Source organism: Bos javanicus, chromosome 1 (assembly GCF_032452875.1).
Source record: "Bos javanicus breed banteng chromosome 1, ARS-OSU_banteng_1.0, whole genome shotgun sequence".
Lineage (NCBI taxonomy): Eukaryota > Metazoa > Chordata > Mammalia > Artiodactyla > Bovidae > Bos > Bos javanicus.
In genome coordinates, this window is record NC_083868.1 from 21505333 (window position 1) to 21793690 (window position 288358).

Genomic DNA, 288358 nt, shown 5'->3' on the forward strand with positions numbered 1-288358 from the left:
GGTATACCTTCTGTTAAAAAGCAGAAACATTGCTTTGCTAACAAAGATCCATAAAATGAAAGCTATGGTTTTTCCAGTAGTCATGTATGGATGTGAGAGCTGGACCCTGAAGAAGGCTGAACACCGAAGAATGGATGCTTTCAAACTGTGGTGTTGGAGAGGTTCTTGTCCCTTGGACTTCAAGGAAATCAAACCAGTCAATCCTAAAGGAAATCAACCCTGAAAATTCATTGGAAGGACTGATGCTGAAGCTGAGCTCCAATACTTTGGCCACCTGATGTGACGATCTGACTCACTGGAAAAGATCCTGATGCTGGGAAAGATTGAAGGAAGAAGAAGGGGACAACAGAGGGTGAGATGGTTGGATGGCATCACCAACTCAATGGACATGAGTTTGAGCAAAATCTGGGAGATGGTGAAGGACAGGGAAGCCTGGCATGCTGCAGTCCATGGGGGTGCAGAGTTGGACACGACTGAGCGACTGAACAACATACCTTTTTGTAGATCTAGGAACATTCTCTTCAGAGCTCCACTTCAGCAGCTGGTCATACTTGGCTTCCTAGGTTTACTGGTCAGTGACACCTCCTCTGATTTGCCAACTTCTGTCCTAGACTGTCACCTTCCAGCTCCTCCCATAATTGTGTTTTAATTATTATGAGTATCTTATCTCACAACTCATAGTTCTGCTTCCCTTATTTAACATCATAAATGTAGTTATTGGTATCAAGAGGCTCCAGAGTAACTGAATCTTGAGTACAGTAATCTATCATCTTTATCTTCAATTTGATTGGATTAAAATGGAATGATGTTGTCTGTCATAAAGAGGATGCTGGTAGTTCATGGACTGCAGTGGTTAAAACTGTGACTTAGATTATCATATGAAGTCACCTGTGGAAGGAGTGACTCTGTAGCTGCTGCTATATTTTGCTGAAAACTTGTTATATCAAGAGATTGATTGGTTACATCAAAGTGTACTGAAGAATCTGAAGAAAGAAAATGATTTCAGGGCATTAAATTTCTATCTCAAAATCTGGGTAAAGGACAAGAAAACTAAAACTATCTTAAATTACCTTCCCAGGTGGCACTTGTGGTAAGGAACCTGCCTGCCAATGCAGGGGATGTAAGAGACTTGGATTCGATTCCTAGATCGGGAAGAGGCCCTGGAGGGGGGCATGGCAACCCACTCCAATATTCTTGCCTGGAGAACCCCATGGACAGAGGAGCCTGGCGGGCTATAATCCATAGAGTCGTACACAACTGAAGCAACTTAGCACACACATCTTAAATGAAAACCTTGTCTCCTATAGCCACAGGGACTTTTCTGGAAGTTTCCCCAGAATGATGTTTGCCCTTCAGAAGCAATTTTGATTTTGAGCATTTTTTACTTCCCTGAGGCTTAGATAGCCTCAGCCTCCTCCATTTTTTTACACATGTCCCTTGGTACCACCCATCCACAAATGGAAGCTAATGGAGCATTCTCCCTGTTTTAACCACTGTTCTCAGACCTATTTGCAGGAGATTCCAATTAGATTGAGGCCTTCTTTATATTTATTGGTTATTTATTTTCTGGGGGTTTCCAGATGTACAGAATTTCTTTTTCTTTTTTTTTACTCTGATATCTACTCATATTTGCTAAACCTGTCAAAAGTCTTGCCAAAATACAATAGCTGCATGCAGTTCGGCTTTATCCACTAGTATTTTGTAGCTTGTGGAATGTCTGTCACTTCATTTTGTTGAAAAATGCTGTCATTGGATTTTTCTTTAACTCTTTTTTTATGAAAAAGGATCTGGTTACATTTTAGAAAGTATGTTATCAAAATTATCTCACCCAAGCCACAAATCCAATCTTTAATTTTATTACTGCACTGCCATCTTGCACATTGCAAATACCTTCTCTCACTGCATTGCCTTGTCTCTTCACGCTCTTCAGGGAATCTTTTGATTGACAGAATTCTTAATGTCATGTGGTTATTAAATTTATCAAATATTTCCTTCATGTTTAATTCCTTTTCTGTTAAGAAGCCCACTGTTGTTTCAAGATCTTAAAGGTATTCCCCATATATCATCTTCTAAAAGATTTATAGACATCTGTGATTTAGCCATCATAGAACAGCTGGTATCAGAAAAAGTTTCCTGACATCAATAACCATTAAAATTGGATTTTAAAAATATGAAGCAACTCTTTTCAGTGTTAGGACAATGGACATACAAGGTGGCATTGCTTGAGGGCAGTGTAGAACATGCTTTCTTCCTGGAGACATTGTCAAAATATGGGCTACGAAAAGTGCAATCCAAACAGAGAGCAATTTTTTATTGGGTTAAATTTCCAGGACTAGGGAAGGCACACTGAAGTTTGAAACGGTTAGATGATTCTTCTTTTTCTAAGAAATTAAATGACCAGTTTGAAAGTGATTCCTATCTTTAAAATAATCATGCTTGTTGGTCCAAATTTTCAGCTAATCCTATGTGTTGTGTGGAAGTGTGAGCACAGCATAATTTTCATAATCATTTTAAGGGGTGGGGATAGTTATAATTAGTACTTAATTTCCTCTCAAGCCTTAGGCTTGTGATTTTAAGCTCACCAGACTACAAAAGAAAAACAAGGCTTAAAATTGAGCTATTTTTTCACTTAAAATAATTTTAACATAAATGCTGACTTTTAAAATCATTTTAAAATTAATATACACTTCAAAATCAATTTCTAAAATGGTAAATATCAGATATAATTTGCTCAAATAAAAACTTTTATGTCCTCAATAATTTTCATGTGAGGTCCTGAGACCAAAAAGTTTGAGAGCTGCTATTCCATACCAGTAATATTCAGTTAGAAAGCATTTTTTTTTAAAGATGGGAAAAAGCAGCTCATTCATACCCACCACAGAAGCATTAAACCATTTTAAGACACCTAGAATTAAAGACAAGAAATCATTTTAAAACTCTTCTCAAAGACATGAATTTAATAAAAGGATACACAATACTGGTTTTGGACAGGAAGACTCATCAATTGTAAATGCTCCATGATTATTCTATATGCCAATCTATGCAAGCCAACGTAATTACAATAAAAATGCCGGTAGGAATTTTTTTTATTTAAAAAAAAGATCGGATCATTTAGTTTATCTATAACAGAGTATGGAAAACTCTGGAGAAAATTTAGTATTTAAGAGCATCTGTGTTGGGGAGTAATGTGACAGATACTGTGAAAATGTATATTAGTTATAAAACAAACATTTTAAATCAATGTTAAAACAATAGTCATTAAATTAGTAATAGTAGTTGAATAGACAAAGACATTAAGTGGAACTCGAGTGTTCATAAATATCAAATATAAAAATTTATTATCTAGTGGAGATTACACTTTAGATCAGTAAGGGAAAAGAAATATTTTATAGACAATTAGATAATGGCAAAAATTTGTAAATTTTTACCTCATAATATAATTTCCAACTGCATTAAAGACTGACATAAAAAATGAAATCATAAAAATATCAGAAGAAAACATGGGTATTTTTATAATCTTGAACAAGGAAAATTCTTTCTAAACATGATATCCAAGGCAAAAATTTTAAAGTAGGTCAATAGATTTGATTACATAAAAATAAAAGTCGTAAAATTGTAACATATAAGCAAGCTGAAAATAAATGACAGAATGAAAAAATTTGTAGTGTATAATAGAGAATGATTCCTAAAATGAGATATTGCAAATCTATAGACATGAACACCCAAAAGAAAAAGCACAAAGGTCAGAAGCAAGTACAAACAGCCATCAACATACTGAAATATATTCACTCTCATTAAAAATTTTAAAAATACAATAAATTTTTGGCTGTCTCTGAAAAATATTAAAAACTGACAAAATTCTATGCTGTTGATCCTGTAAAGAAATAAACTCTCATGCACTAGCGGCAGCAGTGTAGAGGAATGGCTTGAAGGACAGTTTGACAATTTAGCTCAAAATTTTCTGTCTGTAAACTCCGTAACTCAGAAGTTATACATCTCCAAATGTAGCAGAAAGACAGAAAGGATTAAAGTAATACACAGAAAGACGTAAGTAGCAGCCTACGTTGTATGTCCATGAATAAATATTGGACATCTTCCTTATAATCAAATACTATGGAGCAGTAAGAGTTTCTGGGAACTATGTCTACACCTATTATGTTTTAAAATTTTTATGAAAGGCATTTAGATACATGTGTATGTGTGTGTATGTGTATGTGCACAGGCATAGCAAGATATCCAAGGGAATCAACACAAAAGTCTTAAGCTCTATTAAGCGTAAGTGTCTAACTCTGGGCAGACATGTGAATCTTGGTGGATTACTTCTAAGTTCGATAAATATACTGCCTGGCAGATACTGTGGCATATGGCACACAAGCAAAACACATGAGTGAGTGGGCATGAATTCATACATCCTTCCACTGCTGGTTTAAACAAAATAATGCATTAAATAGCATCATTAAAAAGTCTCATTTGGTTAAAAACATAGAGAGAGCAACAAGACTTCAATCAGAACTAGTGCATTTATTCTTGAGTTCCCAGAGATAGTCTGCAGATACATTTCTGAATATCTAGGGTTTCAGTGATTAACATGTTTGGATAAGAAGGAAATCTCTGAGAGGAAACTAGGGTGCAGGGTATACTCCTATTGTCTCTCAGTTCCAGTTCCACCCTTTCCCCCTGACTTGTGACGCTGGGGTTGGGACTTTGCAATGCATTTTGCAGATCTTTGTTGCACTTCATTTAGTTCTGCACTTCATTAGAAAAGTTGGAAGGCAGAAGGAGGAAAACAACATCTACCTCTGTCTTTGCTTGCCAATCCTACTAGTGACCTAATAATTTCAAATGATTCGTCTTCATTCAGCTCCTTTCAGAGAGCATTTAGGTGGTGAACGTTCTCAGGGGTTTGAGCACCAACTCCATGGAGACCCGTTTTCTGGAACTCCAAGGTTCTGGGAAGCCCCCTTTCCACCTTTCGTTTTCCTACTCCTAGGAACAGTAGCTGCATCCTGCAGGTAGGTTCCCTGGGTTACCTCTAGTGCCTCTACCACATTGCCCTGTTGAAATACCTCGTGTAGGCTCTTTTAACTGGATATGTCCCAGTACAGGTGCTCCCTGAAGAGCAGATGTAGTAGAGTGGTTCATGCCTGCAACAAGATGAGGAGACGTAAATGCTTCAGGCCAGTTTGCTTAGGTTGGCATTTTACAGGTTGTTTGAAGATGTCCGTATTAGCAAGGCTTGGAAGTACTTCTATCCAATGAAACTTCCTGCGATAATAGAAATGTTCTAAAATGTGTTGTCCAATAGGTAGCCAACATCACTCTTGAGAATTTGAAATACGGCTAGGATAACTAATTTTACTTTTATTGGGCTTAAACGGCCGCAGGTGGCTAGTGGCTATCATGCTAGACCAGGCAGGTCTGGGGTGACTGGAGGACCAGACAACCTGCAAGGCTGCACCTCTGTTAATTTGCCGGGTGTTTTAACAGATACTAGGGTTACAAAATCAGGAGATACTATCTCCTTCTAAAGAAGTGGAGGCCAGCAAAGGAAGATAGAGCAAAACCACTTTGAAAGATGATTCTGCCAACAGTATGTAAGATGGACTAACGTGGCAAGCTCAAAGACAGGCCACTCAGAGCAAATGCAACTGTCCCAATTAGATGAGGAATCTCACTGACAGTAGTGAGGGGTGCACGTGCAAGTGAAAATCTGACCTGTTGACACCTGGTAATCAAGGGGAAATAAAAGCAGAATTGAGAATAATCCCTATTTCTGAATCAGTGTATCACTCTCTAAGAGAAAATAAGAGAATCAGGTTTGGGAAGAGGTGGTGAATTCAGTTTTGGATCTGCAGAATTTAAAGTGCCCATGAAACATCCAAGTCTCTGTGTTGAACAGACACATGGACACACACATGGATCTAAAATGTACAAAGGAGGTTCAGGGAGGAACACACACTTGTGAATCAGAAGCATGCAGGCAGTATAAGAAGACAAACCAGCTGCTATGACTGTCCGGGAAGCATGAAGAGTTAGAAGTGGGCCAAAAATAGACACCTTGACAACATTTGAGTAGAAAGAAAACAAAAGAATGAGAATAATGCAAAGAAACCTGTCTCAGGAAGGCAGAGATTCTGAAAATTACTAGCCGAAGCCAACAATGACAAACTATAAAATGGCTGACAATAAATTGAATACTCAGACTGTGACATTTGCCGAGAGTGTTTGTTTACTATAGAAACCCATTTCATCTTCTAAAGGAATCATATAAGGCAGTTTTTACCGTAATCCTATTTTATAGTGAAGGAACTTAGGCACAGAGGAGTTAAAGAGTTCACTCAAGACCAAACACAGTAATCCAGAGAGTCCACGAGTTAAGGGCTGAAAAACATTGGAGAGCAGCTTCGTGGAGCACAGACTAAACTGGGCATGCTGTATGGCTGAGGGGGTCATCTGAAAATTTGAACGCCCTGCCTTTTCACGTGACTTACAACAATGCAGAAGGCAAGTTTCTCTGCCCTACTTTAGCCAGGCTCAGCTAGCCTCTGAAGGGAAGGCCACAGGTGATCCTTAGAAAAATTCAAGTTGAAGAATTTACTCAATGTTCTCAAACATCTGTCACTGTAAAAGGCCTTTAAGAATTCACATGATAAGAAAGGACCTAGACACCTTTTGTAAAGAAAGCTACTCATATGCTTTTGATCCACAACTAGGCTTAAGGATACATAACTGGCTCCAGATTATTGAAAAAGAACCATTTGCTAAAGGACAAACAAATTGTACAGGCTTTGGGCTAATACAAAACAAAAAAAGTGAGTTTTCTAATTCTGTCAAAGAGCAAACATGTTCCCCATGTAATGAATGTACTTTTAATTAAATTTATTTAATTAACTCATTCCATACATTTTGCTTGTACTTTCCTTGTAACATTGGGTTATCATTAATGTCTATTCCTTATCACAACCTGGTTAACAATTAACTGTAAATTTACAAGTATGGGGGTGAAAAATTGGAGGGGGTCATACCCAAGCTCCTTAACTTTCTTGGTAAATTAAGATCCTATTTTACTGGAGCAGCGTCAAACGGGAGGTTCAAGGACGGTAGTGAAGGTGTGAGAAGAACTGTGCATGGAATAAATAGGGAATCCGAAATTCTGGTGCGTGTGTCTGTGTGCATTCAACTGTGTACATCGTTCCCTCAGTCATGACTCTTACTTTTATCTGCATACAAATGTAAAATCTAAAAATAATAATTACACAAAGTAGTCCTACTCACCCTTCCCAAGTGTCCTGTGGGATTTTACTTTTGGAGGATGACAATAGGGCTCAGAGGTCGCAGTCAACAAATCTGAATCACAGACACTGAACTTCTAGAGCATTAGACACAGGAGGAGAGAATCCACCTTAGTCTTAGTAAATCTAAAGCTAAGGAAAAGGATTTTTAGTTACTTCCTTGAAAGTGTCAGTGAAAGAAATAATGAAGTTTCCAATAAACAAGGGTTCAAAAAGATGCCAGGGATTATTTAGTACTGTGGTTCTCAAACTTCAGCAGATAGCAGAATCTTCTGAAGGACTTGTTCAAACTTGTTAACTCTTCAAGCTTAACAAGTGTTAAATCAGTAGTTCTGATGTGGGGCTCAAGAATTTTCAATTCTAACATGTCCCCAGATGATGCTGAATCTGCTGGTCTGAAGACATTTTGAGAAGTAGTTATTTAGTGTAGTTAGTGCATTGTATTTTAACGAATCTGAAAAGAATTACAGGTTTTCAGGCTTACTGGTGGCTACAGTCTCCTGATACACAATCTTATAAGTTCCTCCAAGTCTTAACTTCCATTTGAATTCTACCTTAAATTTTTACAAAATGTAATTTTCGGGGAGTGGGAAAGGAGTACTGCAGTAATCAAAATGAGAGTCATTAAGTGAAAGTGAAATCTGCCATGGCCAATAGTTCTATGAGGTTTTGATTTTTAAATTACTAGCCCTAAGTTATACTTAATCCAGTACATAATGTAAGAAAACTTCACTGACCTAAACCATTAGATTAAAAGCAGATATAAAAACGAGTTGCTTCTTCAGGTCTTAAAAAAGGTCACTTTTTAAAAGAAGAACTTCAGATTCATAATTAGGAATGAATAAACTGGCTTTAACTACAGAGTAAATATAATACTTACCTGGATGTGCCTTATAAAAGAAGTAATTTCCATATGGTGTTTAGCAGATTGTGTCTCAGTAGTCAATTATACACAAACAACTTTACTGTTATGGTAGAATACCATAAAATGCTGAAGATACTTTATAATTGCTTTGATGATACACGTGAAGTTTCTAAACTTTCAACATGACTTGAAAATCGATGCAGAATACTAATTCTGCTAAGTAGAGAATTTAAAATCTAAACCAAAACACATTCTGATGGCTATAATATACAAAATTTAACTTTACAAAGAAATAGCAATTTATCATTAATACCTTAGCAGTACATTGATATCTTTATAAGGAGTATTATATAACAGCTTAATATTTTCTTATTCTTCTTCCATCCAGATCTTTTATGAGAGGCACTTATAAAAAGCACTAGTTTTAGTGACGCTGTAACAAACATACACATAGTATAATGATATATTTTACTATGCTGACAAAGTATCATTTATAAAGAAATTTTTATAAATTCAAAAATAGGTTGTTGGTAGCATGATTACCTTTAAAGCATTGGATTTCATTCACAATATTACTTCATTAATCTTAAATAGCAGTTCCACCTATAAAATGTTCTACAGTTTTTTTCCTTTTTGAAAAGGAAGTAAATAAATGCAGGGAAGATACTCATATAATTTCTAGTTCAACAGTATCAACTTCCATTTCACAGCATTGATTAGTAGAGAACATTTGCAATTAAAGTAGTATACAATTTACAAAAATAGAATGATTATATAATGCAAACACCGTCCTCCATTATGAAGAATGTGTGTGTATATGTGTGTATGTATGTGTGTGTGTGTGTATATATATATAATATATACATATTCATAGTTCTCATAAGTTTCACTATTAAATAGCCCTTATTCAAGTACTTTTTGTTTTCTGCTATCTCTTGGAATAATCACCTTGCTATATTATATGTAAATACATTAAAAAAATTAAAGGTTAATCTAAGAAAAGGTTAAAAGTTTCAGTGTCGTTGACTTAAATATCAGCTGCTCACTTCAGTTAAAACCTGATTTGAATTCAAAACAGGTTTAGGTGCCATACTAAGTTTAACAACTTAGTCAAAAATATAGATATAATATTTAAGTATCAAATACTCAGTAAATTTCTAATGTCCTAACATTACAGCAAAATTAAAAGTCTGGATTAATCTGTTAATCACCCATAAACAATCCCCAGGAAAAAATTCATTTATATAACTAAAAAAATACACTAATATATAATATACCTGCTTACAAACACATAGGTAGCCATAAATAAAACTTTATTCTTTAATTTCATTTACAAGCTACCAAATATTATGTATTGTACACAGTGCTGAACACTTAAATGGCTATAGTCACGGAGGATCCAGACTGAATGGAAAGCTGTAGATCAAGAAAAGATAAAAGCAAAGTAATACTGTAACAGAAAAGTGGCAAAAGCATGGTTTTGCCATAATAAAATCAATCGGATTGGTAATCATACATCAGTTCTGGTTAAAACAAAGTCTGAGCGCCATGCGATTCTCAGCTTTATTGTTTGCAGTCTGGCTAAAGTCTGTAGAGTCAATTTGTCTTTTGCAGTTATTAAAATAAAAGTTAAAAATTATAGCAGCAACAAGCACACCCTGTGACAGGAAGGCAAGGGCTAAGAACTAAAAAACTTTTATACAGTGTGTTCAGGGAGAGTATGTGCAGTTTATCTTCCATCAGCAGGAGTTCGACTGAGGGACAGCATGATTCGCGTAAATCGCTCACAGAGTTCGTGTGTGGAGTACGGAGGTAAGTTAGGCGGCTCATGGAAACCTTTAATCTCCGTAGAACAATCAAGCAGCTTTGGCAGAAAATCTGTCAGCTTCTCTTGGAGGTTTGCTGCAAATACAAACAATCAGATATAACTAAAAACTGACAGGGAGACAAATTATCTTCAACAAGATTTATTAATTTAGAGTAGGCAGCTGATATTTTGTTTCAAAGCATGCAAAATCATTGCCATTTAGAAGGAAGAAGTAAAGCATGAATGGCAACAGCAGTATGTACAGCTTAGTTTGTAAATAAGAAAAAAAAATCATGTGAATGTAACAATGTCACAGAATATAAAAATGATAACTAACATCTAATTCTAACAGCTTTTAATCCCAACAACTCAGGAATCCACTAGCATTGTTTCAACTTACATTCCATTTCTTGTCCAAGATAGGAACACCATCGATTTCTCATATCTTCCACAGCAAGTATGTCTTTCTCTTCCATTTCATCCACCAATAACAAGGGCAAAAATGGGACAATAAATTCATTCATGATAATCAGACCATTGTTTACTTCTCTATCCTCTCCAGATTCAAACAGTTCTGCAGCTTGCTCATTTAATTTCTTAATGCAATGAGAGAGAGAGAGAAAAAAAACAGGTTTGTTTCTTTTTTCAACTAAGTAAAAATATCTCAGAATAATGAAGGCAACATAATAAGCATGTTTGCAAACATTAATAGAACAAATGGAAATTAGAAAAAGCAACCTTAGCTTATTGAGCGAGCAAAGTTCCTTAGAAAAGGATATGCATGTTACTATAGAAATAAGAGTAAAAAAAAAAGTCAGAGAAATAGTGTTGTCATGTTTTTAAAGTTCATATTCAGTTTATTTTACTTTGATCATCACTATAGGAACCATTTTTAAATTAATTGTCCAGAGGTGAATTACCCCAACTCTAAAATATGATAAGCAATCAAAGTAATTTTAAAAGCAAAGAAATTCAGATTCTATACTAATTCTGAAAAACTCATATTTTCCATAAATGTCAACTGAACAGGGACTGTTATATTTCTTGATACAAAAATATAAAGGTAATCAATTAAATCATTTATTTCTTCAAAATATTCTTACTCAGTACATGCCATGTGCCAGAAACTGCTTTAGTTGCAGGGGTACCCAAATGATTAATAAGAAAACTCTCATGGAGCTTACAATCTGTTACAATACAGGGATCAGTAACATTTTCTCTGTAAAGGACAAGACAGGAAATAGTTTAGGCTCTGAGGGCTATATAGTCTATGTTGCAATAGTCTATGTTAATATTGTTGCACCAAGACAGTCATATGTAAATGACTGGGCAGGGCTATGTTTCAGTAAAACTTCATTTATAAAAACAAGTGGCAGGCTGGAGCAGAGGCCAAGCATGCTGACATCTAATTAAATAGAAGAAAGAAATCCATGAGATGAGAAATACAGACATGGGAGATAGAAAAAAGACACAGGGATGCTGCTGCTAAGTCGCTTCAGTCGTGTCCGACTCTGTGCGACCCCAGAGACGACAGCCCACCAGACTCCCCAGTCCCTGGGATTCTCCAGGCAAGAACACTGGAGTGGGTTGCCATTAGACTTAAAACACTTTTTTAAATTGGAGGATAATTGCTCTAACAATGTTGTGTATGTGAATCAGCTATAAGAATACATATATCCCCTCCATCAGGAGCCTCCCTCCCACCTGCCCATAAGACGTTTATGTCTGAAATCTCACGTTTACAGAATGAAAAGTATGATTTTTAAATAATCTTCATATTTTAAGAATAATTTAAATTATAAAAATCATATTATTTCTTAGGTTTATGACATTCTTGTGCAATTCATCTTGACTTTGTAGAAGCTTATGCTAAAAGTCCAATTCAGCCACTAAGTAATTATCTAACAGTTAGCAGACAACTAATTGCCTAGCTTCAGCTTCTTTATATGAAAAATGGCATACTATATAACCTTCCTCACATAGTGGCTAAGAGGATTAAACTAGATAAGCCTGTAAGTGTATAGTGTAATTTTTACAATTTGCATTCAAAGATATCATTATTCTGAATTTGATATTATGTTTACTAAATCAAAACAGATCCTAGAAACAACTTAAGCATAGTTATGTCCAAAGCCAGCCTTATTCATCCTCTTCAGAGTCCCCAAAGCCAAAGACAGAACAGAACTAGTAAGTCATGAGGCTTTAATGCCTCTATTTTCTTCTTCCCACTCATCTAATCGTTACCGATCATCTCCTTTACCATTTACATAACTTCTCTTTCATACTGTACCTCTTAGAGACTCTTCCTCTTTTCCCTATCTTTCCTAGGGTTCTTTGTTTCAATCTTTACTCCATTCCAGTCCATATTCAAGTATACTACTGCCAGAATTATTTTCTAAAAACAAAACTGATTATGCCCAATTTATTCCAACTTTACAACCAACTCATGAGAATGGTGCATAAGCTTCTACATAGTTTGACATCAACAAACACTGTTGGCTTCATCACTTCCACCTAAACTTGTTCCTCATAACTAAGCCACAATAGACTTATCTTCATTTTCTGTTGTACACTCTCCATGTCTTTTCATACGATATTCCTTTGTCTAGAATTTCTTGCCCCTTCTATACAAGGCACAAAATGCCTATTTATCCATCAGGATACAGATCAGTGTTTATCTTATTTCTTAAGCTTCTCTCCAACAATTCCAAACATACTATGTTGTGTATTTCTCACAACAATACTTATTCTGAAATATAAAAATTACTTGTATACATCTCTCACCAGATTGAATTCTCTTAGGATATAATAATGGCTCTTATCTTTGTATCCCTCAGAATCTGATACTCAGTAAATTCTCAAAAAAAGCAAAACAAAAAAAAAACTAAAAAAGGAAAAAAGAAAACACCTAAAAGGAACACTAAAATTCTCTTGAAGCTTCATTTAAATTCCTATATGAAACAATATATGCGGCTGGCTTACTAATATAAAATGATAAACACTGTTTACCATAATATAAACACTGTCTACCATTATGGTAGACAGTATTTTAGTTGTGTTTATGTTTAAAAGAGGTTTACCAAAATATTTCAATATTCCAACACTGCAAAGTTTTACATTAAGAAGTGCTTTGATTCATTCAATGCATGAATTATGAACCTGAATATAATTCAGATCTTCCTTCTTGGGCATTGATTAAAAACCTTTTGAAACTGACCATATTCAGAATGGGATTCCCTGGTGGCTCAGAGGTAAAGAATCTGCATGCCAATGCAGGAGATGCAGGTTTGATCCCTGGGTCGGGAAGATACCCTAGAGAAGGAAATGGCAACACATGCCAGTATTCTTGCCTGCAGAATTCCATAGACAGAGGAGCCTGGCGGGCTACAGTCTACAGGGTCACAAGAGAGTCAGACATGACTTAATGACTAAAGAACAACAAATTAAGAATATCATCCTTGATGGATACAAACCATCAATAATTAAAGTCTTAAAACATATTCAAATGCAATAAAATCAGCTAAGAGAAAAATAACAAAATCACAGGCTTCTACTGTTGCCATTCAAAAATTCTGAAGACATAATGCAGACTACAATTAACATATACTTCGGATTTCTTTGGAAGGAATGATGCTAAAGCTGAAACTCCAGTACTTTGGCCACCTCATGCGAAGAGTTGACTTATTGGAAAAGACTCTGATGCTGAGAGGGATTGGGGGCAGGAGGAGAAGGGGACGACAGAGGATGAGATGGCTGGATGGCATCACTGACTCGATGGACCTGAGTCTGAGTGAACTCTGGGAGTTGGTGATGGACAGGGAGGCCTGCCGTGCTGCGATTCATGGGGTCGCAAAGAGTCGGACACGACTGAGCGACTGAACTGAACTGAACGCAGTTCTACTGAAAGAAAACATTTCAGAAAACCTACTGAAAGTCTTTTTAAAGTACATGTAAACCAAGTAACCTATATTGGCTTAAAAATGATATACTCTTGCATACCTTTATGTATTTTATAGAAAAAAAAAAATGACTTAGAGGTTCACAATCTATAGTCACGTTAATAGCTAAATGAAATCCAATCATAAAAAGTATAAAGATGGAATTTGTGGTTTTACATTAAAGATAAGCAAAGTCAAGAAACATTAACAAAATATTCTAGATATCCAGAAAGTAAACTGGTGGGGAAAAAGAACTGCTGAAAATATTTAAGTTCATAACAACAATATTTAAGCACATACACAGTAAAAATACTTGAGGAAAAAATTTCAATGACCAAATGGAAAAAAACTTCATATTACAATGAATTATTTAACATTATGTACACCAAATATACTCTTTAAAAAAACAGAAAAATCTATTCTTTTTCTGGAGTAATAATAATGATAATTTATCATACCATTCAGCACCTCTTCTGCATCAAAAAAGGGAATGGTAGAATGAGAAGAAATCTAGATATAAAAATTAATTATTCTGATCTCATTTTAAGAACATTTCTTATTTATCATCTGTAAAATTTAAGATTCTTAAAGAAGAAGGGATAAAGGATTGAGTGTATTCTCCCACCTCAAGGAAGTAGACCCAGAAGACAGACATCATCACGACAATTAGGCCATCAGAATTTATAGTCATTTACATGAGTCTAAAACATTGCCCAATGTAAAACAATATGATAGAGTAAACACACACTGTGTGCCTTCAACTTACTAGTAAACATTCTCTTCTATAATGTGATATCAATTCTTCATCATGTCCTCTGTATGGGCCTCTGGACAACAGTTCTTTGTTATTCTGATAAGCACAGATAAGGAAGAGCAAGGAATCTATATAACTTAAAAAAAAGAAGTACAGCATCAGTATTTTATTTTTGTAAAAGAAGGGCAACTACAATTACAAAACATTTTTAAGTATTTACATTTTAAGTATATTTACATTTTGATTATCTAGATCAACATTAAAATAAAACATCTGATGATACATTGTATGCCTGAGTATCTCTAGAGCAACAGCTCATATGAAGCTAGTAGACAGTTGTTTTAAAACTAAAACAAAGAAAAAAAACAAAAAAAATTGAGCTAGAAAGTTAGAAAAAACTGGGAGAAAAAGGCCAAACTGATTAATTCAGAGAGTCCCTTGTCTTCTTTGCTAATTCTTTCCATTTAGATTCAAAATTAACACTGACGTGAAAGTCAACAGTCTACTTTTTTAGCAACACCATGACATTTTGTTTGAGGGACTAATCAGGTTACTTATCACAAACATCATTTGATTCATTAAATGACTATTTTTAGTCACTTTTTTTTTTTTCCCCCCTATGGGAGGGCACAGTTCCAGTCATTGAGAAAAATTAACAGAGAGTAGAATATCCAAAAGAGCTGGGTGAAGTAGAAAAGGAAAAAATGCTTCCAAATCTGGGAAATCTAGTGGAATACAAACAAACACTAACATAAAAGGCAGACAGGGTTAAGCCTTTGTTTAATATTTAATATTGCTATAACTCTAGACCTTATGAAGTTCAAACTAAGTTTTAAAAAGGGAATATGACACAAATATTTCAGTATAGTATTTGGCTCTAAAATGATTATCCCTCCTCTAACATGCTGTAGGACAAATATATACAGTTGTATATCTGTATGGGCTTCCCTGGTGGCCCAGTGGTAAAGAATCTGCCTGCAATAAGGAGACACAGGTTTGATCCCTGGGTCAGGAATATCCCCTGTAGGAGGGCATGGCAACCCACCTATTCTTGCCTGGGGAATCCCATAGACAGAGGAGCCTGGTGGGCTACAGTTCACGGTGTCACAAATGAGTCGGACTTTACTTAGTGACTAAAACAACAATAGTATATTTATATAACTGAAATATGAAAAATGTTTTAAGATGATACCGCCTATGAGCCAATTTTTCTACTCATAGCATATCTTACAAATTCTGAAAAATGCAACATCCTAAGAAGTGAAATGCTGTACAGAAACAATATTTTATAACTCTTTAAGTAATACTGCCCATCATTGTTACTGTTTGTTAATTTCAGGTGCTCAGACACAAACAAGTCAATGATACAGTCCAAACGTTAAATGCAGAATTATGGGGAAATAAACATGCTCATTCATGACAAATCAAATTACACATCTGAAACTACTTCATTAAACATATGTTCTTTTAAATATTTTTTGAAAACAGCTTTTCCCAGGGATTTGTTTTTGCTTAAATTTAGGGTATGAAATCTTATTTTGAAATAATATGGGTACAGTCTCAGCTAAAGCTTTTTTTGTTTAGAGAGTGACAATTGTATTAAACGCTGTCTTGTGCCACTAAGTTGAATTAGTCTGCTCGCACATCTACCTTTCCTTTTACAGCCATTAAGTTCCCAGCTGAAAGGTTTCCCTGGAATGGCATCCATATCTGGCATTCTAGACCTGAGTCATCTCTCTGAGAATAGCTCTGAAACCATGAACTTATTCCAATTTTCTAGTGAAGTACACAGAATGTTCCACATTTTATCAGCCTTTAAAGTGCTTTCATTTCAAGTAAATTAGAATAAAATTCAGCAGTCCAGTTACCAAAATCTTATTTAAGATAAAATAAGACTATGTAGCCTGGTAGATTCTCTTTAATTTTCATTTTTACTCCTGTAAAATTATGGTTCCTAAAAACATGATTTCATTTCACTACTCATAACAATAGCCCATTAATAAATATTCAATTTATGGCTTTCAAGTGCTATGTTTTAATTAAAAAAAAAAGGTTTGACAGAGCATTTTGCCAGCATCTTATATACTGCTAGTTATGGTAACCGCTACATTTGTGGTATAATTAACATTTCTTTTTACAAAATTTGATAAATATTATTTGCCACAACCACTAATTTCCTAATGTTCCTTGATATTTCCAATTTAATAATAAAAATTTGCCATAAGAATATTCATTTTACCAATAAGAATATATTTAAGATTAAGTAAATTATGAAATTTAAACACAATTTATTTAAGTCCTTTAACAAATGCTAGCTCAGAAAAGCTAATGCAGAAGTGATGCAGAGAGCAAGGGAAAAAGTTTCATCTTTTTAGTTCTTACTGAGATAACGAATACACTTTGTCCTTTTCTTATTTCATTAAATAATATAAGAACACAGAGGCCTTTATTTCAATTTTTCTCTCCCTAGTCAGCTGTGTGACCTTGGCAAAGTTATTGTATCACTTTGGAGCCTAGTTTATCTGTTAAATGGAAAAGCCTTTTACACATGCTATTCTATTGTAAGGGTATATTAATATTTTTCTTAGAAACCTTAATCTCTAAAATCCTAAAGCAAATTAGAATATTCCTATTAAAGAAATAAAATGTTGGCCAAAATATGATTTTATAAAAGAGAGCTATTGATCAAAATATTTTCTACTTCAGCTGATAATATAATAAGATAATTCAGTGAATTATCTTAGAAGTACACAATCACTAGGACTTTAGTAATTTGTCTCCAAGTATTAACATCACTTTCTACTTTGCTACTTTTGTGTGTTAACTTTTAAGATTTCGATGGCATTGTGCTTGGTCCAATGAACAGAGGGGCACTGTTCAATCAAACTTCCTGCAGTAATGGAAGTGGTGTGTCTGTGCTGGCCAAAACAGCAGCCATTAGTCACATGTGACTACCGGGCATCTGAAACGTGGCTAGTATGACTGAGAAACTGAAAAGTTTTAAAAATTTTAATTAAATTAAATTGTTCTACATGGCTCGTTAGCCACCATCTTGTACAGCATAGTTCTAGAAGTAATACTCCATGCTGGCATTTAAAAAAATAGCATTAGTACTTCTAGTGGAGGTAAAATACACAATAAAAAAGAAAAAAAAAAGAAATCAATATCCTTTTTACTTGGTGGCAATATTACAGTGCATTTGAAACATGGCACTTAAAAAATCCTTAGTCAAGTAAATTAATGTTGAAGGATATGAATTAAATACATGGATAATAAATAAATGCAATATGTTAATAATCTATAGTGCTCAATAAATCAATATGAAGCCTTTCTTCTCAGTAACAATAACAATTTGATAAGTAGAAATTCCTTTAAAATCACCTGTAATTTGTATGGGAAGCAATCTAAAATATTTACAATTGCAATATTTAGAAGACAAGAGATCAGTTTTCTAAAGATATATTTTTTACAGTACCTGGAATTTCAGAAAAAGAGACACATTAGAAACATTTGCTAATTTGCAATCAAGACTAAACTCAGAGAGAACAGGAAGAAGGTTAGTGACAGGAAGGTGGATGTGAATACAAAGAATTCCATTTGCTGGCTACCAGCTGCTTTGAAAGTGAACATGAAAATTGTTCAGTCACGTCTGACTCTTTGCGACCCCAAGGACTGTAGTCTATGGAATTCTCCAGGCCAGAATACTGGAGTGGGTAGCCTTCTCCTTCTCCAGGGGATCTTCCCAACCCAGGGATCGAACCCAGGTCTTCTGCAGTGCAGGCGGATTCTTTACCATCTGAGCTGCAAGGGAAGCCCAAGAATACTGGAGTGAGTAGCCTATCCCTTCTCCAGAGGATCTTCCTGACCTAGGAACTGAACCAGGGTCTCCTGCATTGCAGGCAGATTCTTTACCAAAGGAGCCACAAGGGAGGCCCAGGGAAGGAACCAGCTGCTTTGGCCCCTAGCAAATCTAGGCTTCGATCTAATCCTATTTCATTCTAAACTTCAACAGTAGTGTCTGAGAGCTGATAAAATCAATGACAATAATGCTAACTTTACAAATTTAATTTCAAATGGAAAATATATTGTATATGGGGTATATAGGAATTCTTTGTATTAACTTTGCAATTTGCAATTATAAATTTAAGACAGTTGTAAAATGAAGTTTATTGAAAATATATATTGTGAATAAAATCTTTTCAAGAGATGAGACCACATCTGAATAGAATACAAGAATTAAGCTTTTATCATGTGTGTCCATTTTGCCTTACCTTTCTCTTTGAAAATTTTCTAGCCCAATAATGAGATACATGGTTGTTTCCCTGAATTTTCTATAATCCTGATGCCACTCCTGTAGGTGAAAGAACATTAAAAGTATATAGATATTAAAACTACAATGAAAACTACTTACAAATACATTTTATGATAACTACTTGAACTAACAGAAGCAAAGAGTTCAAAATTGAAGATAAACTAGATCTAAATCGACTTTAATTTCTTACATACAAACCTGTCAGTGTAAAGATAAAGGTAAAAATTGTAGACACTGATGAGAGAAATTAAACAATCTCACTAGAAGATAGCAGAACTAAAAGGCAAGATAATCAATAGGTAGGCCATTTGTCTCTCAAAAATTCTTCAGTGTAAAAGTTTATTAAGATATTATCAGAGAATATTTGGGGTGCATATATCTTTTTGAATTTCTGTTTTCAATTTTTTCCAGACATATACTCAGGAGAGAATTGCTGGATTATGTTCATTTTTTTGAGGAACCTCCATCGTGTTACCCATGGGGAGAGGAAAAGGAGGAGGAGCACAGTACAAGTACAGAATTAGAAAATGTAAAGTATGTATAAAATAGATAAGCAACAAGGACATATTGTACAGCACAGGGAATTATAGCTATTTTCTTGTAATACCTTTTAATAAAGTATTATCTGTAAACGTACTGAACGACTATGCTGTACACCTGAAACTAACATAATGTAAAGCAGCAACACTACATTTTAAAAAATATTATTACAGACCTACATCACATTGAATGTAGAAGGTAAATGAAGCTAACTAATAGGCATCAAAGCTTGAAGACTGTTATCTGAAACAGAGTTTTAAGGAAATGAAAGAAAAATAAGAAATATTGTAATAAATTTAACCTTTTAATTTTGCAAAATTTGTGATAAATTTTAAATGTGGTTGCTAAGTAGTCTTTTCAACTGAGATATGGTAAAAAAGACAGAAGCATTTCACAGCCCCTCTCCAAAACACCCACAATTATTGAGCATGTCATATAACAAAATGATTCAGAACTCACAATCTACAATTCTAGAAAACAATTTTTTTAAACAAATTAAGATTTTTTTACTTAATAAAAATTGATTCAAGGAAAATCATAACTAAAATTCAAAATATGATTAACCTAAAAGAGATAGTGATGATAAAAATGTGAAAGCTTTTATACACGTTATTGTAAATAAATGAAAGTAAGGTACATAAAGGCCAGTTACTAGCCAATTATTGATATATTCTCCTTGAATATAAATAATTTTAATGTAAAAAGACAAAATTTTCATACTATTGAAAGTGACAGTGTTGGTCACTCGGTCCTATCTGACTCTTTGCAACCCCATGGACTGTAACCCACCAGTCTTCTCTGTCCATGGAATTCTCCTGGCAAGTATACTGGAGTGGGTTGCCATTCCCTTCTCCAGGGGATCTTCCTGACTTGGGGATCAAATATGGATCTTCTGCACTGCAGGCAGATTTCTTTACCAACTGAGCCACCCGGGATAGAAGACATTAATAACAAATAAAGGTAAAATTTATCTTTAAGCATAAAGTTAGCTTTTCTGGGGGAAGTATTCAAATTGCCATTCTGTTATCATTAGATTCACCTTAGAAGTTTTCAGTAGGTAACTTCTTCTTTAAAGGGTTAGACAATAAATACTTTAGGCTTCGCAGGCCATGCAGTCTCTGTTGTAGTTACTCAACTCTGTGGTTGTAGTGTGAAAGTGCTTATATTCAATATCTAAACAAATGGCTTGTGTTCCAATAAAACTTTATTTATGAAAGCAAGTGATGAGCTGGATTTGGTTTGCAGGCAAAGGACTACTGATGGGTGACTCAGAGCAAGACAAAGAAATATGAGATATACAAAATCCAAAAACATGTCATGTAAATACCTGTAAGATTTAGTGGCTCTGCAATTAGAAAAAACATGAGAAATTTTCAGAATAAAAATATACAGAATCCAATCTGATGAAGCAAACTGGTGGAGGGACTGCAGAAGCAAATAATTAAAATCAAGTCCATGTAACTTGAATCTTGGAGACAAGGGCAGAATTAGCAACCAATCTGCCTGTATCTCTGACATGTATTGTGTGTCCATTTTTTTTGTGGCTATGTTCCCAGATTTTCTATTTTGCCTTATAATTCAAATTTATCCATTCTTATAATATTATTATTATAAAGTATAAAAGTTAAGATAGCTTATATTGATTTCAAGTGAAAATAACCTTCCTACCTTGTTCTACAAAAATGCGGAGTCCAGAATGTTTGCATTTCCATAAAATTTTTGAATCACTTATTAAGCTCCATAAAACAACTTGCTAGAAGTTTGTTAGAAACCGAACAGTTTCAATAAACCATTCTGTGGAAAACTGACATCTTTACAACACCAAATTTTCCAAACTCAATACATAAATCCATTTACTTAGGTCTTCTTTATGACATCTCCTAAAATTATGCACATCTTTTATTAAATCTGCTTTCAGGTACACCATCATTTTGGATATTATCTAAAATGGTGTCATTTTAAAGAATTTCTATCTGAATATTTGCTACTGGTATAAAGAAATAAAACTGATATTTGACATAGATTTGTATTTTACAAAGCTCTCTTATTATCTTTATTTATCTCCAATAAATTTATCTGTAGCTTTTTCTTTTCTATATATAAAACATCTGCAAATAACAAGCTTTGTTTCTTCTTTTGCAATCTCTTACTTTTTGCTTTATTTTTATTGTCTTACTGTACTGCTTAAACTTCCAGTACAGTGTTGAATAGAACTGCCATACATCCCTGTCTTTTTCTTGATCATAAAAGGAAAGTTTTCAATGTTCAGATTTCAATATAATTTTTATGGTAATTCTGTTAGTTGTTTTTCATGACACTCTTCAGTAGACCAAAATAGTTACCTTGTATTCCAGGTTAGTTAAGAGTTTTGATCAAAAATGAATGTTTTTCTGTATCCTTCCTTTTATCTGTTAAATGTAGTGAATTATACTAATTGTTTAAGGGAATATAAAGTAATCAGGTTTGCAAACGCCACCAATCACTAATTAAAGGCACTCATGAATGCAAATTAAAATTTATTCATGTAAAAATTTTTGGAAAAACAATGTAGAAAGTTAAACTTAAAAATTTGACAAAATACTAGGTGTTTGAATTGGTAACTTAATTTTAAAGCCAAAGTTAACACAAAGAGAATTTTGTGCACAAAAAGTAGCACAAGCACAATACAAATGCTCACGTGAGTGCTCTCCCTCATACAACACTGTCCAATAATGACAAATACATAAGGCATACAATGACTGAAACAAATTTTTAACTTCCCCTCAAAATATATATATGAAGCAAAGAAAACATATAGCATGGCTTCACTGTAAAACAGCATTTAAGAATGTAGGTTCTGCTAACCAAGTTGTGACATGAAGCTATGATAACCTCAGGCAGGTTACTTCACCCCTTCATGATGAATTTTTTCACGTGATTATTAGCTATACTGAAATGAAAGATTACTGAACTAAAGAATTCCTCAATCAACCTCCCAAAAGGCACATTACCTCATACTCCTCCATGTTTACTTCTTCAGGTTTTATCATTTCAATTTTGGCTTGAGCAACTTTCATTATGTTGTGACACCTTCAAATAAAAGAAAAAATATTTCTAAATCAAAAGCAAAATCCATAAAAACTTAAAAAAATATTTTTGTTTTATGCAAAATTAAACTACCCAACACATATGAAAATGAAATCCACTATCACTGTGCAGTATTTTTGAGGAAACAAATTTCAAATAACTTAAGTGAAAAATCTGTTGTTTTGGACAATACTGGATATTTACCAAGTATATAAAGATGACAGAAGCAATCATTCTAATTCATCATGTTATATTTACATATGAATTTAAAATTATGTTCTATTAAACATGAAAAAAGAAAGTTTTTAAAAAATTGATAATGCATCTCTATTACACAAGCTCTAGAGACATGAAATCTCACTTCCCCCCATAATATTATTCATAAATAGTATAAAGATATCCAAAATGTGCCTATCCTTTCAGATAGGAATGGCAATATTTCAACAGATTTTATGATCAGAACCACTGCTAAAGAAATCTCCCCAAAGTGTATTTATAGTTATCACATACAGTTTACTCCATATTTAGAGCACAAGAGAAATTAGATTTCTCAAAACAAACTATTTTTACTTGCCAGGGCTACTAACTGCAGAAGATTGAAAAGTCAATGTGAGTACTTCATAAGTATCTTCCCAAAATTCAACAGCATATACTCATTGGAACACAGTACACTAACAGCCCAGATAAAAGAGGGTCAAAATTTCTGAGTTCTTCAGTTATATTTAACAAAATAAGTGATGTCAACATTATTACTAATAAAAAGTCATAGCCAATACTTACTGAGTATTTACCAGATAATGCTCAAAACCATTTACTTGCATTGAAACCTTAATCCTAAATTTCACAGCAGACACATGATGAGGCAGAAATTAATCCTAGATGCTTTGTTTTCTGTCACATTCTTCTCTACTACACATACTTTGAATTCAGTATTTTTGAGACATTCATGAAAGGATAATCATTTACTTCAGAATTAAAATGTGTTTACCATGAACTCCAAGATAGCATAAATGTTTCTACATTTTAAAACTCTTCAATACTTTGGGTGTTAACCTGAGGGCTGAATTTTTCTTTTTTTTTAAATAGTATTTATTCTAACTAGATTAAATTTTAATTTTTAACTAGATTAAATTAAAATTTAATTTTAATTTTATAGGAACTTCTAAGAAAAAACTTTTTGGTAAACCAAAATCATTTAACCATTCTAAGCCGTCTTTTTAAGTCAGAAGATGTTTAATTACTTTGTGTATATTGATTAATTACTTTCCCCAATTGTTCTCAAACAAGGATGATTTTGCTCCCAGTGGGGATATTTGGCAGTATCTGGAGACATTTTGGGTTGTTACCACTTGAGGGGTACTACTAGCACTTAATGGGTGGAGGCCAGGAACATTACTAAATATCTCACAAATTAAAGGATAGCCCCTGCCTCCAAAACAAAAAAATTATCTGGCCCAAAATATCCATAGTGCAGAGGTTCAGAAATTCTTTATTTCTCTGAAATTTTTAGTCCCCAAAGGCCAGTGAAAATTATATTATGCTCTTCTGTGTATCTTTCTATTGCTTATCTCAGTACCTTGTTTCACAATTAAAATGTAATAAAATGATCTAAATTATTTTGGGGTTAAACTTTTAAAAGTCATTATTATAAATAACAAATAAATTACAAAGCAACTGAATTAAGTGAAGTCAAGTTTTGTGCTGCACTTATTGAATATGTCTATGTGTGAAATACATATTCAAAAATTGCACTTGGAGCTATAAGAACAACACGGGCAATTTGAGCACGTGAATAAAATACTTAACATTTTGTATTTTCAAATTACCTTTCATCAAAACTCAAATTTCTATCTGCAAATTGTTCTAGCAATGTTTTCTCAATGATTTTCTTTGGAGCCTGATTCTGGATAAAGTAGACTATTACATGATGTAAACGATAGTCTGTTTCTGGTGGGGTATCTTCTTGGGCCAATTTAACCAACCTTGAATATTCCAACTTAATTGCCTAGAAAATACAACAAAATGCCAATCTTAGTTAATTATAATAATTCACATCCTTCAATATTATAATTATCCTTATATTCAAATATGTTTTCCTTTTAAAATATTCCAAAAAATGTAGCTGTATATCTAAGAACACTGTCCCATGTTCCATAGTTTAAATACATCTAAGCTTACCATGAGTTATTTTGCAAAACTTATCAGAGTTTGGTCAAAGTCTATTCAGAGGCATCAGAAGACTGAGATACTTGGTATATCTCCTAATCTATGCTCCCTTTGAAGTACACCTCTAATATCTAAAATTCTAGGGTTGAGTTGTAGGTCCCTAGAATATTCATATCTGAAAGAAAATGGCTGGCTCTTAAATGGATGATAATAATACCAGCACAATTAACTTTAACTGTAGAGCTTACAATTAAGGGATGAAAAAGTAAGCCTTTTTTTTCACCATACATTTTTGTTTCAAAATATTTGAATTTTACCAGTGTAATGTTTATCAATGAACACTATCACTATTACTACCTTGATACTGAGCTTACCTTTTATTTGCAACTATTATGAGAAATAATAAATACTAATGTGTGTTCCCACACATAAGCAAATTATTTGAAAAATATTTGCTCAGAGAAAAATGTATAGAGATATATATATCAAGTACTGCCATATTAAGAAGCCCATATAATTAAAGATAACACTAATTAAAATATTCGTTTAATTTAGACATCATATCTAAATTATTTTCTACTAACCATAAGACATTTGGAGCTACATGCAAAATATGTTACAAAAAGTCCATTCTATTGGAAAGGGTTTTTTTGCATGCGTTTCCCTAAGCAATTCTTGGCCATCCAGATACTATCACCTATTTGGCTGTATTATATAGAAGTGAGAAAATGTACCTGAAAAACAGTAAATGGAACATTCTAGTTATATGTTTTTAACTTAAGGGGGGGCTAGTAAGTTCTTTCTGTACAGATTAGCATTATAAATAGAATAAGATAATTACGCTATAGATAAAATAAATTATTCCAACTTTATTTTAGATATACGTATGCCATTCTAAAGTTTTATTGCTGTGCTAAAAAAACAGTCATAAAAATTAACTATATTTGTCATGTAAGGCTATCATGACTCCTTTACTGCATGCTTTGCTTACAAACTCTTTAATCTTTCCAATTTGAAATTTAAAACTTTTCCAATTTGAGAAAAAGGCACATGGTCATTTAATAACTACACTACACTGAATTTGAGAGTAAGTGTAAAACAAAAAGTAACTGTTTTTCCTCTTTTGGCCCTTTAGACAATGATTGCCATAGGCTATCAGAAGGTTTTCGTGTATTTAAATATTTCAGATGTCATCATTTTGGCTGAAACTGGTATGACCAAAATAAAATTCTCTCTCAAATAATAATATAGGTTTAGATTATAAGACATTATACTACTAAATGATTATCCATTCTCCCACCACCCTTCAAAATGCAGGCTGGGAGATTATATATATATATATATATATATATATTTTTTTTTTTTTATAAATAGTAAACAGATTTCTATTAGAGAGTTAGATTATCTGTCAGCTTCAAGATGATGTTTACCTCTTGATTTTGCTCTACTTACGATTCTCTGAATTATAATGAGTAAATACCAAACTCATAATTTATAGGTATTTTATTAAACCAGTAGAGGTAGAATTGCACTTCTAAATTTGTAGAGCAATTTTTCAAACACAAAAATACTAAATTTTATTAGCATAAATTATCAATAAATGTTGTTTATCATTGTTTTATCAACTTCCTTCTTAAAAAGTTTTCTGACTTTCAAAATATACTGCATCATATGTATTCCTTCAAATTTTCAAAGAAGTGTTCCATGCTGGTGTATTCAGGAGATCTCTACACAATTTACAGTTAACATTTAACGGGGTCCTACTACTCAGGCTCAACGATACCTGTTAGGTCTTATTTCCTGTTACTCCTCTATTTAGATCAAGCTCCACTCCTCACAAATGCACAAGCCTTTGTTTCTTAAGTTCTCTACTTGGAAGACGTCCTTGACCATCTCCCATCAAGCCACATATGATCCATTCAATTAGACCGGTTAAAACTCTTTTTGAAATCTTCTTCCAAATGATTTCTAGTTTGACTTTTTTCTACTTTTCTGAATCATATGATAAAAATACTCTACATGTATTACTTCTTATAGAAGTTACATCTGGGCTTCCCTTGTGGCTCAGTTGGTAAAGAATCCGCCTGTAAGGCAGGAGACCTGGGTTCGATCCTTGGGTTGGGAAGATCCCCTGAAGAAGGGAAAGGCTACCCACTCCAGCATTCGGGCCTGGAGAATTCCATGGACTGTATAGTCCATGGGGTCACAAAGAGTCGGACACAACTGAGCGACTTTCACTTTCACAGATTATTTAAAATACCAAATAAACAAATATATAGTATACTCTGGAGGCAGTAAGATCTAAGGTAAGATTAGCTAGAGTAAAATTCAGAAAGCTAAATATATCATTTTATTTTAAAAATTGATAGTGTACTAAGAGATACAAAAAATCTACTTCAAATTCCAGAGGATCAGAATCATATAGGTTATAGTCTTTGACTGTATGTTATATAAGTAGGAATTAAAGGTAACTCCTAAACTAAACACTTAGAAATTTAAAAGTATTCTTCTATAAACTGTTATTGGACCAAATGAATCAAAATGATAATATTGGGAATATGAAATATCAAAACCTAAAGGACACAGCCAGATTGGTACAAGGGAAATTTCAGCTGAAGCAACATAAAATAACATTTCAAGAAGCTAGAAAAAGAAAATAAACCAAAATAAAGTAGAAGAAAGAAAATAATGTGGCAATTGGATAAAGACCACCAAAGGCTTTTTCTTTCCAAAAATCTGAATAGAAGACCAAAAAATGGAAGAAAAACAACATTAGAAATCAGGAAGGTGGTAATACCAAAAATACAGGAAAAGGTTTTAAAATTTATAAAAGAATAATACATATAAGTTTATGCCAATAAACTATAACATCCTTATTAAACAGATGATTATCTAGGAAAATATAAGTTACTAGAATTACTTTACAAAGTAATTTACTTTACTTTACAAAGCAGAAAAACTGAAGAGACCCAGCAAAACTACAGATAACTGAAAACGCTGCCTACAATCTATACCCAATAAAGGAATTAGGCTCATTTTGTATTAGAGTTGTGCTGTTATAGCAAATCTTCAAAGACCAGATGACTTCTATATCTAAACTTCTCCAAACAAAATAAGGGGTGAAATTTCTTTAATATTATATAAAACTAGTATAATCTGAATATCAAAAATTGACAAATATTTTTAAAAAGGTTAATTTTGCATATGAACATAGATGCCCAGACTGACATCTAATTTTGATAAACTTCCTTGTATACATAAAGAAAATATAAGAAGAGATAGTGTTTACAATGATTTTAAAAAATGATCAATGCTAAGATCCTTCCTTTCCAAGAATTAGGCATTAAGAAGAAATTTGTGCAGAATCTTTAATAGATGCATTTAAAAAAAATGCCTAAATTCCAATACCAATCAGTTTAAAATAAAACTCTTTAACTTTAAATTTAAGAAACTGTCTTTATTTTTAAATCTATAAGAGAGGAGCTATTAAAAACCAACACTACACCTCCTATTTAATAATAAAACACTACAAACAAACATTCACATTAAACTCAGGAACTAAGCAAAGGAGTTTATCACCGTTATTTTATTCTTTAACTATATTCTGAAAGCCTGAATATATTTCAGAAATGAAATAAGAAAAAGTATAACAAAAATTATCCTGGTAATGAGATAACTGAGGCTTCTCTGGTATCTCAGTAGTAAAGAATCTGCCCACCAATGCAAGAGACAGGGATTAAATGATCCCTGGGTCAAGAAGATTCCCTACAGTAGGAAACAACTCACTCCAGTATTCTCGCCTGGGGAATCCCATGGACAGAGGAGCCTGGCGGGCTACAGTCCACAGGTTTCACAAAAGAGTCAGACAGGACTTAGTGACTAAACAACAAAATGAGATAATTACTAGGAGGCAGTTTACTGAAATAATCAGGAGAATCCACTGGAAAGCTATCAGAAAAAGTAAAGTAATAAAGTAATTTGATACTATATGAATAAATACAAGTAATTAGCTTTCCTACTAGATACTCTACCAATAATTTGTTATTGAGGATAAGTAACTCAATTCACAGAAACAATTTCTACACATCTAAGATTAGATTAAAAAAGAAGGTATAAGACCATGCTGAAGTAAAATAATAAAACCTTACTTAAGGACCTTAGAGGGGCCAAAAAAGTGAAGAGGCATATCTTGTTCCTTTCTGAGAAGACTCAAAATACTGAGAAATATAATTATCCACCTCACTGTAATAATATGAGGTACAATCAAATTCTGAAAGGATTTGAGAATATAGGTGGCAATTAAAAATTATCAAGACAGAAAAAATAAAGCCTGACAAACTTTCCATTTATTTATTTAAATTAAACAAGTGACTTTAAATTCATAAATATTTTGACTGGGCAAATCTACTATGTTATGTTCACTGAATTTTCAATAATATATTTAAGTTGGTGCAAAAGTAATTATGGTTTTAGATCCTGAATTTTAAATCATTATTATAACTAGGCTCAAACACATCTTCTATTAATCAAAACAGGAACCACTGCAATCAACACATTTTTGCCAGTGAGAAGTGTTTGTTTACTCCTGTAGGGTAAAAATCTGTGCTTCAGGATTCCACAAACTCTTGGAAAGCATCTTTCGCCTCCTGCTGGTTGTGGAAACATTTTCCCTTCATAAAGTTGAGATGCTTGAAGAAGTGGTACTCAGTTGGCAAAAGGTCTGGTGAATATGGCAGATGAAGCAAAACTTCGTAGCCCAATTCGTTCAACTTCTGAAGCGTTGGCTGTGCATGACACACGGTTGTCATGGAGAACTGGACCCCTTCTACTGATCAATGTGGTCTACAGGCATTGCAGTTTTTGGTGCATCTCATTGATTTGCTGAGCATTCTTCTCAGATGTAATGGTTTCACCAGGATTCAGAAAGTTGAGGTGAGTCACAGCAGCAGCAGACCACCAAACAGTGACCACGACCTTTTTTTGATTCAAGTATGGCTTTGGGGAGTGTTTTCGAGCTTCTTCTCAGTCCAGCCACAGAGTTGGTCATTGCAGTTGTCTTATAAAATCTACTTTTCATTACACTTCACAAACTGATTAGAAATGGTTCGTTACTGTTGCAGAGATTAAGAAGTGATAACACATCAAAACGAGTTTTTTGACTTGTGGTCAGTTCATAAGGCACTGCTTATTGAGCTTTTTCACCTTTTCAATTTGCTTCAAATGCCGAACGACCATAGAATGATTGATGTTGTGCTCTTGGGCAATTTCTTGTGTAGCTGTAACAGGATCAGCTTCAGTGATGGCTTTCACTTGGTCACTGTCAACAACCAATGGCTGGCCACTGCATTCCTCGTCTTCAAGGCTCTCATTTCCTAGACAAAACTTCTTGAACCACCACCACACTGTACATTTGTCAGCAGTTTCCAGGCCAAATGCATTGTTGATGTTGCGAGTTGTCTCCACTGCTTTATGACCCATTTTGAACTTGAACAAGAAAATAGTTAAAATTTGCTTTTTGTCTAATATCATTTCTATAGACTAAAGAACATATAAAATAAACAGCAAGTAATGTCACTAGCAAATAACATAAAGCAAGAAATGTGCATTAAAATGATGTACAACATAGTCACATTTAAGAATGTACATCAAATTACAAAGTTCAACAATGCAAAACTGCAACTACTTTTGCACCAACCTAATATGTATAAGAACATTCTCAAAAATACTGGAAATGATCCTAATACCCAGCATCAAAAACAGTAATATGGCATTTAATAATAGTTACAATTTGTGAGCATTCTTTATGTGATAGACACTGTCCAGTGATGTCTAACATGGATTATCTCATTTAATTCTCAAGATAACTTCTCATTTATAAATTGAAAAACTGGCCGTGATAATTTCAGTAATTTGCCTAAAATCACACAATTATTAAGTGATAAAGCTAGGATTTAAATCCAGGCATCTGATCATAAAGCCTTTGCCAGTAACAGCTCATGTGGGACAGAGCTTCCTAACTTAAGCCATGAGTAAGTTATAAGGATTGAGATACTAATCCAATCAGATTTTATGGTGGCCAGATCCATAACTAGATTCATCCTTGTTTGTCATAACAAGGAAAAAATTAGAAAGCCCTGCTCTAAAAAAGTGTTTAAATAAACTTTGGTAAGTTCAACAGGAAATAAAATGCACCTATGAAAAATCTACAAATCATGACGTGACTAAATCATCCACCACATTACATGAAAAAGAATGAGAGAAAAAGACTGAAAGAAGAAACTTCTATTTTTATTTAAATTATAACATATGGATGAGTACTGAATATCAGTCTTATTTATCTAGAAGCATATATGAGAAATAAGAGATTAATTGGGGAGAGAGGTTAATTGTGGAGTGGAAATTAAAAACTGAGAGAGAGATAGGCTGAGAACAAGGTGGCAGAGGAGTAGGTGGACGTGGAGTACATCTCTCTTCATGGATACATCAGGAGTACACCTTCAGACACAGAGGTGCATGCGGAACACCAGCTGAGAGAGGACAGGAATGTCTGATGAGTGGAAAGGAATATATAGAACCACGCAAAACTCGGTAGGATGAAGGAACTAGGGGGAAAAACAGGAATGTTAGTAGGACACTAACTACTGGGTGGGGGAATTGAAGCAGGGGTACGATCCCCACATCGGGGCAATCATCTGAGTGATAGGAGAAACATTTTAGGATGAGAGTGAAACAGCTGATCTGTGGCAGCCTAAATGGAATGAGAATCAGACAGTCTTTGCCGCAGCCATACATACCCGGGACAGTGACGTAGATCCCCTGGAAGGTGCAGCGTAGCAGCAGGGAGCTGGAGTTTAGGGATTGTGGAGCAATCCCAGGGAGAGGGCTGCTGTTGACTGCGGAGACACGGGCAGAGGGGATGTGAGGGAGGAGACTGTGGGGGGAAATGCCTGTGGAGGAAAGTCGGGCAGCGATGGAAGCAAGGCAATACTGCTGAGTCACACGTAGGGGGTGGAGCCATCACCACAGCCTCTTTCTCCCCACTTGCCAGCACTGGCAGCTGAACAATACAGAGGGTGAGCCATCAAACGCCTGACACACTGAACTACAGAGCAGGACCCCACCCAGGGTGCCCCTCTAAGTGCCAGATGCACTGATTTACAGAGTAGGACCCCAACCGGGGGGCCCCTCTATAGGCCTGACAGAGAAGGACCCCAGGCTAGGGAGCCCTCTAAGTGCCTGAATGGGTGGAGCTGTGGAGAAAGACTGGCCAAAGAGGTATTCTGATTGCCAGCTACAAGAGGCTCGAAAAAAGACTGATAGGGCCATAACTCCTGCGGAGGAGGCAGTTTATGTCCCTGTACACTTGGCACTGCCAGGGTCCCTGCAAGCCAAGCAGCTGTGCCACCTTCATGTTCAACTCTCACTGGGGCAGAGCTGCCACAGGCAAAAAAAGTCTTGCATCTATGTGCACAAGGTCGCTTTGGTAATGTCCGACTCTTTGCGATCCTGTAGACTGTGGCCTGCCAGGCTTCTCTGTCAGGGAGGGGGGGATTCTACAGGCAAGAATATTGGAGCGTATTGGCCAGTACTGGTTGCCATACCCTTCTAGAGCACTATATTTCCTGCTGCCCTAGCCTCCAACTCCCCTGAGTACCTGGTGCTGCCAGAGCCCCTGCAAACCAAGCAGCTGCACCACCTCCACATCTGGCCTTCACAGAGGCAAACCCAAGTCCTCCAGGGCAGCCTCAAGAGCAAACCCCAGTGGACAACCCACATGCAGAGGTGTAAATAAAACCACAGTTGAAACCCAGGAGCAATGTGACTAAGGAAGAAGACTCAAAATCTTCCCACCAGCTGTACAAGATGCAGATGAAATTTACACGATCAACTAGGCTGACTCTGCATCTATGGAATATATAAAACATCATTGAGAGCTCCTACAAAATAAAACACACTAGTTCTGATAGCTGTGGAAATTGGAGGCAAGAACACACAGGAGTAGGACCAGATTAGAATCTGAGCTGGCCCCACAACAAGTCCAGATATCACAGTGTTGGAGGGTATTCTAGCGAGGTGAGGTTTACTATGACTCCCAGTGAGGGAAAGGACTCTGACAGCAGTGACTCACAAAAAACATTTATTATTCTTATGTTTTGACTTGTTCTGTATATTCTTTTGAATTCCCCCCATCCTGCAGTTGTAGTTGTCGATTTTATTGGCACTACAAAATCTAATTAAGCTTTTGAGGTTTTTTCTTTTCTCACATTTTTTTATTGTTGTTATAAACCTCTGCCTCTACATGGGGCTTTTGCAGTTTTGGGGAGCTTTTCTTTTTTTTTCTTTTAATTTTTTAAACCTATTATTATTTTTTCTATTAAACCTATTACTATTATTATACATTTATTCTTTTGTTTGCCTTTCCTACTGTTCTTTTCCAATGCAGTTAACCTTTAATGTACATAAAACTTCATCTACTTAAATTTTCATATCTATCCTTTTTTTCTTTTCTTTCTTCCTTTTCCTCTCAACATATTTGTTAGTTTTATTTTCATTGCTTTATTCCCCAATTGGCACCTTGCTTTAGTTTTGTTTTCCAGTGTGTGCTTTAGTTTTGTTCCGGTAGATATAATTTTTGGTTTCCTTTGTTTGCCAAGTCAATATATTGTACTTTATTTTTGTTGGACTGGTTTGATTTTGCTTATGGGTGTATATGTACATGTGTATATTCAGTCACACTTTTTATTGTTGTTATAAACCTCTGCATTTACATTGGGTTTTTGCCATTCTGTGGAGTTTTCCTTTTTCCTTCCATTTTTTTCCCTCTTCTCTTTTTTCTTTTCTCTTTTTTATAATTTTAACTTTTACTTTTTTAAAACCTATTATATATTTTTTTACATTACTGCCTTTGTTTGCCTTTCCTACTGATCTTTTCCCCTTGCAGTTAATTTTTAATGTATATAATAAATCTTCTTCATCTACCTCTATTTAACACTACATATATATTTTTTCTTTTCTTTCCTTTCCTCTCAACATATTTGTCAGTTTTGTTTTCATTGCTTTATTCCCCACTTGGCACTTTGCTTTAGTTTTGTTTTCCAGTTTGTGCTTTAGTTTTGTTCTTAACTGGTAAATATAATTTTTTATTTCCTTTGTTTGCCAGGTCAATCTATTGTACTTCATTTACGTTGGACTGTTTTGACTTTGCTCATGGGTGTATATGTGTATATTCCATTATTTTCATTATTATTTGCCTAACTTTGTAACTGCAATTTGGGGTTCATCTTTGTTTTCTCATTTTTTGATAGTTGTTTTAATCTCACTTAATGCCACAAGCCACTTGTGGAATCTTTGTGACCAGAGAACATGCCCTGAGCCTTTGGAGTGGGAGCACTGACTCCAAGACCCCAGACTACCAGAGAACTAACCCTAGGGAGTGTCAAATAGTGAGAACTAACACAAAGGAAACCACTTGAATACAAGACCCAGCATCACCCAACCACCAGTAGCAACCTGTGCAGGATGCCTCATCTGAAAAACAAACAAAACAAAAATGCAAATCCAATCATCAGCAGACAGGATTACCACCTCACTCAGCCTTGCCCATTAGAGGAAAAACAGACAAACAAACCAACACAGCACAAATATCACCCTACGTGAAGTTTACACAACTTAGGAGGAAAGAAACCAAAAGGAAGAATTCAACCTTGAAGCCTAGGAGAAGGAGACCTCAAACACAGTAAGTTTAAAAAAAAAAAGAAAATGAAAAGGTAGAGAAATACTACACAAATGAAGGAACAAACCAGAAACACAGAAGTCCAAATAAATGAAGAGGAACTAGGCAAACTACCTGAAAAAGAATTCAGAATAATGATAGTAAAGATGATCAAAAACCTTGAAAACAAAATGGAGAAAATACAAGAACCAATTAACAAAGGCCTAGAAGAATTAACCTGACCTGCCTCTTGAGAAACCTATATGCAGGTCAGGAAGCAACAGTTAGAACTGGACATGGAACAACAGACTGGTTCCAAATAGGAAAAGGAGTTCGTCAAGGCTGTGTATTGTCACCCTGCTTATTTAACTTATATGCAGAGTACATCATGATAAACATTGGGCTGGAAGAAGCACAAGCTGGAATCAAGGTTGCCGGGAGAAATATCAATAACCTCAGATATGCAGATGACACCACCCTTATGGCAGAAAGTGAGGAGGAACTAAAAAGCCTCTTGATGAAAGTGAAAGAGGGGAGTGAAAAAGTTGGCTTAAAGCTCAACATTCAGAAAACTAAGATCATGGCATCTGGTCCCATCACTTCATGGGAAATAGATGGGGAAACAGTGGAAACAGTGGCAGACTTTATTTTGGGGGGCTCCAAAATCACTGCAGATGGTGATTGCAGCCACGAAATTAAAAGACGCTTACTCCTTGGAAGGAAAGTTATGACCAACCTAGATAGCATATTCAAAAGCAGAGACATTACTTTGCCAACAAAGGTCCATCTACTCAAGGCTATGGTTTTTCTAGTGGTCATGTATGGATGTGAGAGTTGGACTGTGAAGAAAGCTGAGCGCCAAAGAAGTGAAGCTTTTGAATTGTGGTGTTGCAGAAGACTCTTGAGAGTCCCCTGGAGTGCAAGGAGATCCAACCAGTCCATCCTAAAGGAGATCAGTCCTGGGTGTTCACTGGAAGGACTGATGCTAAAGCTGAAACTCCAATACTTTGGCCACCTCATGCGAAGAGGTGACTCATTGGAAAAGACTCTAATGCTGGGAAGGATTGGGGGCAGGAGGAGAAGGGGACGACGGAAGATGAGATGGCTGGATGGCATCACCGACTTGATGGACATGAATTTGAGTGAACTCCGGGAGTTGGTGATGGACAAGGAGGCCTGGTGTGCTGCAATTCATGGGGTCATAAAGAGTCGGACAAGACTGAGTGACTAAACTGAAACTGAGAAGAATTAAAGAATAATTATACAAATAACACTGTTACTTAAATTTAAAATACTCTAGAAGGACTCAATAGCAGAATATCTGAAGCAGAACGAATTAGTGAGCTGGAAGATAAAATGGTAGAAATAACTTCTGAAGAGCAGAATAAAGTAAAAAGAATGAAAAGAACTGAGGATAGTCTCAGAGACCTCTGGGACAATATCAAACGCACCAACATTCAAATTGTAGGGGTCCCAGAAGAAGAAGAGAAAAAGAAAGGGTATGAGAAAAATTTTGAAGGAGATTATAGTTGAAAATTTCCCCAACATGGAAAAGGAAATAGTCAATCAAGTCCAAGAGGCAAAAGAGCCCCATACAGTATAAACCCACGGAGAAACACACCAAGACACATATTAATCAAACTAACAAAGACTAAACACAAAGAAAGAATATTAAAAGCAGCAAGGGAGAAGCAACAACTAACATACAAGGCAAACTCCATACGCTTAGCAGCTGATCTTTTAGAAAAAACTCTGTAGGCCAGAAGGGAATGGCAGGATGTATTTAAAGTACTGAAAGGGAAAAATCTACAACCAAGATTACTGTACCTGGCAAGGATCTCATTCAAAATTGATGGAGAAATGAAAAGCTTTTCAGACAAGCAGAAATTAAGAGAATTCAGTACCACCAAGCCATCTTTACAACAAATGTTAAAGGGACTAATATAGTCAAGAAATACAAGAGAAGAAAAAGATCTACAAAATCAACCCCAAACAAATAAGAAAATGGTAATAGGAACATATAGATCAATAATTACTTTAAATGTAAATGGATTAAATGCTCCAACCAAAAGACACAGACTGGCTGAATGGATACAAAAACAAGACCCATATACATGCTGTCTACAAGAAACCCACTTCAGATCTAAAGACAAAAAGTGGGAGGATGGAAAACTACATTCCATGCAAATAGGAAGCAAAAGAAAGCTGGAGTAGCAATCCTCATAGCAGACAAAATAGATCTTAAAGAATATTACAAGAGATAAGGAAGGACACTACATAATCATCAAGGGACCAATCCAAGAAGACATAACAATTGTAAATATATATGCACCCAACATAGGAGCACCTCAATACATAAGACAAACACTAACAGATATAAAAGGAGAAACTGACAGTAACACAATAACAGTTGGAGACTTTAACACCCCACTCACACCAATGGACAGATCATCAAAACAGAAAATTAACAAGAAAACACAAGTTTTAAATGATACATTTAAATGATACATTAAATGATCCATCAATGAGATGGATCTCATTGATATTTTCAGGACATTCCATCCAAATGTAGAAGAATACACCTCTTCTCAAGTGCACATGGAACAATCTCCAGGACAGACCACATATTGGGTCACAAATCAAATTTTAAAGAATTGAAATCGTATCAGGCATCTTCTCTGACCACAACACTATGAGACTAGATATCAACTACCAGAAAAAAACTGTAAGAAACACAAGCACATGGAGATTAAACAACGCATTTCTAAATAACCAACAGATTACTGAAGAAATCAAAAGGGAAATCAGAAAATTTCTAGAAGCAAATGACAATGAAAACACAACAACCCCAAACCTATGGGGTACAGCAAAAGCGGTCCTAAGAGGGAAGTTTATAGCAATACAATCCTACCTCAAGTAGTAAGAAAAAATTCGAACAGACAACCTAACTTTATACCTAAAACAACTGGAAAAAGAAGAACAAAAAACCCCAAGATTAATAGAAGGAAAGAAATCATAAAGATCCAAGCAGAAATAAATGAAAAAGAAATGAAAGAAACAATAGTAAAGATTAATAAAACTAAAGGTTGGTTCTTTGAGAAGATAAACAAAATTGACAAACCTTTACCCAGACTCATCAAGAAAAAAAGAGAGAAGAATCAAATCAACAAAATTAGAAATGTAAAAGGAGAGGTTACAACAGACAATGCAGAAATATAAAGGATTATAAAAGACTATTATGGACAACTATATGGCAATAAAATGGATAACCTGGAAGGAATGGACAGATTCTTAGAAAAGTTCAGTCTTCCAAGACTGAACCAGGAAGAAATAGAAATTATGTACAACCCAATTACAAGCACTGAAATGGAAGCTGTGATCAAAAATCTCCCAAAAAATAAAAGCCCAGGGCAAGATGGCTTCATAGGAGAATTCTATCAAACACTTAGAGAAGAGCTAATACCTATCCTTCTAAAATTGTTTCAAAAAACTGCAGAGGAAGGAACACTTCCAAACTAATTCTATGAGGCCACCATCACCCTGACACCAAAACCAGACAAAGACAACACAAAAAAAGAAAACTACAGGCCAACATCACTGATGAACATAGATGCAAAAATCCTCAACAAAATTTTAGTAAACTGAATTCAGTGACACATCAAAAAGCTCCCACACCAATGATTAAGCTGGGTTTATTCCAGGGATGCAAGGATTCTTCAATATACACAAATCAATCAATGTGATACACCATATTAACAAACTGAAAGATCAAAACCATATGATAATCTCAATAAATGCAGAAAAAGCCTTTGACAAAATTCAGCACCCATTTATGATGAAAACTCAAAAAAATGGGCACAGAAGGAACCTACCTCAACATAGTAAAGGCTATGTATGGTAAGCCTACAGCAAACATTACTCTCAATGGTGAAAAACTGAAAACATACCCCCTAAGATCAGGAACAAGACCAGGGTGTCCACTGTCAGCACTATTTTTCAACATAGTTCTGGAAGTCCTAGCTATAGCAATCAGAGAAGAAAAAGAAATAAAAGGAATCCATATCAGGAAAGAAAAAGCAAACCTCTCACTATTTGCAGATGACATGATTCTGTACATAGAAAACCCTAAAGATAGTATCAGAAAATTACTAGAGCTAATCAGTGAATTTAGCAAAGTTGCAGGATACAAAATCAATACACAGAAATCACTTGCCTTTCTATATACTAACAATGAAAAATCAGAAAGAGAAGTTAAGGAATCAATCCCACTCACCACTGCAACAAAAAGAATTAAATATCTAGGAATAAACTTACCTAAAAAGACAAAAGAACTGTACACAGAAAATTATAAGGGACTGATGAAAGAAATCAAAGATGACATAAACATATGGAGAGATATTCCATGTTCCTGGGTAGGAAGAATCAATATTGTGAAAATGACTATACTACCAAATGCAATCTACAGATTCAATGTGATCCCTATCAAATTACCAATGGCATTTTTCCCAGAACTAGAACAAAAAATTTCACAATTCATATGGAAACACAAAAGATCCTGAACAGCCAAAGCAGTCTTGAGAAAGAAGAATGGAGCTGGGAGGAATCAACCTTCCTGAATTCAGATTATACTACAAAGTTACCATCATCAAGACAGTATGGTACTGGCACAAAAACAGAAATAGAGATCAATGAAACAAGATAGAAAGCCCATAAATAAACCCATGCACCTATGGGTACCTTATGTTTGACAAAGGAGGCAAGAATATACAATGGGGCAAGGACAGCCTCTCCAATAAACGGGGCTGGGAAAACTGGAGAGCTACATGTAAAAGAATGAAATTAGAACACTATCTAACACCATACACAAAAATAAACTCAAAATGGATTAAAGACCTAAATGTAAGACCAGAAACTATAAAATTCTTAGAGGAAAACATAGGCAGAACACTCAAAAACATATCAAAGCAAGATCCTCTATGACCCACCTCCTAGAGTAATGGAAATATAAACAAAAGTGAAGAAGTGGGACCTGATTAAACTTAAAAGCTTTTGCGCAGCAAAGGAAACTATAAGCAATGTGAAAAGACAACCCTCAGAATGGGAGAAAATAATAGCAAATGAAACAACTGACAAAGGATTAATTTCCAAAATATAGAAGCAGCTCATATAACTCAATGCCTGAAAAACAAACAACCCAATCAAAAAGTGGGAAAAAGACCTAAACAGATATTTCTCCAAAGAAGACCACAAATGGCTAACAAACACATGAAAAGATGCTCAATGTTGCTCATTTTTAGAGAAATGCAAATAAAAACCATAATGAGATATCACCGCACAACCGGTCAGAATGGCCATCATCAAAAAATCTACAAACAATAAAAGCTGGAGAGGGTGTGGAGAAAAGGGAACGCTCTTGCTCTGTTGGTGGGAATGTAAATTGATACAGCCACTATGGAAGACACTATGGAGATTCCTTAAAAAACTAGGAATAAAACCACCATATGACCCAGCAATTCTACTCCTAGGCATATACCCTAGGAAACCAAAATGGAAAAAGACACATGTATCCCATTGTTCACTGCAGCATTATTTACAATAGCTAGAACACGGAAGCAACCTAGATGCCCATTGACAGATGACTGGATAAAAAAGTTGCGGTACATATACACAGATGGAATATTACTCAGCATTTGAGTCAGTTCTGATGAGGCAGATGAACCTAGAACCTATTATACTGAGTGAAGTGAGTCAGAGAGAGAAAGATAAATATTGTATTCTAATGCACATATACAAAATCTAAAAAATTGGTACTGAAGAATTTATTTACAGGGCATTAATGGAGAAACAGACATAGAGAATAGATTCATGGACATGGGCAGAGGGGAGGAGAGGGTAAGATGTATGAAAACAGAAATGTGGAAGCTTACATTACCATATGTAAAATAGATAGACAAGGGGAATTTGCTGTATGGCTCAGGAAACTCAAACGGGGCTCTGTATGAACTTAGAGGGTTGGGATGAGGAGGGAGATGGGAGGGAGGTTCAAACGAGAAGGGATATATGTATAACTATGGCTGATTCATGTTGAGGTTTGACAGAAAACAACAAAATTCTGTAAAGCAATTATCCTTCAATAAAAAAAGAAAAAGATAAAAAGTGAGAGAGAAATGTTTACATTCTATGTTTTGATATATGTGTATTTTATTAGTTTAAACATCACTTTCTCTAAGAAGTCCTCTTGATAACATTTCTGATTTTCCGTTAAATGTTCTTCCATGTCAAAATGCTACTTTATCATACTGATTATAACTCTAATTAGTATTTACTTTCCCCTAGAAAATAAACTTCATTAGGGCAGAAACTTAGTCCATCATTTCCCTGGCTATATTCACTAGTACGCTGATATAAATACTGTGATATAAGCACATAATAAATACATTTTGAATATGCCCATCAACAGAATGGGACAAAAATAGTGTAGTTATACAATGGAATACCATTAAGAGAATGAACAAATTCTAACTATATCCAATAATACATATGAAGTTCCAAACATATTCTTGAGTAAAAGCAGCCAGACATAATGGACCTACAGTAAAAGACTCCAGGTATATAAAGTTCAACAAGAAAACTTACTTACATTGTTAGAAGTTCAGATAACATATACTTTTGGATAGGGGAAGAGTGTAGTTCACATGAAGGATAAACAAGGGTAGTTTCTGGAGTATTATAATGTTCTATTTCTTGACCTGATAGGTAGTTACATGAATATGTGTACTCTGTGATAATTTACTGAGCTGTAAACTCATGAACTGTGTACTTTTCAGCAAGTTTTATAGTTTAGTAAATATATTTTCATAACTACTTAATAAACAGAGAAGTAATAATAACAGGAATTTAAAAAGAAAAAGCAAACTGATAAAGTTATATCAACTGGGAACAATTGTTATGAAGCAATGAAACAACCAGTAAGGAAAAAAAGTTTCGTAATATAGTAGTGTTATTACTTCATTAAAATCCTAAGGGCACTTTAATATGTATAAACAAAAAAAAATACATAAAAGAAAATTTAATATATCTGAAATTGAATGAAAAATATAATACTAATCCAATGATTTTAATTATGATATGACCCCTCCCACTCCCACCCCTACACATACACATACAAGTAACTAGTACTTTGAGAATATTATTCCTTTCCTTTCCTTCTGGCTTTTATTTTTTCTTGCTTATCATAGTAGCCTTGTATTGCCTTTCTCTGGATTTTGTTTTTACATGACAGAAACTTCTGTCTTTAAGCCACTATGATTTGGGGACTTTCTGTTAACAGTTGAAACCAATCATAACAAAGTCATCTTGGGAGAAGGACTTACCTAAGTATCTTTTCTCACTTATTTTTTCAGATCTGCCTGCCTATTAACTCTTTAGTATTCGCTTTATAGAGGCAGACCCCCCAATGTGGGAGGGCCTGTGGTTGAAATAGTAACTGTGACTGACCGGATTGCTAACCCTTCCTAATACAGAAGTTAAGCCTTATCAAGGCCACTTACCCAGCGAGATGTAAGTTTCACTGACCAACTGATCTTTTTATCAGTAACAAAGCTAACATTTTCATCACATGGTTTTTAAAGTAGCAAACATTTATAACATTTAAAAATTGTTTTAATTATAATACATACGGAAATCTATATTTAGAAGTACTTAAATATGCACAGTTGAAAAACATCTTCTCACAGCAAAAAAGCTAATACAAAATAAATCCAACAAAGATTTTTCTTCTGTACTGTGATAGGACAATAAATATTAAAAAAGAAAAAAAAAAAAACCTTTACCTTAATTTATCATAAACCAAGCATAAAGAAAGAAAATTAAAACTATACTATATCTGATTTAGGGAACATAGGAAGACAGAAGCAATCGTCATTTGTTAGATTATGTGCTATATATATATTTTGTGATTTAACACTGAATGTCAGTAATGATTAGAATAAAATGTCAAGAATGTATAGAACAATTAAACATATCAATTGTTGTAAAAGGAATAAAAAACTCTGTCAAAAGATCTACAGCCAAAACAAGAGGCCAAGCTAATACGGTTATATTATTGGTGAGTTTTAGTTTACTCTTAAGAACAGTTAATTCTTATGTAAATTACACTAGAGTTAAAGAAAACAGGACAGTAAAGGAATTTAACAAGTATAACTGCAAACCTGGGAAGACAGCCCCTAAATAAAAACATATAGCAATTTTTTATTTAATATAGAATGCAGAAAGCCCAGATAAAATGCTACAGTTAAAGGTAAATAGGGTATTTTTGAATTTATAAAATAAAAACTTATTAAGAACAATGTTTTAAGAAAAATTATAGAAAATTTATAATACCTTTGTTGAAGATGACTTTTTGCATAGCAATGAAACTCCAGAATTCAGAAAAGAGAGGAAAGATAGTATAGATACCACAGTATTTTAAAACTGCTTTATAGAAAAAGTTACCATAGACTAAATTCAAACAGAAATGGCAAATGGGGAAAAAACATATCACATACGTCCAAAGAGAGGGTAATATATAATAAATGAGAGTACATCTATACCATAGAATACTAAATGCAGGTGGTATAGATAATGTGGTAGATATATTGGCTTAAGAATACTTACAATATGTTTCTGAGTTATAAAATATGAATAATTATAATATAATATGAATAGTAAAAGTTAAAAAAATTCTCTATGCATGTCCTTACAAACAAAATAAAAATGTCAGAAAGGCTATACAAATGTTAGAAGTAGTTACAACAGGGCAGCAGGAGAGACAGTTGTTATTAGTTTTATTTGAGACACCACTATTATTGCCGAATGACTGCATTTGTATATGTTATTTTTGTTATTTTAGAACATGTTTTCTCAAATTTTATATTTATCAGCCAGAATTTTTGAAATGCTAATCATTTATCTATACTAAAAATATACATTAATTATAAACATATTCCTATTTTTATCTATTTATATATAACATATAAATCTTATATAAATATAATTTATATTACAAATATCATATATATTTATATATTATTTTAATATTATAATTATATATTTATATATTCCTATATTTATATATATATTGTATATAAATATATATATTTTAGATATAAACATATTCCTATATTATGTATGTATGTAAAACATACATATTCCTCAATTACAGATAGATGGAAATGTACAGAAATAATAAACTTTAGAGATTTTCTGCTGCATCAGAATCAGCAGGTATATTTAAACACAAATATATGAGATACAGAAAATGTCACACAAAGAACAAGATGCAAAGGCCATCCTAAAAGTGACAGCTAAAGAAGATCTCAAGATACTAGTTACATATGAAGAAGAGTGGAAAACCAATGCAGACTGGAGCAGGTCATAAAGCTCCAGAATAGACTTCTACAAAAAAACCAAAACAGCAACAACAAAAACACACACAAAAGAACTAATGAAGAACAGAGCAAAAAACTAAGCAAACAACAACAAAAGCCAGCTAATTCCAAAGAAAATGACAACTGAGGGGGGAAAAAGTAAAATAATAATGTTTATGACTTAGTTCAACCCTAAGTAGCACGCAAAAAACAGTACAAGCTGAGAATTCTGATTTAATCAAATGACAAAATTCTGTGTGTTGATGTAGGGATAAAAATTGTACATGTTAATGTGTGTATATGGGGCAGGAGAATAAAGAGAGCTTGTCAATCACATCCCATGGTCGGGAATTCAACAGGAAATAGGTAAACTAAGAATCAAAATCACAGGCATCCTTCTTAAAGATTTAAAACCAGAAGGATTTGATGAAATAATTGAAAAGTGTTATCACTGATTGGGGGTGGGGGGACATGGTGTAATTACTGTTATGGTACGTATTATTAGTTGACTCTTTGAAAGTATCCATGTATTAATAAAAGTGAAGCTTCCAGTTCAATATAAAGATACCCAAAGTTGACCAAAAATGACAATGGTAGTGTAAATGACAGATAACTCTTCCACAAAGTAGATGAACACTTTAGAAGACATGTATTTAGTGATTTTTAAGAAGAGAAATGTAGATTACCTGGGGATAAGGGTAGAATTTTTAAACATAAAAGTTGTTTTTCTTTTTTTTTATGGTAAAGTAGTTTTCAAACTCTCTCATGGGATCATAACAGAGTGAACAACTCATCTTGGGACTAGTTTGCCAGAACTTTCATCATTTAGCATCTAAAGTCCTGTATCCCAGGAAATCCTTTGGTCCCAGGCATACCAGGATGCTTGATCACTCTAATTCTAACCAGTTTAAAGTGTTTTCTGATCTAAGTCTACTACTGCCAAGGCCTTTGTTTGTACTATATACTGAAAGAAATACTAAAAAGAAGTTTCATAAAGATGGAGTTGAAAGGTGGTAGAGTACAGAAAAGGGAAATTTTTCAATTGTAAATGTCAAGAAAGGGAATATATAACTTACATGGCTTGCTGACATAAACTATACCCCAATAAAGTTTTTTTTTTTTTTTTTGGTAAATAACAAACATTAAAGGGGAAGGAGGAGTGAAAAAAAAAAGTGATTATTTTTGGTTAACCTAAAGAAAGTTGGGCTTTGCTGATAGCTCAGTTGGTTAAGAATCCACCTGCAATGCAGGAGACCCCCAGGAAGATCTGCAGGAGAAGAGATAGGCTACCCACTCCAGTGTTCTTGGGCTTCCCTTGTAGCTCAGCTGGTAAAGAATCCACCTGCAATGTGGGAGATCTGGGTTCAATCCCTGGGTTGGGAAGATCCCCTGGAGAAGCGATAGGCTACCCATTCAAATATTCTGGCCTGGAGAATTCCATGGACGGTATAGTCCATGGGGTTGCAAAGAGTTGGACACAAGTAAGTGACTTTCACTAAAGAAAGTGAAAACCAAATGGAGTGTTTTCATCTTTCAAATATATAAGAACAAATAATACTGTTATCAAATCATTGTTAAGATCTGGTATAAGAGGGAAGAAAGATCTAGTCACAGAATAATGCATCAGCTTGATGGTTGCATGTTTTGAAATAACTAAGATATTAAAATTAATTATGAGGAACATAATTAAGAAACATAAGATAATGAATGAATTTTAGAAATAACTAAAATGAAGAAAGCAATTTAGTATGAAATGATAATAAAATCAAAGCCATACTGACTAATAATATTACTAGAGAAGAAAAAAAAAATATTACCAGAAGCAAATAACTCAGTTCCTACTTTTGCTCATCAATACCCTGTATTTGCTTCAGATATATATACAATTCAAACTCCTGCTAACAAACCAGAGGTGTACTATTAGGGTAACTTGGGTAAAATGTTTTGCTTTTGTTGAAGTATCTGAATTAAAAAAATAATCAGTCTTAGATTCACATATAAAAGAAACCCCCAGAACATTAGGTGGTCATGGCTAAGATAGGAAAAGAGAAATTACATAGGAAAACAAATTTAATTCAAGGAAATGAAACATTTTAAGAAGTTCACTTAAAAAAGTAAATAAAATAAAAATGTTCATTGTACCTTAAAGAACCCTGCTTCAGGGCCACACCTGTCATACACACTCCGGGATTTACCTATGGCCATGATAATACCTTGCATGTTCGGTGTCATCATGATCTGCCATAAGGGATTTAAAGTAAGAACTTTTGAATGGTTATCATAGAGAGAAAAAAAAATCACAAAAACAAAATAATTCCTTTACATGCAAGTTGAAAGTTCTTTGTTTTTTACTATAAATCAAACACTGCACTTTTTTTGGGTAGCAAATGTGATCTGATATGCAGGTAAGTATCTCTCAAAATCTGCCATACAGGGCCACAGCTAGCTGGCACGGTGCCTTTGTGCGTAGTGCAAAAAGGCACCCCACCCCATCTGCACTGAAGAATTTTTTAGAAGGCAACACCTTCTTGACAATTTAGAAAAATGTGCTGCTCTGTAAGAGAACCATTTAGAAAAATCAATGTTCTTTTTATTTAAAAACATGCTTCTTCTTTAAGGCTTGAGGAGCTCAGCATTAGCTAAATTCCAGCTCTACTCTGCCAGCAGGCCAGGTACCCCTGTTTGTATAACCATACAATCTAAACATCTAAGCAGCAGCCCTGTATCCATATGACTTATTTTTAAGAATTACAAGGCACATGCACTGCTAAACTATCACTCCAATGAATTAAAACACAAACACACACACAAAACACAAAACTCTGCCAATAGCATAAGCACTTGCACAAATGAGTGTTAAATAATTAATCACAATTCTATTTTATAAATGCCAGAAGGCTCACCCTAAAACAAGCACTAAGATGCTTGATCAACAAACTAACATTATAAAAATATTTCTAATACAACATGCCAGTTTCCATAATCTTCAAGTACCACCATCATGGAAATGGTTGAACAGAAAAATGTACTGCTGTTAAGTATTAAATATTTAAGTATTTCATTTTCACAATAGTTTATTTTGTATAATGGATTTGAGCATCTGCAGATTTTGGTATCTGCTGGGGTCAGGGAGGGTCCTGGAACCAATCCCCCCAGATACTGAGGAATGACTGTATTAAGTGTTTATATTTTAAAATATCTGAAAAATGAAAATCTCAAGATACTATGAAGCTATAATATTGGAGCAATCAAGAGACTGCATCCATTACCTCTGATTCACTAAAACTACTGCCCACAGCATATTTTGGATCACACACAGATAGTTGCAATGTATCTAACTATCTGCTTCAGAAAATCCTTCTGATCAGTTCCTAACTCACAAATCTGTTTCTCGGTCTCTTTACGGCCCATGCTTTCTTACAGTGGCACAGTAATAGTAATGTCTTTATGACACCTCTGATTGTGGTGATTAACTCATGAAAGTGAAGTGACTCATACAAGAGTTTAATTATAATGTTGAAGTCAGTCTGAAAAAAAGTTACTTGGAAAAAAAACTTATATACATTCAGCTCTCATCCATGCCAGTAATAACTAACAAATGTTAGATTTCAGGATCTGTCTTCTCTGTTGTTACTATTCAGAAACAGCTTTACTGGCTTCTTTCAAATATGGAAAAGATGAAAATCGAAGAGTGTTAAGAAAAAAGTGGTAAAGGGGGGAAAAATCTGATGGGATCAAGACAATAGCAATTTTCATCTGGATTCCCAAGAACCGTATGACAGGAAGCAAAAGTGACTCCATAATGTTAGAAAACTAAGTAGATGAAAATTAACAGTGGAGTGATAAGAAGAGGTAAGATGAGGTGCCCAGTGTACAAAACACTGGTAGGTATTTAGCAATGCTGATGAATTATTCCGTTCAGTCGCACAGAGGTTGGGGAAAAAAACAAAACCAACCCCAGTCTGCTATGTTGCAGGCAGTCTCCTGCACTGCAGGCGAATTCTTTACTAACTGACCCTCCAGGGAAACCTATATATTTACTAATATACACCAAATCAGACTGTAGGATCTTCTGGCAGGAAATAGTGGGCAAAGTATAATAACTGATACTTCGAGCAAAACAAGAAAGGAAAATAAAAATTTTAAGTGCTCAAAAAATTTTTGCTATGTAATTAAACAAACTTAATTAAAACTTACCAACCTAAGAGTAAACAAATTCTGTGTGTGAACAAAGGAATTAACTCTTGCAATACAAAATTTTTCTTTTTGCCAAATTCGTAAGCTTTCTAGCTACATTTTCACTTGAAGTTCGAAGTATTTAATACTGTTAGCAATTGGTAAGGTAATTTCAGACTGTGGGTGGCAAAGCTGTATGTTGCGCGGCCATAGACACAGTGTGAGGGTGCAGCATGCCCGAAGCACTTGCATTTGAACAGCAAAGAACAAGTGGCAGTTGTGCCAAGGGCTACAGTGAAGGTACCTCATCATCATAACCCCCCTCCTTTGACTCAACCATAAATGTCCCTACATGAGGAATCTCCACCTCTACAACTTGCTGGTTAGAAGGTGGCTGGCTTGTGGTATTTTCAGGTTTCTGCAGAAAAAAATCATCAGTGTGAACATTAGAAAAGAGAACAACGGAAGCACTCAGTTTCAGTGCATAGACTCTTGATCCTTTTAAAATACCTGCGTTTGTTTGGTACGAAATAAAACCATCTAAAGCTGAACATCAAAGCAAATGCATTAATTCAGTAATAACACAAGATCTCTAGCTTTTGCTTCGTATCTGAAATATTAAATTAAATTTAAATGTTGTTGTTGTTTTTTTTTTCCCCCTCACAGAGCACCTTGGATTCCAAATTTGTAGAAATAGAGTTAATACTGAAGTTGGATATCCTACTGCTGTTTTTATTGGTGAAAGGTTTATTTATTTTTAATTCTAATCATTCTATACAGCCTTTTTTGATATTTTCATCAAAATAAGACCTCCTCCGACCCCAGAATTTTTAAGTTTTCCTTCTGATGATTCTACCTTCTATCCTTTCTAATAACTAATTATATTGCCACTTAATATCCATAATCTATTGTGCCTAACTCACTAGCACCTGGTATATTTATATCATGAGTTCTCAATGAATTCTTGTTTTGGGAAATGCTCCTAGAAAGTGATATCAATTTTTAACAACTCAGATTTGCTTTTTTGTTAAATTCTATGAACTTCACTAAACCAATGGAGTGGAAACCAGTGTAAAGTCCAGAAAGTCCACTCAAAGACACTAATATGGTTCATTCAAAATACTGTTCAGATTTCACAAGGATCCTTTTTTACTGAATAGATGACTACCATATTCACTATTTATCTACAAACAAATTTCAAAAATACTTAAGGTGCTTGAAAGCAGATTGCTTAAGTAACTTCAAATTGCACCTTTAAAATTTTCCTAAGCAAAAATCAACTTAGTTTTGACACCAAATAAACAGAAAATTTTAATGAAAACGGAGTGGTCTTACTGCAGTTTAAAATATGGGTAAATTTTATTTTATTTTATTTTTTTTGGGTAAATTTTAAAATGTGAAGATTTTCTGACTTTTTCAAAGTATATATGCAGAAAAAGTTTAATTAAACAATAAAACAAGAACAGCAGCCAAGACTGGCTTATTTTTTAAAAAGAAATGCTATTTTTAACCATGACATTTTCAGGAAAGTTTTCTTTTGCTTTGTTTGAGTCTTTGACAGACGATAAAACCAACCTGCATGGTTGTCATGATCAGGAGAGAGTATTCAGCTAACCCAAAATCTGATAAATTAATTATTGTTCTATAAATGATAGAAATTATAAACATTATACTATTATGCTTCTTGGAATTGCTTATATTTTAATAATCTTAACTCAATATACTAACACATAGTCTACAGAGGTAAGCTTGGTCCATGATATTTAATTAAATTAAGAGAGAAAAAAATAATTAAGAGAGAAAATATTGTCCTAGGTTTCGAGTCACAAGAGTGAAATATAAGCAGGTAAACTAGGAAATTTGTCTGGACTTTTGGTGAAAAATTTCTCACAAGCAAACCAATTCAAACCAATAATATATTAATAATAATAAATATAAATTTAAGAAAGTATCAACCAGGAAATGCACTCTTTAGAATACTGATCCTTACACAACAACATATTTCCTTTGAAAAAATTAACTGCACTTAGGAAAAATAAATGTTTTATAAACCTTTTCAGTTACCACAAAATAGTTTAAAACAGCATATTATTAATTATTTGGGTGAAAGTTGAAAAAAGGAAGCAGCTTTGGGCACACATTCTGTAGTATTTCTCATCAAGCTTAGATATCTTAAATTACCATAAAATTTTTCATATAAAGAATTTTAGGGTTCATTGAAGTAAAGTACAAGGATATTTAGGAGCTTCCCTAATGGCTCAGCAGTAAAGAATCTGACTGCAATGCAGGAGTCCCAGGAAACATGGGTTCAATCCCTAGATCAGGAAGATCACCTGGAGGAGGGCACAGCAATCCACTCCAGTATTCTTGCCTGGAGAATTCCATGGACAGGAGCCTGGTGGACTACAGTCCATAGGGTCGCAAAGAGTTGGACACAACCGAAAAGACTGAGCATGCATGCCTAAGGATATCTTTTCCTATTATGGTCACATCCTCTATGAACACCTTAATAAAGGCTGAACTTAAAGGAGGTTAAAAATAAATTACTCAGTTAATAAGTTGCAAAAATAATTAGATCACAAAGATTTTAAGTAATTGCCTGAAATCTATTAAATACCCGATTTGTTAAAAAAAAAAAAAAAAAAAGTGGTCCCATAAAAGGGTGATTAGAAAGCTATATATTTTCAACCCCTTTGGATTCCTCAATATGCTCACAGGTTTTAACCTAATAACTCCACTATGGAAATCTAAAGAAATAACCAAAAATATAGAAGAAGTTTCATTTTTAGCAGTCTTTTTAAAATTACATAAAAGTAGAAATAATATATAAGAAGGGAATGAGTAAGTAAACAAGAATTTGACCACTCAATGAATTACTATTAACCCATTAAACATTTCTTACAAAGAATCTGCATCAATGGGAAAGCTATTTAGTGACAGAAATAAAATATAAAATTGTATATACAGTAGTAAATCAACTACAAAAATAAATCACAAATCTGTATATAAAAATAAGAATGAAATAAAACATACTAATTTATTAAGTGATTAACTTTGGGTTGTGGAACTATGTATGATTCTTAGAGTTTACTTTTTTGAATTTTAAATTTTCTAAAATATTTCATTTAAAATTAGAGACTCTCTTCTAAAAAGCAAGCTGTCTAAACATCTGCAGAGTATCTCTTTATGGCTTCTGTGATTCTAAGCTTCTCAGGAAATTTTTCTTAACTAACGTCAAAACTTTATATACTGTACATTTGTGAAATGGTTAGGATTTAAGTAACAGAAGGAAATAAAGAGCTACTTAAGGTCTACACTATATGCTAGGCACTTAAAAAATGATCTTAATTCATCGTATTATCACCTCCATTTTATATTTTTAAAAAACTGAGGTTTAGAAAAATTAAGCAACTTACTCAAGTTTGCATAGATTGCAGGAAAAAAAAAACTAATATTCGAAATCCAGGACTATTTAGTCCCCAAAGCTAAAGACTCTTTGCAATTTACTTCCTTTGCTGTTATTCAGTCACTAAGTCATGCCTGAGTCTTTGCGACCCCATGGACTGCAGCATGCCCAGGCTTTCTAGTCCTTCACTATCTTACCGAGTTTGCTCAGATTCATGTCTACCATGCCATCTCACCATATCATCCTCTGCTGCCCTTAGTTTCTAAGGCATGCCTTTAAATGAGAAAACCCAGTGATTTTAATGATCCTAAACAACTGGCCATGAGACCAAGAAACACTGGTCATACTCATGATCAACATACTCTTAGACATGGTGCAGGATTTATACAGACAATGGGACCAACTATTGGTTTACTCCAGAAGATAAGCCAAATTGAAAAATATTTATGCTAGCTAATCTATTTTCTCAATGCCATCCTTTTTCAACTAAAGGTGAAGCCATAGGCTGGTACCTTATAAGATAATAACCATATAAATAAACTAACTTTAAATGCTAATTTCTACAAATTTAAAATGTACTTGATTAGCCAAACTAAGAAAAAAAAAACAACCATGATTCTACATTAAGCTAAGTAATGTTTCCACCTTTTTGATATCAGTTAAAAGGATGAAACTTATCAACCATAATGTAGGCACTAACAAATAAAAGTCCTAACTAGCAAATGCCTTAGCAAAATACGTTTTTTATATCAGACAAAATTATTTCTCCCTCGTATTTACTCCTGTGCTTTTTCTTCCTTCCAAAGGTGTCCTCTTCTATCATTCACCCAGATCTACTCAAAGAAGCATTTTTCAGGAAGTGCTTTAGAATGAGCAGTTCCTCAAGGTTTTTATAGTCTCTAGGGTATTTGCAGAATTTGGAATAATAATAAAAATCTATATTAATACATTGTTTTTTATGGTAAAAAGATCTGTAATCAAACTTTTTCAAAAAGGAAACTAAATTAAAAAATACTTTATCAGTATCACTTTGTTCAGCAAAATATAATTAAAAGACTATCCTATTAATTGAATATTTTGGTTAATATGGCCTTATAATATTAAAGACCACACTGTAATTAGAGGGTTACTGTTGAGATTAAGTTCAGTAAGTAGAAATTATGTGTTGAAATGTCCTCTTTTCTTTATTTCTCTGGGTGGGCATCTTCAAATCCTAAAATTAGCTACTGTGAAACCTATATTAGAGCTGTTTGTGCTCACTAATATAATAAAAAATATATACCTATAGCAACTGAATGGTCTTATAGTATGAAATCCTCGAATATCATATTTACTGAATATCATATCATATTTACTGAAACATAATACAATACTAATATGTTCAACTTACTGTTATTAAAAGACACAGCTAAATACTTGAAAATTATACTAAAGGAGGTTAATAATGACAATTTGACATAAGGTACTTGAACTATGCATAAACTGTTTTATAATATCATATTTATCCTGTTAATATTACTCGAACCTAGACTATCTAGAATTTTGTTAAACACAGTCCATGGAGAAATGAAAATTATACCCTACATTCCCAACTATCCTAACGTAAGACTAAATACGGAAGGCAGGGTGGGAAGGAGGTAGAGGGGAAAGAAAAATAATGTTAAACTCCGTACTTCCCTTTTGAAGTTCCAAATCAAATGACCAGTTTGGCCTATGATTATAATTTTTCAGGATTATAATTTAACAGGAAGATAAAAACTGTTTTTTTCAAAAGAAGCATTTAAAAAGTTATAGCTGAGGAAATTACAACCTGGCAGTTAGGTGACACCTACAACCACTCATCATGTTCACGGCAGAGTCATCCCTTGGCCAGGTCTCTCCTGACTCCCAGACAGGTCACTCTCCTTACACAGCTAAGAAACCTCGTGAACATGGATGGGTATGCTCAGAGAGCTAAAAGAAAAATTCTTACCGACTGCAAAACTGTTTCAGGACTTTTATCTTCATGCTCATGTGATGCCTTGGTAATTATTCGAATGGTTTCTTCTTTCAAGTGCTTTGAGAAATCACTTCTTGATGGCTGCTCTAGATATTCTGGTTCTCCTGCTTGTGCTTCATGAGAAAAGAATCAGTTGTATATCTAATATAAATCAGTGAGTCTAGACTAAGATGAATTTCTCATTTACTTCTCATTTGAAGTTATACATTAATTTTACTTTATTTACCAAAAGAAAAGAATCAAATCTCAGATAAGTCAAATAATTACTGAAGAAAGAACTCATAGTTTATGCTAAGAAATTTATTGTAAGTTTTTGTTGTTGTTGTTAGGACAAGTATCAAAATCTCACTTTGGGTCATCAGAGCACCGGGTTGAGCTCCCTGTGTTACACGACAGCTTCCTAGCTATCTATTTTACACATGGTAATATATGTTTCAGTGCTACTCTCTCAATTCATCTCACCTTCCTTCCCTGCTGGTCCACTAGCCTGTGTGGGATGGGGATCGGGGTTGGGGGTGGGAGGGAGGTTCAAGAGGGAAGGGAAGTGTGTATACTTATGGCTGATTCACGCTGTTGTACAGCAGAAACCAACACAACATTGTAAAGCAATTATCTTCCAGTTAAAAACAAATTAGAAAATAAAACTGTGAAACCTTAAAAAAAAACAAATCTCACTTTAGAAAATCACTAGCATTCTACCAAAGAACAAGGGAGCAGGGGGCTGTACAACAATCCTGGTCTGAGTTTCCACAGAGAGCACAGTAGCTGTTTTTCTGGCCAGAGTATTCTTTTTCATACTTACCTAACAAAATCCTAACCATGAATGAACCCAGCCTTCTATCTTTTCTGAACCTGCTCCTGATAGTTCCAGGACCAATATAAACTCAAGAGTTCAAATACTACTTCTGGGAAGAATTCCTAAAATTATGTCTACTGTCTATGTTCTGAGTTCTAAATCCACAGATGCAACAATGTACTCTGAATGTCCACTGGATATTTAACAGACGAGCCCAATATTTATCCTTATACAACCTATGAGGCTTTATATAATTGGGCCTCTGCCTGTCTCTCCATCACCTTGTGTCCTTTGCTCAAAAAGAAACACATACTAGCCTTTTTTCAGTTTATCCAATACATCAGAGAAGAGGCTAACTGTCCAACTTCTGGATCTTTCCTCATTTTCTTCCCTTTGACTGTTTGGTCAACCTCTCACTCCTCCACCTAATAACTTCTATATATCCTTTGGCTTAAATGCTGTTTCCACATGGAAGTATTGCTGATGACTCTGCTTCTAGGGGAGGGCTGCTCAGCCTCAGCACTACTGACATTTTAGGTCAGATGATTCTACGGTGTGGAGGGCTTTCCTGTGTACCTAGGCATCTATCTACCCACTAAATACTAGTAGTACTGACCCCCTCTCTCAGTGGTGACAACCAGAAATGTCTCCAGTATTGTCAAATGCCCTCTGAAGGTCAAAACCACTCCCAGACAAGAATTACTGCTCTACAGTAACTTATACTTTCATTTTAATAGCACTTTCCTACAATTATAAGCTTCACTACTGTTATTTGTTTCAAGCCTACATTCCCTGCTATACTGTAAGAATCTCAAGAGCAGGGGTGTTATCTCCCTTTTGTATTCCTATTTCTTCCACACCAAGCATATAATAAGCACACAATAATTTAATGAAACAAATGAATTAATAAGCTAATGAAAGGGTAAAAGGAATAAGAATGTACTCTAAAACATTGCACAGTGTTACTGGGATAGGTTGAGTTCCTGCTCAACCAACTGGTGGGAAACAACAGGACTACTGTCATCCTTTCCAACATCTGATTAATTTAAAACCTTTCTCAAAGTGAAATATTATTAAAAAAGAAATACTATAATTAAACATAGATGCATGAGTATTCATTCATCCACTGAATTTTAATTAAGTGTCTATGTACCAGGCACTAGGCTAGGCACTGGGACTCAGTGTTAACAAAGTGGCCAGTCCCTGATCCCATGAAATTTATAGTTAACTATGGAAAAAGTTATTAACCAAAGAATTACATGTATGAATTGTGACATCATCATAATACATTATAGGAATAAAATGGGGCAAGCGTAACTTAAGATTATGGGGTATGAGATAAACTAACGTTTCAGTTGAAACATAATGAATTAGGTGGAAGAACGTATAGCCCATGAAGTGAACATGAATTCAATCTGAAGGGCTTCTAGTGTGGTCGAACTATAGACTATAGTATAAGAGGGGAGAAATGGCAAGAGATGATGCAGACAGGGATAAAACGGGGGCCTTTGAGTCATGAAAGTTTTAACGGCAAAAGGAAGTGGATAAACATTCTAAATACAATGAAAACACGCTGAGTTTAAAGAAAATTATTCTGACTACATTGTAAAGAAAAGATTAGAGAATAAAGTAAAACCAGAAGTCAGTAAAACATAAGCTCTTTATCTTGCTTAGAGAGCAATATTAGCAAGAAATGACTGTGCTTTTGGATAACAGAGACAGTGAGAAAGTGAGAATTTGTTAGATTCAAGATACATTTTAGACATAATGGTTTGGAGACTGACGTGCAGATGTCTTATATTTTGGATATGAGTCATTAGGATAATGGAAGTGAAATATACTCTGGCAAGGAAAACTAAAGGAAGAAATGATTACCATGTTTGTGACAGGAAAAGAAGTCCAAAAGAAGTTAAATGTCTCATTTCTAGACTTCCTAAGAACTGCAATGTTCTTTCAGTGTGCCTGTATGATACATAAAGTTAAGAAAATCTCAACCACTACAACTCCAGTTTAGCAGAGCTTCTGCTTCCTGAAGGTTTCATGATTAAGTGGCTTAAGTCAGCTATTTTAGGCCTTAACAGAGACAAACTTCTTGTTGCTAAAGCTTACATTACTTGTGTTTTCCCCCTCTGTCTCTTCTCATTGTAACAGATAAAACATCAATGCTTGACAGTAGGATGTGAGCTTAATGCAATGTGGGTCAAGAAATCCATCTGCTAGGACACTGGGCTAAGCCAGGGAAACCTGGACAATGTAGGTAAATAAAGCTCTTAAGAGCAAAAGTAATTTTATCTGATCAACACAGTCAAATATATGTAGGTCCTGAGGGTTAAGGTTTCCTTCCTTATAGGGATTTGAGTCCAAAAACCTTATGTGATGCTGAATGATTCTGCCTAAATGTCATACAAAACTATTTCCTCTAGACTTTTCTCTGTGCAAATATCTTCCACGGAACTTGTATGAGTGGTGCTGTAATCACAGTAGGTGAACCTACAAGCATTCAAGTTCTGGGAGTTTGGAAACAAAAATCCAAACTTCATTCCCAACATGTTTGATGAGCATGTGCCATTTTCAGTACTATGTTAGGTATTAATAATGTTAAGAAAAAATGACATAAGATTTACTCACTTTAAGGAACTCTCAACAAAATCAGAGAAATGTATACTGCATTACAATACAAAGTGCTAACTGCTGTAATAGACTTAGGCACAAGGTCCTAGAGAAGCACCATGGACCCATACACACACTTGGAAAGATGTTGCATGCTAAGAAAAACTTCCTAGAAGAAATGCCAACTGAGCTAAGTCTTGATGGATTTGTAGAGAAGATTATCTTGGAGATGAGAAAGATGATTCCAGGCAGAAGGAATAGCATAAGCAAAGGCACTGTAAGGACAGATAAAAGATTAATAAATTCCTTGCTATTAATGAGCCTTTATAACGGTAAGCAAGACAAAATATAACTTTGGTACAGAGAATAGATTAGGACTAGAATAGTGGGAAAAAGACAATAGTTGCTACAGGCGTAATTAGGAACATTCATAAAGATCTGGGGCTATTAGAGAAGTCTTAAAAGTGGACAAAGTTTCAAGAATAGTGAGGACAAGAGGACATTTTTCAAATGAGGGATACTTCATGAGCAAAACCATAATGACAGGAAAAGACCCTACAAGCCAGAGTGATAGGGAACAACCTGGTTTAGATGAAATGTGCTTATAGTGGCCTTGGAAGAATTACAAGGGATTCAGATTTAATAGAGGGAAAATAAAAAAGAAAAGAAGTTTTAACTTTATTTTGTCAAACCAGAAGAGTAAAAGATATGTTCACTAGAACAAACAAAATAACCAGAGGAGGAAAATAAAAAGCTCATTCCACTACCCAGAGAAAAATACTTAAAGAGCACTGCTTCAAAGAACAGCAGTCCATTTTCCTTATAGAAATGCATTTAAACTCAGTAATTCCCCCAAAGCAGTCTATAAAAAGCCATGCTAGGCTGGCTGGCTAGAATATCAGAGAAACTTTTAAAGGCTTCAGATTCCTAGGTAGCACCACAAACAGAATTCTCAGGAATGTGGGAGGTAGAGGCTTAGGAACCAAGTTAAACCTACAATTTATCTAAGAAAAAGTTATAACAGCACCACATATTTTTGACTTTCTTTCCTAAGGTAGAGTTATTTGGGTTAACCTTTTAAAATGGCTGCACTCCCATACACTGAAGATCACCTCTGCTGCTCCTGCTGCTGCTAAGTCACGTCAGTCTTGTCCGACTCTGTGTGACCCCACAGACAGTACCCAACAGGCTCCTCTGTCCCTGGGATTCTCCAGACAAGAATACTACAGAGTTGCTGTTTCCTTCTCCAATGCATGAAAGTGAAAAGTGAAAGTGAAGTCGCTCAGTCATGTCCGACTCTTAGCGACCTCATGGACTGCAGCCTACCATGCTCCTCCATCCATGGGATTCTCCAGGCAAGAGTACTGGAGTGGGTTGCCACTGCGTTCTCTGGAAGATCACCTCTAGGAAACTCATTATTGTGATTTCAAAAGGGAATGAAATCAAATCAGAAAACATTTAAGGGGCATCTATCATGTGTCATGTATTATACTACATTCTGGAGATTTAAATAAAAACATGACTTGGTCCCTGCTTTAAAGGGACTTAAAATACTGAGGCTACTGAAAATATCCTGAAAATACTGAGAATATTGTCCACTCTACCAAATCATATCAACTTATTTTTGACTTGTAGACCATTTTTACTTCATTTTTCTACCCTTATTTTTTGGTTTCAGTTTCTTTTTTGCTTTTAAAATCTGAGTATACTATATAGATATATTGTAAGGACTTCAAATAGTTTCTGGGTAAGATATGAGTAACACAAGCAAAATAATAATTCAAGCAAAGTTCTCTCTTCCTCAGAATACAGTTTTATTCATATAGTCTACAGCCATGATACTTAATCAGAGGTACACTCAGAATTATCTGAACATCTTTTAAAAAATATATACTCTGGACCCTTCCTCCATAGATTCTGACCCCAATAAGTCTCAGATGGTATGTCCTCAGAAACAGTCTCCCAGGTAATCCTGATGTATATACCAGTAGTAAACAACTGCTGGCTAAATCTCTAAACATAAGTGTTAAAGTAAATATTCTTTTGCAGATTAGAGAGGTAGTGTGATATGGACTGAAGAATACTTTCCTATCACTTATTTCTTAGTTTCAATAAGACAATGAATCATGCTGAAGAAGTGATGCCTATGGATTTTTTTTGGTTATCTATTAGCAAAAGAGGAACAAATACTCATTTAATTAATGCTATATAAATTAATATTCTTATTTGGAATATCATTCTGAAGAAACTGGATTTTAATGGTTCTTAGGTTATAGCTTAATTGAAAAGATTTTCAGGGAGAGAAGAAAAATCACTCTGATGGATTTTATAAAGAAGATCTCCTTTTATTACTTCCACTAGTCACTCATAATCCTAATGTACACCTGAGAGATAAATACAGGTTCTCTATGATATTATGAAAGTATTATATCAAATTAAATTATTTGAAAACTGTAGGGAGAAATAGGAAAAAAAAAAAAAAACGGCATGGGCATTAAAGTAAAATTTCTATACTAATAAAAGGAGATAAGTAATTCCAATGAACAATATAATAGATTCTCTTATTCAACTGTGTATGTTAAATTGCCCTGCAGTGGAAGATAGATTTCTTAATGTGATATGTAAGATAAGATAGTGGTAGAAATCAATTTTTAATCAATAATCTCACACACATCCCAAATTTGTAGATTTACAATATTCTATTTCTATTAACTCAAAGTGCCTATTTCTAGCAATTCTATAGAGGACACACAGTTTTCTACTGAGGCAGTACTGTTATTGCCTTCTAACAACTCAGTCCTGAAGATAACTATCGTAACAGTTACATGTGGATTGACCTTTACCATCTCTTTATTTTTGTTATTCTGGCTCCTCTCAGCTGCGTTTCTCATCGTTTTGTTTTTTTTTTAATACTAAAAACTTACAAAACAGGATATAAAGTGTGTAATAGGAAGTACTCATCAGAATAAAAAGGATATGGAGCATATAGATGTGGCCTTTTCATAGAGAGGGAATATAACAAATGTAAATGATGGGGAAAAGCTGGCAAGTCCTGTCAGATAGGAATATTAGTGGGGAATATGTCTTAGTTTGACTTAGTAAAAATAAAATGTATTAAGTCTGTAAATTTAGATACTCTTGTGAGAAACAGAAAAGATGAAAAGCAGACTGTATAGAATTTAATATTGTGATGCTACAAAATATAAGTGAACCAAGAATAACCGGGTTGGAGCCTGGCCAATGAATGCTGCTAGGACTCAACTATTCAATTTGCATGAAAACAAGTTACAAGTCTGGAAAGATTTGTGCATGCCTATACATCAGTCACCACAACATACTGTAGTCTTACAGATCTCTCATTCAAAGAATAAATCCATCTAAAGTTCAAAGGAGAATGCTAAAATTTATCTAGGTAAAGGTGCCTAGGAATCTGTCTGTAAAGACAAAATTAAACAAACACCGAGAACACTTTCTTAATAAAAACAAAACACACAAACCTTACAAAAAAGGGTGATTCAAAATGATCCACTAAGAGTAAATTAAAAAAAAAAAAAAAAGGGAGAGACAAATAAGTTTAAGGAAAAGATCTAATTTATCTCTTCCCATTTCCCTAACCACTAAACAGAAATAGTACCTTCCTACAAAATGTCATCTTAAATTATATTCACAACTTAATCATATGATGAATCTTAAAAAAAACCATTGGACATTGTATTTTCAAATGTGTAAGAATGTATTTTATTTTTGTAATCCTTAATATTTTATTGATTTCACCAGCTAATAATTATAGAATTGTTAAAATATTTATATTTTTATATACGTCTCATTTGTTTTATAGATTGCATAGATTTTCTTCACTTGGAATATATTAAAAATTTAGTTGCTGCTAATTTGTCTTTTACGAATCTGAAAAGAATCAAATAAATACTCTACATTAACTAATACTATTTACCAGCAGTGTTATTTTGCTTAAATATGAAATTATTAGAGTGCATTCCCTTGAAAGCTTTAGTGAATTGGCGGTTTCACAGTTTTTCTAGGTATCTTGCCAGGAAAAGTCAATCAAAGTAGGCAACATGCATAGATAGAGAGTTAGCAGAATCATCTCATTCAGCTTAAAAATGGTATATACATATATATAGTGTTCTCTAGCACTATCTAGCAAAGGGGTAAACTAAATTGTTGCCTTTTGTCTCTGAGTGATGGAATTTCAGATTTTTTAAACTGGAATCTTCCTACTCTAGGATAAAGTTTTTTGCTCTTGCTTTTACAATGGCCGTATTTTATTTTTACAATAATTATCCATAAATATGAAATTGATAAAATGCAATAAAAATGGACTAACCTGTTGTCACAGAAGACTCGGACTCTCTCAATTTCTGAGATGCTAGAAGTTTTTCCTGCAAGGCTTTCTGAGCAAGTTGTGCATCCCATTCTTCTAGTTCTTTCTCAAATCGCTGGTTGTCTTCCTCAACAAAATCTCTTAAGTCAGGGGGTAGTGTTTCTATTCCAACAAGGGCCTGCCCAGTTTCTTTATTAAACTCCTCTGCAAATTATATTTCAAAAACTATTATAAAATTAAGGATTAAAAGAAAAATGCAAAGTTCAAAACAGAAGGTATTTCAAGTGTTAAGGTCCAAATTATTACCATCCAGCAAATCAAGATTACTATATATTAAAAGAAAACTCAAACAAATGCTCAGAAAAGCAAGATGCAAATATGTGATCACCCATTACAGGTAATGTTCTCAGCTTTTATTTTTATTCTGAAGAGTAAAAAAAATAAAACAAGACATAAAGCCAAAATTGTTGCTACTCAAACACTGACATAGTACTACTTTTTCTACTATAAAATACCAGATACTTGATTATTCATGAAGTAAAACTTACCACAAAATGAGAAGTAACACAAAACCTCAAAGCTCAAAACAGAACTAAAATTCTTTTCCATCTGAAGCAATTATTTCAATATATTTATATACAATTTGAAATCTAATCAATATAGCAAAGTTTTTTTTAAAAAATCACATATATAGAATCTAAAAAGGTTACTCAACCTCTACCACACACACATAAATTAAATTTTAGGTTTTCAGTCATAAATCCAGCAAGTTTTGCTGAATGGTTAAATACAAAAGGAAAGTTGATTTCTATCAGTCTCAACAAACCTTTATTACGTGCTTTCTTTTTTATATGCAAAGTCTATATTAGAATATGAGAAATAAAAAGATTAACACCATGTCACAGTATGACATGGTCCCTGTCTGTGAGCAGATCAGAGTGAAGTGGGAAAGGCAAGCCAGCATATAATTCCAGCACAATAAGTGCCCAGTACAGGTATGCTATGAGAAGGTAAGAACAGATACTTTCTGGCAAGTTCAAGAAAAACTTGGCAAAGCAGATGACACCTGAATTGAATCTTGAGAGATGAGCAGGAATTAGGCAAAAGAAGAAATAAGATCATCATTGGCAAAAATAAAAAACATTAGAACATATTGATACAAATATGTGAAATGATTTGGTGTGACCCAAAGAAGTTTAAATATCACTCAAGTATATAAAGTTTGAAATGGAGAGTGGTTATAAATGAATCTGGAGAGACAATTAGAAGCCATATAATGGAGGCGTTACAAGTTAGGCGAAGAAGTTTGAATATGAGTCAACGTGTGATACAGTCATGAAAGGGATTTTAGCAAGGAGAAAAAGTTCAATTTATATTTTATAATAGTTACTATATAGTTAACTTTGAATAGAAAATATATCCCAATTCTCAGCCCTGGTCACATTAATTTTCAATTCCAGTTTTCTCACTTATAATAACCCCAAAGCATTTCCCAAATATATCCATCACCTTCTTGAATAAACTACACTTAACTAATTACACTGGAGACAAGAATCAAATTAAAGAGCTACTTATTTTGAAATATATATTGCCCTATATATTTCATATTCTTACCTTGTATTAAGAATTGTGGTTTGTCATTTATGTACATTAAACAGTATGCACTGGCATTTCTGTAACCACCAAAAGAATCCCTCACTAGCTCTTCCCATGATGATTTTGTTACAGCAATATCATTGTACTTCATCCACCTGTTTTCACGATGATCAAAAATGTATGCCCAGTAGTGCCCAGCATTAGCTTGACCTTCATGAACTAAAACAGCATGTAAACGATAAGGAACCTAAACATGAAAACAGAGTTAAACGGCAGTTAAGTACTCTATTATAATCACATCTCATGAAAATCACAAATCATCTGATGCGAGGGTTCCCTCGAAGCATATGTTTTTTAACAAGAGTAAATTGGCCGGGATTAGAGTTTTGAAAAAATTAAACTATGAAATAAAAATAGGCAGGGAAGAGGGAGGATAAGTTAACTAAAGACATGTAAAGCAGACAGGTGTGTAAATAGGGTGATTTTCAGAACTCTGGAAATATATTTGATTTATTTAAGCTATCTTTATAATAAAGAATTTATATAGTGAATATGTATACATTTAGCACATGATTTGTTTAAATTTTCATAATTATAAATTGGTGGGTAAGTTCAGCAAAATGGCATATATAAAGAGCCATTATATAAATCTCAGAAGTTCAAATGTTACTGACCCCTTTACTTCCTCACATAATCTTAGTATCCTTAAACAACCATATAATTTCTCCCATATAATTTCTTAAAAATACTGAAGCACTTTGAAAAATTTTAATAAATTTTATTACAAAATAATAAAATAGTAGGTAATACAGAAAATACAGAGAAAAGTAATATAAAAACCTTAAAGTTCAGCAATTTTATAACACAAAGTATGAGAATTAAGCTAACATAAAGATAAAATTTGTAAATAATTTAGATAATGCTTACTAGCTCAAAATTCAACTTACTTGGATCATAGATTTGTCAGAGTACATTAGCTCAATTGTGCGATGGATTCTAGATATGCTTTCCTGTAAATCTAAGGACAGAAGATGCCATTTAATGATCAAAATCAAGTATGTTTCTACTGAGACTTGTAAGGTAGGGAATGAAGGTTTTCCTACAAATATGCTAGAGGAGTAAGAAAAAGTTTCTAAAACCCTTCTTAAAAACATTACTATTCAGAATACGTATAAAATGAATTCAGTTCTCCTTAATAAAAGATGCAGCACAAATGACAAATTAAAAAGCAAACAAATATGGTTTATTTCGAAAACAAAGAGCAAAAAACCCTGAATTTTGTTTAAATTTATAAAAGAAGGTTCCAATGAAAATTAAAGTTAACCCCCCACACCCATATTTGTATAAAACAGGAAAACTTTACAATGAAATAAAGTAACTTCATCACATATCACACACACATATACATACATATGTAATTGAATAAAAATCCACTATAATCACCAATGGAAATAGAGTTGTGAGACTCCCATTACCCACTATTTCTACTTCAAGTAGAAATCTATCCTACATAATTACTTAGAGGCAGGGATGTACACAGCTATATTACCCATAATAATTTTTAAAACTCAGAGACAACCTAAATATCTGTCATACAGTATAACCACATTATTCTATGAAGCTATTAAAAAGAATCAAGCAGACAACATCAAAGCCTACCAAAAAAATAAGTAACTTTACAATAGGAAAGGCCTTTTTTTTTCTAAAAGCTTGATAGAAAATCCAATAACCATAAATGCAAAGACTCCTCCCCAACTTAAAAAAAAAATCTATAGTATAGAAACAAAAACAAAAACCAACATAAAGAAAATCAAATGACAAACTGGAAAAATAGTATCTGCCACATACACTACAGGTAACAGGTTAATAGGGCTTCCCTGGTAGCTCAGCTGGTAAAGAATCTGCCTGCAATGAAGGAGACCCCAGTTCGATTCCTGGGTCGTCAGGAAGATCTCCTGGAGAAGGGACATGCTACCCACTCCAGTATTCTTGGGCTTCCCTGGTGCCTCACACAGAAAAGAATCAACCTGCAATGCAGGAGACCTGGGTTTGATCCCTGGGTTAGGAAGATCCCCTGGAGGAGGGCATGGTAACCCACTCCAGTATTCTTGCCTGTAGAATCCCCATGGACAGAGGAGCCTGGCAGGCTATAGTCCATAGGGCTGCAAAGAGTTGGACACAACTGAGCAACTAAGCACAGCACAACAGGCTAATATTCACAGCATTTAAGTTTCTATTAGGCAATAAGACAAACCATTCAATCTAAAAATTGGGTAAATATCACAAGTTCATTAAAAAACAGAATTTCACTCATGATTAATGAAAGTGAAATCAAGACACTGTAATAGCATTTTCATTTCAATTATCAGACTACCACAAATTAAAAGGTGCCCAGGGCTAGGGAGAATACTGGGAAACAGGGTGTCTCACACAAAATTAGTGAGACTCTAAACTGGTTCATTGCTTGGAGGGGGGTGGGAATCTTTAATACCTGATCCATAGGTCCAAAATATGGACATGTCTCTCAAGTTCCTCAATTTAAAATGACCAAAAGTGGACTCATCATATTCCTACTTCCTTCCCCAAGGTGGAGGCGACCCACTATTCTGCCCTTTTACACAGTACATTCTATCTATTTAGTTATCGATACCACCAAGAGTAACTGAGGGAATCAACCCTAATACCCCTTTGTCTCTCACCTCTAGTCAAGGACCCACATCTGTCAGCTGTCTCCCAAGAATAAACCAAATTCATTTCTTTCTTCCCTACATGCTACTTCCCTGGTGTCAAAAGCGTCGTAGTTTTCAGCTTTCTGACTGGAATCTTACAGAAACAAACACAACATGCCTAGTTCAATAGCAAATTATCCAACAACCTAACACAGTATTCAGGAAAAACTATGTGCTTAAGTAATGTTCACTAATGATTTCAAATATAAAAAATTCCCTTATAAATGAAAATACTAAGGAAAATCTTCACAGTAACTAATGCTGTTAGTTGCTCTCCCACCTTATTGACTATTAAATTAGGACTGCTCTTTACTTCCATATTGTCTATAAAGCATCTAGTTGGGCTTTAAAACTAGATTTAAAACCTAACAAGTGATGTTGTTTAGTGAAAGTCCAATCTTTTGAAATAAAAGAGGAACTCCTAGATTGTTTCCACAGATTAAGAAAAATGATGATAAAGTCTACCATAAAATATACACATCACTTCATTTTAGCAACACTGAAGTAGGAAGGAGATAATTTCAGAATAAAGGAGCATTCCTTCCAAGACTGGAGAGACGGCAACTTAACACCAACATGCTCACTGCTTCTCCCCTCCCAGAGCATTGTCCTTATTTTTCTTATGCTAGTTACAACTAGTTACAGACTGGCACTGAGTTAATAGATCATATTTGGAAATCTGCTAGAGCAGACAGAAAATTAAAATTCACATTTCTAATTCTTCAACCTAGAGAAAATGTTTTTTCACTTGAACTCAGCACAGGCATCAAGGGAGGTACATAGTTGGTTATGCACAAAATCTGATGCTGGATGATGTTTCACCAGTAGAGTACCTGTGAATACCAACTTGATATAAATTTAGAGCACTAAACCAGAAAATCAGACCATCTGCTAGGTCATTAATCAGCTAAGTAATCCAAGGAAAATCTTTTGGTCTCTCTAAAACTGATATTAAGATCATAAAAAAGGAAGCCAAACGAGCTCATCTTACGGGAAACACTTTGTACAGGGGGAAAAAACCCCCCCAAAAACCCATTTTTAATATTTACATATGAAACCCATAGATGACCTCCCTTCTCAATTTTTACATTAACCATGTCCATCTGAGGTGAGAGTAGTTCTGCTATGAGAAGCTTCTTACCTCTGGTGTCATTTTCTATTTCTGTCCTCCAGCGATGTAAACAGCTTTCTAGCACAGAGAGTTCTTCTTCTGTTATGTGCCTTGGTGCCGGATGCATGGGCAAGTCTGGAGGTATCCGAGACTGAGTGAATGGTTTGTGTATTACTGATCTTGATGAAATGGCAGCTATTGACGCGGGTGACGTGCTTGGCAGTTCTGAAGAAGGAGCTCCCTGTTGGTCTGTTGTGCTGTATTTTTAAAGCATAGAATATTCATTATTAAACTTTCCAAACTGAAGCTCTGGACAAAGATTATGTGGTACATAAACAATGTTAAGTTGGCCTATAATTAAAAAAGAAAAAAGTTTTGTTTTTTTTTAAAAAAAAAGATGTGGATTAATGTAACATCCAAATGAGATTTCTACTACATAGAACTACATTATTATAAGGATAAAACTGGGGCTTTATATTATAAATGGCTCAATAGTATTTATTTATACAAATCATACATATACCAGATTAATAAAACCTTCCCTTGCTGATCCTTACCAGCTCACACTACAGAAAAAAAATCTCATTTAATAGTAGTATATTCATGGATGAAAGAAAGGCTGATATATATATACCAAAACAGCCTAAAGTATATTTCTGAATGGAAAAAATACAAAAATTTTAATCCACAGCCATAAAAAATCCATTGAAACAATGAAATGAGAAAGCCCCTAGAAGACCTACACAATCTTTTAAGTTCACTAAAATAAATCACAACGTGCATTTTATAAAAACCTTCTTTAAAGGTATCAATTACAATATTACATAATACAGGAACACAGCTATCTCTTCTATCAACAAAACTTTTTACCTTGGTAATGTCTGTGATGGTACAGAACCACTAGATGGGGAACTAGCATCAATATCATCAACAGGAGAAGTGCAAACAGGTTTACTTGAGGCAAATTCCAAGGCGTACTGCAGAACATCCACCAAGGGAAACCGTTTGGGACCCGAACCATAGCTTAAATACCTGTTAACCATAAATGCATGAATGCTTAAATCTGTGTAAAAGGCACACTTATTTCAATAACTGTTCTAAAACATTACAAAAAACACTTTAATATTCCTCAACAGTGAAATTAATTTTGCTTTCAAATGATGGTAAAACTACATATACATTCAAGAAATAAGTTAAATGTTCTCTAGAGGAACAAAACCAAAGCTGAGAAGACTGAACGTATATATACACTGTTAATGAATTTCAAATGCTGCTGTAAGTTATAATCCAACAGTAAAATGAAAACTGACATTTTCATCTCCTCAGGCTTTTTATTTTTAGATCTGTCATCTGGTCTTAATATGATGGCTAATATTATCCCCCTCCTTTTACCTCTGATTATATTTCAATATGATTATTGATACCTTTTAAGAATTAAAACTACTGAAAAATAACATTTTATATTAAAAGCTTTAGATTACTCATTTCCAAGTGAATAGTAAAACAAGGGGATACAGATTAGATCAGAGGTTGCAGACTGGGATCTTTCAGACCACATTTTAGCCTGTAGACTTCTGTTTGAACTACAGACTATTTGATAGACTAGATTCTGGCTTCTTTTGGAAACAATCTAAAGCTCTAGACAACAGGGAGCTGATATTCACGCATGGCACTGCCTAGTATAGATGGCAGGCACCATCTCTCCACAGGGATATGTTCTCTGACTCCCTCTGCTCACTTGACTTGCTTCCCTTTTTTATAAAGATTCCATTCTTCTTTATAAAGCTCATAGGCATCTGTGCTTGTATCATCAGTGTTAAGGAGAAAAACTCAGTTACCATTTATTAATGGAAATCTCAAGAGTAGTATTAACCTCACATAAGAAGAAACCTCAATCATAAGTTACTTTAACTTTGTACTTTCAGTACCATGAGTATTACCTCTTGACAGGAATATTTCATTTTAAATAATAATTTTCTAATGCCAACTATGAATTATTTTAGTCTCTAACAAAACTCAAGCCTAAACTGCGGCTGCTGCTAAGTTACTTCAGTCGTGTCTGACTCTGTGTGACCCCACAGATGGCAACCCACCAGGCTCCCCTGTCCCTGGGATTCTCTAGGCAAGAACACTGGAGTGGGTTGCCATTTCCTTCTCCAATTCAAGCAAAATATCCATCCAGAATGATTATCTATATGTAGGATCACAAATCATTCAAAGTGAATTTTAAATTAAAACTCTAAGCAGACATTAAGAATATGAGTTCCTATAGTTAGTTCATAATTTCATAAAAGTTTCAATACCTTTCAAGTCTTTGTTGTAATACTGTGAGGTAATCTTTTAGTCTCTTGATCTCTTCCCTCTTAATTCTTGTTATTTCTCTGTTTCTATGCATGTATCTATCAGGAAAAAGAAATACAGGAATTATCGGTATTTCCAAACAAGAAACAGATACAATATTAAATCTAGCCACCACCACAGAAGATTAACTCATCTAAAATTTTGTAATAAAACATTAGAGAATACAAATTAATATTTTTCCTTATAACATTATTCCCAGTAACTACACTTTTCTAAATAAAAACAGAACTCCATTTTCCTTGACAAATGGTATTAGAAACATTATGCAAAAAGTAAAACTTTAAAATTTAAAGAAATTAAGCAAAAATTTTCTCTAAGAACAATAACTCTTTACTTGGATACTACATTGTTTCAAAACTAAATCGTGCTGTATACCAAGCCATACCTGTCCAGATATAAAACTTGAGGAAATTCTAATTTATTGTGAATTTTTTCTGGTCTTCCCAGTGCCTGATTAAATTCAAATCTTGACAATTCAAATGTTAACACAGGTGGGAGTTCAGTAAACCAATGCTGAAAGAAAACAAGAAAAAATCTTAACACGACCCTTTTATTTCCTCCACTACAATTTCAGGCACAGAATGTTCGTTAGCAGTGGCATTTTTACATGCATCATCATAACGCTAACATCACAAATTAACTGGGTATGCAATTTAGTTAAAACTCAACTTCTTCCTAAAAGTTTTTCACACCTTTTGAAAATTCCAATAGGATAACACACAGGAAAGAGAAAAATCTTCTGATGATTCTTCTTCATTGGTAATTCTTTACATTAGAATTTTGAACCCAAAGTGAAAAACACTCAATGAAAGTATGGCTTCGTATCTCAATTTTTCTGGCTTCTTCAATCTTATGTCACAGTTATTACCAGGAATGACACATATACTTAATATAATCAACCACATTGTCAAAAACCTGTGAGGAAGCTACTTGTAAGATGTAATATTCAAAAGAAAAAAAAAATTTTATAGCATAAAAGATCACAATTCTCATGATAAAGCTAGAAACTGATACTTCCTTGTTTTAATGTTCCGACTAGAATTTTGGCACATTTAAGAAAGAGATCAATTACTATCAAATACAGCATTTACTTTAAAAATTACTAGTGCTTAAAGATTTGAATGCCTGCTTGCTATGAGGCAACTCCTCCACACTTTGGCAACTGTTCAATTAAGCCAAAAATGCAACAGAACTTCAGAATTATTTTAACAAACAGATTCAAGCTTTACATAAACCATATTTATTTAAAGAGAAAGAAAAATGAAAAAACTTATGAATCAACAAATAAAGAAGTATAAAATAATGTAACAAGTATTTTTTAAATGTTTATTTTAAGCTGTGCAGTGTCTTTCTGTAAAAAGAAGGCATACTATATATATTGCAGCATACTATATTATTTATGGTATTTTCAAGGGCCACAAAATGTCACCACATAAATGTCAATAAGCCCAGTATGCTAATTTAAACATCCAAGAGAGGAAAAAAAAGCAGGAAAATGCACATTTGGCAAATTGAATATGATTTTGTAAGTTGCTACTTTTCACTAAACAAAATCAGTTAAAGTAAATGGTTATTCAAAACTATTTCATACTTCCCTGGCAGCCCAGTGGTTAAGACTCACGGGTCTAGGGTTTAATCCCTAGTCAGAGAACTAAGATTCCACATGCCATACAGCTTAGCTACAAAAAAAAAAAAAAAATGCTACTGATTACTTGAATTGAGATTTCCTGAGTTGGAGTTGGTTGATCTACTGATAGCTGAAGTTGAAGTAATTTGTTTTATATGGATATTATCTGAAACTGACATGAGAAAGTACTAAAGATCTAATATTAGAAATATCCCTTAAGTTTTAAAATTTCTTGAGCAAAGTTTGCCTATTTGCTTTGGCGAGGTGTTTTTTTGTTTGTTTGTTTTTATCAGTTGGTTTTAATCAATACCTAAAGTTACTATTAAGAATTAAAATATACTCCACACATATCACAAGGGAAAGTTTTGATGTCTTAGGATGATACTCTCTATTCAACTTCATAATACTCGAAAAGTAGATTTCAAACACTATTTATTACCTTCATTTTTCCTTGCAATGGTTTAAATGTTACTATTTAAAATTAAAGATAACTATTAAGGTATGCTTACTGTTTAGCTTTAAATAATGAACATACTTAATTCATGGAAATCTACAATGGCCAACAGAAATGAAATGACCCAATCTGGTCATATGCTTTTCTGTAAACCATAAACAGTCCAGGAAGTAGGTTCCATATCTTATGAAAGAATGTTCATAATATGTTATGTCTCTGTGTAGATTTGTTTAATCTAACAGCAATGACAGTTTTTTTCTACTATAGGATTTTCCTACTACATGGTTTCACTTTTTCATTTTAATGCTGCTCAGGACAAGAAGAGATAGCCAGATATTCCCTAAATTCATTAAAAAAAAATATTACAGGTGTGTTGAGCTCTGTGATTTTAGATTATAAGTACAGCAGTATATAAAAGAGAATTTTAAATAATATAAAACAAGACATTTTTTTCCTTTCAAAATATTTTCCCATTTAGTAAAACCTATACTTAATTCTCTGATAAGCCATGAGTTTTGTGAAACACAGGTCACTAAAGGTAAAAATGATGCTTATATTCTCTATATCTCAAAACACGTATCATCATTATTACTAGTATTATTACTACATTATAAAATTAACGGACAGGGGTAATAGATTTTTGCAGTTAGTAAAAAAGAACTTAGATTATCAGTACTGGCAACAAAAGTACTCCTGAATTTACTCTAAATATAAATCTGACCTGTTAAAATATTTTCCAGAGAGAATGTAGTCATTTTTATAAGTTAATAGCATATTCTTCTATTAATATGATTTAACTATCTTGCTTTTGTGAGATTACATTTATATTGGGGGGGGGGATAAGAAAAAACAGACCTATTACTGCTAATTCCCCATAGAACATCAAACAAAGCTAGGATGTAACTAAGCCTTAGAGGAGAAAACTTCCAATTCGAATTCAAAACTCAATTTCAGTCATTTGACTGTCTTCACTCCTTTGCCCTATTTATTTCCTATATAATATCTACATATATCTAATACAACACATGTAGGTATTATTTCTGCAATGTAGTTTTTAGCTAAAGCTCTATAAAATTTCTCTCAGCATTTTGACTAGAACTTGTACAACCTTGAAGGGAAATTTGGCAGTACTTACACTTCTAAACGGGAGAAGGCAATGGCAACCCACTCCAGTACTCTTGCCTGGAAAATCCCATGGACAGAGAAGCCTGGTAGGCCGAAGTCCACGGGGTCGCTAGGAGTTGTACACAACTGAGAGACTTCACTTTCACTTTTCACTTTCATGCACTGGAGAAGGAAATGGCAACCCACTCCAGTATTCTTGCCTGGAGAATCCCAGGGATGGGGGAGCCTGGTAGGCTGCCATCTATGGGGTCGCACAGAGTCGGACACGACTGAAGCGACTTAGCAGCAGCAGCAGTACACTTCTAAATGAGTATGCCCTGTGACCTAAAGATTCCATTCCTAACTATCCTTCATTCCAAAGTGCACAAGGTTATTTATAGAAAGACATTCTTTGAAATAATTCTTTATCCAATAGTTTCACAGAAGAATTAAATCAATTTAATTTTATAAATACTAGCTATGGTGATACTATGCAGGTTCTAAAAAGAATGATGTAAAGCTATATATTGACATGGAAGGATGTTCACAATATACTGGTAAGTAAAAAACAATGCAAGTCTCAAAACAGTATGAACAAATACAAACATCTATATGTATACATCCAAAAGGATGTACATCATAGAACTAGTAGTGAATACCTACACCAGAAGTGAGATATTTACTCCTTGAAATTCTTTCTCACCAACAGGCAACCAAAAAATAGTTCCAGGTTTCTTGGAGAGATTAACTCATCTATAAATGGCATACCATTTAATTAAAAGTTATGATTTAGAAAAAATTTTGGAAGTAATTATTTTACATATAGTCATTTTTAATTTATTCAGTTGATTCTTGGTATGTCATTAAAGAAATGTAAATTCTTATAGCCCACTGAATGTTTTACCATAGCAATTCTGGAGACTAGAGGTCTTCCTATATTAGTTGGCCACAGCTGTTTTCCAAAAAAATATTTTTAAAAAAATGTTTGCTGCATCAAAGTAAAATCAATAATTTTTATTAAATAATAGCATAAGAAATAAAAGGTATTAACATCAGGGGTTATGCCAATTTAGAAACAAGCCTAAAATGCTACTCATTGGTGTTCATAGAGAAATAAAATAGGTTTTTCTGAAGGACACAATGGAATGAAACTATTATTTAGGGGCGTTACTAAAAACTTTTAAGATATTCTACTCTGGTCAGAGATAGTCACTTAAACTAGGCTGACTTATTAAAACTACCATGTCCAGTAAATCTAGGCAACTGAACTAGGAATCACAGGTAATCATATTAGCTATTATTGAGGAACTAGCTATTATTCAGTTCCTATTATCTTAGGAACTGAATTTAGAGACTAGAGAAGATGATAAGCCACTGTATACCTTAGGCTGGGTGGGAAAATCTAGGCAGAAAATATATACTGCAGTATAGGGCAGTCAGAGTACGAAGCCAAAGACAGAGAACAAACTAAATCTTCTAAAAAATAAATGATGACATTCAGAATCAATGTAAGAAAAATATTTTCAAAAGCTAGGAATATGAAATATTATTTACTTTTTATTACATTATTTACCAATAAATCATGTTTCATTTATAAGCTACTGTAACATTTTAAGGAAAAGGCCATTCCTTCTCTCCCTGCACAAATCCACCATTCTTCTATCTAATAGCAAACAGACTGCACTTTACAAAGCTCTGTTTTCCTGTTCTACTTCAGGATCCTTGGAAAGTTCTAAAGTTTAAGGATCTGTTTCCCAATCAGTAAGATAAATAAGCTTAATTTAAGTAGTCTTAATTAAAGGTCTATTATCAGAGTCACCTGTGGAGCTCTGGCGCTCATGTACCATATCCCTTCCCTAGATTCTGATTTGATAGCTTTGAGGTAGAATGTAGGCATCTGCTGAGAATCAGTGAAGTAGACGATCTATGATGTAGACACATGATGTAGGCACACCTACCATTGGCTCAGTTGGTAAAGAACTTGCCTGCAGTGTAGGAGACATGGGTTCGATCCCTGGGTTGGGAAGATCCCCTGCAGGAGGGCATGGCAACCCACTCCAGTATTCTTGCCTGGGAAATCCCATGGACAGAGGAGCCGGCAGGCTACAGTCCATGGGGTCGCAAGAATTGGACATGACTTAGCAACTAAACCGCATATAGACAGAAAAACTATTTCAAATATTTTCTCTCTCAAAAAAAAAGAAAAAGGCAAAAAATAATAAATACTTATTTCCTTTTTGTTTGAATGTGTGAGGGGACACAAGGAGATGAGGATGGCATTAGAAATTACATCTTTTTTAAAAAGCACATAATTCAAATAAAAACAATTGATTCTCAAAGATATAAGAACCTAGTTCCTCTTTAGATAAACAGAGATGCAATCACTTAATAATTATTAAGTGCCTATTCAAAGATAAAAACCTTGGAAACTTTTTTAATATTACTGAGACGTTTCACTCAGTCAACACATATTATGTACTTTTATCTGCTGGTAACAGGGTTATAAGACAGAGACCATACTATTCAGGGGACAGAGTGGTGAATGGCACACACAAAGACCCCTACAGAGCTTACATCTAGACAGCTAGCAGCAACTGCTTAATGATGACTGATTTGGGAGCACATGATCCATCCTTTCATTTCTAATATTCTGGATGAACATATGGATGAAAGGATATACAGACGGAGCTAGAGAGATGAATCGAGAGATGAACATAGATTACAAGACAGAGGCCAGTGGAGACAGATAAATAGGTGTGTAATACCTATTTTAATTCTCTTTCTTGAGGAACCAAGTTTTTCCATCTGTCTTTCAGGCAATTACACAGTAATTTTACAAGAAAAAGAGTGTGGTGTTGCCTCCTTGGGCCTGACACATTCCAACATATTTGATATATCAAATTTGATATTTGATATTCTAACATATCTCCATACAGAATTCCACTCTAACATCAGTGTTTTCCTTCCTTACTACCAGCACTAGCATGCTGTAATGGCTGGTACCTTGACTGAAAAAGTCTTAAAAGACTGAACAATGTCCTAAATGACGATTTTAACATAAAATTTTGAGAAAACACTTTAAACGAAAAGTTAATGTAGATTATAGACTGTATTGACTCTGCAATTTTCCCTAAAATGTCTAAATTATCATAATTAAATTCAAAAACATTTTCTGATTATTCTCTCAATTATTAGGTAGCTATACAGTTAGAGCCTTAACTTCACAACACTGTAGAAGACACTTATAAGGAAGGGGAATGAAGATGCTAAACTCACCTCTTGACCAGATTTTCCTGAATTTTCTGAATGTAAAGACTCAATTTCTCCTTCAATCATAGCAGCTTCTAGGCATTCATGTAGATCTTTAAATCCATTGACCTGAAGTGGGTACTGACCAAACATTTCAGTATTTTCAAATTTTTTACCTATAAGAGAGGAGAAATTCATATTCCTCAATATGGCCTTTTAGCTTCTAAAAAGTAAATAAATGTATATTTATCTCCTCAACCTAAAAACTATACCTGTTTATGTTTCAGACAAATAGATGGGGAAACAAATGTTTACGTTTCAGGCAAAGATGGGCAAACAATGGAAACAGTGACAGACTTTATTTTCCTGGGCTCCAAAATCTCTGTAGGTGGTGACTGCAGCCATGAAATTAAAAAAGACACTTGCTCCTTGGAAGAAAAGCAATGGCAAACCTAGACAGCATATTAAAAAGCAGAGACATTACTTTGCCTACAAAGGTCTGTATAGTCAAAGCTATGGTTTTTCCAGCAGTCATGTACAGATGTGAGAGTTGAACCATAAAGAATGCTGAGCATCAAAGAATTAATGCCTTCGAACTGTGGTGCTGGAAGAGTCTCCTGAGAGTCCCTTGGACTGCAAGGATATCAAACTAGTCCATTCTAAAGGAAATCAAACTTGAATATCCATTGGAAGGACTGATGCCGAAGCTGAAGCTCCAGTATTTTGGCCACTTGATGTGAAGAGCTGACTCACTGGAAAAGATCCTGATGCTGGAAAAGACTGAAGGCAGGAGGAGAAGGGGACAATAGAGGATGAGACGGTTGGATGGCAAAACTGACTCAATGGACATGAGTTTGAGCAAACTCCAGGAGATGGTGAAAGGGAAGCCTGGCATGCTGCAGTTCACGGGCCGCAAAAAGTTGGACATGACTGAGCAACTGAACAACATTTCAGACAGCTGTAGTTACTATTGTTTTCCTACTGGCTTCTACATGCTTGTAAGTATATTCACACACAGCTATGCTATAGATATTAATTACACACTCATATGTGTATATGTAATTATATTTGTGTATGTGTGTGTATATGTTTATTCTTTAAAAAAGTACCTTTTAAGGGCAAGATACTGTACTAACATTGAGAACATACATAGCAGCAAACAAAAGTTATAGGGTCTCTGAGCTGAGGAAACTTTTAGCCTCTTGGAAAAATGCAATATGCACATTAATTGCACATACAGCTATGAACAAATATTATTACAGATGTCAGAAAAGGTGTGGTGAGATAGAGTGCTGTGAGAAGACATGGGAGGGGAGCAAATCTAGACTTTAGGGCTGGAGGAAAAAGCAAGGAAGACTTCCACAGGAAAATGACATTCATGCTGAGACTGCAAAGGTGAATAGGAGGTGGCCAGGCCAGAATTGGAGAGCCAGAGTATCCCTGGCCAAGAACAGTACAGGCAGAAACTTTCAGGCTGCAGAGAATTTGGCATGTTTAAAGAATTAAGGGAAAGGAAGTATAGCTTAGGGGAGCAACATGGACATGACAATGAAGAGTTAGGTGGCAGAATCAAAACAAAATTCTTAACCCAGTCTAGTAACCCTTGTTAAGGATTTTTTTCCTAGTGTATTCTGACTATAATGGAAAACTGCTGCATAATTAAATATAGGAACAGAGGCTAAGATTTACATCTCAGAAAAATCCTTATGGTTTCTGTTAAGTGATAAGGCTGGTATGTGACTATATAGAATCCATCTATAAATAAAAGCAGAATGGAATTGGGAATTAATAATAAAAGTGTATAAAAACAGATGAAGTAACACATACACACATTTATAAATATATACAAAAGGAAACACCAATAGGACTTGATTGACTGGTTCATAGGCAGGATGGGGAATAGAAAAGAAAGAAAAGTACCAAGAATGATATTCAGATTTTAAGCATAAACAACTGAATTGATTTTTAAGTACTGAAAAGGGCACCAGTGAAGGAACAGTAGAGGATTTTTTTTTTTTTTTTCACTTTTGTGTTAAGGTAGCAGGGAAAATCATTGGCTTAGAATGGCCCATGATATTTTATGTTGAGAAGAGCTAGGCATAAATAAGTCAGTAACTAAGACTGATGTGAAGCTATAAACTGAATAAGTAGTAGCTTATTCATAGCAGGAAATCAAGGGAGTAAATAAGATTGCCCAAGGAATTAGTAAACAAGAAGAGGAAGAGGATCTAAGCTGAGTCCCAAGGCTCTCTTACATTTAGATATAGAAAGAAACTACAAATATAATTCCTAAGAAGTATCAACAGAGGCAAGAGAAAGCCAAGATAATATGCTGCACTAGAAGCTAAAGAAGTATTTTCAACGAAAAAGCAGGTAAAAGGAGGAGGAGGAGGAGAAGGACCTGCAGTCAACAGCATTAATAGTTGATAAGAATTCAGTGAGAACTGAGAGGGATCCAATGGACTTCCAATGGACTAACACATTTAGGAAATCAATAACCTTCAAAAGCCCGCTTTTAGAAGAGGTCTGGAGCCAGAAATAAAAATGGGATAGGTCAAATAAATGGAGAGATAGCAGATAAAAACAAGATCCTATCTTTAAATAAAGGAGATTATGTCTGAATAAGATTAACTGAAAAAGAACATGTGAAGGGATTTTTTTTTTTTTAATTTTAAAGATATGAAATACCAGATCATGTCTAAACATTGATGTGAACGACACAGTGAAAGGAAGAAGCGAAAAATACAGAAATAAAAGCAAGATAAAGGATAGAAAAAGACCTGAGAGAAAGCATGAAAAGATGAGATTCTTAGCACACACAGCCAACTGATATTAGACAAAATAATTCCTTTATTACCTGGAGTGACAAAGAAAAGAATGTGGTGGTGGTCGTAATGGATCCAGGTTGGGAAGCCTAAAGCTCATAAATCTGAGGAAGTCACTTTTAAGAACTATGATTAAAAAAAAAAATTATAAGCACAAAATTAGATCCATGGCCTTAGCCAGGATCCACAGTTAGGTTTCATAAATTTCAATGTAAATCTATGAAATCTGAGGTAAGGACTTTTCCAGAAAATGAAGAGACAAAGAAATTATATTAAACATAGAGAAACTGGAAATTGCTATTGCAGAAAATGGGAAAGAAGACAGGGATGAAGACAGACAAAGATGAGTGCCAGGGAGGGTTACGGGATTGGGACTAGTGAAGCTCAGAGTCACTGCAACTTCATGATACACTACAATTAGCCCATTTGAGTGATTTCCTCCTAACAACAGTCAGGTTCTCGGTACATGCAGAGAGAAGAACATAATTCCACGAGGGCCAGAGACTAGTCAGAGAGGGGGTACCAGAAGGGAAAGGGGGAAAAGAGTTTCAGCAATGTATAAGGAGGATCGTAATGGACAAGGAAGGAAAGGAAAAGGCTGAGAACAGAATGGAGGGATCAACGGCCTGGAAGTTCTGGTAGAGTTGAATGAACTTATGCAACAGAGGACTTTAGTAAACAAACTGAAAATTACCCTACCTCAGAGTCACTAGTCTAAAAAAATGCACTAGGAAGATATATGTAAAAATGACAAGAAAGTGCTCTAAAATATATTGTTAACAAAGCAAATACACAGTTCACCTGGAAATGTACCGAAATTACATTTATACAGCACAGCAACATTGAAACAACATACCAAAACCAAGTACAAAGACTTCAACACTGATGGAGAAATGTTAATAATTCCTTCTAAGAATCCACGTAATAAAGATAGATGTGCTCATGACTTGTACAATATTATCAACAATGCACAGTCACAAACTGATTAGAGCTCCTCAACTTCTACAGATAGTGTTCTACTTCAAATAAAAACTAGTATGACAGTATGGACATCCTAAATAGGAATACAATTCACTATATAAAAATCCCACTCTTTATATAATGAATATTTAGCATTTGAGGCAAACAAAATGTACTGACAGTTCAGTATAACCTTTAGCGCATCTAAATCCCAAGTTAGTCTCTGCCTTTTTCCAAATCTCAAACTATAAAATCATATTCAAACAAAACTTCATGGCAATCCATCACTTAAGATCTTCAAGAAAAAGCAAATCCCCGAACTTTCAAAAGTTGATCCATAGGACCATTTGGGAAAGATAGTTTTTCAAAAATGCATGCTTTGAAACTTAAGTGATTTTATTACTTGACATATATTTTATGAGTCAGTTTTCCTGCCCTGTTAGGAAAACCAAAGAGTAACTCTTTAGGCTGGATTTTGACTAATAAGAATATTACCACTTTTAACTGATTTTTTTAAAGATAAGAGTACAAATCTTCCTTGAAAACTATATTCTAAAGAATTTTATAATCACCCCCTAAATGGGAACTATGCTAAATTGCTAAGTATAGCTTTTAACTTGCATAGACATGAAACCCTCAAAAACAGTGATCATCATAGCAAGCTTAGCATTAAACTCCAATATTATTTTTTAAAAGGGCACCAACTGCCACCTTAACAATTCACAGTATCACAGAACTTTTCCCAAGGAAACAACATCAGATCAACATTAACTGAGTATTAATTAGCATGTGATAATATACTCTGCACTTTCCTTTATGCATGTAATTCTTTGCTTTCTATATAAATGATTAGCATTAGCAATGTTAACAGAAACCACCAGACATAGGAAGTCAAATTAAAAACCATTTCACAAATAAAGTCACTATGTGACAAAGGACCTAACAATGAATAATATCTCAGTTGTAGTAAAGAAGTAAATATGCAACTATACCTTCAAGCACTCCCACAGCTAGGAATCTTCCATAGAACAACTCTACCATGGGGTTCTTTGGCTTGTCTTCATCCCTAAAAATCACATTAAAATTATAAATGTGACTACAATTTTTAATTTTTAGAACTGCAATAGAGAAAACATTAAAAGAACAATAATAGATGCCAAGACAGTAACGTTTATGTGGTCATTATGTGTTTGGCTCTGCTATTTAGTGTTGAGCCAAGATACTTAAATTTATTCTGTTTCTTCACGTGTCAACTGAGGATATTAAACTCACAAAGCTGCTGTAAGGGTTAAAAACTGTGTGGGACCTCACTGTAAGAAGATACGAACCTAGTTTGTATTCACAAAGTGCCTGATCATTCCATTATCATGTAGGGCTTTTAGTCATACAATACATGCTTATTTGGACTTGCTGAGAAGGAGGAAAAACCACTCTTGCACACTGGCCATTACCAGTGAAATAAAAAAATACCAGTTTTGAATCAAGTAGCTAAAGAGGTACGCCAATCTTTTGTCAAGTTTCATGTTGCTGGTAAAATTAGGCATCTGTGAATTTTCCAAAGTCTTTAACATATAAATTTGTTTTCTTATTTTTTTTTTTGACCTGAAGCAAGTAGAAATTTTTAACTTTGTCTTTAATATTTTGTACCCTGTGATCTAAAAACACAAAGTTTATCTTGGCTTTGGTATATAAAAGTATGTTTTATCCACAACTGTACAGAGACTTTTTCTTCATAAATTTTGTGTTTAAATTAATAAAACTGATTTACTTTTTAAAAAGAGAGAAAGATACTATTTGTCTCTTGATGTGTTACATGCACCCCCATTTAAACCATAAAACAACTGGAGGGAAATACTTCACTTAAGCCTTCCAACAATTCTGAGGTAGCATGGTGGTTATTAGTGCTGTACAAAAAGATTTCCAGCCTTCTACTTTCAGATACATAGTAAGAAGCACTTTCCGATCTACTTTCTATTTAAATTTGAAAAAAAAAAAAACCTGAATTGTGATAAAATACACACAATATAAAATTTACCATCGTAACCATCTTTAAGTGTACAGTTCTGCAGTGTTAAGTATATTCACAACTGTTGTGGAACCAACCTCTAGAACTAATTTCAGCTTGAGAAACCAATTAAACAATTCCACATTCCTTCCTCCCATCAGGCCCTGGTAACCACCATTCCAACTTTCTGTTTCTTTGAAAGTGACAACTCTAAACACATCATATAAGTGAAATACAGTGGTTGTCTTTTTGTGACCAGTTTATTTCACTCAGCACCATGTTTTCAAGGTTCATCCATGTTGTAGCATGCGTCAGAGTTTCCTTACTTGCTAAGGATATTCCATTGTATATGTATACCACATTTGTATTTCCATTCATCCATGGACATAATCAGTGACTTTCAACATTTGTCATTGTGAAGAATGCTGCTATGAACATGAGTGTGCAGCATCTCTTTGAGACCTTGCCATAAATGCTTTTGGATTTAAATTTAGCAGTGGAATTGCTGGATCATCATGTGGTTAATTTTTGCTGTTCCGTCTTTATAAATGCAATTGACAAACAATTGTAAGATACTCGAAGTATACAACATAATGATTTGATGTATGTATACACTGTGAAAGGAGTCCCTCTATCAAATGATAATTCTACTATTAATTTTTTAAAGGAATAACCATAATGTTTTCCACAGCAGCTGCACCATTTTACATTTCCATCAACAGTGCAAAAAAGTTTCAATTTTTTTCACATTTCAATACTTGGTTATTCTTTTTTTTTTTTTGGTCATTGTTGTTTTTATGCTTTGCACAACAAAATGTGAGTGGAGGTAATGTGTGTCATTTCTGGTCTGTAACTTTGAGAGCCAATATATTTTTCATTGATGTGGTGATCCCAGAAGGCTGGGATGAGATGAAGCCTCTGTCATCTGATATGGGGAAGAGGAAGAACAGAAAGACTGTCACTCTTGATGTAAAAGTCCACAAATCTTTAGACATAAAGATTAGTACCTCCATTTTCATGCATCATACTCCCGTGTACTGGGTTGGTCAAAAAGTTCGTTCGGGTTTTTCCGTGATATCTTACAGAACTTTTTGGCTAACCCAACAGAAAAACAACATTCCTGGATTCTCTCCTTATTTTCACACACATATTACACAGAAAGAGCAATGACATACCAGGTTGATGTCTTTGACAGAAGAAACTGTGTAAGAGCAGCTGTACTAATTCTGAATGCTCTTTCCAAGTATCTTATCAATTCTTTGTATCTAAATTTTGGTCTTCTCTCCACTGACCTGCAGGATGCACTGACCTTCCCTAAGGAATCAGGCTGACAAATTTTCCAGAAATTCTTTACCCTGTCCTTCTTTGCAAACTCTCAGAGGTCTTATTCTTTACTGTGCATTTAATCTTTGAATCTCAGGGACCCAGACTGTTGTTATCAACAAAAGTGCAAGGAACACAAGTGAAGAGCAATTTAAAACACCTGAGACTTCTATAATAGAAATGATATATCCACCACTTGTATGAAGAAAAGATAGACTGATGCGAATATCACAAATATCAAAGGCCAAAAGACATCATCAAAGAAAACTTGTATCAGGGACACCGCAGCCTCAGGAATCAGGTTGGTACAGAAAGAGTTCAAAGATGTAGAGCAACTGATACAGTACTCAGTGCTTCCCAATCTTTTAAACTTTAAAAAGTTTTAGCTCCATAAAGAGTAAAGCAAAAACAAAACTACTGAGAAATAAATGAGAAGCGCTTCAAGTAAGGCTTGTGATTTCAGATGAAATAGGAAAGTTCTAGATTCTTTTAAAACAGTTTTAGAGAAAGGAAAGAGAAAACTTGTTAGTTCAGTTCCATTTAGTCGCTCAGTTGTGTGTGACTCTTTGCGACCCCATGGACTGCAGCACTCCAGGACTCCCTGACTATAACCAACTCCCGGAGTTACTCAAACTTATGTCCATTGAGTCGATGACGTCATCTAACCATCTCATCCTCTGTCCTCCCCTTCTCCTCCTGCTTTCAATCTTTCCCAACACGAGGGTCTTTCCAAATGAGTCAGCTCTTCACATCAGGTGGCCAAAGTATTGGAGTTTCAGCTTCAGCATCAGTCAGTCATTCCAATGAACATTCAGGACTGATTTCCTTTAGGATGGACTGGTTGGATCTCCTTGCAGTCCAAGGGACTCTCAAGAGTCTTATGCAACACCACAGTTCAAAAGCATCAATTCTTCGGCGCTCAGCTTTCTTTAGAGTCCAACTCTCACATCCATACATGACTACTGGAAAAACCATAGCCTTGACTAGATGGACCTTTGTTGGCAAAGTAATGTCTCTGCTTCCTAATATGCTATCCAGGTTGGTCATAACTTTCCTTCCAAGGAGTAAGCATTTTTTTATTTATGGCTGCAGTCACCACCTGCAGTGATTTTGGAGCCCCAAAAACAAAGTCTGCCACTGTTTCCACTGTTTCCCAATCTATTTCCCATGAAGTGATGGGACCAGATGCCATGATCTTTGTTTTCTGAATGTTGAGCTTTAAGCCAACTTTTTGACTCTCCTCTTTCACATTCATCAAGAGGCTCTCTAGTTCTTCTTCGCTTTCTGCCGTAAGGGTGGTGTCATCTGCATATCTGAGGTTATTGATATTTCTCCCAGCAATCTTAACTCCAGCTTGTGCTTCATCCAGCCCAGTGTTTCTCATGATGTACTCTGCACGTAAGTTAAATAAGCAGGGTGACAATATACAGCCTTGACGTACTCCTTTCCTGATTTGGAACCAGTCTGTTGTTCCATGTCCAGTTCTAACTGTTGCTTCCTAACCTGCATACAGGTTTCTCAAGAGGCAGGTCAGGTGGTCTGGTATTCCCATTTCTTGAAGAATTTTCCACAGTTTATTGTGATCCACACAGTCAAAGGCTTAAGCACAGTCAATAAAGCAGAAATAGATGTTTTTCTGGAACTCTCTTGCTTTTTTGATGATCCAGCACATGTTGGCAATTTGATCTTTGGTAACTTGTTAGTTATTAGACCAGAAAAGTTGACACTCCAACCCAAAAAAATTTTTTAGAAGTAAAATGAGTAAAATAAGGAAAGATCTCCAAAACCAGAAAAGAATGATCCTTTCAGAAATAACCAGGATTCAGGAAACAGCCAAGTGGCAGTCTAGAGAGAGACAGCCATCAGGGAGCTGTGTTGAACAGAGGCTACTACATGAGGTGATTACAGAAAGTCTGGACAGATTTCAGAGGAGGAACTAGGGACTTCAGGGTAAAGTACTCAAAGAATTATAGAGATAACTCCAAAGAGACTCAGCTTCCATAGATGGGGATACAGATAGCATTCACACTCTGAGGAAATACGCTCAATAAATTTTGGGGGTTGGAACTCTAAGGAAAAGTACAAGGAACATGAATTTTACTAAAGAGGAGCCAGGGTGGACAATTGCAGATAAAGTTCACACACAGGCTGTCTCTTGGTCTGACAGGACAGAACCCTGGTGGACTTCTGCAACACAAAAGAGGTGAAGGTGGGCAATGCCTGTGTGAATAATAAACTACTTGGGCACACTCCTAACTCACATTTCACTAACTCTCATTATGACAGACCTATTAAGACAGCATAGAGGGATAGGGCAGAAAACAAAGTCAAGCAACAAGAGAGAGAAGACACTTGGCCATCAAACAGAACTGGTTTCATACAAGGTAGAGGTTTAGAAGCAGGTTAAACTATTAAGAATTCAGCCAAGACGTCCTTAAAAAGAATGGGGGGAAAATGTAACTGCACCTTAAAGAACTATCCCATCCAAAAAAAAAAAAAAAACCAGCAGAAAGAAATATACTAAAGGCCTAGAACATTCAAAAGTTGAGAAAACAGCTTATCATAGACATGATGATCCTTACTGGAGCTGGAACTCAGGTTTCAGAAAGCATCAACAGCAGATTCAGTTCAGCATCAGGATGGGGAGATTTACCAAATGAAACTAACATAAAGAAAGAAAATACCTAGAAAGCAGGTTTCACAAGTCTAATCAATTTCATAGCAAAATGCTATGGTAGCAACCATTGTGGCATGAAAATATGTTATTAGAAAGATAGCTTATATTTAATGCAGCACTGAAGGCCAGTAAACTGACGTTTATAAGAAAACTGCAACTTAAGAATTTTGGTGAACAGAAAAGAAGAGTACCAGACCACAACTGTTAGCATCATAAACTTCTTAACATTTCAAAAAGGAAGCAGCTTTCAATGATACATTCTAAGTTTCCCACAACAGAATTTTTTCCTCAGATATTGTAGATTTAGTGCCATAATCTGGAGAGATTTCTTCCAACGTAAGTTTATAAGTAGTTGTCTAATAAAAAAAAATTGGCCCTTAATGATAGACATCCTGGCAGAATTAAAACCATGATGATTTCCTCCATTTATGACATCATCCAAAGTTTCTGCTACAGTCTTTAGCAACAGTAACTTGAGTCTGGATTGAACTAAGAACCAGGAACACTAGAGCTGGACTGAAAGCTAAAGGGTTGAAGCTTCACTTTTGTTTTAAACCTCAGCATTTGTGGCCACAAATTCAAAAAAGCTTATATACAGATAACATTTGGGTTTCCATACACTTATCTCAGATTCCTATTTCTCTGTTGACACTGAATACATGAGAGAAAAAAAAAAAGTGTTACTTATCAATCTCCTAAACCCCATAAACTAAACTTCACAGTAACTTACGTCTCTTCTTCAGCTTTCATTTGGAAGGCATCTTCTAACCAATCTAATAATTTGTGTGTAAACTCACTCACGTCTTGCTGTGGGGGAAAAAAAAAATGTCTTATTGATATTTGAGCCTCCTAATGAAAACACTGCAACATAAAACTTACAGCTAGTCTTTTCTAATGTATAATTAACTGACCCCTCACAAAGGTATCATATGAAATGTTTCACATCAAATGCAAGAAATATTTATAACTTAACAAGAACATAAAATCAGTATTGAGAAAAACAAGTATTATATTCATAATTATGTGACTGAGTTTCACTTTAGGAAGAAAAAATATATATGTATATCTATTGATATATATAAAAACTCATACTCATGAATGAGATTTTTAAAGAGTTATTACCTCCCCCTAGAGTTCTTTAATGAATCTTTATATAACGAAGGTCCCACATTACCAAAGAGTTCTTCCTTATACAAAGATTTATTACTGGCTTCTCTCTTAGAAGGAATATGAGCTTTTAAACAATTCATTTTCTCAATTCAACTGTTACACACCACTTTCTAAGCCATATCTAATCTTACTAAGATATGTGTTAACTTGGATAGGTTGAGTCTAATCAATCACTGACTCCCTGATTATCAAGGTCAACCACCTCTGAAGTTCAAACTGAGTCTCCAATCAGAACCAGCATAAGTTCACCTTCCACAATCCCTTCTGTTGGTTCTAGCTCACCTGACATAGTTACACAGGAGTAAAGCAATGGCAGTTGTACTCATCAACTACCATAAACTTCTTTCAACAATCTGACCTGGAGTACAGCAAACAGGTTTGTATAGAACCTGCATGAAGAGTGGGGTTGAGTGGGAAGATAAAGCAATTCTTACTATGACTGCCCAAAGACAGATAAGTAAGTGTAAGCAACTTGCTTTTATCAAAGTAGCCCTAAATATAAAACAAACTTACTGTTATACATTTCCACAGGTAGAAGTTTTTTGAAAAGCATCTAGGACAAGTGATTTACCTTTAAAATGTTGAAACTAAGGTCTAGGAAGCATAAATAAATCATTCCAAAGCCATATGAAGACAACCAAACTTAACACAAAAAGCTAGTTATAAACATCCATACCACCCGTAGTGGGTTAAATTGAGGCCTGTCAAAATATATGTCCACTTGGAACCTCAGAATGTGACTGTATTTGGAAAAAGTGTCTCTACAGATGTAAAGAAACTATGGATCTTAAGATGAGACCATTCTGGATTAAGACAGGCCCTAAATCCAGTGATGGGTACTCTTGTAAGAGGTGGGGGGTAGGGGGAAGGAGCAGGCGCACAGACGTACAGGGGGTAAGGTCATATCAACACAAAGAGACTGGAACCATAAGCCACGGAACACCAGGAATCACCAGATGGTGGAGGCAAGGAAGGACTATCTTTGAGGGCCACTGGAGCAAGCACGGCTCATTCAGCCAACACCTTTATTTTGAACTTCTGGCTTCTAGAACTATGGGAGAATCATTCTTTGTTGCTTTGAAATCACTCAGTTTGTGGTCATTTGTTATGGCTGTCCTAACTAATATAGTACCTTAAAACGACTTGCCAGATTTTTCTATAATGTTACTTACCCTGCAAGGCTATATCTGACAAGAAAGAAAAAGGTTTCCTAGTTATCCAATGCTCTTCAGAAGAAAATGTCCGGGTGGGGAGGTAAAATTGAAAACAACAACAAACATAAGCAAATTCTGATATGACCACCTTTTTTGTTCATTTATCTTTGCCATTAAAAGCATTTTTTAAAAAGCACAGGAAAAGCAGTGGCAAAATCAGACACCTTTCAGAATTCTCTGCCAAAGACCCTCTCCATACATCCAGAAAACAGATATATATGCAAGCACTACAACAACTACACTGCAAATGTAGTGGAATTTTTAAAATCTCAAGTATCCTCTTTATTTTCTGCCCATTACATTACTATCATCTTATTCAATATTGTTGCTATTATCCTCTGCTACTTTCTTTGCTTCTCTTCTGCTTTCCTTTAATTTCTCTAACTTCTCAAATTATATGTAAAAATGTTGGTATGTTTGTAGACATTTTCTACTTTTATAGGAAAATTTCCAATATTCTTTTTAATAAATTGATAAAAAGTAACCAAACAGCACTACATAAAGATTGGGAAATAAAAGAAACAGTGACAAAGTTAATACCATTCAGAAACATTGAGAAACCCTTTCTGAGTAGGAGTTTCTGCCAGCAAAAACAGGCATATCCAAAGCACATATACTATGCTGACACTGGGTTATCACACCTTGGTGAAGACTTTTAATTACACACTTATGAACATTTTTCATTTTATCTGTTACTTTCATTTAGTAATTTTAATTAAAATTACAGCTTGATTTATCATATACTATCAAGATCACTGTTTTTTAATTTAAAAGTAAATCTTCCAAATAATCATATTTTAAATGGTTCCAAATTATTCTTATAAAAATAAGAATTGTTTTGATAATAGAAATGTTATTTTCATTTATCTTTTAAAAACACTGCTTAAGGAAGAAAAAATTAAAATAAAAATAGATAATAAACAAATAAGCACAAAAAAGCTACCTGCTGGGAGTCATTTGATTTGAAAGCATCTTTAAGAATCTCAACTGCTCTTGATGGATCAACATATTTCCTTTTAGTACCAACAAGAAGTGCAAATAGATATCGAAGCTCACGCATAAAAGGCAAATTCCGATGCTCCTATTGAAAAAAAGAAAGAAAATTCTTAAGTGAAATTAAATTTTTTACTGGTAAAGGGATACTCATTTAAAAATTAACCAGAAATTTAACTAATATAGCTTAAGAATGAGTCCAGCATCATATTATAGAAAAAGAAGAGTGTTGGTTTCAGCTAGGAGTCAGAAAGGAGTCAAACATGGAAACAGCAGAGCATCTAGCTTAAGCTCACAATTTTAGCATAAATGCCATATATTCACAGCAAATCATGTCATTACCCAGCCAAGAATATCCTCATTTATGTCTGTTTATTATAATTCTTCCCATTCAGCAAAGCCCAGCTGCTGCTGAGAACAGCAATAACAAGAGCCAACATTCAATGAGTGTTTAATCACGTACCAGGCACTATTTAAGTACTTTACCCTCAATAAACCCATTTAAGCAAAAAATCCCTCCTCCACCATGAAGTCTTCCCAGGCCCCTCCAAGTCAATGATCTTGTCAAACTCCACATCAACTGAAATTAATGTTTTTCATTTAGGAATGAATCACTAACTGAAACTGTTATGTGATAATCCTAATTATCAGACTAACATTAGTCAAATAAGAATGTATCATCCTTCCAGGGTTCCTTTTGTAAGTTCACTTTTATTTTTTGATAAACTGTTAAGTTTCGCAAAGACAAGAATATCTGTATATCCTTCACAACTTTTTGCTACACAAAACAAGCATTCAATTCTTTCTGGTTGATTAAACCAAATACTCCAGATGGAACAAAAACAATCGAATATCATAAATAATTCATTTTAAAATAAGAAAATGTTTTATAAGATTGTAATTCACCTATCTTAGTGAAACATGATAACAAATCAGCCAAGTAGTTGTTATTATGGTTAGCTCTTGAAATAAAAATTTTAACAAAGCTTATATATACCATTTAAATATTAGAAAAAACTTTCAAGTTTGCAGTTTTGTGGGCATGTGTATGTGTGTACAGTTGATGCCCAGTATAATCAATTAATATAGAAACAGCTGCTCTCAAAATGCATCAAAAAAGGAGTCTTAAGAAATAGATGTAAGGAAACAAAACTGATTCCAAATATTTATCTGATTTAAAAACTACAAATCCACTACAGCAATCAGAAAGTACATAAAGTCTAACATAAAAATGCTAAGTTTTAGAAAACATTTAAAAAAACATGGATTTTATTTAAGCATAATAAATTCTATCATCTATGATAAAGAATAAATGCAAAAGTTTTAAATAAGATAAAAAAACTAATTCATGATTTTTCTGTGGTACTTACTATTTCACAACAAGGGTTTCAAGACTGTAAATACTAACAATTTTAATCCACAAAGTAATTTTCAGAAATACCCTTAATTTCTTGTGCTCAATCTCTTCATTTATCACTACACCTACAGCAAAAACAGCTTGAGACATTCCTTGCCAAGTAACAAGGATGAAAAAAAAGTGACTTTTGAAAATTAAGTGAAATTCTGCTAAGAAGTAAATGTGAAATGTTAAATACACTAATAAAACATTCTTTGCTCTTGGCCAATTTCAAAAGACAAAATTAGTGAATGCTGTTAAGACTAGCCACTATATGTGCCTAAATTATGAAAATATCACCACATATAGAAACTATTCAAACATGATTCTTTATCTTTTAACAGATTTACCAAGATATAACTGATGTACAATATACTGTATATTAGTGTAAAATTTTACAAGCTTCACATATGTATACATCCATGACTGTATCACCACAATCAGTATCTGCATATCACCCCAAAACTTTCTTCATCCCTCACTCCCCTCCCTAATCATTCCCAAGCAACCATGGTTACTCTGTATTTTCCAGAGATTTATATACATCAAAATTATGTTCCATGTACTCATTTTAGTCTGCTTTCCTGCAATCAGCACAATTATTTTGACCTTCACTCGTATGTACAATACATTCCATTTTGTTGCTGAGTGGGATCCCACTGTGTGGGCAGAACACAACTTATTTATACATTAACCTGTTCCAGCTGCTGCAGATATTATTGGATGTGGCTTTGTGTGGACATATGCTCTCATTCCTTTTGAGTCAAGAACCGCAAGGAATTGGTGAGGCTGTATGGTATACGTTTTTAAGAAAAAAACAATTTTCCAAAGGCACTACATATACCAGTGAATATGTAAAATTTATATGGAAAATCAAGGGATATGGAACAGCCATAGCAGTTTTACATGTATGTAATATTTTACATATTCAGTGGTAGTGGAACGAAAGTTCTAGGTCCACATTCTAGGTTCACATTCACACTTGGATATGGGCTGTATTTTTTAACTTTAGTTCTTCTAGTGGCATCTCTAGTTAAAATTTTCATTAGTCCTAATTTAGACCAGTAACATCAAGCATCTTTTAATGTAGTTATTTTCAATGTTTATCTTCTTTGGTGTTGCAATCTGTTGAGATAGGTTATTTGTCTTACTACTGAATTATACAAATTCTATATACATTTTACATATAATTCCCTTTTGTGACACATATTTTGTTATTATATTCTCCAAATCTGTGGTGTGCCTTTTTAATTAATCTGTATGAATTTTTCAAAAACAAACTTTTCATTTTGATGAAGTCCAATTTATTAAAGTTTCCTTGTTTAATCTGTGCCAGTTTGCTGTGGAACTTAAAAAATCTTTTCTTAATTCAGAACCCTAAAATTTTCTGTTTTATCCATGAATTTTTAAAGTTTCAGTTCTTTGTTTTAGGTCTATAGTTCATTACATTTTTTTTTCATATATAATGTCTTGTAGAGGCTGAAAAGTATTTTTCTTCCTATGACATCATTAGTTCAAAAGATTTTCCTTTGTTCACTGAATTTTGGGGGCAACTTTGATTAAAACCAATTGCCTCTATATGTATGTTATATTTCTGTACACTCTAGTGTCTCCTAATGATCGGTATGACTATCTTTTCACCAATAACATAGTGTCTTGATCACTGTAGCCTGATAATTTCTCCAACACTGCCTTTCTTTTTAAAACTGCTATGGCTATTCCATATCCCTTGATTTTCCATATAAATTTTACAATCTGCCAACTCCTATGAAAATGCCAACCAAAATTATAACTATATTGCACTCATTCCATAAGCTGGGGACAACTGATATCCTAATACTTACTTAGCTGATTCATAAACATAGTATATCTCTCTACTTCTTTAATTTTTCCCAGTGATCTTCTGTAGTTTTCTGTATCTTTTATCTACTTTCCCTCTAATATTCCACCTTTTATGCTCTTACATAATCATTTTTTAATTTATATCTCCAATTGTGTGTTGCTGGTACTAATAAATATAATTGATTTTTTAAATAATTTAGTTATTTGTTTTTGGCTGTGCCGGGGCTTTGTTGCTGCATGGACTTTTCTCTAGTTGTGGCGAGCGGGGCTACTCTCCGGTTGCAGTGCACAGGCTCTAGGACATGTAAGCTCAGTAGTTGGGGCACTGGGGCTTTGTTACTCTGCAGCATGTGCGATCTCCCAGATCAGAGACTGAACCCATGTCTCCTGCATTGGCAGGCAGATTCTTTACCACTGAGCCAACAGGGAAGCCTCTACAATTGATTTTTGCATGTTTGCCTCGTACCATGTAATACTGCTAAATGATCTGACCCCTTGATTCTAGCACCTATTTTTTGGTAGAGTACTTAGGATTTTCTAAATAGACAATCAGTCATATATACCAAAAGACAGCTTTGTTTCTTCCTTTCCAGTTTGTCTGCTTATTTCTTTTTCTTGCCATATAGCACTGGTTGAGATCACTAATGTTTAATAAAAACTTAGTGAGGCCTGACATCCTTGCTTGTCCCTGATCTTTGAAGAAAAGGATTGTCTTTCACTATTAATTATTATAAATATTTGCAGGTTTCTCATAAATGAGCTTCATCAAGATAAAAAGATTTCTTTCTATTCCTAGCTACTCAGAGACATTTTGCCATAAACAGATACTAGCTTTTGTCAAATTCTTTTTCTTCATCTATTGAGCTAGTCTTATGGCTTTTCTTGTCTAAATTGTTACTATGATGAATTATATTCATTTCCAAACACTAAACCAATCCTTCAGTCCTAAACAAATCCCACTTGTCAATGATGTATAGTCCTTTACATGTATTGCATCGTTCAACTTGCCCCAATTCTGACAATTTTTCCTTCTATTATTCATAAGGAATATTGGTCTATAGTTTTCTTTTCTTGAAATATATATTTCTACTTTTGGTTTCAGTGTAATGTTGGTCTCACAGGGTAAATTTGCAAGTTTTATTTCTTCAATTTTCTGAGAAAACTTGTAAAGAATTGGTATTATTTCTTCCTTAAATGCGTGGTATAACTCACCAATAAACTTTATTACTATTGATTTTATTTTTTGGTGCATAAGTTTGAAACTAAAAAATTATTTCTTTAATATAGAAATACACAGCTTATCTTTTCATCACTTACATTCAATAACCTTTGGCTTTCAAAATAATTGTCTGTTGTTTATAGTATTCCACTATTCTCTTTTACTGTCTGCAGAATATGCAGTGATGTGCACCTCTTTCATTTATTTTGGTTATTTGTTTCTTCTCTTTTCTTGTTCAGTCTACCTAGAAGTTTATCAGTTTTACCAATATTCTTAAGAAGTAGCCTGTGATTCCATTAATTTTTCTCTATTGTATCCCTGATGTCTATTTCATAGATTCATGCTCGTATCTTTATTACTCCTTTCTTCTGCTTTCAAATTAATGATCTTTTTTTCCTAACTTTCTGACATAATCTAATGCCACTAATTTGAAACTCTATTTTCTAATAAGGCATTTAGTTCATATATTTTCCATTAACCACTGCTTTTAACAACAGCTATCTAATTTTGATACATCATTTTAATTTTTATTCAGTTCAGAACACCCTGAAATTTCCATTTTGATTTGTTCATTGTTCCTGGGGTTATTTAGAAGTGTAAATAATTTCCAAATACTGTGGGGATTTTCTAGATATCTTTCTGTTGTTGATTTCTAACTTAATTTCACTGTGGTTGGAAAACATAATCTGTACGCCTTGAATCCCAAAAAATTTGCTAAAACTTGTAAATCCAGCTTCTGTTAAATCCTTCACGGCTAAAGACAAAAATTCCAGAATGCCTCTTTTTATTTTAAAATTCAAAACTCCCTCAGATATTTGCTCAATAATATATTTATGGTATTAATCCCAAATCATTTCCTTTTTATATGCTTCTCACTTCTGAGTAGAGAGAATATTGTTTATTTGAAAACATTCACCCTAAATCAAGGTTTTAAATAATATAACTTTATGATTAATAAGGTTATTAATTATATGACGATTACCTCTAAATATTATAAGCTTATGACTCTTTGTTTTGTCAACATTTAATATATGCTTTCCCATCAGTTCATGGCTTTTTAACCCAAAAGAGATTATGTGTGGGAATGGGGAAGGATGAGATGTTTACAGTGAGAATCTATCTTTAAATTTCTAATAATCTCCCAATTCTCCTAGACATTAAGATTACAAATAGCACAAATAAATATGGGTGTATAAAATTAGTTTCAACCTCTATAAGCAATAAACAAGTCTATTCAAATACAAATTGATATCAAAGACTTCATTTCATTCTGTCATCAACAGACATATAATGCTTGCTGCAATTTTAAATTGCTAATAAAAAAATATCCTGCTCAATAGAAGTGAACCTTCAGTGTTTACTGCTACTCAGACTTTTCAGACTCAGTGTAGCAGTAAACACTAGATGAGTTTGCTATAAGTTGATTATTAAATAATAAGTGGCTTAAGGTTACACTGACACCTTTTTGAAACCTGTGCCTTTTATCACTTCAATTGAATTGAACTGTAACACTAATCAGTGGCTACCTCTAAATCTCACATGTTAGCTTCAAAGTTGTCAAGTTACAGTATGTATTGCTGTCATCATGTGAAATTAAAGAAATATCCAATTTATACAACAATCTTTTATAAAACTGCATTGTATTCTTATTGAGTGATTTTTCCCAATGGCAGTAATTATTATTAAAATTATTTTATTTTCTTAAACTAAAGGGATACCTAGACATGCAGACCCTTCCATTAAGAGAAATTTCCCTAGAAAGGTGTTAAAAGATTGGATTCATACATTTCTCTAGTATTCAGCTAAACATTCTCATGACCCCAAACTCTTGTACACAGGCATTGATATCACGATTGTTTTTCAAGTAAGATTATAAAACTAAGTAGCTCTTATTCAATTATTTAAAGAATAAAAGAAAGCTAAACTCTGTAAAGTACTAAAACCCAGGAACACAAAAGAGGTTAAGATACATATAGGGAAAAAAAGATACTTATGAACATCTAACTGCATCATGTAAATTATAAATATACTTTAACCAAAACATCAAAAGAACTAACCAAATTGTTAACAGAGGCAATAGTTCATAAAGTTTCATGTAAAAACTGTTATGACTGAAAGGGGTTTGCTTAATTCTCTGGAAGTATAAGTAGTTGGTCAGGTTATCTTAGATCCCTTCTGAAAATGGTTTTCAATTAATTTGACACTTATGGCTAAAGATTACAGCCCAAAAAGCTGGTTAAAAATCAAATTATATTCCCATCAGCTTGCATTATAAATGTTTCACATTTATAATGTTTGCAGGAAAAATTGTTTTCAAAATGATAGACTAAAAAGAAAATACAATAATGTATCATTACAACTAACAAAAGATCACACAAAGTTCAACACTTTACTGAAACCTAAAACTTTTCACTTCTTCGTCTTTGTCTTTATGGCTAATTTCTTTATGATAAGATCATTATGTCTTACAGTCAAGCATATCTGCGTATCATCTCCATAATTAATCTTTCTCATTAAGTATGAATTTCTGAATGTGAATCAGTCCTATCTTTTGAAAAGTTAATATGAACAATATAACTAGCAATAGCTGACACCTGGTACTGACTATTGAGAGAGTTAATTCTTAGGTAGGTTGATAAGGAGTCTGGGCTCTCAAGGAGGAGAAAAGGGTCTGGGGCTCTCAAGGAGGAGATAGGGACAAAATGTTTTTTTTCTGCATTGCTTGGTTTTAGTCACATGTTTTTTCTTAAACTCTTGAGTTGTTATGACAACAATCTTTAAGACTAACTTTATACATTAAAACAACTCATTTTGCTCAAAGGTATGTTTTTCCTTAGGGAAGTCCTGTGGCTCAGATGGTAAAGCATCTGCCTGCAATGCGGGAGACCCAGGTTCAATCCCTGGGTCAGGAAGATCCCCTGGAGAAGGAAATGGCAACCCACTCCAGTACTCTTTCTTGCCTGGAGAATTTCCAAGGACTGAGGAGTCTGGTGGGCTACAGTCCATGGACTCGCAAAGAGTGCGACATGACTGAGCGACTTCACTTTCACTTTCTTTACACAATAAAACAACTCATCTTGCTCAAAGGTATGATTTTCCTTAAAGTGAAAGTGAAGTGTTTTTTCTTAATGAAAAACAATTGATTATGTACTAATCAAAAACACTTGATTATGTACTAATGATTATATAACAATGTATCCTGTCAAGGACATGTTTCTTCTTTTTAACAAGAACCTTCTGACTAATTTGGTATCTTAAGACATGTGCTGTGGGAGTGGGTCTAGTAAGACCTTTCTTTTGTTCTAATCTTGTTAATTTCAGATGTTTGTTGTGGGAGTGAGTCTGGTAAAAGTATATAAGGCCTGGATAAGACTAGCAAGTGGGGCACTCTCCGTCCCCCTTCTGATGTCTATGTCAGAAGCATTCTCTGTCCCTTTTCACTGTAATAAAACTTCTGCCACACAAAAGCTCTGAGTGATAAAGCTTGGTCCCTGGTCCTGAACCTAAATCTTCTTCAGGACAACTTTAACTGTAAGCTACCACTATGTACCAGGTACTTTTAAGCCCTTTATGTTTTGCTATCTCATTTAATTCTCACAGAAACTCTATAAAACAATTGCTGTCATTATTTTCAATTTTCAGATACGAAAACTGAGCAGCAACTAGATCAAGTAACTAGCTCTAGGTCCAGAACCCGGGCAATGTGGCTCTGACCTCTGTGCTCTCTGTCACAGTACACTGCCTAACAATATTAGAAATTGTAGATTCACACTGCAAAAACAGGGTAAAGCTAAACTTTTAAAGAGTTCGTCTACAGAAATAAATGAAAAATGTTTGATTTCCACACACTTTTTGAGGAGGAAAGACCCTGAATTGTAAATGATAGCCTATTACTATAACATTCTAAAAAGAAGAAAAAAGCAATTACTAAAATGAAACAAAAAAATTGGCCTATTACTGACACACGTGTAGAAAAATTCATATTTACAATATACTGACCAAGAATAGTAAGTTACTGTTGTAGTTGAGATTAACAGGTTGACATTCAAATTTGACACTGCTTCAGATTTGATTTCACAAATATCCCAAAAGCAAACTTTCCCCCATGGCTCAGCAGGTAAGAATCCACCTTTAATGTGAGAGACACAGGAGACATGGGTTCCATCCCTGGGTTGGGAAGATCCTTTAGAATAGGAAATGGTAACTGAATCCTGGAAAATTCTATGGACAGAGGAGCCTGGCAGGCTGCAGTCCATGGGGTTGCAAAGGGTCAGGCACAATGAGGCACATGGCATGGCACCAAAAGCAAACACAAAAGAATATACTCGACTTAAAAATCTTTCATAATTTTACCTTTTGGTTTCGGGGTAAATCTTGAACATTTGATGGAGGCTTGTAATTCAGAACTAATCTTCTGAATTCCAAAAGATTGAATAATGACTGAAAAAGAACAACAATTTAAGATAACCAAAGGGAAAATTCTATTAACAGAACTATAAAAATATGACTAGTCTGAGAGATTCATTTTATATACAGAATATTTCCCACTAACACAAGAAGGCCTATTTTTCTCCCTGAGAAAAAGTCACACTTCTTTTATTTTGACATATTCTTGATCATTAACAATATTTATTGTACTGCAAAGCAGAAAATTACACTTGGACAATGCAAAAAATATAATATGTATTATTAAAAATTTTCTATGTGCCTAGGCAGTTTCCTCAAAATTAAATGTATACAAATGCAAACTCAAGAACTTTTTCAACATGTTATGTACAATGGGTTTTCTAGAGGTATCAATTCTACAAAAATACAGTAGAAATAAATCTATAGGCCAGATGCTAGGTTATAGAGACTCAAAGAAATTATGTATTATCACTAATGGTCAAGGAGACACAGCTTAGGAAGGAAACAATATTTAATTAAAACAACAGCAGTGTCACGCAAAGATACAGTAATACTGATCACATAGAGTATAATGAAAGCATATGGAAAGATGCTCATGGAAAAGTCTCCTGGAGCTACCCTTTTAAACTATAGTTTGCAATCCATTAATGTCAAGATAAACATCAACTCTAAAAAATGAAATAAAATGTAATGTAAAATATCAGAACATGTCACAAAGAATAAATTTACCAGAGTATTATTTATAAAATTTTCATTGGTGAAATTCTCATACGTTCTCATATGTATGTGTAAAGTGTTTTACAATGTAAAATGTATTCCTTTCTGTAAGTCATAGTTTATGAACTTCAAAAATCATTGTACAGGGGGCAATGATGCATTACAATCTTAGTAAAAGATGGGCTAGCCAACTTGCTAGAAAATAAACATAGCATTTTAAGCCAATAAGAAAACAAAAATTTGTTTAGTATTAGATTTTGGGAAAACTGACTCACTATAAATAGAGTCAGATACAGATATATAGAGATGCAAATCAAAGACCTATATATGAAAGGTAAAACCATAAAACTGATAACTGTGACCTGAAGTATTTTAGTAAACAATATGAACATATTCATTTACTCATTCTTTTAACAAACATTTATGGAGCACCCACTACATGCCAGACACAGGGAAGACAGGAAACAGAGAATAAAACATACCAAGTCGTCTCCGCCTTTAATACTATCTTGTGATTGCAAATTAAAACAATGAGAGTAGATGTTATAAACTAGAAAGAATGTGAATACAATAATAGACCAAAATCAGAAACTTAAGAAGCATTTAAAAGCCAAGTGAAAAAGAGGTATAAAACAAAATATGAATAGTAAAAGAAGTGGCGAGTCTGAGGGCACAGAAGAAAAAGGAGTAGAGAAAGCCTTCAAACATAGTTGTACATCAGAGTAACAGCAGAGCTTTTTTTTTAAATTTATTTATTTACTTTACAATATTGTATTGGTTCTGCCACACATCAACATGAATCCGCCACGGGCGTACACGTGTTCCCCACCCTGAACCCCCCTCCCACTTCCCTCCCCGTACCATCCCTCCGGGTCATCCCAGTGCACCAGCCCCAAGTATCCTGTATTGAACCTGGACTGGCGATTTGTTTCTTATATGATATTATACGTGTTTCAGTGCCATAGTTTTGCATCAGAGTAACAGCAGAGCTTTAAAAAATGTTTATGTACAGAATTTCTCAACAAAGATATAAAGTACCAGAGATTCTGAAGTACATCAATCAATTACTGGCAAATTTCATTAAGGAGAAGATTAGTAAAGGTTGGAGGTTGCCACATCCAAAGAAGGTAAGGGCAGGAAAATAATCTTTATATTTAGCAGTTGGGAAGTCGCCTTTCCAATAAAATGGGAGGGCAGTAGCAATGAGTCCTAAAGAAATGGGTAAAAGTAGAGGTCAAAGTATGGACTGTTCTTACAAGGGATTTATATAGGAAAAAGAATGACAAATCTAAAGAGGCTCAATCCACTTCTATGCTCTGAGCTCCCACTGAAAAATATTTTTTCTTCTTTTTGAACAGATTTCCCCTGGCGGGTCTTCTGGTAACAAATTATTTCAGCTTCTGCTAAGCTCAAAATTGTGGAGGTTTTCATTTTCGAAAGACTTTTACTAGTTATAGAATTTGAGATGGCCGGTTATCTTTTCCCAGCACGTTAAAGATAGCATTTCTGTTGAGAAGCCAACTGTCGGTCTTATTTTTGCTCCTTTATTGAAGCAATATATCTTTTTCCAACTGGCTACTTTTAGGGTTTTCTCGGTCTTGAGTGTTTCTATTTTACTATGATGTACTTTTGTGCAGTACACTTTATGTTCATACTACTTGGTTCCTATTGCTTCCCGAATCTGTGACTTGATTTCTTTCATCAAGTTCAGAATATTCTTTGTCATCTCTTCTAATATTGTTTTTATCCTACTTCCTTTTTAGTTTCCCTCTGGAACCACAAATAAATTGTGTTAGTAGTACAATTTACTCCATGTCCAAAATATCTCTTCTATGCTCTCATCTGTATTTCACGGCTTTAGTGTGAAAATGTTCCTCAGACAAACTGTCCAGTTGACTAATTCTCTGGTCATGCTGTGTATCCTTCAGTTGTGTCTAATATGCTGCAAAATTCATCCCCTGATACCCTAACTTATGATATTTTTCAGCTCTAAATTTTTTTATAGTTTTTAATTTTTTATCAAAAATTCTAAATTATGCTTCTAATTCCTTAAGCATATTAGTAGTTATATAACAAACTATTCAATTTTAACTTTTCCCTACATAGTTATATTTCTAATTATTCATTATTTTCTCCTAATTTGGGGACATGCCTTATTTTCTGATATGACCAATTATGAATGATTGAGTGTTAGACACTGTGTGTAAAAAACTGGAGAAAGTTCAAAGTTCAAGATGGTATTATCTTTCACTAAAATTTACATTTCCTTCTGGCAGGCAGCAAGACTAAAATATTTGCAATCCTATTATTACCTTGATCCAATCAATTATGAGATGATCTTAAGCTGGGATTCACAAGTTATAAAGCCTGGCCTCTTCTCAATTCTCAGTTAATCCTAGAGTCTAGCCCTTTAGAATTCAACTGAAAATTTCAGATGTTTCCAAGGCTTTCAAGCTTGTGTGAAACTCCGCTTAGCTTCCAGCCAATCAGCAGCAACTTCTGAAATTGCCTCAAATATCAGTTCAGTTCAGTTCAGTCGCTCAGTCATGTCAGATTCTTTCAGACCCCATGACTGCAGCTCGCCAGGCTTCCCTATCCATCACCAACTCCCGGAGTTTACTCAAACTCATGTTCATCGAGTTGGTTTTGCCATCTAACCATCTTATCCTCTGTTGTCCCTTTCTCCCCCCACCTTCCATCTTTTCCAGCATCAGGGTCTTTTTCCAATGAGTCATTTCTTCACATCAGGTGGTCAAGGTACTAGTTTCAGCTTTAGCATCAGTCCTTCCAACGTATTCAGGACTGATTTCCTTTAGGATGGACTGGTTAGATCTCCTTGCAGTCCAAGGGACTCTCAAGAGTCTTCTCTAACACCATAGTTCAAAAGCATCAATTCTTTGGCGCTCAGCTTTCTCTATAATCCAACTCTCACATCCACACATGACTACTGGAAAACCCATAGCTTGGACTAGAAGGACCTTTGTTGGAAAAGTAATGTCTCTGCTTTTTAATGTGCTGTCTATGTTGGTCATAGTTTTTCTTCCAAGGAGTAGGTGTCTTTTAATTTCATGGCTGCAATCACCATCTGCAGTTATTTTGAAGCCCCCCAAAATAAAGCCTCTGTTTCCATTGTTTTCCCATCTATTTGCCATGAAGTGATGGCACCAGATGCCATGATCTTCATTTTCTGAATGTTGAGCTTTAAGCCAACTTTTTCACTCTCCTCTTTCACTTTCATCAAGAGGCTCTTTAGTTCTTCTTTGCTTTCTGCCATAAGTATGGTATCATCTGCATATCTGAGGTTATTGATATTTCTCCCAGCAATCTTGATTCTAGCTTTTGCTTCATCCAGTCCAGCAATTCTCAATGATGTAGTCTGCATATAAGTTACATAAGCAAGGTGACAATATATAGCCTTGATGTACCCCTTTTCCGATTTGGAACCAGTTTATTGTTCCAAGTCCAGTTCTAATTGTTGCTTCTTGACCTGCATACAGATTTCTCAGGAGGCAGGTCAGGTGGTCTGGTATCCCATTTCTAAGAATTTTCCACAGTCAAAGGCTTTGGCAAAGTCAATAAAGCAGAAGTAGATGTTTTCTCAAAGATAAAACAGCCCAAAATGTGAAGCTTACTCTCTGAAAATTCTGTTCTCTCAAAGTGTAGCCTCAAAATTCAACAATGCTTTAGGGCTTGCAACACCTTCAAAATGCTGGTTTCATCTTTGTTTTTAGAACTCCAACAATATATGACCAAGTGGATGGCTGAAAAGAACTTAATATGCTATTACCCAAAGCAGAATTTATGACCATGGATTATCACAACAAATTACAGGAACTCATTTTAAGTCCCAATCTATACTCTATATTGGGCATAGTAGTATTGGTCAACGTATTTCTTCAAAAGGGGTGGTAAAGTCTAATCGCCACTACTGTCTAAATTACATTTGTGACTCATACAGATTTAAAACAAGTATCCTTTTATTGAGCTCAAAGCCAATATCTGAATTCTGAAATCTGTTAAGAATGTGGCTAAACTCATGGAAGGTGAGAGTTTAAATACATAATTTATGGAAAACAAAAAAAGTGATGACAAGAGAGCAGAAAGAAAGTGAAGTCGCTCAGTAGTGTCTGACTCTTTGCGACCCCGTGGACTGTAGCCTACTAGGCTCCTCCGTCCTGGGGTTCTCCAGGCAAGAATACTGGAGTGGGTTGTCATTTCCTTCTCCAGGGGATCTTCCAGACCCAGGGAACAAACCTGGGTTTCCCACATTGCAGGCAGACGCTTTAACCTCTGAGCTGCCAGGGTAGAGTTTAAATACATAATTTATGGAAAATAAAAAAAGCGATGACAAGAGAGCAGGAGATATAAACTCTCTATGATGAAAGATACTAAGGGAAACCAACATAAATTCTCCTTGGTGGATTATTAATATTTAAAAATGAAATAGTAACAGATAAGTTTCAAAGTGTGAGAAAAACAGAGTGGCCTGATTAAAAGATGAAAGTTTGTATACAGAGCAATTAAATCCCAATGGCCTTCCCAGACAGAGAGGCACCAGACAACTACTCTCTCCTTCTGTGGAATGTAGGAAAATCTAGACTTTGGATATAACTGAACTTAACTGACTCAGGTTCATAAACCTTATCATCCAATCCACAACTCTTCTGAGGATGAAAAAGGGCTCTACAATGAATCAATAAGTGCTGACACATCTACAATAGGAATAAACTGGGACTGTACGAGGCAAACCAAGAAGCAGAAGCACCTTACTTCTGAGCATCTCAGAGGATTCCAGATGGGAATGGTGCTAAGGGTCATGAGAACTCATGAATTACTTGAACTTAACACCCCAAACTAGAGAGAGGAATAGAGTAGAAAAAGCAGCCCCAATCAGTACCATCTACATAAAATTGCTTTTGAACAGGATAAAAATAATCCTGAGTAGTTAAGTGGTTGATACCCAATCTAAAGACAGGCTGATATTGTTAGCATCCAAAAGATTATGTAAGCCACTCTGTACAATTTCTTTTTGCTCACAATCCCTTCCTGATATCCTGTTCCTCTTTTCTTTCAAAATACTTAGGTCTCAGTACTTAAAGGAATAAGTACAACAAAGTTGTACCTTCTGTAGCTTACCCCCCATTACCTACTCTGAAGTTAGAGGTTTATAATTCCTGTAAACTATAATCGGTAGAAATACTTTTAAAGAAGAGAATTCCCAGTTGTTTCACACTAGTCTTGCCAACTAAGTAAATTCCATCCCTGAGAAAATTTTTGTAACTGAAACTTTACAGTGCATTTATATCATAATTTGAGCAAGTTCCAACTTGCTTTGAAAAAAAATTTTTAAACTTCCCAACACTAATACAGATTTCCTACCCAAAGTTCCTTTCATAAGTGAAAAGTTCCAGTTATTATGATAAACATATTTTAGATGTCTGTTGAATTAAGTAAATGTCAAGGAACGAAAAAATAAAATATTTCAATTACTAGAAGTGAAAATTAAAAGCTACTTAAAATGGTTTAAGAGATTTTAAAGTTACATTCAAAAACAAAACAATGTCATTTAGCACTAGACAATTTTTTTTTCCCATCCACAATTTCCTAAACTGAACCTTACTGTTTTTCTACATCCCCAAAAAACAGTATACTATTACTTCATTAGAAGCCAAAATTTTCAAGGTTATCTTTTATTTCTTCTAGATGTTTAAAGCACCTATTCTAACTAACAAATACTGATTCTCTGGGAGCGCTTTCTTACTTCTTATAGTTTTCTAAGAGAAGCTGCTAATCAATGAGCCTCGTTTACTGGCCATAATAGTGTAAAGGTAGCATCCAAATACAGGCAGCAAAACATACTCATAGGCGCTCAGAGCACAGCCTTAAAATTGTGTTTCACATTTTAAAGTGAAAACTAAATTATGAAATTTAAACAATGAAATGCAAAAGAATTTACTAGTGGTGCAAGTATTAAGATAGCAAATAAAATTTGAGATATTGCTAGCATGTAAGTGGATAATTAATGCATTCTCAAGACCAAAAACAAAAGTATTATTACAAATTCATGTTAATTCCAAGTATTCCTTAATATTTTCATAGCCTGGAAAACATAACATATCGTGTTATTAACTGGTGTGTACCATAGTTGAATAAAAAGTGAGGCATGAAACCAGAAAACCAAAGAAGATCAAATTATATAATACAGTTTGCCAGAAGCAAAGACAGAAAAGAGCTGGAAATTATAACACTGAAGTAAAAAAAAAAAACAAAAAAACAAATTAATCACCTAGAGAACACAATTAATAACCTTTAGAATAGAAAATTTTAATAACCTGTTAGTTGCTTTAATATCATATGAAAGTTAATACTGTATTCAGGTTGGAAACAGACAAAATGAAGAGGTATTTTAAATGTAAAAGAATGTAAATTAGAAAACACCTACTGATTTTAAAAGACTCATTAGAAACACTAAATGAGCTACAGTTCAGCTATATTAGGAAATTAAGCACAAATATTAATTTTCCTAAAGAGCAATTAAAACTAAGAGCATGTTATTATTCATAGATTATTTTACTTAAGGAGATTGTTTAGTTTAAGGTTTCACAATTTGAAAGATAACATTACCAATGTCTGAGAATACTAAAGAATTATGACAATAGTCATATCATGTAAGAGTTAAAAAAAAAAAAAAAAAAAAACTAGTCCAAACTGAGAAGATGGTTATCTATGCATACAAATATTTTTCATTTTAGAATAAGAAGCTCAATAAATAATTCCAAGTTAGAAAATGTTATTCTTAATTTATTTTTATTCTTTCATTCTCACATATGTATTGAGAATTATTTCTCAATCTATTTCCTCCTAAAATAAAATGTCCTCTTTTATTAAAAAAAAGTACTTAAACGACTATAATTATTGAATGATATTTTCTATTATATATAAATAAATCTGATCTGACTCTCACACACACACACAAAAACAGTCTTGGTTTCATATCTTGGTTATGAAGTGAAGTATGAGTCACTCAGTCACGTCTGACTCTTTGTGACACCATGGACTGTAGCCCACCAGGCTCCTCTACTCAAGGAATTTTCCAGTCAAAAATACTCGAGTGGGTAGCCATTCCCTTCTCCAGGGGATCTTCCCAACCCAGGGATCAAACCTAGGTCTCTTGCATTGCATTGCATTTTGTTTTTACCATCTGAGCCGCCAGGGAAGACCCATCTTGGTTATATCCTTTCCTAAATTTGCAGGGATTTATATATAAAAATATTTTCCTTTCACTCTGACAACAATTCCCAACAACAGATAAGGAGGAGAAATTAATTCTGAATAAGGCATTGACAGTGTTTTATCGTGAAAAGTCCATACTGGGAATGAAGAACAAAGTGGAGTGGGGAATACTGCAATCGCCAAACTAAGTTAGTAGAAAGGCATATTAAAACCTTGTTTGCAGTGTGTGTGTCTATGTGTGTGTCTGTGTGTATGTAGATATATAACAACTAAAAAGAAACACAACTCCAACTCACTTTTCACTGCTGCCAGGCCCACCACATAAGATCTGCATAAAGATTCTTACCTGAATAACAGCACTAAACCAGCAAGTATTGCCAACATTCTTTAGTCCAACAGGAGCTTTGTCCTGCCTTTTTCTATCGTAAGGGTTTCGAGAATCTCTCCAAACTTCAGTAGGTGTCCTCTTCAAACATGCTTTATTTTCTGCTATGCTGGCCTCAAGAACTCTTAAACGATGGGTAGAAAATAATGGTGAAAAAATACAGCATTAATTTAGCACTGTACGGTAGAAAACAGCATACTATAAACTAAGGATTTTTATAAATTAAGGTCTAGACAATGCATTTGGAAAAGGAATACTTAACACTAAATTTACTCAAGTGGAGGCTAGTTTTCTAGAACATAGCATAGTTCTAGTTTTCAAAAACATAGTAGTAGCAATGCTAATAGATCAAAACACAGGCAGCAGTTTTTCCTCAGAAAACAGATTTTAATCACAAAAAGATAGCATTACATAATAGGAAATAGATATATTAAGTTATATTTCAACAAACTAGAAGCTTAGTATCAGGAATATAGCACCTAGATAAGTTTTCTGAAAAAATCATTGCATTGAAGTACATATTTACAATATACATAATAATTAGTTTTCATTAGAATTTCTTTGAAACACCAAGAAAATTAAAAATTGAAAAACACTGCACATTCATCCCTCTGATCATTAATTTCCTTTTCTATTTAAAAAAAAGTTTAGGTAAATTCTAGGGTTCGTTTCAGTTCTACATAGCCATACTCTACAAAAGCTACTGAAAAATAAAGGGAGAGAATATTTATGTGTTCATTTCATTCCCCAATAGTTTGCCTAGAGAAAAATCTACTGCAGTAAACTCCTACATATCAGAACAATAAAAGATAAACCTCTTCAAAATAAGTACATCCACAGAATATCTAAAACATATCTAAACACGGCTAACAGTACCGCTTAATGGTGCATTAATGCTTAAGCTGGAATCAAGATTGCCGGGAGAAATATCAATAACCTCAGATACGCAGATGACACCACCCTTATGGCAGAAAGTGAACAGGAACTAAAAAGCCTCTTGATGAAAGTCAAAGTGGAGAGTGAAAAAGTTGGCTTAAAGCTCAACATTCAGAAAATGAAGATCATGGCATCTGGTCCTATCACTTCATGGCAAATAGATGGGGAAACAGTGGAAACAGTGTCAGACTTTATTTTTGGGGCTCCAAAATCACTGCAGATGGTGACTGTAGTCATGAAATTAAAAGATGCTTTACTCCTTGGAAGGAAAGTATGACCAACCTAGATAGCATATGCAAAAGCAGAGACATTACTTTGCCAACAAAGGCCCGTCTAGTCAAGGCTATGGTTTTTCCTGTGGTCATGTATGGATGTGAGAGTTGGACTATGAAGAAGGCTGAGCGCCAAAGAACTGATGCTTTTGAACTGCGGTGTTGGAGAAGACTCTTGAGAGTCCCTTGGACTGCAAGGAGATCCAATCAGTCCATTCTGAAGGAGATCAGCCCTGGGATTTCTTTGGAAGGAATGATGCTAAAGCTGAAACTCCAGTACTTTGGCCACCTCATGCAAAGAATTGACTCATTGGAAAAGACTCTGATGCTGGCAGGGATTGGGGGCAGGAGGAGAAGGGGACGACAGAGGATGAGATGGCTGGATGGCATCACTGACTCGATGGACGTGAGTCTGAGTGAACTCCGGGGGTTGGTGATGGACAGGGAGGCCTGGCGTGCTGCGACTCATGGGGTCACAAAGAGTCAGACACAATTGAGCAACTGAACTGAACTGAACCGAATGCTTAAGAGCATTTTCTCTTAAGCAAGAAAATGCTGAAAAACCCTAATCCCTACATATAAACTAATCATGCATTTTGTCTACTCAAGACATGTGTTACTTACTATTCCAAATTATCATGAATAACTCATTTTATGTTCACTCCAAAAATCTTAGTAAGAGATTTTTCAACTTTTTGGCTTCTTAAAAAAAATCCCATTCATGCTATACTATTTTTATCCTAAAGATTTTGCTCTATTAGATCAATGTCAAACTAATACAGCTATCTTCCCTAATTATGGATGAGAAGCAGAATATTTTTCATCTCTGACTTTGTAATATGACCTTAGATACAGTGCATTAGATTCCAAATCAGTATTACTTAAAATAACTTATATGAATATAGGATAGAGTTTTTCTTTGGGAATCAATTAAATCACATACGGCAGGTGTGGGGGTGGGGAGAGCAGAAAACACGATACATTAAAATGTAAAGGTCAAAATAAACTCACATATTTAAAAATAAACAGTTTATACTTTTAAGAGTGATCTAACATTAGCAGCAGTAATCTCTGCCCAACTATCAACTCTCACAAGGAACCTCAGCCCCTAGAGGTTTTTTCTCTTATTTAACAATAAACAGTGCTAGAACTCCTTGGAAGGTATTTAGTTGATGATTAGGGACTTAAGAATATCAGGTTTATCTGGAACATCCCACTCCAATCAAAAATGAGTTCTCAAGAACATAAAAGGGAAGTAAGTCAAAGAGCCAACTTGAGACTTTCTACTGTTCGTTGCACAATTTAGCATGACACAAGAAAAATCAACTGTACAAATTACATTTGTACAAGGTGACCACCTCGAAAGAGAAGTTAACACATAGTATACAAAAGGTAAATACAACATCAAAGTCTATTTTATATAAAAAAGGTATATTTAATCATTTTTTGACTTACATAAGTGGGAACAATTTTCATTTGAAAAGTCTGTTCCTTTTGTTACATATGTATATCTAGAAGTATAAATTAATGAATCTTATTTCCACACTGGTAATCAGAAATGAACAAACTAAAACAAGCAATGGGTTCTGGGAAAGGTAGCAAACATACTACAAACAGGAAAGAATTAGTGCCAGTGGTCATTTATTAGTTGGTGCAAAAGTAAATGTGGTTTCAGACCCTGAATTTTAAATCATTATAACTAGGTTCAAACACACCTATGTTAAATCAAAATAGGAACCATTACAATTAACACATTTTTGCCAATGAGAAATGTTTGTTTATTCCTATAGCATAAAAATCTGTGCTTCGGAAAAAAAAAAAAAAAAATCTGTGCTTCAGGATTCAACAAACTCCCTCCTGCTGGTTGTAGAAGTGTTTCCCCTGCAAAAAGATGTCAAGATGCTTGAAGAAGTGGTAGTTGGTTGGCGAGAGGTCAGGCGAATATGGCAGATGGGGCAAAACTTCATGGCCCAGTTTGTTCAACTTCCAAAGTTATGTGACGTGTGGTCAGGCATTGCTGTGGAGAAGAATTGGGTCTTTCCTGTTGACCAATGCCAGCTACAGCTGTTACGGTTTTCAGTGCATCGCATCAATTTGCTGAGTATACTTCTCAGATATAATGGTTTTCCTGGATTCAGAAAGCTGTAGTGGATTAGAGGGCAGCAGATCACCAAACAGTGACCATGACTCTTGGTACAAGTTTGGCTGTGGGAAGTGATCTGGAGCTTCTTCTCAGTCCAACCACCTAGCCGGTCATGGCAGCCTGTTATGTAAAACCCACTTCTCAACACATGTCACAGTCCAATCAATAAATGGTTCATTGTTGTTGCACAGAATAAGAGAAGACAACACTTCAAAATGGCAATTTTTTGATTTGTGGTCAGTTCATGAGGCGCCCACTTATCAAACTGTTTCACCTTTCCAATTTGCTTCAAATGCCACATAACCACAGAATTGTCAACACTGAGTTCTTGGGCAACTTCTCGTGTAGTTTTAAGAGGATAAGCTCTGATGATGGCTCTCAATTGGTCACTGTCAACTTCTGATGGCCAGCAACTGAGCTCCTCATCTTTAAGGCTCTTGTCTCAAAGTTTTGCAAAACTTCTTGAACCACCACTGAACTGTACATTTCTTTAGCAGTTCCTGGGCTATATGCATTGCTGATATTGTAAGTTGTCCTTGCTGCTTTACTACCCATTTCGAACTCAAGAAAACTGCTCGAATTTTTTTTTCTAACATCATTTCCACATCTAAAATATATATAAACAGCAAGTAATAAGTCATTAGCAAAAAAAAAAATGTGCATTTTAATGACATGTAACTACATTTAAGAATGTATTCCAATATCAAATGGCAAAGTTCAACAATGCAAAACCACAATTACTTTTGCACCAACCTAATATAAAAGACAGAAGAGGCATTCAGCAACTGACTAGCACTGGTGGGCAGGTATAATAACCATTAAAAAAAAAAAAAGGATTCTATAGTATATTCCAAAAGCATAAACTAGTCAAAAGTCAAGGAGAACTACACTCATTCATAAATCTCCTAGGTGCATGATCCTCTACCACTATATGTTTTTAAACTATTTATAATAATATGTTTTTTAAACATATATGTTTAATATATGTTTTTAAACTAGTTATAATAAAATACTAACTTAAAACTCTAGTTATAATAAAATAAAATAGAAATAACCCTTTTTAATGCCAACACATCAGATCACTTGTATCATAATGACCAGGCAACAGGTCACGTAGACATTAGTTATGGAAAACTTCAGAAGAGTTGATTTCTACAAAATACACCCAATCTAGAAAAATTAAAATCTATACATAAGTCACATGAATTTAGTAACAAAATGAGACTCGGCCTCAAGACAACACTGAGTAAAACTAGGTCTCCTGCTCCCCATACCTGTCAACAACCCATTCCAAATCTCCAATTCAGACTGCTCTGAGATAACAATATTCTTCTAATTTCAGATCTAGTTAAGATTACTAAAAACCAGAAGGTATTATTTTTAAATGTTTCAATATAGTTAATTCAGTGACCCTTCTCTTCAGTCCCCTTCCACCAAGAAAATACATCTCTTGTTTTTCATGGTGGGAAATGTATAGCCTCAAATGTATTTTCTAGGACCAAGCAGCTTACCTGAACTCTTTGTTACAAGCTAGGAGGGAAAGTCAAGAATATAAACTGAAGATACCATCTCCCCAGCATTCCCATGGATCTTTTTTTCTACAAAGGAAAAGTTGGATACAAACTGTAATAACTGAATAGAGCTCAAGATATATATGTTCCCTGCTTCTCAAAGTGACCTAAGATGTAAAAAAAATTTTAAGTATACGTGCATGTGTGAAAGTGAAAGTCACTCAGTCATGTCCGACTCTCTGTGACCCCAGGTACTACACAGGCCATGGAATTCTCCAGGCCAGAATACTAGATTGGGTAGCCTTTCCCTTCTCTATGGGATCTTCCCCATCCAGGGATCAAACCCAGGTCTCTAGCATTGCAGGCGGATTCTCTACCAGCTGAGCCATAAGGGAAGCCCTTATGTGCATGTGTATACATAATTAAATGTATATAATTATACATATAACTGAATTCAGTCATATGGTAGAGATCATCATACATTATAATAAAAATGTTTTAAAGACATAGACTTATAATTCTCCATATGTGTGTGTTAAGTTGTTCAGTCACATCCAACTCTTTGCAACCCTATGGACTGTAGCCCACCAGGCTCCTCTGTCCATGAGATTCTCCAGGCAAGAACACTGCAGTGGGTTGCCATTTCCTCTTCAAGGGGAGTAGACTATTGAAAGTCCCTTGGATAGCAAGGAGATCAAATCAGTCAATACTAAAGGAAATCAATTCTGAATATTCACTGGAAGAACTGATGCTGAAGCTGAAACTCCAATACTTCGGCCACCTGATACGAAAAGCCAACTCAGTGGAGAAGACCCTGATGCTGGGAAAGACTGAAGGTAAGAGGAGAAAGGGAAGGCAAAGGATGAGATGGTTGGATGGCATCATCAATTCAATGAACATGAGTTTGAGCAGACTCTGGGAGATGGTGAAGGACAGGGAAGCCTGGCGTGCTGCAGTCCACTGGGTCGCAAACAGTCAGACATGACTGTGAGACTGAACAACAGGCACCATCACCTCCAGGGGGTCTTCCAGACCCAGGGATCGAATTCATGTCTCTTGTGTCTCCAACATTAGCAGGTGGGTTCTTTACCACTAGTGCTACCTGGGAAGCCCTCTAATATTCCTTAACCACGCGGTAATATGGTAGAATTATGGTAGTTACAAATGGTCGATGAAAGAATGCCATGACTTTGTGATCTCCTTGATTTAGAACTTACAACATATTCAGTTTTGTAATCACTAGGGACTTACAACATGCTCCAGTAGGTTTCCTCCTATGTCTGCCCCCTGGCTTTTAAAGGACCTTTTAAACACATTTATTACACTGCACAAAATTCTGAACCAACCAGTCTCTCCTATCAGCATCAGAGCATAGAAACAGGGATTTGCTTCATCCCTAGAGCATACTTGGTTAAAAAAAAAAATGGAGTTAAACAAGTGTTTGAAATATAATGTCAGATATCAGATGTTGCTATCTCTTTGTTATTATTATTATTATTGTCATTTGGCAAAGCCCAACCTCTAACCCAAATATGAGCCCTCCAGTCCCAAGTTCTTGTCCTTTTTGAGAGCCCAGTTCTGGCACTATGAATATAAATTATATATAAACCAAGTCCTCATAAGGGTTCCTTCCTGGCCTCACCAAAGTTAAAAGCCAGTGATTCTACCTAGACTTTAAAGAGAGAGTGAGAGAGAGAATAAGAAACAACACTGCAAATCCCAGAGCTCAGAAATAGCTTATAACAAAATGTAGCATACTGAGAAAGGAAACCCCCAAAACCGAAAAAGATGACAAAACATTTTTGCTCTTTTCCTTCCACACACTATGTTGAAGGAATCTTGAAAGCATTTACTTATAGTAAATGTTCCCATTCCTAGTACTGATTTTGAGGGCTTTTTGTGTGTGTGTGTGTGTATTTTTATTTAAAGCACTATAGAAAGTATTCACTTTGATCATTCAAATCCATTTTATGCAAGCAACATACTGGAAAATTTTCATGTCACTTAAGCTATACACATCAACTGGAAAAAAAAAATTAAAGAAAGAAGGTGGAAGGGAGGGATAGAGGGTGGAAGAATCATCTACATTTCCTTTAAAAAAAAAAAAAAGCTTGGTATTTTGACTGGGATCACACTAAATCCATAAGTCAATTTAAGGAGAGCTAACCAGTTTTACAATTTTAAATCTTTCAATTCATAAAATACAATATATTTCCAATTATTTCCATATTCATTAATATGTCTCAGTGTTATTTAATAATTTTCTTCTTAGAAGTTCTTACACATTTCTTTTTTATTCCTGGTCTTTAATCGTTCTATGTGTTATAAATGGTAGTTTTAAAATATTTTCTCCTTATCATTCTTTATTATACATAAAAATATAACTTTTTGTATATTATCAATTAACATAGATAAATACATTGTTTCCTGGTAAAAGTATTTTACTGAAAGGTGATTTGTATATAAGATACACAAAACTTAAATGTACAGTCCAGTGAAATTTTTACCAATGAATACATCTATGAAACCACCACCCAAAGATATAGAAAATTTCTATCATTCCCAAAAATTCTCTCATGCCCCTTTTCCAACAGTGTCCTCTCTAGTTCTCAGATAATCAACATTGTGACCACTTCTACCACCATAAATAAGTTATGCTATGCTATGCTATGCTAAGTCACTTCAGTCGTGTCCGACTCTGTGCGACCCCATAGACGGCAGCTCACCAGGCTCCCCAGTCCCTGGGATTCTCCAGGCAAGAACACTGGAGTGGGTTGCCATTTCCTTCTCCAATGCAGGAAAGTGAAAAGTGAAAGTGAAGTCGCTCAGTCGTGTCCGACTTTTAGCGACCCCATGGACTGCAGCCTACCAGGCTCCTCCGTCCATGGGATTTTCAAGGCAAGAGTACTGGAGTGGGGTGCCATTGCATGCCTGTCCTTAAATATCACGTAAATGGATTCATAGAGCAGTTACTCTTTTGCATCGTCTCTTTCACTCAACATGTTGCTTTGGGGATTCCCCCACATTTTTTTAAAGTATCTGGAAAATGTTTTCCATTACATTGCTTTGTATTCCACTGTGCGAATGTACCACCACTGTTAACTATTCTGCTCTTACAAATATTTGGTTGTTTACAGTTTTTAGTTATGACTAATAAAGGCACTATGCACTCCTTTCTCAAGGGTCTAGACCTAGGAGTGGAAACACAGAGTGTGCTAAGTCCAAGCATAATATATGTTGAAATACACTAGAAATTTTCAGTTTTCCAAAGTGGTTATACCATTATACATTCTTACCAACAATATATGACACTTTCCAACTGCTTTACATACTTACCAATATTTGGTATGTCAGTCTTTCTAATTTTAGTCATTGTGTTGGCTGTATAGTGATGGCTGTTCTCCAATGAGGTGACTCACCAAGCTTGCACCAGAGATTACCACTACTGCTGTAACCTATCATCATATCCCACAGGGCAACTAGTCCACAATCATTTACTGAACACCAGTCAAAGAACTCTGTGTTTTTGACACAGAAACTGCACGTTGGATATGTAACTACTTCCAAAAGCAGATCTGTTTCTCCAGTGGTAAGCAAGCTCTTGCCCACTCCTCACAGACTGGCTACACTGGCCCTTTAATCACCTTCCAGTCTGCATTCTGACCCTTCTCAGAACTATCAGTGGTGCCTCATGGCTGCTGACACTTTTTTTTGAGTTACAGTTTTGCTCTCCCACTCTGACTGGTCATCTCATCCCATACTCTTGAGGCCCTTGAAACTAATGTTTCATATTTTCTACTTTTTCAACTTGCAATCTGACAATGGTATACCTTTTATTATAAAAGCCACTCAAAAAAGGAATGATAGTCAAAGAACTGGATGGACCTTCTACACTCTCTACCGTCCATGGACATCTGGTATTATTGAGCCTTAAAATTATCCTTACAAATTCACTTCAAAAGATTTGTAAATGCCATCCCTCACCTACTCCTGTTCCAAACATCTTCTTAAGGCATTTAACCCTCATAACTGCTTCCTAGGTATTGATCAAGATGAAAAGAGTGAGAGTTATAGAAACCTATAACTTTTAGGTTATAGGTTTTTAAAATTCAGAATCCTGCCCCAACCATTCCTGGACATGTTGCTTTATTCTTTCCCCAATGACAACTCTAGGCTGTCCTGCTTGGTAAACCCTCCAAGTGGCTCCCACACTCAATTTATATTCAGACACCTAAAATTCTTTGTTGGACTGAATGATCTTAGAGTGTAAAAATAATTACTTGGACGAGCACACTGCTCATCCAGTTCCTCTACAGTGGCCCATGTAAGCCAAAGCGGGACGTACGAAGAGGATGCGCGTGCATGCATGCTAAGTCACTCAGTCATGTCTGACCCTTTGAGACCCCATGGACAAGAGCCTGCCAGGCGGCTCTGTCTGTGGGATTTCCCAGGCAAGAATACTGGAGTGGACTGCCATGCCCTTCTCCAGGGGATCTTCCTAACCCAGGGAATGAACTCGCATTTTTTTACATCTCCTGCACTGGCAGGTGAATTCCTTACCACTGTGCCACCTGGGAAGCCCCCATGTAAGCCCAAGTGGGAGGTACAAAGCGTCCATGTAAATAACAAAAATGTTATTGTTTCTCTTGTATCAGCCTGTCTGGGTGAAACCTCAGGTACAAGTAGGAAATTATTGGGGAAAAAAGGTAAAATCAGAACTCCTAGAAAGGGACACACCGATTTTGTAGCAGTGGAGGCACTACAACCACCCCACATCTCTGAGTACGGGATATGGTAGATCCATGAACACGAGAAACATTAATAATTCTTTGTCTTTCAGAAATGACTTTAGAGCCCTAATGAGAAAGAAAAACACCCGATAAGGCCACCCCATATCACAGAATTCTGGCAGTTATTTTTTTTCCAATCACTGAAAATCATTTTTCATTATTTTCATGTGTCTTATTGCCATGTAAATTTGCATAATTTGTAACTTTCACTGTCACTATTTTTAAGACAATTCTACCTTTTTTCTCTAAGAAATTTTAAGATTTTCTCAGTCTTAAGTGTTCTGGAGTATCACTAGAATGAATTTAGGTGTGGGCTTCTTTTAATTTTTCTAATGGAATTTGTAGACTCATGAAATTATAAGTTATCTTTTCACTTCTAAAAAATTTCTGTGATGATCTCTTTAAATTCTGCCTCTGACCCACTCCTTCCTCTCCTTCTGTAACATCAATTAATGTATGTTAGACCTACTCATTTTATTTGCCATGTCATTCAACCTTTCTCCATATTTTTTATCTTTTTAGCTATCTTTTACATGTTGGGTAATTTCTTCTCATATAGCTTACAGACTACTAACACATTATTTAGCTATTTCTAATCTATTAAACTTGTGTTCTGTTTTTTTCTCCTTTTTTAACTTAATAATTCTTATTTTCATTTCTAGAAGATATTTTCACAGTTCTTTTTCAAGTCGAGATTTACTGAATTACTAAAGTGACACAAATTTCTGCTGCACAACCATGGTACAATTTCTCAAGGGCAAATCTCATCACTTCCAACAACACTCCCCAAGCCAAGAGAACTATCTTTGCAGTATTATAGGCGTTTTGGAGAGGGGATACTTCTGATTTACCCTTAAGGTGAATGTCATCCACTGACAGAACCACTTTATGAGGGGAAAGCTTCCCACCTGATTACAGACAATGGCCTTTCACGTCCTTTTCCCACATTCAATAAAGATATCAAAACTGAAACTCAAGTTTATATGCACGAGCAAATTTCATCATGCCAAAAAGTGAATTTCAGCATTTCAAACTTATTTCCTTGGGTACGTTCTTTCACTTTGCTTTAATCTGATTAGAGCCCTTACTATCTGAACAACCCTATAATACTTTCAAGAGATCTTAAAATATTTTATATCCAACAGAAGCAACACATTTTGGTTGATTACACTAGAAAATTTGTTTTAGTCTACCATATTTCCTGACACAGTTGAAGGCAAGCTGTTTGTAACAATTTTAACTAGAACCTAGACCTACTTTCTACCCAACTTAGTCATTTCACGAAGCAACCATTTTCACAACAAATATGCCAAGCCTAAGCTAGCCACATGCAATTTACTAACAAATTTCAGCCATCCATACTCTACTTGTTCCCTGTCTGAGCAGTAATAAATACATCCAATCCTGATGTTAAAAAGTAACTATATTAAGACGTACACTTTTAAAATGTTCAACTTAAGAAATTTTACCATGAAATTTATGGGTGCTGAAACAGAGTACTCTATGATGTAAAAAGATAGGTTTTAGCATATCTAGTTATACACAGTAACACAGTATTCCAAGTGTGTGAATTCATATTAAAGTATATATACTGAAATACAATCATAGTCAAATGACTCTGGGATTTTATTTAGAAAGATTTTGTCATCAAATAGTTAAATTCACTTTTAAAAATACTTTTTATAAAATATATGTTTAAATATATTTTACCCTTTGAATTTAGAGCCCTAAGTCTTAATAAAATTCACTAGAATACTGTAGTTGTCAAATGTCTAACTAGAATGCTCATCTTCCCTTATTTCTAATACAATGTGATTTATAAATATGCTTATTTACTGCATGTTCGATTTAACATTTTTTGTTACCTGATATTATAAAACCTACACATATCAAGAAAAAAATTACACTGTGCAACAGTAAATACTCCTACTTTAACGGAGTATAATTTTATGTAAAATTTGTCATATAACACTATACCAAGTCTCTGTAATGTTATCTACAATAAAAATACTTGCAAAATAATTACTATTTAAGGGTATGCTAAAATTAAAAGATCAAGAATAAGAAAGAACATTATCTTAAAGAGATTTTTTCCATTTAGACAGAAATTAATATCTTAAAATATATATAACATATAGTGAATGTAATAAAGATTAGGAATAATATAAACTCCTTCACTTTCAATTTTTTTAATCTAATTATTACATGCTATTTTAATTACAAAACACAATATATAAAACTACTGATACTAACTTGGTATATAATCCTCCAGTCTTGTTTCTATTTATGCAGTAATGTAAATCACTATATACAAAATTATACATGTACTTTAAAAAATATTTGTATCACAGTATATGAGCATGCTAAATCGCTTCAGTGGTTCTGACTCCTTGAAACCCCATGGACCGCGGGCTGCCAGGCTCCTCTGTGCATGCGATTCTCCAGACAACAACACTGGAGTGGGTTGCTATGCTCTCAGCTAGGGAATCTTCCCAATCCAGGGATCAAACTCAAGTCTCTTATGTCTCCTGCATTGGCAGGCGGGTTCTTTACCACTACTGCCACCTGGGAAGCCATATATTACATTTATCATCTCTTTTTCACATAATAGATCCTCATTCCCCTTAAATATGGATTTCAACTGATGTAGTTCATGTTTAAAATATTTCTTACAAAGCTTAAGTATTATCAAATTTTATAGTTATTCAAGACAATTATATCAATTCCAATTCATGTTTATAAGACAAAACCTAACTTTATAATTTCTCTAAATCCTTCAAAAAATCAGCCTAAATAAAATGACTGAAAACAGATATGCACTTTTGGTTTTTATTTAAAATTACTGGCATTAAATGATATTAGCTACAGTTAAAGAAGAATATGAGTTTTAATTAATTCTTACCATCTTAATATATTACAAAACAGTTTCCAAAGTAACATTTAGAGACATTAAAAGGTATTACTATGAAAAACTATGTGCCTTTGCTAATAAACATAGCATTTTGAGACATCTCCTATCATATAGTCATCTCAGATTACTTAGAAATACACTATTAAATACTGTGTCAAGGGAAATTATGTGAGAAAGCTGGTACATTCTGCTACCAAACAACTCTGTTAACAGGGAAAAGAACACTGGAGTCATAAGACTCATCTTAGCTGAGTACCTTTGGAAAATCATTTAACCTCTTCAAAGATAAATTTCTTCCACATTAAGATTAAATTGCCCCTGGCTCCAAAGAGTTGCGTAGATGATTATTGTCTGTTATAATTTAAAGTTGTTTTTTTTTTTTTTAACCAAACTTATTTAATTCTTTGGTGGATCAAACTGTTTCAAACTAAACAGCTTTGGTAATTAAATCAAAAGATGCAATCTTGGAATCTTGCTCATTTCTTTAAAAAAAAAAACAAACCTATTCTGATCATATTAAAGATCAGAAGTGGGCAAACTATGGCTCATGGGCCAAATCTAGCTGGCTGTCTACATTTTTGTAAATCAAGATTTACTGGAACACAACTGTACTCATTAAATTATGTACTACCAGTGGCTGCTTTTACACTATAATGCTAGAGTTGAGAAACTGCAACAGAAACCAGATGGCCAACAAAGCCTAAAATATTTACAACTGGCATGTTACAGATAAAGTCAGCTGATCCCTGCTATAAATGACTATAAGTTGAATTGGACAATGGATCCAAAAGGAGTTAAGGAAGAAAAAAACAAAATCAAAGTAATATTAAAATATATGCTTAAACTTAATGCCTCAAAATGCCACTCCAAAACTAAATCTAAGATTCAAATGCAATGAACATTCTAGTTACATAAAATATAACAATACTGAAGTTTACTAATAGTTTATTTAGAATAATAAAGTACATCTGTGTGCCTCTTCAAGTTAAAGTTAATTATTATTTCTATTATAAATAGTACTTATATCTATACAAATTGCATTTTTACCTGCTAATGGCTTGCTCCTCATCAGTTATTCCAGTCTCCCTGAATGCCCTGTTTGATTCCGCCAAACTCAAGGCAATTGCTCTCTGAAGATCATCTTTATCATCTCCAGTAAGATCAATCACATCTGAAAAGCAAAACTATGTTTCTCAAAATTAAGTCAACCAAAATGAAACGTAATTCCTAATGGAGATTTTATACCCAATACACCCTTTCAAATCAAACCCAGCACCAACTTAGTTCTGTACAGGAACCTCTCCAAAGAGAATGCAAACACATTTTAAATTGGTTATACTTTGCAATTTAATGTTCTTCCCTATAAAATTAAGAGCATAAATATTTTTCATTAGAGAAGACTCAATACTATGAAGTCTCTGATTAAAAGCTAATAAGGAGAAAGACTGCTAAAAACAGGTTCTATAATAACAAAAATTGAAAGCAACAATTAAACATTTACATTTATGCTTTCTGAAGTTAACCCACATATACACATGTTGCAGTTAGTCCATATAACCTAAACATTTATCAAAGTATAATAATTGAGCTCTCAAAGTTATGTTCCAGAAACTAATTGACCATGTTGTTGTTTAGTCACTAAGTCATATTCAATTCTTTTGCAACCATATGGACCATGGCCCACCAGGCTCCACTGTCCATAGGATTTCAGGTAAAAATACTGGAGTTGGTTGCCACAACCTCCTCCAGGGGATCTTCCTGACCCAAGGATCGAACCCAGGTCTCCCACATTGCAGGTGGACTCTTTACTGGTGAGCCACCAGGGAAGCCCAATTGACCATATATACTTATATACACTTTTAAAGCCTGAAGGAATGTATGAAGCTGTTAACAGTGGTTAATTTTGAGAAAGAGGATTGGGGGGAAAAAAAAGTATAAGGATCTCTCGCTTTCTATTTCCTGTTCTATGCTTTTTGTTTAATTATAAAAAGAAGTTTTCATTTCACAAAAAGAAAATATACACTACTAAATGAAATGTTTTCTTCAGTGAGAATAAAATAAAATAGTCTTGATGCTGTAAGTATTCTTTCTCAAAAGAATAAAGCCTACAACTATTACCACATTCAGAAAAACTGTCTTGTAATCCAATTTCCCAACATATATTGATCTACTTCCTTAACCCAAAAGTGATTAATTATACCTCTATTATCATTTAAACAATGGCAAACCATAACATGTTGCTAAGTAAGGGATTACAAAATAATAGGATGAGAAAGAGAAAGAAGTATAGCTGTTACTATCTTATCTTTGCATCGCTGGGATTATGCTGGGTAGTATTTTGGACAAGTTTTATATTCATTTTGTTTATTTGTATTTGAGAAATGTTAAAAAAATTTTTTTCCTTTGTAATCTGAGTATTACAAGAGTGAAACAAGAAAAAGGAGTAAGGAGTGGGACCTAAGGTGTCTGAAAGTGACCTACCATCTGAAAGTGAAGTCAAAGTCCCTCAGTCGTGTCTGACTCTTTGCCATCCCATGGACTATACAGTTCATGGAATTCTCCAGGCCAGAATACTGGAATGGGTAGCCTTTCCCTTCCCCAGGGGATCTGCCCAACCAGAGATCAAACCCAGGTCTCCTGCATTGCAGGCAGATTCTTTACGAGCTGAGCCACAAGGGAAGCCCATCGAGCTAAGGGTTATATTAACTACTTAAAAAATTTTATCACACTTAGTAATAAAAAAAATACATCAACAGATTGAAAAGTCTACTTCTATTGTTATATACATTTTTTCCTCCAAACAGTAGCTTATAGAATACTAAAAATATTAGGAATAACAGTTGGCCATCAGATCAGATCAGTCGCTCAGTCGTGTCCGACTCTTTGAGACCCCATGAATCGCAGCACACCAGGCCTCCCTGTCCATCACCAACTCCCAGAGTTCACTCAGACTCACGTCCATCGAGTCAGTGATGCCATCCAGCCATCTCATCCTCCGTCGTCCTCTTCTCCCCTTGCCCCCAATCCCTCCCAGCATCAGAGTCTTTTCCAATGAGTCAACTCTTTGCATGAGGTGGCCAAAGTACTGGAGTTTCAGCTTTAGCATCATTCCTTCCAATGAACACCCAGGACTGATCTCCTTTAGGATGGACTGGTTGGAGTCCAAGGGACTCGTAAGAATCTTCTCCAACACCACAGTTCAAAAGCATCAATTCTTTGGCGCTCAGCCTTCTTCACAGTCCAACTCTCACATCCATACATGACCACAGGAAAAACCATAGCCTTGACTAGACAGACCTTTGTTGGCAAAGTAATGTCTCTGCTTTTGAATATGCTATCTAGGTTGGTCCTAACTTTCCTTCCAAGGAGTAAGCGTCTTTTAATTTCATGGCTGCAGTCACCATCTGCAGTGATTTTGAAGCCCAGAAAAATAAAGTCTGACACCGTTTCCACTGTTTCCCCATCTATTTGCCATGAAGTGATGGGACCGGATGCCATGATCTTCGTTTTCTGAATGTTGAGCTTTAAGCCAACTTTTTCACTCTCCACTTTCACTTTCCTCAAGAGGCTTTTTAGTTCCTCTTCACTTTCTGCCATAAGGGTGGTGTCATCTGCATATCTGAGGTTATTGATATTTCTCCTGGCAATCTTGATTCCAGCTTGTACTTCTTCCAGTCCAGCTTTTCTCATGATGTACTCTGCATATAAGTTAAATAAGCAGGGTGACAATATACAGCCTTGACGTACTCCTTTTCCTATTTGGAACCAGTCTGTTGTTCCGTGTCCAGTTCTAACTGCTGCTTCCTGACCTGCATACAGGTTTCTCAAGAAGCAGGTCAGGTGGTCTGGTATTCCCATCTCTTTCAGAATTTTCCACAGTTTCTTGTGATCCACACAGTCAAAGGCTTTGGCATAGTCAATAAAGCAGAAATAGATGTTTTCTGGAACCCTCTTGCTTTTTCGATGATCCAGCGGATGTTGGCAATTTAGAAGACTTTTTTTAATTCCTTAGACAGTATAATTAAACCTTACAAAAGTGCAATAAAGTGAAAGTCACTCAGTCATGTCCAACTCTTCATGATCCCATGAACTATATAGTCCATGGAATTTTCCAGGCCAGAATACTGGAGTGGGTAGCCATTCCCTTCTCCAGGGTATCTTCCCAACCTAGAGATTGAACCCAGATCTCCAGCATTGCAGGCAGGTCTAAAAAAATTCAATCAAGTAAAATGTGGAACAGAGTTACATAACAACTGCAATGATACACCTGTCAGCAGGCCAAAGGATTCATATGTCTCGTTTACAAGTCCATCAAACCACAGCTGTAGATGGATGGTGTCACCGGTGTGTGTCATCATTCAGTCCAGCTGAAATATTGATTAAAGAAGCTAGAACTAGAGAGGCATGAAATGGACTCACAAAAATGAGATCATGGTCATTAAAAATGACTAAAACTTGGGTGACTAAAGAGAGAATAATAAAGTAAAGAAAATAACTTGAAAATCACAAAGAAGCAAACAGGTTTGGAGGACTTGATCAATTAGCCCCTCAAGACTCCACTGTCTCATCTTCCTAGTATGCTTTCTTCAACCACAGAAGCTGAAAAGATTAAAACAACCAACCTATTTTCCTGATTCACCTGTAGTTAGTTTTGGATAAAATTTAGGTTCTACCAATCGAATATACTAGCATGAGATGTGAGAGGCAGCTATGAGGAGGAAGGCACTCTCTTGTGGCTTTTGGCTGTTTTTTTTCCAGCATGACTGAACAGATATGGGCTGCCCCACAGTAGCAATCCAGTTTCCAGCTTCCAGCTTGAGGATGTCAAGAGAGAGAGTAGAAGTAGTAACCAGACTCTGTGCTCCAGTGTCCAGGCACAGCTTAGTGGCAGTTACTTAATCCTGGCTGGCTCTCCTTGGGCAACAGCTATAAAGCTATGTTCTCAACTGTCCCATGGCAGTCTCCTGATTCACTGTCTCCCTGACTGTGGCAGATGGAGTAGCTTTGCTGGCTGGCCAGTCCTGCAAGAATCTGGGAGTCATTTCAGAAAGCTGAGCTAGAGATCCTTCCTCCAATGCTCCCACTAATTTTTTTTTTTAAACAATCTAGTCCCCTGTATTAAATTTCTTCTTTGAAACTATCTAAAGTGTTTACTGTTTCACAACTGACAAGCAAACTAAGCTGGCTAGAGCAGAAACTCACTTCGAAATAGCAACAAGTTATATTTCGAGCTTTTCATAATTCAGCAATCGTAACTCGAGAAACACAAAAGCAAAAAGTAAGGCAAGATGCTTTTAATCCTATTTCATAAACAAAATAACTGAAGTTGTGAGAAATGAAATCTAATATTATAAGAATAAAAGAAAGGTAGACAGGCTTCAAATTTAAGTCCTCAAATTATTAAATCCAGTGGTTTCCCCTCCATACTAGCAGTACCCAAGTGTAATCCATGGATTCTTGGGGATCCCCAGTGACTCTATAAGGGAAGGGGTTCCTTAAGTAAAATATGCTCTCATAAAAAATGTTATGATGTTATCTGTCTTTCCTACTATGGTCACATTTACAGTGATTATGCAAAACAACAGTGCATTAAACCACTGTGTCTTAGCACAAATCAAGGTAGGAGCATCATGTTACATAAGCAATTCATTATATTACAACTATACACACTCAAATTCAAAAAACTCAAATTCAAAAAAAAAGCCAATCTCTCTTAAATCCTTAATAAGCGAAAACTAATTTTATGAAATCTCAAACATTGTGTCACATGGTCTTTTACCTCTATGTGACAAAACTGAACATACGCACAGTAGTTCTGTTATGTACGCAAAGTACGCTGTTGCTAAAGAAAAACACACTAGTGCATTGCTTGAGCTGCAGGTTGAACTCAATGAATTTTCTTCATGGGGCACTGTTTTTACTGGATATTACAACTGATAAACTACAAACAATGATTATTCAGACATCAGTATTTGACAGACATTTTCTCAAAAAAAGGGCAGCCTGTCACTTGAAAAACAAATGAGACTATTTGCTGCCAATGATAACTATAGAATTTTCAAGCAGAGGTTGCAACTTCAGAAAACTTGTTTCTATCACTATGAGAGTGATATCTTCCCAGTATAAGGCTTTTCTGGTGAAATCAAGTGATATTAACAATTTTTATTTGTTTTATCATATAGATGTTCTTCCAACATTTGGAAGGAAATCTTTTCCAAATTACCAATGCATTGTGTTACTAAATCATGCATAGATTAACAAGTCAATCCAAAGAGCAAGGCAAGATCCTCGGAGCATCTTTTGTTCTAATACTTGGTCTCTGACCCAGTTCCTGACAAAAAGCTCCTATATCACTTGGCATTTCCTAGGTGACACGAGCATCTTTTGTTCTAAAGAGATGACTCTTGGGGGCTCCAGACTGACTTCAGGATGGGCCAGAAAGACTAAGTCATGATGAGAAGCTTGCTACTTGGAGCCCCATGTCCCATCCTCTAGGGAGATATATATGAGGGACTGGAGATTAAGTTAACAAACAATCAAGCCTACTTCATGAAACTGCCATAAAAATTCCCAAAGTACAAGGCCTGGAGAGCTTCCAGGTTGATGAACATATCCATATGCTGGGAGGGTGGTACATCTCAACTCCACAAGGCAGAAACTTCTGGCTTGGGACTTTTCCAGACTACAGAGGTGTGCTCTATACACCTCTCCATCTGGCTGTTCATCCTTTATCATAGCCTTTAATATAATAAACTAATAAAAAGTGTTTCCCTGAGTTGTGAGCCATTATAGCAAATTATCAAACTTGAGGGGGTCACGAGAACTCCCAATTTGAAATCAGGTCAAACAGAACACAGGTAACCTGGGGACCCATTACTTGTGACTGGTGTCTAAGGCAGGAGTTTTGTGGGACAGAGAATTTAGCCTGTGGCATCTGCTGCTCACTTCAGGTAAATGGTGTCAGAATGGTAAAACACCCAGCTGATGTCATAGAACTGGTCATATATAGGGAAAAACAACCTCACATATCTGGTATCAGAGGAATTAAGTGTGAGCAGAGGAAGAAAAAAGTAATTATAGTCTTTAATGCTAGGAAGACTGACTGACCAGACTATCGGTCCTTAATTGAAATTCTGAGATTTGCTCCTTTAAGCAATGGAGAAGGTTTAGTATAGTTTCACTTTAATTACAATAATTTTCTCCATGATGTTCATAAAGCTTCTTCTTTCCATAGGTTATTTTAGAACCATACAGCCATACAGCAATACTGAATTATTATAACCTACATGCATATCAAATACACATGATTTTAAGAACAGATATTAAGAAAGTAAAATGTTATTTTAATAATGATTGATCCTAAATTTAATCTCTTTCTAGAGTTTAGTAGAATGATTTCTGTAAAATATGTAATGAGCTATCAATTTCACAATGGAAAATAATCCTCTATGATTTTCTTATGTGCTTATTCAAAAAAGGAACAGAACATGCTTTCAGTTCAGTTCAGCCGCTCATTTGTGTCCAACTCTTTGCGACCCCATGGACTGCAGCACGCCAGGCCTCCCTGTCCATCACTAACTCTCGGAGTTTACTCAAACTTATGTCCATTGAATCAGTGATGCCATCCAACCATCCCATACTCTGACGTCCCTTCTCCTTTTGCTTTCAATCCTTCTCAGCATCAGGGTCTTTTCAAATGAGTCAGCTCTTCACACCAGGTGACCAAAGTACTGGAGTTTCAGCTTCAACATCAGTCCTTCCAATGAACACTCATGACTGATCTCCTTCAGAATGGATTGGTTGGATCTCCTTGCAGTCCAAGGGACTCTCCAGAGTCTTCTCCAACACCACAGTTCAAAAGCATCAATTCTTCAGTGCTCAGCTTTCTTTATAGGTCAACTCTCACATCCATACATGACCACTGGAAAAACCATAGCCTTGAATAGATGGACCTTTGTTGGTAAAGTAATGTCTGCTTTTTAATATGCTATCTAGGTTGGTCATAACTTTTCTTCCAAGGAGTAAGCGTCTTTTAATTTCATGGCAGCAATCACTATCTGCAGTGATTTTGGAGCCCAAAAAAATAAAGTCTGATACTGTTTCCACTGTTTCCCCATCTATTTGCCATGAAGTAATGGGACCGGATGCCATGATCTTAGTTTTCTGAATGTTGAGCTTTAAGCCAACTTTTTCATTCTCTTCCTTCACTTTCATCAAGAGGCTCTTTAGTTCTTCTTCACTTTCTGCCATAAGGATGGTGTCATCTGCATATCTGAGGTTATTGATATTTCTCCCGGCAATCTTGATTCCAGCTTGTGCTTCATCCAGCCCAGTGTTTCTCATGATGTACTCTGCATATAAATAAGCAGGGTGACAACATACAGCCTTGACGTACTCCTTTTCCTATTTGGAACCAGTCTGTTGTCCTATGTCCTATGTCCTATGCTTCCTGACCTGCACATAGGTTTCTCAAGAGGCAGGTCAGGTGGTCTGGTATTCCCATCTCTTTCAGAATTTTCCAGTTTATTGTGATCCACACAGTCAAAGGCTTTGGCATAGTCAATAAAGCAGAAATAGATGTTTTTCTGGAACTCTCTTGCTTTTTCCATGATCCAGCAGGTGTTGGCAATTTGGTCTCTGGTTCCTCTGCCTTTTCTAAAACCAGCTTGCACATCAAGAAGTTCACGGTTTACGTATTGCTGAAGCCTGGCTTGGAGAATTTTGAGCATTACTTTACTAGCCTGTGAGATGAGTACAATTGTGCGGTAGTTTGAGCATTCTTTGGCATTGCCTTTCTTTAGGATTGGAATGAAAACTGACCGTTTCCAGTCCTGTGGCCACTGCTGAGTTTCCAAATTTCTGGCATATTGAGTGCAGCACTTTCACAGCATCATCTTTTATGATTTGAAACCACTCAACAAGCTTTAGTAGTAAACGATTTCTAATTGGCAAAAGTAAATTACAAAAATTTAGCCTTTGTAAAAAATTCCATCCAATGCCAAGGGACAACCTTGGTAAAACACTACACTTTCTTTCAACCAATCCTCTCTTCATTATTAGAATAAATATGAACCAAATTCAAGAGCACAAGCATGTTAGTGTCAGCTGAGTAACACTGCAGAAAAATCACAGTACAAAAACCTATGAACAGTACTCGCCAACATTTCAAGACTGCCCAAAATAAAACATTTTTTTCCTGTAAAGTCAGAAATTTATACATCAAAACATAACATTCACCTTAATAAATCCTTCTAAAAACTTACACACCAACTACCAAACATTTCTCTGCTAACTCCAAAATACAGAGGGCCATCAACAATAAATTAGACTTCAAATGTATACATTATTTATCATTCATAATTCATTTTCTCATGAAATGGTACATAAAATGGCATAAGGAATCCAAGTTAGTTCAGAAGAGCCAATTTAGCCCATAATCTAATTGAACTACAATGTATGTAAGATTGTAGTTACATCTACAATGTAAGATTTTGATTTAGGTGGGAAGAAAGTTCTTTCATTATTTTCCTCACCTACATAAGGCTAACCCTAGGGGAAACATTTTTCTTTTTTTTTCCTTTTTTTTTTTTTTTTTAACAAGCCAAACTTATACTTACCATCAGCAAAGATTTCTAGGCAGAGAAGTGATATGAATAGAAAGAACCATTTGGGAAATTAAGAATTAAAAGTGCTGAACAAGTGTTTGAGAAGAGTTGTAATAAGAATATGTACCAGGGCAGAAAAACTGAAGGAAAAAGTAGGCACGTAAAAACTGACAGAGAAACACTGAAGGGGAAAGCAGGCACGTAAAAAGTGACAGAACTGCAAACTACACGGTGGTTCTGGGAGATGAGGAAAAGCTGGACGGGACCAAAAAAAAAAAAAAGAATACATTTGAATCAGTTCTAATGAGGTGGATGAAACTGGAGCCTATTATACAGAGTGAAGTAAGCCAGAAGGAAAAACATAAATACAGTATACTAACGCATATATATGGAATTTAGAAAGATGGTAACAATAACCCGGTGTACGAGACAGCAAAAGAGACACTGATGTATAGAACAGTCTTATGGACTCTGTGGGAGAGGGAGAGGGTGGGAAGATGTGGGAGAATGGCAATGAAACATGTAAAATATCATGTAGGAAACGAGTTGCCAGTCCAGGTTCGATGCATGATGCTGGATGCTTGGGGCTGGTGCACTGGGACGACCCAGAGGGATGGTATGGGGAGGGAGGAGGGAGGAGGGTTTGGGATGGGGAACACATGTATACCTGTGGCGGATTCATTTTGATATTTGGCAAAACTAATACAATTATGTAAAGTTTAAAAATAAAATAAAATTGGAAAAAAAAAAAAAATCACTGAGCCACCAAAAGGAAGGGGATGCCCTTGAAAGAAAAAAGCAAAGATGAAGAGAGAGATCATAAGCAGGTGAATGGAAATGAGGAAAAGACCATTCTCAGCCTCACTCTGCTTCAACAGCGGTTGCTGTCCTCACCACTCACCTCCTGAGCCAAAAACACTCCTGCCTCAAGGCCCCAGCCTGGGCCACACTTCCCTCAGATTTCCTGGAGGTTCAGCCCCTCTCTTCCTGAGGCATCTGTATAAGTGAGACATTCACCACCCAACCCTCCATCTAAAATACCACACCCTGTGTCTGAACTACAAACCCATCCCTGTCACCCTCTGTCCTTCTACCCTGCTCTGTTGTTCTTCATAAACTTACTACTACCAGACATTTTTTATTTACTATTTACCATCAGTCTTCCCCCTATGTTAATGCATAGGGGGATGTTAACTTCTTGATATTTTTAATGGTCTAAAAGCGTACTTGATTTGTATTAGGAAATCAATAAATATCTGTTAAGCAAATAAAGGTTAATATCTAGACTGGAATAGAAATAAAAATTAATGAGTGATCTTCATAGTGGCACTAGTTAGAATACTTGAGAATATATACTTCATCCACTGAAAACTTCTCCAGATAAAGGAAAAATAGCATAATAAGGTGTCATGTTAAAAGAATACTTAAAAGCATGAAGACATAATAGAAATTGTGCTGCTCACTGCACTCTCCCATTCTTTTCCAACCTTATTGTTGCTAAACTCAGATTCTCCAAAACAGTGATGTCCAATAAAACTTCCTGTGATGGTGGAAATGTACTATTATCCACACAGCCCAATACAGTAGCCACTAGTTGCATGTTGATGACTACTGCCCATTTTAAATGTATCTATGGCAACAGAAAAACTGAGCTTCAGGATTATTTAAATTGATGTTAAATTTAAGTTGCCACATGTAACTACTGGCAACTGTATTAACAACTCAGTTCTAAACAGTCTTGCTCTGTTTTTAATAGTTGCTGCTAAATTTATAATGGCAGCACTGTTAAGAAAAGGGATAATAAAGGAGGCATACCCTGAGTTTGTCATCTATTTCATCATGTTTTCTGACTTGGAAAAAGCAAAAATTATCATTCTGTATTAGTCAACAAAAAGTGCAAATGCCATAGCTATAATTTTGTCCTAAAATTACAGAAAATAAAAGTTATGCAAGCAATTCTACAGTGTATGTCTAACACAGAATGTATGCCTAACTGCACCTAATCAGCTACAAGTTATTTGCATACCACTGTAGCATCTCATTTTTCGGCTTAACTGACTTTTGGTGAATCATGCATTATGCATTAGAAATCTCTACAGAGATTTAACTTCTATTTCACTTTTTTCTTTCTGCAGTTGCTTAACAAATTTGGTGAATGGGAAAAATTATCAGTGTTCAATTGGTAAATCCTAAAACTTCTCAACATAAATGATTCACCCTCAGCAGGGTTAAGAAGACTAGACTGGAATCTGTTTATAATTTTTGCTTTAAATCTAAAAAATAAAAATAAAAAATCAATTTTAGACTAGTCAAGCAATATAACTAAGACTAGAGTTCTGGGACAGAATTTCAACATGTTTCTCACTTTCTGTGCAATCCTTACCAAACAATTCAAGTTCTTCTGTAAAAAGAAATACAGCATTTTTTAAAAAAATACAATGCTTCTAAATTTGTGAAAGGTCTACCACTTAACACTCACTCCAGCGTGTTATACTAATTTCTCTAAAACTTAAGTCAATATGTGGCATTATTTTCTGTTAAAATTACCTACCCAAATCCCTCTTATCTTTTGATCCATACTTTGATTGCTCAATTGTAGCACATCTTGTTCTGGTGGGCATATACTGTTTTTTTCCTGTTTTAAAAAAGTTCAAAAGAATTTAATGATCAAGAAAGAAAGAATATTACTATTTGATTTCAAATTGGGCAAAAGTGTTATATGGTCATGTCTATGACAGAGTTTGTCATGACACAAAAACTTCACACATTCTCTTCTCTGATTATTAAATATACCTATGATATCTCAGTATCTTGCACTGTTTCCTAGTCCTCTTTGCATTTTTAATTGCAAAATTCCTAACACAATCATTTCACTTCTCATTTAAGCTGGAGGCAGGAGGCACTCATTTGACAATTCACAATATACAGTCTAAACAGGGGATAAAAGTAATTTAAAAATGTGCCTCAACTATATGCTAACAGTACTACAAAAAAGTTTTTTGTTTTTTTTTTCCCCCGGAAACCAGCAGTATTTATTTACAGCTTGGAATGTTACCAAAATAATAATTCTTAATTCCTTATTATGCAGAGTACAAGCTTTCCTTGAAATGTTTCCTTTTTCTCTCAAAAATGAAAAGTAAAAATACACCGAGGCCAATAATTGCACTACCAACTACTGAAAACGTAATTACTTCTTCAATATTAAAGTTCACAAACATTGCGTTCACAAATATGTTCTCCTCTCAAATGACATAATTTTCTTTCTTTTCTGATATACTTGGGTATATGAAAATTTCCCTACAACCCCAAATGTGACTTCTATGGAATATTAACTTGAAAACTAAATTTTTCTAGTCATCAAAAAAACACGTGTTTAGTTCTTCTAAAAAAGACCTTTAGTTACAAGTTTTACTCTAGTTTATAACAAGGAACCATTATGTATTTAGCATTACAGACTTTTATTTCAAAACATAAATGTTTTATCAGCACTAAAACCAATAGATGACAAAAAGTTACCAAGGTTTGTTTACGCCTTAGCCCTGTTTATAACAGATTTTACACTTAAAAACAGAAGAGAGAGAGAGAGAAGAAATTGAAAAAACAAAAACCCTTGCCATTATTTGAAAGAATTAAGTTCAAGCATCATTCCTTCCAAAGCACATCCAGGACCAATCTTCTTTAGAATGGAATGGTTGGATCTCCTTGCAGTCCAAGGGACTCTCAAGTCTTCTCCAACACCACAGTTCAAAAGCATCAATTCTTCGGCACTCAGCTTTCTTCACAGTCCAACTCTCACATCCATAGATGACTACTGGAAAAACCATAGCCTTCACTAGACAGACCTTTGTTGGCAAAGTAATGTCTCGCTTTTGAATATGCTATCTAGGTTGGTCATAACTTTCCTTTCAAGGAGTAAGCGTCTTTTAATTTCATGGCTGCAATCACCATCTGCAGTGATTTTGGAGCCCCAAAAATAAAAGTCTGACACTGTTTCCACTGTTTCCCCATCTATTTCCCATGAAGTGATGGGACCAGATGCCATGATCTTAATTTTCTGAATGTTGAGCTTTAAGCCAACTTTTGCACTCTCCTCTTTCACTTTCATCAAGAGGCTTTTTAGTTCCTCTTCACTTTCTGCTGTTCTTTGGGAGGAATGATGCTAAAGCTGAAAACTCCAGTACTTTGGCCACCTCATGCGAAGAGTTGACTCACTGGAAAAGACACTGATGCTGGGAGGGATAGGGGGCAGGAGGAGAAGGGGACGACAGAGGATGAGATGGCTAGATGGCATCACCGACTCGATGGACGTGAGTTTGAGTGAACTCCGGGAGTTGGTGATGGACAGGGAGTCCTGGCGTGCTGCGATTCGTGGGGTCGCAAAGAGTCAGACATGACTGAATGACTGAACTGAACTGAACTGATGGTCAATTTTCAAGTAACAAGGCATTTCACATACAATTGAGAAAATGCTCAAAAAGAGTTTTTCATCTAGAACAATCCCTTGAAAATTTCCTCACACTCTGATCACTCCAACATTCCACACTCCTTTAGCACTTACACTTTTATTTAAGAAGAGGTCTGCATTTAAATATATATATTCACTTACATTTATTTTCTGTCCTTCCCATATTTAACCACTCCTTCCAAGAATTAAAAATAAACAAGAGATTGCATTTTTCCTCAGCAATTATAGCATAGTAATTTAAAGAATCTGCTGAATGCATGACATTTACTTACTTTCTCAGTTTTAAACCATGTAATACTATTATGACATGACTAAATTTAAATGCTAAATCAAGACTATTTCCTAAAGACAGTCGTCCTTAAAAATTTTTTAAAGATGTAAGTTGTAAAATGGAAAAAAATTATTTTTACCTCATAAGCTATATTTTCCCACTTTGATACTGATACTATTATAGTACAATCACCTCACTATATTTTTACAATTTTTTTCTCAATAATCTCAAACCAACTTTATGAATATACTATACAAATTATTCAATTATTAAATATGAGTTAGCATTCTGGTTAGAAGGATAGCTCAGTTATCAATAAAGAAATTAAAACAAGCAATTTGTTCAGTAAGATAATCAATGAGATGAAACCAGAAACTCCACCTCTCTGTAATTTCTTTCAAGGGGAATATAAAAGTACTTAGTGCATACTTTTCAAGAGCTACACATATACTCACACATACAAATTCTGTTTTTTCAATTAACACACTTGCTAAAATCAGGTTGCTTTCTCCCTAAGAACACCTATTCAAATCTTTCATTTTGTCCATAACATTTTCACTACTCCTTGTCAAAATTCTAGAACAGGTGTTAACATGTGGCTTAAAGAACATTTTCTAATTTTCACACAACAAATAGGGTATCTTTCTGATGACACTCTTATAATCCTAATTCTTCTCTGCATATGTTGTCTCATGTCACAAAGTCTACCATCTGTATTAAGAGTTGACAGCTATCACTCTACAATCGTTCCGTCCTTTCCACTAGAACTCGGAACCATGTCTACTCAATTTCCTGTTTCTTTCACCTTAACCAGCTGTCTTCAGTCAAAATCCTTTTTCCTTTTTCTACTTAATTTCATTTTCCTCCCAAGTCTCAGAACCTTAAAAGATATGAAGTGTTATTCTCACATATTAATTCCTTCTCTATTTATACCACTATCTTTTTTCTAACTTCTTGTAACAAGTTTCTCAATCTTGTTCAAGAGAACTTTCATTGGTTTCAAAATGGCTTTTTTATACATATTATCAAAAATAATTCAACAAGCACTTTTTTGAGAAACCATGACATCCTAGTATAATGGTGGGACTATAGACACTCTATTGCCCTGTTAAGTTTACAGTTTGGTATGCAAGAAAGGCACAGCAAATAATTTCAAAATAACACAGTACTCAATAAGACAGAAGTACACTCTGGGTGTTAGAAGCACTCAGTTTAACATAGAAGCTAGACAAAATACTCTCAAGCCAGCAGTTCCTGAGCAATGTCTTAGAGCCCCAGAAGAAATCAGACTGGTGGTGAAGGCCAGAGGGGATTCCAGACAGAAGTAACATGTGTAATGACAGGAGAAATTAAATAGCATTGTGTGGATGAGAACTTCCAAGCTATTTTCCATTACTACAATGTAAAGTGAGAAGAGGAAAACAATGGAAAATGAAGTTAGAAATGTAGGTAGGAGCCAAAACACAGTTTGTCTTGAACTTGGACATAGCAATTGAGTCTGTCTTATACAAAGCTTCTGCCATCACCTATTATCTGTGTGAGATAGGAGTATCTCAGCTTTGGAGACACAAGGCCATTTGTGGAGCAAAAATACTAAGATTACCTTGAAATTCTGAGATTAAAATATTTTATCAACAACATTAAACAGCATTTAATGCCAATCAGTAGCTATAAACATCTATATGAATGGGATCTTTCTGGCTGTTTTCTAACTTTAAGAACATTTATAAACAAAACCAAAAAATTCTCTTTAAGGACAAGTTAGTAACCACACTTTTCAAATCCAGAATGCACAGAAATACCTACATTTTATATCATGCAGTTACTATATCATAATGAGATGGAAATAAAAAAACTCGGCTATATAAGCATTAATTATTCATATTATGAAGAAAAGTTAGAGTCCTGTGTAAAATTTTCTGTATATGCATGTTTATTTATTTTGTTCTGCTGTATAAACTGTCTTCCAAGATCTTTATTTTGGAGAGGGGTTGGAGTTGAGGGAAGGAAAATTCTGTTAAACAATAAATCATACCAGTAATTAAAAAAATACTTTATCTTCAAAAATAATACTAAGGTCTCTACCAACATTTAACATCTATAAAACAAATAACTGTGCCCTATTTAAAATTCTAGAAATTTTTAATAAATAACACCTTTGGATGTTCCATATTTTAAAACAATACTATACGAAATGTTTTATGAAAGAATATATAACTTAAATATAATCTTTTACCTCCAAACTGGAAAAAAATACAGTAGCTAATAAAAACATATGCACCTTTCAACTACAAGAAGAGCCAAAGCTAAAGTCATACGTTTTTTTGTCCTTCACCTCTGCTTAAACAAAATACAGCCCCAAACAAAAGTTTTAATTACATTCTGATTAAAATATTAAGAAAGAGAAGTAACCTTACTTGTGTCCGCTTGGCTGCCCACACTGATGTATCTGTCATTGCCAGGAAGCGCTGTTTGGTAGTAAGTTGTCTCCTCCTGCTGAGGGGTCTTGGCATTCTTTGCAGTAAGGAAAGCCACTGCTAGCTCCAAGTTTCCATTACTATCCTTCAAGTATCAAGAACAGAACATCAAATATTTTGGAGTAAGTATACATTTGCATATGATTTATGTAATTTTCTCCATAACAACTCTAACAGTAAAAATCATTTTCAGACTTAAAATTATGTCATTCTTAATTTCACAATATAAATTCACTGTAAACATAGTATACTATATCAACCATAATTCCTTTATCTATTAATTAAAACTAATATAATGCAAACATCAGTTCTATAAATAATTTGTTTTCCATTATTTTTTTTATTTGCTTAACAAAAGTCCAATCATAAGCTTATACTTCGGAGCAAATGAACAAACTAAAAAATGTTTTCTGGAACTTGCTATCTGAAACAGTGAAAAACAAATATTTAAAATAGTACTTCAGCAAACAAGAATAACAACAGATACTCTCTTTAATATTTATGCTGAATGCCTCAGTTCAGTTCAGTTCAGTTGCTCAGTCATGTGCAACTCTTCGCGACCCCCTGAATCACAGCACGCCAGGCCTCCCTGTCCATCACCAACTCCCGGAGTTCACTCAGATTCACGTCCAGCGAGTCAGTGATGCCATCCAGCCATCTCATCCTCTGTCGTCCCCTTCTCCTCCTGCCCCCAGTCCCTCCCAGCATCAGAGTCTTTTCCAATGAGTCAACTCTTTCCATGAGGTGGCCAAAGTACTGGAGTTTCAGTTTCAGCATCATTCCCTCCAAAGAAATCCCAGGGCTGATCTCCTTCAGAATGGACTGGTTGGATCTCCGTGCAGTCCAAGGGACTCTTAAGAGTCTTCTCCAATACCACAGTTCAAAAGCATCAATTCTTCGGCACTCAGCTTTCTTTATAGTCCAACTCTCACATCCATACATGACCACTGGAAAAACCATAGCCTTGAACAGACAGACCTTTGTTGGCAAAGTAATGTCTCTGCTTTTGCATATGCTATCTAGGTTGGTCATAACTTTTCTTCCAAGAAGTAAGCGTCTTTTAATTTCATGGCTGCAGTCACCATCTGCAGTGATTTTGGATCCAAAAAAAATAAAGTCTGACACTGTTTCCACTGTTTCCCCATCTATTTGCCATGAAGTGATGGGACCGGATGCCATGATCTTCGTTTTCTGAATGTTGAGCTTTAAGCCAACTTTTTCACTCTCCTCTTTCACTTTCATCAACAGGCTTTTTTAGTTCCTCTTCACCTTCTGCCATAAGGGTGGTGTCATCTGCATATCTGAAGTTATTGATATTTCTCCCGGCAATCTTGATTCCAGCTTGTGTTTCTTCCAGTCCAGCGTTTCTCATGATGTACTCTGCATGTAAGTTAAATAAGCAGGGTGACAATATACAGCCTTGACGTACTCCTTTTCCTATTTGGAACCAGTCTGTTGTTCCAAGTCCACTTCTAACTGTTGCTTCCTGACCTGCATATAGGTTTCTCAAGAGGCAGGTCAGGTGGTCTGGTATTCCCATCTCTTGAAGAATTTTCCACAGTTTATTGTGATCCACACAGTCAAAAGGCTTTGGCACAGTCAATAAAGCAGAAATAAATGTTTTTCTGGAACTCTCTTGCTGTTTCAATGATCCAGCGGATGTTGGCAATTTGATCTCTGGTTCCTCTGCCTTTTCTAAAAACAGCTTCAACATCTGGAAGTTCATGTATCACGTATTGCTGATGCCTGGCTTGGATAATCTTGAGCATTACTTTACTAGTGTGTGAGATGAGTGCAACTGTGTGGTACTTTGAGCATTCTTTGGCATTACCTTTCTTTGGGATTGGAATGAAAACTGCCATTTTCCAGTCCTGTGGCCACTGCTGAGTTTTCCAAATTTGCTGCAATATTGAGTGCAGCACTTTCACAGCATCATCTTTCAGGATTTGAAATAGCTCAACTGGAATTCCATCACCTCCACTCGCTTTGTTTGTAGTAATGCTTTCTAAGGCCCACTTGACTTCACATTCCAGGATGTCTGGCTCTAGATGAGTGATCACACCATATTGGTTATCTGGGTCATGAAGATCTTTTTGTACAGTTCTTCTGTGTACTCTTGCCAAATCTTCTTAATATCTTCTGCTTCTGTTAGGTCCATACCATTTCTGTCCTTTATCGAGCCCATCTTTGCATGAAATGTCCCCTTGGTATCTCTAATTTTCTTGAAGAGATCTCTAGTCTTTCCCATTCTGTTGTTTTCCTCTATTTCTTTGCATTGATCGCTGAGGAAGGCTTTCTTTTTTTTTAATTTTTAAAAAAAATTTTTTTTAAATTTTATTTTATTTTTAAACTTTACATAATTGTATTAGTTTTGCCAAATATCAAAATGAACCCGCCACAGATATCTTATCTCTTCTTGCTATTCTTTGGAACTCTGCATTCAGGTGCTTATATCTTTCCTTTTCTCCTTTGCTTTTCACTTCTCTTCTTTTCACAGCTATTTGTAAGGCCTCCCCAGACAGCCATTTTGCTTTTTTTGCATGGCTCAGATCATGAACTCCTTATTGCCAAATTCAGACTGAAATTGAAGAAAGTAGGGAAAACCACTAGACCATACAGGTCTAAATCAAATCCCTTATGATTATACAGTGGAAGTGAGAAATAGATTTAAGGGCCTAGATCTGATAGATAAGAGTGCCTGATGAACTATGGAATGAGGTTCGTGCTGAATGCCTACTTAGAGGCAAATTAACAAGCAAATATCCGACTCATAAGAAAACAGCGGCCTGAAAGCTTGATAGAGAGACACAGAGAACTCCAGAATACTGTGGAGATGAAAATTCTACCCAAATTAAACACATAAATAATATTCTAAAAATTTTGACAGCAAATTCATGAGAGAAACTTGCCCAGTTATCTCTATATTCTCTCTACAGTTATCAATAAAAACAACATTAGCTCTATGACTGCTAACTGAAACCACATTATGAAATCCAGGTATTAATAATGAAGCTATCTTTGTATCAAAGGCCAGAACACATAATACTGTGGAAGCCTTCAGAAACTTAGTTTACAAAGTTTAACTGGAAGCCAGTGGAAGGTTTTGGACAGAAACATTTTAAAAGGATTACTGTGGGTATATGTGGGGAACAGACTATAGGAGAGAATCGGCAGAAGCAGAGCCCAATATTATTTGCTATCATATCAAATGTGGGGAGGGATAAAAAGAGAAAGACCAGGATGATCCCACAATCTGATGTCTGAGCAACTGGAACAATTCAGCCCAACTCCACTTCTAACAGCCTTTGAGGAGAGAAAACGGTAGGAGTGCACATTTTAAACTTTGTTACCTATCAAAACTGTCATTAGACTCTTAAATGACTCATCCAAAACAAGAGTTTAACATAGTCTACTGCTGCTACTGCTGCTGCTGCTGCTGCTGCTAAGTCGCTTCAGTCGTGTCTGACTCTGTGCGACCCCATGGACGGCAGCCCACCAGGCTTCTCCGTCCATAGGATTCTCCAGGCAAGAACACTGGAGTGGGTTGCCATTTCCTTCTCCAATGCATGCAAGTGAAAAGTGAAAGTGAAGTCCCTCAGTCCTGTCTGACTCTTAGCGACCCCATGGACTGCAGCCCACCAGGCTCCTCTGTCCACAGGAGTTTCCAGGCAACAGTACTGGAGTGGGGTGCCATTGCCTTCTCCCAACATAGTCTACAGTTTGTGACAAACCAGACATAAAACAATTTTAATAACAATGGCTAACATTTATTGAAGACTAAGTGCCAAGAAATGTACCAAATGCTTTCCATATACTCCCTCATATGATAATAATGATAAACTGAATGCAGCAGGGATCTATACAACTTGAAGGTCACTTACTTTGAACATACAAAGAAATTCTCAATATAAAAGTGCTAAAAATCAATCAACGACATTGTGGCTCCCAAAAGTAGACTCTGCGTCAGTATAATGCTGAGATAGTCAACCCATTATTAAACATTTTACAAATTTATGCTGAGCAACAATTAAGATTTAAGTACACTGTTTTCTTCCCCAGATACTGGTAACTGAAACAAGTTTTAAAAAAAAAAAAAAGTGGTCACACAGCTCAAAGGAAATGTGGACACTACTTTAATTTTTTATGTTTATTTAATTAAACATATTCTACATGTTTCCTAAGTTTTAAAAAAAAATTTAAGTGAATTCCCCAAATTTGCCCTGAACAAGGTAATAGGTCTAACCCCAGACTCAAGTGATACAGAATGGGAAAGGCCATTTCTGAAAATAGACATGGAATGATTGTCATATTTAGCAGAAAAAAGGATGGACTGGCAATCATCTAAATGTCATAATCATAAAAATTGAGGTACGACATTTTTGCTTCCTTTCCAGCTACTTAAGAGCAGCTTCATAAACCACACTTTAAAATGCTCCTAACAGTACTGGTTGATTATTTTCCTGATGCAGGAAAAAGCTGAAGCAAAGCTTCCAGTAAAAGCAGAAATTATGTGTGGTACTGGGAGCAGGCTGCTTGGTTTCTATTCCAAGCTCCTCCACATGTTAACTATGTGATCTTCAGCAAGTCATTTTAACCTCTCTGTTTCTCCTTACCCTTTAAAAGGTGGATAAAAATAACACCTACTTCAAAGTTACTCGGAGGAGGAGTTAGCCACACAAAGTACTTAGAATAGCACCTAGTACTTACTGTAAGTGCTTAATAAGTGCTAGTTCTTACCACTACAATGATGATGACTGTGATTACAATCATTCAAGAGATAAATTATTTCTAGAAAACAAGGAAGAACTTCTGGCTCCAAATCAAAAATAATGTAAAGTTGTCTTTCAGAGCAACATGCAAAGGACTGAAGCTGTGTGTGTGCCTACAGTAGCCAACGGCTCTACTGTTGATGTCAGACTTGAGCAGTGATCTATAAATACACTTCAAGTGGAGTTCCAGTTCTGAACATTTTTCCTTCATTCGCTCTCTTTCAATCTGCATATCCATGTGATCTGACTCATCTGGGTGCCTCTGTGTGGCAATGAGTATATTTCACAAGATACAACAAAAATCATGCCCTTTTTTGTGCATAATCAAACAGTTTGATGTTGAATGATCTTAAGCACTCAATTAACTGAAGGTTAGCTGATTTATATTTCTCCTTCCTGGAAGATTAAAAGGGAAGCTTCTGATACTGTATTAATTTTCCCCCAATTCCTCTTCCTCTTCTATGCCATTCTACCCCTCCATCCCCAATTAAACACTACAGTGTCTCTTGAGTAAAATTGGCCATTAGTACTTGGGAGTCATATCACTCCATTTTGCATGAAAACTGTTTCATGTGGAGGGAGGTCTTCTTTCACTCCAAGGCATCATGGAACATCAGGGTGCTAAAAGCTAATGTGTTCAAAATTGCAGTATGTTATGTTAGTTCAGTTCAGTTGCTCAGTCATGTCCGACTCTTTGCGACCCCAAGGACTGCAGCACGCCAGGCCTCCCTGTCCATCACCAACTCCTAGAGTTTACTCAAACTCATGTCCATTGAGTCAATGATGCCAACCAACCACCTCACCCTCTGTTGTCCCCTTCTCCTTCCGCCTTCAATCTTTCCCAGCATCAAGGTTTTTGCAAATGAGTCAGTTCTTTGCATCAGGTGGCCAAAGTACTGGAGTTTCAGCTTCAGCATCAGTCCTTCCAATGATTATTCAGGACTGATTTCTTTAGGATGGACTGGTTGGATCTCCCTGCAGTCCAAGGGACTCTCAAGAGTCTTCTCCAACACCACAGTTCAAAAGCATCGATTCTTTGGCACTCAGCTTTCTTTATAGTCCAATGCTATGTTAAGTAAGGCCTTTACTTTATAAAAGTTCTTCCCTGTATCTATGGTACTATCCGTTGTATAACTAAAAAACTCAACTTTCCAATATGGTAGGTGGTGGAGATGAGGGTGTAACAGAAACTGTATCTCGTGAAACAGAGGCCATACCTTCAAGGCTTGCTGTAGAATCTGGGCATCATTAATCCCCGTAATTTCTCGTAGTTGATTCAGAAACGTCTGCTGGTGCTGGAAGAAAGGAAAAACCGAAAGCGTTATACTCAAATCTGGAAATGTACAAAGACCAGAAAATAAATGACCTTTGGGAAAAAGGACAGAAAACACAAAATACAGTAAAAAACAAAAAAATATAGAACTTGAGATCAAGACTGAATAAATTTCATTATTTTAGGAAGAATAAACCACGCTGTGTGAGTCCTTATTCCATTTTCACGTTTCTAAAAGCTGATTGATTCTTCCCTGTCTGATGTATGCCATCTAATAAGAGAAGGAGTGAATTCTGTGACAGCTAAACCTAAGAATAACAAAGGCAAAAAGGTATCCACTGGTGTACTTTAACTAGGGGATGAGACCCCAGAATGAAACTGAGGCAGCCCTATGAAACTCTCGGAGAAGGCAATGGCACCCCATTCCAGTACTCTTGCCTGGAAAATCCCATGGACGGAGGAGCTTGGTAGACTGCGTTCCATAGGGTCGCTAAGAGTCAGGCACGACTGAGCAACTTCACTTTCACGTTTCACTTTTATGCACTGGATAAGGAAATGGCAACCCACTCGTGTTCTTGCCTGGAGAATCCCAGGGACAGCAGCCTGGTGGGCTGCCATCTATGGGGTCGCACAGAGTCGGACACAACTGAAGCGACTTAGCAGTAGCAGTATGAATCTCTCCCTGCCCCTAAAGTCAGCCAGCATCTAGGCATTTAGGATGTACGGAAAAAACATGCCTTTGGCAAACAAGCAGTAGGTGGATATATTACACTGGGAGATGACTAAACCACCACACTCTATTCAAGGGAGGGAAAAAGAACACCTCATTCTCCAATCTGTCATAAAAGATCCAAAATAAAATTGATTACTTGCTCCCATTTGCTGTGTGTGTTAGTCCCTCAGTCGTGTCAGACTCTTTGAGACCCCATGAACTGTAGCCCTCCAGGCTCCTCTGTCCATAGAATTCTCCAGGCAAGAATACTGGAGTGGGCTGTCATTCCCTTTCCCAGGGGAACTTACCAACCCAGGTATCGAGCCTGCATCTCCCAGATTTTTTTGCAGGCAGATTCTTTACTGTCTGAGTCACTTGGGCCCATTTGCTTTAGATGTGTTTATACTCTACTGATGTACCACACTCTACTAAAGAGAAAAACAGGTAGGATAGGATTCTATTACCAAAACCCTTCCCTAAACTTCCCTAATTAAAAATACAGTCCTCCCTCCATCTCTACATTTCTTAATACAAGTTCCCCAAAACTGAAGACAGAACCATGAAACAGAGAAAGCTCAATGGGTGATATGACATGGAAAGCAAGTCCCCTCTAGAATAAAAGGATCTGCTGAAATCTTGTCTTCTCACTAAACATTCTTACGTGACATTTATTAAATGTCACTCTATACTTCCTCCTCTAGCATCCAGTCCAAGTTCTAGATAAGATACAGGAGAAAGGACAAAGAGTGTCTGCTAAATGATTCCACCTTCTTCAACAAGCCCCATGTGCCTCATTCACTGAGCAGAACAAAGTCATGTCATGTGGCCCTTCATGGTTGCAAAGAAGGTTGAGAAATGTATTTTTCAGTTAGGCAAAAAGCTTCACTTCAAATCTGTTGCTAAGGAAAAAGAAAAGAACGAAGAATGTACACTAAACAGCCACTGGCAGTATCCACTATGACATCAACAAATGTTAATTTCCATAAAAATCTTACTAAAAGCTGAGGTAACTGAGACAAAAAATAAAATATATAATAAGGTATATGAACAAAGGTCATATAAACACAACAGTTGATCAGAAGAACTGAACTGCCAAATTTAGTGTGCTGAAATATGAGAAAAGTAAAATTCTCTTTAGACATGTCAATTTTTCTACTTTCATTTTAAAAATTACCAATAGCAAGCATGGAACCAAAACTAACTTACACAATCCCCAACATTACAAATTAAAGATGTATACAAATTATACAGAAATTCTCTTTATCTAACTCCACATTTTAGTGAACATAAAATACTTGAAAGATCTTACAAGCTTGTTTATAACCACCCACACCAGCACTCCAAACCCTATTCTTTACACAGAATATAATTTTCCTCAACGGCAAATTATTCAATTGTGTATCAGGGAAAGATTTCTGAATACCCCAAATAAATTAATCATTTGTACAAATGATGCTGGCTATTATTTATAATGCAATTTGAATGGAAACAATGCAAACGTCCTTCCACTAACAAAGTTTTAAGTTGTAATGTGCAAGACAATGCCCTGATAAATCTATCAATAAAGAAGACTTCCAGGCCCCACACCCAGAGATAGTGATTCCAGAAGCATCTGGATCTGCTAAGGGATCTTCATTTTTAGTAAACATCTCAAATGAGTTTGATCTAGATGAGCCTAGAAGCATGGTTTAATTTAAACAAACAACTGTGTATTTTTAAACAGCAAATATATAATCTATATAGAAGTTAATCTTTACAAATCATATTAAGCTAAGCTTAAATCATATTAAGCTAAGATTACAAAAATAGTGTGTCTATGTTAATGAGTACAAAAGTGAAGAAGTGAAGTCGCTCAGTTGTGTCCGACTCTTTGTGACCCCATGGACTGTAGCCCACCAGGCTCCTTGATCCATGGGATTTTCCATGCATGAATACTGGAGTGGGTTACCATTTCCTCCTCCAGGGCATCTTTCTGACCCAGGGACTAAACCCGGGTCTCCCGCATTGTAGGCAGGCGCTTTACCATCCAAGCTACCAGGGAAGCCCAATGAGTACAAGGTAAGATGTAAGAAGAATGTAAAACCCAGAAAGCTTACAAAGCCTGCATTAAACTCCCAATTCTTCTCCCATCTCTGCATCAATACACTTTGCCACTTCTCACTTCCTCCCACTAATTGTTGCTGTTCAGTCGCTAAGTCATGTCCAACTCTTTGTGACCCCATGGACTGCAGCACACCAGGCTCCTCTGTCCTCCACTATCTTCTGGAGTTTGCTGAAATTCATGTCCATTGAGTCGGTAATGATACCTAACCATCTCATCCTCTGCCACTCCCTTCTCCTTTTGCTTTCAATCTTTCCCAGCATCAGGGTCTTTTCCAATGAGTTGGCTCTTTGTATCAGATGCCCAAAATACTGAAGCTTCAGAAACGTTATTTCCTTCCTGCACTGATGACTGGCTTGGCCATGAGACAAGCTTTCATCAATGGCATATTAGCAGAAATGAAATGTGCTTGCATGGTTGGGCTTACCCTCTTGAACTTGTGCAATTCATTAAGAACATAACCTGGATAGCCCATTTGCCCCAGAAGAATGAGCCACATGAGAAGAGCCACCCCAACCAAACAATCTGAACATGATATTTGGGATGTCACTAACTTTTGGTGTGATCTGTTACAGTGACAGGTGACTGCAAGTGAGTACAATAAGAATATTCATATAAGAGTATTTTATACAGAAAAGCAACATCGAAAGCTTTGTTATCATTTGGTGTGTTTTGTTCATTTTTCACAATAACGTCAGCTAACTATCCTAAGAAATATTCAGGTGCGTGTCTAGCATGGCTCTTGATCTCATGAATTTTGACTGAAAGTGAAATAATGAAAAGGATTAGGATGAGAAAGAAGGCTGACTGGGAAAAAGAAAAGGTAAATGAATTTTCTTAACTAACCAAGAAATGGGAACAAGATTACTAGAGGTAAGCAAGGAGAAAATTCTAAGTTTATGGAAGAGAAACCACCTCATCCATCAAGTTTTCCTATTTGCTACTGGCATCTTCCAGCTGTGCTTTTTTCCTATCTTTGAAAATTTGCACCTTCATTTCCTACAATCTTATGATTTTGCTGCTTTTATTTCTGTTGTGATTAAGACCCTGGTCTTCTTTCAAAGTTTGCACCTTCTTATTTACCAAACTTCTGTTCCTTGAAACGCCCTGATCCTTAACTAAAAATATCCTGCCATGTGGTTCTCTCTTCTTTGACTAATGATTTTGGATCCAAAGTGGACCTAACAGACTATCATCTCCAGAATTCCTTTTCTGAGCTGAGGTCTTCCTTGTATAAATTTCTTATCTACTACAGTATAATTGCACTCATCTCACACACTAGTAAAGTAATGCTCAAAACTCTCCAAGCCAGGCTTCAGCAATACGTGAACCATGAAATTCCAGATGTACAAGCTGGTTTTAGAAAAGGCAGAGGAACTAGAGATCAAATTGCCAACATTTGCTGGATCATTGAAAAAGCAAGAGAGTTCCAGAAAAACATCTCTTTCTGCTTTGTTGATGATGCCAAAGCCTTTGACTATGTGGATCGCAAAAAATTCTGAAAGAGATGGGAATACCAGACCACCTGACCTGCCTCTTGAGAAACCTGTATGCAGGTCAGGAAGCAACAGTTAGAACTGGACATGGAACAACAGACTGGTTCCAAATAGGAAAAGGAGTACGTCAAGGCTGTATATTGTCACCCTGCTTATTTAACTTATATGCAGAGTACATCATGAGAAACGCTGGGCTGGAGGAAGCACAAGCTGGCATCAAGATTGCCGGGAGAAATATCAATAACCTCAGATATAAAGATGACACCACCCTTATGGCAAAAAGTGAAGAAGAACTAAAGAGTCTCTTGATGAAAGTGAAAGAGGAGAGTGAAAAAGTTGGCTTAAAGCTCAACATTCAGAAAACTAAGATCATGGCACCTGGTCCCATCACTTCATGGCAAATAGATAGGGAAATAGTGGAAACAGCGGCTGACTTTATTTTTCTGGGCTCCAAAATCATTGCAGATGGTGACTGCAGCCATGAAATTAAAAGATGCTTACTCCTCGGAAGGAAAGTTAGGACCAACCTAGACAGCATATTAAAAAGCAGAGGCATTACTTTGTCAACAAAGGTCCATCTAGTCAAGGCTATGGTTTTCCCAGTAGTCATGTATGGATGTGAGAGTTGGACTATAGAGAAAGCTAAGCACCAAAGAACTGATGCTTTTGAACTGTGGTGTTGGAGAAGACTCTGGAGAGTCCCTTGGGCTGCAAGGAGATCCAACCAGTCCATCCCAAAGGAGATCAGTCCTGGGTGTTCACTGGAAGGATTGATGCTGAAGCTGAAACTCCAATATTTTGGCCACCTGGTGTGAAGAGCTGACTCATTTGAAAAGACCCTGATGTTGGGAAAGATTGAAAGCAGGAGGAGAAGGGGACGACAGAGGACGAAATGGTTAGATGGCATCACCAACTCAATGGACGTGAGTTTGGGTAAACTCCGGGAGTTTGTGATGGACAGGGAGGCCTGGCCTGCTGCGGTTCATGGGGTCACAAAGAGTCAGACACAACTGGGCGACTGAACTGAACAGTATAAGGAGGTAGCTGTAACCTGCTGACAATGCTGAATCAAGAAGGGCAAGACACAGTGTTCAAAGAGATTCAGCGGTTTGCAAACACCACAAAAATCACTAAGTGAACAAGCTAAGACTATCTACAGGCCTTCAGATTTCTTCCTTAATGTTATTTTTACTGAGTGATGACATCCTTAAGTACCTACTACGTGTAAAATCCAGTACTGTGCACTTCAAGGAGAAGAAGGCACCAGTTAACTTCAATATAAAGTATGGATCAGAGTGTTTCACAGAATTCTTTCCTTCCCCTGTTGATCCTATATAATACTGGGTCCGTTTTAAATCTATTTAAGTAAGACTACAGCACATTTACATTGGTATAACTTCTTGAAAATGCAAAAAGAAGGATCACTGACTTAAGGCAAAAAAAGAATACAAGTATTTATTATGCTCTTACTGCATGCCAGACTGTTAAGTGCTTCTGGTATATAATCTCAAATAATACGTATGCACATGCACACACACAAATCCTCTAGAAAATCACTCTCATTTTATAACGAATAACATACATAAGGACTAAGAAGTTCAAATGCAGAAATGACTGTCTAATTTTTCAAATTCCACAGTCCATGTGTCTCCCACATATTCTCCATGGTATCTGATTCTGGAGATTAAAGATGTAGTAAAACAATAAATACTCAGCCCCAAAATCCATTACTATGTTGACATTAAACACTTTGATAGTGGTACAAGAAAACTGGAGCACTGATGACCACAAGGCAGGAAAGCTTTCTGTGTTAAGAGGTGAGTGACTCATAAGTCAGTCTTTGGTTCCTTTGACTGAATTTCTAAATATACATAAAACAGTTTAGTGCAAAAAGGAAGACAAAGGTTTCCATCTTCAGGGGAAAAAATGTTAACTCTCATAAGAACCTCTAAAAAAAATTTTTTAACGCTTCTAAGACCAAAAAAAAAAAAAAACCCAATTTGATAGAAAATCCCAAAGCATTCATCAACTTCAGAATCACATGACTTAAATTTCAGAATTAGCATTGCTAAAAGATGCTTACTCCTTGGAAGGGAAGTTATGACCAACCTAGATAGCATATTCAAAAGCAGAGACATTACTTTGCCAACAAAGGTCCGTCTAGTCAAGGCTATGGTTTTTCCTGTGGTCATGTATGGATGTGAGAGTTGGACTATGAAGAAGGCTGAGCGCCAAAGAACTGATGCTTTTGAACTGCGGTGTTGGAGAAGACTCTTGAGAGTCCCTTGGACTGCAAGGAGATCCAACCAGTCCATTCTGAAGGAGATCAGCCCTGGGATTTCTTTGGAAGGAATGATGCTAAAGCTGAAACTCCAGTACTTTGGCCACCTCATGAGAAGAGTTGACTCATTGGAAAAGACTCTGATGCTGGCAGGGATTGGGGGCAGGAGGAGAAGGGGACGACAGAGGATGAGATGGCTGGATGGCATCACTGACTCGATGGACGTGAGTCGGAGTGAACTCTGGGAGTTGGTGATAGACAGGGAGGCCTGGCGTGCTGCGATTCATGGGGTCGCAGAGTTGGACACGACTGAGCGACTAAACTGAACTGAACTGAGGCACCAAATGGTAAACATTTCAAAGTTCACTGACAGATAATTTCAAGTACATAATATATCCTTCATGTAGCTCATTGTAAGACCGAAACCTGCCTCTAACCAGATATGTAAGAAAACAAAAATCATTTAATAAGTCTTGTATTTTATTTTTATCCATAATTTTAAGGACAGCAACATGACAACCTTTCATTACTCTTCATATATAACCTCAAATAATATATGCACACCTTCATATGACCTCTCTGAGGAACTTACCTACAGTATGATCCTTCTCACAGCTTAAAGGGCCCTTTACATGCCCCAGCTATCTCTAGCTTGACCTTACAATGCTTTCCCCTCTTGCGCTTCCTCTTCCAGTCAGGGTATACACAATACTATTCTGCTTCCTAACTCAAAGGTCTGAGGATATTCAATTGCTTTCTGTTGAGGTCAGAGGTTTCTCTGACACTTACCACAGACTGTAATAATATATAATGATTAATCATCAGACTCTCTATCGAAGAGAACACAGGGTGTCTATTTCCCTCATCACTGTGTTCCTGGTAACTAAGTAGTAGAGTGTCTGGCATGTGGTAGAAACACAATAAATCTTGACCAAATAAATGAAAACAGCAGTTTGCAGAGGTGAACTGGAGTAAATCACCTCACAGGGCTTGAACTCACCCACAGGAAAGAGGTACAAATTAAACTGGAGAAGGGAACAAGAAGCATGCATAAATCATGCCCAGTTGCTTAGCAAACTCTCTTCACTTTGCTACACTGCACTGAGAAGCTCACAGAAGGCCTTCCTGCCTAGTCCTGATAGTGTCTATCCTGCGTGAAGGGGAGTGTACAGTACAGTATTGTTGAAATTTCCAAATTCAAAGAATCTACATATTAATCTCAAGAACAGTTGTGGTATCTTTTATTTTCTACTGCCATAGACTTAAGGTTCATCTCAGTCTTTTTGGGTTAACAGCACTTTAGTATTAAAATAATCACATACTTTTATGGATGCATAAATCTACAAGTATGCTTTTTGTATTCTTCACTATTTACATTTAGCCTTAGAAATGCCAGAAATTCTGAATTTAAAGTCTTTTCCCACGTTTTTATAGAATCCAGATCTACAATCTTAAGCATTATGTAATCTAACAAAAAAAAAATGAATAAGGTGAAGAAATAAGACACTTTGCTCATCCTCAATAAATGTTTCCATCATTCCTCACTTCAGAGTTCATACCCCTACTGCAGCCCTTTAACCAATCTAACATCTGCATGATGTCCAGGCCCTGAAGAGAACCCTCTATCCCTATTAACTGGCAGACAAAAGATATGCAACAGAATTAGAAACTAAACACTTTCCCCTAAATATACTGTTTTGTGTATGTGTGCTTGGTCACGAATTCATGTCCAACTCTTTGCGACCCCATGGACTGTAGCCCACCAGGCTCCGCTATCCATGGGATTCTCCAGGCAAGAATACTGAAGTGGATAGCCATTTCCTACTCCAGGGGATCTTGCTGACCCAGAGTGATAAGCTAAGTTCACACAGTTAAATACATTTCTAGGCCAAACAAGAATCTAATACCGTGAAACATGGTTTCTATGGGAACATGCATTTAGAGTTACAAAAACCCAACTTGCAAAACCTTTTGGAACAGTGTGTTTTTAAATTAGAATGCCTATATTCTGGAAAATGTGGGTAAACAAAACTGTCATGAATCAAATTGTATCTGTGAACTGCAATCTCTACAGTTTAAATCAAGTGTATCTTTAGCTTGTTTTTGATGTTAATGATTTGGTTGATTCCTAATATATTTCTCCCTTGTCCAATTAAATCTTTGTGTGTCTCTTGGTTTCTGTACTTAAATTTTTATTAATTTTCAGTCCAAAAATAAAATCCCTTAAACTAACAGAACAAAATTAGCATGCTCTAAGTAGAACTTTCCAACTAGAATACCACATAACTCCTAACAGCTCTATGTGTCACAAACAATTCCTTAAATCAAATACAGTATTTGGGCATCCTAATTACAAATACAGTACATCCTATTGACTAAGCTTCCCCAGTAGCTCAGTAAAGAATCTGCGTGCAATGCAGGAGATCAGGGTTTGATCCCTGGGTGGGGAAGATCCCGTGGAGAAGGGAATGGCAACGCATTCCAGTATTCTGGACTAGAGAATACCATGGACAGACCATGGGGTCCCAAAGAACAAGACACGAATGAGCCATTAACACTTTCACTATTGACTATTAGAAATTGCATTATTCTAGACATATGGCTAGGTTTAATAAAGCATGTGCTCTATACCACTTTCTTTCCCAGACCGATAAAAGGGTTATTTACATAAGTGTCCAGGCTCCAGCACCTCAGCACACATGTCCTCCATCCAGTGCGCTTCAATCATAGCCTCTTCAATAAGAAGTGAATCTCAGTCTCAGGGCTCAGTGAGACCTCTCCCAAACGTATTTCTTCCCCTATTCTTTAGAGTTCTTTAAATGATAACTCAAATGATAACACTTTATCACTTGTTACTACTCAATATTGCTTTGTATTAAACTTTTCCCATTCATATTACTGTATAGTTTCTATGTCCTAATTGGACTCTTATTCATACAATCAACTTCCTTAAAAGCATTTTTTGTACTCTAATAATATATTAATGATACAATTCTGTATTTTTAAGACAGAAGTCTCAAAAACAATCAGGAAAGGGAAAATTAACCATATATAGTTGGTTTTTTTCTTAGAATCACCACTTATTGAGCACTTACTAAAAGTGTACAAGGCACTAGAGACTTCATTATGTAGGCATGATGCATTACATTGTTGGCTACTGGTGACTGGACTCAATCTCTAGTCCCTTTTTCCTCCTTGGATAGGGGAGTGGGCTCTAATCATAGTGGCTGGTTTTTCTGAGGCACAGCCCCCATCCTGAAGCAATCTATTCCCCCCAACCAGGAGTTATCTCATTAACATACAAAAGGCAGCAAATTTCTGTGGCAGAAACCAAAGGAAAAGGCTAAATATTTATTTAATCTTTCACTGTATCATTCAGATTAAAAAAAATGCCTAAAAATATACAGCAGACATTGCATTTAACTTATTCACAAAACAAAAACAGACTCACAGACTTAAAGAATGAACCCTAGGTTGCCAGAGGATAAGGATGAGAGGAAGGAGCAGCCAAGGACTATTATACCACAGCCAGCCACATATAGCTACTTATATATACACCAAGGTACCAAATTGTTTTGTTTGTTCTGCTCATGGACTTCTCTTTGCTTCAAATGATACCATGCATCTCCCTATAAATCTTCAACATCACCTTCTCTGTGAGGTCTTTCCTGTTCTTAGACCCTCTCCTTGGTCCTAGCAGTATATCCTGTATATACCTCACTTAAGGAAAGAAGTAAAAGCATCAGTTACTCAGTCATGTCTGACTCTTCGCAATCCCATGGACTGAAGCCCACCGGGCTTTTTTGTTCTTGGAATTCTCCAGGCAAGAATACTGGAGTAGCCATTCCCTTCTCCAGGGAATATTCTCAACCCAGGGATCGAACTCAGGACTCCTGCATGGCAGTAGGATTCTTAACTGTCTGAGCCACCAGGGAAGCTCCATATACTTCACTTAACTTCTAATATAATGTATGCATTTCTGGCTCCCACCACCACCAAACTATAAGCTATTTTATAGTGCATTGTTTATACCTATCTGCTTAAAACAAAGAATAAATGAATAGATGGACATGATAATGAGAGATAACTGGGTATCTAAGCAGAAATGTAAAAAAGCAATTGAAAACATGAAACAAGAGTTTACGTGAGGGTGAAAATTTTTAAATTATTTTGAAAATACAAATTTGGTAGTAATGAACATATACAAATGACAGATTACATAAACACTCAAAGCTTGCGAAGTAGAAAGCAGAAAACCAAAGACCAAACCTTGAAAAACTCCTATAATTAAGTAAACACACAGTCCATGGTATTAGCAACCAAACTTTAGTATGCTGTATAGCCCAAATGTAAATACTTTAAATATATGTACTGTAAATACACAGCAAAATCTGACAAGCTTACAAAAACCTGGCCCATACCCAGGCCTACTTGAGACTGTCTTCTTACCCAACAATTCTCAACTCCCTATGTTTGTAGTACGTGTTTAAATACTAAGCATTTTTGGCACGCTCAAAAAGATCTGAAATCTTCACCACAACAAAATTCAACAACTCTTAAGGGAGGTGGCAGTAATTAGAATGCAATTATTCCTCCAGTACAATACTGTCCCATGGTGTCTGCAAAAGCAGTTATCACACTGTTCAGTAGTATCCCACCCTCCTGATTATCCAGGCACTAAGACGTGCTCATAGCAAAATACTGACAAGTTTCAATCAATAATATGTATTCAGCATTAACTTAAAAGTAAGGTATAATTGTTTACGTCTTATTCATAACAAGTGTATTCCGCTCTACACTAAATCATAAAACCTGTTCAGAGGAGATACTGGAATAAGTATAATACATTTACTGAAGTACAGCAAAATAAAGTTTTAAATTATGATCAAACCTGGGGGCACATCTCTGAAGATTTTTGACAACAAAAAGGCTGAGACCACTACTCTAAGACAAATGCTATCAAATAAGTACTGAGGTTACAGATGGAATGTAGATGACAACAGCAATAAAATCTACTCTGTATGTTTAATAGCCCTATTTTGTAAGAATAATGCTGATACATATACATTACTTTCCTCGGTTGAAGCTGCAAATGCCAAGTGAGCTTCTATAAAACACTCGTGAAGTCGCTCAGTTGTGTCCGACTCCTTGCAACCCCATGGACTATAGCCTATCAGGCTCCTCCACCCATGGAATTTTCAAGCAAGAGTACTGGAGTGGGTTGCCATTTCCTTCTGTCAAATTAAGTTAAACTTGTTATTCTGATTTTTTTTTTTTAATTTTGGTTACATCTAAATTATTAGTGGATCACATTCTGTCAGACCTATCCAACATGACCCATGCATCATTAGAGATACCAAGGGAACATTTCATGCAAAGATGGGCTCAAAAGGACAGAAATGGTATGGACCTAACAGAAGCAGAAGCTATTAAGAAGAGGTGGCAAGAATACACAGAAGAACTGTACAAAAAAGATCTTAATGACCCAGATAATCACAATGGTGTGGTCACTCACCTAGAGCCAGACGTCCTGGAATGTGAAGTCAAGTGGGCCTTAGGAAGCATCACTATGAACAAAGCTAGTGGAGGTGATGGAATTCCAGTTGAGCTATTTCAAATCCTGAAAGATGATGCTGTGAAAGTGCTGTACTCAATATGTCAGCAAATTTGAAAAACAGCAGTGGCCACAGGGCTGGAAAAGGTCACTTTCCATTCCATGGCCACAGGGCTGGAAAAGGTCACTTTCCATTCCAATCCCAAAGAAAGGCAATGCCAAAGAATGCTCAAACCACTGCACAATTGCACTCATCTCACATGCTAGTAAAGTATTACTCAAAACTCTCCAAGCCAGGCTTCAGCAATACATGAACTGTGAACTTCCAGATGTTCAAGCTGGTTTAGAAAAGGCAGAGATCAAACTGCCAACATCCGCTGGATCATCGAAAAAGCAAGAGAGTTCCAGAAAAACATCTATTTCTGCTTTGTTGACGACGCCAAAGCCTTTGACTGTGTGGATCACAATAAACTGTGGAAAATTCTGAAAGAGATGAGAATACCAGACCACGTGACCTGCCTCTTGAGAAACCTGTATGCAGGTCAGGAAGCAACAGTTAGAACTGGACATGGAACAACAGACTGGTTCCAAACAGGAAAAGGAGTACGTCAAGGCTGTATATTGTCACCCTGCTTATTTAACTTATATGCAGAGTACATCATGAGAAACGCTGGGCTGGAGGAAGCACAAGCTGGAATCAAGATTGCCGGGAGAAATATCAATAACCTCAGATGTGCAGATGACACCACCCTTATGGCAGAAAGTGAAGAAGAACTAAAGAGCCTCTTGATGAAAGTGAAAGAGGAGAGTGAAAAAGTTGGCTTAAAGCCCACATTCAGAAAACTACGATCATGGCATCCAGTCCCATCACTTCAAGGCAAATGGACGGGGAAATAATGGCTGACTTATTTTGGGGGGCTCCAAAATCACTGCAAGTGGTGATTGCAGCCATGAAATTAAAAGATGCTTGCTGCTTGGGAAAAAAGTTATGACCAACCTAGACAGCATATTAAAAAGCAGAGATATTACTTTGCCAACAAAGATCTGTCTAGTCAAGGCTATGGTTCTTCCAGTGGTCATCTATGGATGTGAGAGTTGGACTATAGAGAAAGCTGAGTGCTGAAGAATTGATGCTTTTAAACTGTGGTGTTTGAGAAGACTCTTGAGAGTCCCTTGGACTGCAAGGAGATCCAACCAGTCCATCCCAAAGGAGATCAGTCTTGGGTGTTCATTGGAAGGACTGATGCTGAAGCTCAAACTCCAATACTTTGGCCACCTGATGGGGAGAACTGACTCATTGGAAAAGATCCTGATGCTAGGAAAGACTGAAGGTGGGAGGAAAACGGGATGACAGAGGATGAAATGGTTGTATGGCATCACTGACTTAATGGACATGAGTTTAAGTAAACTCTGGGAGTTTGTAATGGACAGAGAGGCCTGGTGTGCTGCATTCCATTTGGTTGCAAAGAGTCGGACACAACTGAGTGACTGAACTGAACTGAGTTACATATGAGATTAAATAAAAATGGACTCCTATTCATGGAAGAAAAACACAAAGGGAGCAAGAAAAATGCTGAAAACGGAAAAAACATCTCCAAGATATGTAAATTGAGGGAAAAAGTAGTATTTAAACTATAAAGAATTCCTTCAAATCAAAAAGGAAAAAGTAAAACAACTCCCCTTCCCCCCACCCAAACAATCAGAAACAAATGTGATTTCCACAAGGAAAAAAGCAATGGTTCATAAACATATAAAAAGATAACCAATTAACCTATCAACACTAGAATGGCTAATGGTTCATAACTATACATGAACCACCGAATACGCTCAGATGCTGCCTTCTCTACCTCACTGCAGCCTAATATGCTCAGATGCACTAGTGCCCTCCCTCTGAAGCCACTAGCAGGAATGGAAATAATCACTTCTTTTAGTTCTGCAGTTTTATTACGAACTTGAAATCCCAGCCCACTGGGGAAGAAGTCTGGAATTCAGTTCGGAGAATCTGTATGGAGCAATGAGAACAGAGTTCATAACCCCAGGAGGCCTGCGCAGAGAGCTCCTTCTTCCCTCCCAAACTGGTCATTTTAGACCTGAGGCAGTGGACTGATGCTAATTTCTTTTCAACACTCTTCCTTGGCCCTGTCCTGACCCAATTTCTTTAAAGCCTTATGGGAAGACTTCAGGGGTCCTCTTTCTGAAGTGCCAAGACCAGCTCAGAGGCCTCCGTGGAGGATACAGAAAGACCCACACCCCGAGTCCAAGCTTGTTTCTGAAGCTCCATCTCAAACAAAGGTGACATTTGATTTTGCATGCACTCTGGTTCAAATTATGATGCATAAACTTATGTATATGCAAGTGTATAGCTGGTTCTCATATTAGTACAAGCACAGCATCAGGTCCTGGCCACTAATGCTTCTTCATTCCTGGTCCCTCTCTCCATACTCCTCTACAATATCCTTCCTCTTTACCTAGGATCTAGGTCTCAGCTCCACAGTCGATCCTGCCCTCAAAGCTAGTGCCACTCAGCCTGACAGACCCACTTCCAGGCTGGACAGCACCAACAAAAACCCAACAAATAAGTTTCTAGTTCAAAACAAGCTACTCTTCTGTCTTGTTCCCACATGAACCAAAAACCACAAGAAACGTCTTTCTCTGCTTAATTGTCTACCTGTCCACAGTTCATCCCACCCCATCATTAGTACCCCAAGTTCTCTCCAAACTTCCAAGCCAACTACAATGCGAAAGTAACATTGTACCCTATGGAACAAAACAGACATCATAAGATTATTATTCTGTGTGTAATTATTTAATAAAGAGATTAATTTGGTGTTAGTTTGAGGCATGAAGAAGAAAAGCCTTTTCATTCTTTGGCAGGTAGCCTTTTTATGAGGTATTACTAGAAAAAATATAAAATGTAGGAAAAAGTATGCAACTTCACTTTGTTTTGTAAGCCTACAGGACTGGCCCCTAAATGTTTTTACCTCTGGGAACATCTTTAACTTTTTTGCCATCTTCAGACTTCGAAAAATAAGTAGCTTTTGTTATTGTTGATCCTGTGAGAATGTAAACCTGAATAATATATGAGAAACAATACTTAAAAATCATCCAGAAAATAGCCAATAAGTACATGAAAAGGTGTTCAAAACCACAGTCAATCTGGAAATATATACTGACATCACAATGAAGTACCACTACTTACTAAAACTGCTAACATATAAAAGTTGGTAACACTGTTACAACGATATAGACAACGGGAACTCTCATACATTCCTGATGAGAAGGTACAATCACTCTGAATAACCATTTAGCAATACCTTACAACAGTTATGTATATGCCCAAGAAAAACACTTTAGAAATACACCAGGTACCATTCTTCCCTGGTGGCCAATGCAGGGGACTCGGGTGTGATCCGTGGTTTGGAAAGATTCCCCGTGCCGCAGAGCAACTAAGCCCAGGCGCCACAACTGCTGAGCCTTCGTGCTGCAATTATTGGATCCTATACGCCTAGAGCCTGTGCTCCACGACAAGAAAAGTCACTGCAGTGAGAAGCCTGTGCACCACAACAGAGTAGCCACTACTAGAGGAAGCTCAAGAACAGCAACAAAGACCCTGCGCAACCAAAAATATAAAGAAAACTTTAATCTAAAAAAAAAGTAGTAGCGTATCAGGTTCCAAAGTAAGAACTGTCCTTTTAAAATTAGCAATAAAATAGAAACATCCACCATCATCACTTCTAAACATTTATCAGACGTCTTACCTAATACAAGAAAAAATGAATTATAAGCATAAAAATTGTAAATAAAAATAAAACTGTCATGATTTATTTACACAATCTTTATATAAAAAAATCCAAAAACATCTCTGAAAAAATATCAGAAAGATGATTTGGGAGAATGGCATTGAAACATGAATAATATCATATACGAAACAAGTCACCAGTCCAGGTTCAATGAAGGATACTGGATGCTTGGGGCTGGTGCACTGGGACAATTCAAAGGGATGGTACGGGGAGGGAGGAGGAAGGAGGGTTCAGGATGGGGAACACGTGTATACCTCTGGTGGATTCATGTCAATACATGGCAAAACCAATACAATATTGTAAAGTTAAAAAAAAAAATCAGAAAAAGTTTTAGCAAAGTGGCTAGATATAAAATCAATCTACAAAAGTCAGCTGCATTCACACACACCAGTAACAAATAACAAACATTTTAAAGCACTTTATAATATTGTTATTGGAAAGTATCAACTATATAGGACAAATAATGTACATGAATTCTACTGTGAAAATCATAAACCAAGTAAAAAAAAAAATTAAAGATCTAAGGTGGCTTAGTGGTAAAGAATCCACCTGCAATGCAGGAGATGCAGGTTTAATCCCTGGATCAGGAAGGTCCCCTGGAGAAGTAAATGGCAACCCATTCCAGTATTCTCACCCAGGAAATCTCATGGACAGAGGAGCCTGGCAGGTTACAGCCCATGGGGTCGCCAAAGAGTTGGACATGACTTAGCAATGAAACAACAAAAATATTAAAGTAGAGCTAAATTACAAAAAAAAAAAAGTACACCTAGTTGATGGATAGAAAGACTCCATTTCATAAAAGATGTTAGAAGTTCCAAATTGGTCTACAGGGTCAATAAAGTTACTAAAAAAACAAAACAAAACAAACAACTCAAACAGGGTTTTTCAGAGAACTTGGTAAAATTATTCTAACTTTTAAGGCAGCTACCAAAGCACATTGGAAAAAGAAGAGCAAACTTACTGTTTCAGTACAGAGATTATTATGAAGCCTTAACAATGAAGACAGGATGGTATTCACAAAATGAACCATGGAACAAAACAGCAAAGGGGGAAAATAAAAAAGCATTTTCCATAAAACTTTTAAATATGACAGAGATAGTATGTCAGTTCACTGCGGGAGAGCATTAACTTTCAGTAAGGTAAGATTAACAACAACAAAAATCATACACAGAATAAAAATTAACTTGGATCTCTAACACATCAGGTACAAAAATTAAGTGCAAATAGGTCTAGTTGTTGGAAACACAACCTTTAAAACTCTTATTATCATACACATAAATTTCATTTATATAGCAAGGTGAAAAAAGTTCCGAAGTTAAAACAACTAAAATTTAAAAATATGTGCCTTTGGAATCAGAGAGGCAATAAAAAGGAAATCAAAGAGAGAATGAACACAGGATTCAAGCTGATTACAGTCTCAAATGAAAACAGAGGGATGGGATGAGGTGACTGTATGGATAGATACAGGTTACTTTCAAAGTTCTCACTTTTGCCTTAGGCAGTGGGTTCAATGTGTGCTTATCATTAAAGATGAATTTGCTATTTCATAAATAAGTGAAAACTTATTTGCATTGATAGCTGATTATGATCCAACGTTTATGATTAATTCCATGCTGTGTACTTCAGAACCAACTAGAATTAAAACAAACCTGACAAAAAGTATCTGACCACTTACGACGGAAGCAAATACAGAACTGGCATACAAAAATAATTTTAGACAAAGCAAAAAGTTATTCTACCACATAGACCAAAAGTATAGAAAAAAAATATAAAATGAAATTTGAAGCAAGACAGAGAGATGAATGGTATCTATATTCAAATAATATAGTGTCAGAGTAGGAAGAAAAATGGAATAGAGTAACAGTGCTATGCTATGCTATGCTAAGTCACTTCAGTTGTGTCTGACTCTGTGCGACCCCATAGACGGCAGCCCACCAGGCTCCCCGTCCCTGGGATTCTCCAGGCAAGAACACTGGAGTGGGTTGCCATTTCCTTCTCCAATGCATGAAAGTGAAAAGTGAAAGCGAAGTCACTCAGTCATGTCCGACTCTTAGCAACCCCATGGACTGCAGCCTACCAGGCTCCTCCATCCATGGGATTTTCCAGGCAAGAGTACTGGAGTGGGGTGCCATTGCCTTCTCCGAGAGTAACAGTAGTAACTTTTAAATATATATCTTTTTCCTGAGAAGAACACTATAGTTTTCAGATCAAAAATTTTTGTCAGGATGGTTAAAAATACACACACACACACACACACACACACACACACACGTGAAATCTCTGAATTCTAAAACCAAAGAGGAAATCTTATAATCTCATACAGAGAGTCCTGCATGACTGAGAACACACACAGAGAAAGTTAAATTATCTACCAAAAAAAAGTCAAACAGCATTAAACTACACAGAAGAGCATAGTTAAAATTAAACATCTAAATACCTATTTTAAAAAATTTACTGGTCACTAATATGTAACACAATTAAGTAAAATAATATTTTTGATGTACAGTCCATTGTAAAAATTTTTTAAATCATTTAAAATTACCATTCCATATTATTCCAATAAACTAAAGAAAGATATAAGAAAAAATACGCTAAACAGTCTTATTGGGAGCACAGGGAAGGAGGGAAAACTATTAATTATTACACAAAAACATGTTTAAACATATTTGTTTAAAATTAAGAGAAGAAAAAGCTCTTTAAATAAATGAAAATCAGATGGCAATAAAAAGATTAAACATGTTATCACTATATATATATATATATATATGAGATGATATCTTATGAAACGACCAGCAAAATCAAATTTAGATTAAATCCATTAGAAATACAAATATAATTTGATGAAATTATATTAAAAGTAGAGACGCCAATCTTGCTCAGAGGATATAAAGATAAAACCATGAAATATTCAAATCACACTCTAACTGCTCATGTGATATATATAGAACTCTATAACTCAAAAAAAATACATATTCTTTTCACATGATCATTAAAACCTCATGTGCTTAGTCATAAGAAATTCTTAATAAATCTCTATAACTATTACAAATCATATTCTCTAAACAGAATGTTTCAATTGTGTTGAAACTAAAAACCAACAACTTAAAAAGTATAACAAAAAAAGTAAAACAAAAAATATTCTTAAATAATGAAAGAAAAACATTTTAAGATAATAGTCAAAATTAGGAAAGCATAACTAAAACGTGCTTTAAATAAAGCGGTCAGCCTAATAAAAGTCACAGTCATCAAAACTTCAAAGTAGCAAGTACTTAGGTTCAAAGATCAAAAACAGTTAAATGCTACAAATTTTGACTGATTTAACTTAATGCTACCCTAAACAATTCCAAAAGCGAACAAAAAAACAAAAAGCTTTTTTTTTTTGTAAGCTCATCTTTGTATGAGCTAATAATAGCCCATACACCTATAAAAACAAACCTTGTAACAAATTTCATTTAAAAATGAAGATTCTAATTTTTAGATTAAAATTTAGTGTAATGAATTCTAAGGCATCAGGACAAATGCAAGCCAGAAAGCAATACAGATTAATGGTTAATGGCAGAAGCCCCCAAGTCTCAGAGTTTAAAGCCCACCCTCAACATACACTAACAATGAAATGTTGCTTTAGTTCTTCTCTAATACTTTTTCCTCAACCAGCACATGAAAGTAAAAAAAGCGTCTACCTAAAAAAGTAGTTGGGAAAATGCAGTTGAAAAGAAGTTATAAAATTCTTTGCACACTTTCTTTTTATTTTTAAACTTTACAATATTGTATTACTTTTGCCAAATATCGAAATGAATCCGCCCCAAGTATACATGTGTTCCCCATCCTGAACCCTCCTCCCTCCCCATACCATCCCTCTGGGTCATCCCAGCGCACCAGCCCCAAGCATCCAGTTTCATGCATCGAACCTGGACTGGCGACTTGTTTCATACATGATATTATACATGTTTCAATGCCATTCTCCCAAATCTTCCCACCCTCTCCCTCTCCAACAGAGTCCATAAGACTATTCTATACATCAGTGTCTCTTTTGCTGTCTCGTACACAGGGTTATTGTTACCATCCTTCTAAATTCCATATATATGCGTTAGTATACTGTATTGGTGTTTTTCTTTCTGGCTTACTTCACTCTGTATAATAGGCTCCAGTTTCATCCACCTCATTAGAACTGATTCAAATGTATTCTTTTTAATGGCTGAGTAATACTCCATTGTGTATATGTACCACAGCTTTCTTAGCCATTCATCTGCTGATGGACATCTAGGTTGCTTCCATGTCCTGGCTATTATAAACAGTGCTGCGATGAACATTGGTGTACACGTGTCTCTTTCCCTTCTGGTTTCCTCAGTGTGTATGCCCAGCAGTGGGATTGCTGGATCATAAGGCAGTTCTACTTCCAGTTTTTTAAGGAATCTCCACACTATTCTCCATAGTGGCTGTACTAGTTTGCATTCCCACCAACAGTGTAAGAGGGTTCCCTTTTCTCCACGCCCTCTCCAGCATTTATTGCTTGTGGACTTTTAGATCGAAGTCATTCTGACTGATGTGAAATGGTACCTCATAGTGGTTTTGATTTGCATTTCTCTGATAATGAGTGATGTTGAGCATCTTTTCATGTGTTTGTTAGCCCTCTGTATGTCTTCTTTGGAGAAATGTCTATTTAGTTCTTTGGCCCATTTTTTGATTGGGTCATTTATTTTTCTGGAGCTGAGCTGCAGGAGTTGCTTGTATATTTTTGAGATTAGTTGTTTGTCGGTTGCTTCATTTGCTATTATTTTCTCCCATTCTGAAGAGCTGCATTTTCACCTTGCTAATAGTTTCCTTTGATGTGCAGAAGCTTTTAAGTTTAATTAGGTCCCATTTGTTTATTTTTGCTTTTATTTCCAATATTCTGGGAGGTGGGTCATAAAGGATCCTGCTGTGATGTATGTCAGAGAGTGTTTTGCCTATGTTCTCCTCTAGGAGTTTTATAGTTTCTGGTCTTACGTTGAGATCTTTAATCCATTTTGAGTTTATTTTTGTGTATGGTGTTAGAAAGTGTTCTAGTTTCATTCTTTTAAAAGTGGTTGACCAGATTTCCCAGCACCACTTGTTAAAGAGATTGTCTTTAACCCATTGTATATTCTTGCCTCCTTTGTCAAAGACAAGGTGTCCATATGTGTGTGGATTTATCTCTGGGCTTTCTATTTTGTTCCATTGATCTATATTTCTGTCTTTGTGCCAGTACCATACTGTCTTGATAACTGTGGCTTTGAAGTAGAGCCTGAAGTCAGGCAGGTTGATTCCTCCAGTTCCATTCTTCTTTCTCAAGATAGCTTTGGCTATTCGAGGTTTTTTGTATTTCCATACAAATTGTGAAATTATTTGTTCTAGCTCTGTGAAGAATACCGTTGGTAGCTTGATAGGGATTGCATTGAATCTATAAATTGCTTTGGGTAGTATACTCATTTTCACTATATTGATTCTTCCATTCCATGAACATGGTATATTTCTCCATCTATTAGTGTCCTCTTTGATTTCTTTCACCAGTGTTTTACAGTTTTCTATATATAGGTCTTTAGTTTAATTAGGTAGATATATTCCTAAGTATTTTATTCTTTCCGTTGCAATGGTGAATGGAACTGTTTCCTTAATTTCTCTTTCTGTTTTCTCATTATTAGTGTATAGGAATGCAAGGGATTTCTGTGTGTTGATTTTATATCCTGCAACTTTACTATAATCATTGATTAGTTCTAGTAATTTTCTGGTGGAGTCTTTAGGGTTTTCTATGTAGAGGATCATGTCACATAGTACATAGTAAATATGTTATGTGTTATCCATTACAATTGTGCTTATCATAAAATACTACCATCAGTTGTTGCCAAAAAAAAAAAAAAAAAAGATATTTGATAAAGAGTCAACATCTAAATCTGATTTCAAAGCAATCTAAAAACTTGTAACCATAAGGACATTTCATATTACAATGAAACAATACATTACAGACCCTACTATTAATCCTAGTAGTATTCTGTCATCTTACCTAGAATAATAACATATGAAAAAAGAGGTGCCAAAATTGACAAAGAGGAGGTCAGAATGATAATTATTTGCAAATGATATGGCCTGCATACAAAGAATATTGAAGAAAATGGGATTATCTAGGCAAGAGTACTGGAGTGGGTTGCCATTTCCTTCTCCAGGGAATCTTCCTGACCCAGGGATTGAACCCAGGTCTCCCGCATTGTAAACAGACACTTTACCATCTGAGCCACCAGGGAAGTCCATTTGATAAAGAGTCAACATCTAAATCTGATTTCAAAGCATTTTAAAAACTTGTAACCATAAGGACATTTCATATTACAATGAAACAATACAATGAAATACTATTAATCCTAGTAGTATTCTGTAATCTTAGCTAAAATAATAACATATGAAAAAAGAGGTGCCAAAATTGACAAAGAGGAAATCAGAATGATAATTATTTGCAAATGATATGGGCTGCATACAAAGAATATTGAAGAATATCAGAATATTAGAACTAATGAAAATTCATTAAGACAACAGGATACAATCGTAGTATAAAATTCAAAACTAGGTGAGAAAGGAAAGGCGTAAAAGGGGAATAAGTAGCTGGATCCTGCTCTTTCAGTAAACCAAGTCTTATGCTAATAACAAGATAACCAACCATTTAATACTAAACAATGTCCATTTTATATAATGCTTAGTGATTTATATAAGGTTAAACATTGGAAAAGACTCTGATGCTGGGAGGGATTGGGGGCAGGAGGAGAAGGGGACGACAGAGAATGAGGTGGCTCGATGGCATCACCGACTCGATGGACGTGAGTTTGAGTGAACTCCGGGAGTTGGTCTCTTTAAATGCTATATTATATTTTTATAACTTCCAGTTCAGTTCAGTTGCTCAGTCGTGTCCGACTCTTTGCAACCCCATGAACTGCAGCACGCCAGGCCTCCCTGTCCATCACCAACTCCCAGAGTTCACTCAGACTCACGTCCATCGAGTCGGTGATGCCATCCAGCCACCTCATCCTCTGTTGTCCCCTTCTCCTCCTGCCTCCAATCCCTCCCAGCGTCAGAGTCTTTTCCAATGTGTCAACTCTTCGCATGAGGTGGCCACAGTACTGAAGTTTCAGCTTCAGCATCATTCCTTCCAATGAACATTCTATAACCTTAGACAATTTCTAAATTAGAAATACTACATTATTGCAACTAAGGAATTTACCCAGAATTCAACTTGTATTGTTTTTCAAGTTTCAATTCTTAATTAGGTTAATCTGTGCCTTCCTTCCCACCTAAGCTCCAATATAATTAAATGAAAGCTGACTGTTGGTACTATAAGATTCCTTCTGCCTCTATCCTCTTCTTTCTCTTTTTCATCCTCCCTGTCTGGAATAAACACGTTTAGCCCCACTAAACACGTGGATATAAAAAAGTTGCTCATGTCTAATCATCTATCTTCAAGGCTTTAAAAGTAGATTCAGAGGCACTTAATGACTTGCCCAAGGTCATAGAAAGGTGATTTAGATCAACATCCTATTCTTTCACTACACTGCCTATATTCTAACAGATGTCCACAATTTCAAGCTTTCATTGATTCTGCATGTGCGCTAAGTCACTTCAGTCATGACCGACTCTGTGTGACCCTATGAACTGTATGTAGCCACCAGGCTCCTCTGTCCATGGGATTTCCCAGGCAATAATACTGGAGTGGGTTGCCATGCCCTCCTCCAGGGGATCTTCCCCACCCAGAGATGGAACCCGCATCTCTGATGTTGCCTAAACTGGCAGGCAGGTTCTTTACCATTAGTGCCAGCTACGAAGCTCTTAACTGTCTCTCAATCATGTTAAATTGTGAGATTCAGTTAAGGAACTAAAATAACCCCTGCAGTTTACATTCCTTTTAGAAAGCACTCACTCTTTATTTCATTCATCAAATATTTACTGAAACCTACTATGTGCAACCAGTCAATCCTAAAGGAAATCAATCCTGAATAATCATTGGAAGGACTAATGCTGATGCTGAAGCTCCAATACTTTGGCACCTGATACAAAGAACTGACTCACTGGAAAAGACCCTGATGCTGGGAAAGATTGAAGGCAGAAGGAGAAGGGGACCACAGAGGATGAGATGGTTGGATGGCATCACTGATTCAATGGACACGAGTTTTAGAGAGCTCTGGGAGTTGGTGATGAACAGGGAAGCCTGGCGTGCTGCAGTCCATGGGGTCGCAAAGAGGCAAACACAACTAAGCAACTAAACTGAACTATGTGCAAGGAGCTGGTATAAGCCCTAGGGTGAAACAAAATCGGCAAAAAAAAAAATTTTTATTCAACTCAGGAGAATACAGTTAATGTAAATAGAATACAGCTCACAACTCTTCAAATTAATCTGGTCTCTAAGAGAATGCCTTCTAGTTACTATATTGCTGCCCTAAAGAATCCTCATTTGGGACCTGAATCAATGAACCAAAATTCTGAGATGAGAATCCTACACTTTAGGTAAATATCAAGCAGAAAGGCTGAATATACATATTCAAGACCAAAATTATGACAGGACTTAACCTTAGCTAATCTGCTACCAACTCCAATTCACCTGTATCATCTTAAACCTCAGAAAAATGGCTCTTTGCAGTTTCACTTCATCTCACAACTCCCTGCTCAAGGCCAAACTTGAGCAAGCAAGCAAAGAACACAACAGAGGAAAAGGAAAAGACACCCCTTGCCTTATGTTACATTGTGACAAGCTACTCTGTAGGTAAACAGAAGACCTGTGAGTTTTGTGCTACTTAAAAAAAAAAGACCTGAGTGTTGTGCTACTTTTTTTTTAATTATAATCATACATCCTTTGGGAAGAAAATAAACAATCTCACAAAATAGGAAACTGTTCCAATGACCAGACTACAGCTCTTCACATAAAGCTAATATTATACATGAGCATACAACAATTTTTTAAAGAAGAGCAGAAAATAGGCTAAAATTTTGGTTATGCAATATGCACTAGACACTTCTCCTTTTACTAATAATTCATAGTTTCTATTTTAAAAACAAAGAGTTTCACTTTTGTTTCTTCTAAAGTAGTTCACTTCCTAGTTACTAGCTTGAAGTCTACTTCCTAGTTACTAGCTTAGTGGATTTTAATGTTAGTTCATTTGAAGTAGATGGTTTAAAGTATTTGAACCTGTATGAATATTTTAAAATAGTACTAATATGAGTAACAAAGTAACAGCATGTTAATATGACAAGCAAATACATTAAATATTTCTTTAATACATAAACACTATGATGGAAGTATAAAAATAAATGCGACTGTATTGCTCTAAAAAATGTCCACAATCTCAATGAGATGATATGACACATACTAAAAACAGTGTCAAAATGGTAGTATTTTAGACTAACACTACTCCCTTTGCGTAAGGAGGGGACTCATTAAACTAGGAAACTGGACTTGATGGCTAAGATCATTTTTAGTAATTTGATTTGTGATTCAAATTTATGCATAAACCTCTGAAATGGGCAGATCTGCATTATCTAAGTACATTAGTCAAAAATCAATTTAAAAAACTCACAAATGTTTTGCCATTGTTCAAATCTGACATGCGAAAAATATGAGCTACATTTCCCACTTTGAAAAAAAAAAAAAGGCTTTAATACTTAACATTGAAGAGAACTATAAACCGAAAAGACACCAAGCCTACTAAATATTGCTCAGTATACTATGGCCACAAGATCCTACTCTAAGTATTAACACTTTGTTGTCACATACTCAACATCAAAAACTAAAGTTCAAGGTATTCAAAACAGAATGGAGGGGATTAGGAGATAAACTGTTCTAAACTCCCATTATTAAAACTAGAATTTTTTCATTGTAAATAAACTTCAATCTGCAACGTCTTCTACATTATCCCAGTCACTCTTTAGTTGCTAAGTGGTGTCCTATTCTTTGCCACGCCATGGCCCCATGCCACCCCAGAAACCCCCTCAGGCTCCTCTGTCCATGCGAGTTCCCAGGCAAAGATACTGGAGTGGGTGGCCATTTTCTTCTCCAAGGGATCTTCCCAACCTAGGGATCGAACTAGAGTCTTCTGCATTGCAGACAGATTCTTTACCACTGAGCCACCTGGGATGCCCAAATTAACCAATAACAATTAACTAACACACAAGAGTTCCAAGACAAGTTCCCCAAAGTGCCTAAAATAATAATGCGATATGCTCACTTTCCAAAATTCTTGAGCATCTTCAATTACTTCAAGTACTACCACAAAATTCTAAAAATATCTCAAAGCAAAAACTTCGCAGGCTGTGAGCATACACAGTCCATTTTACGACAGTAGGTAGGCCTTATTCTAAAATCAAGCACAGGTAGGATATAATGATGCAAAAAAACTACTGATATCAACACCACAGGGTGGGGCATTCACACTACTCTCCCAGAAAAATCGATGAGTTTTAGCAGCTTTTCACAGTAAACCCTGGTCACCACCATAATTTCAAGACGAGTAAAGTAATGGTTTTCCTTTTGCCCCAAATGTTTTTCACACCAATAACCCCCTCCCAAAAAAATTAAGCCATAGCCAACGACTCTCCAGGATATGGTGCAACCCCTGATTGTGCACTTGAGATTCTGAAAGCAAAATCGAGGGGGGGAAAGTAGCATCTCTCACATTAAGTATACTTAACAGAAAAGATTTGAAGCTTCACAAACCCAGATTTTTTTAAGGGAACAACCTTTTTAATGTGTGACCCAGGCAAGAGTAAAGGGTGAGGATGGAACAAGGTCAAACTTAGGGGACAAAATATACCTGAAATAAGCATGGCCAAAAAGGTCTCCTTCTTAAGGGACAGTTTCTATATTTTTTAAAAAAAGGAAAAAAAGAAAAAGGAACCAACCAAATCCTCTACTTCTACATTGAGTCCACCTGGTTCCTGTACCTGGCAACTCAATTCCGGTGGAGAGGCTTTTGCAAAATAGCAGACCTGGAAGGCTCCTATCTTGGAAAGAAAACTGGGTTCACAAGGGATGACAACCGGCTATTTCTTCTTCTTAAAAAAAAAAAAAAAGGACGAGGAAGATAAAGTTTAATTAGGAAGTCATACAGAGGAGTGTAGGAATGTGAGATCGCGCTCAACAAATACCCAGCACCGTCGATTACAGGAAAACAATTGGCAAGAAGGAAGTGGACTGAAACCCGCTAACTACACCCCGCTTTCCACACGAAGCCCGGAACTGGGCGCGACGCCCCCAAAGCGGGCAGGGGCGGGGGACGACGGCGCGGGGAAAGCTGGGGCCGCGGAGGCCCGGGCGGCGGGGAGGTCCCGGCCGCGGCGGGGGAGGGCGGCACCTCGGGCGGAGGAGCGGGGCCGGGTCTCCTCACCTTCTGCGCCGCGCTCTGCTGCAGCACGTTCTGCTCCACGGTCATGGCCCCCGCCGCGCCGGCGTCCGGCTCCCCGAGCCTCCGCTGGCCCTGACTGCCACGCTCTGCCGAGCCCCAGGGAGCGGCGCGGACGGCCGGCGAGGACAGCGCCCCCGCCAGCCAGGCGCGAAGGCGACGGCGGCCGGGGTGCGCGGGCACCACGGGCTGGCGGCGAGGCGCGGACACCGAGGGCCACGGCGGCGGCCCCACGACTCCGCGCGGCCCGCCTCAGCGCGGCTCGGCGGCCGCGGCCCGAGCCATGAGCGGGCGGTGGACGCTGGGGGGCGGGAGGGCGCTAGCAAGCCCGGACGCGTCACGCGCGCGCGCGCGCTCCTCCGCTGGCGGCTCGCAGGCCACTGCGGGGAAGGGAAAGGGGACAGAGGGAGCGGCCGGCCAGAATGGCGCTGTCCTCCTCCCACCGCAACTACTCCTCCCCTCCCCTCCCGTCCCCTCTCCTCCCCTCCCGTCCCCTCCCCTCCCTCTACCGCCGTCACCGCCCCCGCCTGGCGGCTCCTCCCCCGTCGAGCCCCGCCCGCCGGCCGCCCTAACCCTACATTGTGACCCGCGGGGCGGTGGGACGGGAGGCGGGGCCGCTCCGGAGCCCCGCCCCCCATCCCGGAGTCCCGGGAGGTGGGGCGAGCGAGCGCCACGCGGGCCCGGCCTCGGAGCCGCCCCTGCGGCAGGTTGCGCGACGCCTACCCGCGGCTCCGCGATGCTCCAAGCCAAGGCCGGAGGGCATCGTGCCTCTCCGTGCCCAGAATTTGTCGGATTTCCATATCCCTCTAAGACAAACATTTCCCTCTAGGTCCCTGAACGTTCCCAAACTGCTTTGGATCCCGAATCCCTGCTTCTTTCTGAGTCTCTGGTCCTCTCCCCAGACCTTTCTAGGAATTTCACAAGCAGTAAACTTGCCCGAAGGGAAAAGTCAATTGTGATTTAAGCAAAAGGCTGTCAGAAGGCCTTACGCTGGAATATATTTTTCTCCACAACTGATCATTACATAAGTTAATATTGATAGTCTCTGTCAACTTCTTTCTTTCAAACATGTGCCAGTCACTGGCAGGCTCTTAAGAAATAAGGTTTATTTTCCTAAGGTTTGACATAAATGAAATTCGGTCTATTCAACAGACAATGTTACAAAAATATCACTGCCTAGATGGTACAGGATATCCCAGTTGCAAAACAATTATCAATTAACCACCCTTATTGAAATACTTGATTATATATGGAATAGTAAGGAAAACCTAATATTAAGAAAATAGTCTATAACCTCAAAAATATCTTGAATTTCACAAGCTAATCTGGGGATGGGACGCAAATAGGATGTGAGGGTGCCATGTGCCAGGAGAGAAGGAATAATCAATGGTTCAGTTCAGTTCAATTAAGTCACTCAGTCGTGTCCGACTCTTTGCAACCCTTTGAACCACAGCACACCAGGCCTCACTGTCCATCACCAACTGCCGGAGTTCTCTCAAACTCATGTCCATTGAGTCGGTGATGCCATCCAACCATCTCATCCTCTGCCATCCCCTTCTCCTCCTGCCTTCAACCTTTCCCAACATCAGGGTCTTTTCAAATGAGTCAGCTCTTTGCATCAGGTGGCCAAAGTATTGGAGTTTCAGCTTTAACATCAGTCCTTCCAATGAACACCTAGGACTGATCTCGTTTAGGATGGACTGGTTGGATCTCCTTGCAGTCTAAGGGACTCTCAAGAGTCTTCTCCAACACTACAGTTCAAAAGTATCAATTCTTCTGTGCTCAGCTTTCTTTATAGTCCAACTCTCGCATCCATACATGACCACTGGAAAAACCATAGCCTTGACTAGACAGACCTTTGTTGACAAAGTAATATCTCTGCTTTTGAATATGCTATCTAGGTTGGTCATAACTTTCCTGCCAAGGAGTAACCATCTTTTAGTTTCATGGCTGCAATCACCATCTGCAGTGATTTTGGAGCCCCCACAAAGTCAGCCACTGTTTCCCCATCTATTTGCCATGAAGTGATGGGATCAGATGCCGTGATCTTAGTTTTCTGAATGTTGAGCTTTAAGCCAACTTTTGCACTCTCCTCTTTCACTTTCATCAAGAGGCTCTTTAGTTCTTCTTCACTTTCTGCCATAAGGATGGTGTCATCTGCATATCTGAGGTTATTGATATTTCTCCCAGCAATCTTGATGCCAGCTTGTGCTTCATCCAGCCCAGTGTTTCTCATGATGTGCTCTGCATATAAGTTATATAAGCAGGGTGACAGTATACAGCCTTGACGTACTCCTTTTCCTATTTGGAACCAGTCTTTTGTTCCATGTCCAGTTCTAACTGCTACTTCCTGACCTGAATACAGATTTCTCAAGAGGCAGGTCATGTGGTCTGGTATTCCCATCTCTTTCAGAATTTTCCACAGTTTATTGTGATCCACACAGTCAAAGGCTTTGGCATAGTCAATAAAGCAGAAATAGATGTTTTTCTGGAACTCTTTTGCTTTTTCAATGATCCAGCAGATGTTGGCAATTTGGTCTCTGGTTCCTCTGCCTTTTCTAAAACCAGCTTGAACATTTGGAAGTTCATGGTTCACGTATTGCTGAAGCCTGGCTTGGAGAATTTTGAGCATTACTTTACTAGCATGTGAAATGAGTGCAATTGTGCAGTAGTTTGAGTATTCTTTGGCATTGTCTTTCTTTGGGATTGTAATGAAAACTGACCTTTTCCAGTCCTGTGGCCACTGCTGAATTGATATACTCAAAAATACAATATACACATAAGCAAATCTGGGTATAGTTTTTATTCTGATTTAAGAAAAAAGTCAGTTTGATATGTGGTCATTGAAATATTTGTTTTTATTTTATTTAATAATCATGAATTACTGTAACTCATAAGGTTTTGTACTTGGAGCACTTTGCAAACCATCTTTGTTGGGCACCTTAGAGGTAGGTCTTCAACCAACTTTTTTGGTCTTTGCTTTTAGTTTTCATGTTTATTTGCTCATTTGATTTTGACAGATTACAATTTTTATTTATTGCTATCTTACATCTTTGACAGAAGATTTTGAAAAGTTACGAACTGGTTGGAAACTCAGAATTTTAAGGAATGACGGACAGTTCTGACAGAACGCATACATTTTTAATGAGAACATGCCTAGTGCTGAGCCGCTTCAGTTGTTTCTGACTTTGTGACCCTATGGGTCATAGCCTGCCCTGTTCTGCCATCCATGGAATTCTCCAGGCAAGAATACTGGAGTGAGTTGCTGTGCCCTCCTCCAGGGGATCTTCCTGACCTGGAGATCGAACCTACCACTCTTGCATCTGGGCTTCTGCATTGGCAGGCAGACTCTTTACCACCAGCACCACCTGGGAAGCCCTTTTTTTAGAACACTGAGTCCCGACAAGGATAACTTGTCAAGGAAAGCTTACTAGAGCCCGTTTTTCCTCATTTATAGATGAAAATTCTTTCCACATATCAACTTCAAGTTTGTCTGTATTATAGATGTTCTTAAAATTTAGTCTGTCTACTTCTTGACATTTGAAATTAAGAAAGTTAAATTTAACATAAGAATCTACCAATGTGATTTCAAAAAGATATTACCAGATACTAAAGTTTAGTTTCTAGATTTTGGCAATTAATACTCCTCTGAGTTAGACTTTTTACTTCCACAAGAAAAAAACAAATGATCTTACTGGTGCTTTCTATATAATTAGCAAAAAAGCTATTTATATGGTAGTTTGTACCTGACCACTTTGATCATTCCCAAATTACTTCTACTGGTTTCCTATTTAAATTTTTTAAAATTTTACTTGTGGTTTTGTAGAACCTTCAGAAGCAAATTTCATGTTTCATTGCAGATTTTTTTTAGAAAGCATACAATTGGAATGAATAGAGAGTGAAAATTTGAGATAAATTTACACATAAGACACATTGCCAGATATCCTAATTCTTAAAAAAAAAAAAAAAAGTGCCCAATGTCAGTTTTGTTGTCCATGAGTCAGCCTTAATATGGATGGTTGCTGGAATTTTATGTCTTCACTGTGTGTGTGTGTGTGTGTGTGTGTGTGCTTAGTCGCTCAGGCATGTCCAGCTCTTTGCAATCCTTTGGACTGTAGCCTGCCAGGCTTCTCTGTCCATGGATTTCCCAGGCAATACTGAAGTGGGTTGTCTTTTCCTTTCTCCATATTATGTTAATTAATAATTCCTAAATTATTGCATTGCTCTGGATTGTTGACACTTCAGTAAACAAGTGGTACATTTCATATAAAATTAAATGTTTAATACTTTAAATTTATTTTTTAATTGAAGTATAGTTGATTTACAATGTTATGTTAATTTTCTGCTGCAAAATGACTCAGTTATACACATATATACTTTTTTTATATTATTTTCCATTATGGCTTATCCCAGTATAGTTCTCTGTGCTATACAGTAGGATCTTGTTGTTTAGCCATTCTATGTGCAATAGTTTGCATCTGCTGCTGCGCTAAGTCACTTCAGTCATGTCTGACTCTGTGCAACCCCCTAGATGGCAGCCCACCAGGCTCCCCTGTCCCTGGGATTCTCCAGGCAAGAACACTGGAGTAGGTTGCCATTTCCTTCTCGAATGCATGAAGGTGAAAAGTGAAAGTGAAGTCCCTCAGTTGTGTCCGACTCTTAGCAACCCCATGGACTGCAGCCCACCAGGCTCCTCCGTCCATGGAATTTTCCAGGCAAGAGTACTGGAGTGGGGTGCCATTGCCTTCTCTGAGTTTGCATCTACTAACCCCAAACTCCCAGTCCATCCCTTTCCCATGCCCCTCCCCCTTGGCAACCATAAATCTGTTCTCTATCTCTGTCTGTTTCTGTTCTGTAGATAGGCTTATTTGTGCCGTATTTTAGATTCCACATAATGGTGTTACCATATTGTACTTGTCTCTTCTGATTTATTTCGCTTACTAAGACAATCTCTAGTTTCATCCATTTTGCTGCAAATAGAATTACTTCATTCTTTCTTATGGCTGAGTAATACTCCATTATATATGTGTCTATATGTACCACATTTTATTTATCTATTTAGTCATCTATTGATGAAAATTTAGGCTCAGCAGTAAAGAATCCACCTCCAACACAGGAGATGTGGGTTCACTGGGTTTGATCCCTAGGTCAGGAAGACCCACTGGAGGAAGAAATGGTAAGCCACTGCAGTAGTCTTGCCAAGAAAATCCCATGGACAAGGGAGCCTGGAGGGCTACCGTCCATAGGGCCGCAAAAGTAGGACACAACTGGGCAACAAAACACACAAATGTTTAGCTTCAGACACCAGGTCTATTTTTCTATTGCAGATCAAAATATTGTTTCTAAGATTATTCCCCCCGAGTCATTCTCTCCCATAAGGAAGTTTCCATAAGCCTCTTATCCTTATCCATCAGAGGGCAGAAAGAATGAAAACCACAGTTACAGAAAACTAACCAAACTGATCACATGGATCACAGACTTGTCTAATTCAATGAAACTATGAGCCATGCCACGAAGGGCCACCCAGAACGGATGGGTCAAGATTGAGAATTCTGACAAAATGTGGTCCACTGGAGAAGGGAATGGCAAACCACTTCAGTATTTTTGCCTTGAGAACCCCATGAGCAGTATGAAAAGGCAAAAAGATATGACACTGAGGGAAAAAAAAAAAAGCTAGAGAGTTCCACAAAAACATCTGCTTCTGATTTATTGACTACACCAAAGCCTTTAACTGTGTGGATCACAACAAACTGTGGAGAATTCTTCAAGAGATGGGAATACCAGACTGCCTTATCTGCCTCCTGAGAAATCTGTATGCAGGTCAGGAAGCAACAGTTAGAACTGGACATGGAACAACAGGCTGGTTCAAAATTGGGAAAGGAATACATCAAGACTGTATATTGTCACCCTGCTTATTTAGCTTATATGCAGAGTATATCATATAAGATGACAGGCTGGATGAAGCACAAACTGGAATCAACATTGCCAGAAGAAATATCAATGACCTCAGATATGGAGATGACACCACCCTTATGGCAGAAAGTAAAGAGGAACTAAAGAGCCTCTTGATGAAAGTGAAAGAGGGGAGTGAAAAAGTTGGCTTAAAGCTCAACATTCAGAAAACTAAGATCATGTTATCTAGTCTCATCACTTCGTGGCAAATAGGCAGGGAAACAATGGAAAGAGTGATAGGCTTTATTTTCTTGGGCTCCAAAATCACTGCAGATGGTGACTGCCACCATGAAATTAAAAGATGCTTGCTCCTTGGAAGAAAAGCTATGACCAAACTAGACAGCATATTAAAAAGCAGAGACATTACTTTGCCAACAAGTTCAATCTAGTCAAAACTATGGTTTTTCCAGTAGTCATATATGGATGTGAGAGTTGGACCGTAAAGAAGGCTGAGCACCAAGGAATTGGTGCTTTTGAACTGTGGTGTTGGAGAAGATTCTTGAGAGTTCCTTGGACTGCAAGATCAAACCAGTCCATCCTATAGGAAATTAGTCCTGAATATTCATTGGAAGGACTGATGCTGAAGCTGAAGTTCTAATATTTTAGCCACCTGATGGGAAGAGCTGACTCATTTGAAAAGATCCTGATGCTGAGAAAGGTTGAAAGCAGAAGGAGAAGGGGTTGACAGAGGATGAGCTGGTTAGATGGCATCACCAACTCGATGGACATGAGTTTGAGCAAGCTCTGGGAGTTGGTGATGGACAGGGAAGCCTGGCATGCTGCTATAAATGGTGTCACAAAGAGTCAGAAATGACTGAGCAACTGAACTGAGCTGAACTGAAGAATTTTTAATATTCTATCTTGTATGTGAACCAAGGATGTCAGTATTATTCTATTTTAACTTTTAATTTCTCTTTGTTTAGATGGGTATGAAAACCTGTTTCTGGACAACTGTTTAATATGGTGCCAAAGCACATCTATAAGACAGGAACAAGGTAAATTTAAACAATCTCTATAGCAAAAGAATGTTTTTAAAATTTATTTTGAAGAGAATATAATTTTTTTTTCTTAAGGTGTATTGACATTCTGGGATGGTTTTATTTCCACCAATAGGGGAACCATAAGCAATCATTCAAAGCAGAAATTTCTATGATGTCACAGTGGCATCATTCAGCAATAGAATGTTCAGAGACTGGAACCTGTAAGAGTATTTTCTGCCTAATACATGCACCATAAAATGCTTATCAAATTAAATAGGCAGCCACAAAGGAGAGAAAATAAGTTTATTTATGGCTTTCCATAAAGTAACTCTAACTTCTCATTCCAGTTGGATAGATTTTCATGGTCCTAGCAGCCATATTGTTTTATATGTTATAATATCACTAGTATCTCCAGTCATTGATGGATGGTACCTCCCACACTGATAGTCTCCAGATACTGCTTCTTTAGTAAGTGTATTAGTTTGCTAGGGCAGCCATAACAAAGTGCCATGGACTGAGTGGCTTAAACAACAGAAGTCAATTTTCTCACGTTCTGGAGACTGGAAGTCAAAGATCAACATACCAGCAGTGTTAGTTTTCTCTTGCTGCCTCTCTCCTGGTCTTGCAGATGCTGCCTCTGCATATATGGTTTACTCTCTGTACTCACACTCCCTTGACGTCTCTTCCTCTTTTTGTTAGGACCAGCCATAATGCATAGGGCCCCACTCTAACAGCCTCATTTTAAGGTATTATGTGCTTAAAGACAGCATCTCTACATATGATTATATTCTGAAGTACTGAGGCTGGGGCTTTAACATGAGAATTTTAGAGGAACACAATTCAGCTCATAGCAGCCATACTCAATCTAGTTAACCTTATACTTCATATCTATATGCCATCAATATCCTTTTTCCTGCCCCACTCCATGAACTCTTAGATTGACAAGAGACGCACTAACACATTACAGGATCAGTTCAGTTCAGTCGTTCAGTCATGTCCCACATTTTGCGACCTCATGGACAGCAGCACACCAGGCTTCCCTGTCCATCACCAACTTCCAGAGCTTGCTCAAACTCATGTCCATTGAGTCGGTGATGCCATGCAACCATCTCATCCTCTGTTGTCCCCTTTTCCTCCTGCCTTCAATCTTTCCCAACATCAGAGTCTTTTCCAATGAGTCAGTTCTTCACATCAGGTAGCAAAAGCATTGAAGTTTCAGTTTCAGCATCAGTTCTTCCATTGAATATTCAGGACTGATCTCCTTTAGGATGGGCTGGTTGGATCTCCTTGCAGTCTAGAGGACTCTCAAGAGTCTTCAACACCATAGTTCAAAAGCATCAATTCTTCAGTGCTCAGCTTTCTTTATGGTCCAACTCTCACATCCATACATGACTACTGGAAAAACCATAGCTTTGATTAAATGGACCTTTGTCAGCCATTAAAGGATATATCTCTGCATTTCCTGCCAATACTGACAGTCTCAATTGAAATAGTTTTGAAAAATTGAAAACAGAATCCATTCTAATGTGAACTGTACCTTTGCAAGCTCTACTTTGAAAGCAAGATCTATGTGGAGAAAACCCTACACTTGACCAACGGAGAGCTCTCATGAAAGTGGAGATTTCTTGAATGAATCACATGCTCCTCTTACCTTGAACCTGCCCAAAGGTGTATTCTGACCCTGAAACTTAAGTTCCAGACTCTTTGTCATTTCTTTCCTCTCTTCCCCTGATATAGTCGTAGGCACACACACTTTTCCCTGAAAGTATTCTATGACATATATTGGCAGAAAAAATCATATCAGAAAGTGACTCATGTCACTTCTTAAAACATGTATCTCCCTTATTCAAGGGATGTGCTCTGCTTATTCACTCAGTCATGTCCAACTCTGTGACCCCAAGGACTGTAGCCCTCCAGGCTCCTCTGTCTAATGGGATTCTCCAGGCAAGGACACTGGAGTGGGTTGCCATGCTCTCCTCCAGGGGATCTTCCGAACCCAGGGATCGAACCCCACATCGCACTCATTGCAGGCAGATTCTTTACCATCTGAGCCATGAGGGAAGCCAAAACATATATGGGCAGAAATCGTATTCAGAGTATACAATTTCTATATATGTTCAAATCCCAAAGACCAGCTGAAAGACTGATGCTCTTCACCAAGTTACTTAAGCCTTCTGCATATTCCTTGTCTATTTGCTATCAGGAACATTCCTTGTCCTTCTATTACTCTTCTCTGCATCACAGAAAGGACTATCCCTCCGTGTCCTACTCTCTCAGGTCAGCTGGCTTCAAAATAGATTTCACCATTGAGAAACATAGGTGGGCATCAGAATGTGAGAGAAAGGGAGAAGCCAGGCTACTCTGCTTTCTCATTCTCCTGCTCCCCTTCAGGGGCATCTCTTTGGGCTACATCTCTTCAGTGGTTCCCATTTGCAAAAGACTGGCCTACCTGAGTTCAAGGTCCTCCAGGTGAGGCAGGTCCCTGAGCTCTGGAAATCTTGCCTCCATCGGTCATCTGTCCAAATAAAGAGTCAGCATGATTTCTTGCTGTTGCTAAACTCTGATTTAACTCATCCTCCCTTTTCAATGTCCTCTTTCCTTATCTGTGTAACCAATACTTTAAATTATATTTTTATTTAAATACTTAGAGAGTATTGTGTTGCTTTCTAATTTTTTGATATGAAATTTACTGGCATATGCTCTAGAGATCTCTGTCATTTTTGAAATGAGTGAAATAATATAGGGTTATTTTGATGGTTAAATGATCTATTGCTGTTGTTATTGTTCAGTCACTAGGTCGTGTCTGACTCTTTGTGACCCCAGGGACTGCAGCATGCCAGGCTTCTCTGTCCCTCACTGTCTCCCAGAGTTTGCTCAAATTCACATCCATTGAGTCGGTTTTGCATTCTAACCATCTCCTCCTCTGCTGCCCCGTTCTCCCTTTGCCTTTCAATCTTTTCCAGCATCAGGGGCTTTTCCAATGAGTTGGCCCTTTGCATCAAGTGGCTTCAAAGCATTGGATCTTCACCTTCAGCGTCAGCCTTTCCAATGAACATTCAAGTTTGTTTTCCTTTAGGATTGACTGGTTTGATCTTCTTGCTGTCCAAAGGACTCTTAAGAGTCTTCTCCGGCACCACAAATCAAAAGCATGGATTCTTTAGCACTCAGCCTTCTTTATGGTCCAACTCTCACATCCATACATGACTACTGGAAAAACCATAGCTTTGATTAGACAAAACTTGTTGGCAAAGTGATATCTCTGCTTTTTAATACACTGTCTAATTTTGTCATAGCTTTTCTTCCAAGAAGCAAGTGTCTTTTAATTTCATGCAGGCAGTCACTGTCTGCAGTGATTTTGGAGCCCAAGAAAATAGAACCTGTCACTGTTTCCACTTTTCCCCCTTCTATTTGCCATGAAGTGATGGGACTGGATGCTGTAATGTTCATTTTCTGAACATTGCATTTTAAGCCAGGTTTTCACTCTCCTCTTTCACCCTTGTCATGAGGCTCTTTAGTTCCTCTTCACTTTCTGCCATTAGTATGGTGTCATCTGTGTATCTGAGGTTGTTGATATTTCTCCTGGCAATCTTGATTCCAGTTTGTGATTCATCCAGCCTGGCATTTTGCATGATGTACTCTACATATAAGTTAAATAATCAGGGTGACAATATACAGTCTTGTTGTACTCCTTTCCCAATTTTGAACCAATCAGTTGTTCCATATCCAGTTCTAACCTAATTAAATGATTAAGTACATGTAAAATATTTAGAACACCGTAAGGCACAAAGTATATACATAATAAATGTGAGCAAGTTTGTGTTACAATTATTATTCCTTATGATCTACAAATTGAGAAGTTAAAAGCTATTAGATGAGCACCAAGAAGAATTATTCAGCTGTGGCTGAATATTCTGAGAATAGGAAAATAAGGCCAGTAGCAGAGTTAAATGAGATCAGTTTATAAAATCTGACAATCTAAGGAGGAACTGTTCTGGTGATTTCTGTAGTAGTTTCATATGTCAAATCATGTACAAAAGAATTTGTTTAGTTATTCCTGGGCAGCTACTTTACCACTAATTTCAGACTCTCGATGATCATTCGTGTTCTCTCTTGGATGGTAGAAAAAACACAAAGTTCTGATATAAATGTCTTTAATTTTAAAAAATACATATTATTTAGCCATGAAAAGGAGCTAAACTCTGCCATTTGCAGAGACATCAATGGACCTAGAGACTGTCATATTGAGTGAAGTAAGTCAGAAAGAGAAAAACGAATATATATTAATGTATATATGTGGAATCTAGGGGGAAAATGGCACAGATGAAGCTATTTGAAAACTATAAATAGAGACAAATGTAGAGAACAAATGTATGGACACCAAAGGGGAAAGGGGAGACGGGATAAATTGGAAGATTGGGATTGACATATATGCCCTACTATGTATAAAATAAATAACTAATGAGAACTAACTGTAGAGCACAAGGAACTCTACTCAATGCTCTGTAGTGACCTAAATGGGAAGGAAATCCAAAAAAGAGGATATGTATATATATATATACACATATATATATATCTGATTCATTTTGCTCTATAGCAGAAAATAAAACAATACTGTAAAGCAAATATCCTTCAATAAAATTTTTTTTTAAATGCCTACTAGAGATATGGCAATGGCACCCCACTCCAGTACTCTTGCCTGGAAACTCCCATGGGCGGAGGAGCCTGGTAGGCTGCAGGCCATGGGGTTGCTAAGAGTCAGACATGACTGAGTGACTTCACTTTCACTTTTCACGTTCATGCATTGGAGAAGGAAATGGCAACCTACTCCAATGTTCTTGCCTGGAGAATCCAATGTTCTTGCCTGGTGGGCTGCCGTCTATGGGGTTGCACAGAGTCGGATACGACCAAAGCAACTTAGCAGCAGCAGCAGAGATATGGCAGGTCAGAAAATTATTTTTGCACAAACAAAGCTAATAGCAAGCAGAAACAAAGCAAAAGGAAAAAAACTTAAATATTAAGCAGAAGTGTTGCTCGTTTTTGGATTCTTCATAATGATGTTTATACTGAAGAGGTATTCAACAAGTGTAATTAAAATGAATTCACATAAATTTTTAAAATCTCCTTTCCTACTTTCTAGACTTTCAGAAAATGTTTTTGTATAATTAGTGTGAAATATAATCTTATAAAATGAGATGTGTATTCAATAATCTGCTGTTGTCTCAGCCCATTAGTTTGGTCTGTTTTTCATTAAGAACAAGTGGGATATTTTTTGTATGAAGGTTAGTTAGACTGTTGTGTTCAAATCTACCATAGCTTTAGTTGGGCTATCATTTTATAAACACCCATAGTTGTGTGAGAAGATTGACTGAGAATAAATCTTGAATAAATGAAAATAGGATAGCATATTTTAAAATTAGATCCTATTGGTTTCAATTTCAGGACCTCCTCTAAGACTGGGCTTGCTGTCAGGTGAGTTGGGTTGGCTGTTCTAGGACTTCTATTTTGAGGGGAGTACAGAAAACAGTCTATGATACATTAGAGCCAGTTACTATTTTTTGTACACTTACTATGTGCCAGGACCTATGCTAAGCATTTCACAATTCAAGCAATTTAATCTTTACAACAACCCCATGATGCTGGAATGATTGCACTCTTTTCACAGAGGAAGAAGTTGTGGCTTGTTGTTTAAGTTAATTGCCCTAGGACACACAGCCAAACATATTAAATTGGTTTGAACTCAGGTAAGAGGTCTGTCTGACTTCAAAGCCTCTGCATTTAAACCCTCTACAATGTAGATAAACCATTTTTCAAGTGTGTTTAATGGAACCTGGAAGTCCTTAAAACCATTTTGGAGGTCTTCAAGATGTTGCCTTTTTCAGTGATATATCTGTGTAAGACCAGATTTTCCTCACGTACTTCAACCTGCATAATATATGTTAATGGATAGAATGTAGAAATAAATTAGGGACTTTTCTTGTATTTTGTTAAACCAGATATTACAGATTTGCAAAATACAAAATGTCATTATCCTTTTTGTTTTGGAAAACATGGTCATTTTTGATAAAAGTAATATTTACATTGAAATATAATGGGTTTGTGAAGAAGGCTGAGTGCTGAAGAATTGATGCTTTTGAACTGTGGTGTTGGAGAAGACTCTTGAGAGTCCCCTGGACTGCAAGGAGATCCAACCAGTCCATTCTGAAGGAGATCAGCCCTGACTGTTCTTTGGAAGGAATGATGCTAAAGCTGAAGCTCCAGTACTTTGGCCACCTCATGCGAAGAGTTGACTCATTGGAAAAGACTCTGATGCTGGGAGGGATTGAGGGCAGGAGGAGAAGGGGACGACAGAGGATGAGATGGCTGGATGGCATCACTGACTCGATGAACGTGAGTCTGAATGAACTCCGGGAGTTGGTGATGGACAGGGAGGCCTGGCGTGCTGCGATTCATGGGGTCGCAAAGAGTTGGTCATGACTGAGCGACTGAACTGAACTGAACTGAAGTATTTTTGAAATTTCTCAGTTTTAACTTCTAATATAATGAAGAGTGATGGATATAGCCTACAGCCATAAAATCTCATTGGGGTTCTCACTAATTTTTGAGTGTGTTAACCAGTCCTAGGACCAAAAATGCTGAGACTCATTGCTGTAGATTTCTACTGTCATGAGGCATTTTGCAATAACTAGAAATAAAACTGATGTGACAACTCTTTATGCTTCTCAAGTAACATGTATCACTACGTTGATCCTTTGAGAAATTGAGGAGGAAACAAATTGAATCAAAATTTCTTGCTTATTCAAGTACCAAAAGTTGAAAAGTTCAAAAGCTAGTTGAGCTCTAGATTTAGAAATTATTATGTAGAAAAATAGATCCCTAGAAATGTGTGGATGAAAAAATAAATCAAAGAAGTTAATTCTGACTTCTCTGTTTTTGAAAGGATCAAAGATGACTTACTAGAGAGTACTCTAATAATGATAAAGAACGATTCAAATGTATGATGTCGTTATAGGCTATTATCATATTTCAGTAGTATGAAATTATGGAAATTAAGAATTGGTTTTGAGAGCTAGATAAAGCACTATTTAATATATATAGCTATATTATATATAACCAATTTAATATAATGGATATAATAACTTTATCTTAAGTGCTTTACCATATATATGTATATAATTCACTTGACTATATGATGTCTCATATGATCTTTATTAATTATGCTATGAAACAAAACAAGACATACTGTATATTCAGTATATGGAAACCTAGTCTCAGAGTGGATGAGTGACTTGCAAAGAGTACACAGAATGTGTATGGTTGTGATAAAACTTGTACCAAGCATAATACCCCAGCAAATATTTATTAAATAATAAATAAATTAGGTCTTCTGACTCTTAGTCCACTGTCTTAGCTCTGGCATATACCAATTTAAGAAGGTAATATATTTTGCTGCTGCTGCTGCTGCTAAGTCGCTTCAGTCGTGTCCGACTCTGTGCGACCCCATAGATGGCAGCCTACCAGGCTCCACCATCCCTGGGATTCTCCAGGCAAGAATACTGGAGTGGGTTGCCAGTTCCTTCTCCAATGCATGAAAGTGAAAAGTCAAAGTGAAGTCGCTCAGTCATGTCCGACTCTTAGTGACCCCATGGACTGCAGCCTACCAGGCTCCTCCATCCATGGGATTTTCCAGGCAAGAGTACTGGAGTGGGGTGCTGTTATCACCTAATTTGCCAACATTATTTAAAAAAAGTTCAAAAAGACACATTGCAGTATTCACTTAGCAGGTCTTTGTTAGATCAACAACAGATGAGAATGATATGCATTCTTATATTAAAAGCTCATACTCAATCCTCAAATTTACTTTTTTTTAATTTTCAAAGAGTAAGTGGTATAATGCTAACACACACACAGACGAATTTCATTGGAATTACAAAGTACAATGATTTGGCTAGATACATGGAAATTTAATATATTTTGTCAATGACCAATAAACTTAAGACAAACCAATGATCCCACCCTATTGTCATTGCTGTTCAATCACTCAGTCATTGTGAATCCATGGACTGCAGCACACCAGGCTTCCCTGTCCTTCGTCATCTCCCAGAGCTTGCTCAAACTCATGTCCATTGAGTCATCTAACCATCTCATCCTCTGTTGTCCACTTTTCCTTCTCCCTTCAATCTTTCCCAGTATCAGGGTCTTTTCCAATGAGTCGGCTCTTCGCATCAGGTGGGCAAATATTGGAGCTTCAGATCAGTCTTTCCAATGAGTATTCAGGACTGATTTCCTTTATGATTGACTGGTTTGATCTCCTTGCAGACCAAGGAACTCTCATGAGTCTTCCCCAACACCACAGTAAAAAAAAGCATCAATTCCTTGGTGCTCAACCTTATTTATGGTCCAACTCCTGCATCCGTACATGACTACTAGAAAAACCATGGCTTTGACTACGTGGACCTTTGTCAGCAAAGTAGTGTCTCTGCTTTTGAATATGCTGTCTAGGATTGTCATTGTTTTTCTTCCAAAAAGCAAGCATCTTTTAATTTTATGGCTGCAGTCACCTTCTGCAGTGATTTAGGAGTCCAAGAAAATAAAGTCTGTCACTGTTTCCATTGTTTCCCCATATATTTGCTATGAAGTATTGGGACTGGGTGCCATGAGCTTCATTTTTTGAATATTGGGTTTTAAGCCTGCTTTTTCACTCTCCTCTTTCACCTTCATCAAGAGGCTCTTTAGTTCCTCTTCACTTTCTGCCATAAGTGTGGTGTCATCTTCATATCTGAGGTTATTGATATTTCTCCCAGCAATCTTGATTCCAGCTTGTGCATCATCCAATCTAGCATTTCACATGATGTACTCTGCATATAACATAAATAAGCAGGATACAATAGCCTTGACATACTGTGTTCTCAACTTGGAACTGGCATATTTTTCCATGTCCGGTTCTAACTTTTGCTTCTTGACCTGCATACAGGTTTCTCAGAGACAGCAAAGATGGTCTGATACTCACATCTCTTAAAGACTTTTCTGGTTTGTTGTGATCCACACAGTCAAAGGCTTTAGCATAGTCAGTGAAGCAGAAGTAGATGTTTTTCTGGAATTATTTTGCTCTTTCTATGATCCAATTGATGTTGGCAATTTGATCTCTGGTTCCTCTGCCTTTTCTAAATCCAACTTATACATCCAGAATTTCTTGCTTCACATACCATTGAAACCTACTTGGGGGACTTTGAACATTAATTTACTAACATGTGAAATGAGTACAATTGTGAGGGAGTTTGAACATTTTTTTGGCATTGCCTTTCTTTGGGATTGGAATGAAAACTCACCTTTTCCAGTCCTATGGCCACTGCTGAGTTTTCCAAATTTGGTGGCATATTAAGTGTAGCAGTTTCACAGAATCATCTTTTAGAATTTTTAATAGCTCAGCTGGAATTCCATCAACTTCATAGCTTTGTTCATCACCATAGTGACTCTTTCAAATTTCAGTACCATGGACAAAGATGGAAGGAAAACAAATGATCTCTACCCTCTAAAAGCCTACAGTTTCCTGGGGAGTCAGATATAGAAAGTATATAATAGGGTACCAGAGTAGTAGGGAGCATCTTCGTTGTTTAGTTGCAAGTCGTGTCCGACTCTTTGCAACCCCACGGACTGTAACCCGCCAAGCTGCCTTGTCCACGGTATTTCCCAGGCAAAAATACTGGAGTGGTTTGCCATTTCCTTCCTGATCCAGTGATTGAACATGTGTCTTCTGTATTGGCAAGTGGATTCATTACCAGTGAGCCACAAGGAAAGCCCACCAGGGAGCACCTAACTCTGCCTAAAGAAGATGTCTTTGCTCTGACAAAGTTCACAAACAATCTGATAGGAGAATCAATAATGTATGAGATGCTAATAACCAAATTTATGTACAAATTACTGGAAGTCAAAGGAAAAGGAAATGGACTCAGTCTGAGATAATAAAGCAAGTTTTCACACAGAGCATGACATTCAATACAGGATTTGGTGGAGAAAGTATGTAGTAGATACAATTGACAGGTCTTGGATCCCAAACTACTGAATAAAGTTACTAAAAACTGAAACTTTCCTTTACTTTTGGATTCACAAAAATTTGCAATAAATGATTATGAACCTATTCTGTTTGTTTTTAACCCATTACCTGGAGGAGATGGGCAGGAAGTCCTGTAGCCAGAATCTCCACTATAGTCAGACTGGTAAGTAGAAGACACTGGGTGAAAAAAAAACACCCTTCAGGATGACAGTCACATTTTTTGAACACTGCAGAATCCTCATTCCAGGTAAGTGGAATTTTCCACAGCTGTGCATATGAGGAGAACTTCTGGGAAGACAAGAAGTCTCCAGAACCATTTGGTGTTATCTCCTTCCTTACGTAACTATGGCCAAAAGTGGGTGTACACTTGGCCAATAAATAATACTCTATTGTTCCAGATTCCTCTACCCTTATTCAAGTCTTTCTTGAGACTACTCTTTGAAGAGGAGACAATTTCATCAAACTAAGCCTATCTCCAGAAAACTCTGTTCTGAATGTGTCAGGGATTGTGTTTTCAGATGGAGGCAGCCCACTATCTGGACCCCGTGTTTGGACAATTGTCCATTGTGTCTTGGTGAGGCGTAAGGTCCTGTCTACTGCCACAGAAAGCAAAATGCCAGATACCTGCTCTCAGATCCATAGAATGAACTCTGCCAATCATATACTCCCCCAGTCCACTGAATCTTTAACTTGTGAGGTAAAAAAAAAAAAAAAAAAAACAGACAACTAAGAATTATTTCTAATGGGGGGACTGTTGGGGTTGGTGGAAAATGGTGGGTATCAGGGCTTCATGAGTGGTGTCCAGTGTCAAGCCAAGAATGTAGCAACAAGCTGTATTGGCAGCTTCAGCTCAAGTTCTAACTTTCTATCCTTTCCCATTCCTATCCATTTTCCAATCCAAATTCTCTATCCTTCTTTTTATCCTGTCAGCTGCCAGGTAGGGTTCCAACACTTTTTTCAAAAAGGCAGAATTGATTTCCATGACTTACAGCAATGAACCTCAACTGACCCAATTTCTCCTAAATAGTAGAATGTATAGTGTAATTGTATCTTGTAGTATTTCTAAATGGAAAATTTCTATGGGAAATGTATTTTAAGAATGTCCTAATAATTATTCAGTGACAGGTGATGACATCCCAAAGGAAAAATATCTTTATGATTGAATATGAAGAAAGATACATTAATTTGAGTAGCTCACGTGATTCCCAAACCCAAGAGGATAAGCTTTCACTATACTTGGCAATGGGTATGCTCATTAATGATAACCAGAAGTTGCTGGTTAGTGGATTTAATGTATTCTGCAGTTGAGAACAGTGAGAGGAAGGACTGAAACTAGGAAATGGGAAGAACAGTTTCTTAGCAGAAATTTGAACTTAAAAAGTACCAGTGTACAACAAAAAGAAATTCACCTATTAATTAATTAATTCAAAACATTCAAGGAAGGTTTATGTGCTAAGTGAAGAGAGACACAAAGAGAACCAAAGAGGAGTCCAACTCTCGAGAAATATATGAAAATATAGACATGAAAAAAACTTAATATAATAGTACACAGCTACCAAGAATACAAAGAATTAATGCTTTTGAACTGTGGTGCTGGAGAAGAGGCTTGGGAGTCCCTTGGACAGCAAGATCAAACCAGTCGGTTCTAAAGGAAATCAGTCCTGAGTATTCATTGGAAGGAGTGATGCTGAAGCTCCAGCACTTTGGCCATCTGATGCAAAGAGCTGACTCATTGGAAAAAAAAAAACCAATGCTGGGAAAGACTGAGGACAAAAGAAGAAAGAGGCAGCAGAGGATAAGATGATTGGAGAGCATCACCAACTCAATGGACATGAGTTCGAGGAAACTCTGGGAGATAGTAAAGGACAGGGAAGCCTGGTGTGCTACAATTCACGGGGTCACAAAGAGTCAGGCATGATTTAGCAACTGAACAACAACAAGGCTACCAGAATTACCTGTAATAATATATAAGCTTGTGTACTAGTTTTCTATGATGTGTAATAAACTACCATGAACTCAGAGGCTTAAAATAACTCATTTTTATAATCTATTTTCCATAAGTGAGAAGTTCGGGCCCAGCTTGAAGCCTCACCCTGCTGCAATCAAGGAGTCACCAGGACTTGGGTGTCATCTAGGCCTGGGGTTCTCTTCCAAGCTTAGGTGACAACTGACACTATATGTTTCCTTGCAGCTATAGAAGTCATAGCAGTTTACCTCTTCTAGGGCAGTAAGAGAGAGTCTCTACTCCTCTTATGTCAGACCTACCTTGATAATCTCCTTTTTGATTAACTTAGAATCAATTATTAGAGATATTATTGTATCTGCAAAATTCCTTCACCTTTTCCACTTAACATAATCTCAGGTGTGATATCCCAAAACATTCAGTTCAGTTGCTCAGTAGTGACCAACTTTGCAACTCCATGGACGGCAGCACGCCAGGCTTCCCTGTCCTTCACCAACTCCTGGAGCTTACTCAAACTCATGTCCATCGAGTCAGTGATGCCATCCAATCATCTCATCCTCTGTTGTTTCCTTCTCCTCCCGCCTTCCATCTTTCCCAGCATGAGGGTTTTTTCTAGTGAGTCAGTTCTTCACATCAAGAGGCCAAATCATTGGAGTTTCAGCTTCAGTATCAGCCCTTCCAATGAATATTCAGGACTGATTTCCTTTAAAATGGACCGGTTGGATCTCCTTGCACTCCAAGGGACTCTGAAGCGAGAGCATCAATTCTTCAGCACTCAGCTTTCTTTATAGGCCAACTCTCAAATCCATACATGACTACTTGAAAAACCATAGCTTTGACTAGACAGACCTTTCTTGGCAAAGTAATGTCTCTGATGTTTAATATTCTGTCTAGATTGGTGGTAGCTTTACTTCCAAGGAGCAAACATCTTTTAATTTCATGGCTGCAGTCACCATCTGCAGTGATTTTCGAGGCCCCCAAAATAAAGTCTGTCACTGTTTCCATTGTTTCCCCATCTATTTGCCATGAAGTGATGGGGCTGGATGCCATGATCTTAGTTTTCTAAATATTGAGTTTTAAGCTGGTTTTGTCACTCTCCTCTTTCACTTTCATCAGGAGGCTCTTTAGTTCTTCTTCACTTTCTGCCATAAGGGTGGTACCATCTGCGTATATGAGGTTATAGATATTTCTCCCAGCAATCTTGATTCCAGCTTGTGCTTCATCCAGCCTGGCATTTCACATGATGTACTCTGCATATAAGTTAAATAAGCAGTGTGACAATATACAGCCTTGATGTTCTCCTTTCCTGATTTGGAACCAGTCTGTTGTTCCATGTCCAGTTCTAACTGTTGCTTCTTGACCAGCATACAGATTTCTCAGGAGGCAGGTAACGTGGTCTGGTATTCCCATCTCTTTAAGAATTTTCCATAGTTTGTTCTGATCCATACAGTTAAAGGCTTTGGCATAGTCAATCAAGCAGAAGTACCAAAACATTAGTTATATTCTGTTGGTTAGAAGCCAGCCCTAGATCCCACCCACAATCCAGGCGAAGAGACTATCAAAGGCATTTTTGGATCTACTCAACAAAGCTTTGTTCTATACATTCTAGTCCAAGGAATCCTCCTATCTTTACTGGATTTGTAGTCTGAAGAAGAGATAGAAAAAGATATACCTTCTAACCAACTTGCACTGATGAGTATTCAGATTAACCGTGATTCAGTAACACTTCCTCTCTTTTCATTTTTAATGTTTATTTTATATTGGAGTATATAAATTTTAAATATTGTGTTAGTTTCAGGTGTATAGAAAAGTGATTCAGTTATGCATATACACGTGTCTATTCTTTTTCAAATTCTTTTCCCATTTTGGTTGTTACCAAATAGTAAGCATTGTACATCTCTTTTATAGCTAATACATTTATCCTCTTTCCCAAGCCCTTACATTTCTCTATATCCATATGTATGTTTCTTTCCAGAGACAGGTTCTTCACATAATTTAGTGGGAAGATTGAGCCCAACCTCAATGTAACTAATATTAATGGGTTTCCACATGTATGAGATGAAAAATGGAGCAACCTTCTAATTCCTTCATGCAGTTCTTGTTTTGGTCAATGATAAGACCAGATAACACCTGGCTGATACTGGAAGGAGATGGGAGAGTCTTTATCCCCTGAATGAGGGCTGTAAGTTTGCTGTAATTTTAAAAAATAATTCATTCAGGGGACTTCCCTGGTGTTCCAGTGGTTAAGACTCTGCACCTCCAATGAAAGGGACGTGGGTTCAATCCCTGGTGGTCTGGGAACTAAGATCCCACATACCACTAGGAGGGGGGCAAAAAATAAATAAAAATAAAGCAGTTCTTTCAGAACAGTTGATTGCTTCAATTTTGCTCCCACGTGAGAGGGTGAGGGTACCACTGCCCTCCTCCTCTTCAGAAACCATGGGCTACTTCCTCTTGGGCAGGTAGAGTATGTTGTTGTGGGGAGGGTGGACTTTTGAAGCTTCTTTCTGAACATCTTGGATCATCCTGCATGAGGACCATCTTCCTACCACCCAAAGAGGTTGATAAACAAAACCATAAGATAATACTAAGGGTGCATGACAATAATGGATGCTGGGAAGTTTTGAAGAATACCCCTTTCACCAAAGTGCTAATCAGTGGTCTGAGGTTGTCTGGAGGCTGGAAGGGGCTGGACTTGAGGCACTGTGTCCAAAAGAATAATATGGTGGGATAACAGATTTTCATTGTGGAGGCCTTTTATAACCTGAACAAGTGCATCTGCTGGGGACATACCAACAGAGGAAAAGACAAAGAACTGTGGGACTGCCCCACATCCATCATTCTAGAGATGGAGAACCTCTCTGTTATATAACTTCTGATCTGGTAACCACACAGCCACAAGTCCTACAGTCTTAACTCTGGACTTCACAGATTCCTTTTGTAGGTGTCTAGGGCTCAATTTGGGCTTCCCTGGTAGCTCAGCTGGTAAAGAATCTGCCGTCAATGCAGGAGACCCCAGTTCAATTCCTGGGTCTAAAAGATCCCCTGGAGAAGGGAAAGACTACCCACTCTAGTATTCTTGGGCTTCCCTGGTGGCTCAGATGGTAAAGAATATGCCTGCAGTGTGGGAGATCTGAGTTTGATCCCTTGGTTGGGAAGATCTCTTGGAGGAAGGCATGGCAACCCACTCCAGTATTCTTGCCTGGAGAATCCCCATGGACAGAGGAACCTGGTGGGCTACAGTCCATGGGACTGCAAAGAGTTGGACACAACTGAGGACTAAGCACACAGGGCTCAATTCATTATTATACCTTCCAAAAATGTTAGTGAGAACATGACATTGTTGGCACTGACTGACATTTGATCTTGCAAAATCAAAACTGTTAATGACCTCATAATTCTGTCACATCAAATTTATTTGTAAAACCCTTCCTCATCATAATGTAAGGTGATAGAAGAAAGGCAGTTATACTCCTGCACTGCTCCTGTCTATAGAAAGCTTAAGATTTCCCCACTCCTACCTCATGTCCCCTTCTGGTTAGGAGCGTAAAAGTTATATTCTTATGTGAGCATCTCTTAAGGCAGTAAGTACCAAATGAGAGTTACAGCTTCTGCAAATTCAGATACCTCAGCCAGACCAGAGATTCTGATCCAGGAGAGGTAAGTAGCCAGCGTCTGTGTAGATTTTTAACCAATACATGCATTGAACCTAAATTTTAAATACAAAAAGATACACATATAACATATTTACCTAATCCAATCCTGTTCTGGGGACAAAGTTTCTGTGGAGACAATTGTTTTAAAGTCTTTCCCCCCTCTACTTTGTACATACACAAAACCAGAGGAAAAAATCATTGCACACAATTGATTCTTTACCTTGCTTGCTTTCATTTAATAATATATATTGGAGATCATTTTATGTCCTTAAAAACACATATTCTTAAAGTTTTTTAATAGGTTGAAAACACTGATAAAAATCTTCATTGAAGATGAGGTTCTTCTAACAGTCTGTGGGGGCAGTTCTGTGCTAGAACCACACAAATCAAAGATGCATTTAATTCACTTTCTCTTTATTCTTATCTACCAACCCAAATTTACCTGTCACTCTAAGTTTGCCATAATTTTTTGTCATTTAAAATACAGAGCTCTTATGGACTGTCTAGGCTTCCCTGGTGGTGCTAGTGGTAAAGAACCAGCCTGCCAGTGCAGGAGATGCAAGAGACGTGGGTTTGATCCCTGGATTGGGAGAAGGTCCCCTGGAGTAGGAAATGGCAACCCACTTCAGTATTCTTGCCTGGAAAATCTCACAGACAGGCTATGGTCCAAGACTGGCTAGTACACTGGAACCTTTGTCCTAAAGGATACAGGAAATATTTATCCCTCATAACATCAAGTCATCTTATTATTTTACTTTTGATGCTTGTCATGAAGATAGTGAACTGAATTGCAAAGTTTTTTAGTCAATATTTATACTCTAAAGATTCTATACTGTATGTTTAAGGGCGATATAGTAACCTATTATCAAAGATAAGCAAAAGAAAAGTAAAAGCAGACATATATTAAAAACTAAGAATTTGGATTTGAAAAAAATTTTGCTTTCCTCTTCAAATTTTCACTTTGTTCAAAAGCATGAGTGAGTGAGTGAAGTCGTTCAGTCGTGTCCGACTCTTTGCAACCCCATGAACTGTAGCCTACAAGGCTCCTCTGACCATGAAATTTTCCAGGCAAGAGTACTGGAGTGGGCTGCCATTTCCTTCTGCAGGGGATCTTCCCACACAGGGATCAAACCCGGACTCCTGCATTGCAGGCAGACGCTTTACTGTCTGAGCCACCAGGGAAGTCAAAAGCATATACTAAGCATATAATTAAAAGTTGAAGTAGAATCATCTACATCTTCCAACTAATTTTATCACTTATTTGACTTGGCCCAAAATTAATCTGGAAATTACATTGAATAGACTGAAAGTGAGTACACACACACATACATACACATACACACACACAAGCACATCAAATGGCCTCATATCTGAGAATTACCAACTTAAGGTTAGTAACATGGGAACAGTAAAATAGTTTCCATCCTACTTTGGTTAGAATTTACCCAGCACAAGTACGTTGCTGTTTAAATATTTATCAAAGTGTTTAAATATTAAATGGAAAACCTCTCTGATACTAGACCTGCACTAAAACAAATTGAAATTGGTTTCTAATTTTCAATATTGATATTCTCTTAGGGAACAACTGAGAAAAAGAAAATGACAAAAAACTTGTACTCAGGGACACCCTCAAAGCCAAAAATTATATTTATACACTGTTTATTAATAACTAAAAATCTAGGAAATTTTATATATTATTATTCCTTAGTTCAGCTAAGGAAAAACCCATGATATATCCTTATTCTTAGACTGCATGATAAACACAACTAATATGTACACAGGTGAATATTATTGTCCTCTTTTTTTGGAGATAAAAAGCAAGATTTTTAAGAAATTTGTTTTTTTTTTTTGTTTTTTTTTTTGCTTTTGATCTTCCCTAAACACAAAGTTGGTCAACAAAAGAGTCTGAAATGCAATACTTGGATTGCAATAATCTCAAAAACGACAGAATGATCTCTGTTCGTTTCCAAGGCAATCCACAGTAATCCAAGTCTATGCCTCAACCAGTAACGCTGAACAAGCTGAAGTCGAATGGTTCTATGAAGACCTACAAGACCTTTTAGAACTAACACCCCCAAAATATATCCTTTTCATTATAGGGGACTGGAATGAAAAAGTAGGAAGTCAAGAAACACCTGGGATAACAGGCAAATTTGGCCATGGAGTATGGAAAGAAGCAGGGCAAAGGCTAACAGAGTTTTGCCAAGAGAACACACTGGTCATAGCAAACACCCTCATCCAAAAACACAAGACTCTACACATGGACATCACCAGATGGTCAACCCCGAAATCATTGATTATATACTTTGTAGCCAAAGATGGAGAAGCTCTTTACAGTCAGCCAAAACAAGACCAGGAGCTGACTGTGGCTCAGATCATGAACTCCTTGTTGCAAAATTCAGACTGAAATTGAAGAAAGTAGGGAAAACGACTAGACCATTCAGGTATGAACTAAATCAAATCCCTTATGATTATACAGTGGAAGTGAGAAATACATTTAAGGGACTAGATCTGATAGATAGAGTGCGTGATGAACTATGGATGGAGGTTCGCGACAATGTACAGGAGACAGGGATCAAGACCATCCCCGTCGAAAAGAAAAGCAAAAAAGCAAAATGGCTGTCTGGGGAGGCCTTACAAATAGCTGTGAAAAGAAGAGAAGCAAAAAGCAAAGGAGAAAAGGAAAGATATAAGCATCTGAATGCAGAGTTCCAAAGAATAACAAGGAGGGATAAGAAAGCCTTCCTCAGCAATCAGTGAAAAGAAATAGAGGAAAACAACAGAATGGGAAAGACTAGAGATCTCTTCAAGAAAATTAGACATACCAAGGGAACATTTAATGCAAAGATGGGCTCGATAAAGGACAGAAATGGTAGGGACCTAACAGAAGCAGAAGATATTAAGAAGAGGTGGCAAGAATACACAGAAGAACTGTACAAAAAAGATCTTCAAAACCCAGATAACCACGATGGTGTGATCGCTCACCTAGAGCCAGACATTCTGGAATGCGAAGTCAAGTGGGGCTTAGAAAGCTACAATGAACAAAGCTAGTGGAGGTGATGGAATTCCAGTTGAGCTGTTTCAAATCCTGAAAGATGATGCTCTGAAAGTGCTGCACTCAATATGCCAGCAAATTTGGAAAACTCAGCAGTGGCCAAAAGACTGGAAAAGGTCAGTTTTCATTACAATCCCAAAGAAAGGCAATGCCAAAGAATGCTCAAACTACCACACAATTGCACTCATCTCAAACGCTAGGAAAGTAATGCTCAAAATTCTCCAAGGCAGGCTTCAGCAATACGTGAACTGTGAACTTCCAGATGTTGAAGCTGGTTTTAGAAAAGGCAGAGGAACCAGAGATCAAATTGCCAACATCTGCTGGATCATCGAAAAAGCAAGAGAGTTCTAGTAAAATATCTATTTCTGTTTTATTCACCATGTCAAAGCCTTTGACTGTGTGGATCACAATAAACTGTGGAAAATTCTGAAAGAGATGGGAATACCAGACCACCTGACCTGCCTCTTGAGAAACCTGTATGCAGGTCAGGAAACAACAGTTAGAACTGGACATGGAACAACAGACTGGTTCCAAATAGGAAAAGGAGTATGTCAAGGCTGTATATTGTCACCCTGCTTATTTAACTTATATGCAGAGTACATCATGAGAAACTCCAGGCTGGAAGAAGCACAAGCTGGAATAAAGATTGCCAGGTTAAATAGCAATAACCTATGATATGCAGACAACACCACCCTTATGGCAGAAAGTGAAGAGAAACTAAAAAGCTTCTTGATGAAATTGAAAGAGGAGAGTGAAAAAGTTGACTTAAAGCTCAACATTCAGAAAATGAAGATCATGGCATCTGGTCCCATCACTTCATGGCAAATAGATGGAGAAACAGTGGACACAGCGGCTGACTTTATTTTTGGGGTCTCCAAAATCACTGCAGGTGGTGATTGCAGCCATGAAATGAAAAGATGCTTACTCCTTGGAGGGAAAGTTATGACTAACCTAGATAGCATATTCAAAAGCAGAGACATTACTTTGCCAACAAAGGTCCGTCTACTCAAGGCTATGGTTTTTCCAGTGGTCATGTATGGATGCCAAAGTTGGACTGTGAAGACAGCTGAGTGCCGAAGAATTGATGCTTTTGAACTGTGGTGTTGAAGAAGACTCTTGAGAGTCCCTTGGACTGCAATGAGATCCAACCAGTCCATTCTAAAGGAGATCAGTCCTGGGTGTTCTTTGGAAGGACTGCTGCTAAAGCTGAAACTCCAATACTTTGGCCACCTCATGCCAAGAGTTGACTCATTGGAAAAGACTCTTACACTGAGAGGGATTGGGGGCAGGAGGAGAAGGGGACGACAGAGGATGAGATGGCATCATCGACTTGATAGACATGAGTTTGAGTGAACTCAGGGAGTTGGTGATGGACAGGGAGGCCTAGTGTGCTGCACATCATTGGGTCTCAAAGAGTTGGACATGACTGAGCGACTGAACTGAACTCAACTCAGACATAAAGTTGGCATTTTAAAGAGTATGTTCTGCCTATATAACAGGATTTATGAATTTACAAAGTTTAGTAGTTGCCTTTCATATTTCGGATAAAATAGCAACTAATAGCTTCTCATTTTTCCACACCTTGATTTGTTTTTATTTTTATAAATCTATTCTTAAGGTGATAAATTTTTTATTTCGTTTTTATCTAGATGAATATCCAGCCAGCATCCAAATTTAATCATAAATATGAGTCATAGAATGAATATGAATAGATAACAGGGCTAGATATTGATTTTTTTATTAAAGTACAATTGAAAAAGTACCCTAACAATCTCAGTTTTAATTCAAGATATGCTAATTCCCTCATGGCTCAGATGGTAAAGAATCTGCCTGCAACACGGGAAACCTGGGTTTGATCCCTGGCTTGGGAAGATCCCCTGGAGAAGGGCATGCCTACCCACTCCAGTATTCTTGCCTGGAGAATTCCATGGACAGAGGAGCTTGGTGGGCTACAGTCCACGGGTTTGCAAAGAGTTGGACACGGCAGAGTGAATACGCACACATGCTAATTCCAGGGTATAAGTGATCTGGTCTTCATTAATTTCTTGCCCTATCTCTGACTTCTCATTGTCACAACATAGTAATAGTTTTCACAAAATTCTTGTTCTGTCAGGCAGTCCATCTCACTGATACATGTTCAAACATAAATGTGTGCTCTATTTCTTAGAATGGAAATTAGTTTGTAAAACTTTCTTATTGCTTTTCATTTTTCCAGGCATCCGAACCATACTTTTACAAATAAATGGATTTTTGTAAAATGGGGGAAACATTGCCAAGTTATTTGAAACTAAATGAGAAATAATCATTAATAACAATTCTAGAAGACATCTACTACCAGTTAGGTATTTTATATATATATACAGACATATATATATATGTATATTATATATACATATTCATATATTTCTTAAAGTTTATTTTCTTAATGAGGGCATGGCAGCTGGGGATATATGAAATTATGGACTTATTCTTAATTAAGAAAATCCTGTTTGTCAACAGAATAAAGACTTAAAATTTTTTTTAATTAAGATTTATTTACAGGTTTTTTTTTTTATTTTGAGACCTCAGAGAGCTTTTTCACACTTTATGAAGTATTTGAAAATTACACCTTTATCCTATAATGTGCTACTGATACTGGTTCTGACTAAACTAGCAATATGTATACTTACCTGAGACACTTTAAAAGTAAAATACGAGTAAAAAGAAGATTTATGGCATATTAACCTAGATAGCATATTCAAAAGCAGAGACATTGTTTTGCCAACAAAGGTCCGTCTAGTCAAGGCTATGGTTTTTCCTGTGGTCATGTATGGATGTGAGAGTTGGACTGTGAAGGCTGAGCACCAAAGAATTGATGCTTTTGAACTGTGGTGTTGGAGAAGACTCTTGAGAGTCCCTTGGACTGCAAGGAGATCCAACCAGTCCATTCTGAAGGAGATCAGCCCTGGGATTTCTTTGGAAGGAATGATAGTAGAGCTGAAACTCCAGTACTTTGGCCACCTCATATGAAGAGTTGACTGACTGGAAAATACTCTGATCCTGGGAGGGATTGGGGGCAGGAGGAGAAGGGGACGACAGAGGATGAGATGGCTAGATGGCATCACTGACTGGATGGATGTGAGTCTGAGTGAACTCCGGGAGTTAGTGATGGACAGGGAGGCCTGGCGTGCTGCGATTCATGGGGTCGCAAAGAGTCGGACACGACTGAGCGACTGAACTGAACTGAACTCTTCTCAAGCAGAGTTATGCCCTGATGCAGACAGTACACCTAGGCAATTTTTCTTTCATCAAAGTCTGTTGTTATTTAAGATTGGAAAAATGCATACAAGTGAGTTTCCATTCAAAGATTCAAAGGACATTTATATTAGTCAGGCAGTGGCTGATGTTCAACTGTAAATAAAAAAAGAGTCCTTACTGTCAAAAAGCTTATTATCTATGAAAGTTAAAACACAAGTAAATACAAGTGATATTCGTTTGATGATAGGAATATGTTTAGGGTAACAAAGACAGATGAGATCACTTCTAATGTGGAAGGCCAATGCAGTAGACTGAATGTGTGTGGGTATGTGTGTGTGTGTGTGTATGTGTGTGCATGTGTGCTCAGTCATGTCTTACTCTTTGCAGCCCCATGGACTGTAGCCCATCAGGCTCCTCTGTCCATGGAATTTTTCAGGCAAGAATACTGGAATGGATTACCATTTCCTCCTCCAGGGGATGTTCTGGACCCAGGGATCAAACCTGCATCTCTTTTGTCTCCTGCATTGGCAGGTGAATTCTTTACTCCTGGTGCCACCTGGGAAGCCCCGTTTGTGTCCCCCAACAAAACCAAAATCCATATATTGAAATCCTAATCTCTTATGTAATGATTTTAGGAAGCTGGGGACTTTGGGAAGTGGCTAAGTCTTCAGGGCAGAACCCTCATAAACTAACTAATCCTCGTGTACGAATCTGTGTCCTTATAAAAGAGACTACAGCACTCCCTTGCCCTCTTTCCATCATCAGTTCAATTCAGTTCAGTTCAGTTCAGTCACTCAGTCGTGTCCAACTCCTTGTGACCCCATGAACTGCAGCAGGCCAGGCCTCCCTGTCCATCACCAACTGCCAGAGACTACCCAAACCCATGTCCATTGTGTCAATGATGCCATCCAACCATCTTATTGTCTGTCATCCCCTTCTCCTCCTGCCCCCAACCCTTCCCTGTATCAGGGTTTTTCCAAATGAGTCAGCTCTCTGCATCAGGTGGCCAAGTATTGGAGTTTCAGCTTCAGCATCAGTCCTTCCAATGAATACTCAGGACTGATCTCATTTAGGACAGACTGGTTGGATCTCCTTGCAGTCCAAGGGATTCTCAAGAGTTTTCTCCAACACCACAGTTCAAAAGCATCAATTCATTGGTGCTCAGCTTTCGTTATAGTCCAACTCTCACATCCACATATGACTACTGGAAAAACCATGGCCTTGACTAGATGGACCTTTGTCGTCAAAGTAATCTCTCTGCTTTTTAATATGCTGTATAGGTTGGTCATAACTTTCCTTCAAAGGAGTAAGCGTCTTTTAATTTCATGGCTGCAGTCACCATCTGCAGTGATTTTGGAGCCCAGAAAAATAAAGTCAGCCACTGTTTCCATTGTTTCCCCATCTATTTGCCATGAAGTAATGGGACTGGATGCCATGATCTTAGTTTTCTGAATGTTGAGCTTTAAGCCAAATTTTTCACTCTCCTCTTTCACTTTCTTCAAGAGGCTCTTTAGTTCTTCTTCACTTTATGCCATAAGGGTGGTGTCATCTGCATATCTGAGGTTATTGATATTTCTCCCGGCAATCTTGATTCCAGCTTGTGCTTCTTCCAGCCCAGTGTTTCTCATGATGTACTCTGCATATAATTTCCGCCATAGAAGGACGCAATAAGAAGTCAGCAATCTGTAACCTAGGGGAGGGCTATCATCAAAATTCAACCATATTGTCACTCTGATCTTGGAATTCCAGCCTCTGGGACTGTGAGCAAATAAAGCATTAGGTTTTTTATGCCACCCTGTCTATGGTGCTTTGTTTCAGCAGCCAGAACTAACATAATGATGTCTTCATAGCAGGAGTAACACAAAAATTGTGTTTCAAAATGGATATGAGTGCTCCCTAGATAAATGAACAACACAGCACAAGCAAAGGCAGAAGCACTGTGTGCCTTTGGGGAACCCCAAGAGTGCTGCCTGACAGCGCTGGGGCTGGGCAGCGTAAGAAGGGAACAGTGGGAGTTGAGGCTGGGAATGCTGCAGCTGCTGCTGCTAAGTTGCTTCAGTCATGTCCAACTCTGTGTCGCACATAGACGGCAGCCTACCAGGCTCCTCCGTCCCTGGGATTCTCTAGGCAAGAGTACTGGAGTGGGTTGCCATTGCCTTCTCCAGAGCTGGGAATGCTGGCCACGGCCAGATGGATTGCTGTGCTGTGCAAAGAAGTTTGCATTTAGATGGTACTCATGAACCTATTTGTAGGGCAGCAATGGAAACACAGATATAAACAGACTTGTGGACTACAGGGGGGCAAGAAGTGGGTGGGACAAATTGAGAGAACAATCTGAAAACATATACATTACTATATGTAAAATTGATAGCAAGTGGGAATTTGCTGTGTAACATAAGGAACTCAGCCTAGTGCTCTGTGACATCTTAGAAGCATGGGATTGGGTGGGAGATAGGAGAGGGGTTCAGGAGGGAGGGGACAGATGTATACCTGTGACTGATTAATGTTGATGTATGGCAGGAACCAACACAATATTATAAAGCAGCTATCTCCCAATACAAAAATTTAAAACAAGACTTTATGTTGCTTACCACTTGTTTTTGATATTTTAAAAACTGCTTTTTGTCCCTTCTCTATGTCTGCATGTCTATTCCTGCCCTGGAAACAGGTTCATCTATTTCATCTATAGATTTCACATATTTGCATTACTATACGATGTTTGTTTTTATCTTTCTGACTTACTTCACTCTGTATGACAGACTCTAGGTCCATTCATATCTCTACAAATGACTCGATTTCATTCCTTTTTATGGCTCAGTAATATTCCAATATTATTCCATTCATTCATTTGTCATTGGACATTTAGGTTGTTTTATGTCCTGGCTATTGCAACTAGGGTGGGACAAATTGAAGGATTAAGATTGACATATATGCACTATTGGGGCTTCCCATGTGACTCAGTGGTAAAGAATCTACTTGACAATTCAAGAGACACAGGAGATGCATCTTCAATCCCTGGGTTGGGAAGATCCCCTGGAGGAGAAAATGGCAACCCACTTCAGTATGCTTGCCTGGAAAATCTCATGGACAGAGGAGTCTGGAGGGCTACAGTCTATAGTGTCATTAAGAATCCAATACAACTGAGTGACTGAGTACACACACACACAAATATACACTATCATATAAAATAGATAGAAAGCTAGTGGGAAGATGCTGAATAGCACAGGGAGCTCAATTCTGTGCTCTCTGATGATCTAGATGAGTGGAATAGAGGTGGGGTGGGAGAGAGGACCAAGAAGACAGGGATATATGCATACATATAACTGATTCACTTTACTGTATAGTAGAAATTAACACAACATTGTAAAGTAATTATACTCCAATAAAAAATAAAAATAAAACTGCTTCTTGAATTGGACTTCCTTTCTTCACTATATATATATATATATATATATATATGTATATACCCTCTTGATCTTGACCCAGACTTGCCTGCGAGTGTCCAGGAGTCTCCAGCAGAGGCGTGGGTCAGCAGTGGCCTGCTGCAGGACTGTGGGCACTGAGTGCAGCAGTGCATGCATGGAACCTTTTGAAGAAGGTCATCATTATTGTTGGACTTCCCTGGTGGCTCAGACGGTGAAGCATCTGTCTACAATGTGAGAGACCTGGGTTTGATCCTTGGGTTGGGAAGGTTCCCTGGAGAAGGAAATGGCAACCCACTCCAGTACTCTTGCCTTGAAAATCCCATGGACAGAGGAGCTTGGTGCAGGCTATTGTCCATGGGGTCACAAAGAATAGGGCACGACTGAGTGACTTCACTTTTGCTTTCTTTTCATCATTACCTCCACCATATTTTGGCCTCAGGTCAAAAAACGGGGAGGGAACACAGCCCCGCCCATCAACAGAAAATTGGATTACAGATTTACTGAGCGTGGCCCCACCCATCAGACTGTTTCCCCCTCAGTCAGCCTCTCCCATCAGGAAGGTTCCATAAGCCTCTTATCCTTTTCCATCAGAGGGCAGACAAAGTGAAAACCACAATCACAGAAAACTAACCAATCTGATCACATGGACCAAAGCCTTATTTAATCCAATGGAACTATGAGCCATGCTATGTAGGGACAGCCAAGATGGACGGATCATGGTGGAGAGTTCTGACAAAATGTGGTCCACTGGAGAAGGGAATGGCAAACCACCTCAGTATTCTTGCCTTGAGAACCCCATGAACAGTACAACAAGGCAAAAAGATCACACACTGAAAGATGAACTCGCAGGTGAGCAGGTGCCCAATATGCTGCTGGAGATCAGTGGAGAAATATTCCAAAAAGAATGAAGAGACGGAGCCAACGCAAAAACAAACCCAGTCATGGATGTGACTGTTGATGAAAGTAAAGCCTGATGCTATAAAGAGCAATATTGCACAGGAACCTGGAATGTTAGATCCATGAATCAAGGTGAATTGGAAGTGGTCAAACAGGAGATGGCAAGAGTATATATCAACATTTTAGGAATCACTGAACTAAGAAGGACTGGAATGGGTGATTCGAACTAAGATGACCATTATAACTACTACTGTGGGCAAGAATCCCTTAGAAGAAATGGAGTAGCCATCATAGTTAACAAAAGAATCCAAATACATACAATGGATGCAATCTCAAAAATGACAGAATGATCTCTGTTGTTTCCAAGGCAAACTATTCAATATCACAGTAATCCAATCTATGTCACAACCAGTAATGCTGAAAGCTGAAGTTGAATGGTTCTATGAAGACCTACAAGACCTTCTAGAACTAACACCCAAAATAGATATCCTTTTCATTATAGGGGACTGGAATGCATAAGTAGGAAGTCAAGAGATACCCGGAGTAACAGGCAAGTTTGACCTTGGAGTACAGAATAAAGAGCGGCAAAGGCTAATAGTTTTGCCAATGGAATGCACTGGTCATAGCAAACGCCCTCTTCCAACAACACAAGAGAAGACTCTACACATGGACATCACCAGATGGCCAACACCAAAATCAGATTGATTATATTCTTTGCAGCCAAAGATGGAGAAGCTCTATACAGTCAAGCAAAAACAAGACCAGGAGCTGACTGTGGCTCAGATCATGAACTCCTTATTGCCAAATTCAGACTTAAATTGAAGAAAGTGGGGAAAACCACTAGATCATTCAGGTATTACCTAAATCAAATCCCTTATGATTATACAGTGGAAGTGACACATAGATTCAAGGGATTAGATCTGAGAGACAGAGTACCTGAAGAACTATGGACAGAGGTTCATGACATTGTACCGGAGGCAGTGATCAAGACCATCCCCAAGAAAAAGAAATACAAAAAGGCAAAATGTCTGAGGAGGCCTTACAAATAGCTGTGAAAGGAAGAGAAGTGAAAGGCAAAGGAGAAAAGGAAAGATAAATCCATTTGAATACAGAGTTCCAAAGACTAGCAAGAAGAGATAGAAAGACTTCCTTAGTGATCCAATGCAAATAAACAGAGGAAAACAATAGAAATGGAGTGACCAGAGATCTCTTCAAGAAAATTAGAGATACAAGGGAACATTTCATGGAAAGATGGGCACAATAAAGGATATAAATTGTATGGACCTAACAGAAGCAGAAGATATTAAGAATAGGGGGCAAGAATACACAGAAGAACTGTACAAAAAAGATCTTCATGACCCAGATAACCAATATGGTGTGATCACTCACTTAGAGCCAGACATCCTGGAATTTGAAGTCAAGTGGGCCTTAGGAAGCATCACTACTAACAAAGCTAGTGGAGGTGATGGAATTCCAGTTGAGCCTTTTCAAATCCTAAAAGATGATGCTATGAAAGTGCTGCACTCAATATGCCAGCAAATTTGGAAAACTCAGCAGTGGCCACAAGACTGGAAAAGGTCAGTTTTCATTCCAGTCCCAAGGAAATGCCATGCCAAAGAATGCTCAAACTACCACACAATTGCAATCATCTCACAGGCTAGCAAAGTAATGTTCAAAATTCCTCAAGCCAGACTTCAACAGTATGTGAACTGTGAACTTCAATATGCTCAAGCTGTATTTAGAAAAGGCAAAGGAACCAGAGATCAAATTGCCAACATCTGTTGGATCATTGAAAAAGCAAAAGAGTTCCAGAAAAAAACATCTATTTCTGCTTTATTGACTATGCCAAAGCCTTTGACTGTGTGGATCACAACAAACTATGGAACGTTCTTAAAGAGATGGGAATACCAGACCACGTGACCTGCCTCCTGAGAAACCTGTATGCAGGTCAAGAAGCAACAATTAGAACCAGCCATGGAACAACAGACAGGTTACAAATAGGGAAAGGAATATATCAACACTATATATTGTCACCCTGTTTATTTAAATTATATTCAGAGTACATCAGGAGAAATGCTGGATGTAGAACAAACTGGAATCAAGATTGCTGGGAGAAATATCAATAACCTCAGATACGCATATGACATCACACTTATGGCGTAAAGTGAAGAAGACCTAAAGAGTTTCTTGATGAAAGTGAAAGAGGAGTGTGAAAAAGTTGGCTTCAGACTCAACATTCAGAAAATGAAGATCATGGCATCTGGTCCCATCACTTTCATGGCAAATAGATGGGGAAACAATGGAAACACTGAGAGACTTAATTTTTTTGGGCTCCAAAATCACTGCAGATGGTAACTGCAGTCATGAAATTAAAAGACGCTTGCTCCTTGGAAGAAAAGTTATGACCAACCTGGACAGCATATTAAAAAGCAGAGACATTACTTTGCCAACAAAGGTCTGTCTAGTCAAAGCTATAGTTTTACCCATAGTCATGTATGGATATGAGAATTGGACCATAAAGAAAGCTGAGTGCCAAAGAATTGATGCCTTTGAACTGTGGTGATATAGAAAACTCTTGAGAGTCCCTTGGACTGCAAAGAGTTCCAACCAGTCCATCCTAAAGGAAATCAGTCCTGAATATTCATTGGAAGGACTGATGCTGAAGCTGAAACTCCAATATTTTGGCCACCTGATGCGAAGAAGTGACTCATTCAGAGATTACATCTGAGGTCCTCATGCTATCATTCCTTTGGTAACATGTAAAGGAGCAAGATTTGCAGGGGTTTTTTTTGCTGTTGTTTTTTACAAGCCCATAAAAAAGAATAGTCAGCCCACGTGTCTAAAGAAGAAAACGAAAGTGTATTACTGATACGTGCGCCACTTGGGAAGCCTGATAGTTAAGAACCCAGATTGAAAAGCAATGTTGAAAGAAAATACACATCACTCAGAAATCTTGTAGAAAGTCAAATTCTGATTGAGCAGATATGGGAAGACTGCAAAGGGTCTGCATTTTAAATAATATCACCAGTGATACAATTGTGCTACTAATAGCTCTGTATCCCACTTTGTGAGAGCTTCCCAGGTGGTGCTAGTGGCAAAGAACCCACCTGCCAATGCAGGAAATGATGCAGATCTGATCCCTGGGTCAGGAAGACCCCCTGGGGGAGGGTATGGCAACCCACTCTAGTATTCTTGCTTGGAGACTCTCATGGACAGAGGAGCCTGGCAAGCTACAGTCTTGACAGGGGTTGCAAAGAGTTGGGCATGACTGAAGGGACTTAGCCCACATGCACACATCCTGCTTTGAGCAGCAAAATTCTAGAATCAAATTACATGAGTTTAAGTCCCAGTACTTGACTTCACCAAGCTGAATAACCTTGGGTAATTTATCATCTATATGACTTAATTTCCTCCTTTGTAAAGTGGGAATAATAATATTACTTACATATATGAGTTGTGAAAGTTAAAAGACTTCATGTGTAGTAGCACTGAGAAGAATATCTGGCCTTTGGTAGTTGCTCAATAAATTAAATACTTGGTGAATGAATTACTTAGCAGTAGGATAGAAGTGGGGGAAGGGCCTGTGCTTTTGAACCCAACTCTGTCTTCTTTTTAATTTGGCCAGGCTGTACAATTTGTGGAAGTTTTAGTTCCTCCACCAGGGATTGAACCCAGGCCCTTGGCAGAGAGAACACAGAGTCCTAACCACCGGACCAACAGGGAATACGCCCAATTCTTTTTTTTTTTCCCCATAAAATAGTGATAGTAAAAAATCACATTAAAAAAGTTTTTATTGAAGTATAATTAATTTACAAGATTATATTAGTTTCAGGTATACAGTATAGTGATTCAGTGTTTTTCCAGATTATACTCCATTAAAAGTTATTACAAGATAATGGCTATAATTCCCTGTGCTACATACACGTACTTGTTACTTATCTATTTTATACACAGTGACTCGTACTGCTTAATCTCATATCCCTAATTTGCCCTTCTCTCCTTTGATAACCACTAGTCTGTTTTCTCTATCTGTAAATCTGTTTTTATGTGTCACAATTGAGTGCAATATGTATATTACATTTCTTTTTGCATTTATCCATTGATAGGTATTTGGGTTGCTTCCATATCTTGGCTATTGTAAATAATGCCACTAGGAATGTTAGATGCATGTATCTTTCATATTAGTGTTTTCATTTTTACTAGATATATACCCAGGAGTGGAAAAACTGAAACATGTGACCGTTTTATTTTCAATTTTTAAAGAAACCTCCATTTTGCTTTTTATAGTGGCTGCATCAATTTATATTCCCTACATACAACAGGGTATGAAGGTTCTCCTTTCTCCACATTCTCTCCTACATTTGTTATTTGTGTTCTTTTTGATGATATCCATTTTGACATGTGTGAGGTGATACTTCATTGCTCTAATTTCTCTAATAATTAGTAATGTTGAACATTTTTTTACATGCTTGTTGGCCATCTGTATGTCTTCTTTGGGAAAATGTCTATTCCAGTCTTCAGCCCATTTTTTGATTGGATTCTTTAAATTTTTTGATATTGAGTTGCATAAGTTGTTTATGTATTTTGGATATTAACCTTTTGTTGGTCATATCATTCACAAATATATTTTCCCATTCCAGTAGTTGTTTTTTGTTTGTTTGTTTCCTTTTCTGTGCAAAAGAAAAGTTTAACTGGGTGCCATTTATCAACTTTTGCTTTTGTTTCTTTTGGCTTAGGTGACGGATCCAAAACTCTTTCATGTTTCCTCAAAAGAGTCATCTGCCCTTTCAGCTTCTAACTTTGTACCATTAGTTGCCTTTGAGTCAACTCTGCAGAATCCTAATTAGAGCTCAAAGGAGGAAAATGGGAAGCCTCTGAAGAATGTAATGAATTCTTTCCTTTACCACCTAAGGGCAGGAAATGATCAGATTCATACTGAAGAAAATCGCTCAGAGCTTGTGGGAGACAGATAATAGAAGCTGGACAAAACTGGGCCTGGGGAAAGACAGTTACAGACTATTGTAATTGGCCAGGTAAGAGAAAAAATGAACCTTTGACTAGTGTAGTTGAGAGAGTTGCAAAGAAGGGGGTCGATACAAATACCATTAAGGAGGTTGACTTGACGAGACCTGGCATTAAATAGTGGATACAGCTGTTGTTTAGGGAAAAGTATGGGAAGGTATCTTGTTTTCTAGCTTGGGTAAGAAGATAAATCTTGGAAATGATTTGCAAATATTTGTGAAGGGAGAGGGAATATGTCACAAAGGGTATGAATAAGGCAGAAAGGGAATAAGATGGTAATAGGACTAATTTTGGACACATTGAGAGTGACTGTGGAGCTAGATAACCACAGGAAATTGAATAGGTCTGGGGTTGAGGAGACATACATGTTGACCAGACAGACTGGTAAGTCAACAGCATTTGTCTGTTAAGGCCCCTGAAGTGAATGAGTCTATCCAGGGAAGTATGAGATGTAGGAAGAGCTAAATACAAAATGGGGACCTTGAAGGGAACTGAGAAGGAAGAACGGAAGAAGAAGAAGCAAAACTGAAAGAGAGTCCTGGCAGAAAGCCAAGAGAGGGAATGGTCAATAGAGCCAAGTTCCACAAAACAACATTTACACCCAGAAACCGCTTCTGCCTCAGTGATTCATTGACTCTGTCAACACCACATCATGCTTCTAGTCTCTCAGTGTCAAAGTCCAGTATCTTTCTTTGACTCATCCTGTTTCCTCATTTTCTATATTTAAGGCACTAAGACTTCCTTCCCATTCCTTGATATCCCTTTCTTTCTCTGTAAGCCTGGTGCCATATCTATTCCCTTCAATACCTTACATTTTTTAACTCGAATGATTGATTTTGTTTAGAAACAAAATACATAGAGGCCCCTATGTATTTAAGCATCAAGAAATGTGTAAGAATAATAAACATCAAGTTTAGAATAAAGATTACCTCTGCAGCGGGTGGGACCGTTATGATTCAGGAAGGGAGTAATTTCAGCTGCATAAATAATGTTCAGTACTTAAGTTGGTAAAGGATCATAGATTTAAGTGTCCTGATATTTAAATAATAAAAAAAAACTATTTAAGAAATGCTTTATAACGACATCACCCTGATAGTCAAGTTTCTAAGTTCTTAATTTGAGATCATATTCCCTGTCTCACCTTACTTCCCACAGTTCTTTGCAATATTCTCTTCTGAGTCTGGTTCCTCTCTATATCATTCAAAAAGGTCATTGTCTAGTGCATTATTTTGCCTTCATTCAGTATTAGTGTCCTCCTGTCAGGAGTTCATCTCCACTCAGTCAAATTATTCCTTTCCAAAATCTTTCCAGTCCTTTTAGCTCAGAAACCTTTGTTGTGGATTTCTCCCTTGGATATAAACTTTCCCACCTTCTGAAATCTCTTGAGAGTGTGTGTGTGTGTGAGGGGGGGGGGGAGAGGGGGGGGAGATACATTCTTTATCTATCACTTTCAAATCTATTTGCATAATTTTTAATTAATTTATTTATTTTAATTGGAGGCTGATTACTTTACAATATTGTACATTGACATGAATCAGCCATGGGTGTACATGCGTTCCCCATCCTGAACCCCCCTCCCACCTCCATCCCAATCCCATCCCTCTGGGTCATCCCAGTGCACCAGCCCTGAGCACCCTGTCTCATGCATTGAACCTGGACTGGCGGTCTGTTTCACATATGATAATACACATGTTTCAATGCTATTCTCTCAAAATATCCCACCCTCGCCTTCTCCCACAGAGTCCAAAAGACTGTTCTTTACATCTGTGTTTCTTTTGCTTTCTCGCATATAGGCTCATCATTACCATCTTTCTAAATTCCATATATATGCATTAATATACTGTATATGAATGCCTTAATATACTGTTAATGTTATTAATACATGCATTAATATACTGTTTTTCTTTCTGACTTACTTCTCTCTGATATTTTTATCAATATAGTTCAGTAATTCTAATCCTGGTAACACATTAAAATTATGAGGAATTCTTAGGAAATACTGGGTTGACCAAAAAAGTTCATTCATGTTTTCCCCGAACGAACTTGTTGGCCAACCCAATGTTATTTTTCTGGGCTTCTATTCAAACAACCCTGAACGATAGGATTTAAGAAAAACTTCTAAGGCAATTCTAATAGCACAATTCTAGCATGATCATGCCTTGAAGACAGGGGCCACCTCTTCTTAAATGCCTCTATACTAGTGCAGAATTTCACATCTGAGTATGTGAACTATGTAAATATGAGCTTAAATATCAATTTCATTCAATGCAACCAGGAGAAGCTAATAATCTTAAAAAAACTGTTGCACTCTTCTTCTTCTGACATTATAATATATAAATGAGTCCTCTTAGCAGTAACTTGACCTTCAATAGTTCAGTGTCATGAATATTTGGAAGCAGGTTACCTTAATGCGCACACATGAACAGCTGGACTGAAACTGGACACTGACTGAGTGACGTTAAATACTGGAGTCCAAGGAGGCAAGGCCATAAATCAGAGCTTTTAGTTCCAATGTTTGACAACTGATCCTTAATGCCAGAAGAAAGGCTCAAAGTAGCAGTAGCCAAGTATAAAAAATATAGCATGAAGAATGTAGGGCATTTAGTAAAAAGAATCACAGATGTAGAAAACAAATTATGGTTACCAAGGAGGGAAGTGGGAAGGTAAATTGGGAGATTGGTATTGACATATATATACTATTGACACTATGTATAAAAATAGATAATAAATGAGAACTTACTGTGTAGCACAGGGAACTGTACTCAGTGCTCTGTGATGACTTAAGTGGGAAGGAAATCTAGAAAAGAGTGGTTGCTGCTGCTAAGTCGCTTCAGTTGTGTCCGACTCTGCGACCCCATAGATGGCAGCCCACCAGGCTCCCCCGTCCCTGGGATTCTCCAGGCAAGAACACTGGAGTGGGTTGCCATTTCCTTCTCCAATGCATGAAAGTGAAAAGTGAAAGTGAAGTCGCTCTGTCGTGTCTGACCCTCAGCGACCTCATGTACTACAGCCTACCAGGCTCCTCCGTCCATGGGATTTTCCAGGCAAGAGTACTGGAGTGGGGTGCCGTTGCCTTCTCCAAGAAAAGAGTGGTATATATATACATATAACTGATTCACTTCACTGCACTGCAGAAACAAATTATTGTAAATCAACTATACTTCAATAAAGATTAATTAAAATAAATAAAGTTATACGTATATTAGGAAAAAAATGATAATGCAAAGGTGTTTAAAAAATTGGTCAGGATGATATACAGTAGTGGGATAAATCCTGCTCTAATTCTCCATATTAAGTCATAAATGTTTATAACTTGGTGTTATAAACATGTGTTGCATTGCTCTTTACAGGCAAATGATATTTAAGTGCCTAAAGTTGCTTCATCTATGTTAGTTATGTCAAATGATAAGCTTCTGTGTATTTGCAATAGTCGTAATGGCAAGAGTTAGGTAATTACTTATATCATTGGTATACCATCAGAAAAGAGAAGGTATTTTATATACAATTTTTCAAAAGGAAATTGAGAAGACATATGAGATAACTTTTAATGTCTCTTCCAACCTTTAGAAACTTTTACTAAACTCTTTCTATCTATCTGTCTTCAAGCTCACTGATTCTCTCCTCGCCATGTCACATCTTCCGATAGACACATTCTTTTTTGTTTCAGTTGCAGTGTTTTTTGACTTCTTGCATTTCCTTTCAATTTTTTCTTAGATTTTCCACCTCTCTTGCATGTTGTCCACTCTTTCCCTTTAGAGCCCTTATCATATTAGTCACAGTTATTTTGTTTCATTAAAAAATTTTTTTTTAGAAATTGCTTGTTTTTCCTCAATCTTATTTCCATTTTCTGTATAAGAGTCTGTGGACAAAATCAGTTTAAGGCCACTCAGTAGCTGTTCCTACATGTTCAGTGGTGAGCGGTGGGAACTGCAGACTAGTCATCAATAGAAAACTGCTGAAAAGGCACACTGCTTGCCTTCAGACCAAGCTGCAACCTCAGGTCGAGTAGCAGTAAACTCAGAAACTGGGGCAGTGCATTCATTCTGAAATGTCTCTTTGGTCCCAGCCTTTCCAGCAGCACCCTGCTCATCTTTTTCAATCTCTTTAGGATTTCTGTAGAAGCAGAGATTAGGCATGATCTCCCATGAGTGTACCTGGGAGATGGTGCCATGCATACACAGAACTTCCAGGGCAGCGTCACCACATCAGACTTGCTGAGTGATCTCCACTGTTGGTGCATGGACGGCCATGTCCACATAGCACAGAGGAGAGTCTGTGTCACACAGAGCAAGAGAAGGCAGGAGATGCCTCTGTGAGAGGCTAGTTGTCAGTATCGGGATCAGTAACCACCAGAAGTGTCAGCTCCAGGCAGCCTGGATCTGGTGCCAAGTTCCAGGAGTCACTCTGTGGCAGCAACAAACTTCAGCTCCACTTGTGGGTCAGTATTCCTGGATGATATGCCATTGACGTCAGCTGGGTTTTCAAAGGCCACAATAGCACCAGCTGCCAGCTTCTCTCAGGTTTTATTCAGATTTGTGATATAGATGCTATGGCTCAGTGAGTAAAGAATCTACTTTCAATGCAGAAGATACAGGAGATGTGGGTTCGATCCCTGGGTCTGGGAGATCCCATGGAGGAGGAAATGGCAACCCACTGTAGTATTCTGGCCTGGAGTATCCCATGGGCAGAGAAGCCTGGTGGGCTACAGTCCACAGGGTCCAAAAAGTTGGCCCCAACTGAGCACTCATGCTTTCCATCCCTTGCCTTTTCTGACTATTCCATTTAGAAGTCAGGATTGGTGTCACCTAAGTGGGTTTCCTCATGTGAAGAGTTGACTCATTGGAAAAGACTTTGATGCTGGGAGGGATTGGGGGCGGGAGGAGAAGGGGACAACAGAGGATGAGATGGCTGAATGGCATCACTGACTCGATGGACGTGAGTCTGAATGACCTCCAGGAGTTGGTGATGGACAGGGAGGCCTGGCGTGCTGCGATTCATGGGGTTGCAAAGAGTCCGATACGACTGAGCGACTGAACTGAACTGAACTGACTGAAGTGGGTTTCTGCTGAGAGGAATTTGAGGACACTTTCTGCTTTTATTTGCAGGAAACCAAGGGCTCTGAACATTGTGAAAGTTTTCCTCTAAGTTACAACAGAACCCAGAACAGTGTTGTGTGGACTCCTCTCTGGGTGGCATTTGTTGTTCAGTTGCTCAGTTGTGTCCGACTCTTTGTGACCCCACGGACTGCAGCACTCCAGGCTTCCTTGTCCTTGACCATCTCCCAGAGCTTGCTCAAACTCATGTCCTTTGAGACGGTAATGTCATCCGACCATCTCGTCCTCTGTCATCCCCTTCTTCTCCTGCCTTCAATCTTTCCGAGTATCAGGATCTTTTCTAATGAGTCAGCTCTTCACATCAGGCAGCATATAAAGAAAGACTAATCACAGTTATTTTCAGTTCTATCTGCTGCTGTTGATGCTAAGTCACTTCAGTCGTGTCCGACTCTGTGCGACCCCAGAGACGGCAGCCCACCAAGCTCCCCGTCCCTGGGATTCTCCAGGCAAGAACACTGGAGTGGGTTGCCATTTCCTTCTCCAAGGCATGAAAGTGAAAAGTTAAAGTGAAATAGCTCAGTCGCGTCCGACCCTTAGCGACCCCATGGACAGCAGCCTAGGTCTGGTAATCCCCAAATCTGTGTCACATCTGAGTTGAGTTCTAATGCTTGTTCTGTCTTCACTTCATACTGTGTTTTTAATTGCCTTTGGAAGGCCTTGTAATTTTTGTTGAGAGGTGAATATGATGTGCATGCATAATTAGAATGAGGTAAAGAGGGCTTTAGGATGAAGATTTACATTAATTTTTGCTGGGGCAATAGTTTCTAGAAGATTCATATTCATCAAACCTCCTTGTTTTGGTTTTCCTCTGGACATTGGGCTTCCCTGAGAATGCCTCTTCAGAGGAAGTCTGCTTCTTGTAGGACTAAGAGATGTAATCCACTGTTTTACTGGAGCCCTGTTGGTGTGGTAGTATTGCATGGGCAAGGGGAGCATTCTATAATCCTTCAATTAAATTTCAGTGTTTTAATCAGCCTTGCCCTTGAACTGTGACCTTCACAGGTGCTTCTTTGTGATACAGCATCACCCACCTGCCCACCTCCATGTACTCCCTTCCCTGGCTGCAGCCTTTCCAACCTATTTCCTTGAACCTCTGATCCCTGTTGACTATGTTTTTGTTTTTGTTTTCCCTCTCTAGGTGAACAGCTGACTCCTTGAAAAATACCCTGATGCTGGGAAAGATTGAAGGCAGAAGGAGAAGAGGGCAACAGAGGATGAGATGGTTGGATGGCATCACTGATGCAATGGACATGAACTTGGGCAGACTCCAGCAGATGGTTAAGTACAGGGAAGCACTGTGTGCTGCAGTCCATGGAGTCACGAAGAGTCAGACATGACTTGGAGACTGAAAAACCAAAAAAGGAGAAACAGGAAGCCAGTGGGGTGAGGGGAATGGTTGGAGTGGGAAGGGATTCCTTTCCACCAACCGGAATTATTGTTGTTCAGTTGTTCAGTCATATCTCTTTGTGACCTCGTGGACTGCTGCATGCCAGGCTTCCCTGACCTTCACCATCTCCCAGAGCTTGCTCAAACTCATATCCATTGAGCCTGTGATGCCGTCCAACCATCTCATCCTCTGTCGGCTCCTTCTCCTGCCTTCAATCTTTCCCAGCATCAGGGTCTTTTCTAATGAGGCAGCTCTTCAGATCAGATAGCCAAAGTACTGGAGCTTCAGCTTCAGCATCAGTCCTTCCAATGAATATTTGGGACTGATTTCCTTTAGGATTGACTGGTTTGATCTCCTTGCAGTCCAAGGGACTCTCAAGAGTCTTCTCCAATACCACAGTTCAAAAGCATCAATTCTTTGGTGCTCATCCTTGTTTATGGTCCAACTCTCACATTCATACTTGACTACTGGAAAAACCTTCAACTGGGATATGGTTCAGAAAAAAGTCCTTTTGCCAGGAGAATATCCTTTGTTATGGTTAGACTGTTGGTTTATTTCACAGTGATTACTCTCTCCTTCCCTGCCAGAGCCACAGGGATCTTTTTTGGATCGTCACAATGAGAACCTAGTGGAGATTCAAAAACTCAAAGCCCATGAAAATGTGGGGGCCGTCGTAAAACTGCAGCCCTAGGAGTTCTCACTCTTTACGCTCGTCCATCGTCCATATTCAGTTTCCAGCTGTTTAACAAAATTAGCATTTCCGTGTTGTTCCTACCAGTTTATGGCTCCAGCAGCTTTTGGTCCAGGTCAGCAAGTCTTACCTGTGTCTCTCTGGATGAATTTGGCTCTTCAGACTTTTGCCTGGCAATTTGTCCTGAAACCTCAGTTCTCTGATGGATTGAAGAGCAGACATGGCTTTTCAGTTGGGTTAGCTTTTTCTTGTTGTAGGGACAGCAGTGGCAACTTCCAAGGTTTTCATCTGTTAGAATGAACCCAGAAGCCTTAGTTATACACAACTGTAGATTTCTAAACTTGTAGGCACACACAGTAATTAAACACAAGATTTAAAAATGTCCTACTGGAACTAAATATCTTATCATTGAAAAATATTTTAAAACATTAGGAAAATTGTCAATATTTAATATTTGTTGAAGGTTAATGTTTTGATTTTTGTCAGTTTTCACTGTTGACACAGTGAATGTTGTCTTTAGTAATTTTATTTATGAAACTGCTGCTTCTCAGCTAATAAACATAGCAATAGCAATCACTGCCAATTTCATGAAATCTTCCTCAGAGGTTATATTATTTCTACTCACATTAATCAAGAGTAATGTTTGTTCTTATTTTATTCTGTAGATTTATTTGGGGGATTAATATGTTTATTTGAATAACTCAGGATATCTGGATACTCTGATCAAGTTCAGCATTTCACCGTACAATGAAACTTTATGAAACTACTCACTTTTGTTTCTTAACCTCAACTACTTTTAAAATCACATTTAGTGTCACAATCTCAGGATTATTGTGATTATTGAAGCTTTTGGGGAACGTACTGTTACTAATGGGGTTTAGAATATGCTACCTCCAAATATGGATGCACACTTGAATAGTTTAAGTTGAAGGAATTTGAGAAATGAAATGTGCTAGAAAGACTCTTTGCTCTTCTCTGAAGCAGGTCACAATGACCTCAAGTGAGAGGTGCCCCCTCTTTTTTTAAAAAAAAAATTAATTAATCAACTAATTTCTGGCTGCCCTGTGTCTTTGTTGCTGCACACAGGCTTTCCCTAGTGGTGGCGAGTGAGAGCTACTCTAACTGTGAGGTTCAGGCTTCTCGTTGTGGTGGCTTGTCTTGCAGAGTGCAGGCTCTGTAGTTATGGTATACGGGCTTAGTTCCTCCACGGCACGTGGAATCTTCCTGGACCAGGGATTGAACCCATGTCGCCTGCATCGGCAGGTGTATTCTTCTACCAGGGAAGTCCTAAAGGTGCCCTCTCTATACCAGGAGGTAAGGAATGTCCTTCTTTTTGAATGTGAATGAATAGGTCTTGCTAAGATTCTCCCAGTTTCCTGCACTGAGTTCCTATCTTTTTCATCTTACGACGTATTTCTACAACTTGTCACTCTTCATCAAATTCAGCATAAAAACATGCAGATTTATCTGTTTCTTTGTGTCTTCACTTCCTCAGGAGGGCTCTTGTGTCACATAAAACATATTTTTAAGCTAAATACATTTATATGCTTTCCTCTAATTAACCTGCCTTTTGTTACAGAGATCCAGCCAAGAACCTGGAAGGGTAGAATGAAAATGATATTTTTTCTTCCAGACATTACACAGAAAAGTTTTATTTTTGTCTTTTGTTTTCTTTTAGTTTGAGGTACTCACTGACAGTATGTTGTAACAAATGATGTTGTAACAAATCATTAACATTATCCAAGTTTAAATGATTGTTATTTTGGTATATTATAATGTAGGGTTTCCTCATTTGAGTCGCTCTATGTTAATTTGATATCTTGTCTCACTCGTCAGGCCAATTGTGGGTCAGAGATGGGTGTGTGTGTGTGTGTGTGTGTGCTAAGTCACTTCAGCTGTGTCAGACTCTTTACAATCCTATGGACTGTAGCCCACCAAGATCCTCTTTGTCCATGGAGATTTTCCAGACAAGAATACTGGAGTATGTTGCCATGCCTTCCTCCAGGAGATCTTCCCCACCCAGGGACTGAACCCATGTCTCCTATGTCTCCTGCACTGGCAGGAAGGTTCTTTACCTCTACCCTTTGTTTAAGGTTGTGGTTTCAATTGGCCAGTCCTGGGAAGCAGGGTTGCCTCTGTGTAACTCAATCACATTGGTGGTTTCTTGAATTGCTCTGTAAGTATAGGCTTAAATAGACATAAATTTAAATAGGGCTATATTCTTAGTTTGGCTTCCCGGGTGGCTCAGTGGTAAAGAATCCACCTGCAATGTAGGAGACCTGAGTTCCATCCCTGAGTTGGTAAGATCCCCTGGAGGAGGGCATGGCGACCCATGCCACTGTTCTTGCCTGGAGAATCCCAGGGACGGAGGAGCCTTGTGGGATTCAGTTTACAGGTTCGCAAAGAGTTGGACATGGCTGAAGCAATTGAGCCTCCACATACATAATCTTAGTTGAAGTACCTTGAAACCCTGAAATTCTATGGGACAATGAAGAAGGTAAAATTTGAAGTCTAGTACTTGATTTCCCTGGTGGCAAAGATGGTAAAGTCTGCCTGCAATGTGGGAGACCTGGGTTCGATCCCTGGGTCGGGAAGATCCCCTGGAGAAAGAAATGGCAACCCACTCCAGTACTCTTGCCTGGAAAATTCCATGGGCGGAGGATCTTGGTAGGGTACAGTCCATGAGATCGCAAAGAGTCAGACACAACTGAGTGACTTCACTTGAACCACTTGAACTTCTGGATGCAGTTCACGAAGAATGGAAACTAGTCAGGATTTCTCACTTTTTCAGTGGAGTAAAATTTACCAAAAAAAGGCCCCAATTTTTTTTTTTTATCAGTCTGAATTCCCTGTATAGGTATCTGACTTGTCTAGGAAGAGAGTTTGTGAAATTTCTCCAAGTCAGTTCAATCTCTTGCTCTCACATAACTATTTCAAGCATATTCTCCTTTTTACCAAAGCTCCTGACAACTCCCCCTTTCTTCTCATTTTTAACTGATGAAATTATTACTTATTTCATGGGAAAAAAATACCAATCTGACAACCTTCATCTGTAATCATATATCCTGTATTCCCTCCTGTCCTTAAACATGATGTCTCTTATCACCTCTCACCTGTTCAAAGCTTTCACTCCTGCAATTGTCCCCTCTCTCTTCCATTAAAAAAGAAGAAGAAGGGGAAAAAAAGGACAACAAGCTCACCATGATTCCACATCTCCTTCAGCGACATTTTCCGTTTCTCTGCTCCCTCTTATAGCCAAATCTTTTAAAAACAATTGTCTCTACCCATTGTCTATAATTCCTGGTTTGCCTCACTCCCTTGAACCTACTCCATTCTCCTTCTTATCTCTTTTTCTCCACAAGGACTGTTTGTTCAAGTCACCAGTTACCTCTATGCAGCCAAACTCAATAGGCAATTCTCAGTGCTGATATAGCCTTACCTGTAAGCAGCTTTTGTCCCACAAACAGCTTTTGTTACAAATGATCATCCCTTCCTTCCTGAAAGACTTTTCTTCACTCCATGTCAAGACCTTCCTTCCCAGTCTCCTTTTAGGAACTTATTTCTGCTTTACTTTGATGGTCTCTAAGTCACTCTACCCCAGAGAACTTTTTTTCTATGTATATTCACTTTTCAGATAATGACATTTAGTCCCATAACTTTTGTGCTATCTCTGTAAAAATTACAAACTTAATATCTGCCTACTTAACAAACAGTTCCACATGGATATTCACAAGTTCCTCACACACTCTCCAAAACTGAGCTCTTAATTAAATATTTTCCACCTCAAGTCTCTTTATTGTATACACTTCAGTGTTTTTGTTTGCCAGGTGCTAAATGCCAAAAACAGAAAGGTGGTTTTAAAATAATTTTTATAGTTAAAATTTGCTTTTTGAAACATAGTATGATTTTAGCTTACTTTAAGGTAATGAGGACTAACTAGTATAGGACTGTTTTCTTCTTTTTCTTTTTAAACCAAGAAACACTGATTCTATTTAATCATTTAAAAGATGAGTTGGGTTATGAGTGACAGTAGGTCTGAGGGAAGGAGAGCTTTCTAGAGGGAAAAAAAAAAAAAAAACCTCCCTGTGACATGGGGAGTTGGGGGAGGGGGCAGAAGTCTGTCCCTGGGGATATGATCAGACCTGTGAGCTCCACGCTCTATTAGGGCTTGGCTTCCAGAATTCAGCTTTAGTAGAGCCTTTGAAATTGGCTGCATCTTTGTAGTAAAAGATGCATTTGGGTAGTGGGACAAAAAATAATTCCTGCAGACAAAACCTTTAATAATGATACTATCCACAAAGAATATGATCATAATAAGAAAAGGTTCAAGATGGTAACGGCCACAAAACCTGAAGCAGTAAAACATCAGCCCCAGCTACAGGCAGCCCAGCGATCAAATCAAGCCACCACTGCTACCAGTTCATCCACAGCAGCAACCGTGGCTCAAGTGCCAGCTTCTGTCCCTGCTTTGGCTCCCACTTCCCAACCGGTTCCCATTGCTCCAGCACTGAGCCCAGCCTCTTCTGACCTTGCACTTATGACTGCAACTAAACAAGAGAAACCTGCACAGCTACAAGAGGAACACTCACGACCACCAGCCCAATACCAAATGACAGCACATTAGAAGAGTCTGAGTCAAAACTTATTCATTCGTACAGTATTCGTATTTAAGGAGAAAGAAAACATGCTCTTTACATGAAAATAACTACCAGTTAAAAAAGTTTCTTGACCATTGAATGTTAAGACCCTGCTTAGATTGAGAAGCAGTACGATTACAGGGTATAGTTACCATACACAAACACGGTTTCTGGTTCACATTTTTTGCTTGTTTTTGGTAGTTGTTTGGGTTTCAAAGTAATTACTATGGGCTTGATTTTGATGTGTCCTTTGGGGTAATGTAACTTTTGAGACCAGTGAAGACATATGAAGGCTACTTTTCCTCTCAACTTTTTCTCAGCAGAAGTGTGTTTACCAGCAAGTTGTGGGTTTAAACAGTTGTCTTTCTTTTTTAAGCCCACAGAATGCTGGTTGAATTAAAAACAATCAATGGAAATGTTTCAAAACCAGGTTTCTGACATTCATAAGCTTTTTTCCTTTGTTAGACAAATATGTGTGACAAATAAAGTCAGTGATATTATAGTAACTTTGAAAAAGAGACAGAGAACCGTATCCAGCATCTTTTTAAAAAATTATTAGCATTCTGATATATTTATTTCCAAATATTTATATCTATACAACTTTTTTTACTTAGTTGTGATCATACCATATATAAAATATATCTTGCTTTTCACATGTATTTCCTGTATCATTATAAATTACTTAGGTAATTTAAGTAACTGCACAGAAATCTGTTATGTATCCAGCATCTTTTATTGCATCAAAAAGATAGGAGAACTCTTCAGGGACCTGAACGATACACCTGGGAACATATTTTGAAAAATAAAAAAAATAAAAAAAGATTTTCATCACATATTAAAAGTAAAATCTTACTAAGCAAAAAATTTCCCTTTTGAATGCCCTTTGAGGTATGTAAATATGATACATAATTATCTACATATTACCTCTTGTATGTTGTACAGGCAGCTAAAATCTAGCACTCCCTGAATAAAATTCTTAGTTTTCTTCCTAAACCAAATTATGTCCAACGTTTTTTCACATCAGTAAATGGTAGCACTAGTAATACTCTAACTGATTTATGAAAGCACTTTATTAACCCTTTGTCACATATATGTTATAAATGATTTCTCAGAACTAAGCCTTCCCCTAAAATTTGATTCCACAATAAATCATGGAGAAAAGACTTAGTTTGAGCCAGACATAAAAAAAAATTCATACAAAATAAGTTAGGATATAATTATTCAATTTCAAAAGAGTCAATGTTTTTGGAACATATGAATTTATCTGGAATATTAAAAAATGATGACTTTTTACAAAATAGTTGTAAAGTACCAACACATTTTGGAGAATACTTTGATTAGGCAAAATACCATTTATCTTTAATGCAATTGTTGCACTTCTGTCAAATTTAAGTCAAATTATAAACACTGATATACCATTTGACTATTGTGTCTCCATCAACAAGGACATGTCTATATAAGCAAGTTTCTATAGCTTATGTGGAATAACTCCCTAACCATCAGAGTATTGCTGCATTGTCCAAGCCCAGGGTCTCCATTTATTCCCACTCCATTCCTTATGCAAGACACTGTGCAGTTCTAATAGCTCTGACTATTTAATTTTTTCAACCTATAGAGACTTTGCTTTGGCCAGATCTGTGTAAACACTTATTTTTCTTAAGAAAATAAACTAATTTCAAAACCACTCTTTGTGTGAGTAGAGGGCTGTGGTAGAGCCTTGTAAGTAGTAAAATGTTTCTCAATATCAGAAAAATGTGCTTGACTTTTTTAAAGGATGTTTTCAATTTAAAAATATTAGCTTCAGTCATTGGAGAGGAAATGTGATGGTAGTTTATTTGATGTTGATAATTTAATTTTTCCTTCTGTAAAATTGCTCTGATTTTTAAAAAGCATGAAGTCCCTAACCACAATTACTTTCTATCCTCTTCTCTCCACTGCACTGTCCTACATTATTGCACAGAATTTTTCAAGTCAAGTTGGCATATTTGCTTTCCTACAACAGCAGTAACAGAAATGTCTGGGAGAAAATGTGTCTGGGGACAAGCACAAGCCATCATATTTCCCACACTCTATTTCTTATAACAAAGCTATTTGTAATCTTCGTAGACTTATTTTTTTTAATTACAATGTTGACTTTCTGAAGCAATACTTGAATATTTGAAACAAACTTTTAGAGTTGAATCCTATTGAAGTGAATTCTAAGACATACTTATGTATTTTTTCAACACGGAATCTATTTCATTGAATAAACTTTAAAATATATATATATATATATTTATATATATATATATATATATATATATATATAAATGTATATTAGAGCACCTATTATTAGCAGAGAAGTGAAAGAAAAGGAAGCTAAAAGGAGATGGAGGTTTGACAAGAGAAGCAGGGGATCAGAATCTTGTCATGCCTGAAGGGAAAGAGAGGCTTTCAAGAAAGAAGTTTGTCATAGTATCAAATGTGTCAGAGTTCAAAAAATTAGTGACTAAAAGGATGATTTGATTTAAAAAAATTTTTTTGATACCTTCAATGAAAGCAGTTTTAGGCAGGTTTGCAGGGAACATTTGGAACTCAGATAGCTAAGAGTTGGAGGTAAACATGATGTTAGAAAGTAATAAGATATTAGAAAATCTAGAGTAGAGAGTCATTTTATGAAATTTGACAAGGAAGGAAAGAGAAAGGAAGAAGTAACAGAAAACAGAATGGAGATGTGGGCTGGGACAGAGAAGACACTAGAGAACTTGTTCAAGAACATAAAGGAAAGATCCAGAGAAAGAATGAAGATTCAAGTGAGAAAAAGGATGACCCATAGACCCTTAGATGGCAGGAGTGGATAGGACCAGATGGGCTTCATTTCTATAAGTAGAGCAATTCTACACCATTGCAACAGAAGTGAGGAAGAATTATTGAGTGACAAAGATAAAATTGGAGTCTATTCCTTGTATCTATATTAGGAGGGCACATTTGTACACATGCCTATTTGCTGTTTCTGAAAGGCCCAACTTACTCCCTCCATATACACGTGTTTCCTAGCCATATTGCCACACACAGCTCAGACATCATTTCTGGAAAGCCTTCCCTGGCAAGTGCAATCTGCTTTGGAAGCTTCTCCTCATGCTCCCAGATGCTCCCTGTGCATTTTTCTAGGCTTACTCTGCCTTCTAATAGGCATTTATTAGTCAGTCTTCACTACTGGACTGCATACACACTTTGAAGGTAGAGGCATATTTTATTTGCCTTTGTTTCTTGGAGCCTAATGCATTTGAGGAACTTTGTGCAACAATGACCACTTCCATTCAGATGGAATTTATTGTCATGAATGTACTTCCTCTGAACAAGGTGAGAGGCAGAGCGTGAGAAAAGAGGTGAGTTTCCTGTACTCTCTTGCTGTGAATTTGTGCTCCTGGCTTGACTCAATATTCTTTCTTATCATCTCCTCCCTGTAGTTATCATTCTGAGCTTGGCTTTACTCCAGGTCGCATGACCATGGCCTCCCCTCTCTCTTTCTCCATTCTAAATAGTCACCCTAAGCAATACATTTTTCATTCCATGTAGGGTTTAGTGGAAAAATGCAAATATATGCTGGAAAGGAATCCATGCCATGTGAGGTATTGAAAACAATCATGAAAACAGTTGAAAGTCTCATTTACAATTAATTCTGACTATAGGGGAACTCTGACTGGATATCTTTCTCATGAGAACATGGCCTGCCACCCTTCCCAGGAACTGCCCAGTCCTTATCTCTCTCTGGAATTCCTTCAGGACTTTTCTCCCCAGGCTATGCACTCATTCCTCCCTACAAGGATTAAGGGAGGCAGAAAGATGTTCCTTTTAAGGTGTCCCTGTCTTAATCCTCAGAACCTGTGAATATGTAACGTGGCAAAGGGGAATTAAAGTTTCAAATCAGCTGACCTTCAAACAGAGAGTAGCCTGGATTATTCAGGTGAATCCAGTGTAACCACAAGTCTCTTTATTTTATTTTTTAAAATAACTTTATTTATTATTTATTTTTTTTAATAGTTTGAGGGCACTGTGCTGGATCTTTGTTGCTATGAGGGCTTTTCTCAAATTGTGGCAAGCGGAGAGGCTACTTTCTAGCTGTGGTGAGCGGTCTTATATTGCAGCGGTTTCCCTTGCTGCAGAGCACAGGCTCTAGGGTACAAGGGCTTCATTAGTTGAGGCACATGGGCTCAGTAGTTGTGGCTCCCAGGCCCTAGAAGCACCGGCTTAATAGTTGTGGTGCATGGGCTTAATTCCCCCGCGGCATGTGGGGTCTTCCTGGACCAAGGATTGAACCTGTGTCTCCTGCATTGGCAGGCAATTCTTTACCACCAAGCCTCTAGGGAACACTCCCTGCCCCTCCAACTTTCATTAAAAGGGAAGAGGAGGCAGCAATGTCAGTAAGACTCCACTGATCATTACTGTCTTTGAAGATGAAAGGGGTCAAAGAATGCTGGAGGCCCCTAGATGCTGGAAAAGGCAAGACGTTACCTTCTTCCCTGGAATCTCCAGAAAGGGACTCAGCCCTCCTGACATCCTGACCTGTGCTGGGTTTCCAAGTTACAGAACTTTAAGATAATAAAATTGTGTTGTTGTCAACCATTGTTTATAATAATTTTTGCAGCAACAAATAGAGCACAGATACAAGGACCAAGATAGCAAAATTCAAATTCATTTTGATGTGAAACTTCTTAATTCTTCTGACTCAAAATCTGCTCCAGCCCAAGCTCTGGAATTTTACTTTTCCAAATCAAAGAGAACACTAACAAACTTTGCTTCACAAAATAGCTGTCTATCCCTAAAATGTATGAAAAAGAGCCCTCTCATGCTCAAGGCCTCTTATCATATTTACGACATTTTTATTTCTACCACAAATACACTACTTAATGTATGACTCAAGGAATAATATTATTCCTCTACCAGGAAGGCATTAAAATATGTTTGTATATATTTCACTATTCATTTTAAATAGGGATGTAAAAGGGAAGTATTTTTTGAAGGGAAAGGAGAAGAAAAACTTGAAAAATAGGACTTTTAAAATTTTGATTTGCCAAACTCTTCTAAGTTGACTCTTACAACTCAATGTTAAATAGCCACTTATTGAAAGAGCAGCATATTAATATTTAATGAACTTTAACAAAATAATCACACAATTTAATGCTTTTAATTATTCAAATAGAGCTTCCTACATTGGACATAAATAGTATTCTGAAGCAATCCTTCTCAAATTTTAATGAGTAAACAAATCACACAGAGATCTAGTTAAAAGGCAGACTCTAACTCAGTAGATTTGGGAGGGGGCTGAGATTCTGAGGTTCTGGTTTTCTTTTTTTTAGGTTTATTTTATTTTTAACTTAGAACAACTCATTGCAGCACTATTTACAATAGCCAGGACATGGAAGCAACCTAGATGTCTGTTGACAGACGAATGGATAAAAAAGTTGATGTACACATATACAATGGAATATTACTTAGCCATAAAAAGCAACAAATTTGAGTCAGTTGAACTGAGGTGGATGAAGCCAGAGCCTGTTATACAGAATGAAGTAAGTCAAAAAGAGAAAAATGAATATTTTAAATTAATGCGTATATCTAAAATCTAGAAAAATATTACTGATGAACCTGTTTGCAAGGCAGGCATAGAGATGTAGATATAGAGAACAGACTTGAGATTCTGACTTACTAATATGATCCTACATGATGACAATTTTGTTGTTCCCTGGACCACATTTCAAGTAGCAAAGTCATAGGGGACCTTGAGAGGCACAATAAAATCAAATGCTTAAATTCTGTGCTTCTATAAGCTAAATATATCAAAATCACATACTAAATCTCAGCTTACATATTATAGCAAGGAAAAAATTCTCTAAAATTATTATTTGAATTGAAAATAATTTTATGATAAGAACTTAAGATTATTAATTTCATTTACAACTGTTTATAGCATCATTAAATGATTCTTTTTGAACAATGGCATAATCATGGCAAAATCTCTGTTCCACCTCCACCTACTAACCCCAGTCCCAGTGGAGTATATTAAGCATAGATTTCAAAACAGGTTTCTGCTGGCTTACTGTAAGAGCTTGTTCCTCTGTGTACCAGGTAACGGTAGAGTTAAGAGGTCAGATGCCACTAGCTAGCTCCCTTTGCCTGTCACTGTCATTGCCTGAGAGATGTTCCAAGTCTCCAGCAGAAGCCCTGTGTTTGGCTCCACTTTCAACATGTTGCAAGAAAAACAGTACCACAAGTCTGATCCTGTTATCTAGATGTAAAACTTATCGACTTCCACTAACAATGCCTTCTAGTCCCACCTCCCCCAAGCTCTATCTCCTGCCCTGCTCTTCAGTCCCATCTTATTCCAGGCTCTCTCCCTCACTGTGTCATCTCCAGCCTCACTGTTATTGTGTCATTCCTTTCAATGTTCCATTTTCCCTTCCACCTGTATTCATGATCTCCTCTCCCCATAAATACACCTCTCCCAAACTCCTCACTTAGATTCTTAACTGTTTTTCCAATCTCAGCTCAAAAGTCACCTTATTGTCAAAGCCTTCTTTGACCTTTTAAACTAAGTCACATGTCCTTGCCACACACGGTCATAAGCTTCTTTAAATGCATTTATCACAGTTCATAATTATATATGTGGGTGATTGTTGATCACATTTTTTCTCCCTAGATGACTATACGTTCCATGAGGGCAGGTCTATCTGTTCCCCACCCTCCTCCATTGAACCCACACTGCCTAACACAGTAGAAAAAATATTAATGAAAGAATAAGTACAAAATCTCCTTTTTTTATAGGCTAACTTAGCTAACATTAGAATTAGGGATGTATTTTCTAACAGAAAAATGGTTGACTTAGAAATGAAATTTTGGAACATTTTTTGATTCAGTGATGACAGATAATATGTTAAGCTGATCAGTTCTTACCTGTGTGTTAGTTGTTCAGTCAGGCCCGACTCTTGTGACCCCATGGACTGTAGCCTGCCAGGCTCCTCTGTCCATGGCATTCTCCAGGCAAGAATACTGAAGTGGGGTGCCATTCCCTTTTCCAGGGAATCTTCCTGACCTTGGGATTGAACCCAGGTCTCCTGCATTGCAGGAGGATTCTTTACTGTCTGAGCCACCAGGGAAGCCCGTGTTTACCTATATGATCTATTTATTTATTCATCACCAGGGACCATGCATGGTTTGGGAATATGTATCCAGCTGGGCTCCTCTCCTTGGGCAGCTGAACTTAGCACATATCTCTTGTTGACTGTGCAATGCTCCAATGACCTGAGAGAAGCTTGTACACAGTTTTCAGTTTTGTCTGAACCTATGATTACAATGGAGACTATGCAGTCAGGGCGTGGTTAGAATGTGACTTGTCATTTCCCAGATGGAGACCTGTATGGACTGCCTGCTCTGTGTTTTAAACAACACCCTGACTAAATATTATTCTACTCAGTGAAACAAGACATAGCCTTTTGCCATCTCCTCCTCTCCACTAAATATTGTTTGCAAATTCAACAATGATCAGAATCTGTGTTATGTAAATACTCAAAGAAAAATAACACTACACACTTCATAACACTAGAGCAAAAGCATTTCCATTGTAGCTGGACTTGAACACAAAGCAGACATTTTGATGTTTTCTCTAAACTCCCAAATAGAATTTTACCTCTGTATTTTTTAATTTAAAAAGAAATAAAAATAGTGACATAAAAACTGATGATTCTCATTTTAGTTTTAAATAAATTTTTTGTTTGTGTAGAGCTAAGAGGCAGTCTATGAGACTTCAGGGCTTCACACAAAGCAATAGTTTTTAGCCAGAAGAAAAAAAAGGATACTAATTTTGAAGATTCATTCAGAAAACAAATATTTATTGAGTTCCTATTTTACTCCAGGCATCTTCTTATGACAAATGTCCTTATACTCATGGAACTAATGTTTTCATAACTGGAAACTAAAATACTGGAGTGGGTTGCTGTTTCCTTTTCCAGGGGATCTTCCCCACCCAGGGGTCAAACCCAGGTCTCCTGAATTGCAGGTGGATTCTTCACCAACTGAGCCATGAGGGAAGCCTGAGATGATGCTAGATGGTAATAAATATTATGAAGAAATGCAGGAAGTATCAGGATAGAGTTAAGGGGAAGACTGATCCAAAAAGGGAATGTTTGAGTTGAAACTTGAATCCTGGGAAGAAGAATGCCTTACAAAGTGCTGAAGGAAGGACAGAGAGACAAGGGTGCAGACGACGTAAAACAGAAAACATGATGGCATCTCAGAGGAGATGTAATTTAAAAAATTACTCTGCATAATATTACATTGTATATATGCACCATGTCTTTTTTATCCATTCCTCTGTTAATGGATGCTTCCCTGGGTGGCTCAGATGATAAAGAAGCTGCCTGCAATTTGGGAGACCTGGGTTCAATCCCTAGGTTGGGAAGATACCCTGGAGGAGGGCATGGCAACCCACTTCAGTATTCTTGCCTGGAGAATCCCCAAGGACAGAGGAGTCTGGTGGGGGCCAGTCTATGGGGTCACAAAGAGTTGAACACAGATGAGTGACAAATGTCTGTTGATGGACATTTAGGTTGCTTCCATGTCCTAGTTATTGTAAATAGTGTTTCAGTGAACATTGGGATACATATGTCTTTCTGAATTATGGTAAATGTATGGTATGTGGTACATTTCTCTGGATATATGTCCCAGAGTGGAATTGCTGTGTCATATCTAGTTCTATGCTTAGTTTTTAAGGAACCTCTATATTGTTCTCTTGGAAGGAAAGTTATGACCAACCTAGATAGCATATTCAAAAGCAGAGACATTACTTTGCCAACAAAGGTTCGTCTAGTCAAGGCTATGGTTTTTCCTGTGGTCATGTATGGATGTGAGAGTTGGACTATGAAGAAGGCTGAGCGCTGAAGAATTGATGCTTTTGAACTGTGGTGTTGGAGAAGACTCTTGAGAGTCCCTTGGACTGCAAGGAGATCCAAGCAGTCCATTCTAAAGGAGATCAGCCCTGGGATTTCTTTGGAAGGAATGATGGTAGAGCTGAAACTCCAGTACTTTGGCCACCTCATGCAAAGAGTTGACTCATTGGAAAGGACTGTGATGACGGGAGGGATTGGGGGCAGGAGGAGAAGGGGACGACAGAGGATGAGGTGGCTGGATGGCATCACTGACTCAATGGACATGAGTTTGGGTGAACTCTGGGAGTTGGTGATGGACAGGGAGGCCTGGCGTGCTGTGATTCATGGAGTCGCAAAGAGTCGGACACGACTGATTGACTGAACTGAACTGATATTGTTCTCTGTAGTGATGCTTCCAGTTTACATTCTCACCAATAATGTAGGAGGGTTCCTTTTTCTCCACACCCTCTCAGAATTTATTGTTTATAGACTTTTTGATGAAGGCCATTCTGACCAGTGTAAGGTGATACCTCATTGTAGTTTTTATTTGCAGTTCTCTAATAATTAGTGATGTTGCAATCTTTTCCCATGCCTCTTTGCTATCCATATGTCTTCTTTTCAGAAATGTCTATTTAGATCTTCTGCTCATTTTTTGAAGTTTCTTTCTTTCTTTTTTTTTTTTTTTTGGTATTGAGCTGCATGAGCTGTTTCTATCTTTTGGAGATTAATCTCTTGCCAGGGACTAGGAGGTGGGAAGTGGGGAGGAAAAATGGGAAGTTAGTGTTTAATGGGGACAGAGTTTCAGTTTGGGAAGGTGAAAAATTTGGGAGATGGATGACGGGGAGTTGCACAACAATGTGAATGTGCGTTGTGCTAACTGTACAGTTAAATATGGCTAAAGTAGTACGTTTATACTATGTGGCTTTTGACACAATACAAAAGTTTAAAAAGTTACTTTGGTGCTAATAGAAAATAAAGTATAATTTTACCAGAGAGGAAGGAGACAGATCAATTCAGTTATGGCATTAGACCAAGGAAGAGCTGGTAGTAGGTTGATGGGGCTGAGTTTGTAAGACTATTAAAGAAAATTGCAAGTAACTTTAGTAGAAGTAAATGATGTTTAAAGAGTAATAATTTCCAAATGATATTTTCCAATAAGTGTAATTCTCATGAAATAACTATTTTCTGTATGTAAGAAATTATATTCATATTCAGAGTCATAACCATACAGTATCAAATAGTATGATCTATCCATTTTCAAAAGTATGTCGAACTTTCTGTTCTTCATTTTTAAATAATGAACTCTGCATTCCTGAAGATATATGCCCTTTATCCATTGTTATTTTTGGTCTCTGAAACTAACACACAGAAAGTTTAACTCACAGACACAGAATGTTTTTATTAACAGTATTGAATGAAAAATATTTCTGGTTTAATCTTTCCACATTTGAACCAGGAGTGAAAAGTGAAACTAATATTTGCAAAAAAAAAAAAAGAGTTACTTCTCCTCAATTATTTTCTGAGCTTTACTACCTATAAAAGCAAAGAGTTTTCAATGAAGGCTAGAAGGTGGGTGGAATAGTAAGGGCAGTTCTCTTCTGTTGTTCTTATAATTAAAAATATTCCTAAGCATATATATACTTCCTAGAGGAGTGTATAATTACCTTCTGGAGGTGTCTCATTCTCTTTATTAAAACTCAACATACACAGTAATAATCTTAATTAAAAATAATAGTATATAAAATATTCCATGAACAGTAAGAGTCACAGTACTTATGAGTGAAACAGGGCTAATATACATCATTTAAAGTCTAAAGAGAACTCATGCCTCTAGACTATTAGCCTAGTCTCCTGATTCTGAACACTTTTCAACTGACTTTTTGTTGCTTTGTGTTTTCCAGCAATTTGAAACCTAGAAGCGGTAGGTTTCATGGTAATCATAGTAGGAAATGAGAATTTAATTCTGGGAAAGAGCTCCCAAGTTCCTTAGAGAATTAAAGGTGGAGTTTGTGTTGAACTCAGTAACTAATAGAGAGAGAGGACTATAGCCAAGTGCTTTGGGAAAACTGTTCACTTTTAAAGAACATTAGTTATTGATATGGGAAGGGAATCCTAAACATTGCTTTTCTGGCAAATTATATTTTTATATAATTGCAAAAAGTGTAAAACTATAAGACTCATATGAATAGCTCCTGTATGTTCTTGACCTCGATTGAATAACTGCTTACAATCAGCACCATTTACTTTATCATTCTGTATATCTACCTATCTCTCTATCTATCAATCTTTTTTGAGTATGAGTTGAAGATACCTTGCTGCTTGTCCCCTCATCTGGGTGCCTCTTTAGGTCAAGGTTTCTCATGAGTGAGACTCTAGTTAAGCTGATGACTAGGATGCAGCCTCATGGGAAGCCTCAACCCCTGCTCCACTCAACACAGGGGTTACAGAGATGAGTAAGAGGAGAGGCACAGTCCTTTACTTTTTATTTTTTGACCCTCCTTACACATGAAAAATCTGGAGGAGGGCACGGCAACAAACTCCAATATTCTTGCCTGGAGAATCCCATGAACAGAGGAGCCTGGTGGGCTATAGTCCATAGGGTCACAAAGAGTTGGACGTGACTGAAGTGACTAAGCACGCACACACATTTGAGAAATAAAGCTATCTAAAAACAGTTAATAAAATTATAGCTTTGCTTTCTCATTTATAGTAAACAAATTAACCCTTTCAGAAAGAAAATATAATTTTTCTATTTACAAGTTAACTTTAGAATTTATTAAAAAAAAAAAAAAAAAAAAACTAATTGCCAACTATAGATGGTATGGTCAGGTAGGTTCAGTTCAGTTCAGTTCAGTCGCTCAGTAGTGTCCGACTCTTTGCGACCACATGAATCACAGCACGCCAGGCCTCCCTGTCCATCACCAACTCCCAGAGTTCACTCAAACTCACATCCATCGAGTTGGTGATGCCATCCAGCCATCTCATCCTCTGTCATCCCCTTTTCTTCCTGCCCCCAATCCGTCCCAGCATCAGAGTCTTTTCCAATGAGTCAACTCTTCACATGAGAGGGCCAAAGTACTGGAGTTTCAGCTCTACCATCATTCCTTCCAAAGAAATCCCAGGGCTGATATCCTTTAGAATGGACTGGTTGGATCTCCTTGCAGTCCAAGGGACTCTCAAGAGTCTTCTCCAACACCACAGTTCAAAAGCATCAATTCTTCAGTGCTTGGCTTTCTTCACAATCCAACTCTGGCATCAATACATGACCACTGGAAAAACCATAGCCTTGACTAAATGGACCATTGTTGGCAAAGTAATGTCTTTGCTTTTCAATATGCTATCTAGGTTGGTCCTAACTTTTCTTCCAAGGAGTAAGCGTCTTTTAATTTCATGGCTGCAGTCAGCATCTGCAGTGATTTTGGAGCCCAAAAAAGATAAAGTATGACACTGTTTCCACTGTTTCCCCATCTATTTCCCATGAAGTGATGGGACCAGATGCCATGATCTTCATTTTCTGAATGTTGAGCTTTAAGCCAACTTTTTCACTCTCCTCTTTCACTTTCATCAAGAGGCTTTTTAGTTTCTCTTCACTTTCTGCCATAAGAGTGGTGTCATCTGCATATCTGAAGTTATTGCTATTTCTCCCAGCAATCTTGATTCTAGCTTGTGCTTCTTCCAGCCCAGCGTTTCTCATGATGTACTCTGCATATAAGTTAAATGAGCAGGGTGACAATATACAGCCTTGACATACTCCTTTTCCTATTTGGAACCAGTCTGTTGTTCCATGTCCAGTTCTAACTGTTGCTTCCTGACCTGCATACAGGTTTCTCAAGAGGCAGGTCAGGTGCTCTGGTATTCCCATCTCTTGAAGAATTTTCCATAGTTTATTGTGATCCACAGTCAAAGGCTTTACCATCGTCAATAAAGCAGAAATAGAAGTTTTTCCGGAACTCTCTTGCTTTTTTGATGATCCAGTAGATGTTGGCAATTTGATCTTTGTTTCCTCTGCCTTGTCTAAAACCAGCTTGAACATCTGGAAGTTCACAATTCACATATTGCTGAAGCCTGGCTTGGAGAATTTTAAGCATTACTTTACTAGCGTGTGAGATGAGTGCAACTGTGCGGTAGTTTGAGCATTCTTTGGCATTGCCTTTCTTTGGGATTGGAATGAAAACTGACCTTTTCCAGTCCTGTGGTCACTGCTGAGTTTTCCAAATTTGCTGGCATATTGACTGCAGTGCTTTCACAGCATCATCTTTCAGGATTTGAAATAGCTCAACTGGAATTCCATCACCTCCACTAGCTTTGTTCGTAGTGATGCTTCTAAAGCCCACTTGATTTCACATTCCAGGATGTCTGGCTCTAGGTGAGTGATCACACCATCATGATTATCTTCGTCATGACAATCTTTTTTGTACAGTTCTTCTGTGTATTCTTGCCACCTCTTCTTAATATCTTCTGCTTCTGTTAGGTCCCTACCATTTCTGTCCTTTATCGAGCCCATCTTTGCATGAAATGTACCCTTGGTATCTCTAATTTTCTTGAAGAGATCTCTAGTCTTTGCCATTCTATTGTTTCCTCTATATCTTTGCACTGATTGCTGAGGAAGGCTTTCTTATCTCTTCTTGCTATTCTTTGGAACTCTGCATTCAGATACTTATATCTTTCCTTTTCTCCTTTGCTTTTTGCTTCTCTTCTTTTCACAGCTATTTGTAAGGCCTCCCCAGACAGCCATTTTGCTTTTTTGCACATCTTTTCCATGGAGATGGTCTTGATCCCTGTCTCCTGTACAATGTCATGAACCTCAGTCCATAGTTCATCAGGCACTCTATCTATCAGATCTAGGCCCTTAAATCTATTTCTCACTTCCACTGTATAATCATAAGGGATTTGATTTGGGTCATACCTGAATGGTCTAGTGGTTTTCCCTACTTTCTTCAATTTCAGTCTGAATTTTGCAATAAGGAGTTCATGATCTGAGCCACAGTCAGCTCCTGGTCTTGTTTTTGCTTGACTGTATAGAGCTTCTCCATCTTTGGCTGCAAAGTATATAATCAATCTGATTTCAGTGTTGACCATCTGGTGATGTCCATGTGTAGAGTCTTCTCTTGTGTTGTTGGAAGAGGTTGTTTGCTATGACCAGTGCATTCTCTTGGCAAAATTCTATTAGCCTTTGCCCTGCTTTATTCCGTATTCCAAGGCCAAATTTACCTGTTACTCCAGGTGTTTCTTCTTCCTACTTTTGCATTCCAGTCCCCTATAATAAAAAGGACATCTTTTTTGGGTGTTAGGTCTAAAAGGTCTTGTAGGTCTTCATAGAACTGTTCAACTTTAGCTTCTTCAGCGTTACTGGTTGGGGCATAGACTTGGATTACTGTGATATTGAGTGGTTTGCCTTGGAAACGAACAGAGGTCATTCTGTCATTTTTGAGATTGCATCAAAGTACTGCATTTTGGACTCTTTTGTTGACCATGATGGCTACTCCATTTCTTCTAAGGGAGTCCTACCCGCAGTAGTAGATATAATGGTCATCTGAGTTAAATTCACCCATTCCAGTCCATTTTAGTTTGCTGATTCCTAGAATGTCGATGTTCACTCTTGCCATCTCCTGTTTGACCACTTCCAATTTGCCTTGATTCATGGACCTGACATTCCAGCTTCCTATGCAATATTGCTGTTTACAGCATCGGACCTTGCTTCTATCACCAGTCACATCCACAACTGGGTATTGTTTTTGCTTTGGCTCCATCCCTTCATTCTTTCTAGAGTTGTTTCTCCACTGATCTCCAGTAGCATATTGGGCACCTACTGACCTGGGGAGTTGCTCTTTCAGTATCCTATCATTTTGCCTTTTCATACTGTTCATGGGGTTCTCAAGGTAAGAATACTGAAGTCGTTTGCCATTCCCTTCTCCAGTGGACCACATTCTGTCAGACCTCTCCACCATGACCCGCCTGTCTTGGGTGGCCCCACGGGCATGGCTTAGTTTCATTGAGTTAGACAAGGCTGTGGTCCTAGTGTGATTAGATTGACTAGTTTTCTGTGATTATGGTTTCAGTGTGTCTGCCCTCTGATGCCATCTTGCAACACCTACCATCTTACTTGGGTTTCTCTTACCTTGGACGTGGGTCTGGTAGGTACTAGGATACAATTTAAAGTCTGGAGACACAAACTTCCTTTCAATCCTGTATGATTCTGTTACTTCCTTTTCTCTCTTTTTACTTGAAGCAAAGAACAAATAGTTTTGGAGGGTTACTTGGTTTCTGAAAGGATTTTGTTCAATGTGTTCAAGACAGCATGATACCTGTGGTTAAGTTTAACTACAGATGAATACAGAAGGAAAAATGCTTTCTACAGTTGAGCAAATGTATCTCTGAGTGTTAGAAGCTAATTTAGTTGCCTGAGTTGTTGTCTTTGAACAGGAACAAAATGGATCATGAGTGAAACATGACTCAGCTTAGTTTACTAAAACCAGGAATGGACTCAAATTAGACTTCTTTAGCTGGTACCTCTAAGGGAAACTGTAACATGAATGATAGAGAATCACTCCTTTGTGGATGTTTCAATGTTTTCAAGATAAAAGAATGGGCTAGATGGCAGGGAGAGGCATCAGTGGATATGCTAAAGGGAAAAATATTCTTATTCAATATAAATAAAACATATTTTCCAAAATATTTTGTTGTGCCTTTGATTTAACTTAATCTAGAAGAAAAAAGTAGCACTAGATCACCTAAAAACATCTGCAACTAGTAAACAAAGTCTGAATTTAATTTACTTTGTCACAGAATGATCAATGTTACTAAGCAGTATAAATGCAGTAATAAATGTAATCCTCTACAACTATATATTGACTTAAGCAGTTAGCATATCAATTAGCTGTGTTTCAAAAGCAGACTTCCAAATTGACAATTTGGAGCAAAGAAATTATTGCTTTATTGTAAACATTCTAGTTTCCAGACAGGCCTACAAAACCTGTTTAATATAAGGCTATGTCAAGATAATTATGTTTGTAGTAAAAACACTGATGAAAACACTTTTATAATTTCTGTGATTATTATGATATAAAGCATGAATGGGAAAACATTTTTCTTTTCTTTTCTTTTTTTTTATACTCTAGTATTTGAGGACTACATTTAAGTGAGCAAAAATGGATGAAGCCTTTTCATAAATTCTGAAGGAAACTTATTTTCAAGGATTTAGAATTTAAAGAAGCCAGTCTTTTTTCTCCTTCCCTCTCCCTCTCTCTACCTCTCTTCCTTTCTTCTCATTTTTTTTTTTTTTTCCTTTTGAAGCTTAATCTCACTGAGAAAAACTATTGCTCAGTCATCATGTCCGACTCTTTGCGACCCCGTGGACTGTAGCCCATCAGACTACTGTGTTCATGGGGTTTCCCAGGCAAGAATACTGGAGTGGGTCGCCATTTCATTCTCCCTGATCAGGAACATCTGTTCCTGATCCAGGGAGCGAGCCCGTATCTCCCATGGCTCCCACTGGCAGGCGGATCCTTTCCTGCGCACCACCTGGAAAACTTGTGAGCCAAGTATTCTAATTGATATTAGTACTCTTGGAGGAATGTGTCTTCTTGATTATATTTGTTATATTTTTCTTTATTAATTCATTCTGTGGTAACTGGGTTGTGGTGTTCAAATGCTCTCTGCTTCCTTCAGAGTTCTGTTTCCATCTTAGATGGGAAAGAATTTTCTCCTGAGTTTTAGTCCATTTGATTTATCTTTTACTATTTTACTTAGATTTCATCTCAGTGTTCCCTCCAAACAGTTCATCATTATTTCTTTTTTAAAAATGATTTTATTTTTAAAATTTAGATTACATAAAATGGTTACGAAGGCATTCAACTCTCATAAACTACTTTATGCACTTTCTTAAATTCAGAAGAATTGAAGAAGTTTAATACAGCAATGTGTGGAATTTTAGACTTAATGGCAAAGAGATTCAGTAAGCATTAGAAAGTAAACATAATTCTTATAAATATTTACTCACTTTTTTTTTTTTGATAAACCAATCCATTAATTACACAGAGCTGCCTGAGTCATTTTTCTGTCTGAAAGTACCTCCTGTTTGGCGGGTACTTCTTGTTCCCTCCATCGTCAACACTTTACCTACTGCTGTGGGTTCAGTTGTGTACCCCCAAATCTATATCCATTTGACTCCAGAATGAGGCCTTATTTTGGAAACAGTCTATGCAGATGTACTTAAGATGAAGTCATACTGGATTAGGGAGAGCCCTAAATCCAACAGTGTCCTTAGAAAAAGAATGAAATCTGGACACAGACACAGAGGAAAAGTCATGTGCTGATGGAGGCAGAGATGGAGGTGGTGCAGCTCCAAGCCCAGGTGTGCCAAGGGTTTCTAGAAACTAAAAAAAAAAACGGTTTGATAAACTAATAGGTATATTTTTTAATCATGATCATTATGTTTAACAGGAAGTTGGCTGAAGTAATCACATAAAATCATGCCTAACTGAACTTGAGAAAACATATCTAAACATTTTACCTTTGTAGAATAAGACATACATCAAATAACCTAAGAAATGGATACCAGTAGTTTTTAAACGTTTAAGCGTTATTTTGAACTTTCGTCCTTTACTGGTAAATTTTGCTGCCGACTCCTGATGTGAAATTTTATAATACAGATTATATAAACTTATTTTATAATATAAACTTATATAATATTATTTATATTTATCATATATTAGCTAAATACTGACTGAACACTGGATGAAATAATACACTATTTCACACTTTAGTATCCTTGATTAATACAGTAACAAAACTCATTTTTTGTGAAAAGCAACAGAATTTGTTTTGACATTATTTTCAAGTGACTCAAATTTCTGGTAAGAAAATCATAACTAGCCAGTGTTAAGACACTTAAAAGAGGAACACATGTATATATCAGAAAGGATGCAAAGTATGTGCTACTGTGAACTAACAAGTTCATTCTAGTTGTTTGGCAGAAGAACATCTGTCAATGGTATGTCTTCAACAACTTGATTACATCAAGGTGGGGCTGAAATTCGGGTGGTACATTGTTTTGCTGGCACACCTCACCTAGGTTATGCGATGATTGGTAATGTCTTGGTCACCTCAGCCTTTTCCCTGGACTGCCATGTCTTCTAGCACTCTTTTTCAATGCTTTGGCCTTTATCCATTTTAACTGGTCATTTTTCATATGTGTGTGTGCTCAGTAGTTCAGTCTTGTCCAACCCTTTGCAACCCCATGAACTGTAGCCTGTCAGGCTCCCCTGTCCATGGAATTTTTCAGGAAAAAATACTGGAGCTTGTTGCCATCCCTCCTCCAGAGGATCGTCCCGACCCAGGGATAGAACCCATACCTCTTGCATCTCCTGCATTGGCAGGCGGATTCTTTACCACTGCACCACCTAGAAAGCCCCTATGGTGTACCAGTTATTAAATATTTTTACACCATTCCTTAATCAAAGTGCCAATAGCATTTGTAGGTTTGGTATATACTACACTGGTTTGTTTTCAATGCAAAGTTCACGTTATTAATAAGTAAATACGACTCCTACTTCAGACATATTTGACTTAGCTGATCTCTTGTTCTTTGACAGCTCTTCCACATTACTGGTGTAAAAATTATTTTGTCTGTCTCTGAAAGGTGTGGGTAGCTGGAGGTCAAGCACCTCTCCCTAAATCTCCCCCAACAATGCTAACCTGCTCTCTATAAAGCAGATTAATGGCAGGCGTCCCAAAACATTCCAACACTCATCGCACAAACAGGTAAAGTAACTCTCTCAGGATTGCAGTTGGGCAATTCTGCTCTTTACATAAACAGTTACTGATTCCCTCTTTGGAAAGAGCTCTGTTATGGCTGCTTTGGGAATGAAGTCACCAGCTACTCAGCTCACAGCAGGAGCTGCTGCTGCTCCTCCAGTCTGACATTTCCAGTGACAGCGAAAACTCCAGTCCTTCCACTGCCCCTCAAGTACTCCATTCTGTCCTACTTCACTCTCTCTCCTTTATCTTCCTCTCACCATTCCCTACCCAGACTGTTAAGACAGCAGGAGTTCAGTGAATGGGAGAAAAAACAAGGGAAAAGTGAGGAAGATGTGCTTAGCAGACCTATGAAAGCATGTAACTCTGGCTTCACGTTTTATTGAAATAAAATTCTTCAGCACACATCCACCCACTCTCCTCATCTGATTCCACTGCCTGCATTCAGCCCCGTAAATTCTCTTATCTTGTATTTATTACGACATAAAGGAGAAACATTTTCCCAATTTGAAAATTTCATGATTCCAAGTAAGTATAAGTTTCCCCCCAACTAATGGAATGAATAAATCCCAGTGTTCTCTGGTCAGGTCATGACTGGACTCTATAGATTAACATTATAATTATTTTTGGGGAGCTGATAGTTCAATCTGTTTGCATTATCTAAACACACAAGGACTACTTGAAACACAGGGAGTTCGTAACACAGCCAGTGGAGTGGATGAGTAGAAAAAAATGAGCCTTCCCAGTTAAACAAAATGAATGAACCACATGGATATGGATGCAATGTTGACTAGGGTATGATCATTGCATTGGAGTGCCTTCTGACCCCATCGGAGTTTTCAATGCTGCCAGTAGAGTAGCAATGGAGTAACAATCATATCCTGAAAATGTCTTGGCTGATATCCATTTTGAAATAGAGAGGTCAGAGAGGAGGCTGCCACGATTGGGAGAGAACAAGAATTCTTCCCCAAAAGGATCAAAATATATTTCAGGAAGAAAAAGCGAGTATTAGAAAACAGACATGATGCTCCAGGAGATGACGCAGGCCACTAGGGGCAGGAGGGCACTAACTATGAAATGTGTTGTGCCAGAATATCTGAGTCTGGAGGCCTAGTGGTTCAGCATTCCATAGGCCTGAGATTCCAGAACAGTAGCAGCTAATCCCCATTCAGTCCCCTTGAAATTTCATCTCTGTATAATCCACAACCTACTCTCAAATGCTTTCCATCAACATTTGACGTAGGAAGCTATAAATTATCCATGAAGATTCAGGTTTGTATGTGTGTACAGTGTTTGCTGATTTCTTCAGGATGTCTTGATCCCATAAACCAGAGTTAATTTAGTAAGTGGGTATTAATAATGTGAAGCAGAGTATGGTGTGCTATGGTCCAGTGGTGAAGCCTGAAAGGTCACTTCAGGAATGGCATTATTAATTTTCAGAATACTCATGAGAGAAATAAATGATTGGCTAATTATATCTTATTGGGGTAATAATTCACAACTAAGTTGACATGCTTTTAAAAATCACATTATCTGAATCAGAGTTATTGATATATGTGTGTATATGTGTGTGTGCAGTGCTTCAAGGTCTCAGAAGAAAAAATGTGTTATCCTAGTTCTAGTTTATTGGCATACAAATAAAGCCATCAATTTCTAAGTATATAAGATAAATTTCTGTTTCAAATCTATAGGGTTTTGCTTTCATTTAATAATGAACTTCAGCATTTAAGGTTTTATTTCAACAATAATATTTGAAATGAGATGAGAAAAAGGGAGCTTTACATTTAACTAGACTATACATGAATCATAATCACTGGCAATGTAGAGGCATATTAATTCAATAATAATTATTTCTAGATTCATCTAAGTTACATAATTATCATTTTTTAGAAATCAAAGCACAAGTGAAGAAGTCATTGTCAGTGACTCATCTTTGAACACATTCTAACAGCAAATGCAAATTAAGTGAGAACTTGTAATTCTAAAAAGGCAGTGAATCACCAACCATTGTAAAAACTTCAAAATCATATGTGCTTTACCAAATAGTCTCATCCAGGGAGTGAAACCCGAGACAAACAAAAAGGACAAAAAAGAAGACATTCAATAACTAATTTTGATCAGTCATTTTTCTGTTAAACAATACCAATTACTTGCTCAGATTTATTTTGAAGTCTTCTTTTTATTTCAAAAACTAAATTTCAGTGGGCTTAGGGACAAAGAGAAGCCGAATTATAGTCCTCCCACTCCTGGCAGATATTTTTAAAATTACTCAGCTATGAAGAGTTCTTAGAAAAAGCCTTTCCACTTGTTTTTTCATTACATTGGTTGATGTGTAGAAGTATAGATTATGGTCTGCTGTCAAAATGTTGGGTTAAGAATAATTTTTTCTAATTATTTACTTATCTTTGGTTCAGGATGGGGAACATGTGTACACCCGTGGTGGATTCATGTTGATGTATGGCAAAACCAATATAATATTGTAAAGTAATTAGCCTCCAATTAAAATAAAGTTATATTAAAAAAATAAAATAGTTTTTGATAAAAGAAAAAAGTAAATAAAAATAAATAAATAAATTTCTTGCTAGCAAAAAAAATAAAATAAAATAAAGAACTCAATCAGTCCATCACATAATATATATGTATACATTGCTTCGGAGAAGGCAATGACACCCCACTCCAGTACTTCTGCCTAGAAAATTCCATGGCCGGAGGAGCCTGGCAGGCTGCAGTCCATGGGGTCACTAGAGTCGGACACGACTGAGCGACTTCACTTTCACTTTTCACTTTCATGCATTGGAGAAGGAAATGGCAACCCACTCCAGTGTTCTTGCCTGGAGAATCCCAGGGACGGGGGAGCCTGGTGGGCTGCCGTCTATGGGGTTGCACAGAGTTGGACATGACTGAAGCGACTTAGCAGCAGCAGCAGCAGCAGCATACATTGCTTTCTGTAATTTGAAAGCTAATTTTTCGCTATATATTATTTTAGCCTCACATTATCTCTTTGAATCTAAATAAGACACTGTAAACACTAGACTTCAGGTCTGCTAAGTCCCATCATCTAATTAAACTCTCTTTTAGTTGGATGACTTGATAAGCTTGAAGATTATTTTCTATTGTTCTTTTTAGAGATTGAGTTAGTCAAAACCTTATATTCACAGTTGCTATGAGATTTGCACAGTACTCATTCTTCAAAGTTTCAATTTATAGAAAAAATGAAATTCATTTGGATCGATGCTATGTTGAGTAATATAAAGTAGTGAATAAGATTTAAACCCTGTCTGAATGAATATACATCAAATGAGTTAAGGGAATAAGAATATCACATAAGATATTCAGAGATGATACTGAGAACAAACTCTGGTGCTAATTTACAGCTTTAGTTTTATTATAAAAAAATTTGCATTTACAAAAAAGGATTTAAAAAATAATGTATGTGAGTGATATTGTATAATTTAAAAAGGAAATAAATCCATTTAGAATATAATCTGGCCTTGAGTATCAGAATTTGTAATGTTCCTGTGAGTTTGTTTTAAAAAATACAGGGAACAAGTTGAGAAGACTTTTTCTTTTCCTTCTTGATAGGAAGGACACATTTTAAAACTTACTTTCAACTATTTTCATTTTAACAGTTTTGCCTGTCTATCATTCTTCCATCTACCCTTACCCTTTGTGTATTATTTATTAATGCTTTAGTTCTTTTGAAAGCTTTTGTTTTATCTTAAGAGGAATATTTATTTCTCTGTTAGCTTAAAATGTGAATTTGGAAAGGGAAAAAAAATCCCCAGGAAATAAAGACACTCAAATTACCATTATCCAGAGATAGCCATTTGATTTTTGCCGTAGTTTTCACATATTGTTGTTGTTCAGTAGCTAAGTTGTGTCTGACTCCTTGTGACCCCATGGACTGCAAAATGCCAGGCTTTCCTTTCCTTCACTATATATTTTTCAAATTGAGATAATATTGTATAGTATTTTGTAACTTCTTGTTATGAAACAGTCATTTTAAGTAAAATAAATAATCATTTAAATAAAATAGTCATTTAAAACTATTAAAAAGTGAACATTTCCAAATTTATCAGGATGCTTGGTATATCACCATTGTTCCAGGTCAACAGTTTGAGACGTTCCATTTCTTTGATTCAATAAATGATTAACAGGATCAATTTCAGGACATAACTTCCTCACCTTTATTATAGATATATGTTACTTTTCACTAGATGAGCTTTATCTTGTAAGTTTTAAGTGGGTAAATCTTTTATTGATGCTTGATAACAAAATACAAATAATGTCTTTGCACAGCAAACCCTTATAGAGGCAGTATGGTATTACTGGGGAGAATTTCAGAAGCAAATCTGTGATATCAAGTTACTCCTCCTAGTATATTAGTGCATGTGTAATATTAGACATGGAATAACTTCAAATTGCAGTTTCCTCTGTTAAAGGGGCATAGCATTACTTATCCCAGTAGGTTTTTATGAGGAGATCATATCATTATGACAGTGGAATAACTTTGCAAATACATAGAATATTCTTTATTGGGATAAAATATCCATCTTATTTTCTTCTAGTAGCCTTTTCTGCACTGCAGAGCCTGAAAGACCAAAGCCCATCATACCAGTCTCGCTGGTATCTATCAGTTCAGTTCAGTTCAGTCGCTCAGTCGTGTCTGACTCACTGCGACCCAATGAACAGCAGCACGCCAAGCCTCCCTGTCCATCACCAACTGCCGGAGTCTATCCAAACCCGTGTCCATTGAGTCGGTGATGCAATCCAACCATCTCATCCTCTGTCGTCCCCTTCTCTTCCTGCCCTCAATCTTTCCCAGCATCAGGGTCTTTTCAAATGAGTCAGCTCTTCCCATGAGGTGGCGAAAGCATTGGAGTTTCAGCTTTAGCATCAGTCCTTCCAATGAACACCCAGGACTGATCTCCTTTAGGATGGACTGGTTGGATCTCCTTGCAGTCCAAGGGACTCTCAAGAGTCTTCTCCAACACCACAGTTCAAAAGCATCAATTCTTAGGCACTCAGCTTTCTGTATAGTCCAACTCTCACATCCATACATGACTCCTGGAAAAACCATAGCTTTGACTAGACAGACCTTTGTTGGCAAAGTAATGTCTCTGCTTTTTAATATGTTGTCTAGGTTGGTCCTAACTTTCCTTCCAAGGAGTAAGAGTCTTTTCATTTCATGGCTGCAATCACCATCTGCAGTGATTTTGGAGCCCCCCAAAAATAAAGTCTGACACTGTTTCCACTGTTCCCCTGTGTATTTCCCATGAAGTGATGGGACTGGATCTCATGATCTTAGTTTTCTGAATGTTAAGCTTTAAGCCAACTTTTCCACTCTCCACTTTTACTTTCATCAAGAGGCTCTTTAATTCCTCTTCAGTTTATGCCATAAGGGTTGTGTCATCTGCATATCCAAAGTTACTGATATTTCTCCCGGCAATCTTGATTCCAGCTTGTGCTTCCTCTAGCCCAGCGTTTCTCATGATGTACTCTGCATATAAGTTAAATGAGCAGGGTGACAATATACAGCCTTGACGTACTCCTTTTCCTATTTGGAACCAGACTGTTGTTCCATGTTCAGTTCTAACTGTTGCTTCCTGATCTGCATACAGGTTTCTCAATAAGCAGGTCAGGTGGTCTGGTATTCCCATCTCCTTCAGAATTTTCCACAGTTTACTGTGATCCACACAGTCAAAGGCTTTGGCATAGTCAATAAAGCAGAAATAAATGTTTTTCTGGAACTCTCTTGCTTTTTCGATGATCCAGCTGATGTTGGCAATTTGTTCTCTGGTTCCTCTGCCTTTTCTAAAAACAGCTTCAACATCTGGAAGTTCATGTATCAAGCTGAAGCCTGGCTTGGAGAATATTGAGCATTACTTTGCTAGTGTGTGAGATGAGTGCAATTGTGTTGTAGTTTGAACATTCTTTGGCATTGCCTTTCTTTGGGATTGGAATGAAAACTGACCTTTTCCAGTCCTTTGGCGACTGCCGAGTTTTCTAAATTTGCTGACATATTGAGTGTAGCACTTTCACAGCACCATCTTTTAGGGTTTGAAATAGCTCAACTGGAATTCTGTCACCTCCACTAGCTTTGTTCGTAGTGATGCTTCCTAAGGCCCACTTGACTTCACATTCCAGGATGTCTGGCTCTAAGTGAGTGTGAGTGATCATACCATCATGATTATATGGGTCATAAAGATCTTTTTTGTACAATCCTGTGTATTCTTGCTACCTCTTCTTAATATCTTCTGCTTCTGTTAGGTCCATACAATTTCTGTTCTTTTGAGCCGATCTTTGCATGAATTGTTCCTTTGGTATCTATAATTTTCTCAAAGAGCTCTCTAGTCTTTCCCATTCTATTGTTTTCCTCTATTTCTTTGCATTGATCGCTGAGGAAGGTGTTCTTAACTCTCCTTGCTATTCTTTGGAACTGCATTTAAATGGGTATATCATCCCTTTTCTCCTTTGCTTTTCACTTCTCTTCTTTTCACAGCTACTTGTAAGGCCTACTCAGACAGCCATTTTGATTTTTTGGTACTCCTTTTCCTTGGGGATGGTCTTGATTCCTGTCTCCTGTACAATGTCATGAACCTCCGTCCATAGTTCATCAGGCATTCAGTCTATCAGATCTAGTCCCTTAAATCTATTTCTCACTTCCACTGTATAGTCATAAGGAATTTGATTTAGCTCATACCTGAATGGTCTAGTGGTTTTCCCTACTTTCTTCAATTTAAGTCCGAACTTGCCAATAAGGAGTTCATGATCTGAGTCACAGTCAGCTCCCGGTCTTGTCTTTGCTGACTGTATAGAGCTTCTCCATCTTTGGCTGCAAAGAATATAATCAATCTTATTTTGGTGTTGACCATCTGGTGATGTCCATGTGTAGAGTCTTCTCTTGTGTTGCTGGAAGAGGGTATTTGCTCTGACCAGTGCGTTTTCTTGGCAAAACTCTATTAGCCTTTGCCCTGCTTCATTCTGTACTCCAAGGATAAATCTGCCTGTTACCCCAGGTGTTTCTTGACTTCCTTCTTTTCATTTCAGTCCCAAATAATGAAAAGGACATCTTTTTTGGGTGTTATTTCCAAAAGGTCTTGTATGTCTTCATAAAACTGTTCAACTTCAGCTTCTTCAGAGTTACTGGTAGGGCATAGACTTGGATTACTGTGATATTGAATGGTTTGCCTTGAAAATGAACAGAAATCATTCTGTCATTTTTGAGATTGCATCCAAGTACTTCATTTTGGACTCTTGTTGACCATGATGGCTACTCCATTTCTTCTAAGGGATTCCTGCCCACAGTAGTAGATATAATGGTCATCTGAGTTAAATTCACCCATTCCAGTCCATTTTAGTTCGCTGATTCCTAGAATGTCGATGTTCACTCTTGCCATCTCCTGTTTGATCACTTCCAATTTGCCTTGATTCACGGACCTAACATTTCAGGTTCCTATGCAATATTGCTCTTTACAACATCAGACCTTGCTTCTATCACCAGTCACATCCACAACTGGGTATTGTTTTTGCTTTGGCTCCATCCCTTCATTCTTTCTGGAGTTATTTCTCCACAGATCTCCAATAACATATCAGGCACCTACCGACCTGGGGAGTCATCTTTCAGTGTCTTATCTTTTTTTCCTTTTGATACTGTTCATGGGGTTCTCAAGGCAAGAATACTGAAGTGGTTTGCCATTCCCTTCTCCAGTGGACCACATTCTGTCAGATCTCTCCACCATCACCCTTCTGTCTTGGGTGACCCCACACGGCATGGCTTAGTTTCATTGAGTTAGACAAGGCCGTGGTCCATGTGATCAGATTGGCTAGTTTTCTGTGATTGTGGTGTCAGTGTGTCTGCCCTCTGATGCCTTCTCTCTGTGCCTACTATCTTACTTGGGTTTCTCTTCCCTTGGATGTGGGGTATCTCTTCACAGCTGCTCCAGCAAAGCGCAGCCGCCGCTCCTTATCTTGTACGTAGGGTAGATCCTGGTATCTATGGTTCTCTCATAAAATAAGTTGCCCCGACATAGATGCCAGATCCTAGGAAGTGGGAGTGAGCTGCAGACCTCTCCTGCTTGCTTTACATTTTGTTCTACTGCTGGATATACTTGAGGAGTGGAGTTAAAGTTGTCAGGAGGAATGTGCACTGGAGAAGGCAGCTGGTCTCTGGGGACCACTGTTTTAACACCAGTTTCCCGGGAGCCGTAAGAGTTACTCTGGCAGTGTTTTTTTTTGTTTTGTTTTGTTTTGTTTTGTTTTTTGTTTGTTTGTTTTTAATCATTGGTGCAAAAAAAAACCATGATTATTTTTTATAACTCAGTGGTTTCATCAGTGATTTCTGCTTCCCTGCTTTCCTGACTATGGCAAGTCAAATCTGGAGACCTGATCTTCAATCCCCACTTTCAGTTCTTCTGACCAATTTATATAATCTCTTGATTTGAGTGCTTTCCTGCTTAAATTATCCAGAGTGATTCCAACTCCTAAATTGAATCCTGATTAATATCATCAATTATAAGCAATACCAAAATGCTAGCAATCCAATGATAGTCTGGATCTATTTTCTCTTGAATCTATCTCTGGGTAAGCATGAACTAAGTTGTGAGCTTCCCTGGTGGCTCAGTAATAAAGAACCCACCTGTCAATGCAGAAGATGTGGGTTCAATCCCTGGGTCAGGTAGATCCCCTGGAGGTGGAAATGACAACCTCCTCCAATAGTGTTGCCTGGGTAATCCCTTGGACTAAGAAGCCTGGTGGGCTACAAAAGAATCTGACACAACTTAGCGACTAAACAAAGACATCCATAAACTAAGCTATAGAGTTGAGATCCTGAAATAGTCCATGATTTTTTTGACATAATTCATTAATGTCTCCTTTCTTCATTTTAAAAAATTAGTTATTTATTGTCTATATTAGCCATCTGTCTCCCTCCTTATCACTCACTTTGGGACTCCCAATTTGGGTGCTTAAGAAGTTTCAATGAATTTCATTTTTGCCTGGGAGTCACTGATTGATCTTAATGATTTGTGAAATAATTCTCATTTCTAAGCTGAAGTTATAACCATCCCCCATTCATGTTATTACATCCAAGGTATAAAACAGAGAGGATGGTTTCTGAAATAATTTTTGACATCCAACCAGAATGATCTTTTCTCAGCCTGTACATTCTTAAGAGGCAGAGAATTCTCAGATGACAACCCACAAGGACAATGAAGACAGGGAAGACCATTAGCCTTGTCATTTGAGCTGGACTGAAAGACATACTTACCAGCATGTATAACTAAAGTGCAGCACAAAGTGAAATAGATTATTTAGAATATCCATTTCTTCACAAGTGAAAAAGACCTATAGATAATCTAAGCTGAGTGTATTTCAAAGTACTGTGCCGTGCTTCTGGGCATTAGGGTGTGTCTGGTAGCTATGCCAATTTGTATCATTTATTAAAGAAGAATGCATAAACTTTGCCATTCTGTATACTCAATAAACCAGCAGATGGTGTGTGACAATTTCTTCAAGGTGACATCAGAAACATTCCGTGGACTCCTTTGTTTCCTTCAACATTAATATATTAGAGCATATTTTCATTTACAAAGTGAAAAGAAAACCAGACATTTGATTGACTTCTTGTGTAAAGATAAGTAAATGTTCAGGACACATTTAAATTTGTCTCGAAAACTGTGTCTGAAGTGTACTGAAAATCATAGAACAGAGTTCAAAAAGCAAGGAAAAAAGGTTAATATGGGAAAAAATGCTGATCATTATATTTTAATCTGCTTCCCCTGTAGCTCAGATGGTAAGATGTAGGAAATGCAGGAAACCTGGGTTTGATTCCTGGGTCAGGAAGAACCCCTGGAGAAAGGAATGGCAACCCACTCCAGTATTCTTGCCTGGAGAATCCCATGGACAGAAGAGCCTGGCAGGCTACAGTCCATGGGGTCACAAGGAGTAGGACATGACTGAGTGACTAACACTTCACTTCACTTCATACTTTAATCTGGGGTTTCCCTGGTGGCTCAGATGGTAAAGAATCTGCCTGCAATGCAGGAGACCTGAGTTTGATCCCTGGGTTGGGAAGATCCCCAGGAGAAAGGAATGGCAACCCATTCTAGTATTTTGGCCTAGATAATTCCATGGACAGAGGAGCCTGGCCAGCTACAGTCCATGGGGTCAAAAAGAGTTGGACACTGCTGCTGCTGCTGCTAAGTCAATTCAGTCGTGTCTGACTTTGTGTGACCCCATAGACAGCAGCCCACCAGGCTCCCCATCCCTGGGATTCTCCAGGCAAGAACACTGGAGTGGGTTGCCATTTCCTTCTCCAATGCATGAACGTGAAAAGTGAAAGTGAAGTCGCTCAGTCGTGTCCGACTCTTCAGGACTCCATGGACTGTAGCCTACTAGTCTCCTCCGTCCATGGGATTTTCCAAGCAAGAGTACTGGAGTGGGGTGCCATTGCCTTCTCCAGTTGGACACTACTGAGAGACCAACACACACACACACACACACACAAACACATATTAAGCTAGCATGTTTTATACAAATCATGTTATTGAGTCATGTTATTGAGTTTGAGGATAAGTTGAAGATGGATTTTAGATACGCTCTTTTCCCTAGAGCAAGCTAGGATAGCATGCATGCAGTAACAGCAGTATCTATATCTTGAGATAGTGTAATGTGTTTAACTTAAGAAATGCTTAAATTCTGCTATGAATAGCTTGGGATTACAAAGAGTTGGACACAACTTAATGACTGAACAACAACAATATCTATTAGCTAAAAAACAGAATTGCCAACACATGAATATTAAACACAAAAATACTACTACTCTGTAATGATAAAAGATTGTCTGAGAAATTAAACTAAGTAATTTTTTTTTTTTTAACTAGAGAGAGCAAAGAATAAAAAATAGCAATTCCTTTTGTGGTGTCAGCAATGTAGAATGTAGAGAGAGATAGAAGGAGGGAAAGACAAGGGACTGCTTTGGTTTAATAATAACCTAATTATTGTGATGTTAATAATACTATTAGCTAAGCATTTTGAATGCGTTGTTACTCAGTTTCTCAGATACGTGTGAACTACTGTATATGCATTACGTATCTAATTTAATCATGACACCAACTTGATGAAAGCAAGTACTATTGTAATAAATGTTTTATAGACTTGTTGATGTTAAGAAATTTGCCCAAATTCAACCTGCTCATCGTTCATGAACTTGGGGGAAAGAAGCAATAGCTTTGGCTGAAGAGCTAGTTATAAACTCTTTTCTAGACCTGCATTCCTAATGTCTTCTTGGTATGTTGCTATTATGGTGAGTGAAAAGTGAGGAGAGGGTCCTTTTAAGTAGTTAATTTGGACAACTAAAACCTTGTACGCATTTGAGCATGAAAAGAAAAGAAATCCATAGTATCATTAGGAAAAACATCAAATTTATGTACAGTAACACCCCAAACAAAAATCCCAATATGACATACTAAACTTGAAAGTGGTTTGAAAAGAAGCCCCTGTGTAGTTTGTAATGGATGAACTCTGCCAGTGATTAACACTCGTCACTGAAACCACCACCATAATATAACGTGTTGAGGCCTGCTGCTCGGTACATTCATGTTCATTATCTCAGTTAAGGGTAATAGGTTTCAGGCAGTGGAAAAACAAGTACAGAATGGGGATGAAGAAGTGCCTTGCATGGGGAGATTGAAAAGAAACAATAATAAAACCAGCTAACGACAGTCTGCTTTTTATTATCACCAGGCACCAGCCTGTCCAAACAATGTCAGTGCTAAAATACTCCTACTAGAAAAGGATCCTTTGGTCTAAATCCTAAGCAATTGCTGTGGTAACTTTTGTGTTTTAATAACTTTTACAAAAGCTTCAAATTGGCGTGTTTTTAGTTATCCTTTAATGAGCATCATATTCTAAATGGAAGTAACTTTGCAAAATTCTCTGGATATAGTTGCCTGCTCTCACACAGATGAGTACACACACACACACACACACACACACACACACACACACTCAGGTATACAATTTCATTCTTGTACTTTAAGTTTGCAGCGGTTGAGTCTCATTTGAGTTTTCTTTGGGAGCAGTTTCTCCTCTAATACCTGTGAGAGTACACGTTCCTATATTTAAACAGTGGGCTGAAATAAATGATGACAGCACATTGTAAACATGGAGAAATAGAACTTGTTTTACTTCTAGCGTTCTGTTACCACGTGTAGATTTTACTTGTATTTAAATTTTAAAACAGTGAAAAAGTATGAACTTCAAAGAGGAATATTTTTATTGAGAATAATTGACATATGACTTTATATTAGCATCAGGTGTATAACATAATGATTCCATATTTGCATATATTGTGACATAATTACCACGATAAGTCTAGTTCGCATCCATCAGTCACCCTAATAGTCACAAAATTTATCTTCTTGTGATGAGAATTTCTAAGACAGATTCTCTTATCAAATTTCAAATATGCAGTACAGTATTATTAACTATAGTCTCAATGGTATAACTATATGACTTTTTTGTAGCTGAAAATTTATACATTTTGACCACCTTCAGCCATTTTGCACACCCTCCATCCTTTGCCTCTGGCAACCACCAATCTGTTCTTTGTACCTCTGTTTTTTCTTGTTTTTAGATTCCAAACAAGAGAATTCATATGTCATTTGTCTTCCTCCATTTGGCATACTTCACTCAGCATAATGCCCTCAAAGTCATTCACTTTGTTGCATCTGGTAAGAATTCCTTCTTGCTTATGGCTGATAATATTCCACTGTATATAGATACCACATCTTCTTTATACATTCATATATTGATGGACACAGGTTGTTTCATTATAAATGATGCTGCAATTAAGCTTTTCATATTAGTCTTTTCATTTTCTTTCCATAAGAACCCACAAGTGGGATTGCTGGATTATAAGGTAGTTCTATTTTTTGAGTAATATCTGTACTGTTTTCATGGTGGTGACACCAATTTACATTCCTATCAATTGTGCACAAAGTACCCTTTTTCCACATCCTCACCAACACTTATTATTTTTTGTCTTTCTTATAATAGCCATTCTAACATGTAAGAGGTGGAATCTTATTGTGCATTTGATTTGCATTCCCCTGATGATTAGTGATGCTGAGTACATTTGCATGTGCCTGTTGGCCATTTGCATTTCCTCTTTGGAAAAATGTCTATTCACATCCTCTGTCCATTTTAAAATCAGATTATTTGTTTACTACTGAGCTGTATACATACGTTATGTATTTTGGATATTAGCCTAGCCCCTTACCAGATATCTGATTTGCAAATATCTTCTCCTGTTCAGTGGGTTATATGTTCATTTTGTTAATGGCTTCCTTCACTGTACATACGCTTTTCAGACGTTTCAGACGGTCTTACTTGTTTATTTTTGCATTGTTACCTTTATTTTTGGTGTCAAATCCAAACATCTTGCATAAGCCCCTGGACTTGCTATTTCCTGTAGCCTTATTCTTACTTCTAGAATTGTGAGATTCTTGAATACATTTGAATTTGTGACTTCTGAAAGTATTCTATTGATTTTCAATAATAAATTGCCCATTTTTCTAATGATACTAATGAGACCATATTAAAGGAGTCTGGGTAAAGCTACAGACAATGCCTGGTATATCTCTGGGCCTGAAGATCTTGTCAGTGAAAGGGTTAAGTTACGAAGAACAATGCTTTTCCTCAAGTTTCTTTTGGACAATTAAAAACAAAATAGTAGGAACTTAATCAATGGTCAAACCCAAGGTCAAAGTATGTCTAAGTAGCCACCGCTGGTTCAACTGACATCAGAAATTAGAAGTACCTTCTTGTTAGTCACAACTGAATCTGCTGTCTTATATTTGTGGGACTTGAGATCTGGCATGGCTACCTATGTCTATATGTGTCTATGAATAAGTCAAGTCAAGGCTTCTCAGTTGGTTCAGTGGTAAAGAATCTGCCTGACAATGCAGGAGATGCGGGAGATGTGGGTTTGATCCCTGGGTTGGGAAGATCCCCTGGAGAGGGAAATGGCAACCCACTCCAGTATTCCTTCTTGAGAAATCCCACGGACAGAGGAGCTTGGAGGGTAATGGTCCACGGGAGTCACAAAGAATCAGACACAACTGAGTGACTGAGCACACACATGCACGTCACTTCACCTACCAGAATTCCAGTTTTATCTGTAAAAGGGACATGAAAAATTCCTATTTCACAAAGCTGCTGTAGGTCTTAAATGAGTTAACATGAACAACTAATTGATTCTTATTAGTCACTCATTTAAAAACCATTCAAAATATATCATCATAATGCATGTTAAATTATTTTAAGATGCAATTGACTTATTTTGACACCTCAAATTGATTTAAAACTTCCATTTGTATAATTCAATTTAAATAGCATTATGTCTCTTTAAACATTACTATAGCTTTTCATAAGATTATCTATTTTTTATTTTTGGCACTATATTCAATTAAAATTTTATTTGACAATTGAAAAAAAATCAGGGTAGGAAAATTTTCTACCTACATTGAATTTGTGAGATGAAAAATTATAAATTAAAAAAATCTTTGAGTCCTATTTACCAAATATTGCTTTTGAGACAATTTTCTATTTTAATTTTCCTCTTATTAAAACATTTATTTTCTTAAGTCATTTTGTGGTTAGTTTACTTTGAGCATACTTCAAATATTTCACAATTTATGTACGAAAAAACAAGTTTTCCCATGTCTAGTTATTATTTGATTTACAGAAAATCTAATAGTGAAGCAGTCCCCTATTCAACATTGGTAAATTTAAACGTACCAGTTGAAATGGCGAAACAGATATAATTATCCAGATAAATTCATCCTTCCCTATCCTACAGAAGTATCAAAGAGATACTTTTACCTCAGTTTTGAACAAAATGTTTTGTGGTGCAAATCCTTGGATAATTCCATCAATTTAGTGTAGGAGGAAACCTGAGGGAGGATATGTTCCAAAAATAACTTAAAACTTGTAAAATACAATTGCTTTACTGTGGTGTTGGAGAAGACTCCTGAGGGTCCCTTGGACTGCAAAGAGATCCAACCAGTGCATTCTAAAGGAGATCAGTCCTGGGTGTTCTTTGGAAGGAATGATGCTAAAGCTGAAACTCCAGTACTTTGGCCACCTCATGCGAAGAGTTGACTCATTGAAAAAGATCCTCGTTCTGGGAGGGATTGGGGGCAGGAGGAGAAAGGGATGACAGAGGATGAGATGGCCAGATGGCATCACCGACTCGAGGGACATGAGTCTGGGTAAACTCTGGGAGTTGGTGATGGACAGGGAGGTCTGGCGTGCTGCTATTCAGGGGGTCGCAAAGTCGGACACGACTGAGCGACTGAACTGAACTGAATATAAGCTTCCCTGGTGACTCACTTGGGAGTCTTCCTACAATGTGGGAGACCAGGTTTGATCCCTGGGTGGGGAAGAGTCCCTGGAGAAGGAAATGGCAACCCATTCCATGGACAGAGGGGCCTGGTTGGGCTAACAGTTCATGGGATCACAATGAGTCAGACATGACTGAGTGACTCACATTTTCACTTTACTCTAACATAAAGCTTTTGGGAATATAAATTCATACTACCACTTGTAGTGAGCATTTTGGCAATACTTATCAAAATGTAAAATTTTTAAATTCTACTTTGATTTAAAAATTCTACTTGAATGCATTTATTCTACAGATAAGTCTCCCACATAAAATGTTGTATGTGCAAAGATACTCATTATATTAATGAGGAAGAAGAGGGTTAAAGTCCAGAGGGTTGTCTAGAGTCAGACACAACTGAGCACATACACACATATCTGTGAAACTTGTTTAAAGAAATGTTATCTTTTTGGCATCTTTCGTGTTTAGAGTATAAATATTTAACATATCATAATCTACTTAAATCTGCATTACATGACTTCATATGTAGTATGAGAACTTTACCAGAGTGTATTTCCATTTCTCCTCTCCCAGCCCGTGCACCTTTGTCATATATTTTGTTTTTTTGTCCTTAGTGGAATGCCATGCTCCATGATGTATTTAATGGAATAATTACAACAGTTAAAAAAAATGAGGAACCATTTTATGAATTATGTGGGATATGTTCCAAAATATACTGTTGAATTTAAAAAGTGAACAACAATATATAGCCTCCATGTGCACGTACACGGATGTGCACAGAACTATTCACATTTACGCTTACAGAGTAAAGCCCATCTCGGAAAATGCTGTTAACGGTTCAGTAATTGGCCATAGTTCCTGTGGGGAGAGGAATTGGAGAACGTGCATCTTTTTCAATTTGTACCTCACTCATGCATTTTCTAGTACAACAAATAAATATGTAAATAAATAAATGGAGGTAGACAAAGAGGGTCGCCACTGGACTGGGAAACGTTACTAGAAGTCTCTGCCATCAGGTACTTGACTGTATCAATATCGAGTCGTGAGAATTGTAGATGGGAAACAAGAGGAGGAGCAGATATGAAGTACTGAAGACTGAGCTTGGTTTTTTGAATATTACATTTGAAAACATAGCTTCAGAGAAGTGAATTTAGAGCACAAAAAAACCCATAAAGAAATGGGTTTGAGATAATATTTTAAATTCACTTTTATGTAGATATTAATTGAAAGATGACAGTGAAGAAGTGCACCCAGATTGTATAGTGAAGAAGGAAGAAAGGAAAAGATAGAATTCTGTGGCTGATAAAATTAGAGATGCCACATGAAAGAGGACAATAAAGGACAGAAATGGCATGGACCTAACAGAAGCAGAAGATATTAAGAAGAGGTGGCAAGAATATGCAGAAGAACCATACAAAAAAGATTTTCATGATCCAGATAACCACGATGGTGTGATCACTCACCTAGAGCCAGACATCCTGGAGTGTGAAGTCAAGTGGGCGTTAAGAATCATCACTGTGAACAAAGCTAGTGGAGGTGATGGAATTCCAGTTGAGCTATTTCAAATCCTGAAAGAGGATGCTGTGAAAGCACTGCACTCAATATGCCAGCAAATTTGGAAAACTCAGCGGTGGCCACAAAACTGGAAAAGGTCAGTTTTCATTCCAATGCCAAAGAAAGGCAATGCCAAAGAATGTTCAAACCACCACACAATTGCCCTCTTCTCACACGCTAGCAAAGTAATGCTCAAAATTCTTCAACCCAGGCTTCAACAGTATGTGAACTGTGAAATTCCACATATTCAAGCTGGATTTAGAAGGGGCAGAGGAGCCAGAAATCAAGTTGCCAACATCTTTTGGACCATCAAAAAAGCAAGAGAATTCCAGAAAAACATCTACTTCTGCTTTATTAACTATGCCAAAGCCTTTGACAATGTGGATCACAACAAAACATGGAAAATTCTTCAAGAGATGGAAAACAACCTTACCTTCCTCCTGAGAAATCTATGTACAGGTCAAGAAGCAACAGTTGGAACTGGACATGGAAAAACAGACTGGTTCCAAATTGGGAAAGGAGCATGTCAAGACTATATATTGTCACCCTGCTTATTTAACTTGTATGCAGAGTACATCATGAGAAATGCTCGGCTGGATGAAGCACAAGCTGGAATGAAGATTGTCAGGAGACTTATCAATAATCTCAGATATGCAGATGACACCATCCTTATGGCAGAAAGCTAAGAAGAACAAATGAGACTCTTGATGAAAGTGAAAGAGGAGAGTGAAAAAGTTGGATTAAAAGCTCAACATTCAGAAAACTAAGATCATGACATCCAGTCCCATCACTTCATGGCAAATAGATGGGGAAACCATGGAAAAAGTAGCCTCCAGCTTACCAATCTCCCATCTTGAATCTGGAGATTAATTTATTGCCCACTCTTTTTCTTTTTTCCCTCTTTTTTTTTTTTTTAATTGGAGGATAATTGCTTTACAGTATTGTGCTGGCCTCTGCCATACATCAACACCAATCAGCCCAGGTATACATATGTCCCCGTCCTCCTGAACCCCCCTCCCACCCCATCCTACCACTCTAGGTTGTCACAGAGCACTGGGTTGAGCTCCCTGTGTCATCCAGCACATTCCCACTGGCTATCTATTTTACATATGGTAATATATATGTCTCCATGCTATCCTCCCAAGTCATTCCACCCTTTCCTTCTCCCACTATGTCCAGAAGTCTGTTTTCTATGTCTGTGTCTCACTGTGGTGCTGCAAACAGGTTCATCAGTACCATCTTTCTAGATTCCATATGCTTGTGTTAATATTGTAAATATGCAATATTTGTCTTTCTCTTTCTGACTTACTTCACTCTGTATAATAGGCATGCTCACCCTTCTATTCTCACCTGACATCTAGGTGGGATTTTAATGTCTGTGATAATCGTTAAAAATATATGTTTCAAACTTTCATAGATAGGAGTTATATATTAATTTATAGTATATGTAATATATAAATATTAGTGTATGTGTGCATGTAAATATGCTAGTTGTTAAGTTGGTATACCTATGTGTATATATATATATATTCCTTTTAAACCAACTTACAACCAGGATACTGTAAAAAAAAAATCTGTTTATTTCTTATCCATGAACAGACTGTGGTCAGGGACATGACCAGGAGTGTCACTTAGTTGGAAAATACTGACAGCTAGTATTTTCAGTGTTATCACTGAAACCAAGTGATAGGCTCTGTTTGAACTTTTTCAAGATATCCATTGAGCTTCCCTGGTGACTCAGATGGTAAAGAATCTGCGTGCAGTGCAGGAGACCAAGGTTTGATCCCAGGGTTGGGAAGGGCCCCTGGAGAAGGGGATGGTAACCCACTCAGTATTTTGCCTGGAGAATTTCATGGTCAGAGGAGCCTGGAAAGTTACAGACCAAGGGGTCACAAAGAATTGGACATGACTGAATGACTTACACACACACACACACACACACCAAGATATCCGTCATGCTTGTTATATGGGTCAACTAGAAAACATATATTTGCCAAAGATTTGTTATAATCTAAGAATTCAGCATCGTATCCCTCACCACTTTCTCCATCACTGCACCTCAAAATAAATGGGCTTTGTCCTGATGTGTAACCTTTCTTTTTCTGCAAAAAGGAGAAGAAATGACAAAGAATATGACTTAGCTACTTGTGGAAGTTGAAATCAGTGATTTTCAATGAAATAGATCTGGCTTGTTCTCTACCAATTGCCTAAATAAAGAGTGGGAAACCAAAAGATCTCTGCCTTTTAGTACTTGGTTAATTCTTGCAGATAATTTGCTGACCTCAGCATTAAACCTGTGATTAAAATATTTACAAACCACAGCTTGATTAAGGCCAAAAAGTGATTAAAATAAATGATTGTACTGAGATTATATATATTCCCTCGGCACTAAATTTATCAGAAATAAGAAAGCTGCCTAGCCTATCTTCAAAGAGCCAAATTGCATTTCTGTACTTTTCAGTGTATCTTAGCAACCCACAGAGCAGAATCTGTATCCTTGAATGAAGAGAAGATTCATACTCCCATATACTATGTTTTACTCAAGTATTAAAATTCATGATTTTCTATTATATATCTGGATGAGATAGTCCTTCTCAAAAACATCAGAAAGCCATTTAATTGTATTATATTTTTATATTTCATGGGGAAAAGGTACTTTAGTTTTGTTTGTTTGTTTATACAATTTACATAATATTTTAGAGGGATGAATCAAAGTTTTTACTACAGAGCTTATATATAATTACTGAGTATAAACAGGCATTTGTAAAGATAAGAATGTCTGTATTGTTTATGTAACTCTATGATTAGAGATAACAATTTTTAGGGAAATTAAGTATCTTGGTTTATCCAGTCATTAAGTATAGATATGAGAGGTGGACCATAAAGAAGGCTGAGCACCAAAGAATTGATGCTTTCAAATTGTGGTGCTGGAGAAGACTCTTGAGAGTCCCTTGGGGAGCAAGGAGATCAAGCCAGTCAATCCTAAGGAAATCAGCTCTGAATATTTACTGAAAGGATTGATGCTGAAGCTGAAGCTCCAGTACTTTGGCCAACTGATGTGAAGAGCCAACCCACTGCAAAAGATCCTGATGCTGGGAACGATTGAAGGCAAAAGGACAAAAGGGTGGCAGAGGATGAGATGGTTAGGTAGCATCACTGACTCAATGGATATGAATTTGAGCAAATTTTAGGAGATAGTGGAGAACAGGGGACCCTGGCCTGCTGCAGTCCACGGGGTCACAAAGAGTTGGACATAAGTGACTGAAAAACAAGAATAATATCTTGGGATAAACATTATATGTGCTTATTCATTCATATAAATCAATTGATTATGTATTTATTGAGCATCTATTGTGTGCCATGCATGGTGCAAAGAACTTACATTCAGGTAAAAATGGCAGTTTCTGTCTCAGCACACTAACTTTCTAAAGGAGAAAACAAAAAGAAAAAAATAGTGCAATGTAATGAGAGCAATGATAAAGATGTGCCCTGGGATATTGTATGCATTGAAGTACAAACACAATAGATACACAGGTTTACAAAAAAAGAAAAAAGAAAAAAAATCCTTTTATCACGGAATATAAATTTTGAGCGATTTCACCCTAAACACTTACAACACATAAACATTTTACTTGTAAGAGGGGATAAAAAAAAATGCCACACTTGATTTCTCCTTAACAGAAATTTTGGTAATTTTCCCCCTTTGTAGAGCTATCACTGATATTATAGTGTATTTTTTGCATATTTTACCTTGGCCTTAAATTTTGCTAAATTGTCTTATAATATTATGTTTTTCCCATGGGAGAGTAAAACAGATACCTGAAATTGAGAGACTCTTTTAAATGATGAAAACAGAGTCATAAAATAATTTACCTTGATTCCTTTTTCCTATAGTTTAAATGCTGTCTTGTTGTCCTTGATAAAATCAGTGTGATTGAACTTTGTTTTTCCAGAATTCTTTTTAGTTTTAAAAATTCTGTCTATGGCATGAGTTGATTGAAGTAGACCACTTCCCTTCCTCCACATCTTTTATTATCATTTATAAATTATTCTGAAAACACTTTCTTAATAGCTTTTTAATCTTTTCTCAAAAAGTGCTTGTAAATATTTAATAATATTATAATAAATTATCCAGCATTTTATAAACCACATCCATGTTTCTCAATGTACTGTTTACTTTTCCTTACCATGGAACAAAGAGGGAAAATTTCGAATACTTGAGAATTGTCCAAATGACATGATTCAAATCATGTATAATCCTAAAAATGAGTCCAATCTGTGTATAACACTAATAATTACAGCAAGTCACGAATAAGTCTGGGTTTCCCAGGTAGTTCTAGTGGTAAAGAATCTGCCTGCTAGTGTAGGAGATGCAAGAGAAACAGGTTCGGTCTCTGGGTTGGGAAAATCTTCTATAGTAGGAAGTGGCAATCTGTTCCAGTATTCTTGCCTGAAAATTTCCATGGCCAGAGGAACCATGGCCAGAGGAAGGACAGTCCATGGGGCCACAAAGAGCTGGACACGACTGAGCGACTGAACATACACACGTGATTAAGAGTCATCATTAATTTCATAAGGTTTTACTGTGTTACAAGTAATGTTTTCTCTGTTGCTCTATTGTTTCTAATTTTGTTCCAGTAATCTGCAGCTCTTGTATGTATTCTGTTTTCTCCTTGTGTCATTGTAGAAAGTAAATTCAGGATTTAAAAATTTAAGTCTGTCCATCCAAAATTGTTTCAGAGGATGGCTCACTTTCACATCATTCTCTCTAGACAGCTTTTCATCAACTAATAAACAAGGATCCAGGCAAACCTCTCTCAGTTCTGTCCTCTCCTTTCTAATGCTGCTGCCACATCTGCTGTCTTGGATCAGATCATCTTTATCTGGACTGGTCCATGTGTCTCCTGTCTCTACACTTGCTCATCGTTTTTCTTCTGGAATCCTAATCAAACAAGACTTTCTCAAACCCAACATGAAGCTTTCATTCTAAAAAGAGGTCTGCATTCGTCTCAAGCTACTTTCTCATGATGCCTGACAAGCTTCCTTGAACAGGAAGAGATAAGAGGTGTTTCTGGCAATGATTGGCCAATTTTGCTTTAGAAATTCTTCCATTACCACTGTATTAATGGCATTGGACAAAGTGTGGTAGAAGGAAGCCACAGGGAGGAAGGAAAAGACAGCCCAGTTTGGGGGGATAAACTTTCAGGAAGGGAAGCTTATTACAGCATCGAAGAGCCCACGTTTGTAGATAGTGACTTTTAGAGTTTGTGTTGTGACAATGAGACTAGGAAGAGAGGACTGTAATTTTGCCAAAGCAAGTGTGAGGCCGGGCCTGTGATGCTGTGTGTCCCAAGAGGCTGAACCAGACGGAGCAGATAATGGAGTTCCACATCTGTACTTTGATCCCAGTTAATTTAATTTATTTTTTATTGAAGGATAATTTGCTTTACAGAATTTTGCTGTTTTCTGTCAAACTTCAACATGAATCAGCCATAGGTATACATATACCCCCTCCCTTCTCCCTCCCCATCCCACCCCTGTAGGTTGATACAGAGCCCCTGTTTGAGTTTCCTGAGCTATACAGAAAATTCCCCTTGGCTATCTATTTTACATATAATAATGTAAGTTTCCATGTTACTCTTTCCAAACATCTCACCCTCTCTTCCCCTCTCCCCATGTCCATAAGTCTATTCTCCATGTCTGTTTCTCCATTGTTGCCCTGTAAATAAATTCTTCAGTACCATTTTTCTAGATTCCGTATATATGTGTTAGAATATGATATTTATCTTTCTCTTTCTGACTCACTTCACTTTGTATAATAGGTTCTAGGTCCATCCATCTCATTAGAACTGACTCAAAGGTGTTCCATTTTATGGCTGAGTAATATTCCTTTGTGTATATGTACCACAACTTCTTTAGCCATTCATCTGTTGATGGACATCTAGGTTGCTTCCATGTTGTAGCTATTGTAAATAGTGCTGCAATGAATGATGGGATCCCAGTTAATTTAAATAAAGCTCAGATAACAAAAGAAGTGAAATCCACCAAAGTAACAAACTTAATTCTAAACTTGGGACTCCTCTGTACGTAGGGGTAACAATGCTTCCTGGTATGGTTGTCAGTGGGAGTGGTGACTCACATTCCCCCTCCCTCTTCCTCTCATCTTTCTCTTCCTCTCTTCACCTCTCCTTTTCTTTCTTTCATTTATTTTTATTAAGTACTGATAAAATACTATTTATACCATTCACAATATGTGAATTATAATAATATGAATATCCTGAACCCACCATTCCATTAAAATGGAGAATATTGCATTATTTTTAGTTTCTTGTATGCTTCCCTTCACAGAGTTAATAGTGGTAAGAATCATGTTTACCATTCTTATGCTTTTCTTTGTAGCTTTTCCACATTTTTGTAACCCTAAACACTAAATTCCAAATGATGTTTAGGTCTACATTTTTAAATTTTGGGCAATGAAATCATGCAGTGTGCATTCTTCTTCAGTTTTCTCTCCAACTTATCTTCTTGAACTGCATTTCTGTTGTAGATTGTTTCTTATTTCATTTTGTTGATGGAGGGAATTGTGTTGTGGTAGATATTTGGGTTGTTTCTAGTTTTTGTTTTTTTCTACTAAAAATAGAGCTTCTAGGAGTATTTTGATATGTATTTCTTGGTCGATAGTTTCTCTAGGGTATAAATGTAGGAGAGCAATTGCTTTGCCATGTGTAGGATAAATACATCTTCAACTCTAGATGCAGTCAAATTGTTTCCAAAGTGACAATATAGCCTTACACTCCCCCCTGCTATGTGTAAATATTTGGTGTTCCACATCCTTGATAACTCTTGACATTCTCAGTCTTTATCATTCCCAATCAGGTAAATTTGAAATGATATCCTACTGTGGAGTTCTCCTGAATAGTAATGAAGTTGAATATCCTCTATATATTCATTGATCCTTTAGATTTTCTTTCCTCTGAGGTGTCTTTTAACCTTTTTCCTCATTTTTCTACAGAATTGCTTCTCTTTTGTACATTGAACAATTGCATTGCAAGAGATCTCTGCCATGGAAATGTATTTGCTGTAAATATCTTCTCCCAGGCTGTGATTTATATTTTTACTCTCTTTGCAGCATTGTTTGATGAACAGACATTCTAGAATTTAAGGTAGTCAAATTTGTCAACAGTTTCATGCACTTTTCTTCTGAATTAATAAATCCTTCTATATAATAAAAATATATTTTTGATATTATTTCCTAAATCTTATATCTTTCTTTTTAAAATGCATTTATTTTTAACTGGAGAGTAATTGCTTTACAACACTGTGTTGGTTTCTGCCATACATCGAAATGAATCAGCCATAGGTATACAGATGTCCCCTTTCTCTAGAAACTCTCTCCTACCTCTTACCCCATCCCTCCCCTATAGGTTGTCACAGAGCACAGGATTTGAACTTCCTGAGTCATACAGCATATTCCCACTGACTATCTAATGTTACTTATGCTAATGAATTTGTTTCAATGCTATTCTCTCAATTTGTCCCACCCTCCCATTCCCCCACTGTGTCCAAGTGTTTTTTCTGTATGTCTGTGTCTCCATTGCTGCCCTGCAGATAGCTTTATATCCAGACAACTAATTGTAAAAATAGAGATATCATTTTGCCAACAAAGGTTTTTATAATCAAAGCTATTGTTTGTACAGTAGTCATGTAGATGGATGTAAGGACTGGATCATAAAGAAGGCTGAGTGCTGAAGAATTGATGCTTTCTAATTGTGGTGCTTCAGCAATACGTGAACCGTGAACTTCCAGATGTTCAAGCTGGTTTTAGAAAAGGCAGAGGAATCAGAGATCAAATTGCCAACGTCTACTGGATCTCAAAAAAGCAAGAGAGTTCCAGAAAAACATCCATTTCTGCTTCATTGACTATGCCAAAACCTTTGTCTAAGTGGATCACAATAAACTGTGGAAAATTCTTCAAGAGATGGGAATACCAGACCACCTGACCTGCCTCTTGCGAAACCTATATGCAGGTCAGGAAGCAACAGTTAGAACTGGACATGGAACAACAGACTGATTCCAAACAGGAAAAGGAGTACGTCAAGGCTGTATATTATCACCCTGCTTACTTAACTTCTATTCAGAGTACATCATGAGAAATTCTGGGCTAGAAGAAGCACAAGTTGGAATCAAGATTGCCGGGAGAAATATCAATAACCTCAGATATGCAGATGACACCACCCTTATGGCAGAAAGTGAAGAGGAACTAAAAGGCCTCTTGATGAGAGTGAAAGAGGAGAGTGAAAAAGTTGGCTTAACATTCAGAAAACAAAGATCATGGCATCTGATCTCATCACTTCATGGCAAATAGATGGGGAAACAGTGGAAACAGTGTCAGACTTTATTTTGGGGGGCTCCAAAATCACTGCAGATGGTGATTGCAGCCATGAAATTAAAAGACGCTTACTCCTTGGAAGGAAAGTTATGACCAACCTAGATAGCATATTAAAAAGCAGAGACATTACTTTGCCAACAAAGGTCCGTCTAGTCAAGGCTATGGTTTTTCCTGTGGTCATGTATGGATGTGAGAGTTGGACTGTGAAGAAAGCTGAGTGCCAAAGAATTGATGTTTTTGAACTGTGGTGTTGGAGAAGACTCTTGAGAGTCCCTTGGACTGCAAGGAGATCCAACCAGTCCATCTTAAAGGAGACCAGTCCTGGGTGTTCATTGGAAGGACTGATGCTGAGGCTGAAACTCCATTACTTTGGTCGCCTTATGTGAAGAGTTGACTCATTGGAAAAGACTCTGATGCTGGGAGGGATTAGGGGCAGGAGGAGAAGGGGACGACAGAGGATGAGATGGTTGGATGGCATCACTGACTAGATGGACATGAATTTGAGTGAACTCCGGGAGTTGGTGATAGACAGGGAGGCCTGGTGTGCTGTGATTCATGGGGTCACAAAGAGTCAGACACGACTGAGTGACTGAACTGAACTGAATTGTGGTGCTGGAGAAGTCTCTTAAGAGTCCTTTGGACTGCAAGTAGATCAAACCAGTCAATCCTAAAGGAAATCAATACTGACTACTCATTGGAAGAACTCATGCTGAAGCTCCAGTACTTTGGCCATCTGATGTGAAGAGCTGACTCATTGGAAAAGACCTTGATGTTAGGAAAGGTTGAGGGCAGGAGGAGAAGGGTGTGACAGAGGATGAGATGGTTGGACGGCAACACTGACTCAATGGACATGAATTTGAGCAAGATCCTGGAGATAGTGAAGGACAGAGGAGCCTGGCTTGCTGCAGTCAATGGGGTTGCAAAGAGCTGGACACAGTTTAGTGACTGAACAACAACTAGCGGTCTTAGTATGAGTGTGCCTGCTAAGCAGCTTCAGTTGTGTCAGACTCTTTGTGACCCTATGGACTATAGCCCGCCAGGTTTCTCTGTCACGGGATTCTCCAGGCAAGGATACTGGAGTGGGTTGCCATGTCCTCCTCCAGGGAATCTTCCCAACACAGGGATCAAATCTGCATCTGTTTTGTCTCCTACATTGGCAGGCAGTTTCTTTACCACTAGCGCCACCTAGGAAGCCCTCATAGGAAAATCCATCCCCCACCTTCCCACAGACAAACACTTATCTGGAATGTCAGTCTATTCATAAAAAGATTCTATTTATTGTCAATCTAACAATTAAAAATTATTTGGTTTAATTTTTATAGGTTGAAAATTTTAAATTTGAAATTTATTGTGATTTTTGTCTATTTAGTATTAATATGTTGTATATTTCTTGTAATTTTTTTTTTTAATTTCTTGTAATTTTAAAGATACTTTGTAGGGACTACCATGATGGTCCAGTGGTTAGGAGTTGGCTTTCCACTGCAGGGAGTGGGAGTTCAATTAGTAATCAGGGAGCTGGGATCCCACACGCCTCTTGGCCAAAAAGCCAGAACATAAAACAGAGGCCAATTCAATAAAAACTTTAAAGAAAATGGTCCACATCAAAAACAAAAAATTATAAAAGATTTATAGCATATATCAATTAAAACTCTTTTAAGAATAGTTGAAAATATTTTTACAAATTAAAGTAAAACGTTCAAGGTAATAGTAACTACTGGTGATTAGATGCTTCCTGTGGGCCTTATGCTACAAATTTGCTGACAATCTCTCATGTTCTTACATCATTTTTGCAATACAGGCGCTTTCCAGATTGCACATGTGAGAACACTGATGTTCGCAGAAGACAAGTAATGGACCCTGAGTAACAGCCAATCACTGGTAAAGTCAGGTTCTAACTTGAGTTTGACTTCAAGTTCATTGTTGATTTCTTCCAGCTGCTAGTAGGATTTTGCTTGCTTTACAATCTAATTCCTTTGACTCAAATCAATTTTCAGTGAATCATTAATATAAACATTCCAAGAAACATTTACTAGTTATCATTTACTTCATCTTGCCTAATGTTGATTATGAACAATAGAAGTTTCAAACTGAAATATATGCATAATTTCAAAAACAAACCTAGCCCCATTGTTTGTAGAAATATTAATTGGTGCCTGATAGGGAGAAAATGTGACTACTTATAAATGAAACTACTAGAAAGAATCAAATTAATGAGATTATTTAAGCTATTAAAATTACTGTTAGGGAAAGCAATAAACCAAATGAAACCAGCAACTGCACTTTGCTATAAAAACCATAGAAAATTAAGAAAAGACTGGAAAAAGAAGATGGGAAGCTAATTTATAAGAGCAATTTAATGTCTTTGAGGTAATGAGAAACATGTACTCCTTTGATAGATGTTTGATTTTAAAATTTTCTATGCAGAACACATTTTATTTTAAAAAGAGGAGTATAAATTTTAGGTAAAGGGCCATAATTCTTGGCTAAGGATCTGTGCTGCTGATAAATCCCATGATTGTAAAAATCTGATTGGCATATCTAAATTCTCATGAAAAATAGGGACCTGTAGAAAAAACCTGAAATGTTGGTTACTGCAAATGAACCTAGAGAATATTCTTACCAAAATAATTCAGATGGAGAAAGACAAATACTGTATAATATCATTTATATCTGAAATCTAAAAAAATACAAATGAATATATATGAAAACAGAAACAGACTCACAGATACAGAAAGTAAACTTTGGTTACAAATGGGATAGGGAAAGGGGGAGGAACAAATTAGGGGTATAAGTTGATCAATACAAACTGCTATGTATAAAATAGGTAAGCAAGAAGGATATATGGTATAGTATGGGGACTTATAGTCATTATCTGGTAATAACCTATAATGGAGTACAATCTGAAAAAATACTGAATCACTATGCTGTACACCTGAAACTTGCATTGGAGAAGGAAATGGCAACCCACTCCAGTGTTCTTGCCTGGAGAATCCCAGGCATGGGGGAACCTGGTGGGCTGCCGTCTATGGGGTCGCACAGACACGACTGAAGCGACTTAGCAGCAGCAGCACATCTGAAACTAATGCAATATCATAAATTAATTACACTTCAATTATAAAAAACAGTATTATCACTTTTCTCTAATTGTTTAGGGAACACTGCAAGAACTTTGAACAGCCATAATCTTTTCCCAAATTTTGTATTATGCAGATTATGCATTTTCATAAACTAGGAAATCATCTTCACTGGCTTAGAATTTTGTGCATTGCATGTCTATTTCTCTAATTCTTTTTGTTTAGTGTTTGTTTTTTTTTTGGAGTAAAATTGCTTTATATTGTTCGTTTCTGCTGCACCATGAAGTGAATCAGCTATATGTACCCTACATCACCTCCCTCTTGGACCTCTGTGATTCTTTCTTTTAACGTTATTAACTAAACCATATACATGATAAAAATTATGTATTTTTAGAATTTAACATAAACATTAGAATTGTTACACAAACTTCAGCAAATTGTCAAACCAAGGATGATAAAATCCAGATGATGTTACTATATATACCCTTATCCCCTGAGTCATATGAAATTAAAAAAAAAAAAGATGTGAACATATTTTCAGCACATGGAGCAATACAGTAGATTTATAAAAACTAATTCAATTGAAACCTAGCATCATCATGATCCATTCATAGGAAGGGAATAATAATTAAAGATCAGAAAGATATGTATTAGGTCTGAATTTTTTATTAATAACTACATTTTCACAATTCATGATTTTATTTTTTGCCACTAAGTAGACATTTCAGTGTTACAAATATAATATCAAAATCATCATCATTTTAATACGTAACTGGTTCTTGCACTTGTTTTTAAATACGAGGCTACTGTATTTTTATTAATTAAACCTTTAATGGTTTAGTTAAACAATATATATTATTTAATTAATAAAATTAAAGTCGGCTGCTACTGCTGCTAGGTCGCTTCAGTCGTGTCCGACTCTGTGCGACCCCATGGGCTGCAGCCCACCAGGCTTCTCCGATCATGGGATTCTCCAGGCAAGAACACTGGAGTGGGTTGCCATTTCCTTCTCCAAAATTAAAGTCTACTTACTGGCAAAAAAAAAATAAAACCATTAATTGTGAAAATGTAGTTATTAATACAAAATTCAGACCTAATACTATCATTGTATACAGTAGACAGGGATCAAGACCATCCCCATGGAAAAGAAATGCAAAAAAGCAAAATGGCTGTCTGGGGAGGCCTTACAAATACCTGTGAAAAGAAGAGAAGCGAAAAGCAAAGGAAAAAAGGAAAGATATAAGCATCTGAATGCAGAGTTCCAAAGAATAGCAAGGAGAGATAAGAAAGCCTTCCTCAGTGATCAACGAAAAGAAATAGAGGAAAACAACAGAATGGGAAAGACTAGAGATCTCTTCAAGAAAATTCGAACACCAAGGGAACATTTCATGCAAAGATGGGCTCGATAAAGGACAGAAATGGTATTGACCTAACAGAAGCAGAAGATATTAAGAAGAGATGGCAAGAATACACAGAAGAACTGTACAAAAAAGATATTCACTACCAAGATAATCACAATGGTGTGATCACTGACATAGAGCCAGACATCCTGGAATGTGAAGTCAAGTGGGACTTAGAAAGCATCACTACGAACAAAGCCAGTGGAGGTGATGGAATTCCAGTTGAGCTATTTCAAATCCTGAAAGATGATGCTGTGAAAGTGCTGCACTCAATATGCCAGCAAATTTGGAAAACTCAGCAGTGGCCACAGGACTGGAAAAGGTCAGTTTTTATTCCAGTCCCAAAGAAAGGCAATGCCAAAGAATGCTCAAACTACCACATAATTGCACTCATCTCACATGCTAGTAAAGTAACGCTCAAAATTCTTCAAGCCAGGCTTCAGCAATACATGATACGTGAACTTCCAGATGTTCAAGCTGGTTTTAGAAAAGGCAGAGGAACCAGAGATCAAATTGCCAACATCTGCTGGATCATGGAAAAAGCAAGAGAGTTCCAGAAAAACATCTATTTCTGCTTTATTGACTATGCCAAAGCCTTTGACCATGTGGATCACAATAAAGAGTGGAAAATTCTTCAAGAGATGGGAATACCAGACCACCTGATCTGCCTCTTGAGAAATCGTATGCAGGTCAGGAAGCAACAGTGAACTGGACATGGAACAGACTGATTTCAAATAGGAAAAGGAGTATGTCAAGGCTGTACATTGTCACCCTGATTATTTAACTTCTATGCAGAGTACATCATGAGAAACGCTGGGCTGGAAGAAGCACAAGCTGGAATCAAGATTGCCAGGAGAAATATCAATAACCTGAGATACGCAGATGACACCACCTTTATGGCAGAAAGTGAAGAGGAACTAAAAAGTCTCTTGATGAAAGTGAAAGAGGAGAGTGAAAAAGTTGGCTTAAAGTTCAACATTCAGAAAATGAAGATTATGGCATCTGGTCCCATCACTTCATGGGAAATATTTGGGGAAACAGTGGAAACAGTGTCAGACTTTATTTTTTGGGGCTTCAAAATCACTGCAGATGGTGATTGTAGCCATGAAATTAAAAGACGCTTACTCCTTGGAAGGAAAGTTATGACCAACCTAGACAACATATTAAAAAGCAGAGACATCACATTGCTCACAAAGATTTGTATAGTCAAAGCTATGGTTTTTCCAGTAGTCATGTATGGACGTGAAAGTTGGACCATAAAGAAGACTGCGTGCCAAAGAATTGATGCCTTCACATTGTGGTGCTAGAGAAGGTTCTTGAGATTCCTTTGGGCAGGAGAAGATCAAACTAGTCAATCCTAAAGGAAATAAACTCTGAATATTCATTGAAAGGACTGATGCTGAAGCTTCAGCTTAAATACTTTGGCCACCTGATGTGAAGAGCCAACTCATTGGAAAAGACCCTGATGCTGGGAAAGATTGAGGATAGGAGGAGAAGGGGGTAACAGAGGATGAGACAGTTGGATGGCATCATGGACTCAGTGGACATGAGTTGAGCAAACTCCAGGGGATGGTGAAGGACAGGGAAGCCAGGCATGTTGCAGTCCATGGGATCACAAAGTTAGATACAACTTAACTACTGAACAACAAACCATGACACATAGAAATGGGCTAAAATCATTAACATACAATGTCTGTTTTTTGTGATCAGCAGTAATTCTTTTGATGTTCCACTGCATGGTATTTTGTTTTTTCTCACAGCAAAAACTCCTATGTGTCTTGGCTCTTAGCTCTGATAGCTCAGTTGGTAAAGAATCCGCTTGAAATGCAGGAAACCCCAGTACAATTCCTGTGTTGGGAAGATTCGCTGAAGATGGGATAGGCTATCCACTCCAGTATTCTTGGGCTTCCCTTGTGACTCAGCTGGTAAAGAATCTGCCTGCAATGTGGGAGATCTGGGTTTGATCCCTGGGATCCCCTGGAGAAGGGAAAGTCTACCCACTCCAATATTCTGGCCTGGTTACCCACTCCGATATTCTGGCCTGGGGAATTCCATGGATGGTATAGTCCATGGGGTCACAGAGTCGGAGACTGAGCAACTTTCATTTTCACAGAATTATCTGAGCGGCTGTCTCCTGGGCTATAGTCCTCAGTAAGTTCCCAGAATAAAATGTAAATCTCAACTTTGAGGCAATGTGTTTTTGCTTTTTTCAACTGGCCAAAGATAGAAGGAAGAGAAGAAGGAGGGATGGAGTGAGGGAAAGAAAAAGAGCCCCTTAGATCCTTAGAGAATAAAATGAATCCTTCCCATGATGATGATTAAGATTTAAAAACAAAGAAAGCTTTGTGATTCAAGACTGCTCACTCCAGGTATTCTTGAAACACTTCTTCTCTCCTAGTTTCAGTTTTTAGTGTACTGTCTCAATCCTGTGAAGAGCAATAGTTATTTTAAATGGAGACTGGATTTTTGGAAATGTTTAAATCTAATACCTCGCTCTCACACGTGGCATGGAGATGAATTTTCCTCTCCAGTGAGTTATATATACTTAGGGCACACAGAGGTTGCAATAGTAATATTACCTAATTTATGTAGAGAAACAATTTTATTATGCTCTTTTAAAATGTTTCAAAATTCATTTTCTAAAATCTCCATATTGCCTATTTACAAGTAGACTATACTCTTCTGAGAGGTCCTCCCTCATCCCTGTTTGTCGTTTGCAAGTGCCACCAAAAGTTAAAAGAGATTCTCTGTAGGGATCCTTATGATAATTATCTCTTTGCTTAGACTAAAACCAGGTATACAATAAGTGTTTAGAAATCCCTGGACAGAAGAACACATGAATTATTGCTGCTACATAGATTTGTTTTTTCCCATCGTGTGACTGGATTCCCTGGTGGCTCAGTGATAAAGAATCCACCTGCCAATGCAGGAGACACAGGTTCAGTCCCTGGGCCAGGAAGATCACCTAGTGAAGGAAATGGAAACCCACTCCATTATTCTTGCCTGGAGAATCCCATGGGCAGAGGAGCCTGGAGGGCTACAGTCCATGAGGTCGTGAAGAGTTGGACATGGCTGAGTGACTGAGCATGTACTAGTGTGACTAAGTGATTTTCCTTCCTTTTTGACATTATGGCATTTTTTACAGAAATGGAAAAACATTATTTAATGTGAAAAGCCACTATGATGATCTATTATAATCTTCACCCCAAAATAGAAAGGAACAATTTGTCTTTCCATGTAGTATCTAAAATTGTGAGTAGCAAATTTCAGTTGCTAAATGTAATTTCTGTGCAGATCCTATTCAGTTTGTTCTTCTTGGATGGCTTTAAAGCATTCCTCTAGCCTTCTACCTCTGAGTTTTGTTTTAAGAACATTCTTGTCAGTTGAGATTAAGATAACATTTCTCACTGAACACAAAAGTTGAGAAAGAATTCTAGTCACTTGAACTGAAGAGTCAGCTGTTGTGTTTCTTCCATCTTTTCTCTGTTCTTCTCCAGAGTGGAGTGTGCCCCCAAGTGACTAAGAGTCAACAGGAATAATTCCTGGTGAGTAAGGAGTTGCACAACATCTGCTTACATACAACAAAGGCGAAGTGTGAATTTCAGGTTAGCTTTCTGTCATTCCATTAAATAACTAGAAAAACTTTCAAATGAGTATTTCAGGGTGTAGGAAAGACTTCTGCCATACTATTCAATCTCTGTTCATTTTCTTGTGATTTAATGGATCTCCAGAAAGGTAACTCTAATCAGGGTGGTGGTGGTGTTCAGTCGCTAAGTCATGTCCAACTCTTTGTGAACCATGGACTGTAGCCTGTCAGGCTCCTCTGTCCATGGAACTTCCCAGACAAGAATACTGGAGTGGGTAGTTATTTTCTTCTCCAGGGAATCTTCCCGACCCAGGGACAGAACCTGAATCTGCTGAACTGGCAGGAGTTGTAAGGTAAATTCTTTATTACTGAACCATCAGGAAAACTTTTCACCAAAATATCTAGAATTTTCTTGACTCTGAAATAACCGGAGGTCTTTGTAAAAATAGTCATACAAAATATTTATTTCATTCTGGATTCTTTTGTCCACAAACCTACTTTTTTCTGAAGTGACTTCAAGTTCAGTTTGAGATCCGCTCATAAAGAAAATTCTTTCATTTAACAAATATTTCTATGCATGCAGAGTGGTAGTAACTATTACAAAGAATGGGAGTTTGGGGTTGGCATGTACACTCTGCTATATTTAAAACAGCTATCCAACAAGGACCTACTGTACAGCACAGGGAGCTCTGCTCAATATTCTGTAATAACCTATGTGGGAAAGAAATTTGAAAAAGAATAGATATGTGTATATGTTTAATAGAATTACTATGATGTACACCTGAAGCTAACATGGCATTATTAATTAACTATACTACAATATAAAAATAATATATAAATATATATATATATTTTTTATATTATTATATAAAAATATTTTTATATATTATAAAATAATATATAAATAAATATAAAAAGTTTTTGAAAAAAGGGTGGAGAACAAAGCAGAGAAGGTACCTGCCTTCACGATACTTTCGTCATAATGAATTTGTCCTGAAACACCATAGCCCACAATTCTGAACAAGTTGTTTCCCAAATTCTGCCTTACTGTATTTTCCCAGTGTTTCTCAAGTTTTCTCTCTCAGAAAGGAATAAGACAACTTTAAATAAAAAACCACTTGGGATGTTTATTAAAAGTTTAGATTCTCTACCTGTGAAGCCTAGAGATTCTGTTTCAATAGGCAGAACTAACTCAACAATTTTTATTTAAAAATACAATTATGTAAAGTTTAAAAATAAAATAAAATTAGAAAAAAATAAAAAAAAATATTTTCAAATATTTTAAAAATATGCTTTAAAAATTCTTTTAAAAAGTGTGATTTTTGGAGGGGAAGCAGCGTAGAAAGAGCAGAAAAATTTTGTAATATCTGAAAATTGGAGTGATAGAATAGTTAAAAAGCAATTTTATTATTGATTTGGTGAACACCTTAAGTCGTGTTTGGACGAAAATCGTCAAAGACAGCTTATTCCAGTGCAGAAATGAACTAATAAAGAATAATGACTAATCTTCCCAAATATTTGACCACTGAACTTTCTTCCAACTCATGCAGAGGAAAATTTAAAATAAAACACACAAATATTTAGAATTGTATAGAACTTACAAACATAAAATGAACGCACACTTTTTTTTTCTATTCACATGCTATAATATAGCATTTATCTGGTCTTTAATAGCTTGCATAAAACTACACAGAACATTTTCTATATGAATAGAAAACTCCATTACTGTGTAATCACATGATAATATATTTCATGCATTGACAGAGCCAGAAGGTATGGTTAAATCTGAGTAACTTCGTTTTCTCCTTAACATAGTACAAATACTTCAAAAAGGATCTCTAACTATGTCTTTCTAATCTGAGGTAGAAATTTCCCTAACAGATACAGTCTGTTATTGCTTAAAAAAATTTGAATGGCAGCATATAGTGTTTGGCACACTTTACTTTCCAGAATTTCCTTTGCTGAAAACTAAGATTTGAGGTTTCTTCCCCAAAATATTCACATTTCTAAAGACAACAAATAAAAGAATTAGTTTTTATTACCTTCTTGCCAACTGTCTAAATTTTCACCTATTTTTTCCTTCATTTCAGATTTAACACAGCCATTGTCAAATCAATAAAAATGCCTCTTATATTTACCCAGAAATACAGGTTCCATTTCCTAAAGTAAAGAAATAAAAACAAAAATAAACAATGGGGCCCAATTGAACTTAAAACTTTTGTACAGTAAAGGAAATCATTGACAAAACAAAGACAATCTACTGAATGGGAGAAAAATAATTGCAGATAATATGACTGATAAGGGATTTGTTGTTTAGCTGTCAAGTCATGTCCGACTCTGTGACTCCATGGACTGCAGCACACCAGGCTTCCCTGTCCTTCACTATTGTCTGAAGTTTGCTCAAATTCATGATAAGAGATTAATATTCAACATATATAAACACCTCATACAACTCAACATCAAAACAAACAACCCAGTTAAAAAATGGATGTGAGAACAGAACAGACATTTTTCCCAAAGAGAAAATGCAGATGTTGTGGGCTATGGTGTTTCAGGACAAATTCATTATGACGAAAGTATCGTGAAGGCAGGTACCTTCTCTGCTTTGTTCTCCACCCTTTTTTCAAAAACTTTTTATATTTATTTATATATTATTTTATAATATATATAAATATTTTTATATAATAATATATAAAATGTAGCAACTCAACATTGCTAACCATTGGGGAAATGCAAATGCAAACCATGACTTGATATCACCTCACCACTGTCAGAATGTTTATCATCAAAAAGAACACAAATAATAGTTGGCAAGGATGTGGAGAAAAGGAAACCCTTTTACACTGTTGTTTGGAGTGTAAACTGGTGTGGCCACTGTGGAAAATAGTATGGAAATTTCTCAAAAAACTAAAACTAGAACTACCATCAGTCAGTTCAGTTCAGTTGCTCAGTCGTGTCCGACTCTTTGCGACCCCATGGACTGCAGTACTCCAGGCTTCCTTGTCCATCACAGACTCCTGGAGTTTGCCCAAACTTGTGTCCATTGAGTCAGTGATGCCATCCAACCATCTCATCCTCTGTTGTCCCCTTCTCCTCCTGCCTTCAATCTTTCCCAGCATCAGGGTTTTTTCAAATGAGTTAGCTCTTCACATCAGGTAGCCAAAGTATTGGAGTTTCATATGACCTAGTAATTCTACTTCTGGGTATATAACCAAGAAAATAAAAAACATTAATTTGAAAATATACATGTATTCCAATGTTCATAGCAGCATTATTTACAATTGCCAAGATCTGGAAGCAACCTAAGTGTCCATCAACAGCTGAATGGATAAGGATGTAAAGTAAATGTGTGTATGTATATGTATATGTATATGTATATGTATATGTATATAGGGCTTCTCAGGTGGCTCAGATGGTAGAGAATCTACCTGCAATGTAGGAGACTTGGGTTCTATCCCTGGGTTGGGAGGATTCCCTGGAGAAGGGAATGGCAACCCATTCCAGTATTCTTGCCTGGAGATTCCCATGGACAGAGGAGCCTGGCAAGCTACAGTCCATGGAATCACAAAGAGTCAAACATGACTGAGCAACAAACGCTTTCAGTTTTCGTATTTGTATATATATATATATATTCATATGTAGGGCTTCCCTCATAGGTCAGTTGGTAAAGAATCTGCCTGTGATGCAGGAGACCTGGGTTCAATTTCTGGGTTGGGAAGATCCCCCAGAGAAGGGAAAGGCAACCCACTCCAATATTCTTACCTGGAGAATCCCATGGGCAGAGGAGCCTGGCAGGCTATAGTCCATGCGGTCATAAGAGTCGGACACGATTTAGTGACTAAACCACCACCACCACCACCATTCACATGTGTATATAAATATATATATATATACTTTTCATATATATACATACATATATATACAAACAATGGAAAACCACTCAGCCATTAAAAGAATGAAATTCTATCATGTTCAGCAACATGGATGAATCTGGAGGTCATTATGCTAAGTTAGATAAGTCAGGAATAGAAAGTCAAATACTGTATAATATCACATATGTGGAATCTAAAAAATACAGCAAACTAGTAAATATAACAAAAAAGAAGCAGACTCACAGATATAGACAACAAATTAATGGTTATCAGTGGAAGGGAAAGGACATTACGGAGGTGGGAAATAGGAGGTACAAACTACTGGATACAAGGTAGGCTGAATGATGTGTTGTCCAACATGAGGAACTTAGCCATCATCTTCCCGACCCAGAAATTGAACCGAGGTCTCTTGCATTGCTGGCAGATTCTTTACCAGCTGAGCTACCAGGGAATCCATATATACATATGGAATATATATATAATTCTTTGTTCTTTGTTGTTCTTCTTTATATATATATAAATAAAGAACAATATAAAAAAATCTTTTATGTTGGGACAATAAAACTGTTCTTAAATTGGATTATGATAATCATCACACCACTAGGTCAAAATATTAAAAGTACAGAATTGTATAATTTAAAAGGGTGAATGTTATGGTGTATAAGTTATATTTCAATAAAACTGTTAGAAAATGTTTATTAGGTTTATTTTAATTGCTAGATGTGTTTGCTAAGCTTTTGGTGGCAAATCTGTGGAGAAAAAAAGGGAAGCAAGTAAAGAAATAGATTTTCCCATATTTCCCCCCCTCTATTTCCTTTTTTACTTTTTTAAGACATAGTATCATCACATAGAAATCCTCCTTCAGAAGAAAGGAGTACTTCTTGTAAGCTTAGAAATTTTAGTTAAGATGGATATCTTAGATAAGTATAACAATAAAATGTGTCTGAAAACAATGGCTATAATTTTACTTACTTATAATGTGTTTTCTTGGAAGGCTACATTCTGTATCTTTGTAAGTTTCTGAGTGGAGTTTCCATTACATCTGTAAAGGATGCTCTAGAAGACCTATCCATACAGAATATGAAATTGGGCTTAAGGAATTTTAAAAGGCCCATGTAATTCTAAATTAAGACATCCAATACATGGAGAATGACATTTACTAGAACATTTTGCCAAAAACTTACCATATAAAACATTAAAAGAAGTATAATTCTAAAGCAATTCTCTCTTATTCATACATAATTTAATAAATGTTATCAATATCATTGTCTTCTCTGTGTGGTAGTCATGACATTACTGTGAAAACAAAGACCAGTCTGAACTTCAGAGATTGTTGATCCCATGAGGCACGCCAGTGTCATGGCAACACAGGATGCTATACTTTAAGTCCATCTCAAAGAAATGAGTTTTATAAACCTTAACTAGGCTGAGAACTTTCCTAACATGCTAATTCTTTAATGAATCCCTTCTGGGTTGTTCTTCCTCTGGTCATTTAAGTAATCCATGTCCCGTAAGTTGTTATTCTCAGAAGAACTGAAAAAGTTGATACTGGTATTTAACTTTGAGAATTGCATTTGATGATTTCCTGAATTCTTGCTATGTGAACTACACATCACCATCAGTGTCTGAAAACGTCCATGTGCATCAGGACACTCAGAGTCTGAGTATCTTGAACATTGCAGAGTCGTTCACATCCTCCTAAAAGTGTGGTATCAATGCTAAGCTAGGACTAAATAGATTCTCAAAGCCACAGTGGAGAGTATGTATTTCTAGGACTATACTAGACCTGACACATTCTGAAGTCAAAGGATAATGAAGGGTGTTAGACAGCAGCAACAATTAGCCAAAGACCCATCACTCAGAGAAGAAAGAAGGGAGAAACCTCCAGACAAAAGTGATGAAGATATTTATGATTATTCACTCTCTTCCTGGACTTCTTAGCTTGAACATTTAATACAGGTTCCCAGATCTTTTTAAGTATCTCTCATCTAGGGCTTCTTCATAGTAGGACCTCTGTCTACTTGAACATGCACAGTGCTATGGCGACTTTAAGACTGAGATGTCAAGAGACTTTTTTCTTTTTTTTTTTTTTTTGAGTAAAGTGATAGAAAAAGTTTCTATTACCAGAAGCATCATATTCATGAAGAATTCGCTCTAAGAGTAAGATGCTAAATTTATCCTATTTGGCTGCCTAGAACTAAGAATGGCTTTTTTTTTTTTTAATGTTTACATTTTTTGTCCACATCTTGTGGTATGTGGAATATTAGTTCACTGACCAGGCATGAACCAGCTCCTCCTGCACTGGAAGTATAAAGTCTTAACCACTGTACTACCAGGGAAGTCAAAGGATGGTTTTAAAACACAGAAGGAATTTTCTTCAAAATCTATAGATATTATCACAAAATGCATACATTAAAATGAAATACTTGTAATCTGACTTGATAAACTAGTGTACACTAGAAAAAAACATTAAGTGGTATAGGTTCAGTGCTTTGCATGTATGTGTATAAGAAAGTAGCCAATATATGTTGTTACTATTGGTAGAAATTATTAGTAACCAACATTGTGACGATTAGTAGAAAATGGACAGGGATGACTGTATTTTCTAGTTTTGCTCTTACTGACACCTAAATATTTGGGTGTCATATTTTATGTTTGCTTCATTTCAGTATCTGCAACAAATAAACCATGATTTTAACAAAAATGATTAAATTTATGAATGATTAGGAAGAGAATCATCACATAGAGCACAGTACAAAGCTTTTTGCAACAGGTCATAGACTTTTAACCACTTGGTGAAATTTCTGCTTTGCAAGAAAAATTTTTGAGATAGAAATAAACATTTTAAAGACTAAAATAGTTTTCATAATAAGCCATCTTTAGATGGTGAAATGAAAATCTGCTCAAAGATACCTTCTCACATGGAAGATTTTAGTAAATTATAATTCCTGAGTAATCAAAAATGCAAAATATAAAATTTAGAAGAGGCAGAAATGGCACAAATATCACTATCTCATTTTACAAAACAAGAATATGTTAAGGACTTCTCTAGACAAAACATCAAGAACCACTATCATGGAATTTCAGTCATTTTAAAAAGTCCAAACTTTGTTGCCAGTTTTCGTATCATTTTTAATTATTTATTTTTAAATTGCTGTAAAACATGCACAGCATAAAATGTACCATTTTAGCCATTTTATTTATTTATTTCTGGCTGTGCTGGGTCTTCCTGGCTGCGTGGGCTTTTCTCTACTTGCAGCTAGTGGGGTCAGTTCTCTAGCTGTGGTTTGCAAGAGAAGCAGTGGCTTCTTTTGGTTCAGAAGACATGGGCTTTAGTAGTTTTTGGTACCTGGGCTCAGCAGGTGTGGTTCTGGAGCTCTAGAGCACAGGCTTAATAATTGTGGGGCATGGGATTAGTTGTTCTGCAGCATATGGAATCTTCCCAGACCTGGGAGTGAACTTGTGTGTCCTGCATTTGCTGGCAGATTCTTTACCACTGAGCCACCAGGGAAACTCTCATCTTAAACATTTTTAACTGTACAGTTTAGTATATTAAATTCACCTTTTTGTGACCCATCACCACCATCCATCTCAAAAACTTTTTTCATCTTATGAAACTTAAATTTTGTACCTATTAAAAAATAACTCCCCATTCATCCCTCCTGCTTGGCCCTGGCATCCACCATTCTACTTTCTGTCTCTATGAGTTTAACTTTCTAGGTACCTCATATTTGGGGTATCATACAGTATTTATTCTTTTGTGACTCTTATTTCACTTAACATAATGTCTTCATGGGTCATCCATGGTGTAACATGTGTCAGAACTTTCTCCTCTTTAAGGTTGAATAGTATTCCCTTGTATTATATACCACATTTTGTCTATTCACTTATCTGTCCATAGGCATTTACGTTGTTTTCACATTTTGGCAGTTGTGAATAACACTACTATCAAGGTGCGTATACAAATAACTGTTCAAGTCCCTGCTTTCCTTTTGGGTGTACCAAGAAGTGAAGTTTACCAGAAGAATTTACAGTATTTCAGAATTATGGTATTACACAATTTACAGTAATTCAACAGTTTTTTGAGGAACTACCATACTATTTTCCAGACTGTCTGCCTCCTTCTACGTCACCCTGGCAATGCACAAGGGTTCCAATTTCCTCCCATCTTTTCCAACATTTGTTATTTTCTATTGTCTTTTTTCTCCCTTTTTTAAATTTTATAATAATTCTCCTAAGTGAATGGTGTAACATTATGGTTTTGATTTGCATTCCCCTGATAATTATTGATGCTGAACATTGGCTCCCCAGGTGGTGCAGTGGTAAAGAACGCGCCTGGTAATGCAGGAGACGCAAGAGATGTGGGTTCAATCCCTGGGTTGGGAAGATCCCCTGGAGTAGGAAATGGCAACCTGTTTTGGTATTCTTGCCTGGAAAATTCCATGGATATTATCCTGCAGACTACAGTCCATGGGGTCGCAAAGAGTTGGACATGGCTAAATGAGCACATACACACATCTTTTTATGGCTTCATTGAGAGATTTTTTCTTTTTTTTTGAGAAATATAGATTCAAGTCCTTTGCCCATTTTTTAAATTGGGTTGCTTGGTTTGTTGTTTTCTTTATATAGTCGGAATAGTAATCCCTTATCAGATATGTAATTTGCAAATGTTCTCTCCCATTCTATGGGTTGTTTCTTCACTCTATTGATAGTGTCCTTTAATGCACAAAAATTTTAAATTTTGATGCAATCCGCTTTATCTATTTTTTATTTTGTTGATCAAATATTTATCTTAAAAGAATGATTTTCAGCTGAATTGGCTATGGTTATGATCAGTTGTACTCAGTACAGGGTTTTCCACATAAACCAAATTAAAGTAAGAGCAGAGTTTGATTGTATTCTCTGCCATTCATGCATTTTGCAGGATTGGTACACAGTTTCATCTGATTATAAACAGTTTTTATTTTTCTATCTTTTTATTTGATTCCTCTTGCATTTTCAAATAAAATGATTACTTTAAATTCAAATTTATGTCCAAAAAGATTCTGAAACAGATATATATATTTTTTTAGTTGCCATTATTCCTGCTTCTTGGATGTACTGTATCTGAATTCTCCAAAATTTACCTCTAGGGCTGGACAGTTTTTCAATCCATTTGTTTTACAGTTACTTTACTTCCTAGTCATGTGTTGTTTAAATACAGGAGAGGTGCTGAAGTGTTCTGGAGGTCTACTCTGTCTTTAGGGATTCCAGATTTTCAGGAAAAGAGGCAATTTCAAAAACAATGTGGAGGTTCCTCAAGGAACTAAAAATAGAACCACCATATGATCCTGATATTTCATTTTTGGGTATATGTCCGAAAAAAAGTAGTAATTGGAAAGGATACATGTACCTATTGTTCATAGCAGCACTACTTACCATAGCCAAGATATGGAAGCAGCCCAGTGTCCATCAGCAGATGAATGGATAAAGAAGATGTGATATATATGTACACACATACATACAGTGGATACATACATATATATATATATATATCTCCATGGAATATTACTCAGCCATAAAAAGAATGAAATTTTGCCGTTTTCAGCAACATAGACCTAGATAATACGCTAAGTGAAATAAGTAAGACAGAGAAAGAAAAATACTGTATGATATCACTTATATGTGGAATCTAAAAAAATAAAACAAATGTATATATCAGAACAGAAACAGACTCATAGACATAGAAAGTAACCTAATGATTGCCGGTGGAAAGAGGAAAGGGACGAGGGACAATGTGTGTACACAGGATCGAGAGATACGAACTACTTTGTATAAAATAGGTAAGCAACAAGGATATATTATACAGCACAAGGAATTATAGCCATCATTTTGTAATAATTTTTAATGGAATTTAATTTATGAAAATACTGAATTACTATGCCATACACTTAAAACTAATATAATATTTTAAGTCAACTATATTTCAATAAAGAGACAGTTTCAAAGACCTCATGATAGTCTGAGTGCATTGCATCGTGCTTTAATTACATTTAGGTAATGGGCCTCCTCTGGTGACTGAGAAGGTAAAGAATCTGCCTGTGATACAGGAGACTCAGGTTCAGTCCCTGGTTGGGAAGATCCCCTGGAGGAGAGCATGGCAACCCATTCCAGTACTCTTGCCTGGAGAATCCCGTGGATAGAGGAGCCTGGGGATCTACAGTCCTTGGGGTTGCAAAGAGTTGGACATGACCGACTAACACTTTCACATTTCAAAGGTCCTCCCAGATTTAATCAAATACCTGCTCTAATAGATAAAGCTGAACAGTTTCAACCATGGACTGCAGCACACCAGGCTTCCCTGTCCATCACCAACTCCCAGAGCTTTCTCAAACTCATGTTCATCAAGTCACTGATGCTATCCAACAATCTCATCCTCTGTTGGCCCCTCCTCCTCCCACATTCAATCTTTCCTAGGATCAGGGTCTTTTCCAATGAGTCAGTTCTTCACATCAGGTGGCCAAAATTACTGGAGTTTCAGTTTCATCATCAGTCCTTCCTTCCAATGAATATTTAGGACTGAGTTCCTTTAGGATGGACTAGTTGGAGCTCCTTGAAGTCCAAGGGATTCTCAAGAGTCTTCTCCAACACCACAGTTCAAAAGCATCAATTCTTCAGCACTGTTTTCTTTATAGTCCAACTCTCATATCCATACATGACTATTGGAAAAACTATAGCTTTGACTAGGCAGACCTTTGTTGACAAAGTAATGTCTCTGCTTTTTAATGCTGTCTAGTTTGGTCATAGCTTTTCTTCCAAGGAGCAAGCGTCTTTTAGTTTCATGGCTGTAGTCACCATCTGCAGTGATTTTGGAGCCCCCTCCCCACGGCAATTAAGTCTCTCACTGTAAATAAATACCTAAAATTTGACATTGTCTAAATCAGAGTTAAGACTATGAGTGGGCTCCAAATCCTAACATATTATATGGAAAAGTTTTTAAAAAGGTGTGTTTTGTAGGAAGAGTACATATGAGGAAAAAGCTTGTTTACAAGTTGGCTGAGGGCTAGATGGTAGGTCTTCAGAATTTCTAGGTAAGCGCTTCAGTACAAATATATGGGAGACATTTAACTATTTTTTTGTATTTTAAATGAATTCTTTAAAAAATATACTCAGGACTTTGAAAGGATTTTGGTTTTCCAGCACTCCCTGTTGAAAACTAAAGCTCAAAGGGTTGATATCACTATCAGCTGAAATAAGCCAGGCACCAGCTGTGAGCTCTTGTCGAAAAACAGAGGAGTTAGAGGTCAAACAAGTTCCAAGATGGAAGAAAGAGATGTGAAAACAGGATGTGGATTCAACTGAAAGTTCAGATGAACTAGATTTAAAACTAAAAAAGAAAATTTTAATGAAGTTTCAATAATTAATTTTCAGATATCTGGGTTGGAATGGATTTCTAACACAAAAGGAAGATATTATTACCAAAAATCATTATTCAAAAATTGCAAGTAAAATTGAAAAGCACACTGAGAAAATAATCACCTCAGACATGAGAGCTGACATTTTTTACATTGATTTCTTTAAAAAACACAAGATATGAGGTCCTAAAAATAGCCAAAATATAGAAAAGTAGCTATCATATACTTCAGACCTTAAGTGAGTGACTTAGTCACCAGGAAAAAGGCACAACTCCAAGATGATAATTTTATGTTGACATTTTATGTTGACAGTAAAGTGATTCAAAAACAAACATGTGACATAAGGGACCCTACCTAGTTCATTCTCTGGATCATTCCATTTTCCCAGTTAGTATAGTTGCTTGGATTAGAGGTGGTTATAAAGAGTGCCTGCTATTCCTGAGCCATTTCTCAGAGGACTGAGTTGGTAAACATAAGGTTATTAATGGTGGTGTGCTGCTATCACATTTGTGGCAGTACAAAAATACAGCTTTCCTGAAGACCTAGCAACTTAAGTTTACATTGGGATGTATTCTAAAGGGAACATGTCTCCATACCCTGAATTTTTCTGTGTCAATGGTGACAGAATTCCCTGGGGTTGAAGTATTCCCTCAGGGGTGAGAAAAAGCACTTTTTTGGTATTCTTTGTTATATATTCTTTTCCTCAACAACCTATTTAGCTCTGAACAAACAAGGAGAGTTAGCAAAATACACATGTGTAGACTTTCTTAACCTCTCCAGTGACATCATTACAATTTCTCTCCTACCCCAACTCCATAAACTAGCAACAGACTAGCCAGTTAGTTTTCTCGTATTTACCTAAATTGCATATTGTTCACTTACCAACTATTATTATCTCTTCCTCTAGTAGTTCTACATCATTTGTCTTTTTTTTCTAAGGAATTTTGGTTCAATCACTCTCTTTTTATGTTGTCTTAGCCATAATTTTTATCCTATAGTAAAAACAAACTAGAGTTTAGGACAAAATGTATTTTTCTCACAAATAAGCACAAACAGTGTCTCAGATTGAGGTCACCAAAAGGTAAATTCAGGTTCCTAATTTTTCCCATGAATTTTGCTTCATCTAAATATCCACCTTATATTGCAATTGCATGAATGCCCAAGACTGTGTTAGGGTATGAGAATGTGCTCGAAAAATGGAGGCTGTATCACTGTGTAGTTTTAAAATCACTTGAAACAGACAAGTCCTGAGTCAATGGTTATATCTACACCTCAATCACATGGCAAATGGCTGCTTTATGCAAATATTTCTGATACCAACCTGTAATAAATCAGCAACAATAAGTGGGCACTAAATATGCAGTGAAGCAATTTGCTGTTTTCAATGCTAGCAATCAATAAAATAGAAAATATTTAATGTCAGTTTCAACAAACGACAGTGCTAACCTGAACTTTAAGTAAAAATAACCTTGTTCATTATTCATGTGCTAGATTGGCACTTGAAGATTGTTTGTTGGGTAAATTGTCATTATTGTAAACAGGTAAAGTTTTGAAGCTGTTCTGCTTCTTATACTATGCATATACAAATAGATCTTACATTTGCAGCGTATATGTAAAACTACAGAAAGATCAGATCTAGGACTAGATTTAAGTTGTCATCTTTCTACTAAACTGGTATCATCTGTCATTATTAACTATTTTAGGTGGCTTTTTTTTGGCTGTACTTAACTTGAAAAAAATTGTTTGTATGGTTGTACTTTTGCTATAAAGTATTCTTAGTTTTACTTGTATTTAACATTATATCCGAAGGAATTTAGTCTAAGCATTTTCTTAAAAAATTGAACCCAAATGTTATTCAAGATTGAGAAAAATGCTTTTGCAAAGAAGAAGAAAGGATATATTTCCTTTCTTTAATTCTAAAGGTTATTAAAATAAATTTCAACTAAAAAAAGTAGTCGGGAAAAGATGGAAAGAACCCACACATTCAAGCTGTATTAACACTACAGTTAGCCAGATAAAATATACATTTTTGAAATAAGCATTTTATTTGGTGATTTTCCAATATCACAAAAGTAGGTTGTGTGATTCTTTTTTGACAGCATATTTTTAAATAAAAAATATTAACTTCAAATATGATTTTAGGCCAGTACTAAAGTTTTGTACTATAAAATGCAGCCATATGACTGCTACACCACATTTCTTTCCCCTCAAAATTTATTATAAGCTAAAATTTTCATCTGTTTTCCTTGACTGTCTTTGATATACGTTTTCAAAATACATGCTTTATTAGTCAGTTAGTCAGCTCAGTGGCTCAGTCCTGTCCGACTCTTTGCAACCCCATGAACCACAGCACGCCGGGCCTCCCTGTCCATCACCAACTCCCAGAGTTCACCCAAACTCATGTCCATCGAGTCAGTGATGTCATCTAGCCATCTCATCCTCTGTTGTCCCCTTCTCCTGCCCCCAATCCCTCCCAGCATCAGAGTCTTTACCAATGAGTCAACTCTTTGCATGAGGTGGCCAAAGTACTGGAGTTTCAGCTTCAGCATCAGTCCTTCCAATAAACACCCAGGACTGATCTCTTTTAGGATGAACTGGTTGGATTTCCTTGCAGTCCAAGAGACTCGCAAGAGTCTTCTCCAGCACCACAGTCCAAAAGCATCAATTCTTCGGTGCTCGGCTTTCTTCACAGTCTAACTCTCACATCCATGCATGACCACTGGAAAAACCATAGCCTTGACTAGACAGACCTTTGTTGGCAAAGTAATATCTCTGCTTTTTAATATGCTATCTAGGTTGGTCATAACTTTCCTTCCAAGGAGTAAGCGTCTTTTAATTTCATGGCTGCAGTCACCATCTGCAGTGATTTTGGAGCCCTCCAAAATAAAGTCTGACACTGTTTCCACTGTTTCCCCATCTATTTGCCGTGAAGTGATGGGACCAGATGCCTTGATCTTAGTTTTCTGAATGTTGAGCTTTAAACCAACTTTTTCACTCTCCTCTTTCACTTTCATTAAGAGGCTTTTTAGTTCTTCACTTTCTGCCATAAGGGTGATGTCATCTGCATATCTGAGGTTATTGATATTTCTCCTGGCAATCTTGATTCCAGCTTGTGCTTCTTCCAGCCCAGCGTTTCTCATAATGTACTCTGTATAGAAGTTAAATAAGCAGGGTGATAATGTACAGCCTTGACATACTCCTTTTCCTATTTGGAACCAGTCTGTTGTTCCATGTCCAATTCTAACTGTTGCTTCCTGACCTGCATATAGGTTTCTCAAGAGGCAGGTCAGGTGGTCTGGTATTCCCATCTCTTTCCGAATTTTCCACAGTTTACTGTGATCCACACACTCAAAGGCTTTGGCATAGTCAATAAAGCAGAAATAGATGTTTTTCTGGAACTCTCTTGCTTTTTCCATGATCCAGCGGATGTTGGCAATTTGATCTTTGGTTCCTCTGCCTTTTCTAAAACCAGCTGGAACATCTGGAAATTCACGGTTCACGAATTGCTGAAGCCTGGCTTGGAGAAGTTTGAGTATTACTTTACTAGCGAGTGAGATGAATGCAATTGTGCGGTAGTTTGAGCATTCTTTGGCACTGCCTTTCTTTGGGATTGGAATGCAAACTGACCTTTTCCAGTCCTGTGGCCCCTGCTGAGTTTTCCAAAAATTGCTGGCATATTGAGTGCAACACTTTTATAGCATCATCTTTCAGGATTTGAAATAGCTCAACTGGAATTCCAATACCAGGATGGTGCCAAAGAATGATACTAATATTCTTATAACTAATACCAATGCAACTATTCAAATCTTGTATTTTTATAAGGTCTAACAACTTATAAAATTCTTTCTCTTATATTAATTTTCACAATAATATTTTGAAGAAGATCCATCACTCATAGTCTACAGGTGAAAAAATAGAAGAAAAGAAGCTTATCTCAGATCATAGAGTTGGGGGTTAATTTAACTGAGAAGCCTAATTTGGCCCTTTTGCACAATTACTGCCTCTCCCCTCTACCATGTTGCTTCACAACCATTCTCCAGCTCTCCTTCTGCCCTTCCTGTCTCCAGTTTCTCTCCTGATCCAGGTCTTCCTTTGTATAGCTACAAGAATGATCTGCTTACAGAAATAAATATTCTCCTGTAGCTCCTCTTCTCATAAAATGGGGAGCTCTCTTTATCTCTCTCTCTCTCTTTCTTTTTAATTTTGGCAAGAAAATTCAACATGAGTTTTACCCTTTTTGCAAATTTTTAATTGTATGATACACTATTTAAACTATAAGCACTACATTGTATAGCAGATCTCTAAAACTTAATTATCTTGTGTAACTGCAAGAGTATTCCAGTTAAAACAACAATTCCCCATTTCTTCATGCCCCAGCTCCTGGAAACCACCATCCTAATGTTTGACTATTGTGCAGTATTTGTCCTTCTGTGACTGGCTTATTTCATTTAGCATAATGTCCTCTAGGTACATCCATGGTTTTTGCAGGATTTTCTTCTTCTTTTTTTAAGACTGAGTAATATTCCATTTCATGTATATAGCACATTTTCTTTGTCTGTTCATCAATTGATAGACATTTAGGTTGTTTTCATATCCCGGCTATTTGAATAATGCTGCAATGAACATGGGAGTGTGGGTATCTCTTTAAGACTCTAATTTCAGTTCTTCTGTCTGTATATCCAGAAGTGAAATTGCTGGATGATAATGGCAGTTTCATTGCAATTTTTTGAGGAATCTCCATACTGTTTTCCATAGTGAGTGCATCCTTTTTATATCCCTTCTAACAGTGTAAAAGAATTCTAATTTCTTCACATGTTTGACAGCACTTATTTATTTATTTTTTTATAGTAGCTATCCTAACACGTTGTGAAATGATATTACACTGCCATTTTCATTTGTACTTCCCTGATAATTAGTGATGTTGAGGACATTTTCAGATACTTTTGGTCATCATCCAACATCATATAGCTTCTTTGGAGAAATATATATTCAAGTTCTTTGACCCTTTTTTAAACTCAAGTTATGTGTTCCATTTTCATTTTGGTTTTACTACTGAGTTGTAGGTATGCCTTATGTATTTTGGATATTAACTTCTTCCTTATCAGATATGAGTTTGCAAGTATTTTCTTCTGTTCCATAGGTTGCTTTTTCATTTTGTTAATTGTTTCTTCTGTGGTGCAGAAGATTTTTAATTTGACATAGTCCTGTTTTTTGCTTTTGTTTCCTGTGCTTTTTATGTAATATCCAAGAAATTATTGATGAAAGTTCAATGAACAATAAAGTTATGAAGAAAAAACAGGAATTTTGTTTGAGTGAAATTGAGGGTTTTATCTGGGGAGACAACTCTTAGAAAGTTCTGAGAACTGTTTCATCTGTTAGAATATAAACCAAAGGATTGCATATCAAAACAACATAGTGATATTTTATACAAAGTTTGTTAAAGATGCATAGTCCAGCTAAGCACTTGCAAAGCGAGAAACAAGTCACCATGACCCCCTACACAGCTGTGAAAGAACACTTATTAATTAAAGAATTTATATTACTAGAATCAGAAGACAGAGAAAAAATTGATCTTTATAGTGGAGCAGGCCCTCCCATCTTTGAGGAGCTCTGGACAGAGGATGAGATGGTTGGATGGCATCACTGACTTGATGGACAAGAGTTTGATCAAGCTTCGGCAGTTGGTGATAGACAGGGAAGCCTGGTGTGCTGCAGTCTATGGGGTTACAGAGTTGGACAATACTGAGCAACTGAACTTAACTGGAGATGCTCATTGTACATTAACGAGGGATGGAGGAGGTCCAAACAGACACACAGATTTTTTATGTTTAGTTTTTTTTTTTCTTCTACCTTAAAATATAAATTTCTTTCATCAAAATAATTACCAAGACCAATGTCAATGATCTTTCTCCTATGTTTTCTTTTAGGATTTTTAGAGTTAGTTTTTCTATTTAAGTTTTTAACCCATTTTCAGTTTACTTTTGTGTATGGTGTAAGTAAGGGTCTAATTTCATTCTGTTGCATATGGATATCCAGTTTTTTCAGCACCATTTGTTGGAGACTATCTTTTTCCTTCGTGTATTCTTGTCTGCCTTGTCAAAAATCAGTTTTCCAGGGTAGGACTGTTTAAAAAAATCAGTAATTTTAGTGTATATACAAGTACTTTATCTTCAACTTTAATATACTATCAAACAGTTCCTCATAATTTCATGTCGTTGAAGTTCTCAGTTTTAGCATTTGCAAACTATTCCAACAAGTAAATATACCATCAGTTATTTAACCCTTCCCAGATCATTCAAAATACGAATGATTTAGTTTTATAGGTCTTTTAAAATCATATATGCAGCTCCAATATTTTCACCAAGATTGGGCATGTTAAAAAATATTCAATAAATCAGTACTAAAGAAATCTGCTTTCTAG

At 36.8% G+C, this 288358-nt stretch overlaps 1 protein-coding gene across 6 annotated transcripts; it reads right to left on the reverse strand.

The window, feature by feature from the left end:
• Nucleotides 1–9453: 9453 nt before the first annotated feature.
• On the reverse strand, nt 9454–168673 carry USP25 (ubiquitin specific peptidase 25). 6 transcript variants are annotated; one of them, XM_061428591.1, is made up of 27 exons: nt 168525–168673; nt 141153–141230; nt 135107–135251; nt 130505–130588; nt 119396–119519; nt 105747–105909; nt 97397–97483; nt 88537–88674; nt 85940–86016; nt 80197–80270; nt 75447–75595; nt 69371–69498; nt 68928–69023; nt 67495–67656; nt 66655–66881; nt 63732–63802; nt 62803–63031; nt 61192–61392; nt 53414–53553; nt 48340–48453; nt 46002–46097; nt 24401–24579; nt 22499–22577; nt 18928–19007; nt 14669–14792; nt 10365–10560; nt 9454–10059 (listed from the first exon to the last, which is right to left on the reverse strand). In XM_061428591.1, the coding sequence occupies exons 1-27, from the start codon at nt 168567–168569 to the stop codon at nt 9887–9889; spliced, it is 3459 nt and encodes a 1152-aa protein (XP_061284575.1). In that variant the 5' UTR covers nt 168570–168673; the 3' UTR covers nt 9454–9886. The 6 variants fall into 6 exon arrangements, with proteins under 6 accessions (XP_061284575.1, XP_061284635.1, XP_061284668.1 ...); XM_061428651.1 differs by lacking the exon at nt 130505–130588; XM_061428684.1 differs by lacking the exon at nt 48340–48453.
• Between the last annotated feature and the right edge of the window lie 119685 nt (nt 168674–288358).

Coding starts and splice junctions, on each gene's coding strand:
- USP25 (XM_061428591.1), bottom strand. CDS start 168,569: ATGACCGTGGAGCAGAACGTGCTGCAGCAGAGCGCGGCGCAGAAG. Junction 105,910..119,395: donor GAGGAGCAAGCCATTAGCAG/GTAAAAATGCAA, acceptor CCATCGTTTAAG/AGTTCTTGAGGCCAGCATAG. Junction 46,098..48,339: donor AGGGGGGTTATGATGATGAG/GTACCTTCACTG, acceptor CCCTTATGGCAG/ATCATGATGACACCGAACAT.